Here is a 288,358-nt window from a genome sequence, read left to right on the forward strand (position 1 = left end):
CTGAGGCAATGCCAAATGGTAACCTTAGGAATCTGTATCTGCCAAATCGAGTGTTGAACGTGCACAGTCTTGAACTTGCTTCATCCAGCTTCATCTGCCAAAATCCTGAGGATGCATCTAACTTGCTGAAATATTTTGCATTTGCAAACTGTGCCATGATTTCCTCACGTGTAGGAAGCTTGAAGTGCTCTCTCTTTATTGCTCTGTTTAGATCTCTTGGATCCAGGCAAATTCTGAGCTTTCCATTCTTTTTGTCCACTACGACGAGGGAACTCACCCACTCAGTTGGCTCATCTATCTTCTGAATCACGTTCAGGCTTTCCATCCTGTCCAACTCTGCCTTCAGTTGCTTTTGAAGAGCAAACGGAACTTTTCTGCATGGATGTATGACCGGTGTCATACTTTTATCTACTCTGATCGTGTGTTCTCCTGGAATGCAGCCTAGACCCTTAAATAGGTCTTTGTACTCTTTCATGAGTTCATCATAGACTGTCTCTCCTTCGCTTTCCACAATGAGGACTCTCTTTACCAGGTTCAGTCTCTCACAGGCTTTTAAACCTAGTATGGCTTGCACATCCTTTGGCACCACGATTAATGCTAGCGTGTGCTCTCTGTCCTTGTGTGTTACTTTGACAATGCATTTTCCTTTCACTGGTATATCAGTACCTGAGTATCCGGTCACTTTCACTTGTATTCCATGTAACTTTGGTCTGGGTCTAATTCTCTTAAAATCGGTCTCTGATATCACATTAACTTGTGCTCCAGTATCCAATTTAAATGGAATGTGTATGTCATTCACTTTTAGTGTCAACATCCAGTCTCTTTCTTCTTTTTTGTTTTCAGACACAACATCTACATTGAATTCCTCTATCTCACTTTCATCTACTGTATGGACCTTGCTTTGCTGCGCTTGGTTCTTACAGCAACGGGCATAATGGTTGTTTTTGTTGCAGCTATTGCATGTTTTACCATATGCTGGACACTTTCTTGGTGGATGCTGTGTACCGCATCGACTACATGACTTCCGATTGTCCCTTTCATTTTTGTTTCCTGGCCACGTCTCTTTTCCCATTGGCGCTCTCTTTGTTAAACGGTTTGTATCCGTTCTTTCTCACTGCATCCACATTGCAGCTACTGTCACTGAACAGCTCCTTTGCCTGCAACTTCACAGTCTCTGTAGCCCTACACAGTGCTATGGCTTTTCCCAGGTCTAGATCTTGCTCTCTTAGCAGTCTTTCCCTTAGACCATTATCTGGAATACCACACACCAGTCTGTCTTTTATCAGCGAGTCTGTCAGTCCCCCAAATTCACACGATTTGCTTCGGTTTCTCAGTTCAGTCACATACTGATCAATAGTCTCGCCCGTTTTCTGTACACATGTGAAAAATTTGTGCCTCTCAAAGGTCACGTTGCGTTTAGGTATGCAGTAGGCCTCAAACTGTTCCATTATTTTATCTAGCTTCATTTTGTCTCCATCAACAGCAAATATGAAATTATTATATACCTCCAGCGCTGCATCACCCACTACATGTAAGAACACGGACGATTTCTGTTTATCACTTTTCTCGTCAGCTCCGGTTGCCGCTAAATACAACTCTAAACGTTGTTTGAACCTTCTCCAATTTTCAGCCACATTACCTGACAACTGAAGCATCGCCGGTGGGAGTAAACCTTCCATTTTTCCTTTCGTTAGCTATTCTCTAATGGTAAGCAACGATGTTCTCTTCTGGCTTGCTAATATGTGGAGAGCTGATTTCGCTTACTTGCCACAACTCCTTTCACTGTCCCATCGAGTTGCTAACTTCCGATTTTTTCTCTTCATCTCTTTCAATCGAGCCACTTCTGACACCATGTATTGATTTCCTTGTGGGCTCAATGATGAGACATTTATAAAAGAGAATAACTTTTAATCTAAGGTTTGTTCAAGAATTCATACAGCTTTTCAGGAGACCATGCTTCCAGCTCCAGCTAAGAATGAAACTGAAACTTCAGCCTGCTTGTCTGTGTCACATGACCTCTGCTGCTCAGGCACAAGCAATCAAACACAGACAAATATGCTGTAAGGCATAAGTAATCAAAAACAGACAAATATCATCACTATTTGCTGATATCATTACACTTTACACTGTCACATCAAACACCCCCAGGGCAGGTACAGCATGGGTTAGATACAGAGTAAAGCTCCCTCTACACTGTCCCATCAAACACTCCCAGGGCAGGTACAGCACGGGTTAGATGCAGAGTAAAGCTCCCTCTACACTGTCTCGTCAAACACTCCCAGGGCAGGTACAGCACGGGTTAGATACAGAGTAAAGCTCCCTCTACACTGTCCCATCAAACACTCCCAGGGCAGGTACAGCACGGGTTAGATAGAGAGTAAAGCTCCCTCTACACTGTCCCGTCAAACACTCCCAGGGCAGGTACAGCATGGGTTAGATACAGAGTAAAGCTCACTCTGCACTGTCCCATCAAACACTCCCAGGGCAGGTGCAAGCACGGGTTAGATACAGAGTAAAGCTCCCTCTACACTGTCCCATCAAACACTCCCAGGGCAGGTATAGCACGGGTTAGATACAGAGTAAAGCTCCCTCTACACTGTCCCATCAAACACTCCCAGGGCAGGTACAGCACGGGTTAGATACAGAGTAAAGCTCCCTCTACACTGTCCCATCAAACACCCCCAGGGCAGGTACAGCACGGGTTAGATAGAGAGTAAAGCTCCCTCTACACTGTCCCATCAAACACTCCCAGGGCAGGTACAGCACGGGTTAGATACAGAGTAAAGCATCCTCTACACTGTCCCATCAAACACTCCCAGGGCAGGTACAGCATGAGTTAGATACAGAGTAAAGCTACCTCTACACTGTCCCATCAAACACTCCCAGGGCAGGTACAGCACGGGTTAGATACAGAGTAAAGCATCCTCTACACTGTCCCATCAAACACTCCCAGGGCAGGTACAGCATAAGTTAGATACAGAGTAAAGCTCCCTCTACACTGTCCCATCAAACACTCCCAGGGCAGGTACAGCATGGGTTAGATACAGAGTATAGCTCCCTCTGCACTGTCCCATCAAACACTCCCAGGGCAGGTACAAGCACGGGTGAGATACAGGGTAAAGCGCCCTCTACACTGTCCCATCAAACACACCCAGGGCAGGTACAGCACGGGTTAGATACAGAGTGTCAGCCGTGGCTCAGGCGGCAGCACTCTCTCCTCTGAGTCAGAAGGTTGTGGGTTGAAGTCCCACTCCAGAGACTCGAGTCTAAAACTCTGTGCTGCCCCTCCAGTGCAGTGCTGAGTGAGTAAAGCCCAGTGCAGAGTAAAGTTCTCTCTGCACAGCTCCACTAACAGGCCTGAGCCCCAAACTCAGAAGAGCGCCCTCTGCTGCATTCCACTTGTCTCAGCAGCGGGAGAAGCAGGCGGCGGAAGTCCCGCCCCTTGGACACCCTGATTGGTTGGAGGACCCGCCGCCACCTCAGTCCTCCGAGCTCCGCCCGCTCTCTCCCTATTGGTCCGAGCTCCCGTCAGTCACCGCCGTGGAGTTGATGACGTGTCCCAGTCCCGCTCCCTGCAGAAGACAAGGCGCTGCGGCCGCTGAATCTGCTTCGCTCGGTGCCGGGAGGGTGCTGGGACGGTCTGGTTTGTATTTTCTTTTTATTTATCTCCCCGCCCGCGCTTCTCTCCGCTATATAAAAAAAACCCTGATAAAACTCACTTTCCGCCGGTGATCCGGACTCTCGCGGTTGCCCGGGCCGACCCAGAATGCGAGGCCCTGCGCAGGCGCGGTAGCGGCTCAACTTCGGGAGCGGGGCCCGGCGGCGCATGCGGAGTAGGTGGAGGGGGCGGGGCCTGTTCAGTGGGGAAGGATGATTGACAGGGGCCCAGGGGGTGTGCTGAGCATGCGCAGTGCGGGCCGGGCGCCTGTGGAGCAGGAGAGGGCGGGGCCATGGGGCGCATGCGCGGGGTCAGCTGCAACTTTGGAGTCACAAAGGGACCGAGTGTCTTCAAATCTCTCCCCGCCTCTTCTAATTTCCTGTAAAACCGGTTTATAAAAGTCATCACTGAAAGTACATAGAAACATAGAAGACAGGCTGATCATAATAAAAGCAGTTTTTAAATTGATGGAACAGAAACAAGAAATCCTGTGGAGCAAATGTGAGTAAAAATATTTTTTCTCCCTCAATTAATTTTTATTAATATTAATTTTCTGCGTTTTTAATTATTAATTTCAAGCACTTTAAGAGAAATATGGGAGTGGTGGGGGTTCTCTTAAAGGGACAGGCGCTCTCTTTCTATGAGATTTTCATTAAAGGGACCGTGTCCCATGGATTACCGATTTTAAAGGGACAGCGTCTCCCTTTTTATAATGTATATGTAAGAGACTGACATTTAAAGTAGGGCAAATCCCCTGAGTGCTTGGTGAGAAATCAGGTGCTGTTTGCACTCGCCCCCTCCCAATTTTCTGCCAAGGGACAGAAAGCAGAGAGTAGTGGTGAACGGTTTCTTTTCAGACTGGAGGGAGGTAAACAGTGATGTTCCCCAGAGGTCGATATTAGGATCAATGTTCCCTCTTTTTTATTGAGGAGCGTGGCCCGTTTAACGGGCTGCACGACCCATTCAAATTTCCGCGCATGCGCGATTTTCCATTTACAGGGCGGTGAGCCGGCTGCGTGGGACCTCCAGACCGCTGCGTGGCCGCGCAACTTAACGTGAACATTGATTCGGACCACTGATTCTTTTTTCAGGCAGCGCATTCCAGATCACAACAACTCGCTGCGTAAATAAAATTCTCCTCACCTCGCCTCTGGTTCTTTTGTCAATGACCTTATATCTGTGTCCTCTGGTTACCGACCCTCCTGCCACTGGAAACAGTTTCTCCTTATAAGCTACAGCTAAAGAAAGCCCTGGTTAGACCCCAGTCACAGAGTCATAACGGCACAGAAGGAGGCCATTCAGCCCATCGAGTCCCTGCCGGCTCTCTGTATACAATCCAATCAGTCCCATTCCCCCGCTCTATCCCCGTAGCCCTGCAAGTTTATTTCCCTCAAGTGCCTATCCAGTCTCCCCTTGAAAACATTGAGTGTCTCCGCTTCCACCATTTCCGTCGGCAGCGAGTTCCAGGTCCTCACCACTCGCTGCATAAAAAAGTTTTTCCTCACATCCAACCTGTATCTCTTGCCCAAAACATTAAATCTGTGTCCCCTAGTCCTTGTACCATCAACTAGTGGGAACAGCCTTTCCCCGTCTAGCCTATCCACACCCGTCATAATCTTGTACACCTCTGTCAAATCACCCCTCAACCTCCTTTGCTCTAATGAAAACAAATCCAGCTTCTCCAACCTCTCCTTGTAGCTAAGATCCCCCATCCCCAGAACCATTCTGGTAAATCTCCTCTGCACCCTCTCAAGGGCCTTCACATCCTTCCTAAACTGTGGTGACCAGAACTGGACGCAATACTCCAGTTGTGGCCTAACCAGCGCTTTATAAAGGTTCAGCATAACTTCTCTACTTTTGTACTCAATACCTCTATTTATGAAGCCCAAGATCCCATATGCTTTGTTAACCACTCTCTCAATATGTCCCTCCACCTTCAGGGACCTGCGCACATTAACTCCCAGGAACTCCCTGGAGCACTGTGTACAGTTCTGGGCACCGCACCTCAGAAAGGATATACTGACCTTGGAAGGAGTGCAGCACAGATTCACCAGAATGTTACCTGGGCTCCAAGGGTTAGATTATGAGGAGAGATTACATAAACTAGGCTTGTGTTCCCTGGAATCTAGAAGGTTAAGGAGTGATTGAGGATTTTAGGATTTTGAAAGGAATTGGTAGAGTAGACAGAGAGAAACTTTTTCCGCCAGTGGGGGAGTCGAGGACAAGGGGACATCACCTTAAAATCAGAGCCAGGCCATTCAGGAGAGAAGTTGGGAAACACTTCTTCACACAAAGGGTGGTAGAAGTGTGGAACCCTCTCCCACAGGAAGCAGTCGATGCCAGCTCAATTAATCATTTTAAATCCCAGAGTGATAGATTTTTGCTAGACAAGGGAGCAAAGGGATATGGAGCCAAGGCAGGTGGGTGGAGTTAAGACACAGATCGGCCATGATCTCATTGAATGGTGGAACAGGCTGGAGGGGCTGAATGGCCTCCTCCTGTTCCCATGCTCCTATTTACTCTATCAAAACCCTTCCTGTTCTGAACACCTCCATTAAATCTCCGCTGCACCTTCTCTGCTCCAAGGAGAACAATCCCAGCTTCTCCAGTCTCTCCACGTAACTGAAATCCTCTGTGTATTTGTCATGGCGCAGCAGGCTATAGCAAACAGCTTTCTTAAGAACATAAGAAATAGGAGCAGGAGCAGGCCATTCGGCCCTTCGAGCCTGCTCCGCCATTCAATAAGGTCATGGCTGATCTTCTACCTCATCCCCACCTTCCCGCCCGATCCCCATATCCCTTGATTCCCCATGAGTCCAAAAATCTATCGATCTCAGCCTTGATTATACTCAATGTCTGAGCCTCCACAGCCCTCTGGGGCAGAGAATTCCAAAGATTCACCACCCTCTGAGTGAAGAAATTTCTCCTCATCTCAGTCCTAAATGGCCGACCCCTTATTCTGAGACTGTGACCCCTGGTTCTAGACTCCCCAGCCAGGGGAAACAGTCTCCCAGCATCTACCCTGTCAAGCCCTGTAAGAATTGTAGATGTTTCAATGACATCACCTCTCATTCTTCAAAATTCATGGGAATATAGGCCCAGTCTCCTCAATCTCTCCTCATAGGTCAATCCCCCCATCCCAGGAATCAGTCTGGTGAACCTTTGTTGCACTCCCTCTAAGGCAAGTATATCCTTCCTTAGGTAAGGAGACCAAAACTGTACACAATACTCCAGGTGTGGTCTCACCAAGGCCCTATATAATTGCGGTAAGACTTTACTCTTATACTCCAATCCTTTTGTAATAAAGACTAACATACCATTTGCTTTCCTAATTGCTTGCTGCACCAACGTGTTAAGATGAGAAATGATAAAGGCAAGAAGTCACTTGTGGGAGTGGTGTACAGGCCCCCTGACAGTAACCACACGGTAGGATGGAGTATAAAGGAAGAAATAATGGGAGCTTGTCAGAAAGGTATGGCTATAATCATGGGGGATTTTAATCTACATATAGACTGGAAAAATCAGATGGGCAAAGGGAGCCTAGATGAGGAGTTCATAGAATGTTTTTGGGATAGTTTCTTATAACAGCACGTTCTGGAGCCAACCAGAGAGCAGGCTATACTAGACCTGGTATTGTGCAACGAGATAGGATTAATTAATGACTTCATAGTGAAGGCGCCCCTAGGTAGCAGCGATCAGAATATGATTGAATTTTACATTCAGTTTGAGGGAGAGACGAGTGGGTCCAAGACTAGTATTTTAAACTTAAATAAGGGCAATTACGAGGGCATGAAAGCAGAGCGAGCTAAAGTGAACAGGCAAATTAGGTTAAGGGAGAGGTCAATAGAGTTGCAGTGGCAGACATTTAAGGGGATATTTCAGAATACACAGAATAGATACATTCCAACGAGAAAGAAAAATTCCAAGGGGAGGACCCACCATCCGTGGTTAACTAAAAAAGTTAAAGATAGTATCAGACTTAAAGAAAAAGCATATAATTGTGCAAAGATGGCTGGCAGGTCAGAAGATTGGACAGAATATAAAAAACAGCAAAGAATGACTAAAAGATTAATAAGGAGAGAAAAATGAGAGTACCAGAGAAAGCTAGCTAGAAATATAAACACAGATAGTAAGAGTTTCTATAGATATTTAAAAAAAAGAGTTAACAAAGTGAGCGTTGGTCCTATAGAAAGTGAGTCTGGGGAATTAATAATGGAAAATAAGGAGATGGCAGTTGAATTGAACAGGTATTTTGCATCGGTCTTCACTATAGAGGATTCAAGTAACATCCCAGAAATAGCTGTAAATCAGGAAATGGAAGGGAGGGAGGAACTCAAGAAAATTACAATCACCAGGGAAGTGGTACTGAGCAAATTGTTGGAGCTGTGGGCTGACAAGTCCCCGGGGCCTGATGGACTTCATCCTAGGGTCTTAAAAGAAGTGGCTAGTGAGATAGTTGATGCGTTGGTTTTAATTTTCCAAAATTCCCGAGATTCGGGGAAGGTTCCATTAGATTGGAAAATAGCGAATGTAACTCCTTTATTCAAAAAGGGAGGGAGACAGAAAGCAGGAAACTACAGGCCAGTTAGCTTAACATCTGTCATCGGGAAGATGTTAGAAGCTATTATTGAAGACGTTATAGCAGGGCACTTGGAAAAGTTCACGGTAATCAGGCAGAGTCAACATGGTTTTGTGAAAGGGAAATCATGTTTAACCAATTTATTGGAGTTCTTTGAGGAAGTAACATGTGCTGTGGATAAAGGGGAACCGGTGGATGTACTGTACTTAGATTTCCAGAAGGCATTTGATAAGGTGCCACATCAAAGGTTATTGCAGAAAATAAAAGCTCATGGTGTAGGGAGTAACATGTTGGCATGGCTAGAAGATTGGCTAGCTAATAGGAAACAGAGAGTAGGCATAAATGGGTCATTTTCTGGTTGGCAAGATGTAACGAGTGGTGTGCCACAGGGATCAGTGCTGGGACCTCAACTTTTTACAATTTATATAAATGACTTGGATGAAGGGACCGAAGGCATGGTTGCTAAATTAGCTGATGACACAAAGATAGGTCGGAAAGTAAATTGTGAAGAGGACATGAGGCTACAAAGGGATACAGATCAGTTAAGTGAGTGGGCAAAGATCTGGCAAATGGAGTATAATGTGGGGAAAATGTGAAGTGTTCCATTTTGGCAGGAAGAATAAAAAAGAAGCATATTATCTAAATGGTGAGAGATTGCAGAGCTTTGAGATGCAGAGGGATCTGGGTGTCCTAATGCATGAATCGCAAAAGGTTAGTATTCAGGTACAACAAGTAATCAGGAAAGCTAATAGAATGTTATTGTTTATTGCGAGGGAAACTGAATACAAAAGTAGGGAGGTTATGCTTCAGTTATACAGGGCATTGGCGAGACCACATCTGGAGCACTGTGTACAGTATTGGTCTCCTTATTTAAGGAAGGATGTAAATGCGTTGGAAGCAGTTCAGAGAAGGTTTACTAGACTAATACCTGGAATGGGTGGGTTGTCTTATGAGGAAAGGTTGGACAGGCTAGGCTTGTATCTGCTGGAGTTTAGAAGAGTAAGAGGTGACTTGATTGAAACATATAAGATCCTGAGGGGTCTGGACAGGGTGGATGTGGAGAGGATGTTTCCTCTTGTGGGAGAATCTAGAACTAGGGGTCACTGTTTGAAAATAAGGGGTCGCCCATTTAAGACAGAGATGAGGAGAAATTTTTTCTTACAGACGGTCGTGAGTCTTTGAAACTCTCTTCCTCAGAGGGCGGTGGAAGCAGAGTCTTTGAATATTTTTAAGGCAGAGGTAGATAGATTCTTGATAAGGAAGGGGGTGAAACGTTATCGGGGGTAGGTGGGAATGTGGAGTAATCAGATCAGCCATGATCTTATTGAATGGTGGAGCAGGCTCGAGGGGCCGAGTGGCCGACTCCTGCTCCTAATTCGTATGTTCGTATGTAACCTGTGCAGCAGCTGGGGCCTGAAAATCAGCTTCACTGCCCCTGGGCTCGGAAAGGGGGACATGAAGCAACATTCTCCCTCTTACCCTTTTCTACACTTCTTTTACAGGGTTTTAGAAGTGGAGCATTTACAGACAGGAAGCTCAGACCGAACATCACGTCAAGAACAGACAGAGTCGCTCGATTCATCAGGACCTGATTCAGTTGGTCTTCCAATCTGCTGGCACACCAGCGAGTTCACACTAATGAGAGACCTTTTAAATGTTCTGAGTGTGGGAAGAGCTTCAAAATCTACAAGTACCTGAAGCAACACCAGTGGCTACACACTGGGGAGAGCCCGTTCACCGGCCCCGTGTTCCAGAAGGGATTCACTCAGTCATCCGCTCCGATGATACACCAGCAAGATCACACTAGGGAGAGACCTTTAACCTGCTCCGTGTGTGGGAAGTGATTAATTGCACCCTCCGTGCTGCTGAGACACCAGCTTGTCCACACCAATGAGAGACCGTTGACCTGCTCTGTGTTTTTGAAGCGATTCTCTCATTCTGCCACCCTCCTGAGACACCAGCTTGTTCACATTAAATGTTCTGACTGTGGGAAGAGCTTTAAAACCTCTGGGGATCTGAAGAAACACCAGTTGGTTCACGCTGATGAGAGACCATTTAAATGCACTGACTGTGGGATGAGCTTTAAAAGGTCCACGCATCTGAATGGACACCAGCGTGTTCACACCGGGGAGAGGCGATTCACCTGCTCCGTGTGTGGGAAGGGATTCACTCAGTCATCCCACCTGCTGGCACACCAGCGAGTTCACACCGATGAGAGACCATTTAAATGTTCTGACTGTGGGAAGTGGTTTAAAAGCTCCAGCAATTTGACTACACACCAGCGAGTTCACACTGATGAGAGACCATTTAAATGCTCTGACTGTGGTAAGAGCTTTAAAAGCACCGGGGAGCTGAAGATACACCAGCGAGTTCACACTGGGGAGAGACCATTCACCTGCTCCGTGTGTGGGAAGGGATTCACTCGGTCATCCCACCTGCTGGAACACCAGCGAGTTCACACTGGGGAGAGACCATTTAAATGTCCTGACTGTTGTAAGAGCTTTAAAAGCACTGGGGAGCTGAAGATACACCAGCGAGTTCACACTGATGAGAGACCATTTAAATGCTCTGACTGTGGTAAGAGCTTTAAAAGCGGGCATCTGAGTGGACACCAGCGTGTTCACACTGGGGAGAGACCATTCACCTGCTCCGTGTGTGGGAAGGGATTCACTCGGTCATCCCACCTGCTGGAACACCAGCGAGTTCACACTGATGAGAAACCATTTAAATGCTCTGACTGTGGTAAGAGCTTTAAAAGCACCGGGGAGCTGAAGATACACCAGCGTACTCACACTGGGGAGAAGCTGTTCACTTGCCCCGTGTGCAGGAAGGGATTCACTCAGTCATCCAACATGCTGACACACCAGCGAGTTCACACTGATGAGAGACCGTTTAAATGTTCTGACTGTGGGAAAAGGTTTAAAAGGTCCGGAGATCTGAAGGAACACCAGCGTACTCACACTGGGGAGAGGCCATTCACCTGCTCCGTGTGCGGGAAGGGATTCACTCAGTCATCCAACATGCTGACACACCAGCGAGTTCACACTGATGAGAGACCATTTAAATGCTCTGACTGTGCGAAGAGCTTTAACAGCTCCGGGGAGCTGAAGAGACACCAGCGAGGTCACACTGGTCTGTAGCACAGGGCCCTGCTGACAGCTGGGGTGACATGAACATGGAATGGATGAATGTTTTATAAATTCTTGGACTGCTGTTTAATCTTTCAATCTGTTGTGCTGATGATTCCCTTCGATTGACTGTTGATGGTGTTACATAGAATGTACAGCACAGAAACAGGCCATTCGGCCCAACTGGTCCATACCGGTGTTTATGCCCCACACCCACTCTACTTCAATTAACCCGATCAACATCTCCTCCCATTCCTTTCTCCCTTGTGTGGCTTCCCCATAAATCCATCTGTGCTGTTCACCTCAACTACTCCCTGTGGTAGCAAGTTCCCCATTCTCACCATTTTCTGGGTAAAGACATTTCTCCTGAATTCATTACTGGATTTATTAGTGACTATTTTAAGTTTGTGGCCTCATAAATATGATGAGACTCTGTTAAGCTGACCAGTATGTTGTTGTACTTTGTCTTTTTCTGATGAATTAAACATTACTGAGCCCTTGTGTGCGTGTTATGGGATGAAGTTTTTTTTAAATTCGTTCATGGGATGTGGGCGTCGCTGGCAAGGCCAGCATTTATTGCCCATGCCTAATTGCCCTTGAGAAGGTGGTGGTGAGCCGCCTTCTTGAACCGCTGCAGTCCGTGTGGTGAAGGTACTCTTACAGTGCTGTCAGGGAGTGAGTTCCAGGACTTTGACCCAGTGACGATGAAGGAATGGCAATATACTTCCAAGTTAGAATGGTGTTTGACTTGGAGTTGGTGGTCATAGAGTCATAGAGTTATACAGCACAGAGAGAGGCCCTTCGGCCCATCGTATCTGCACCGGCCATCAAGCCCTGTCTATTCTAATCCCATTTTCCAGCACTTGGTCCGTAGCCTTGTATGCTATGGCGGTTCAAGTGCTCATGTAAATGCTTCTTGAATTTTGTGAGGGCTCCTGCTCTACCACCCTTTCAGGCAGTGAGTTCCAGATTCCAACCACCCTCTGGGGGGAAAAAAGTTTTTCCTCAAATCCCCTCTAAACCTCCTGCCCCTTACCTTGAAACTAATGGTTATTGACCCCTCTACTAAGGGGAAAGTTCCTTTCTATCTACCCTATCTATGCCCCTCAAAATTTTGTACACCTCAATCAGGTCCCCCCTCAGCATTCTCTGCTCTAAGGAAAACAACCCCAGCCTGTCCAGTCTCTCTTCATAGCTGAAGCGCTCCAGCCCAGGTAACATCCTGGTGAATCTCCTCTGCACCCTCTCCAATGCAATCACATACTTCCTATAGTGTGGCTAGCAGAACTGCACGGTATTCCAGCTGTGGCCTAACTAGCGTTTTGTACAGCTCCATCATAACCTCTCTGCTCTTGCCTTCATTAGCCGAGGCATAGAATATAAGTATCCCACAAGCCTTTTTAACCACCTTTTCTGCCTGTCCTGCTGCCTTCAAGGATCTATGTATTCTATCAGGTGTTCCCATGCGCCTGCTGTCCTTGTCCTTCCAGGTAGAAGAGGTTGTCGGTTTGGGAGGTGCTGCCGAAGAAGCCTTGGCGAGTTGCTGCAGTGCATCTTGTAGATGGTACACACTGCAGCCACGGTGCGCCGGTGGTGGAGGGAGTGAATGTTTAAGGTGGTGGATGGGGTGCCAATCAAGCGGGCTGCTTTGTCTTGGGTGGTGTCGAGCTTCTTGAGTGTTGTTGGAGCTGCACTCATCCAGACAAGTGGAGAGTATTCCATCACACTCCTGACTTGTGCCTTGTAGATGGTGGAAAGGCTTTGGGGAGTCAGGAGGTGAGACACTCGCCACAGAATACCTAGCCTGTGACCTGCTCTTGTAACCACAGTATTTATGTGGCTGGTCCAGTTAAGTTTCTGGTCAATGGTGACCCCCAGGATGTTGATGGTGGGGGATTCGGTGATGGGAATGCCGTTGAATGTCAAGGGGCGGTGATTAGACGCTCGCTTGTCGGAGATAGTCATTGCCTGGCACTTGTGTAGTGCAAATGTTACCTGCCACTTATCAGCCCAAGCCTGAATGTCGTCCAGGTCTTCTTACATGCGGGCATGGACGGTTTCATTATCTGAGGAGTTGCAAATGGAACTGAATACTGTGCAGTCATCAGCGAACATTCCTACTTCTGACCTTATGATGGAGGGAAGGTCATTGATGAAGCAGTTGAAGAGGGTTGGGCCGAGGACACTGCCCGGAGGAACTCCTGCAGCGATGTCCTGGGGCTGTGATGATTGACCTCCAACCACCACAACCATCTTCCTTTGTGCTCGGTCTGACTCCAGCCAGTGGAGAGTTTCCCCCCGATTCATTAGCATTGAGGTAATAGTGAGAGTAATAGAAATATAGAAACATAGAAGATAGGAGCAGGAGTAGGTCATTCGACCCCTCGAGCCTGCTCCGCCATTTAATGAGATCATGGCTGATCATTCAAATTCAGTACCCCGTCCCTGCCTCCTCCCCATATCTCTTGATCACTTTAGCCTTAAGAAATATATCTAACTCCTTCTTGAATATATTTAATGAATTGGCCTCCACTGCCTTCTGTAGTTGAGAATTCCACAGGTTCACCACTCTCTGGGTGAAGAAATTCCTCCTCATCTCCGTCCTAAATGGCTTACCCCTAATCCGTAGACTGTGACCCCTGGTTCTGGACTCGCCGGCCATCGGGAACATCCTTCCTGCATCTAGTCTGTCTAGTCCTGTCAGAATTTTATAAGTTTCAATGAGATCCCCTCTCATTCTTCTAAACTCCAGCGAGTACAAGTCCAATCGACCCAATCTCTCCCCATACGTCATTCCTGCCATCCCAGGTATCAGTCTGGTGAATCTTCGCTGCACTCCCTCCATGGCAAGAACATCCTTCCTCAGATAAGGTGATCAAAACTGCACACAATACTCAAGGTGTGGCCTCACCAAGGCCCTGTACAACTGCAGCAAGACATTCTTGTTCCTGTACTCGAACCCTCTTGCTACGAAGGCCAACATACCATTTGCCTTCTTAAAATTGCCTGCTGCACCTGCATGCTTACTTTCAGCGACTGGTGCACATGGATGCCCAGGTCTCGTTGCACTTCCCCTTCTCCCAATCTATTGCCATTCAGATAATAATCTGCCTTCCTGTTTTTGCCACCAAAGTGGATAACCTTGCATTTATCCACATTATACTGCATCTGCCATGCATCTGCCCAATCACCCAACCTGTCCAAATCATGCTGGAGTTTCTCAGCATCCTCCTCACAGCACACACGCCCACCCAGCTTTGTGTCGTCTGCAAACTTGGAGATATTACATCTAGTTCCCTCGTCTAGATCATTAATATATATTGTGAATAGCTGGTGTCCAAGGACCGATCCCTGCGGTACCCCACTAGTCACTGCCTGCCACTCAGAAAAAGACCCATTTATTCCAACTCTCCCCATATCCCTTGATCCCTTCAATCCCATGGTAGTTTTCTAAGGGCCAATGAATTTTGTCCCGGATTAATGTCTCTAAAAGTTTCCCCACCACCGACGTTAGGCTGACTGGCCTGTAGTTGCCGGGTTTATCCCTCTCCCCTATTTTAAACAGGGCTGTAACATTTGCAATCCTCCTGTCCTCTGGCACCACCCCCATGTCCAAGGAGGATTGGAAGATTGTGGCCGGAGCCTCCGCAATTTTCACCCCTACTTCCCTCAGTAACCGAGGACAAATCCCATCCGGACCGGTGACTTTTCTACTTTGAGGACTGCCAACCTTTGAAGTCCCTCCTCTTTATCTATTTGTATCCTGTCCAGTATCGCTCCGGCCTCCTCCTTTACTGCTACATTGGCAGCATCCTCTTCTCCAGTGAAGACAGATGCAAAGTTCTCATTTAGTCCCTCAGCCCAGCCCTCTGCCTCCACAAGACAATCTCCCTTTAGGTCCCCAATCAGCCCCTCCCTTCCTTTGACTGCCCTTTTACTAGTTAAGTGTTTATAAAAGACTTTTGGGTTCCCTTTTATGTTAGCTGCTAATCTGCTCTCATACTCTCTCTTTGCCCCTCTTATTCCATTGTTTAGATCTCCTCTGTACTTTCTATATTCAGCATGATTCCCCACTGTATTATCAACCTTACATTTGTCATAAACCTCCTTTTTCTCTCTCACTTTAACCTCTATCTTTAGTCATCCAGGGAGCTCTAGCTTTGGATGCCCTTCCTTTCCCGCTCATAGGAATGTGTCTGCTCTGTACCCGAACCAGCTCCTCTTTGAAGGCCTCCCATTGGTCATTTTCTGTTTTGCCTCCCAGTTTTTGACTCCAATCACCTGGGCCAGATCCCTTTTCCTCTCACTGCAGTTATTTTTTACGCTTGATTGTTCTTTGTCCTTTTCTATAACTATTCTAAACCTGATGATATTATGATCACTGATCCCCTAAATACACCCCACTGAAACACGCTCCACGCGCCCCACTTCATTCCCCAGAACTAGATCCAGCTCTGCTTCCTTCCTCATTGGGCTGGAAACACACTGATCCAGAAAGTTCTCTTGTACAAATTTCAGGGATTCCTCCCCAATTTGCCCTTTACACTGTTATTATCCCAGTCTATATTCAGATAATTGAAGTCCCCCATTATCACTACTCTGTAGTTCTTGCATCTTTCTGTAATTTGCCTGCAAATCTGTTCCTCTATCTCCTCCCCACTATTTGGTGGCCTGTAGTAAACACCCAGCAGTGTAATCGCTCCTCTATCTCCTCCCCACTATTTGGTGGCCTGTAGTAAACACCCAGCAGTGTAATCGCTCCTCTATCTCCTCCCCACTAATTGGTGGCCTGTAGTAAACACCCAGCAGTGTAATCGCTCCTCTATCTCCTCCCCACTAATTGGTGGCCTGTAGTAAACACCCAGCAGCGTAATAGCTCCTCTATCTCCTCCCCACTATTTGGTGGCCTGTAGTAAACACCCAGCAGCGTAATAGCTCCTCTATCTCCGCCCCACTATTTGGTGGCCTGTAGTAAACACCCAGCAGTGTAATCGCTCCTCTGTCTCCTCCCCACTATTTGGTGGCCTGTAGTAAACACCCAGCAGTGTAATCGCTCCTCTATCTCCTCCCCACTATTTGGTGGCCTGTAGTAAACACCCAGCAGTGTAATCGCTCCTCTGTCTCCTCCCCACTATTTGGTGGCCTGTAGTAAACACCCAGCAGTGTAATCGCTCCTCTATCTCCTCCCCACTATTTGGTGGCCTGTAGTAAACACCCAGCGGTGTAATCGCTCCTCTATCTCCTCCCCACTATTTGGTGGCCTGTAGTAAACACCCAGCAGTGTAATCGCTCCTCGATTGTTCCTGAATTCAAACCTGCCTTTGCTCCCTCGACTACATCACCCTCTCCAGCGCTGTAATAGTTTAGTTGATCAATACGGCCACCCCTTCTCTTTTTTGTTCTCTATCTTTCCCGAATACCTTGTTTTGACCACACCTGGAGCACTGTGAGCAGTTCTGGGCATCACAGCTTAGGAAGGATATATTGGCCTTGGAGGGAGTGCAGCGTAGGTTTACCAGAATGATACCTGGACTCCAAGGGTTAAGTTACGAGGAGAAATTATACAAATTAGGGTTGTAGTCCCTAGAATTTAGAAGGTTAAGTTGTGATCTGATCGAAGTTTTCAGGATATTAAGGGGAACAGATAGGGTAGATAGAGAGAAACTATTTCCGCTGGTTGGGGATTCTAGGACTAGGGGGCAGAGTCTAAAAATAGAGCCAGACCTTTCAGGAGTGAAATTAGGAAACACTTCTACACACAAAGGATGGTAGAAGTTTGGAACTCCCTTCCACAAATGGCAATTGATGTTAGATCAATTGTTAATTTTAAATCTGAGATTGATAGGTTTTTGTTACCCAAAGGTATTAAGGGATATGGGCCAAAGGCGGGTCTATGGGGTTAAGTCACAGATCAGCCATGATCTCATTGAATGGCAGAACAGGCTCGAGGGGCTGAATGGCCTCCTCCTGTCCTATGTTCCTCACTAGTGATTTGTAAAGGTTTAGTGTAACTTCCTTGTTTTTGTATTCAATGGCCCTATTTACAAAGCCAAGTATCCCACACACTTTCTGAACCACCTCACCAACTTGCCGCGGCACTTTCAAAGATTTGTGAATATGGACCCCCAGGTCCCTCTGCTCTTGCACCCCCTCAAAATAGTCCCATTTAGATTATACGGCCTCTCCCTGTTGTTTCTCCCAAAGTGCATCACTTCACACTTATCCTCATTTAATTCCATCTGCCTTGTGTCTGCTCATTTCACAGTCTGTCTCTGTCCTTCTGAAGTCTGCTACTACTATGCTCACTATTTACTACGTTGCCAAGTTTTGTATCATCTGTAAACTTCAAACTTGTACACCTATACCCAAGTCCAGGTCAGTTATATATAACAAGAAAAGCAATGGTCCTAATCCCGACCCCTGGGGGAACCCACTGCATACTTCCCTCCAGTCAGAAAAACATCCCTCAGCACCGCTGACTGTCTCCTATCCCTCAGCCAATTATATACCCAAATTACCATCAGCCCTTTAATACCATGTGCTTCTCTTTTCCGAGTAAGTCTTTTATGTGGTACTTTATCAAATGTCTTTTAAAAGTCCATATATATAACATCTACCGCAATACCTTCATCAACCCTCTGTTACTTCATCAAAGAACTCAATCAGGTTAGTCAGACATGATTTACCTTTAACAAATCCATACTGGCTGCCCCTTATTAACCCATGCTTCTCCAAGTGAGAAATAATTTTGTCCTTGACAATGGTCTCTAATCGTTCACCCACCACTGACATTAGACTGATCGGCCTGTAGTTACCAGGTTTATCCCTCTCCCCTTTTTTAAACAGGGGTGCAACATTTGCAATCCTCCAGTCTTCTGGCACCACTCCCATATATCTGAGGGAGATTGAAAGATTGTGGTCGGAGCTTCTGCTATTTCCACCCTAGCTTCCCTCAGCAACCTAGGATGCATTACATCTGGACCGGGTGACTCGTTAACCTTGAGTGATGCCAACCTATTTAGCACCTCCTTTCTATCCATTTTTATCCAATTTCTCTACTCCCCCCCTCCTCTACTGCGACATTAACTTCATCCTCTTCTTTTGTGGAGACAGATGCAAAGTACTCATTCAGTACCTCAGCCACACCCTCTGCCTCCGTATGATCATAATACAGTCAAGCAGAGTCAGCATGGTTTTATGAAAGGGAAATCTTGTTGACAAATTTGCTGGAGTTCTTTGAGGATGTAACGAGCAGGGTGGATAAAGGAGAAACAACGGATGTGCATTTGGATTTCCAGAGGGCATTTGATAAGGTGCCACATAAAGGGTTACTGCACACGATAAGAGCTCACGGGGTTGAGGGTAATATATTGCATGGATAGAGGATTGGCTAACTAACAGAAAACAGAGAGTTGGGATAAATGGGTCAAATGCAGGAAGGATGTTCCCGATGGTCGGGGAGTCCAGAACCAGGGGTCACAGTCTAAGGATAAGGGGTAAGCCATTTAGGACAGAGATGAGGAGGAATTTCTTCACCCAGAGAGTGGTGAACCTGTGGAATTCTCTACCACAGAAGGCGGTGGAGGCCAATTCACTAAATATATTCAAGAAGGAGTTGGATATATTTCTTGAGGCTAAAGGGATCAAGGGATATGGGGAGAAGGCAGGGACAGGGTACTGAATTTGGATGATCAGCCATGATCTCATTGAATGGTGGAGCAGGCTCGAGGGGCCGAATGGCCGACTCCTGCTCCTATCTTCTATGTTTCTATGTATTTTCAGGTTGGCAAACTGTAACAAAAGTAAAAAAGCAAATTATTATTTAAATGGAGAGAGATTACAAAATGCTGCAGTACAGAGTGACCTGGGGGTCCTTGTTCATGAAACACAAGTTAACATGCAGGTACAGCAAGTAATCAGGAAGGCAAATGAAATGTTGGCATTTATTGCAAGGGGGCTGGAGTATAAAAGCAGGGAAATCCTGCTACATCTGTACAGGGTATTGGTGAGACCACACCTGGAGTACTGCGTACAGTTTTGGTCTCCTTATTTAAGGAGGGATATACTTGCATTGGAGACAGTTCAGAGAAGGTTCACTCGGTTAATTCCAGAGATGAAGGGGTTGACTTATGAAGAAAGGTTGAGCAGGTTGGGCCTGTACTCACTGGAATTTAGAAGACTGAGAGGGGATGTTATTGAAACATATAAGATACTGAGGGGGCTCGACAAGGTAGATGCAGAGAGGATGTTTCCCCTCGTGGGGGAATCTAGAACGCGGGGGCAGAGTTTCAGAATAAAGGGTCGCCCTTTTAGAACTGAGATGAGGAGGAATTTCTTCTCTCCGAGGGTCGTAAATCTGTGGGATTCTCTGCCCCAGAGAGCTGTGGAGGCTGGGTCATTAAATACATTTAAGGTGGAGATAGACAGATTTTTGAACGATAAGGGAGTGATGGGTTATGGGGAGCGGGCAGGGAAATGGAGCTGAACCCAAGATCAGATCAGCCATGATCTCATTGAATGGCGGAGCAGGCTCGAGGGGCCAAATGGCCGACTCCTGCTCCTATTTCTTATGTTCTTATGATGAGATCCTATTTGGTCGCTAATTGGTCCCACCATTCCTTTAACTATCCTTTTACTTTTCATATGTTTATAGAAGATTTTTTCCCTTTTATGTTACCCCCTAATCTTTTCTCATATTCTCTCTTTGCCCTTCTTATATCCTGTTTCAATTTCCCCCGCACTCTCTGTATTCTGCCTGGTTTTTGACTGTATTCTGTACCTGACATTTGTCGTAAACCTTTTTCTGTTTTATTCTAACCTCGATGTCCTTTGTCATCGGGAGCTCTAGCTTTGGATGGCCCATCTTTCCTCCTTATGGGAATATGCTTGGTTTGTACCCGAACTATCTCAGCCTTGAAGGCCTGCCATTGGTCATTCACTGTTTTCCTGGACAATCTTTGTTTCCAGTCCACCTGTGCTCGATCCCTTCTCAAATCACTGAAACTGGCTCTCTTCCAGCTGGGTATTTTCACCGTTGATTTTATTTTGTCCCTTTCCATAACTACTTTAAACCTAATGATATTGTGATCACTGTTAACCAGATCCCTCCTGCCCCAGAACCGATGAGAGACCCTTTAAATGATCTGACTGTGCAAAGAGGTTTCAGAGTTCATCCCACCTGCTGAGTCACCAGCCTGTTCACACAGATCCTCAAAAAAGGAAGATGTTTTAGAAAGGCTGGCGACACTAAAAGTTCGCAGCCATCTCAAAGTAGTGTCCCTTTAATTACAATCTCGCAAAACAAGGAGAATTACTGTCCCTTTAACTACCACAAATCCCTGTGTGGAGGAGAGGGGAGATACAGTCTGTCCCAGTAACTGTCGCACAACAGAATTAGCGACCCTGTCCCATAAGGGCTTGACCCTCCCCCACTCCCTGCTTTTCCTCAAGTGTCTCATCCTTAAAATTCTCATCCTTGTTTTCAAATCCCTCCGTGGCCCCGCCCCTCCCTATCTCTGGAATCTCCTCCAGCCCCACAACTTTCCGAGATATTTGCGCTCCTCTAATTCCGGCCTCTTGAGCCTCCCCGATTTTAATCGCTCCACCATTGGTGGCCGTGCCTTCAGCTGCCTGGGCCCTAAGCTCTGGAATTCCTTCCCTAAACCTCTCCATCTCTCTACCTGTCTCTCTCCTTCTTTAAGATGCTCCTTAAAACCTACTTCTTTGACCAAGCTTTTGGTCATCTGCCCGAATATCGCTTTATGTGGCTCGGTGTCAAATTTTGTTTTCTAACGCTCCTGTGAAGAGCCTTGGGATGTTTTACTACATTAAAGGCGCTTTATAAATACAAGTGGTTGTTGTTTCCTGAAACTAATAACAAATTCCCCAGAGGGACAAAAACTTGTACTTTTACTCCCAAATATTAGAAAGTTTGTGCCACAGAAGCACGAGGTTTATCTGCTTTTATTGATGAATTTAAAAAGTCTGTATTGCAATCTGAGCCCGTGTGTTGTGAGCCAAAGAGCCTTGTGTCCAATGAGGGGAATAAAGGCCCACAGCCTCCCCTGGCCCCGGGCCCTGAACAAGGGACTGGAGAAACTCGCTGCCCTGTGGATCAGACAATCAGCCGGCGCAAGTCCCGCCCCTCAGGCTCCCCGATTGGTTGGAGGACCCGCTGCCGGCTTGCTCCTCCAGCACCACCCCGCTCGCTCCCTATTGGTCAGAAGCTCCTGTCAATCAGGCCCTGGGCCTGGGTCACGTGTCTCACCGACTTTACAAAGAAAGCCCCGCGCGGTCGCCGGGCGGAGCTGCTGGTCGGCGGGAGCGGGGTCGGGAGGTTAATAAACTGCAGGTAGGCCCCGAGCCCCATTATTAAAACACTCAACATTATCCGCTTTACAAACACCCAGGGTGGGCCTCAGGCCCCGAACAAGAGCCTCCATGTTGCTCCAGTGGCTGAAGGGTCTGTAACCCTGTCAGGGACGCCCCTGCCACAGGACTCAATATCCACCACTGGTGCGCTGTGTCTGCAGTATGTACGGTCCACAAGATGAACACGGTCAGGCCATGTGGAGTCAAGGGCCAGGCAGCAGAATGGATGGAAAGATCGCAACAAACTTCCCTTAACTCCAACCCTCTGATTTCTGTTTTGTAGCCAGCTTTCCATCCATTCTGCTGCCGGGCCCTTCACTCCACACGGCCTGACCTTGGTCATCTTGTCAGTCTTACATACTGTTTATTGATATAGCAAGCTGGTCACAAAACAGAAAACAGAGAGATGGGGTTGGGAGCAGCTACTCAGACTGGCAAAAGGTGGGAAGTGGAGTTCCACAGGGATCGGTGCTGGGATCACTGTTGTTCATAAACGATTTGGACTCGGGAATCAGAAGAACAATTTCAAAGTTTGTCGATGACACCAAATTGGGAGGTAGAGTTAATACTGAGGAAGACAAAATGCAAGAAGACATTAATAAATTTCAGAATGAGCATGTAATTGGCAAATGAATTTCACTGTAGATCAGTGTGAGGTGGTGTGTTTTGGTGGGAAGAATAAGGAGGCCACTCACTACTTGGACAAGGGGGTGAAATTGGGTTGCTTTGTGCCTCCTGTGATATTCAGTGGGAGGTTAGCGGTGGCGGTAGCCGGTAACGCCCCATGGCACTGCACCGCCGGCAATGACGTCATCACCATGTGCAGCACCCCGGCTGCAACCTAGGGTTGCGACCTCTGACCTATCGCTGGACGATATGTCTGACAGGGTCAGGGGTCGTTCCTGCAACCATGGCGACGCCACTTAAAGGGCAGGTGTTGGGCGGCAACTTTTTATTTTGTACGAGGCCCCTTGGGTCTGAGCGATCATAATATGATTGAATTCTTCATTAAGATAGAGAATGAAGTAGTTGACTCAGAGACTAGGGTCCTCAATTTAAATAAAGGAAACTACGATGGTCTGAGGAGCGAGTTGGGTAGGATTGATTGGGGAATGGCACTCAAAGGGTTGACGGTGGATAGGCAATGGCAAACATTCAAAGACCAAATGGATGAGCTACAGAATTTGTTCATCCCAGTTTGGCATAAAAATAAAACAAAAAAGGTGACTCAACCGTGGCTAACAAGGGAAATTAGGGATAGCATAAGATCCAAGGAGACGACATATAAATTGGCCAGAAAAAGCAATAATCCTGAGGATTGGGAGCAATTTAGGATTCAACAAAGGAGGACAAAGGGATTAATTAAGAAAGGGAAAATAGAATATGAGAGTAAGCTATCAGGGAACATAAAAACTGACTGTAAAAGCTTTAATAGACATGTGAAGAGAAAAAGATTGGTGAAGTCAAGCGTAGGTCCCTTGCAGTCAGAATCAGGGGAATTTATAATGGGAAACAAAGAAATGGCAGACCAACTAAATTCATACTTTGGTTCTGTCTTCACAAAGGAGGACACAAATAACCTCCCAGAGATGCCGGGGGACATAGGGCCTGATGAAAGGGTGGAACTGAAAGAAATCAGTATTTGTAGGGAAATGGAGTTAGGAAAATTGATGGGACTGAAAGCAGATAAATCCCCAGGGCCTGATAATCTACATCCCAGGGTACTTAAGGAAGTGGACCTAGAAATAGTAGATGCATTGCTGGTCATCTTCCAGAACTCGATAGACTCTGGAACAGTACCCATGGGTTGGAGGGTAGCTAATGTTACCCCACTATTCAAAAAAGGTGGTAGAGAAAAAGCGGGGAATTATAGACCGGTAAGCCTGACATCGGTAGTGGGGAAAATGCTAGAATCTATTATTATAAAAGATGTAATAGCAGAGCACTTGGAAAGCAGTGACAGGATCGGACAAAGTCAACATGGATTTACAAAAGGTAAATCGTGCTTGACTAATCTACTGGAATTTTTTGAGGATGTAACTGGTAAAATAGATAAGGGAGAACCAGTGGATGTGGTGTATTTGGACTTTCAGAAGGCTTTCGATAAGGTCCCACATAAGAGATTAGCGTACAAATTTGAGGCACATGGGATTGGGGGCAAGGTATTGACCTGGATAGAGAACTGGTTGGCGGACAGAAAGCAAAGAGTTGGAATAAACGGGTCATTTTCCGAGTGGCAGGCAGTGACTAGTGGGGTGCCGCAAGGATCGGTCCTAGGACCCCAGCTATTCACAATATGTATTAATGATCTGGATGGGGGAATTGGATGTAATATCTCCAAATTTGCAGATGACACAAAGCTGAGTGGGAGGGTAAGCTGTGAGGAGGATGTCGTGAAACTCCAGTACGATTTGGACAGATTGCGTGATTGGGCAGAAACATGGCAAATGCACTATAATGTGGATAAATGTGAGGTTATCCACTTTGGTGGCAAAAACAGGAAGGCAGATTATTATTTGAATGGCAATAGATTGGGAGAAGGGGAAGTGCAAAGAGACCTGGGTGTTCTTGTGCACCAGTCGCTGAAGGTAAGCATGCAGGTGCAGCAGGCAGTTAAGAAGGCAAATGGTATGTTGGTCTTCGTAGCAAGAGGGTTCGAGTACAGGAATAAAGATGTCTTGCTACAGTTGTACAGGGCCTTGGTGAGACCGCACCTTCAGTATTGTGTGCAGTTTTGGTCGCCTTACCTGAGGAAGGACGTTCTTGCCATGGAAGGAGTGCAGCGAAGATTCACCAGGCTGATACCTGGGATGGCAGGAATGACGTATGAGGAGAGATTGTGTCGATTGGGATTATACTCACTGGAGTTTAGAAGAATGAGAGGGGATCTCATCGAAACCTATAAAATTCTGTCAGGTCTGGACAGAGTAGATGCAGGAAGGATTTTTATGATTGCCGGGGAGTCCAGAACCAGGGGTCATAGTCTAAGGATAAGGGGTAGGACATTTAGGACTGAAATCAGGAGGAATTTCTTCACCCAGAGAGTGGTGAACCTGTGGAATTCTCTGCCACAGAGGGCGGTGGAGGCCAGTTCATTAAATATATTCAAAAAGAGTTGGATATATTTCTTAAGGCTAAAGGGATCAAGGGATATGGGGAGAAGGCAGGGACAGGGTACTGAATTTGGATGATCAGCCATGATCTCATTGAATGGCGGAGCAGGCTCAAAGGGCCGAATGGCCTACTCCTGCTCCTATCTTCTATGTTTCCCCTTTATTCTTCGGGGTGCCGGCCACGATCTCTCAGCCCCGCGCTCCTCTTGATCCAACACCCCGTTCCCCAGTGGCCCAGCAGGGCCCCGGTGTGCGCAGTGCCATGCCCCTCCCCTTTAATCAGGGAGGGAGGTCTGCTATGACATGGTGCTATGTGCCGACGGGTATGGCGACGTTACACAAAGCACCGTGAAATTCACTGGTAGCACCTCAAGAGGGAAGGGCGCGCTTCCATTACCACCCTGCCTCCTGCCTGGGGCGCTACCACTGAATTTAATGCGCAGGGGCGCTAACTTTTTCAGGGCGCTAAAATTAGCCCCGGTGACGTTAGCGACCCAAAGGGGGCGCCACTGAATTTCCCCCTAATAGTCTAAATGGGCTGGAGGAGCAGAGGGATCCAGGGATACAGATACACAAATCACTAAAAGTAGCAACACAGGTTAATAAGGCCATTAAATAAAAAGCACTGGGCTACATTCGTAAAGGAGCCTCCAGTTCCGTGTCTAGGAGCTCTAAACCATGGCAGAGAGCAGCTGGGACACATTTCTCACACGCCTCGAGATTAACCCGCACGGCAACTTTGCTGTCAGTGAAGAGAGACGAGAAAGACCAAAGTGCCGTTTGCCCCTCTCAGTGTGGCCCTGAAGGACTGTGTCCAGGCTGGAGTTCTGTTCCCACTGTATGATCCTCCCCCAGATTGTCCTTTCTGAGCTCCAGCCAGGTGATGCTAAACACTCAGGTGGGAAAGAAGAAAATCTGCTACAATGTGTTTAACACAAAGCTGATTTATTTGACATCTATCCAGAATATTAAACTCCAGCCCAGTTCCCGGACTTATTAACATCAGCAGAAACAATCCCCACCTGTCAGAATGAACATGGTTCAGTCCTGGATGTGATTAACAGCAGCAACAACAGAATCCAATCCCTGCAGTCACTTGTGAACTCGCTGGTGTGTCAGTAGGTTGGATGACTGAGTGAATCCCTTCCCACACTCAGGGCAGGTGAACGGCCTCTCCCCAGTGTGAACTCGCTGGTGTCTCAGCAGGTGGGATGACTGAGTGAATCCCTTCCCACACTCAGGGCAGGTGAACGGCCTCTCCCCAGTGTGAACTCGCTGGTGTGTCAGCAGGTGGGATGACTCAGTGAATCCCTTCCCACACTCAGAGCAGGTGAACGGCCTCTCCACAGTGTGAGTGCGCTGGTGTGTCAGCAGGTGGGATGAGCGAGTGAATCCCTTCCCACACACGGAGCAGGTGAACGGCCGCTCCCCAGTGTGAGTGCGCTGGTGTATAGTGAGCTCAGATGACTGCCTAAACCCAGTCCCGCAGTGAGAGCAGGTGAACGGCCTCTCCCCAGTGTGAGTGCACAGGTGTACAGTGAGGTCAGATGATCGCCTGAACCCAGTCCCGCAGTGAGAGCACCTGAACGGTCTCTCATCAGTGTGAACACGTTGATGGCGTATCAGTTCCCCGGACACTTTATAGCACTTCCCACAGTCCGAGCATTTAAAAGGTCTCTCATCAGTGTGAACTCGCTGGTGTATCAGCAGGGTGGATGAACGAGCGAATCCCTTCCCACACACGGAGCAGGTGAATGGCCTCTCCCCAGTGTGAACTCGCTGGTGTGTCAGCAGGTGGGATGAGCGAGTGAATCCCTTCCCACACACGGAGCAGGTGAACGGCCTCTCCCCAGTGTGAACTCGCTGGTGTACAGTGAGGTCAGATGACTGCCCAAACCCAGTCCCGCAGTGCGAGCACCTGAACGGTCTCTCCCCAGTGTGAACACGTTGATGGTGTATCAGTGCCCCGGAACTTTTAAAGCACTTCTCACAGTCCGAGCAGTTAAAAGGTCTCTCATCAGTGTGAACTCGCTGGTGTCTCAGCAGGCGGGATGAATTAGTGAATCCCTTCCCACACTCGGAGCAGGTGAACGGCCTCTCCCCGATGTGAACGGTGCTTTTTGCTTCCATATTCAAAGGCCGATGATATTCAGTTCCTGATGAATCGAGTGACTGTCAGATCTTGACGTGATGTTTGGTTTGAGTTTCCTGTCTGCAAATCCTCCCCTTCTAATACCCTGTAAAATGAATTTAAAATGGAGCGTGAGAGAGAACCCACTAAAGAGGCAGGTTGTGAAATTGAGCTCAATGAATCTGGTTGTTTGTGGGGCCGGCACTAGAAAAAAAGTGACCATGAAAGCTGCCGGATTGTCATAAAATCCCACTGGTTCACTAATGTCCTTCAGTGAAGGGAATCTGCCACCTGGTCTGGGCCTCTGGTCTCTATGGGAGGAGAGAGAGAGAGAGAGAGAGAGGTGGGAGTGGGAGGGGGCGAAGGAGATGGACTTTATACATCTGCAACTCGACCAGAACTTTGACAAAACCTCCAAAACCCGCAACCTCCAGCACCTAGGAGGAGAAATGCAGAAGGTGCATGGGAGCACCATCACCTCCAAGTTCTCCCAGTCACACACCATCCTGACTTGGACATATATCGCTGTTGCTGCATCATCACTGGGTGAAAATCCTGGAACTCCTTACACAACAGCATTGTGGGAGTACCTTCACCACACGGACTGCAGCGGTTCAAGAAGGCGGCCCACAATCACCTTCTCAATGGGAAGATGGGGATTGGCAACATATTCTGGTCTTGCGAGCGACGCCCACATCCCAAGAATGAATTAAAACAAATCTGTATATGTAAAATGGATTAAAAGCCTCTACAGAAATACTTATTCCTAAAACAATATTCTTTTACATTGTAGGGACAGTGTCTGTGTAACAACCTAATCTCCCCCAGAATCCACCTCCCTTGACTGTCACACATTGGAAACTGTTGGGTCCCCCTGGGCTCAGAAGTACTGGGGGTTAAACCCAGCAGCTTCTCCTCCATCTCCACTCCAGCTCAAACTGAAGCAACAAAAAGACCTACACAGGCGGCCAGGGACCTACCTTCCATCACCTGCAATAAAACTCTTCCCCACAGCTGTTGACTAATGGCGGCCGCAGCACCCACAATTCACCGCGCCCCAGAAACCGCTCTATCCAACGCGCTGATTTCCCCGCTGAGAGTGCATATGCTCTCCGGGGCCACGGGCCATTCTGGGAGCCTGGCTCCTGTCCTTTGTCCCGAGTCGGACTTGGTGGAACCGGCTGCAGAAACCGGGAAGCGGCAGCTCGGATGGGGGAGGCGCTGCACCCTGGGTTTCCTGGTGCTGGGGCCTGGCCGCTCTGATTCTGATTGAGTTTTTTGATGAGGTAACAGAGGGTTGATGAGGGCAATGCGGTTAACGTGGTGTACATGGATTTCCAAAAGGCGTTCGGCAAAGAGCCACATACTAGGCTTACCAGCAAAGTTGAAGCCCATGGAATAATTGGGACAGTGGCAGCATGGATACGAAATTGGCAAAGTGACAGGAAACAGTGAGTAGTGGTGAACGGTTGTTTTTCAGACTGCAGGAAGGTACACAGTGGTGTTCCCCAGGGGTCGGTACTAGGATCACTGCTTTTCTTGATATATATTAATGACTTTGACTTGGGTGTACAGGGCACAGTTTCAAAATATGCAGATGACACAAAACTTGGAAGTAAAGTGAACAGTGAGGAGGATAGTGATAGACTTCAAGAGGACATAGACATGCTGGTGGAATGGGCGGAAAAGTGCGAACTGATATATTTTGGTAGGAAGAATGAGGAGAGGCAATATAAACTAAAGGGTACAATCCTAAAGTGGGTGCATGAACAGAGAGACCTGGGGGCATGTGTGCACAAATCATTGAAGGTGGCAGGGCAGGTTGAGGAAGCAGTTAAAAAAGCATACGGGAACCTGGGCTTTATAAATAGAGGTATAGAGTGCAAAAGCAAGGAGGTTATGATGAACCTTTATAAAACAGTGGTTCGGCCTCAACTGGAGTATTGTGTCCAATTCTGGGCACCGCACTTTAGGAAGGATGTGAAGGCTTTAGAGAGGGTGCAGAAAAGATTTACAAGAATGGTTCCAGGGATGAGGGACTTCAGTTACGTGGATAGACTGGAGAAGCTGGGGTGGTTCTCCTTAGAGTAGAGAAGGTTGAGAGGAGATTTGATAGAGGTGTTCAAAATGATGAGGGTTCTGGACAGAGTAGATAGAGAGAAACTGTTCCCATTGGTGGAAGGGTCGCGAACCAGAGGACACAGATTTAAGGTGATTGGCAGAAGAACCAAAGGCGACATGAGGAAAAACTTTTTTACGCAGCGAGTGGTTAGGATCTGGAATGCACTGCCTGAAAGGGTGGTGGAGGCAGATTCAATCACGGCTTTCAAAAGGGAATTGGATAAGTGCCTGAATGAAAAAGAATTGCAGGGTTACGGGGAAAGGGCGGGGAGTGGGACTCGCTGAAGTGGTCTTGCAGAGAGCCGGCACGGGCTCGACGGGCCGAATGGCCTCCTTCTGTGCTGTAACCATTCTATGATTCTATAAAATATTAGAAAGTTTGTTCCACAGAAGCACGGGGTTTATCTGCTTTTATTGATGAATTTAAAAAGTCTCTATTAAAACCTGAGCCAGTGTGTTGTGAGCCAAAGAGCCTTGTGTCCAATGAGGGGAATAAAGGCCCACAGCCTCCCCGGGCCCCGGGCCCTGAACAAGGGACTGGAGAAACTCGCTGCCCTGCGGATCAGACAATCAGCCGGCACTAGGCCCACCCCTCAGGCTCCCCGATTGGCTGGAGGACCCGCTGCCGGCTCGATCCTCCAGCCACGCCCCGCTCACTCCCTATTGGTCGGAAGCTCCCGTCAATCAGGCCCTGGGCTGGGTCACGTGTCCCCGAGGAGATCACGTGCTCCGTCCAACTGACGCCGCTCGGTCCGGGGCCTCGCCGACTCTCAGGTTTTTCTATTTCTCTTTATTCTCTCCCGATCCACCCCTCCCCCTCCACCCCGCGCGATTCTCCACCCAATCGGAGCGGAGAAAACTCACTTTGCGTCACCGATCGCGACTCTGGACCCGACACCAAGGCCTTTCCCCGGAATGCCCCGCACCGACTCCGTCCGGCAGGATCCGAGTGCGCAGGCGCAGCTCCGAGTGGGGGAGGGGGGTTGGTCTCCTCTGGGCATGCGCGGTTGTTGCCCTTGGTGACCAGGAGGGGTCGCTGTGCCGGACTCGGTCCAAACCGCCGCTCCCTGTGCGCATGCGCGGACTATCGTCAGTCAATCAACCATCAGCCAGAAGAGGTCGCTGGTGAGACCAGTGAAGAAAGAAACACTTGCATTTCTATAGCGCCTTCACCACCACCGGATGACCCAAAGTGCTTTACAGCCAATGAAGTACTTTTGAAGTGTAGTCACTGTTGTAATGTAAGAAATGCGGCAGTCAAATAGCGCACAGCAAGCTCCCACAAACAGCAATGTGATAATGACCAGATAATCTATCTTTTTGTTAACTCTGTTTCTCTCTCTACGGATGTTGCCTGGCCTGCTGAGTGTTTCCAGCATTTCCTGTTGTTAGTTCAGATTTCCAGCATCCGCAGTATTTTGCTATTATCCTTTTGTTACATTGATTGAGGGATAAACATTGGCTGGGACACCGGGGATATTTCCCCTGCTCTTTCCCACATTACAACAGTGACTACACCTCAAAAGTACTTCATTGGCTGTAAAGCACTTCATGACTTCTGCTGGTCATGAAAGCACTATATAAATGCAAGTCTTTCTTTCTCAAAATAGTGCCATGGAATCTTTTACATCCACCTGAGAGAGCAGACAGGGCCTCAGTTTAATGTCTCATCCGAAAGACGCCACCTCTGACAGTGCCTCAGTGCTGCACTGGAGTGTAAGCCTGGATTTTTGTGCTCAAGTCTCTGGAGTGGGACTTGAACCCACAACCTTATGCCTCAGAGGCAAGAGTGCTACCATAGAGTCATAGAGTTCTACAGCACAGAAAGGGGTCCTTCGGCCCATCGTGCCCGCGCCGGCCATCAAGCCCTGTCTATTCTAATCCCATTTTCCAGCATTTGGTCCGTAGCCTTGTATGCTATGGCGTTTCAAGTGCTCATCTAAATGCTTCTTGAATGTTGTGAGGGTTCCTGCCTCTACCACCCTTTCAGGCAGTGAGTTCCAGATTCCAACCACCCTCTGGGTGAAAAAGCTTTTCCTCAAATCCCCTCTAAACCTCCTGCCCCTTACCTTGAAACTATGCCCCTGGTTATTGACCCCTCTACTAAGGGGAAAAGTTCCTTACTATCTACCCTATCTATGCCCCTCATAATTTTGTACACCTCAATCAGGTCCCCCCTTAGCTTTCTCTGCTCTAAGGAAAACAACCCCAGCCTGTCCAGTCTCTCTTCATAGCTGAAGCGCTCCAGCCCAGGTAACATCCTGGTGAATCTTCTCTGCACCCTCTCCAATGCAATCACATCCTTCCTATAGTGTCGCAACCAGAACTGCACACAGTATTCCAGCTGTGGCCTAACTAGCGTTTTGTACAGCTCCATCATAACCTCCCTGCTCTTGCCTTCATTAGCCGAGGCATAGAATATAAGTATCCCATATGCCTTCTTAACCACCTTATCTAGCTGTCCTGCTGCCCTCAGGGATTTATGTACATGCACACCAAGGTCCCTCTGTCCTTCCTAGGGTTCTACCATTCATTGTGTATTCCCTTGTTAGTCCTCCCAAAATGCATCACCTCACACTTTTCAGGGTTAAATTCCATTTGCCACTGTTCTGCCCATCTAACCAACCCATCTATATTCTCCTGTAGCCTGAGGCTTCCCTCCTCGCTATTTACCACTCCACCAATTTTCGTGTCATCAGCGAACTTACTGATCATACCTCCTACATTCATATCTAAATCATTAATGTACACTACAAGCAGCAAAGGACCCAGCACCGATCCCTGCGTTACACCACTGGACACAGGCTTCCAGTCACAAAAACAACCTTCGACCATCACCCTCTACCTCCTGCCACTAAGCCAATTTTGGATCCAATGTGCCAAATTGCCCTGGATCCCATGGGCTCTTACCTTCTTGACCAGTCTCCCATGTGGGACTTTGTCAAAAGCCTTACTGAAGTCCATGCAGATCACATCAACTGCACTACCCTCATCCACACACCTAGTCACCCCCTCGAAAAATTCAATCAAATTGGTTAGACATGATCTCCCCCTGACAAAGCTATGCTGACTATCCTTGATTAATCCTTGCCTCTCCAAGTGGAGACTAATTCTGTCCCTCAGATTTTTTTTCAATAATTTCCCGACCACTGATGTTCGGCTCACTGGCCAGTAATTCCCTGGTTTATCCCTACTACGCTTGTTGAATAATGGTACTACGTTAGCTGTTCTCCAGTCCTCTGGCACCTTCCCTGTGGCCAGAGACGTTCTGAAAATTTGTGTCAGAGCCCCTGCAATCTCCTCCCTTGCCTCACCCAGCAGCCTGGGATACATCCCGTCAGGGCCTGGGGATTTATCCACTTTTAAGCGCGCTAAAACCGCTAGTACCTCCTCCCTCTCAATACAGGTAGACTACCCTTTATCCGAACTTCCGAAAACCGAAACCCTCTAAAAACCGAGGCCTAGAAATTCAGTCGCGCCACTTCTGGGGCGCTAAAGTCGGGCGGGCGCTAAAGTTAGCGCCCGCCGGAAAGTGTAGGCCACTTCGCCGAAATTCAGTAGATTTGGCCAAGGAGTTTGGGCGAGCGCTGAAACTGGCGTTGCACTCCTATCTTTAGGCGCTAAGCCGGCAGTGCGGACTGATAACGCCGAGGCCGAGCGCAGCGCAGGTGCGGTCATGTTTTGATTGACAGCAGACACCCTGATGCCGGCCAGCTCTTAAAGGGGGAAGGGTCGACTTTGTCTGCTGCCACGCCCTGGATAGTGGAGCCCTGCAGCTAGGCCTGAACACTGCTGGTGGACCCAAATAGCGCCTGAAGCCATGCAGAAGGCCTGTGAACGAGCGCAGCGCTTCTCAGAGCATGCTTTGAGGGTGCTGCTTAAGGCTTTTGAAAAGAGAAGAGAGATCTTGTGCCCGGACAGTGGCAAGAAGGCTCCCAGGCGGCAGTACAGGAGAGCCTGGAGGGAAATCGCCCACAGGGTGTCATCCACCAGCGATGTCCCCAGGAGTGCGGACCAATGCCGCAAGAAGTACAACGACCTCACTCGGATGGTCAGGGTGAGTAGCCTTTCCAGTGTCCTCCTCATCCTTGCATGTGCACCTCACATTATGGGCAAAAGGACCTCAAAGGCCTAATGGCCATCCCTCCTCCCGCAGCTATGGCACTGGCATGATCATCAATAGCACTTTCTGCACTTGACACACTGGCCAAGCTATTCGACCATGGGAGGCAGTGCACACAACAACAGGGCACCACACTGGCCATGCTATTCGACCATGGGAGGCAGTGCAGACAACAACAGGGCAACACACTGTACTTAGAGGCCGTCCTTTCTCTTGCAGGCCAAGCTGGCCAAGAATATGAAGAGCCGGAATGTCACCGGGGGAGGCCGTGGCCAGTTCCAGGAGCTCAGTGACCTGGAGGAGCGCGTGGCTCGACTCATGCGTGGCCGGGTGGTTGGCCCCGTTGCTATTGGAGATGCCGACCCTGTGCTGGGCCCCAATGGTAAGGACATGACCGTTTGGACCTCTCTCGTTCCCCTTGCGCTTCAGATCTACATCCTTTGCCACTGTCCGACCAATGCGCATAATGCCACCACTCATGCCTCCCTCGCTGACGCCCTGTCCTCACTCTAAAGCTACTCTTGTGCCTTCCTGCTTTCAGCTGGTGAGGAGGAGGTCCATGAAGCTGAGAGTGCCAGTCCCTCGGAAGAGGAGGACGACGAGGACCAAGAGGAAGGCGGCACATCGGGGGAACCCTCATCCGCGCCAGGGGATGGCAATGGAGGGGACACGTCTTGCCTGGAGGAGAGCCAGGGGGAAGTGTTGCAGGGGGGTGGAGCTCCTGGGCCCAGTGGCGTCCAGGCAGGCGGGAAGGGTCGGGCAGCATGGCTGCCTTCTCCCCAGAGGGGGGAAGTGTTGCAGGGAAGGGCAGTTGCTGGGCCCAGTGGCGTCCAGGCACGCGGGAAGGGTCGGGCAGCTCGGCGGCCTTCTCCCCAGATGGAGAGTCCGCCCTCCAGTCCGGAGACGGTCCTCGCCCAGGAGGTGCGCCTCCTTGATGAAATGTCCGCAGCCTCCGAGCGGCGCCACAACGAGTTCATGGGGGTTGTGGGACAGTTGCCTCAGGCCATTGACTCCCTGGCTCATAGTGTGGCCGCTTTCGGGGACTCACAGGCCAGGGGTGTCGAGCAACTCGCGGCAGCACAGGCCAGGGGTGTCGACCAACTCGCGGCAGCACAGGACGCGAGTCGCGAGTTCATGAGTGGTGCCGTGCAGACACTGGCTGATCTGATGCGGGCACAGAACAGGGCAGTTTGGGCACTCACTTCTGCCACACTCGCTGTGTCACGGAAGCATCGACAGGGCACCCGCCGCCCTGCTGCAGCACAGCGGTCTGGCCTCCACCAGATTGCTGCGCTTGCTGCAGTGCCAGCCCGGCCGAGTGCCAATGTCTCTGGCGACCAGCGAGCGCCTGGCATCAGCCAGCTTGCCCCCATTGCTGCAGCCGCCACTGCCACTCCCCCAGCCAAGGTGCGACGAGCTGCTGCAGAGACTGATGCTGCCCAGCCACAGCTGCAGCAGTCAGCAGCCGGACCCTCCAGGGCCGGACCTCGTCTAGGCCGACCCCCAAGGGCATCTGCCGTTACGCATTGCGGCCCTCAGGAGCCTTTCCCCAGCCTTCCAACACCCACAGGGCCCAGGTTGAGGCGGAGCAACAGGTCGGGCAGGGGCCGGAGAAGCCTGCACAAGGACTCGCCCTCTCGGCACACCAAGTAGAGGGTGTCGGCAACTGTTTTTTTTATATGGGGGTGTTTGTGTTCTGGAGGGGGGGGGCTTATTTTGGAAAGGCCGAAGATGAAGGCCAATTGGATTGACAAGTTTTGTTATTCCTCCCCAGGTTGTGGGAGTGAGATATGTTTTTCACTGTTTTTTGGGGGTCTTGTCTGTTTTTCTGTTTCATGTGGGAAGGGCCCTGAGTTTGTTAAATAAAGCTTTTTATTTATTCAGCTTGTCCAGGTGTCATGTTTCAAGTGGTTGTTGCGTTAACCGGCTGAGGGCTTGCGGAGCGGCTGCATTCATTGCCACAAGCCATTCCCTGACAGGGGGCCTAGAAGTGTCGTTCAATAAGCCGCCGGCGGACGGCCCTTGGACCTTGTGGCTCCCTTCTGGGCTGGTACTCCTCCTCCTCCTCCTCATGGTCCTCCTGCTCGTCCTCCTGAGGTGGTGGCCCAACGTGAGGTGGCAGTGCCTGAGTCCTGCGGATAGCCAGGTTGTGCAGCATGCAGCAAACGACGACGAACTGGGAGACTCTATCCGGCGAATACTGTAGAGATCCGCCGGATCGATCCAGGCAGCGGAACCGTTGCTTCAGGATGCCAATCGTTTGCTCTATGATGTTCCTTGTGGCTTGATGGCTTTCGTTGTATGCCTCCTCCGCAGGGGTCCTGGGCGCGCGGAGCGGGGTCATGAGCCATGTGCACAAAGGGTAGCCCTTGTCCCCGATAAGCCATCCCCTTGGTGGAGGCTGTGCCTCGAACATGTCAGCCACAGTAGTCTGGCGCAGGATAAATGCATCGTGGCTGCTTCCTGGAAAGCGGGCATTGACAGCTAGGATACATAGATACATAGATACATAGAAGATAGGAGCAGGAGTAGGCCATTCGGCCCTTCGTGCCTGCTCCGCCATTCGATGAGATCATGGCTGATCCTTTAATTCAGTATCCCGTCCCCGCCTTCTCTCCGTAACCCTTAACCCCTTTTGCCCGTAGAAATATATCTAATTCCCTCTTAAATATATTTAATGAGCTGGCGTACACTGCCCTCTGTGGCAATGAGTTCCACAGGTTCACCACTCTCTGAGTGAAGAAATTCCCCCTCATCTCTGTCCTAAATGGTTTAGCCCTTATCCTTAAATTATGTCCTCTAGTTCTGTTCTCACCCGCCAAGGGAAACATTCCTTCTGCATCCAGTCTGTCTAGACCTGTCAGAATTTTATACACTTCTATGAGGTCCCCTCTCAATCTTCTAAACTCCAGTGTGTACATCCCTAAACTACATAGTCTCTCCTCATAGGTCATTCCCGCCATTCCTGGTATCAGCCTGGTGAATCGCCGCTGCACCCCCTCCATGGCAAGAACATCCTTCCTCAGATGAGGCGACCAAAACTGTACACAGTACTCGAGGTGTGGTCTCACCAGTGCCCTGTACAGCTGCAGCAAGGTATCCCTGTTCCTGTATTCTAACCCTTTTGCTATGAAGGCCAGCATACCGTTTGCCTTCTTGACCGCCTGTTGCACCTGCATGCTCGCCTTCAGTGACTGGTGTACAAGAACACCCAGGTCTCTCTGTACTTCCCCCTCTCCCAATCTATTGCCATTTAAATAATAATTTGCCCTCCCGTTCCTGCACCCAAGGTGGATAACTTCGCACTTGTCCACATTATAGTGCATCTGCCATTTATCCGCCCAATCGCCCAGTCTGTCCAAATCGCTCTGGAGCTTCCTGGTCTCTTCCTCTGAGCCCACCCCCCCTCCTAGTTTAGTGTCGTCTGCAAATTTGGAAATGCTGCATCCGACTCCCTGATCCAGGTCATTAATGTAAATTGTGAACAGCTGGGGGCCCAGGACAGATCCCTGTGGTACCCCACTTGTTACTGCCTGCCATTCAGAAAATGAGCCGTTTATTCCAACTCTCTGTTTTCTATCTGACAGCCAGTTCCCTATCCACGCCAAAACTTTCCCCTTTATCCCATGAGCCTCAATTTTCCATGCTAATCTTTTATGTGGGACCTTATCGAAGGCCTTTTGGAAGTCCAGGTACACCACATCTACTGGCTCTCCCCCATCTATTCTACCAGTTACTCCCTCAAAAAATTCCAATAGATTAGTCAAGCACGATTTACCCTTTGTAAATCCATGTTGACTCTGTCCTATCCTGTCCCCATTTGCTAAGTGCTCCGCTATTTCATCCTTAATGATGGACTCCAGCATTTTGCCCACAACTGATGTAAGGCTTACAGGTCTGTAATTACCTGCTTTTTCCCTACCCCCCTTTTTGAATAGTGGGGTAACGTTAGCTACCCTCCAATCCATCGGCACTGTTCCCGAGTCTAATGAATTCTGAAAAATCATCCTTAGTGCATCCGCTATCTCTAGGGCCACCTCCTTCAGTACCCTAGGATGCATGTTATCAGGCCCTGGGGATTTGTCCACCTTCAATCCCTTTAGCTTCCTTAACACCATATCCTTAGAGATATTGATTTGCGTCAGTTCCTCCTTTGCCAATGTCCCTATTTTTCCCGATATCCCAGGGAGGTTTTTTGTGTCTTCCTTCGTAAAGACTGACCCAAAGTATGCATTTAGTTGATCTGCCATTTCCTTATTTCCCATTATATATTCCCCCGTATCTGACTGCAATGGACCAACTTTGGTTTTCACCAGTCTTTTCCTTTTGATATACTTATAAAAGCTTTTGGAGTTAGTTTTTATATTTTCCGCCAGCTTGTTTTCGTAAGCTATTTTGCCCCTCTTGATTATGCCCTTTGCCCTCCTTTGCTCTATCTTAAACTGTTCCCAATCTTCCGCTCTGGCGCTTTTTTTGGCTATTTTATACGCCCTATCTTTGGATTTTATGCTGTCTCTAATTTCCCCTGTTATCCACGGTTGAGTCACCTTTTTAGATTTCCTTTTATGCCAGATTGGTATAAACAATTTTTGCAATTTTGTCATTCTATCTTTAAATGTTTGCCATTGTTTATCTACCTCCAGTCCTCCCAGGAACGTTGTCCAATCAGACCTACTCAGTTCCCGTCTCATGGCATCATAATTCCCCTTGTTTAAATTCAGGACCTTAGTCTCTGAGTCAATTTCTTCGCTCTCCATTTCGAGTGAGAAATCGATCATGTTATGATCGCTCTGACCCAAGGGTCCCCGTACAACAAGATTACTGATTAGTCCCTTCTCATTGCACAGTACCCAGTCCAATATAGCCTGTTCCCGAGTTGGTTCCTCGACATATTGATCCAGATAACCATCCCTCAAACACTCAAGGAATTCCTCCTCCTCATTATTTTTACTGATTAGGCTAGTCCAATCTATATGTAAGTTAAAGTCACCTATGATGACAGCTGTGCTCTTATTGCACGCTTCTCTAATTTCCCTCGTGATGCCCTCCCTAACCTCTATTTTACTATTTGGAGGCCTATATACCACTCCTATTAATGTTTTTCGCCCCTCGCTATTTCTTAGCTCCACCCATATAGATTCTGTATTAACTGAGTTAATATCCTTCCTTTCAATTGCATTTATCCCCTCTTTTACTAGCAATGCTACCCCTCCTCCCTTTCTTTTTTGTCGATCCTTCCTAAATACTGAATACCCCTGTATGTTAAGCTCCCAGCCCTGCTCACCCTGCAACCATGTTTCCGTAATCCCAATTAGGTCATAATTATTAACCTCTATTTCCACAGCTAATTCATCTACCTTGTTCCTGATGCTTCTCGCATTAAGGTATAAAACCCTCAGGCTTTTTTTATGCTCACATTTTTTATGAATTAGTTTGGCCCTTTGTTTTTTGTTCCTCACCCTTTTATCATTTATTTCTGTCTGCCTTTCACTTTCCTCTATTTCACTACATAGGTTTCTAGCCCCCTGCCATACTAGTTTAAATGCTCCCGAACTGCTTTATCAAAAATTACCCCGAGAACATCAGTTCCATCTCTGCACAGGTGTAGACCGTCCCTTTTGTATAGGTCACACCTACCACAAAACTGGTTCCAATGCCTCAAAAATTTAAAACCCTCCCTCTTACACCACTGCTCAAGCCACGTATTTAGCCTAACTATCCTGTTCTCTGATAGGATGCGCTGCCTGTGGTCACACACCAGCTGTACATTGAGGGAATGGTAGCCCTTCCAGTTGCGGTAATCCTCGGCATTGTCGATAGGTGCCCGCATAGCCACATGTGTGCAGTCAATGGCGCCCTGCACCATGGGGAAGTCGGCGATCCTGGCAAATCCGACTGCACGCTGCTCCTGCCTCTCTAGGGTCATGGGGAAGGAGATGAATTGGTGTCTCCTTGCGAAAAGGGCATCGGTGACCTGCCGGATGCAGTGATGGACGGCGAACTGGGAGATGTTCGCTATGTCCCCAGCAGCGGCTTGGAAGGAGCCGCTTGCATAAAAGTTCAGAGCCACCGTGACCTTCACTTCCACCGACAGAGACGTCCTGCACATCAGCTGTGGACGCAGATCTCTGTGAAGCAGCTGGCAGATCTCTGCAACCACCTCCCTTCTGAAGCGCAGCCTCTTAACACAATGCGCGGCAGTCATGGTGAGATAGGACACCTGCTGCCGGTATTCCCTGAGTGGGTAAGGCCTACGTTGCCGACGCCTGATGGCCCCTCTGCGTCTAGGCATGGCTGCCCCTCTCACACAGCGTCTGCGAGCCCTTCGCACATAATGCTGGAACTGAGGGTTGGAACCCCATGCAGCCCCCATAATAAACTTGCAAACAGTGAAATCACAAAGAGTCAAATTTCCAAGCTCTGGCCAGAAGCCAAAAATACCTCTCCTTTGTTGTCCCAAATCAGTAAGGTCTGTTCCTTGGTCTCTGTCCAGAAATCCAAAGCACTAAAGTCATTGCAGCAAAATGGCTGGCCTTTATAGTTCAGTGTAAGTGCCCTTTAATTAGCGCTCCCCGAGGCCCGTAGGGCCTCTGCTGCGTTCCACTTCACAGTTCTTAACAGCGCCACGCCCACATTGGGCGGGCGCCACTGAATTTCCGGTTTGGGGCGCACAAACAGCGTTGCACGACGAAATGACGTCATAAGCTGCGCGCGCAGCTGAGCGGGCGCAAACACTTTGCGCCGGCGCTAAATGTCAACTGAAGTTGGGCGTTGGCGCAGACCGGCCTGCGCCCGGGCGCAAAGTGCCTAGCGCTGGAAATCTACCCCTCTTATGGCGTTAACGGCTGGCGAACGCAACTGAATTTCTAGGCCCGAAGGTTTTTTCGTTCAGCGTAAGTCGTGCGCACGACTTACGCTGAACGAAAAAACCTTCGGTTTTTAGAGGGTTCCGGTTTCGGAAGTTCGGATAAAGGGTAAGTCGTGCGCACGGCCCCCCGCGGACCCCCCCGCCGGCCCCGACCCCCGCCGACCCCCACCGTAAGTCGTGCGCACGACCCCCCGCGGACCCCCGCCGATCCCGACCCCCGCCGACCCCCCTGCGGACCCCGACCCCCCCGCGGACCCCCGCCGGCCCCGACCCCCCCGCCGGCCCCCCCGCCGACCCACCTTCCGAAATCGGAAATTCTCCAAAAACCGAAACACGGCTGGTCCCAAGGTTTTCGGATAAAGGATAGTCTACCTGTACTAATTTGTTCAAGTATATCACAATCCCCCTGCCTGATTTCTATGCCTGCATCGTCCTTCTCTATAGTGAACACAGATGCAAAATATTAATTTAAAACCTCACCTACATCTTCTGGCTCTACACACAAATTGCCACTTTGGTCCCTAATGGGCCCTATTCTTTCCCTGGTTTTCCTCTTGACCTTAATATACTAATAAAACACCTTGGGATTTTCCTTTATTTTGCCCACCAGTGTTATTTCATGCCCCCTCTTCGTTCTCCTAATTTCTTTTTTAAGTACCCCCCTGCACTTTCTATACTCCTCTAGGGCTTCCACTGTTTTTAGTCCTTTGTATCTGCCAAAAGCCTGCCTTTTTTCCTAAACCATTCTTGTATGTCCCTTGACATCCAGGGTTCCCTGGGCTTGTTGGTCCCACCCTTGACCTTTACGGGAACATGCTGGCGTTGTACTCTCTCTATTTCCTTTCTGAAAGACTCCCACTGCTCTGATGTGGATTTTCCTACAAGTAGCTGATCCCAGTCCACTTTGGCCAGATCCTGCCTTATCATATTAAAATCGGCCTTCCCCCAATTTAGAACCTTTATTTCTGGTCCATCTTTATCCTTTTCCATAACTACTTTAAATCTCACCGAATTATGGTCACTGTCACCAAAATGCTCTCCTACTAACCTTTCTACCACTTGCCCTGCTATATTCCCTCGAATTAGGTCCAGTACCGCCCCCTCTCTTGTAGGACTTTCTACATGTTGGCTGAAAAAGCTCTCCTGGATGCACTTTAAGAATTCCACACCCTCTAAACCTTTCACACTCTGACTATCCCAGTTAATATTGGGGAAGTTGAAATCCCCAACAATTATTACCCTATTATTTCTACACTTCTCTGGGATTAGCCTACATATCTGTTCCTCTATCTCCCCCTTACTGTTTGGGGGCCTATAGTACATTCCCAGCAAAGTGCTTGCCCCCTTTTTGTTTAAGTTCTACCCATATGGCCTCATTAGAGGAACCTGCTAAGGTATCATCCCTTCTTACAGCAGAAATTGACTCCTTGATTAATATTACTAACCTAATTTTTGGTCAACTCTTGGAGTATTCACGCTTAATAAATCTCCGGGAGAAGGAGTCGCTTCACTTGTACTGGTTACATAAGAACATAAGAAACAGGAGCAGGAGTAGGCCCATCGGCCCCTCGAGCCTGCTCCGCCATTCAATAAGATCATGGCTGATCTGATCCTAACCTCCAATCTACTTTCACTCTCCATCCCACCCGAACCCATGTGATCTCCCAGGAGAGGCGAAAAACCAGATAAAAAACCCAATGACAAATTTGGGAGAAAAAATCTGGGAAATTCCTCTCCAACCCCTCTAGGCGATCGAAACTCGTACAGGAGATCACTCTGCCCCTGTATTTCCTGCAGTACTTACCTTCTGCAAGAGGTGATCTCCACCCCAGCCAGGAACAGGCCCAATTTACTCTTGAAGGACTCCTAGCTGGCAGCCTGTTCCCGAGGTCTCCACTAATCCCTGTGAATAAAACCATCTCCTGAAATCTAACACAGAATTAGAACACAAGAAGTAGGAGCAGGACCAGGCTACACGGCCCCTGGGCCCGCTGCACCACCCACAGGGCCATGACCGATCCGAACCTAGCCTCATGTCTGATTTCCTGCCCGCTCCCCGTAACCCCTAATTCCCTTTACTTCTAGGAAACTGTCTATTTCTGTTTTAAATTTATTTAATGATGTAGCTTCCACAGCTCTCTGGGGCAGCAAATTCCACAGACCTACCACGCTCTGAGTGAAGAAGTTTCTCCTCATCTCAGAGTTCCTGGGGCCTGATCACCTTCCCCAGGAGCAGGGCCTTGATTCTGGGGATGTATTATTGCACTGCTTGGTTTACTTGAGAAGAGCCCCATCGGGGCGAGCGCGGGAGGGCCGGGGGGGGCGAGCGCGGGAGGGCCGGGGGGGGGGGCGAGCGCGGGAGGGCCGGGGGGGGGCGAGCGCGGGAGGGCCGGGGGGGGCGAGCGCGGGAGGGCCGGGGGGGGGCCAGCGCGGGAGGGCCGGGGGGGGGGCAAGCGCGGGAGGGGCGAGCGCAGGAGGGCCGGGGGGGGCGAGCGCGGGAGGGCCGGGGGGGACGAGCGCGGGAGGGCCGGGGGGGGGGGCGAGCGCGGGAGGGCCGGGGGGGGCGAGCGCGGGAGGGCCGGGGGGGTGCGAGCGCGGGAGGGCCAGGGGGGGCGAGCGCGGGAGGGCCGGGGGGGGGGCCAGCGCGGGAGGGCCGGGGGGGGGGCGAGCGCGGGAGGGGCGAGCGCAGGAGGGCCGGGGGGGGGGCGAGCGCGGGATGGCCGGGGGGGCGAGCGCGGGAGGGCCGGGGGGGCGAGCGCGGGAGGGCCGGGGGGGGGGCGAGGGCGGGAGGGCCGGGGGGGGGCGAGGGCGGGAGGGCCGGGGGGGGCGAGCGCGGGAGGGCCGGGGGGGCGCGCGCGGGAGGGCCGGGGGGGCGAGGGCGGGAGGGCCGGGGGGGGCGAGCGCGGGAGGGCCGGGGGGGGCGAGCGCGGGAGGGCCGGGGGGGGGCGAGGGCGGGAGGGCCGGGGGGGGGCGAGCGTGGGAGGGCCGGGGGGGGGGCGAGCGCGGGAGGGCCGGGGGGGGCGAGCGCGGGAGGGCCAGGGGGGGCGAGGGCGGGAGGGCCGGGGGGGGCGAGCGCGGGAGGGCCGGGGGGGGGGCGAGCGCGGGAGGGCCGGGGGGGGCGCGCGCGGGAGGGCCGAGCGCGGGAGGGCCGGGGGGGGCGAGGGCGGGAGGGCCGGGGGGGGCGAGCGCGGGAGGGCCGGGGGGGGCGAGGGCGGGAGGGCCGGGGGGGGCGAGGGCGGGAGGGCCGGGGGGGTGAGTGCGGGAGGGCGAGCGTGGGAGGGCCGGGGGGGTGAGTGCGGGAGGGCCGGGGGGGGGGGCGAGCGTGGGAGGGCCGGGGGGGGTGAGTGCGGGAGGGCCGGGGGGGGTGAGCGCGGGAGGGCCGGGGGGGGGGGCGAGCGCGGGAGGGCCGGGGGGGGGGCGAGCGCGGGAGGGCCGGGGGGGTGAGTGCGGGAGGGCCGGGGGGGGGCGAGCGCGGGAGGGCCGGGGGGGGTGAGCGCGGGAGGGCGAGCGTGGGAGGGCCGGGGGGGTGAGTGCGGGAGGGCCGAGGGGGGGCGAGCGCGGGAGGGCCGGGGGGGTGAGTGCGGGAGGGCCGGGGGGGGGGCGAGCGCGGGAGGGCCGGGGGGGTGAGCGCGGGAGGGCCGAGGGGGGCGAGCGCGGGAGGGCCGAGGGGGGCGAGCGCGGGAGGGCCGGGGGGGTGAGTGCGGGAGGGCCGGGGGGGGCGAGCGCGGGAGGGCCGGGGGGGTGAGTGCGGGAGGGCCGGGGGGGTGAGTGCGGGAGGGCCGGGGGGGTGAGCGCGGGAGGGCCGGGGGGGGGCGAGCGCGGGAGGGCCGGGGGGGGGCGCGCGCGGGAGGGCCGGGGGGGTGAGTGCGGGAGGGCCGGGGGGGTGAGTGCGGGAGGGCCGGGGGGGTGAGTGCGGGAGGGCCGGGGGGGTGAGTGCGGGAGGGTCAGGGGGTGAATGCGGGAGCATCCATCTCCAGGACCAGTGTGTATCTGAGTCAAACATAAGAACATAAGAAATAGGAGCAGGAGTCGGCCAATCGGCCCCTCGAGCCTGCTCCACCATTCAATAAGATCATGGCTGATCTGATCCTAACCTCAAATCTACTTTCACTCTCCATCCCACCCGAACCCATGTGATCTTCCGGGAGAGGTGAAAAACCAGATAAAAAACCCAATGGCCAATTTGGGAGAAAAAATCTGGGAAATTCCTCTCCGGCCCATCTAGGCGATCGAAACTCGTCCAGGAGATCACTCTGTCCCTGTATTTCCTGCAGTACTTACCTTCTGTAAAAGGTGATCTCCACCCCAGCCAGGAACAGGCCCAATTTACTCTTGAAGGACTCCTAGTTGGCAGCCTGTTCCCGAGGTCTCCACTAATCCCTGTGAATAGAACCATCTCCTGAAATCTAACACAGAATTAGAACACAAGAAGTAGGAGCAGGACCAGGCTACACGGCCCCTGGGCCCACTCCGCCACCCACAGGGCCATGACCGATCCGAACCTAGCCTCATGTCTGATATCCTGCCCGCTCCCCGTAACCCCTAATTCCCTTTACTTCTGGGAAACTGTCGATTTCTGTTTTAAATTTATTTAATGATGTAGCTTCCACAGCTTGAAAACTGCTAATGTAACACCCTTATTTAAAAAGGGTAGTAGGCAGAAGGCTGGAAACTAGAGACCTGTTAGCCTAACATCTGTGGTTGGTAAAATGTTAGAGTCCATTATTAAGGAGACAGTAACGGGACATTTGGATAAACATAATTTAATAGGACAAACTCAGCATGGTTTCATGAAATTTGCTTGAGTTCTTTGAGGAAGTAACATACAGGGTGGATAAAGGAGAACCAGTGGACATAGTGCATTTAGACTTCCAAAAGGCATTTGACAAGGTGCCACACAAAAGATTATTGCTTAAGATAAAAAATCACGGGATTGGGGGTAATATTCTGGCGTGGATAGAGGATTGGTTATCTAACAGAAAGCAGAGAGTTGGGATAAATGGTTCATTCTCAGACTGTCCATCAGTAACTAGTGGTGTTCCGCAGGGGTCAGTGCTGGGTCCCCAACTCTTTACAATCTATATTAACGATTTGGAGGAGGGGACCGAGTGTAGCATATCAAAGTTTGCAGATGATACAAAGATGGGAGGGAAAGTAGTGAGTGAGGAGGACATAAAAAACCTGCAAAGGGACATAGACAGGCTAAGTAAGTGGGCAGAGATTTGGCAGATGGAATACAATACTGGAATGTGTGAGGTTATGCACTTTGGCAGGAAAAATCATAGAGCAAGTTATTATCTTAATGGCAAGAAACTGGAAAGTACTGAAGTACAAAGGGATCTGGGGGTCCTGGTGCACGAAACTCAAAAAGCTAGTATGCAGGTGCAGCAAGTGATCAAGAAGGCCAATGGAATGTTGGCTTTTATTGCTAGGGGGATAGAATATAAAAACAGGGAGGTATTGCTGCAGTTATACAAGGTATTGGTGAGACCGCACCTGGAATACTGCATACAGTTTTGGTGTCCATACTTAAGAAAAGACATACTTGCTCTCGAGTCAGTACAAAGAAGGTTCACTTGGTTAATCCCGGGGATGAGGGGGTGGTCATATGAGGAGAGGTTGAGTCGATTGGGACTCTACTCATTGGAGTTCAGAAGAATGAGAGGCGATCTTATTGAAACATATAAGATTGTGAAGGGGCTTGATCGGGTGGATGCGGTGAGGATGTTCCCAATGATGGGTGAAACTAGAACTAGGAGGCATAATCTTAAAATAAGGGGCTGCTCTTTCAAAACTGAAATGAGGAGAAACTTCTTCACTCAGAGGGTGGGTAGGTTTGTGGAATTTGCTGCCCCAGAAAGCTGTGGAAGCTACATCATTAAATAAATTTAAAACAGAAATAGATGGTTTCCTAGAAGTAAAGGGAATTAAGGGTTATGGGGAGCGGGCAGGAAATTGGACATGAGTCTAGGTTCGGAATGGTCATGGCCCTGTGGGTAGTGGAGCGGGCCCAGGGGCCGTGTAGCCTGGTTCTGCTCCTACTTCTTGTGTTCTAATTCTGTGTTAGATTTCAGGAGATGGTTTTATTCCTGTTCCTGGCTGGGGTGGAGATCGCCTTTACAGAAGGTAAGTACTGTAGAAAATACAGGGACAGAGTGATCTCCTGGAAGAGTTTCGATCGCCTAGATGGGACGGAGAGGAATTTCCCAGATTTTTTCTCTCAAATTGGCCATTGGGTTTTTTATCTGGTTTCTCGCCTCTCCCGGGAGATCACATGGGTTCGGGTGGATGCAGAGTGATAGAAGATTTGAGTTTAGGATCAGATCAGCCATGATCTTATTGAATGGTGGAGCAGGCTCGAGGGGCCGATTGGCCTACTCCTGCTCCTATTTCTTATGTTCTTATGTCCCCTTGTCCTCGGCTGCCCCACCAGCGGAAAAAGTTTCTCTCTATCTACTCTGCCAATTCCTTTCAAAATCCTAAAATCCTCAATCACTCCTTGACCTTCTAGATTCCAGGGAACACAAGCCTAGTTTATGTAATCTCTCCCTCATAATCTAACCCTTGGAGCCCGGGTAACATTCTGGTGAATCTGTGCTGCACTCCTTCCAAGGCCAATATATTCTTTCTGAGGTGCGGTGCCCAGAACTGTACACAGTGCTCCAGGGAGTTCCTGGGAGTTAATGTGCGTAGGTCCCTGAAGGTTGCGGGACATATTGAGAGAGTGGTTAACAAAGCATATGGGATCTTGGGCTTCATAAATAGAGGTATTGAGTACAAAAGTAGAGAAGTTATGCTGAACCTTTATAAAGTGCTGGTTAGGCCACAACTGGAGTATTGTGTCCAGTTCTGGTCACCACACTTTAGGAAGGATGTGAAGGCCCTTGAGAGGGTGCAGAGGAGATTTACCAGAATGGTTCTGGGGATGGGGGATCTTAGCTACAAGGACAGGTTGGAGAAGCTGGATTTGTTTTCATTAGAGCAAAGGAGGTTGAGGGCTGATTTGATCGAGGTGTACAAGATTATGACAGGTTTGGATAGGCTAGACGGGGAAAGGCTGTTCCCACTAGTTGATGGTACAAGGACTAGGGGACACAGAATTAATGTTTTGGGCAAGAGATACAGGGGGGACGTGAGGAAAAACTTTTTTATGCAGCGAGTGGTGATGACCTGGAACTCACTGCCGACGGAAGTGGTGGAAGTGGAGACACTCAATGTTTTCAAGGGGAGACTGGATAGGCACTTGAGGGAAATAAATTAGCAGGGCTACGGGGATAGAGCGGGGGAGTGGGACTGACTGGATTGCCCTACAGAGAGCCGGCTCGGACTGGATGGGCCGAATGGCCTCCTTCTGTGCCGTTATGACTCTCTGGGGTCTAACCAGGGCTTTGTATAGCTGTAGCTTATAAGGAGAAACTGTTTCCAGTGGCAGGAGGGTCGGTAACCAGAGGACACAGATACAAGGTCATTGACAAAAGAACCAGAGGCGAGGTGAGGAGAATTTTATTGACGCAGCGAGTTGTTGTGATCTGGAATGCGCTGCCTGAAAGGGCGGTGGAAGCAGAGTCAATAATAACGTTCACTGGGGAATTGGATAAATACTTGAAGGGGAAACATTTTCAGGGCTATGGGGAAAGAGCAGGGGAGTGGGACTAAATGGAGAGCTCTTTCAAAGAGCCGGCACAGGCACGATGGGCTGAATGGCCTCCTTCTGTGCTGTATGATTCTAGGAGCCACTCCTAGAGTGGAGAGGTGCCCGCAGGGATCGCTTGGCAGGAAATTGGGAGGAGGTGGTGCACACGCAGACTGCACCTGATTTCGAGATGCTGTCCTTTTAAAATTGGTCCTCCACAGGCAAGGAGGGACTCGGTCCCTTTAATGAAAATCACATTGAAAAGGAGAGTCCCTGTCCCTTTAAGAGCCCTCCACCCACCATTCCCACCTTTTTCGTAAAGTCTTTGAAATTAATAATAAAAGTTCATGCAGAAAAAATGTGTGTGTGTGTCTGACTGTATTTTTGTGAGTATCTGTGTCTGTGTGTCTGTCTGACTGTATGTGTGTGTGTCTGTGTAGAATAGCATCATAGAATGATACAGCACAGAAGGAGGCCATTCGGCCCATCGTGCCTGTGCCGGCTCTTTGAAAGAGCGATCCAATTAATCCCACTCCCCCTGCTCTTTCCCCAAAGCCCTGTAAATGTTTTCCCTTCAAGTATTTACCTCAATCTCTTTTGAATTATAATATCGAATCTGCTTCCACCGCCCTTTCAGGCAGCGCATTCCAGATCACAACAACTTGGTGTAAAAATCTGTTTCCTCATGTCACCTCTGGTTCTTTTGCCAATCGCCTTAAATCTGGTTTCTGTCCCTTCAGCCATTGGAAACGGTTTCTCCTTATTTACTCTCTCAAAATCCATCCTGATTTTGAACAACTCTATCAAATCTCCTCTTAATCTTCTTTGCTCTAAGGAGAACAACCCCAGCTTCTCCCGTCTCTCCACGTAACTCAAGTCCCCGATCCCTGGTCCCATTCTCGTAAATTTCTTCTGCACCCTCTCCAAGGCCTTGACATCCTTCCTAAAGTGTGGTGCCCAGCGGAAGCCTAGCCAGTGTTTTATAAAGGCTTAGCATAACCTGCTTGCTTTTGTACTCTATTCCTCTATTAATAAAGTCAAGGATCCTGTATGCTTTTTTAACAGCCTTCTCAACTTGTCCTGCCACCTTCTAAGATTTGTGTACATACCCCCCGAGGCCTCTCTGTTCCTGCACCCTCTTTAAAACTGGACCATTTAGTTTATATTGCCTCTCCTCATTCTTCCTACCAAAATGAATCACTTCACACTTCTCTACATTAAATTTAATCTGCCACGTTTCTGCCCATTTCACCAGTCTGGCTACATCCTCCTGAAGTCTGTTACTATCCTCATTGTTTGCTACATTTCCGAGTTTCGTGTCATCTGTAAATTTTGAAATTTTGCCCTGGATCCCCAAGTCCAGGTCATTGATATATATCAAAAAAAGCAGTGGTCCGAATCAATGTTCACGTTAAGTTGCGTGGCCACGCAGCAGTCTGGAGGTCCCGCGCAGCCGACTCACCGTCCTATAAATGGAATAAACGCGCATGCGCGGAAATTTGAATGGGCCGTGCAGCCCGTTAAAGGGGTCACGCACCTCAAAAAAAAAGAGGGAACATTGGTCCTAATACCGACCCCTGGGGAACATCACTGTTTACCTCCCTCCAGTCTGAAAAGGAGCCGTTCACCACAACTCTCTGCTTTCTGTCCCTTGGCAGAAAATTGGGAGGGGGCGACAGCAAACAGCACCTGATTTCTCACCAAGCACTCACTGGAGCAGGGGATTAGCCCCACTTTAAATGTCAGTCTCTTACATATACATTAATAAAAAGGGAGACGCTGTCCCTTTAAAATCGGTAATCCACGGGGACGCGGTCCCTTTAATGAAAATCTCATAGAAAGAGCGCCTGTCCCTTTAAGAGAACCCCCACCACTCCCATATTTCTCTTTACGTGCTTGAAATTAATCATTAAAAACGCAGAAAATTAATATTTAAAAAATTAATTCAGGGAGAAAAAATATTTTTACTCACATTTGCTCCACGGGGTTTCTTGTTTCATCAATTTCAAAACAAACTGCTTTTTTTATGATCAGCCTGTCTTCTATGTTTCTATGTACTTTCAGTGATGACTTTTATAAACTGGTTTTGCAGGAAATTAGAAGAGGGGAGAGATTTGAAGACACTCGGTCCCTTTGTGACTCTAAAGCTGCAGCTGACCCCGCGCATGCGCCCCATGGCCCCGCCCTCTCCTGCTCCACAGGCGCCTGGCCCGCACCGCGCATGCTCAGCACACCCCCTGGGCCCCTGTCAATCATCCTCCCTCTCTGAACAGGCCCCGCCCCCTCCCCCTACTCCGCATGCGCCGCCGGGCCCCGCTCCCGAAGTTGAGCCGCTACCGCGCCTGCGCAGGGCCTCGCATTCTGGGGAAGGCCCGGGCAACCGCGAGAGTCCGGGTCACCGGCGGAAAGTGAGTTTTATCAGGGTTTTTTATATATAGCGGAGAGAAGCGCGGGCGGGGAGATAAATAAAAAGAAAATACAAACCGCACCGTCCCAGCGCCCTCCCGGCATGGAGCGGCCGCAGCACCTTGTCTTCTGCAGGGAGCCTGACTGGGTAACGTCATCAACTCCACGGCGGTGACTGACGGGAGCTCCGACCAATAGGGAGAGAGCGGGCGGAGCTCGGAGGACTGAGATGGCGGCGGGTCCTCCAACCAATCGGGGTGTCCGAGGGGCGGGACTTCCGCCGCCTGCTTCTCCCGCTGCTGAGACAAGCGGAATGCAGCAGAGGGCGCTCTTCTGAGTTTGGGGCTCAGGCCTGTTAGTGGAGCAGTGCAGAGGGAACTTTACTCTGCACTGGGCTTTACTCACTCAGCACTGCACTGGAGGGGCAGCACAGAGTTTTAGACTCGAGTCTCTGGAGTGGGACTTCAACCCACAACCTTCTGACTCAGAGGAGAGAGTGCTGCCACCTGAGCCACAGCTGACACCCCGTATCTAACCCGTGCTGTACCTGCCCTGGGAGTGTTTGATGGGATAGTGTAGAGGGAGCTTTACTCTGTATCTAACCCGTGCTGTACCTGCCCTGGGAGTGTTTGATGGGACAGTGTGGAGGGAGCTTTACTCTGTATCTAACCCGTGCTGTACCTGCTCTGGGAGTGTTTGATGGGATAGTGTAGAGGGAGCTTTACTGTGTATCTAACCCGTGCTGTACCTGCCCTGGCAGTGTTTGATGGGACAGTGTCGAGGGAGCTTTACTCTGTATCGAACCCGTGCTGTACCTGCCCTGGGAGTGTTTGATGGGACAGTGTAGAGGGAGCTTTACTCTGTATCTAACCCGTGCTGTACCTGCTCTGGGAGTGTTTGATGGGATAGTGTAGAGGGAGCTTTACTCTGTATCTAACCCATGCTGTACCTGCCCTAGGAGTGTTTGATGGGATAGTGTACAGGGAGCTTTACTCTGTATCTAACCCGTGCTGTACCTGCCCTGGGAGTGTTTGATGGGACAGTGTACAGGGAGCTTTACTCTGTATCTAACCCGTGCTGTACAGCCCTGGGAGTGTTTGATGGGACAGTGTACAGGGAGCTTTACTCTGTATCTAATCCATGCTGTACCTGCCCTGGGAATGTGTGACCTGCCCTGGGAGTGTTTGATGGGACAGTGTAGAGGGAGCTTTACTCTGTATCTAACCGGTGCTGTACCTGCCCTGGGAGTGTTTGATGGGACAGTGTAGAGGGAGCTTTACTCTGTATCTAACCCGTGCTGTGCCTGCCGTGGGAGTGTTTGATGGGACAGTGTAGAGGGAGCTTTACTCTGTATCTAACCCGTGCTGTACCTACCCTGGGAGTGTTTGATGGGACAGTGTAGAGGGAGCTTTACTCTGTATCTAACCCGTGCTGTACCTGCCGTGGGAGTGTTTGATGGGTCAGTGTAGAGGGAGCTTTACTCTGTATCTAACCCGTGCTGCACCTGCCGTGGGAGTGTTTGATGGGACAGTGTGGAGGGAGCTTTACTCTGTATCTAACCCGTGCTGTACCTGCCCTGGGAGTGTTTGATGGGACAGTGTAGAGGGAGCTTTGCTCTGTATCTAACCCGTGCTGTACCTGCCCTGGGAGTGTTTGATGGGACAGTGCAGAGGGAGCTTTACTGTGTATCTAACCCATGCTGTACCTGCCCTGGGAGTGTTTGATGGGACAGTGCACAGGGAGCTTTACTCTCTATCTAACCCGTGCTGTACCTGCCCTGGGAATGTGTGATGGGACAGTGTAGAGCGAGCTTTACTCTGTATCTAACCTGTGCTGTACCTGCCCTGCGAGTGTTTGATGGGACAGTGCAGAGGGAGCTTTACTCTGTATCTAACCCGTGCTGTACCTGCCCTGGGAGTGTTTGATGGGACAGTGTAGAGGGAGCTTTACTCTGTATCTAACCGGTGCTGTACCTGCCGTTGGAGTGTTTGATGTGTCAGTGTGGAGGGAGCTTTACTCTGTATCTAACCCATGCTGTTCCTGCCCTGGGAGTGTTTGATGGGACAGTGTGGAGGGAGCTTTACTCTGTATCTAACCCGTGCTGTACCTGCTCTGGGAGTGTTTGATGGGACAGTGTAGAGGGAGCTTTACTCTGTATCGAACCTGTGCTGTACCTACCCTGGGAGTGTTTGATGGGACAGTGTACAGGGAGCTTTACTCTGTATCTAACCCGTGCTGTACCTGCCCTGGGAGTGTTTGATGGGACAGTGTACAGGGAGCTTTACTCTGTATCTAACCCGTGCTGTACAGCCCTGGGAGTGTTTGATGGGACAGTGTACAGGGAGCTTTACTCTGTATCTAATCCATGCTGTACCTGCCCTGGGAATGTGTGACCTGCCCTGGGAGTGTTTGATGGGACAGTGTAGAGGGAGCTTTACTCTGTATCTAACCGGTGCTGTACCTGCCCTGGGAGTGTTTGATGGGACAGTGTAGAGGGAGCTTTACTCTGTATCTAACCCGTGCTGTGCCTGCCGTGGGAGTGTTTGATGGGACAGTGTAGAGGGAGCTTTACTCTGTATCTAACCCGTGCTGTACCTATCCTGGGAGTGTTTGATGGGACAGTGTAGAGGGAGCTTTACTCTGTATCTAACCCGTGCTGTACCTGCCGTGGGAGTGTTTGATGGGTCAGTGTAGAGGGAGCTTTACTCTGTATCTAACCCGTGCTGTACCTGCCATGGGAGTGTTTGATGGGACAGTGTGGAGGGAGCTTTACTCTGTATCTAACCCGTGCTGTACCTGCCCTGGGAGTGTTTGATGGGACAGTGTAGAGGGAGCTTTGCTCTGTATCTAACCCGTGCTGTACCTGCCCTGGGAGTGTTTGATGGGACAGTGCAGAGGGAGCTTTACTGTGTATCTAACCCATGCTGTACCTGCCCTGCGAGTGTTTGATGGGACAGTGTAGAGGGAGCTTTACTCTGTATCTAACCCGTGCTGTACCTGCCCTGGGAGTGTTTGATGGGACAGTGTAGAGGGAGCTTTACTCTCTATCTAACCCGTGCTGTACAGCCCTGGGAGTGTTTGATGGGACAGCGTACAGGGAGCCTTACTCTGTATCTAACCCGTGCTGTACCTGCCCTGGGAATGTGTGATGGGACAGTGTAGAGGGAGCTTTACTCTGTATCTAACCCGTGCTGTACAGCCCTGGGAGTGTTTGATGGGACAGTGTAGCGGGAGCTTTACTCAGTATCCAGCCCGTGCTGTACCTGCCCTGGGAATGTGTAATGGGACAGTGTAGAGGGAGCTTTACTCTGTATCTAACCCGTGCTGTTCCTGCCCTGGGAGTGTTTGATGGGACAGTGTGGAGGGAGCTTTACTCTGTATCTAACTCGTGCTGTACCTGCCCTGGGAGTGTTTGATGGGACAGTGTCGAGGGAGCTTTACTCTGTATCTAACCCGTGCTGTACCTGCCCTGGGAGTGTTTGATGGGACAGTGGAGGGAGCTTTACTCTGTATCTATCCCATGCTGTACCTGCCCTGGGAGTGTTTGATGGGACAGTGCAGAGGGAGCTTTGCTCTGTATCTAACCCGTGCTGTACCTGCCCTGGGAGTGTTTGATGGGACAGTGCAGAGGGAGCTTTACTGTGTATCTAACCCATGCTGTACCTGCCCTGGGAGTGTTTGATGGGACAGTGCACAGGGAGCTTTACTCTCTATCTAACCCGTGCTGTACCTGCCCTGGGAATGTGTGATGGGACAGTGTAGAGCGAGCTTTACTCTGTATCTAACCTGTGCTGTACCTGCCCTGCGAGTGTTTGATGGGACAGTGCAGAGGGAGCTTTACTCTGTATCTAACCCGTGCTGTACCTGCCGTTGGAGTGTTTGATGTGTCAGTGTGGAGGGAGCTTTACTCTGCATCTAACCCATGCTGTTCCTGCCCTGGGAGTGTTTGATGGGACAGTGTGGAGGGAGCTTTACTCTGTATCTAACCCGTGCTGTACCTGCTCTGGGAGTGTTTGATGGGACAGTGTAGAGGGAGCTTTACTCTGTATCGAACCTGTGCTGTACCGACCCTGGGAGTGTTTGATGGGACAGTGTAGAGGGAGCTTTACTCTGTATCTAACCCGTGCTGTACCTGCCCTGGGAGTGTTTGATGGGACAGTGTACAGGGAGCTTTACTCTGTATCTAACCCGTGCTGTACAGCCCTGGGAGTGTTTGATGGGACAGTGTACAGGGAGCTTTACTCTGTATCTAATCCATGCTGTACCTGCCCTGGGAATGTGTGACCTGCCCTGGGAGTGTTTGATGGGACAGTGTGGAGGGAGCTTTACTCTGTATCTCACCGGTGCTGTACCTGCCCTGGGAGTGTTTGATGGGACAGTGTAGAGGGAGCTTTACTCTGTATCTAACCCGTGCTGTGCCTGCCGTGGGAGTGTTTGATGGGACAGTGTAGAGGGAGCTTTACTCTGTATCTAACCCGTGCTGTACCTGCCCTGGGAGTGTTTGATGGGACAGTGTAGAGGGAGCTTTACTCTCTATCTAACCCGTGCTGTACAGCCCTGGGAGTGTTTGATGGGACAGCGTACAGGGAGCCTTACTCTGTATCTAACCCGTGCTGTACCTGCCCTGGGAATGTGTGATGGGACAGTGTAGAGGGAGCTTTACTCTGTATCTAACCCGTGCTGTACAGCCCTGGGAGTGTTTGATGGGACAGTGTAGCGGGAGCTTTACTCAGTATCCAGCCCGTGCTGTACCTGCCCTGGGAATGTGTAATGGGACAGTGTAGAGGGAGCTTTACTCTGTATCTAACCCGTGCTGTTCCTGCCCTGGGAGTGTTTGATGGGACAGTGTGGAGGGAGCTTTACTCTGTATCTAACCCGTGCTGTACCTGCCCTGGGAGTGTTTGATGGGACAGTGTCGAGGGAGCTTTACTCTGTATCTAACCCGTGCTGTACCTGCGCTGGGAGTGTTTGATGGGACAGTGGAGGGAGCTTTACTCTGTATCTATCCCGTGCTGTACCTGCCCTGGGAGTGTTTGATGGGACAGTGTAGAGGGAGCTTTACTCTGTGTCTAACGCGTGCTGTACCTGCCCTGGGAGTGTTTGATGGGACAGTGTAGAGGGAGCTTTACTCTGTATCTCACCCGTGCTGTACCTGCCCTGGGAGTGTTTGACGGGACAGTGTAGAGGGAGCTTTACTCTGTATCTAACCTGTGCTGTTCCTGCCGTGGGAGTGTTTGATGGGTCAGTGCAGAGCGAGCTTTACTCTGTATCTTACCTGTGCTGTACCTGCCCTGGGAGCGTTTGATGGGACAGTGTAGAGGGAGCTTTACTCTGTATCTAACCCGTGCTGTACCTGCCGTGGGAGTGTTTGATGGGACAGTGTGGAGGGAGCTTTACTCTGTATCTAACCCGTGCTGTACCTGCCCTGGGAGTGTTTGATGGGACAGTGTAGAGGGAGCTTTGCTCTGTATCTAACCCATGCTGCACCTGCCCTGGGAGTGTTTGATGGGACAGTGCACAGGGAGCTTTACTCTGTATCTAACCTGTGCTGTAACTGCCCTGGGAATGTGTGATGGGACAGTGTAGAGGGAGCTTTACTCTGTATCTAACCTGTGCTGTACCTGCCCTGTGAGTGTTTGATGGGACAGTGTAGAGGGAGCTTTACTCTGTATCTAACCCGTGCTGTACCTGCCGTGGGAGTGTTTGATGGGACTGTGTAGAGGGAGCTTTACTCTGTATCTAACCCATGCTGTACAGCCCTGGGAGTGTTTGATGGGACAGCGTACAGGGAGCCTTACTCTGTATCTAACCCGTGCTGTACCTGCCCTGGGAGTGTTTGATGGGACAGTGTGGAGGGAGCTTTACTCTGTATCTATCCCGTGCTGTACCTGCCCTGGGAGTGTTTGATGGGACAGTGTGGAGGGAGCTTTACTCTGTATCTATCCCGTGCTGTACCTGCCCTGGGAGTGTTTGATGGGACAGTGTAGAGGGAGCTTTACTCTGTATCTAACGCGTGCTGTACCTGGCCTGAGAGTGTTTGATGGAACAGTGTAGAGGGAGCTTTACTCTGTATCTAACCTGTGCTGAACCTGGCCTGAGAGTGTTTGATGGGACAGTGTAGAGGGAGCTTTACTCTGTATCTAACCCGTGCTGTACCTGCCCTGGGAGTGTTTGATGGGACAGTGTAGAGGGAGATTTACTTTGTGTCTAACCTGTGCTGTACCTGCCCTGGGAGGGTTTGACGGGACAGTGTCGAGGGAGCTTTACTCTGTATCTAACCTGTGCTGTACCTGGCCTGAGAGTGTTTGATGTTGACACCAGGTGCTGAGAATGTTAAAATGTTCCTTTTCCCCACAGTGACATCCAGCACCTTCTTGAGCACAAAAATTCACTTCAAGAAAGTAACACAAACCCAGCAGCTTCTCCCCTGGACACCCACATTGAGAGGACAGGGAATGTCTGTAACAAGTCATCAATTAGCTCTCGGCTTATCTTAGAAACAAGGCCTCAATAGACTGGGTGTTTCAAACAAAGCTGATTTATTGATACAGAATCTTAAAATCCAGTCCAGTTATTGGGGTTTTAATATCCACGAAATATAAGATGGCCACTAATAAATCCAGGAGGGAATTCAGGAGAAACTTCTTTACCCAGAGAGTGGTGAGAATGTGGAACTCTCCACCACAAAGAGTAGTTGAGGCTAAAAGTACAGATGCATTTAAGGGGAAGCCACATGAGTGTGTAAGGAATAGGAGGATATGTTGATCGGGTTAACTGAAGTAGGGTGGGTGTGGGGCATAAACACTGGCATGGACCAGTTGGGTTGAATGTCCTGATTCTGTGCTGTACATTCTATGTAACACCAAGAACAGTCAAAAGAAGGGAATCATAGAAACATAGAAGATAGGAGCAGGAGTAGGCCATTCGGCCCCTCGAGCCTGTTCCGCCATTCAATGCGATCATGGCTGATCATCCAAACTCAGTACCCTGTCCCTGCTTTCGCCACATATCCCTTGATCCCTTTAGGCTTAAGAAATATATCCAACTCCTTCTTGAATATATTTAATGAATTGGCCTCTACTGCCTTCTGTGGTAGAGAATTCCACAGGTTCACCACTCTCTGGGTGAAGAAATTCCTCCTCATCTCTGTCCGAAATGGCTTACCCCTTATCCTTAGACTGTGACCCCTGGTTCTGGACTCAGCCACCATCGGGAACATCCTTCCTGCATCTAGTCTGTCTAGTTCTGTTAGAATTTTATAAGTTTCAATGAGATCCCCTCTCATTCTTCTAAACTCCAGCGAGTATAATCCCAGTCGACCCAATCTCTCCTCATACGTCATTCCTGCCATCCCAGGTCTGGTGAATCTTAGCTGCACTCCCTCCATGGCAAGAACATCCTTCCTCAGATAAGGCGACCAAAACTGCACACAATACTCAAGATGTGGCCTCACCAAGGCCCTGTACAACTGCAGCAAGACATCCTTGTTCCTGTACTCAAACCCTCTCACTACGAAGGCCAACATACCATTTGCCTTCTTAACTGCCTGCTGCACCGGCATGCTTACCTTCAGCGACTGGTGCACAAGGACACCCAGGTCTCGTTGCACTTCCCCTTCTCCCAATCTATTGCTGTTCAGATAATTATCTGCCTCCCTGTTTTTGCCACCAAAGTGGATAACTTCGCATTTATCCACGTTATACTGCATCGGTCAGGCATCTGCCCAATCACCCAACCTGTCCAAATCATACTGGAGTTTCTCAACATCCTCCTCACAGCACACACGCCCACCCAGCTTTGTGTCGTCTGCAAACTTGGAGATATTACATCTAGTTCCCTCGTCTAGATCATTTATATTGTGAATAGCTGGGGTCCTAGGACCGATCCCTGCGGTACCCCACTAGTCACTGCCTGCCACTCGGAAAAAGACCCGTTTATTCCAACTCTTTGCTTTCTGTCTGCCAACCAGTTCTCTATCCAAGTCAGTACCTTGCCCCCAATCCCATGTGCCTTAACTTTACACGCTAATCTCTTATGCAGGACCTTACCGAAAGCCTTCTGAAAGTCCAAATACACCACATCCACTGGTTCTCCCTTATCTATTCTACCAGTTACATCCTCAAAACATTCCAGTAGATTAGTCACGCACGATTTACCTTTTGTAAATCCATGTTGACTTTGTCTGATCCTGTCACTGTTTTCCAAGTGCTCTGCTATTACATCTTTTATAATGGACTCTAGCATTTTCCCCACTACCGATGTCAGGCTTACCGGTCTATAATTCCCTGTTTTCTCTCTACCACCTTTTTTGAACAGTGGGGTAACATTAGCTACCCTCCAATCCATGGGAACTGTTCCACTGTCTATAGAATCATCAGCACAGCAGTTATATAATTTTTTTGATATATATAAATGACCTGGATATTGGAATTCAGTGTAGAATTTCTAAATTTGCCGATGACACCAAACTTGGGGGTGTGACAAACGGTGAGGATGACACCAATCAACTGCAACAGGACATAGAAAGGCTAGCAGAATGGGCAGACAAGTGGCAGATGGAATTTAATACAGAGAAGTGTGAGGTGATGCATTTTGGCAGAAGGAACAGGGAGAGGCAATATACACTTAATGGCACAGTTTTAAACAGTGTGCAGGGACAGAGGGACCTGGGAGTGAATGTGCGTAGGTCCCTGAAGGTGGCGGGACATATTGAGAGAGTGGTTAGCAAAGCATATGGGATCTTGGGCTTCATAAATAGAGGTATTGAGTACAAAAGTAGAGAAGTTATACTGAAATTTTATAAAGCGCTGGTTAGGCCACAACTGGAGTATTGCATCCAGTTCTTGTCACCAAACTTTAGGAAGGATGTGAAGGCCCTTGAGAGGGTGCAGAGGAGATTTACCAGAATGGTTCCGGGGATGGGGGATCTTAGCTACAAGGACAGGTTGGAGAAGCTGGATTTGTTTTCATTAAAGCAAAGGAGGTTGAGGGGTGATTTGATAGAGGTGTACAAGATTATGACGGGTTTGGATAGGCTAGACGGGGAAAGGCTGTTCCCACTGGTTGATGGTACAAGGACTAGGGGACACAGATTTAAGGTTATGGGCAAGTGATACAGGGGGGATGTGAGGAAAACTTTTTTACGCAGCGAGTGGTGAGGACCTGGAACTCGGTGCCGACGGAAGTGGTGGAAGCGGAGACACTCAGTGTTTTCAAGGGGAGACTGGATAGGCACTTGAGGGAAATAAACTTGCAGGGCTACGGGGATAGAGCGGGGGATTGGGAGTGACTGGATTGCTCTATAGAGAGCTGGCATGGACTTGATGGGCCGAATGGCCTCCTTCTGTGCCGTTATGACTCTATGACTGTGACTGGAACCGTGTGAACTCGCTGGTGTCTCAGTAGGCTGGAGTACTGAGCGAATCCCTTCCCACATACAGAGCAGGTGAATGGCCTCTCTCCAGTGTGGACTTGCTTGTGTGTCAGTAGGTGGGATGGCCGAGTGAATCTCTTCCCACACACAGAGCAGGTGAACGGCCTCTCCCCAGTGTGAACTCGCTGGTGTCCCATCAGATCCCCAGAGCTTTTAAAGCTCTTCCCACAGTCAGGACATTTAAACGGCCTCTCATCAGTGTGAACTCGCTGGTGTCTCAACAGGTGGGGTGATCGAGTGAATTCCTTCCCACACATGGAGCACGTGAATGGCCTCTCCCCAGTGTGAACTCGCTGGTGTCCATTCAAAATCCCAGCGCTTTTAAAGCTCATCCCACAGACAGAACATGTAAACGGTCTCTGATCGGAGTGAAGTTGCTGGTGTTCCTTCAGATCCCCAGAGGTTTTAAAGTTCATCCCACAGTCAGAACATTTAAATGGTCTCTCATCAGTGTGAACTCGCTGGTGTCCCAACAGGTGGGATGACTGAGTGAATCCCTTCCCACACACGGAGCAGGTGAATGGCCTCTCCCCGGTGTGAACTCGCTGGTGTCCGTTCAGATTGCTGGAGCTTTTAAAGCTCATCCCACAGACAGAACATATAAATGGTCTCTGATCAGAGTGAACTCGCTGGTGTTGCTTCAGATCCCAAGAGGTTTTAAAGCTCTTCCCACAGGCAGAACAGTTAAATGGTCTCTCATCAGTGTGAACTCGCTGGTGTGCCCGTAGGTGGGATGGCCGAATGAATCCCTTCCCACACACGGAGCAGGTGAATGGTCTCTTTCCTGCTCTCTCCAGCTGGTGTCCCTTCAGCTCCTGGGACATTTGAAAGCTTTTCCCACAGTCGGAATGTTTCACCGGCCTCTCCCCAGTGTGAACTCGCTGGTGTGCCAACAGATTCGAGGACTGAATGAATCTCTTCCCACACACGGAGCAGGTGAACAGAATCTCTCCTGCTCTCTCCAGCTGGTGTCTCTTCAGATCCTGGGACCTTTTAAATCTCTTCCCACAGTCAGAACATTTAATCGGTCTCTCATCACTGTGAACAAGCTGGTGTCTCAGGAGGGTGGCAGAATGAGAGAATCGCTTCAAAAACACGGAGCAGGTCAACGGTCTCTCATCGGTGTGGACAAGCTGGTGTCTCAGCAGCACGGATGGTGCAATTAATCCCTTCCACACACGGGGCCGGTGAACAGTTTCTACCCAGTGTGTAGCCACTGGTGTCGCTTCAAGCACTTGTAGATTTTGAAGCTCTTCCCACACTCAGAACATTTAAAAGGTCTCTCATCAGTGTGAACTCACGGCTGTGCCAGCAGATTGGATGAGCGACTGAATCAGGTCCTGAGGAAACGTGTAACTCTGTCAGATCTTGAGGTGCTGTTTGGTTTGAGCTTCCTGTCTGTAAATGTTCCACTTCTAAAACCCTGTAAAAGGAGTGTAGAAAGGGTAAGGGGGAAGCAGGAATTTTTTGGGGCTTATTTTGCCTCAAAGAACAAACAGGGCAGAGCCGGTCCCACTGGTGTCCTGCCGTGCCCACAATAACCAGCGGGCCAGAAACAGCCCAATCCACCTCACTGACTTGGCCCTAAAGTCAAATCAAGTCTCATCAAATGACATCCTTTGTGACTGTGACAAAGGTAAACTATCCCTCCTCGTCCTTCCTGACTTGTCTGCAGCCTTTGACACGGTTGACCACTCCATCCTTCTCCAACGCCTCGCCACCATCGTCCAGCTGGGTGAGACTGCACTCGCCTGGTTCCATTCTTATCTATCTAATCGTAGCCACAGAATCACCTGCAACGGCTTCTCTTCCCACTCCCGCATCTATCCTTGGGCCCCTCCTATTTCTCATCTAAATGCTGCCCCTTGGTGACATCATCTGAAAACACAGCGTCAGTTTCCACATGTACGCTGACGACACCCAGCTCTACCTCACCACCACTTCTCTTGACCCCTCCACAACCTCTAATCCGGTTCTGGGTGAGCAGAAATTTTCTCCAATTAAATATTGGGAAGACTAAAGCAATTGTTTTCGGTCCCTAGCCACTGACTCCATCCCTCTCCCTAACATCTCTCTGAGGCTGAACCACACTGTTCACAAACTCGGTGTCATATCTGACCCTGAAATGAGCTTCCGAACACATATCCGCAGCATAACAAAGACCGCCTACTTCCACCTCGGTAACATGGCCCGTCTCCGCCCTTGCCTCAGCTCATCCGCTGCTGAAACCCTCACCCGGGCCTTTGTTACCTCGAGACTCGACTATTCCAACACACTCCTGGCTGGCCTCCCACATTCTACCCTATGTAAACTTGAGGTGATCCAAAACTACCAGTGTCGTAACTCAACGCCAAGTCCCGTTCACCCATCACCCCTGTGCTCACTGACCTACATTGGCTCCCGGTTAAGCAATGCTTCGATTTCAAACTTCTCATCCTTGTTTTCAAATCCCTCCATGGCCTCGCCCCTCCCTATCTTAGTTATTCCCTTCAGCCTCACAACCACCCGCCGCCCGCGATAGAATCACAGAAAAATTACGGCACAGAAGGAGGCCATTCGGCCCATCTTGTCCGTGCCGGCCGATTAAGTGCTATCCACACTAATCCCACTTTCCAGCACTTGGTCCGTAGCCTTGTAGGTTACGGCACTTCAAGTGCATATCCAAGTACTTTTTAAAATGTGATGAGAGTTTCTGCCTCTACCACCCTGTCAGGCAGTGAGTTCCAGACCCCCACCACCCACTGGGTGAAAACATTTCTCCTCAAATCCCCTCTAAACCTCCGACCAATTACTTTAAATCTACGCCCCCTGGTTGTGGACCCCTCTGCCAAGGGAAATAGGTCCTTCCTATCTAGGCCCCTCAGAATTTTATACACCTCAATCAGGTCTCCCCTCAGCCTCCTCGGTTCCAAATAAAACAACCTCCTCCCCCCCGAGACACCTGCGTTCCTCCAATTCTGCCCTCTTGAATATCCCTGATTATAATCGCTGCACCATCAGTGGCCGTGTCTTCTGTTGCCTCGACCCTAAGCTCTGGAATTCCCTCTCTGAACCTCTCCGCCTCTCTTGCACAGAAAATAGGAGCAGGAGTCGGCCATTCGGCCCCTCGAGCCTGCTCCGCCATTCAATGAGATCATGGCTGTTCAAAACCCACCTCTGTGACCAAGCTTTTGACCATCTGCCCTAATTTCTCCTTATGTGGCTCGGGGTCACATTTTTCAATGTCTTACAATACTCCTGTGCAGCACCTTGGGACATTTTCCTACGTTAAGATAATAATCTGCCTTCCTGTTTGAGACCAAAGTGGATAACCTCGCATTTATCCATGTTATACTGCATCTGCCATGCTTCTGCCCAATCACCCAACCTGTCCAAATCATACTGGAGTTTCTCGGCATCCTCCTCACAGCACACACGCCCACCCAGCTTTGTGTCGTCTGCAAATTTGGAGATATTACATCTAGTTCCCTCGTCTAGATCATTAATATATATTGTGAATAGCTGGGGTCCAAGGACCGATCCCTGGGGTACTCCACTCGTCACTGCCTGCCACTCGGAAAAAGACCCGTTTATTCAAACTCTTTGCTTTCTGTCTGCCAACCAGTTCTCTATCCAAGTCAATACCTTGCCCCCAATCCCATGTGCCTTAACTTTACACGCTGTCGAACGCCTTTTGGAAATCCATGTACACCACGTTAACCGCATTGCCCTCATCAACCCTCTCTGTTACCTCATCAAAAACCTCAATCAGAATCAGAGCGGCCGGGCCCAGCGGACGTGTGGCCAGAGCCCCGGCACCAGGAAACCCAGCGTGCAGCGCCTCCCCCATCCGAGCCGCCGCTTCCCGGTTTCTTCAGCCGGTTCCACGAAGTCTGACTCGGGACAACGGACAGGAGCCAGGCTCCCAGAATGGCCCGCAGCCCCGGGAGCATGCGCACTTTCAGCGGGGAAATCAGCGCGTTGGATAGAGCTGTTTCTGGGGCGCGGGGAATTGTGGGTGCTGCGGCTACCATTAGTCAGCGGCTGTCGGGAAGAGTTTTATTGCAGGTGACGGAAGTCGGTCCCTGGCCGCCTCTGTAGGTCTTTTTGTTGCAGCAGTTTGAGCTGGAGGGGAGATGGAGGAGAAGCTGCTGGGTTTTCAATGGAATCTGGAACAATACCCATGCGGAAGGCCGGGCCCGGGGAAGAGGCGGAATCAGCGGCCGGGGTAAAGTCAAGTGTTGGGGAATCGATTTAAATCGAGGTGAGGGGGGAGCGGAGAGCGAGATTATAAAGTAAAATACGAGAAAAACCAAACCTGAGAGTCGGGCGGGCGGATTGAGCCACGCGGGGGGGGCGGAGTGAGGCGGAACAATGTGATTCTGACTGACGGGAGCGCTGACCAATAGGACGAGGGCTGAGGTGGGAGGACTGAACTGGGCGGCCTGGTCCTCCAACCAATGGCGGCGCGGCAAGGGGGCGGGGCCTCCTCTCCAGCTCAGGTGCGCTGGGGCCGATTGTGACGCGCTGTCCCCAGGTGAGAGCAGCTCAGTCAGCACAGAGCTGGGGCTGGAATCTGGGAGAGGGGCCGCAGGCAGCGGGCCTGGCAAAGGGGCACAAGCTTCACAATACAAGCTGCTTTCAAATGCACAATTGTTTCCTACACACAGCCCTGGTCACTCTGCAAACAAAACTCTTCAACAATTCATCATAACGCCCCTGCTTTAGGAGAGGCGTAGAGTGCAAAAGCAAGGAAGTTATGATGAAACTGTGTAAAAGACTGGAGTCAGCTGTGGCTCAGTGGATAGCAGAGTCAGAGGGTTGTGGGTTCAAATCCCGCTCCAGGGACTTGAGCATATAAAGCGAGGCTGACACTTCAGTGCAGTGCTCAGGGAGCGCCACACTGTCGGAGGGGCAGTACTGAGGGAGTGCCGCACTGTCGGAGGGTCAGTACTGAGGGAGCGCCGCACTGTCGGAGGGGCAGTGCTGAGGGAGCGCCGCACTGTCGGAGGGGCAGTACTGAGGGAGCGCCGCACTGTCGGAGGGGCAGTACTGAGGGTGCGCCGCAGTTTCGGAGGGGCAGTGCTGAGGGAGCGCTGCATTGTCGGAGGGGCAGTGCTCAGGGAGCGCTGTTCCATCGGAGGGACAGTGCTGCGGAAGAGACTCATTGTCGGAGGGGCAGTAATGAAGGAGCGCTGCAGTGTTGGAGGTGCCGTCCTACGGATGAGACGTTAAACCGAGGCCCCCGTCTGCCCCCTCAGGTGGATGTAAAAGATCCCGTGGTGCTATTTCAAAGAAGTTATCCCCGGTGTTTTGAGCCCAATATTTATCCCTCAATCAACATGACGAAAAAACATTATCTGGTCATTATCACATTGCTGTTTGTGGGAGCTTGCTCTGCGCAAATTGGCTGCCGCGTTTCCCACACTACAACAGTGAATACACTTCAAAAGTACTTAATTGGCTGTAAAGCGCTTTGGGACGTCCGGTGGTCGTGAATGGCAGTTAAGAAGGCAAATGGTATGCTGGCCTTCATTACAAGAGGATTTGCGTACAGGAGTAAAGAAATCTTACTCCAATTATATCTTCTTCTTAGGCAGTCCCTCGGAACCGAGGATGACTTGCTTCCACATTAAAAATGAGTTCTCAGGTGTAAGGGTAAACCGGGAGAGCTTCTTCTCCGTGAGACGGACCCTCTGATATAAAGGGTCATCTGGATCCATGTTTATCTGTAATTTAAACAGAGGTCTGGTTGTGTTCCGAGCTCTTTCCCCTAGAGGAGAGGGTAGAATGGGGGTCTTTAGTGTTAAATGGTTTCACCTGGGTCCATTGCTTCCATCGCATACCCATCGGTCCCTGTAGACAAACACACGTATCACTTGTCATTAATACAGTACATGGCCCCATCCAACGGGCCCCATTCCCTTTCTTCCGATAACTTGCGTCATTACTTGTTGACCTATTCTGGGCAACTCGTCTGGTTTAAGTCCAGCATTCTGCCTTTCTAGATCTTTAATATGTTGTTGGTTCCTCACTTCTTTATTTCGTGCTTGTACCTCCTGATTTAGTTGTACTAAGTATCGCCTTTATCTTGCACTGGTCCTGGTCTTAAACACATACTTTGGTTCTGTCTTCACAAAGGAGGACACAAATAACCTCCCAAAGATGTCGGGAACATAGGGTCTGATGAAAGGGTGGAACTGAAAGAAATCAACATTTGTAGGGAAATGGTGTTCGGGAAATTGATGGGATTGAAGGCCGATAAATCCCCAGGGCCTGACAATCTACATCCTAGGGTACTTAAGGAAGTGGCACTATAAATAGTAGATGCATTGCTGGTCATCTTCCAACATTCGATGGAATCTGGAACAGTACCCATGGATTGGCGGGTAGCTAATGTTACCCCACTATTCAAAAAAGGTGGTCGAGAGAAAATGGGGAATTACAGACCGGTAAGCCTGACATCGGTAGTGGGGAAAATGCTAGAGTCCATTATAAAGGATATAATAGCAGAGTAGTTGGAAAAAAGTGACCGGATCGGACAAAGTCAACATGGATTTACAAAAGGTAAATCATGCTTGACTAATCTACTGAAATTTTTTGAGGATGTAACTGGTAAAATAGATGAGGGAGAACCAGTGGATGTGGTGTATTTGGATTTTCAAAAGGCTACTGATAAGGTCCCGCATAAGAGATTAGCGTGTAAAGTTAAGGCACATGGGATTGGGGGCAAGATATTGACTTGGATAGAGAACTGGTTGGCAGACAGGAAGCAAAGAGTTGGAATAAACGGCTCCTTTTCCGAGTGGCAGGCAGTGACTAGTGGGGCACCGCAGGGATCGGTCCTTGGACCCCAGCTATTCACAATATATATTAATGATCTAGACGAGGGAATTGATGTAATATCTCCAAGTTTGCAGACGACACAAAGCTGGGTGGGCGTGTGTGCTGTGAGGAGGATGCCGAGAAAATGATTTGGACAGGTTGGGTGATTGGGCAGAAGTATGGCAGATGCAATATAACGTGGATAAATGCGAGGTTATCCACTTTGGTGTCAACACCAGGAAGGCAGATTATTATCTGAATGGCAATAGATTGGGAGAAGGGGAAGTGCAACGAGAACTGGGCGACCTTGTGCACCAGTCGCTGAAGGTAAGCATGCAGGTGCAGCAGGCGGTTAAGAAGGCAAATGGTATGTTGGCCTTCGTAGCGAGAGGGTTTGAGTACAAGAACAAGGATGTCTCGATGCAGTTGTACAGGGCCTTGGCGAGACCACACCTTGAGTATTGTGTGCAGTTTTGGTCGCCTTATCTGAGGAAGGAAGTTCTTGCCATGGAGTGAGTGCAGCGAAGATTCACCAGACTGATACCTGGGATGGCAGGAATGACGTATGAGGAGAGATTGGGTCGATTGGGCTTATACTCACTGGAGTTTAGAAGAATGAGAGGGGATCTCATTGAAACTTATAAAAATGCTAACAGGACTGGACAGACTGGATGCAGGAAGGATGTTCCCGATGGCCGGGGAGTCCAGAACCAGGGGTCACAATCTAAGGATAAGGGGTAAGCCATTTAGGACAGAGATGAGGAGGAATTTCTTCACCCAGAGAGTGGTGAACCTATGGAATTCTCTACCACAGAAGGCAGTTGAGGCCAATTCATTAAATATATTCAAGAAGGAGTTGGATATATTTCTTAAGGCTAAAGGGATCAAGGGATATGGGGAGAAGGCAGGGACAGGGTACTGAATTTGGATGATCAGCCGTGATCTCATTGAATGGCGGAGCAGGCTCGAGGGGCCGAATGGCCTACTCCTGCTCCTATCTTCTATGTTTTTATGCAGTGGAGGACCCACCATCCGTGGTTAACTAAAAAAGTTAAAGTTAGTATTAAACTTAAAGAAAAAGCATATAATTGCGCAAAGATGGCTGGCAAGTCAGAAGATTGGACAGAATATAAAAAACAGCAAAGAATGACTAAAAGATTAATAAGGAGAGAAAAATGAGAGTACCAGAGAAAGCTAGCTAGAAATATAAACACAGTTAATGAGAGTTTCTATAGATATTTAAAAAGAAAAGAGTTAACAAAGTGAGCGTTGGTCCTATAGAAAGTGAGTCTGGGGAATTAATAATGGAAAATAAGGAGATGGCAGTTGAATTGAACAGGTATTTTGCATCGGTCTTCACTATAGAGGATTCAAGTAACATCCCAGAAATAACTGTAAATCAGGAAATGGAAGGGAGGGAGGAACTCAAGAAAATTACAATCACCAGGGAAGTGGTACTGAGCAAATTGTTGGAGCTGTGGGCTGACAAGTCCCCGGGTCCTGATGGACTTCATCCTAGGGTCTTAAAAGAAGTGGCTAGTGAGATAGTTGTTGCATTGGTTTTAATTTTCCCAAATTCCCTAGATTCGGGGAAGGTTCCATTAGATTGGAAAATAGCAAATGTAACTCCTTTATTCAAAAAGGGAGGGAGACAGAAAGCAGGAAACTACAGGCCAGTTAGCTTAACATCTGTCATAGGGAAGATGTTAGAAGCTATTATTAAAGACGTTATAGCAGGGCACTTGGAAAAGTTCAAGGTAATCAGGCAGAGTCAACATGGTTTTGTGAAAGGGAAATCATGTTTAACCAATTTATTGGAGTTCTTTGAGGAAGTAACATGTGCTGTGGATAAAGGGGAACTGGTGGATGTACTGTACTTAGATTTCCAGAAGGCATTTAATAAGGTGCCACATCAAAGGTTATTGCAGAAAATAAAAGCTCATGGTGTAGGGAGTAACATGTTGGCATGGCTAGAAGATTGGCTAGCTAATAGGAAACCGAGAGTAGGCATAAATGGGTCATTTTCTGGTTGGCAAGATGTAACGAGTGGTGTGCCACAGGGATCAGTGCTGGGACCTCAACTTTTTACAATTTATATAAATGACTTGGATGAAGGGACCAAAGGTATGGTTGCTAAATTTGCTGATGACACAAAGATAGGTAGGAAAGTAAATTGTGAGGAGGACATAAGGAGGCTACAAAGGGATATAGATCAGTTAAGTGAGTGGGTAAAGATCTGGCAAATGGAGTATAATGTGGGGAAAATGTGAAGTTGTCCATTTTGGCAGGAAGAATAAAAAAGAAGCATATTATCTAAATGGTGAGAGATTGCAGAGCTCTGAGATGCAGAGGGATCTGGGTGTCCTAATGCATGAATCGCAAAAGGTTAGTATTCAGGTACAACAAGTAATCAGGAAAGCTAATAGAATGTTATTGTTTATTGCGAGGGAAACTGAATACAAAAGTAGGGAGGTTATGCTTCAGTTATACAGGGCATTGGTGAGACCACATCTGGAGCACTGTGTACAGTATTGGTCTCCTTATTTAAGGAAGGATGTAAATGCGTTGGAAGCAGTTCAGAGAAGGTTTACTAGACTAATACCTGGAATGGGCGGGTTGTCTTATGAGGAAAGGTTGGACAGGCTAGGCTTGTATCCACTGGAGTTTAGAAGAGTAAGAGGTGACTTGATTGAAACATATAAGATCCTGAGGGGTCTGGACAGGGTGGATGTGGAGAGGATGTTTCCTCTTGTGGGAGAATCTAGAACTAGGGGTCACTGTTTAAAAATAAGGGGTCACCCATTTAAGACGGAGATGAGGAGAAATCTTTTCTCACAGAGGGTCGTGAGTCTTTGGAACTCTCTTCCTCAGAGGGCGGTGGAAGCAGAGTCTTTGAATATTTTTAAGGCAGAGGTAGATAGATTCTTGATAAGCAAGGAGGTGAAAGGTTATCGGGGGTAGGTGGGAATGTGGAGTAATCAGATCAGCCATGATCTTATTGAATGGCGGAGCAGGCTCGAGGGGCCGAGTGGCCGACTCCTGCTCCTAATTCGTATGTTCGTATGTAACCTGTGCAGCAGCTGGGGCCTGAAAATCAGCTTCACTGCCCCTGGGCTGGGAAAGGGGGACATGAGGCAACATTCTCCCTCTTACCCCTTTCTACACTCCTTTTACAGGGTTTTAGAAGTGGAGCATTTACAGACAGGAAGTTCAGACCGAACATCACGTCAAGAACAGACAGAGTCGCTCGATTCATCAGGACCTGAATCAGTCGCTCCTCCAATCTGCTGGCACACCAGCGAGTTCACACTGATGAGAGACCTTTTAAATGTTCTGAGTGTGGGAAGAGCTTCAAAATCTACAAATACAGGTAGATTACCTTTTATCCGAACTTCCGAAAACCGAAACCCTCTAAAAACCGAAGGTTTTTTCGTTCAGCGTAAGTCGTGCGCACGACATGACCAGAGTGACGCATGACTTACGCTGAGCAGAGGGTCAGCGTAAGTCGTGCGCACGACCCCGACCCCCGCCGCCGACCCCCCGCCGATCCCGACTCCCGCCGATCCCGACTCCCACCGACCCCCCCCCGCCGACCCCGACCCCTGCCGACCCCCCCGCGCCGACCCCAACCCCCGCTGACCCACCCCCAACAAATTTACCAGTCTTATAAAATACCTTCCGAAATCCGAAATTTTCCGAAAACCGAAACACGGCTGGTCCCGAGGTTTTCGGATAAAGGATAGTCTACCTGTACCTGAAGCGACACCAGTGGCTACACACTGGGGAGAGCCCGTTCACCGGCCCCGTGTTCCAGAAGTGATTAACTCAGTTATCCACTCCAATGATACACCAGCAAGATCACACTAGGGAGAGACCTTTAACCCGCTCCGTGTGTGGGACGGGATTAATTGCACCATTCGTGCAGCTGAGACACCAGCTTGTCCACGCCGATGAGAGACCGTTGACCTGCTCCGTGTTTTTGAAGCGATTCTCTCATTCTGCCACCCTCCTGAGACACCAGCTTGTTCACATTAAATGTTCTGACTGTGGGAAGAGATTTAAAAGGTCCCAGGATCTGAAGAGACACCAGCTGGAGAGAGCAGGAGAGATTCTGTTCACCTGCTGTGTGTGTGGGAAGAGATTCACTCGGTCCTCGAATCTGCTGGCACACCAGCGAGTTCACACTGGGGAGAGGCTGGTGAAACATTCCGACTGTGGGTAAAGCTTTCAAATGTCCCAGGAGCTGAAGGGACACCAGCTGGAGACAGCAGGAAAGAGGCCATTCACCTGCTCCGTGTGTGGGAAGGGATTCACTCAGTCATCCCACCTACTGACACACCAATGAGTTCACACTGATGAGAGACCATTTACATGTCCTGTCTGTGGGAAGAGCTTTAAAACCGCTGGGAATCTGAAACAACACAAGCAAGTTCACTCCGATCAGAGACCATTTACATGTTCTGACTGTGGGATGAGCTTTAAAAGCTCCGAGAATCTGAAGGGACACCAGCGAGTTCACACTGGGGAGAGGCCATTCACCTGCTCTGTGTGTGGGAAGGGATTCACTCGGTCCTCAACTCTGCTGAAACACCAGCGAGTTCACACTGTTCTGTACTGCAGGGCCCTGAAGACAGCTGGGGTGACATGAACATGGAATGGATGAATGTTTTATAAATTCTTGTACTGCTGTTTAATCTTTAAGACTGTTGTGCTGATGATTCCCTTCTTTTGACTGTTCATGGTGTTACATAGAATGTACAGCACAGAAACAGGCCATTTGGCCCAACTGGTCCATGCCAGTGTTTATGCCCCACACCCACCTTACTTCAATTAACCCGATCAACATCTCCTCCCACTCCTTTCTCCCTCATGTGGCTTCCCCATAAATGCATCTGTGCTGTTCACCTCAACCACTCCTTGTGGTAACGAGTTCCGCATTCTACCACTCTCTGGGTAAAGATATTTCTCCTGAATTCACTACTGGATTTATTAGTGACTTTTATATTTATAGCCACATAAATATGATGAGATTTTGTTAAGCTGACCAGTATGTTGTTGTACTTTGTCTTTTTTTGATGAATGAAACATTACTGAGCCCCTGTACCCGTGTTATGGGATGAAGTGCCAGACAAGTGAATGCACAATGTCTGGGTGTGAATCTGATAATAACCTCACGGACCGTATAGGTGTGATAACCAGACGGGCTTGTGGTTATAGTCTGGTCACAGATGGACTAAATTCCCTGAATTAGCAGGAGTTCAGGAGGCGGTCAACAGACGGGTCCAAACAATCCCATTTCCTGAGCGGTAACCAAGCTTGTGTATAAGAACAGACCACTTAAGCCGTTGTCAGTTGGAACAGACTCGAGAAGATCGCACGTGAATCCACTGTACTTCTATTCTCCAGATTGAGGGAATTATCACCCGATCTGTGTTATGCAGCGCTCTTAATAAAGTCTGGAGAGACAATTTGTGTTCTTGTGAGCTTGATTATCTGGTATCCGATACCCTGGGACTCCCGATCATTAGAGTCAACCTCAGTGTGTGGAAAGGGATTCCCTGGTGTATCCCACCCGCTGACACACCAGAGTGTCCACAGTGTGACTGCGGTGGGTCGATTCCACTGTTTCCGATGCCTTTAATCACAGGCATGTGCGGCCCAGTTAAAGGGACATCGACCGTCACATCCTCTTCTCTCGGAGTATTGGTGTCAGTTAAAGAGTCTGTGACCTTTCTGTCTTCTCCTTTGTAACTAAAGGGACAATGTGTCTCCTTACCTCAGCGTAACACCTCGATATTTAAAGGGACATTGTCTCTCTGTATTCATAGAATCACAGAATAGCACAGGAGGAGGCCATTCGGCCCATCGAGTCTGTGCCGGCTCTTTCAAAGAGCAATCCAGTTAGTCCCACTCCTCCGCTCTTTCCCTATATCCCTGCAATTTATTTCAGTTCAAGTATTTACCCCGTCCCCTTTTGAAGGCTCCTGTTGAATCTGCTTCCACCGCCCTATCAGGCAGCGCGTTCCCCATCACAACAACTCGCTGTGGAAACATAAGTTTCCTCATGTCACCTCTGGTTCTTTTGCCAATCACCTTAAATCTGTGTCCTCTGGTTAACGACCCTTCCTCCGCTGGAAACAGTTTCTCCTTATTTACTCTATCCAAATTATTCATGATTTTTAACACCTCTATCAAATCTCCCCTTAACCTTCTCTGCTCCAAGGGGAACAACCCCAGCTTCTCCAGTCTCTCCACATAACTGAAGTCCCTCATCCCTGGTACCATTCTGGTCAATCTCCCCTTAACCTTCTCTGCTCCAAGGAGAACAATCCCAGCTTCTCCAGTCTCTCCACATAACTGAAGTCCCTCATCCCCTGGTACAATTCTAGTTAATCTCCCCTTAACCGAACATAAGAACATAAGAAATAGGAGCAGGAGTAGGCCAATCGGCCCCTCGAGCCTGCTCCGCCATTCAATAAGATCATGGCTGATCTGATCCTAACCGCCAATCCACTATCACAGAACCATCTCCTGAATCTAACAGAATTAGACACACGAAATAGGAGCAGGATCAGGCTACATGGCCCCTGGGCCCGCTCCGCTACCCACAGGGCCATGACCGATCCGAACCTAGACTCATGTCCAAATTCCTGCCCGCTCCCCGTAACCCTTAATTCCCTTTACTTCTAGGAAACTGTCTATTTCTGTTTTAAATTTATGTAATGATGTAGCTTCTACAGCTTTTTGGGGCAGCATATTCCATGGACCTACCACCCTCTGAGTGAAGTAGTTCCTCCTCATCTCAGTTTTGAAAGAGCAGCCCCTTATTCTAAGACTATGCCCCCTAGTTCTAGTTTCACCCATCATCGGGAACATCTTCCCCGCATCCACCCGATCCAACCCCTTCGCAATCTTATATGTTTCAATAAGATCGCCTCTCATTCTTCTGAACTCCAATGAGTAGAGTCCCAATCTACTCAACCTCTCCTCATATGTCCATCCCCTCATCCCCGGGATTAACCGAGTGAACCTTCTTTGTACTGACTCGAGAGCAAGTATGTCCTTTCTTAAGTATGGACACCAAAACTGTACGCAGTATTCCAGGTGCGGTCTCACCAAAACCTTGTACAACTGAAGCAATACCTCCCTATTTTAATATTCTATCCCCCTAGCAATGAAAGCCAACATTCCATTGGCCTTCTTAATCACTTGCTGCACCTGCATACTAACCTTTTGAGTTTCGTGCACCAGGACCCCCAGATCCCTTTGCACTTCAGTACTTTCCAGTTTCTTGCCATTAAGATAATAACTTGCTCTACGATTTTTCCTGCCAAAGTGCATAACCTCACACTTTCCAGTATTGTATTCCATCTGCCAAATCTCTGCCCACTTACTTAGCCTGTCTATGTCCCCTTGCAGGTTTTTTATGTCCTCCTCACTCACTACTTTCCCTCCCATTTTAGTATCATCTGCAAACTTTGATATGTTACACTCGGTCCCCTCCTCCAAATCGTTAATATAGATTGTAAAGAGTTGGGGACCCAGCACTGACCCCTGCGGAACACCACTAGTTACTGATTGCCAGTCTGAGAATGAACCATTTATCCCAACTCTCTACCTTCTGTTCGATAGCCAATCCTCTATCCATGCCAGAATATTACCCCCAATCCCGTGATTTTTTTATCTTAAGCAATAATCTTTTGTGTGGCACCTTGTCAAATGCCTTTTGGAAGTCTAAATACACTACGTCCACTGGTTCCCCTTTATCCACCCTATATGTTACTTCCTCAAAGAACTCCAGCAAATTTGTCAAACATGACTTCCCCTTCATAAAACCATGCTGACTTTGTCCTATTAAATTATGATTATCCAAATGTCCTGTTACTGTCTCCTTAATAATGGACTCCAAAATTTTACCTACCACAGATGTTAGGCTAACTGGTCTATAGTTTCCAGCCTTCTGTCTACTGCCCTTTTTAAATAAGGGTGTTACATTAGCAGTTTTCCAGTCTGCCAGGACCTTTGCCGAGTCCAGGGAGTTTTGGAAAATTATTACCAATGCATCCACAATCCCTACCGCCACTTTCCCCAAGACCCTAGGATGTAAGCCATCAGGTCCAGGTGATTTATCCACCTCGAGTCCCATTATTTTACCGAGTACCACTTCCTTAGTGATTTTGATCGTGTTTAGCTCCTCCCCCCCCCTATAGCCCCCTGTTTGTCCAGTGTTGGGATATTCTTAGTGTCCTCTACTGCAAAGACTGATCCAAAATATTCATTCAGTGTTTTTGCCATCTCCATATTTCCCACCATTAATTTCCCGGTCTCATCCTCTAAGGGACCAACATTTACTTTAGCCACCCTTTTTCTTTTTATATAACTATAAAAACTCTTACTATCTGTTTTTATATTTTTTGCTAATTTACTTTCATAATCTATCTTCCCTTTCTTAATCAATCTTTGTTATTTTTTGCTGTCTTTTAAAGTTTTCCCAATCCTCTATCCTCCCACTAGATTTGGCTACCTTATATGCCCTTGTTTTTAGTCGAATACTATCCTTAATTTCTTTACTTAGCCACGGATGGCTGTCTTTTCTTTTACACCCTTTTCTTCTCAGTGGAATATATATTTTTTGGAAGTTGTAAAATAACTCCTTAAATGTACACCACTGATCATGTATCGTCTTACCCTTTAATCTATTTTCCCAATCCACTCTAATCAATTCCGCTCTCATACCTTCATAGTCTCCTTTATTCAAGCTCAGCACGCTTGTTTGAGATCCAACCTTCTCACCCTCTAATTGAATATGGAATTCAACCATGTTATGGTCACTCATTCCAAGGGGATCCTTTACTAGGACATTTTTAATTAATCCTGTCTCGTTACACAGGACCAGATCTAAAGGTTGCTTGCCCCCTGGTCGGTTCAGTTACATACTGCTCTAGAAACCCATCCCTAATACACTCAATGAACTCATCCTCAAGGCAGCCCTGCCCAATTTGATTTGTCCAATTAATATGATAGTTAAAATCCCCCATAATTATAGATGTTCCCTTATTACAAGCCTCAACTATTTCCTGATTGATACTCCGTCCAACAGAGTTGCAACTGTTCGGATGCCTATAGACTACGCCCACTAATGTTTTTTTCCCTTATTATTCCTTCTTATCTCCACCCAAACTGTTTCATTATCCTGATCTTTTGACCCAATATCATTTCTCTGTATTACAGTGATTCCTTCCTTTATTAACATAGTCACCCCACCTCCCCTTCCTTCCTGCCTGTCCTTCCTGATCGTTAAATAACCTGGTATGTTTAATTCCCAGGCATTGTCACCCTGCAGCCATGTTTTTGTAATGGCCACAAGATCATACCCATATGTAGTTATTTGTGCCATTAACTCCAAAGATGTGCAGGTTAGGTTGATTGGCTATGATAAAATTGACCCTTAGTGTTAGGGGGATTAAATACGTGGGGTTACGGGGATAGGGTGGGATATGTGTTGGTGTAGGGGTTACGGGGATCGGGTGGGATATGTGTCGGTGCAGGCTCGATGGGCCGAAATGGCCTCTATCTGCAGTGAGGTTTGTGTGATTTCTGTGAACTCGTCTATTTTGTTACGAATGCTACGTGCATTCAGATAGAGAAGTATCAAATATGTTTTGAGAGACTTAGTTCCTGCTTTTGCCCTTTTTATTACTTGACCTTTTACTCCATACCTTCTGCCCCTTCCTGACACGCTCTGGTTTTTAATTTCCCCACTGCTACCTAAGTCTATGACCTTCTCTGTTGTCATTTTTATTATTTGCTCTCTAGGAACCTTCCCCCCCACTGGTTAGTTTAAAACCCTCTCTACAGCCCTAGTTATATGATCCGCCAGGACTCTAGTCCCAGCACTGGCCAAGTGAAGCCCGTCCCAACGGAACAGCTCCCTCCTGCCCCAGTACTGGTGCCAGTGTCCCAGGAAGCAAAACCCATTTCTCCCACACCAGTCTTTGAGCCACGCATTTAACTCTCTAATTTTATTTGTCCTAGCCAAATTCGCTCGTGGCTCAGGTAATAATAGAGATTATTACCCTTGAGGTTCTGTTTTTTAATTTGACCCCTAGCTGCTCATACTCCTTTAACAACCGGCTTCCTAGTCCTATCTACGTCGTTTGTACCAACATGGACCACGACAACTGGATCCACCCCCTCCCACTGCAAGTTTCTTTCCAGCCCAGAGGAGATGTCCTTAACCCTGGCACCGGGTAGGCAACACAGCCTTCGGGACTCTCGCTCTCGGCTGCAGAGAACTCTATCTATCCCCCTAATACTATCCCCTACCACTACAACATTTCTATTTACTCCCCCCTCTTGAATGGCCCCCCGTTCCACGGTGCTGTGGCCAGGTTGCTCATCCTCCCTGCAGTCCCTGCTCCTGTCCCCACAGGGAGTAAGAACCTCGAACCTGTTGGACAAGAGCAAGGACTGCGGCTCCTCCAACACTACCTCCTGGATCCCCATACCTGCCTCACTCGTAGTCACACCGTCCTGTCCCTGACCATGGGCTACATCTGAATTAATTAACTTCATAGGTGTGACCACCTCCTGATACACAGAGTCCAGGTACTTCTCCCCCTCCCTGATGTGTCGCAGTGTCTGAAGCTCAGACTCCAGCTCATCAACACGGAGCTGGAGTTCCTGTAGCAGCAGACACTTGTCACAGACGTAATCACCGTGAGTCTCAATGGGGTCCACCGGCTCCCACATCTCGCAACAGTAACACATCACCTGCTCCATTCTATGTAATTAATTACATTTTTTATTGTTAGTTATGGACACCCTCTGCCCGATTTTAGATGCTAGTATCCCCTTTAATTAATTGGATTTAAATTAAATCAATCCCTCTAATCACACCAGTTAAATGGTTTACCAACAGTCACTCTGCACCAGAAAGGCCTTATTAACTACAACCCACAGAGTTAAAGTTTGAAAAGAGCACCTAACACCCCACTTACCCAAACTCACAGCACTCTCTGCTGACTCGCACTCAGTGCTTGCTCGCACTAGCCTGGTCTTTTTGTACTGTTTGTTTGTTTACAGCCAAATGAGTCACCCCTGCTGATTGGTTAAAAAACTGGTTTCCACTGCCTGCTGTGCCAATTTACCCCTACTGCAGTGTAACCTTGTTTTACTCTTCTTAAACCAACAGAATCCCAAATATTTAACTTTTCCCCTTTACTTAAACTGCTTAAGTAATCTTATCAAGAATGATTTAAAGAGAAATAACAATTAAAGAACTCTCACTCTTACCCAAACTCACAGCACTCTCTGCTGACTCGCACTCAGTGTTAGTAGGTGAGCACTTTGGTGACAGTGACCATAATTCGGTGAGATTTAAGGTAGTCATGGAAAAGGACACAGATGGACCGGAAATAAAGGTTCTAAATTGGGGGACGGCCGATTTTAATATGATAAGGCAGGATCTGGCCAAAGTGGACTGGGATCAGCTACTTGTAGGAAAATCCACATCAGAGCAATGGGAGTCTTTCAGAAAGGAAATTGAGAGAGTACAATGGCAACATGTTCCCGTAAAGGTCAAGGATGGGACCAACAAGCCCAGGGAACCCTGGATGTCAAGGGATATACGATAATGGATTAGGGAAAAAAGGAGGGCTTTTGGCAGATACAAAGGAGTAAAGACAGAGGAAGCCCTAGAGGAGTATAAAAAGTGCAGGGGCATACTTAAAAAAAAAAAAAAAAAATTAGGAGAGCGAGGAGGGGCCATGAAATAACACTGGCGAGCAAAATAAAAGGAAAATCCTAAGGTGTTTTAAAAGTATATTAAGGGCAAGAGGATAACCAGGGAATGAGTAGGGCCCATTCGGGACCAAAGTGGCAATCTGTGTGTGAAGCCAGAAGATGTAGGTGGGGTTTTAAATGAATTTTTTGCATCTGTGTTCACTATGGAGAAGGACGATGTAGACATAGAAGTCGGGCAGGGGGACTGTGATATACTTGAACATATTAGCATCGAGAGGGAGGAGGTACTAGCGGTTTTAGCAGGCTTAAAAGTGGATAAATCCCCAGGCCCGGATGAGATGTATCCCAGACTGCTGTGTGAGGCAAAGGAGGAGATTACAGGGGCTCTGACACAAACTTTCAGAACCTCTCTGGCCACAGGGGATGTAAGAACATAAGAAATAGGAGCAGGAGTAGGCCAATCGGCCCCTCGAGCCTGCTCCACCATTCAATAAGATCATGGCTGATCTGATCCTAACCTCAAATCTACTTTCACTCTCCATCCCACCCGAACCCATGTGATCTCCCGGGAGAGGCGAAAAACCAGATAAAAAAAACCAATGGCCAATTTGGGAGGAAAAAATCTGGGAAATTCCTCTCCGACCCATCTAGGCGATCGAAACTTGTCCAGGAGATCACTCTGTCCCTATATTTTCTACAGTACTTGCCTTCTGTAAAAGGTGATCTCCACCCCAGCCAGGAACAGGAATAGAACCATCTCCTGAAATCTAACACAGAATTAGAACACAAGAAGTAGGAGCAGAACCAGCCTACATGGCCCCTGGGCCCGCTCCGCTACCCACAGGGCCATGACCATTCCAAACCTAGACTCATGTCAAATTTTCTGCCCGCTCCCCGTAACCCCTAATTCCCTTTACTTCTAAGAAACTGTCTATTTCTGTTTTAAATTTATTTAATGATGTAGCTTCCACAGCTTTCTGGGGCAGCAAATTCCACAGACCTACCACCCTCAGTGAAGAAGCTTCTCCTCATCTCAGTTTTGAAAGAGCAGCCCCTTATTCTAAGATTATGCCCCCTAGTTCTAGTTTCACCCATCATTGGGAACATCCTCACCACATCCACCCGATCAAGCCCCTTCACAATCTTACATGTTTCAATAAGATCGCCTCTCATTCTTCTGAACTCCAATGAGTAGAGTCGCAATCTACTCAACCTCTCCTCATATGTCCACCCCCTGAGCCCCGGGATTAACCGAGTGAACCTTCTTTGCACTGACTCGAGAGCAAGTATGTCTTTTCTTAAGTATGGACACCAAAACTGTGTGTAGTATTCCAGGTGCGGTCTCACCAATACCTTGTACAACTGCAGCAATACCTCCCTGTTTTTATATTCTATCCCCCTAGCAATGAAAGCCAACATTCCATTGGCCTTCTTGATCACTTGCTGCACCTGCATACTAACTTTTTGAGTTTCGTGCACCAGGACCCCCAGATCACTTTGTACTACAGTACTTTCCAGTTTCTTGCCATTAAGATAATAACTTGCTCTATGATTTTTCCTGCCAAAGTGCATAACCTCACACTTTCCAGTATTGTATTCCATCTGCCAACTCTCTGCCCACTTACTTAGCCTGTCTATGTCACTTTGCAGGTTTTTTATGTCCTCCTCACTCACTACTTTCCCTCCCATTTTAGTATCATCTGCAAACTTTGATATGTTACACTCAGTCCCCTCCTCCAAATCGTTAATATAGATTGTAAAGAGTTGGGGACCCAGCACTGACCCCTGCGGAACACCACTAGTTACTGATTGCCAGTCTGAGAACGAACCATTTATCCCAACTCTCTGCTTTCTGTTAGAGAGCCAATCCTCTATCCATGCCAGAATATTACCCCCAATCCCGTGATTTTTTATCTTGAGCAATAATCTTTCGTGTGGCACCTTGTCAAATGCCTTTTGGAAGTCTAAATACACTACGTCCACTGGTTCCCCTTTATCCACCCTGTATGTTACTTCCTCAAAGAACTCCAGCAAATTTGTCAAACATGACTTCCCCTTCATAAAACCATGCTGACTTTGTCCTGTTAAATTATGTTTATCAAATGTCCCATTACTGTCTCCTTAATAATGGACTCCAAAATTTTACCAACCACAGATGTTAGGCTAACCGGTCTATAGTTTCCAGCCTTCTGCCTACTACCCTTTTTAAATAAGGGTGTTACATTAGGAGTTTTCCAATCTGCCGGGACCTTTGCTGAGTCCAGGGAGTTTTGGAAAATTATTACCAATGCATCCACAATCCCTACCGCCACTTCCCTCAAGACTCTAGGATGTAAGCCATCAGGTCCAGGGGATTTATCCGCCTTGAGTCCCATTATTTTACCAAGTACCACTTCCTTAGTGATTTTAATTGTATTTAGCTCCTCCCCCCCCAGAGCCCCCTGTTTGTCCAGTGTTGGGATATTCTTAGTGCCCTCTACCGCAAAGACTGATACAAAATAATTGTTCAGCGTTTTTGCCATCTCCATGTTTCCCACCATTAATTTCCCGGTCTCATCCTCTAAGGGACCAACATTTACTTTAGCCACCCTTTTTCTTTTTATATAACTACAGAAACTTTTGCTATCTGTTTTTATATGTTTTGCTAATTTACTTTCATAATCTATCTTCCCTTTCTTAATCTTTTAGTTATTTTTTGCTGTCTTTTAAAGACTTCCCAGTATTTTATCCTCCCACTAGATTTGGCTACCTTATATGCCCTTGTTTTTAGTCGGATACTATCCTTAATTACTTTACTTAGCCACGGATGGCTATCTTTTCTTTTACACCCTTTTTTCCTCAGTGGAATATATATTTTTTGGAAGTTGTAAAATAACTCCTTAAATGTACACCACTGATCATGTACCATCTTACCCTTTAATCTATTTTCCCAGTCCACTCTAATCAATTCCGCTCTCATACCTTCATAGTCTCCTTTATTCAAGCTCAGCACGCTTGTTTGAGATCCAACCTTCTCACCCTCTAATTGAATATGGAATTCAACCATGTTATGGTCACTCATTCCAAGGGGATCCTTTACTAGGACATTTTTAATTAATCCTGTCTCATTACACAGGACCAAATCTAAGGTTGCTTGCCCCCTGGTCGGTTCAGTTACATACTGCTCAAGAAACCCATCCCTAATACACTCAATGGACTCATCCTCAAGGTTGCCCTGCCCAATTTGATTTGTCCAGTTATGATAGTTAAAATCCCCCATAATTATAGCTGTTCCCTTATTACAAGCCTCAACTATTTCCTGATTAATACACCGTCCAGCAGAGTTGCAACTGTTCAGAGGCCTATAGACTACGCCCACTAGTGTTTTTTCCCCCTTACTATTCCTTATCTCCACCCAAACTGTTTCACTATCCTGATGCTTTCACCCAATATCATTTCTCTGTATTACAGTGATTCCTTCCTTTATTAACATAGCCACCCCACCTCCCCTTCCTTCCTGCCTGCCCTTCCTGATTGTTAAATAACCTGGTATATTTAATTCCCAGTCATGGTCACCCTGCAGCCATGTTTCTGTAATAGCCACAAGATCATACCCATATGTAGTTATTTGTGCCGTTAACTCGTCCATTTCGTTACGAATGCTACGTGCATTCAGATAAAGAACTTTCAAATATGTTTTGTGACACTTGGTTCCTGCTTTTTCCCCTTTTACTACTGTGCCAGAAGACTGGAGAGCAGCTAACATAGTGCCATTATTCAAGGATAGGTATAAACCAGGGAATTACAGGCCAGTGAGCCTAACATCAGTGGTAGGGAAATTATTGGAAAAAATTCTGAGGGACTGAATTAGTCTCCACTTGGAGAGGCAAGGATTAATCAGGGATAGTCAGCATGGCTTTGTCAAGGGAAGATCATGTCTGACTAATTTGATTGAATTTTTTGAGGGGGTAACTAGGTGTGTGGATGAGGGTAGTGCAGTGGATGTGGTATACATGGACTTCAGTAAGGCTTTTGATAAAGTCCTGCATAGGAGACTAGTCAAGAAGGTAAGAGCCCATGGGATCCAGGGTGCCTTGGCACATTGGATCCAAAACTGGCTTCGTGGCAGAAGGCAGAGGGTGATGGTCGAAGGTTGTTTTTGTGACTAGAAGCCTGTGTCCAGTGGGGTACCGCAGGGATCGGTGTTGGATCCCTTGCTGTTTGTGGTCTACATTAATGATTTGGATGTGAATGTAAAAGGTATGATCAGTAAGTTCGTAGATGACACGAAAATTGGTGGGGTGGTAAATAGCGAGGAGGGTAGTCTCAGTCTGCAGGACGATATAGATGGGTTGGTCAGATGGGCGGAACAGTGGCAAATGGAAATTAACCCTGAAAAGTGTGAGGTGATGCATTTTGGAGGGACTAACAAGGCAAGGGAATACACAATGAATGGTAAGACCCTAGGAAAGACAGAGGATCAGAGGGACCTTGGTGTGCATGTACATAGATCCCTGAAGGCAGCAGAACAGGCGGATAAGGTGGTTAAAAAGGCATATGGGATACTTGCCTTCATTAGACGAGGCATAGAATATAAGAGCAGGGAGGTTATGATGGAGCTGTACAAAACGCTGGTTAGGCCACAGCTGGAATACACAGTTCTGGTCGCCACACTATAGGAAGGATGTGATTGCTTTGGAGAGGGTTCAGAGGAGATTCACCAGGATGTTACCTGGGCTGGAGCGCTTCAGCTATGAAGAGAGACTGGACAGGCTGGGGTTGTTTTCCTTAGAGCAGAGAAGGCTGAGGGGGGACCTGATTGAGGTGTACAAAATTATGAGGGGCATAGATAGGGTAGATAGAAAGGAACTTTTTCCCTCAGTAGAGGGGTCAATAACAAGGGGGCATAGATTCAAGGTAAGGGGCAGGAGGTTTAGAGGGGATTTGAGGAAGAACTTTTTCACCCAGAGGGTGGTTGGAATCTGGAACTCACTGCCTGAAAGGGTGGTAGAGGCAGGAACCCTCACAACATTCAAGAAGCATTTAGATGAGCACTTGAAACAGCATAGCATACAAGGCTACGGACCAAGTGCTGGAAAATGGGATTAGAATAGACAGGGCTTGATGGCCAGCACGGACACGATGGGCCAAACGGCCTCTTTCTGTGCTGTATGACTCTAAGTTATGCTGAACCTTCATAAAGCGCTGGTTAGGCCACAACTGGAGTCTTGCGTCCAGTTCTGGTCACCACACTTTAGGAAGGGTGTGATAGCCCTTGAGAGGGTGCAGAGGAGACTTACCAGAATGGTTCCGGGGATGGGGGATCTTAGCTACAAGGACAGGTTGGAGAAGCTGGATTTGTTTTCATTAGAGCAAATGAAGTTGAGGGGTGATTTGATCGAGGTGTACAAGATTATGACGGGTTTGGATAGGCTAGACGGGGAAAGGCTGTTCCCACCAGTTGATGGTACAAGGACTAGGGGACACAGATTTAAGGTTTTGGGCAAGAGATACAGGGGGGACGTGAGGAAAAACTTTTTTACGCAGCCACTGGTGAGGACCTGCAACTCACTGCCGACGGAAGTGGTGGAAGCGGAGACACTCAATGTTTTCAAGGGGAGGCTGGATAGGCACTTGAGGGAAATAAACTTGCAGGGCTACGGGGATAGAGCGGGGGAATGGGACTGACTGGATTGTATACAGAGAGCCGGCTCGGACTGGATGGGCCGAATGGCCTCCTGTTGTGCCGTTATGACTCTCTGGGGTCTAACCAGGGCTTTGTATAGCTGTAGCTTATAAGGAGAAACTGTTTCCAGTGGCAGGAGGGTCGGTAACCAGAGGACACAGATTTAAGGTCATTGACAAAAGAACCAGAGGCGAGGTGAGGAGAATTTTATTGACGCAGCGAGTTGTTGTGATCTGGAATGCGGTGGAAGCAGAGTCAATAATAACGTTCACTGGGGAATTGGATAAATACTTGAAGGGGAAACATTTTCAGGGCTATGGGGACAGAGCAGGGGAGTGGGACTAAATGGAGAGCTCTTTCAAAGAGCCGGCACAGGCACGATGGGCTGAATGGCCTCCTTCTGTGCTGTATGATTCTAGGAGCCACTCCTAGAGTGGAGTGGTGCCCGCAGGGATCGCTTGGCAGGAAATTGGGAGGAGCTGGTTCACACGCAGACAGCACCTGATTTCGAGACGCTGTCCTTTTAAAATTGGTCCTCCACAGGCAAGGAGGGACTCGGTCCCTTTAATGAAAATCACACTGGAAAGGAGAGTCCCTGTCCCTTTAAGAGCCCTCCGCCCACCACTCCCGCCTTTTTCGTAAAGTCTTTGAAATTAATAATAAAAGTTCATGCAGAAAAAATGTGAGTGTGTGTCTGACTGTATTTTAGTGAGTATCTGTGTCTGTGTGTCTGTCTGACTGTATGTGTGTCTGTCTGTGTAGAATAGCATCATAGAATGATACAGCACAGAAGGAGGCCATTCGGCCCATCGTGCCTGTGCCGGCTCTTTGAAAGAGCGATCCAATTAATCCCACTCCCCATGCTCTTTCCCCAAAGCCCTGTAAATGTTTGCCCTTCAAGTATTTACCTCAATCTCTTTTGAATTATAATATTGAATCTACTTCCACGCCCTTTCAGGCAGCGCATTCCAGATCACAACAACTTGGTGTAAAAATCTGTTTCCTCATGTCACCTCTGGTTCTTTTGCCAATCGCCTTAAATCTGGTTTCCGTCCCTTCAGCCATTGGAAACGGTTTCTCCTTATTTACTCTCTCAAAATCCATCCTGATTTTGAACAACTCTATCAAATCTCCTCTTAATCTTCTCTGCTTAAGGAGAACAACCCCAGCTTCTCCCGTCTCTCCACGTAACTCAAGTCCCTCATCCCTGGTCCCATTCTCGTAAATTTCTTCTGCACCCTCTCTTAGGCCTTGACATCCTTCCTAAAGTGTGGTGCCCAGCGGAAGCCTAGCCAGTGTTTTATAAAGGCTTAGCATAACCTGCTTGCTTTTGTACTCTATTCCTCTATTAATAAAGTCAAGGATCCTGTATGCTTTTTTAACAGCCTTCTCAACTTGTCCTGCCACCTTCTAAGATTTGTGTACATACACCCCGAGGCCTCTCTGTTCCTGCACCCTCTTTAAAACTGGGCCATTTAGTTTATATTGCCTCTCCTCATTCTTCCTACCAAAATGAATCACTTCACACTTCTCTACATTAAATTTAATCTGCCACGTTTCTGCCCATTTCACCAGTCTGGCTACATCCTCCTGAAGTCTGTTACTATCCTCATTGTTTGCTACATTTCCGAGTTTCGTGTCATCTGTAAATTTTGAAATTTTGCCCTGGATCCCCAAGTCCAGGTCATTGATATATATCAAAAAAAGCAGTGGTCTGAATCAATGTTCACGTTAAGTTGCGCGGCCACGCAGCCGGCTCACCGCCCTATAAATGGAATAAACGCGTATGCGTGGAAATTTGAATGGGCCGTGCAGCACGTTAAAGGGGCCACACACCTCAAAAAAAGAGGGAACATTGATCCTAATACCGACCTCTGGGGAACATCACTGTTTACCTCCCTCCAGTCTGAAAAGAAACCGTTCACCACTACTCTCTGCTTTCTGTCCCGTGGCAGAAAATTGGGAGGGGGCGAGAGCAAACAGCACCTGATTTCTCGCCAAGCACTCAGGGGAGCAGGGGATTAGCCCTACTTTAAATGTCAGTCTCTTACATATACATTATAAAAAGGGAGACGCTGTCCCTTTAAAAATCGGTCATCCACGGGGACGCGGTCCCTTTAATGAAAATCTCATGGAAAAAGAGAGCGCCTGTCCCTTTAAGAGAACCCCCACCACTCCCATATTTTTCTTAAAGTGCTTGAAATTAATAATTAAAAACGCAGAAAATTAGTATTAAAAAAGTTAATTCAGGGGGAAAAAATATTTTTACTCACATTTGCTCCCCAGGGTTGCTTGTTTCTATTTCATCAATTTAAAAACGAACTGCTTTTTTTTAATGATCAGCCATGATCGCATTGAATGGCGGAGCAGGCTCGAGGGGCCGAATGGCCTACTCCTGCTCCTATCTTCAATGTTTCTATGTTTAAAACAAGTATCTTCTGTAAAATAAAATTAGTTTGAGCTGTAAAATCGGAAAGGAACATTAAAAATAAACTTTCCCAGGATCACAGATTCTGACCAGGCCGCTTTACAAAATGGCGGCGGGCCGATCCCAGGTCCTGCCTCCTCCTTCGCCGCGATTGGTTGGAGGACCAAAGCCCCTCGGTCGGTCCTCCAGGCTCCGCCTCCCCTCGCTCATTGGTGGAGAGCTCAGTGTCAGTCAATGCACGCCGGAGACGTCGTGACGTTGCAGGGTGGGCGGTTGGAGCAGGCGGGAAATTAAATTCATTTAAATTAAATCTCCCGTCAGCCTCCTCGGTCCCACTCAGCCGGCGCAAGTCCCGCCCCTCGGGCTCCTCCATTGGTTGGAGGACCCGCCGCCGGCTCGCTTCTCCAGTCCCGCCCTGGGTCCTATCTTCTATGTACTTTCAGTAATGACTTTTACAAACTGGTTTTACGGGAAATTAGAAGAGGAGGGGAGAGATTTGAAGACACTCGGTCCCTTTGTGACGCTAAAGTTGCAGCTGACCCCGCGCATGCGCCCCATGGCCCCATGGCCCCGCCCCCTCCTGCTACACAGGCGCCCGGCCCGCACCGCGCATGCTCAGCACACACCCTGGGCCCCTGTCAATCATCCTCCCCCTCTGAACAGGCCCCTGCCCCTACTCCGCATGCGCCGCCGGGCCCCGCTCCCGAGGATGAGCCGCTACCGCGCCTGCGCAGGGCCTCGCATTCTGGGGAAGGCCCGGGCAACCACGAGGGTCCGGATCACCGGCGGAAAGTGAGTTTTATCAGGGTTTTTTTATATATAACGAAGAGAAGCGCGGGCGGGGAAATAAATAAAAAGAAAATACAAACCGGACCGTCCCAGCGCCCTCCCGGCAGCGAGCGGAGCGGATTGAGCGGTTGCAGCCCCTTGTCCGAATGGGCTCTTCCTGTGATGACGTCACAATTGTGCATTTGAAAGCAGCTTGTATTGTGAAGCTTGTGCCCCTTTGCCAGATTCCAGCCCCAGCTCTGTGCTGACTGAGCTGCTCTCACCTGGGGACAGCGCGTCACAATCGGCCCCAGCGCTCCTGAGCTGGAGAGGAGGCCCCGCCCCCTTGCCGCGCCGCCATTGGTTGAAGGACCAGGCCGCCCAGTTCAGTCCTCCCAGCTCAGCCCTCTTCCTATTGGTTAGCGCTCCCGTCAGTCAGAATCACATTGCTCCGGCTCACTCCGCCCCCCCGCGCACCTCAATCCGCTCCGTTCGGTGTCCGCGGAGGTCCCGCCCGCCCGACTCTCAGGTTTGGTTTTTCTCGTATTTTACTTTATAATCTCGCTCTCCGCTCCCCCCTCGATTTAAATCGATTCCCCAACTTTACCCCGGCCGCTGATTTCGCCTCTTCCCCGGGCCCGGCCTTCCGTCTGCTCTCCGGAGACCCCACACAGGCGCACTGGCAGCCTCGATTCGTGGTGGGGCCGAATAAGCATGCGCGGCCCCGCCTCTCCACATTTAAAGGGACACCCACCCCCTCCACATTTAAAGGGACACCCACCTCCTCCACATTTAAAGGGACTCCCTCCCCCCCCTCTCATGTCCGCTACTGTGGAGGAGGAATTCTTTGAGTGTTTACGGGATGGTTTCCTGGACCAATATGTCGAGGAACCAACCAGAGATCAGGCCATCTTAGACTGGGTATTATGTAACGAGAAAGGATTAATTAGCAATCTGGTTGTACGAGGCCCGTTGGGTCGCAGTGATCATAATATGATCGAAATCTTTATTAAGATGGAGAATCAAGTTGTTGACTCAGAGACTAGGGTCCTAAATTTAAATAAAGGAAACTACGATGGTCTGAGAAGCAAGTGAGTAGGATTGATTGGGGAATGTCACTCAAAGGGTTGACGGTGGATAGGCAATGGCAAACATTCAAAGACCGCATGGATGAACTACAGAATTTGTTCATCCCAGTTTGGCATAAAAATAAAACAAAAAAGGTGACTCAACCGTGGCGAACAAGGGAAATTAGGGATAGCATAAGATCCAAGGAGAGGACATATAAATTGGCCAGAAAAAACAGTAAACCTGAGGATTGGGAGCAGTTTAGGATTCAACAAAGGAGGACAAAGGGATTAATTAAGAAGGGGAAAATAGAATATGAGAGTAAGTTTTCAGGAAACATAACAACTGACTGTAAAAGCTTTTATAGATATGTGAAGAGAAAAAGAACATAAGAAGTAGGAGCAGAAGTAGGCCATACGGCCCCTCGGGCCTACTCCGATATTCAGTAGGATCATGGCTGATCTGAACCTAGACTCACATCCACTTCCCTGCCCGCTCCCTGTAACCCCTAATTCCCTTATCAGTTAAGAAACTGTCAATCTCTGTTTTAAATTTATTTAATGTTGCAGCTTCCACAGCTATCTGAGGTAGCAAATTCCATAGATTTACCACCCTCTGAGTGAAGAAGTTTCTCCTCATCTCAGTTTTGAAACGGCAGCCCCTTATTCTAAGATTATGCCCCCTAGTTCTAGTCTCACCCATCAGTGGAAACATTCTCTCTGCATCCACCCGATCGAGCCCCCTCACAATCTTATATGTTTCGATAAGATCGCCTCTCATTCTTCTGAATTCCAATGAGTAGAGGCCCAACCTACTCAACCTTTCCTCATAAGTCAACCCCCTCATCTCCAGAATCAACCGAGTGAACCTTCTCTGAACTGCCTCGAGAGCAAGTATATCTTTTCTTAAATATGAAAACCAAAACTGCACGCAATATTCCAGGCGTGGCCTCACCAGTCCCCTGTATAACTGAAGCAAGACTTCCCTGCTTTTATACTCCATCCCCCTTGCAATAAAAGCCAAGATTCCATTGGCCTTCCTGATCACCTGCTGTACCTGCATACTAACCTTCTGTGTTTCATGCACCAGGACCCCCAGATCCCTTTGTACTGTAGCACTTTGCAGTTTCTCTCCATTTAGATAATAACTTGCTCTTTGATTTTTTCTGCCAAGGTGCATAACCTCACACTTTCCAACATTATATTCCATCTGCCAAATCTCTGCCCACTCACTTAGCCTGTCTATGTCCTTTTGCAGGTTTTTTATGTCCTCCTCACTCACTGCTTTCCCTCCCATCTTTGTATCGTCGGCAAACTTGGATATGTTGCACTCGGTCCCCTCCTCCAAATCGTTAATATAGATTGTAAAGAGTTGGGGTCCCAGCACTGACCCCTGCGGAACACCACTAGTTACTGATTGCCAACCCGAGAATGAACCATTTATCCCAACTCTCTGTTTTCTGTTAGATAGCCAATCTTCCACCCATGCCAATATATTACCCCCAATCCCATGCTTTTTTATCTTGCGTAGTAATCTTTTGTGTGGCACCTTGTCAAATGCCTTTTCGAAGTCCAAATACACCACATCCACTGGTTCCCCTTTATCCACCCTGTTTGTTACATCCTCAAAGAATTCGAGCAAATTTGTCAAACATGACTTCCCCTTTATAAAACCATGCTGACTCTGTCCAATTAAATTATGCTTATCCAAATGTCCTGTTACTGCTTCCTTAATAATGGACTCCAACATTTTACCAACCACAGATGTTAGGCTAACTGGTCAATAGTTTCCAACCTTTTGTTTCCAACCTTTTGTCTCCCTCCCTTTTTAAATAAGGGCATTACATTAGCAGTTTTCCAATCTGCTGGGACCTTGCCTGAATCCAGGGAGTTTTGGAAAATTACCACCAATGCATCCACAATCCCCACTGCTACCTCTCTCAAGACCCTAGGATGTAAGCCATCAGGTCCAGGGGATTTATCCACCTTAAGTCATTCAATGGCATTACCATTGCTGAATCCCCCACTATCAACATCCTGGGGGTTACCATTGATCAGAAACTGAACTGGACCAGCCATATAAATACTGTGGCTACAAGAGCAGGCCAGAGGCTGGGAATTCTGCAGCGAGTGTCTCACCTCCTGACTCCCCAAAGCCTTTCCACCATCTACAAGGCACAAGTCAGGAGTGTGATGGAATACTCTCCACTTGCCTGGATGAGTGCAGCTCCAACAACACTCAAGAAGCTCGACACCATTCAGGATAAAGCAGCCCGCTTGATTGGCACTCCATCCACCACCTTCAACATTCACTCCCTCCACCACCGGCGCACTGTGGCTGCAGTGTGTACCATCTACAAGATGCACTGCAGCAACTCGCCAAAGCTCCTTCAACAGCACCTTCCAAACCCGCGACCTCTACCACTTAGAAGGACAAGGGCAGCAGACGCATGGGAACATCACCACCTACAAGTTCTCCTCCAAGCCACACACCATCCTGACTTGATCCTGTATCGCCGTTCCTTCACTGTCGCTGGGCCAAAATCCTGGAACTCCCTTCCTAACAGCATTGTGGGTGTACCTACACCATATGGACTGCAGCGGTTCAAGAAGGCGGCTCACCACCATCTTCTCAAGGGCAATTACGGATGGGCACTAAATGCAGGCCTAGCCAGCGACGCCCACATCCCATCAATGAATAATTTTTTTTTTTTTTAAATGTCCCTTTATCTTACCGAGTACCATCTCCTTAGTGATTTTAATCGTGTTTAGCTCCTCCCCCCATAGCCCCGTTTGTCCAGTGTTGGGATATTTTTAGTGTCCTCTACTGTAAAGACTGATACAAAATATTTGTTCAGCGTTTTTGCCATCTCCATGTTCCCCACTACTGACTTCCCAGTCTCGTCCTCTAAGGGACCAACATTCACTTTAGCCACCCTTTTTCTTTTTATATAACTGTAGAAACTCTTGCTATCTGTTTTTATATTTTTTGCTAGTTTACTTTCATAATCTATCTTCCCTTTCTTAATTAATCTTTTAGTTATTCTTTGCTGGCTTTTAAATACTTCCTAATCTTCTATCCTCCCACTAGATTTGGCTACTTTATAAGCCCTTGTTTTCAGTCGGATACTATCCCTTATTACTTTACTTAGCCACGGATGGCTGTCTTTTCTTTTACGCCCCTTTTTCCTCAGTGGAATATATTTTTCTTGAAAGTTGTGAAATATCTCCCTGAATGTACACCACTGCTCATTTACCGTCTTGCACCTTAATCTATTTTCCGAGTCCACTTTAGTCAACTCTGCTCTCATACCTTCATAGTCTCCTTTATTTAAGCTTAGTACGCTGGTTTGAGATCCAACTCTCTCACCCTCCAACTAGAATCCTGGCGAATCGAATAACCAGGGCTGTAGAGAGGGCTTTAAACTAATTAGTGGCGAGAAGGTTTCAAGAGAGCCTGGTTGGTTCAGTAACATACTGCTCAAGGAACCTGTCGCTAATGCACTCTATGAACTCTTCCTCAAGGCTGCCCTGCCCAATTTGATTAGTCCAGTCAATATGAAAGTTAAAATCTCCCATGATTATAGCTGTTCCCTTATTACAAGCCCCAACTATTTCCTGATTTATACTCCGACCAATAGAGTTGCAACTGTTAGGAGGCCTATAGACTACGCCCACTAGTGACTTTTTCCCCTTATTATTCCTTATTTCCACCCAAACCGTTTCACTATCCTGATCCTTTGACCCAATATCATTTCTCACTATTGCAGTGATTCCATCCTTTATTAACACAGCCACCCCACCACCTTTTCCTTCCTGGCTGTCCTTCCTAATAGTCAAATACCCCTGGATGTTTAGTTCCCAGTCATGGTCACCCTGCAGCCATGTCTCCGTAATGGCCACCAGATCATACCCATGTGTAGTTATTTGTACCGTCAACGCGTCTATTTTGTTACGAATGCTGCGTGCATTCAGATAAAGAACTTTTAAATATGTTTTGTGACAATTTATTCCTGCTTTTACCCCCTTTACGACTTTACCTTTATCTTTATATATTCTGTCCCTTCCTGACATGCTCTGGTTTTTAATTCCTCCACTGCTACCTTGCTCTATTGCCTTCTCCGCTGACATTTTTATTTTTCGCTCTCTTGAAACCTCCCCCCCACTAATTAGTTTAAAGCCCTCTCTACAGCCCTAGTTAGTCGATTCGCCAGGACTCTAGTCCCAGCACTGGCCAAGCGAAGTCCGTCCCAACGGAACAGCTCTCTCCTGTCCCAGTACTGGTGCCACTGTCCCAAGAAGCAAAACCCATTTCTCCCACACCAGTCTTTGAGCCACGCATTTAACTCTCTGATTTTATTTACCCGAGCCAAATTTGCTCGTGAGGGCAGGTACAGCACGGGTTAGATACAGAGTAAAGCTCCGTCTACACTGTGCTATGAAACACTCCCAGGGCAGGTACAGCATGGGTTAGATACAGAGTAAATCTCCCTCTACACTGTCCCATCAAACACCCCCAGGGCAGGTACAGCACAGGTTAGATACAGAGTAAAGCTCCCTCTACACTGTCCCATCAAACACTCCCATGGCAGGTACAGCATGGGTTAGATACAGAGTAAAGCTCCCTCTACACTGTCACATCAAACACTCCCAGGGCAGGTACAGCATGGGTTAGATACAGAGTAAAGCTTCCTGTACACTGTCCCATCAAACACTCCCGGGGCAGGTACAGCACGGGTTAGATACAGAGTAAAGCTCCCTCTACACTATCCCATCAAACACTTCCAGGGCAGGTACAGTACGGGTTAGATACAGAGTAAAGCTCCCTCCACACTGTCCCATCAAACACTCCCAGGGCAGGTACAGCACGGGTTAGATACAGAGTGAAGCTCCCTCTACACTGTCCCATTAAACACTCCCAGAGCAGGTACAGCACAGGTAAGATACAGAGTAAAGCTCCCTCTACACTGTCTCATCAAACACTCCCGGGGCAGGTACAGCACAGGTTAGATACAGAGTAAAGCTCCCTCTACACTGTCCCATCAAACACTCCCAGGGCAGGTACAGCACGGGTTAGATACAGAGTAAAGCTCCCTCTACACTGTCCCATCATAAGGACATAAGAAGAACATAAGAAGTAGGAGTAGGCCATAAGGCCCCTCGGGCCTGCTCCGCCATTCAATAGGATCATGGCTGATCTGAATCTAGACTCACGTCCACTTCCCTGCCCTCTCCCCGTAACCCCTAATTCCCTTATCTGCTAGGAAAATGTCTATCTCCATTTTAAATTTATTTAATGTTGCAGCTTCCACAGCTCTCTGGGGTAGCAAATTCCATAGATTTACTACCCTCCGAGTGAAGAAGTTTCTCCTCATCTCAGTTTTGAAAGGGCAGCCCCTTATTCTAAGATTATGCCCCCTAGTTCTAGTCTCACTCTTCAGTGGAAACACCCTCCCCGCATCCACCCGATCAAGCCCCCTCACAATCTTATATGTTTCGATAAGATCGCCTCTCATTCTTCTGAACTCCAATGAGTAGAGTCCCAACCTACTCAACCTTTCCTCATACGTCAACCCCCTCATCTCTGGAATCAACCGAGTGAACCTTCTCTGAACCGCCTCGAGAGCAAGTATATCTTTTCTTAAATATGGAAACCAAAACTGCACGCAGTATTCCAGGTGTGGCCTCACCAATACCCTGTATAACTGCAGCAAGACTTCCCTGTTTTTATAGTCCATCCCCCTTGCAATAAAAGCCAAGATTCCATTGGCCTTCCTGATCACCTGCTGCACCTGCATACTAACTTTTTGTGTTTAATGCACCAGGACCCCCAGATCCCTTTGTACTGTAGCACTTTGCAGTTTCTCTCCATTTAGATAATAACTTGCTCTTCGATTTTTTCTGCCAAAGTGCATAACCTCACACTTTCCAACATTATATTGCATCTGCCAAATCTCTGCCCACTCACTTAGCCTGTCTATGTCCTTTTGCAGGTTTTTTATGTCCTCCTCACTCACTGCTTTCCCTCCCATCTTTGTATCGTCGGCAAACTTGGATATGTTGCACTCGGTCCCTTCCTCCAAATCGTTAATATAGATTGTAAAGAGTTGGGGTCCCAGCACTGACCCCTGCGGAACACCACTAGTTACTGATTGCCAGCCCGAGAACGAACCATTTATCTCAACTCTTTGTTTTCTGTTAGATAGCCAGTCTTCCACCCATGCCAGTATATTACCCCCAATCCTGTGATTTTTTATCTTGATCAGTAATCTTTTGTGTGGAACCTTGTCAAATGCCTTTTGGAAGTCCAAATACACTACATCCACTGGTTCCCCTTGTTGTGTCTGTGTGTTGATAGAGACACTGAAGACAGGAGTTGGCTTGATAGGTGTTTACTAAACAAATTCTGGAGGGGAACTAACGGATACAACACAATACTCAGGCTTATATAGCCCGAGTGGCCATTACCGGCATTACAGTACACATGGGGCTCTTAAAGGCACATACACTACAATTCCTCTCCTTTTAGCTAACCAGTACATAATATTTTAAGTAATTATTAATTACATGTTACAAGAAAAATAATCTATACATTGCTGCAGTTAATTAATTATAAGTCAGTCTCTCTGGAGGCTTCCTGACTCGGTCCGGATAACGCCTCGGTGGTGTAGTAGTTTCTGGTCATGTAGTAGGTTCTTTTGGCAAGGCTGATTCGGCTTGAATGCCAGTGTCGGGTTCATCGGGTTCCAGTATCACCGGATCGGAGGTAGATATAGGTATCTCTACTTCATCGTTAAGCGTATAGAGTTGTGGTGTAGGTTGTCCCTTTTCGGATGACTCTGATTTGGTCAGCATGGCGCCTTATTATGCTTTCTCCGATGTCCACGGTATACATCAGCGGTCCTAGTCGTGTGCAGATAGTTCCAGGCTGCCATTTCTCGGTACGGTAGTCCCGGGCCAAAACTTGTTGACCTATCTGGAAGGTTCTAGTTGGCCTTTCATTCATGCCTTGAAATTGCCGGTTCTCCACGTCCCTTCTGATGTTGGGCTTGATCAAATCCAGCCGGCATCTTAGGCTTCTATTGAAGAACATCATGGCGGGAGTTTGGTTTGTAACCATATGTGTTGCATTCCTGTATGCGAACAAGAAGTTATCCACCTTGTGCTGAAGTTTTATGTCTTCATTACCCATGGCCTTTATGGCCTTCTTGAAGGTCTGGACAAACCTTTCAGCCAATCCATTGGTGGCGGGATGGCATGGGGCGGACGTGTAGTGCTTAACCCCATTGTTTTTTTAAGAACTTCCTGAATTCTTCGGACACAAATTGCGGTCCATTATCAGAACAGATCTGTTCCAGCGGCCCATTCCTGGCAAATATGGTCCTTAATACTGTGATGGTTTTTTCTGTGGTGGTGGAGGACATCTTGATTACCTCCGGCCACTTGGAGTGTGCATCAACTGCGATTAAGAACATTGAGTCCATAAATGGACCAGCAAAGTCGATGTGTACCCTTTGCCAGGGAGATGAGGGCCACTCCCATGGATGTAGAGGGGCTTGGGGTGGAGCGTTTTGGACCTTCTGGCATCCTAGGCAGCTCTTGGTCATTTCTTCGCTGTCTCCATCAATACCTGGCCACCGTACAAACGCTCTGGCTAGGTTCTTCATTTTCACTCCACCCAGATGCCCCTCGTGAAGCTCCTTTAGCACTTTATCCTGGAGTTTGGGTGGAATCACCACTCTGGATCCACACATCAAGGTTCCTCGGCACACTGACAGCTGTTCTCTTCTTTGCGAGAATGCTGGCAACAGTGGTTCGCCATGTGCTGGCCATCCCTTCACCGTTAAGTCGTAGACTCGTGAGAGAGTCGGGTCATTTCTCGTTTCCTTTTCAATGGCAGAATTTGTTACTGGTAGACATTCCACTATGGTTGAGTGGAACATCTCCACTGGGTCTACTGTTGGTGCCTCTTCTACCGTCAGCATTCCCATGCTGTTTTGATCCTTTGTATTCTATGTTGTATTGGTGTGCCCCTAGAAAAAGGGACCACCTCTGTAGCCTTTGCACTGTCATAATGGGAACACCCTTTTTAGGATTGAATATGGAGATGAGGGGTTGATGGTCAGTCAACAAGGTAAATTTTTGTCCGTGTAGGTAATGGTTGAATTTCTTCACTCCCCATACCAGGCTGAGTGCTTCCCTGTCGATTTGGGCATAGTTACGCTCCGCTGAGTTCAATGAGCGTGACGCAAAAGCTATCGGCCGTTCCGAGCCATCAGGTAATTTATGCGATAATACTGCTCCTATGCTGTAAGGGGATGCATCGCACGCCAGTCTGATTGGCAGTGATGGGTTGTAATGAGCCAAAACTTCTTTGGACGTGATTAAGTCTTTGCATTTATGGAAGACACGCTTACAGTCTTCGCTCCATTTCCAAATTACTCCAGTTTGTTGCAGTTTATTAAGAGGGTGTAGAAGAGTTGATAAGTTCAGTAAGAATTTATGCTAGTAATTTATTAATCCCAGGAACGACCTTAATTGTGAAACATTTTCAGGTGCTGGGGCTTTTATGACCGCTTCAATTTTTTCAGGTGACTTATGCAACCCTTCCTTATTAATTATGTGGCCACAATATGATATTTGATTTTGGAAAAATTCGCACTTGGGGCGATTTGCTCGTAGGCCCCGTTCTCTCAGCCTAGTGAGCACCTGCTCCAAATTGGCACGGTGCTCGTTGTCGTTTTCTCCTGTTACAAGGATGTCGTCTAGGTAGCATTGAGTCCCCGGAATCCCTTGGAGGACTTGCTCCATAGCTCTTTGCCAGATAGCTGGAGCGGATGCTACTCCGAAAACCAGTCGATTGTACTGGTACAGACCTTTGTGTGTATTTATCGTGAGATATTTTTTTTAGAGGCCTCTTCAACCTCCATCTGTAGATATGCCTGTGCCAAGTCAATTTTGGTGAAACGTTTCCCTCCGGATAGTGAGGCGAAAATATCTTCTATCCTCGGACGAGGATACTGTACCGTGTGAAGGACCGGGTTTACAGTCACCTTGAAGTCTCCACAGATGCGAATTTTTCTCTGTTCTTCAGATTTATCATTCTTCAATACTTTCTTCATGACTGGGACGATGGATGTTGCCCACTCGCTTCAATCTAGTTTAGATAATACGCCTGCCTTTTCCAAATTCTCCAGCTCTGCCTCGACTGCTGGACGAATTGCGTATGGCACCGGTCTTGCCTTAAAAAACTTGGGAATTGCTGCATCTTCCACTTTTATTGAGGCGGTGATGCCTTTCAAGGTTCCTAGTTTCTCTTGAAACACTTCCTTGGCGTTGGCCAAGATGCCTTTTAATCGTTCAGGTATGACGTCATCATCGTTTTTTTCCTTACTGGTCACCATCAGTGCCTGAATGGAGTGCCAGTCTAAATGTATTTTCCTGATCCATTCATTTCCCAACAGCGGTGGACCACCATCTTGTAGAACGTATAAATACAACTTCTGTATTTCCTTGCCGTTGTATACAACAGGCACCTTTATTTTTCCTTTGGGGTATACTTTCTGCCCCGTATATGTTTTCAAGATAATGGATGTGTCTTTTAAAGGTATATGTGGAAATAGCCGCTCGTAATCTCGTCGATTTATGACGGTCAGAGCTGATCCTGTATCTAGCTCCATTTTAACTGGGGACCCTGCTATTGTGAGGGTAACCCAAATGGTCTGGTAATCTTCTTTGGCAATTACATTATGTAATTTGAGAGAGCTTAGTCTCTTGTTCCCGGAGTCGCTATCGCTCTTCTGGTCTTCGGAGCTACTGTCCGTCATCATTTGTACGTTTCTGTGCTTTTGCTTATTGATTTTTTTCCTGTTAGTGGATTTTTTGTTTCCAGATCGGCATACACGTGTAATGTGTCCCATCTTTCCGCATTGCCTGCATGCTTTGTCCTTGAACCAGCAGTCCCTCTGGTCATGGGTGGATCTGCCGCAGCGATAACATCTCTCAACCCTGTGTCATTTCATGGGTGCCGAAGTCCTGTGGCTTTTGCTGTATCTCTGCAGCTCCTCTTGCACTGAAAGCCTTGTCCAGTGTTAAATCTTTTTCAGAAAATAGCCTTTTTTGTGTTCCTACACTTAGGAGACCGCAGACGAATTTGTCTCGTAGAGAATCTGCCAGTCCTGCCTTGAATTGGCAGTGTAGGGTATCAACAATCTCCTTAAAATTCTTGTCCATCGGTTCGGCTGGAGTGATTAAGTTTCGTAACAGCGCCCATTAGATCTAGAAGTACTGAAGCTTTTTTTTCATCTTCTATTCCATTTGCGGTGCAATATACCTCCACTCTTTCCACATATGTGGTCCAATCCTCTATCTTGTTATCAAAAGCATCAATATTGCCAGAATTAGGCATCTTAGAAAAGATATGGCGCTTCCCGCGCTTTTCTTTCTTTTCTGCAGAAAAGATATGGCGCTTTCCCGCCGCTGCTGCCGATGACAACGCTGTTTCCCGCGGTTTCCTTTTTTTTTTCTTTCTTTCTTTCTTTACAGTTGGAGACTCGTTCCCACCGGACTCTCTCTGTAGGTCTGAACGCCGACCTGCTTGCAGCCGCGGCCGTCTCCCGAGTGCTCCCTCCCCGTCTGTTACTGCTTGCCTCCGCTTTCGCTGCTTGGCCCAGCTGTAGAGCCAGCCGCTGGAGCCCCAGCCTGACGCCCAGGAAGGATTACCGCAGTACCTGCCACCAGCTTGGCCAGCTGGTGAAACAACAGCTTCTTTCACTTCTTGATTCTTCTGGACGCCAGAAGAATCGATGTCCTTGAGGTGCTGCCGAATTGTAGGTAAGTCCGTTTCCACTTCGTCGCCACTGTTGTGTCTGTGTGTTGATAGAGACACTGAAGACAGGAGTTGGTTTGATAGGTGTTTACTAAACAAAGTCTGGAGGGGTACTAACTGATACAACACAATACTCAGGCTTATATAGCCTGAGTGGCCATTACCGGCATTACAGTACACATGGGGCTCTTAAAGGCACATACACTACACCCCTTTATCCACCCTGTATGTTACATCCTCAAAGAATTCGAGCAAATTTGTCAAACATGACTTCCCCTTCGGAAAACCATGCTGACTCTGTCCTATTAAATTATGTTTATCCAAATGCTCTGTTACTGTTTCCTTAATCATTGACTCCAACATTTTGCCAACCACAGATGTAAGGCTAACTGGTCTATAGTTTCCAGCTTTTTGTCTACTTCCCTTCTTAAATAAGGGTGTTACATTAGCAGTTTTCCAATCTGCCGGGACCTTTCCTGAGTTCAGGGAGTTCTGGAAAATGATCACCAATGCATCCACAATCCCTACCGCCACTTCTCTCAAGACCTTAGGATGTAGGCCATCAGGTCAGGGGGATTTATCCGCCTTAAGTCCCATTATTTTACTGAGTACCATCTCCTTAGTGATTTTAATCGTGTTTAGCTCCTCCCCCCCCCCCCCCATTGCCCCCTGTTTGTCCAGTGTTGGGATATTTTTAGTGTCCTCTACTGTAAAGACTGATTCAAAATATTTGTTCAGCGTCTTTGCCATCTCCATGTTCCCCACCACGAGTTTCCCGGTCCCATCCTCTAAGGGACCAACATTCACTTTAGCCACCCTTTTTCTTTTTATATAGCTGTAGAAACTCTTGCTATCTGTTTTTATATATTTTGCTAGTTTACTTTCATAATCTATCTTCCCTTTCTTAATTAATCTTTTAGTTATTGTTTGCTGGCTTTTAAATGCTTCCCAATCTTCTATCCTCCCACTAGATTTGGCTACTTTATATGCCCTTGTTTTCAGTCGAATACTATCCTTTATTACTTTACTAAGCCACGGATGGCTGTCTTTTCTTTTACTCCCCTTTTTCCTCAGTGGAATATATTTATCTTGAAAGATGTGAAATATCTCCTTGAATGTAGACCACTGCTCTTGTACCGTCTTACACTTTAATCTGTTTTCCCAGTCCACTTCAGTCAATTCTACTCTCATACCTTCATAGTCTCCTTTATTTAAGCTCAGTACGCTGGTTTGAGATCCAACTCTCTCACCCTCAAACTGAGTTTGGAATTCAACCATATTATGGTCACTCATTCCAAGGGGATCCTTCACTAGGACATTTTTTATTAATCCTGTCTCATTACACAGGACCAGATCTAAGATTGCCTGCCCCCTGGTTGGTTCAGTTACATACTGCTCAAGGAACCCGTCCCTAATGCACTCTATGAACTCTTCCTCAATGCTGCCATGCCCAATTTGATTAGTCCAGTCAATATGAAAGTTAAAATCCCCCATGATTATAGCTGTTCCCTTATTACAAGCCCCAACTATTTCCTGATTTATACTCCGACCAACAGATTTGCAACTGTTAGGAGGCCTATAGACTACGCCCACTAGTGACTTATTCCCCTTATTATTCCTTATCTCCACCCAAACTGTTTCCCTATCCTGATCCTTTAACCCAATATCATTTCTGACTATTGCAGTAATTCCATCCTTGATTAACATAGCAACCCCACCTCCCTTTCCTTCCTGTCTGTCCTTCCTAATTGTCAAATACCCTTGTATGTTTAGTTCCCAGTCATGATTATCTTGCAGCCATGTTTCCGTAATGGCCACCAGATCATACCCATGTGTAGTTATTTGTACCGTCAACTCGTCAATTTTGTTACAAATGCTGCATGCATTCAGATAAAGAACTTTCAAATATGTTTTCTGACAATTTATTCCTGCTGTTACCCCTTTTACTACTTTACCTTTATCATTATACATTCTGTCCCTTCCTGACACGCTCTGGTTTTTAATTCCCCCACTGCTACCTTGCTCTATTGCCTTCTCCGCTGTCATTTTTATTTTTCGCTCTCTTAAAACCCCCCCCCCCCCCCACTAATTAGTTTAAAGCCCTCTCTACAGCCCTAGTTATTCGACTCACCAGGACTCTAGTCCCAGCACTGGCCAAGTGAAGTCCGTCCCAACAGAACAGCTCTCTCCTGTCTCAGTACTGAAGCCAGTGTCCCAGGAAGCAAAACCCATTTCTCCCACACCAGGCTTTGAGCCACGCATTTAACTCTCTAATTTTATTTACCCTAGCCAAATTTGCACGTGGCTCAGGTAATAATCCAGAGATTATTACCCTTGTGGTTCTGCTTTTTAATTTGGCCCCTAGCTGCTCAAACTCCCTCAGCAGAACCTCCTTCCTTGTCCTATCTATGTCGTTGGTACCAACATGGACCAAGACAACCGGATCCTCCCCCTCCCACTCCAAGTTTCTCTCCAGCCCAGAGGAGATGTCCTTAACCCTGGCACCGGGCAGGCAACACAGCCTTCGGGACTCTCGCTCTCGGCTGCAAAGAACTCTATCTATCCCCCTAACGATACTATCCCCTACCACTACAACATTTCTTTTAACTCCCCCCACTTGAATGGCCCCCCGCTCCATGGTGCGGTGGCCAGGTTGCTCATCCTCCCCGCAGTCCCCGTTCCCATCCTCACAGGGAGTAAGAGCCTCGAACCTGTTGGACAAGTGCAAGGGCTGCGGCTCCTCCGACACTACCTCCTGGATCCCCGTACCTGCCTCACTCATAGTCACACCATCCTGACCCTGGCCACGGACTACATCTGAATTAATTAATCTAATTGGTGTGACTACCTCCTGATACAGAGAGTCCAGGTAACTCTCCCCCTCCCTGATGTGTCTCAGTGTTTGAAGCTCGGACTCCAGCTCTTCAACACGGAGCCGGAGTTCCTCGAGCAGCCAACACTTACTGCAAATGTGATCACTGTGAGCATCAATGGTGTTCACCAGCTCCCACATATTGCAGCAGCAACACATCACCTGATCTCCCATTCTATGTAATTAATTAAATTTATTAATATTATTTTTAAATATCCTCTGCCCCGATTCTAGATGATGAATATCGCACCTTAGAAACTATAAACCACAGAGATTAAGCTTAAAAAAGAGAGAAATACTCACCAACCAATCACTTACCCGCTTTCTGGTGACGTCACACTTGGATTACTTTTTACCTCTCTCCTTCCCTCTGAGGTCCGAGACTGGAGATTGGTAAAACTTACCTGGGTCTCTGGGGCCTTTATACAGCCGCTCAGCCCGCGATCCCCGCCGATTCTCACACTGAGACCTTACCTGGGCCTCGGGAGCCTTTATACAGCCGCTCAGCCCGCGATCCCCGCTGATTCTCGCACTGAGGCCTTACCTGGGTCTCGGGAGCCTTTATACAGCCGCTCAGCCTGCGATTCCCGCTGATTCTCGCACTGAGACCTTACCTGGGTCTCTGGAGCCTTTATACAGCCGCTCAGCCCACGATTCCTGCCGATTCTCGCACTGAGGCCTTACCTGGGTCTCTGGAGCCTTTATACAGCCGCTCAGCCTGTGATTCCCACCGACTCTCGCACTGAGGCCTTACCTGGGTCTCGGGAGCCTTTATACAGCCGCTCAGCCTGCGATTCCCGCCGATTCTCGCACTGAGGCCTTACCTGGGTCTCTGGAGCCTTTATACAGCCGCTCAGCCTGCGATTCCCGCCGATTCTCGCACTGAGGCCTTACCTGGGTCTCGGGAGCCTTTATACAGCCGCTCAGCCTGCGATTCCCGCCGATTCTCGCACTGAGGCCTTACCTGGGTCTCGGGAGCCTTTATACAGCCGCTCAGCCCGCGATTCCTGTCGATTCTCGCACTGAGGCCTTACCTGGGTCTCGGGAGCCTTTATACAGCCGCTCAGCCCACGATTCCTGCCGATTCTCGCACTGAGGCCTTACCTGGGTCTCGGGAGCCTTTATACAGCCGCTCAGCCCGCGATTCTCGCATTGAGACCTTACCTGGTCTCTGGGGCCTTTATACAGCCGCTCAGTCCGCGATTCCCACTGATTCTCGCACTGAGGCCTTACCTGGTCTCTGGAGCCTTTATACAGCCGCTCAGCCCGCGATTCCCGCCGATTCTCGCACTGAGACCTTACCTGGGCCTCGGGAGCCTTTATACAGCCGCTCAGCCCACGATTCTCGCTGATTCTCACACTGAGGCCTTACCTGGGTCTCTGGAGCCTTTATACAGCCGCTCAGCCCACGATTCCCGCTGATTCTCACACTGAGGCCTTACCTGGGTCTCGGGAGCCTTTATACAGCCGCTCAGCCCGCGATTCCCACCGATTCTCGCACAAGCTTTACAATACAAGCTTCCTTCAAATGCAAAATTGATTCCGACAGACAGCCTTGGTCACTCTGCAAAAAGAACTGTTTAACAATTCATCATAACTCCCTTGCATTTGCAGAGGGGTAGAGTGCAAAAGCAAGGAAGTTATGATGAAACTGTGTAAAAGACTGGAGTCAGCTGTGGCTCAGTGGATAGCAGAGTCAGAAGGTTGTGGGTTCAAATCCCGCTCCGGGGACTTGAGCATATAAAGCGAGGCTGACACTCCAGTGCGGTGCTGAGGGAGCGCCGCACTGCCGGAGGGGCAGTATTGAGGGAGCGCCGCACTGTCGGAGGGGCAGCACTGAGGGAGCGCCGCACTGTCGGAGGGGCAGTGCTGAGGGAGCGCCGCACTGTCGGAGGGGGAATACTGAGGGAGCGCCGCACTGCCGGAGGGGCAGTACTGAGGGAGCGCCGCACTGTCGGGGGGGCAGTACTGAGGGAGCGCCGCACTGTCGGAGGGTTAGTACTGAGGGAGCGCCGCACTGTCGGAGGGGCAGTACTGAGGGAGCGCCGCACTGTCGGAGAGGGCAGTACTGAGGGAGCGCCGCACTGTCGGAGGGGCAGTACTGAGGGAGCGCCGCACTGTCGGAGGGGCAGTACTGAGGGAGCACCGCACTGTCGGAGGGGCAGTACTGAGGGAGCACCGCACTGTCGGAGGGGCAGTACTGAGGGAGCACCGCACTGTCGGAGGGGCAGTACTGAGGGAGCGCCGCACTGTCGGAGGGGCAGTACTGAGGGAGCACCGCACTGTCGGAGGGGCAGTACTGAGGGAGCTGCGCACTGTCGGAGGGGCAGTACTGAGGGAGTGCTGCACTGTCGGAGGGGCAGTACTGAGGGAGCGCCGCACTGTCGGAGGGGCAGTACTGAGGGAGTGCCGTACTGTCGCAGGGGCAGTACTGAGGGAGCGCCGCACTGTCAGAGGGGGCAGTACTGAGGGAGTGCCGCACTGTCGGAGGGGCAGTACTGAGGGAGCGCCGCACTGTCGGAGGGGCAGTACTGAGGGAGTGCCGCACTGTCGGAGGGGCAGTACTGAGGGAGCGCCGCACTGTCGGAGGGGCAGTACTGAGGGAGTGCCGTACTGTCGGAGGGGCAGTACTGAGGGAGCGCCGCACTGTCAGAGGGGGCAGTACTGAGGGAGTGCCGCACTGTCGGAGGGGCAGTACTGAGGGAGCGCCGCACTGTCGGAGGGGCAGTACTGAGGGAGCGCCGCACTGTCGGAGGGGCAGTACTGAGGGAGCACCGCACTGTCGGAGGGGCAGTACTGAGGGAGTGCCGCACTGCCGGAGGGGCAGTACTGAGGGAGCGCCGCACTGTCGGAGGGGCAGTACTGAGGGAGCACCGCACTGTCGGAGGGGCAGTACTGAGGGAGCGCTGCACTGTCAGAGGGGGCAGTACTGAGGGAGCGCCGCACTGTCGGAGGGGCAGTACTGAGGGAGCGCCGCACTGTCGGAGGGGCAGTACCAAGGGAGCGCCGCACTGTCGGAGGGGCAGTACCGAGGGAGTGCCGAACTGTCGGAGGGTTAGTACTGAGGGAGCGCCGCACTGTCGGAGGGGCAGTACTGAGGGAGTGCCGCACTGTCGGAGGAGCAGTACTGAGGGAGTGCCGCACTGTCGGAGGGGCAGTACCAAGGGAGCGCCGCACTGTCGGAGGGTTAGTACTGAGGGAGCGCCGCACTGTCGGAGGGGCAGTACCAAGGGAGCGCCGCACTGTCGGAGGGGCAGTACTGAGGGAGCGCCGCACTGTCGGAGGAGCAGTACTGAGGGAGCGCCGCACTGTCGGAGGAGCAGTACTGAGGGAGCGCCGCACTGTCGGAGGGGCAGTACCAAGGGAGCGCCGCACTGTCGGAGGGGCAGTACTGAGGGAGCGCTGCACTGTCGGAGGGGCAGTACCGAGGGAGTGCCGAACTGTCGGAGGGGCAGTACTGAGGGAGCGCCGCACTGTCGGAGGGGCAGTGCTGAGGGAGTGCCGCACTGTCGGAGGGGCAGTGCTGAGGGAGCGCCGCACTGTCGGTGGGGCAGTACTGAGGGAGCGCTGCACTGTCGGAGGGGCAGTGCTGAGGGAGTGCCGCACTGTCGGAGGGGCAGTGCTGAGGGAGCGCCGCACTGTCGGAGGGGCAGTACTGAGGGAGCGCCGTACTGTCGGAGGGGCAGTACTGAGGGAGGGGCAGTTCTGAGGGAGCGCCGCAGTGTCATAGGGTCAGTACTGAGGGAGCGCCGCACAGTTGGAGGGGCAGAACTGAGGGAGCGCCGCACTGTTGGAGGGGCAGAATTGAGGGAGCACCGCACTGTCGGAGGGGCAGAACTGAGGGAGCACCGCACTGTCGGAGGGGCAGAACTGAGGGAGCGCCGCACTGTCGGAGGGGGCAGAGCTGAGGGAGCGCCGCACTGTCGGAGGGGCAGTACTGAGGGAGCGCCGCACTGTCGGAGGGGCAGTACTGAGGGAGCGCCGCACTGTTGGAGGGGCAGAATTGAGGGAGCACCGCACTGTCGGAGGGGCAGTACTGAGGGAGCGCCGCACTGTCGGAGGGGCAGTACTGAGGGAGCGCCGCACTGTCGGAGGGGCAGTACTGAGGGAGCGCTGCACTGTCAGTGGGGCAGTGCTGAGGGAGCGCCGCACTGTCGGAGGAGCAGTGCTGAGGGAACGCTGCACAGTCGGGGGGCAGTACTGAGGGAGCGCCGCACTGTTACATAAGAACATAAGAAATAGGAGCAGGAGTAGGCCATTCAGCCCCTCGAGCCTGCTCCACCATTCAATAAGATCATGGCTGATCTGATCCTAACCTCAAATCTTCTATCCCTCTCCATCCACCCGAACCCATGTGATCTCCCGGGAGAGGCGAAAAACCAGATAAAAAACCCAATGGCCAATTTGGGAGGAAAAATCTGGGAAATTCCTCTCCGACCCATCTAGGCGATCGAAACTCGTCCAGGAGATCACTCTGTCCCTGTATTTTCTACAGTACTTACCTTCTGTAAAGGCGATCTCCACCCAGCCAGGAACAGGAATAAAATCATCTCCTGAAATCTAACACAGAATTAGAACACAAGAAGTAGGAGCAGAACCAGGCTACACGGCCCCTGGGCCCACTCCACTACCCACAGGGCCATGACCATTCCGAACCTAGACTCATGTCCAATTTCCTGCCCGCTCCCCGTAACCCTTAATTCCCTTTACTTCTAGGAAGCTATCTATTTCTGTTTAAAATGTATTTAATGATGTAGCTTCCACAACTTTCTGGGGCAGCAAATTCCACAAACCTACCACCCTCTGAGTGAAGAAGTTTCTCCTCATTTCAGTTTTGAAAGAGCAGCCCCTTATTCTAAGATTATGCCCCCTAGTTCTAGTTTCACCCATCATTGGGAACATCCTCACCGCATCCACCCGATCAAGCCCCTTCACAATCTTATATGTTTCAATAAGATCGCCTCTCATTCTTCTGAACTCCAATGAGTAGAGTCCCAATCTACTCAACCTCTGCTCATATGACCACCCCCTCATCCCCGGGATTAACCGAGTGAACCTTCTTTGTACTGACTCGAGAGCAAGTATGTCTTTTCTTAAGTATGGACACCAAAACTGTATGCAGTATTCCAGGGGCAGTGCTGAGGGAGCGCCACCCTGTCGGAGGGGCAGTACTGAGGGAGCGCTGCACTGTCGGAGGGCGAATACTGAGGGAGCGCCACTTTGTCGGAGGGGCAGTACTGAGGGAGCGCCGCACTGTCGGAGGGTCAGTACTGAGGGAGCGCCACACTGTCGGAGGGGCAGTACTGAGGGAGCGCCGCCCTGTCGGAGGGGCAGTACTGAGGGAGAGCTGCACTGTCGGAGGAGCAGTACTGAGGGAGCGCTGCACTGTCGGAGGAGCAGTACTGAGGGAACGCTGCACAGTCGGGGGGCAGTACTGAGGGAGCGCCGCACTGTTACATAAGAACATAAGAAATAGGAGCAGGAGTAGGCCATTCAGCCCCTCGAGCCTGCTCCACCATTCAATAAGATCATGGCTGATCTGATCCTAACCTCAAATCTTCTATCCCTCTCCATCCACCCGAACCCATGTGATCTCCCGGGAGAGGCGAAAAACCAGATAAAAAACCCAATGGCCAATTTGGGAGGAAAAATCTGGGAAATTCCTCTCCGACCCATCTAGGCGATCGAAACTCGTCCAGGAGATCACTCTGTCCCTGTATTTTCTACAGTACTTACCTTCTGTAAAGGCGATCTCCACCCAGCCAGGAACAGGAATAAAATCATCTCCTGAAATCTAACACAGAATTAGAACACAAGAAGTAGGAGCAGAACCAGGCTACACGGCCCCTGGGCCCACTCCACTACCCACAGGGCCATGACCATTCCGAACCTAGACTCATGTCCAATTTGCTGCCCGCTCCCCGTAACTCTTAATTCCCTTTACTTCTAGGAAGCTATCTATTTCTGTTTAAAATGTATTTAATGATGTAGCTTCCACAACTTTCTGGGGCAGCAAATTCCACAAACCTACCACCCTCTGAGTGAAGAAGTTTCTCCTCATTTCAGTTTTGAAAGAGCAGCCCCTTATTCTAAGATTATGCCCCCTAGTTCTAGTTTCACCCATCATTGGGAACATCCTCACCGCATCCACCCGATCAAGCCCCTTCACAATCTTATATGTTTCAATAAGATCGCCTCTCATTCTTCTGAACTCCAATGAGTAGAGTCCCAATCTACTCAACCTCTGCTCATATGACCACCCCCTCATCCCCGGGATTAACCGAGTGAACCTTCTTTGTACTGACTCGAGAGCAAGTATGTCTTTTCTTAAGTATGGACACCAAAACTGTATGCAGTATTCCAGGGGCAGTGCTGAGGGAGCGCCACCCTGTCGGAGGGGCAGTACTGAGGGAGCGCTGCACTGTCGGAGGGCGAATACTGAGGGAGCGCCACTTTGTCGGAGGGGCAGTACTGAGGGAGCGCCGCACTGTCGGAGGGTCAGTACTGAGGGAGCGCCACACTGTCGGAGGGGCAGTACTGAGGGAGCGCCGCCCTGTCGGAGGGGCAGTACTGAGGGAGAGCTGCACTGTCGGAGGAGCAGTACTGAGGGAGCGCTGCACTGTCGGAGGAGCAGTACTGAGGGAGCGCTGCACTGTCGGCGGGGCAGTACTGAGGGAGTGCCGCACTGTCGGAGGGGCAGTACTGAGGGAGCACTGAACTGTCAGAGGGGCAGTACTGAGGGAGCGCTGCACTGTCGGGGGGGCAATACTGAGGGAGTGCTGCACTGTAGGCGGGGCAGTACTGAGGGAGCGCCGCACTGTCGGGGGGGCAATACTGAGGGAGTGCTGCACTGTAGGCGGGGCAGTACTGAGGGAGCGCCGCACTGTCGGAGGGGCAGTACTGAGGGAGCGCCGCACTGTCGGAGGGTCAGTACTGAGGGAGTGCCACACTGTCGTAGGGGCAGTACTGAGGGAGCGCCACACTGTCGGAGAGGCAGTACTGAGGGAGCGCCGCCCTGTCGGAGGGGCAGTACTGAGGGAGAGCTCCACTGTCGGAGGAGCAGTACTGAGGGAGCACTGCACTGTCGGCAGGGGAGTACTGAGGGAGTGCCGCACTGTCGGAGGGGCAGTACTGAGGGAGCACTGAACTGTCAGAGGGGCAGTACTGAGGGAGCGCCGCACTGTCGGGGGGGCAGTACAGAGGGAGCGCTGCACTGTCGAAGGGGCAGTACTGAGGGAGCACTGCACTGTCAAAGGGGCAGTACTGAGGGAGCGCCGCACTGTCGAAGGGGCAGTACTGAGGGAGCGCCGCACTGTCGGAGGGGCAGTACAGAGGGAGCACCGCATTGTCGTAGGGGCAGTAATGAGAGAGCGCCGCACTGTCGGGGGGGCAGAGCTGAGTGAGCGCCGCACTGTCGGTAGGGCAGTGCTGAGGGAGCGCTGTACTGTCGGAGCAGTGCTGAGGGAGCGCTGCACAGCCGGGAGGCCGAATACTGAGGGAGCACCGCACTGTCGGAGGGTCAGTACTGAGGGAGCGCCGCCCTGTCAGAGGGTCAGTACTGAGGGAGCGCTGCACTGTCGGAGGGGCAGTACTGAGGGAGCTTCGCACTGTCGGAGGGGCAGTACTGAGGGAGTGCCACACTGTCGGAGGGGCAGTACTAAGGGAGCATCGCGGTGTCGGAGGGGCAGCACTGAGGGAGTGCCACCCTGTCGGAGGGGCAGTACTGATGGAGCGCCGCACTGTCGGGGGGGCAGCACTGAGGGAGCGCCGCACTGTCGGGGGGGCAGTACTGATGGAGCGCCGCACTGTCGGGGGGACAGCACTGAGGGAGCGCCGCACTGTCGGAGGGGCAGTACTGATGGAGCGCCGCACTGTCGGGGGGGCAGCACTGAGGGAGCGCCGCACTGTCGGGGCAGTACTGAGGGAGCGCCGCACTGAGGGAGTGCTGCACTGTCGGAGGGGCAGTACTGAGGGAGCGCCGCACTGTCGGAGGGGCAGTGCTGAGGGAGCGCCGAACTGTAAGAGGGTCAGTACTGAGGGAGTGCCGCACTGTCGGAGGGGCAGTGCTCAAGGAGCGCTGCTCCATCGGAGGGGCAGTACTGCGGGAGAGCTGCACTGTCGGAGGGGCAGTAATGAAGGAGTGCTGCAGTGTCGGAGGTGCCGTCCTACGGATGAGACGTTAAACCGAGGCCCCCCGTCTGCCCCCTCAGGTGGATGTAAAAGATCCCGTGGTGCTATTTTGAAGAAGTTATCCCCGGTGTTTTGAGCCCAATATTTATCCCTCAATCAACATGACGAAAAAAGATTATCTGGTCATTATCACATTGCTGTTTGTGGGAGCTTGCTGTGCGCAAATTGGCTGCCGCGTTTCCCACATTACAACAGTGACTACACTTCAAAAGTATTTCATTGGCTGTAAAGCGCTTTGGGACGTCCGGTGGTCATGAAAGGCAGTTAAGAAGGCAAATGTTATGCTGGCCTTCATTACAAGAGGATTTGAGTACAGGAGTAAAGAAGTCTTACTCCAATTATATCTTCTTCTTCTTAGGCAGTCCCTCGGAACCGAGGATGACTTGCTTCCACATTAAACATGAGTTCTCGGGTGTGAGGGTAAACCGGGAGAGCTTCTTCTCCCTGATGCGCCATCAATTACTCAAAAGACTGAGGTTAAGTGAGTAACAACCAGGCTTTTATTAACTAAAGAATGAAGGTCTAGTCTCGAGTGGTCGACCCGTCCAGAATACTAAGGGACTGGGAGGTAGCCACTTATATACCTGGAATAGTGGGAGGAGTCAGCCGAGGCATGTCCAGACCTGTACCTAGTGGAATACACATACAGACACAGACAGGTATAACAGTGGTTTACCACATTCACCCCTTGTTTAAAAATGAGTCCGGCAGGGTGAAGTGTATTTAAAAGTTCGTGTATTGGAGTCTCTCCGGAGGTCTTGTCTGCCGCTGTGATCGACGTGGCGACGGCAGGGGTGGTGTAGCTTCCGGCGTCGCGTCCCGTGTAGGCTGGGGCACTGGAGTGTAGTCCTCGTGGGTGACGGTCCAAGGCGAGCCGGCTGCTGGGGTTGGATATCGGGTCGTGGGGGGGGGGGGTGGTAATGGGTAGTGGGTTACAGCGGTCCCCGAGGGTGTCGTGGGGGGTGGGGTGGTAATGGGTAGTGGGTTACAGCGGTCCCCAAGGGTGCGAGGTCTCGTATGGAGACTGTGTCCTCCCGCCCGTCCGGGTACGCAATGTAAGCGTACTGGGGGTTGGCGTGGAGGAGGTCGACCCTCTCGTCCAGGGGGTCCATTTTATTGGTCCTCACGTGTCTTCTCAGTAGTACCGGCCCTGGGGACGTCAGCCATGGCGGTAACGCTGTCCCCGATGTGGACTTCCTTGGGAAGACAAACATTTTCTCGTGAGGGGTGGCATTGGTGGCAGTGCAGAGCAGTGACCGAATCGAGTGGAGCGCATCGGGGAGCACCTCCTGCCAGCGGGAGGTCGGAAGGCCCCTAGACTTTAAGGCTAGTAGGGCGGCCTTCCAAACTGTTGCATTCTCTCTTTCCACCTGTCCGTTCCCCCGGGGGTTGTAACTGGTGGTCCTGCTTGTGGCTATACCCCTAGCAAGCAGGTACTGGCGGAGTTCGTCGCTCATAAACGATGAGCCCCGGTCGCTATGGATATAGCTGGGGAAACCGAACATGGTGAAGAGGCTGTTCAGACATTTAATGACCGTGGCACTGGTCATGTCCAGGCAGGGGATAGCGAACGGGAAACGGGAGTACTCGTCAATGATGTTGAGGAAGTACACATTGCGGTCGGAGGAGGGGAGAGGCCCTTTAAAATCGACGCTCAGGCGTTCGAAAGGGCGAGTGGCTTTTATCAGGTGGGCTCTGTCTGGTCTATAAAAGTGCGGTTTGCACTCAGCGCAGACTTGGCAGTTCTTGGTCATGGTCCTGACCTCCTCAATGGAGTAAGGCAGGTTGCGGGCCTTGATGAAGTGGAAGAACCTGGTGACCCCCGGGTGGCAGAGGTCATTGTGGAGGGCCCTCAGCCTATCGATCTGCGCGCTGGCGCAGGTGCCACGCGATAGGGCATCTGGGGGTTCATTGAGCTTCCCAGGCCGGTACAAGATCTCGTAATTGTAGGTGGAAAATCCGATTCTCCACCTCAAGATCTTGTCATTTTTGATTTTGCCCCTCTGCTTGTTGTTGAACATAAAAGCAACTGAACGCTGGTCAGTGAGCAGGGTAAATCGTTTTCCGGCCAGGTAGTGCCTCCAATGACGCACAGCCTCCACAATAGCCTGGGCCTCCTTCTCGACCGCGGAGTGTCTGGTCTCCGGGCCCTGGAGGGTTCGTGAGAAGAATGCCGCAGGTCTCCCCGCCTGATTAAGGGTGGCGGCCAGAGCGAAGTCGGACGCATCGCTTTCCACCTGGAAGGGGATGGATTCGTCCACTGCGTGCATGGTGGCTTTGGCAATGTCCTCCTTGATACGGTGGAAGGCCGAGCGGGCCTCTGCCATCAGGGGAAAAGAGGTGGATTTGATCAGCAGACGGGCTTTGTCTGCATAGTAGGGGACCCACTGGGCGTAGTAGGAAAAAAACCCTAGGCACCTCTTCAGAGCTTTTAGGCAGTGGGGCAGTGGGAGTTCCATAAGGGGACGCATCCGGTCGGGGTCGGGACCGATGACTCCGTGTTCCACAACACAGCCAAGGATGGCGAGGCGGTCTGTGCGGAATATGCACTTCTCCTTGTTATAGGTCAGGTTCAGGAGTTGGGCAGTGCGGAGGAATTTCTCGAGGTTTGCGTCATGGTCCTGCAAGTCATGGCCGCAGATGGTCACATTGTAAGGGAAAGTGGCCTGCAGCGCATTTTGATCGACCATCTGGTCCATCTCCCTTTGGAAGATGGAGACCCCGTTGGTAACGCCGAAGGGAACCCTAAGGAAGTGATAGAGGCGGCCGTTTGCCTCAAAAGCAGTATACTGGCGGTCTTCGGGGCGGATGGGGAGCTGGTGGTACGCTGATTTCAGGTCAATGGTCGAAAAGACGCGGTACTGCGTGATCTGGTTGACCATGTCAGCTATACGGGGGAGTGGGTAGGCGTCCAGCAGGGTGTAGCGGTTTATTGTTTGGCTGTAGTCTATGACCAGGCGTTGTTTCTCGCCGGTCTTAATGACCACAACCTGGGCTCGCCAGGGGCTGGAGCTGCCCTCAATAATCCCCTCCTTCAGGAGCCGCTCCACTTCGGTTTTGATGAAAACCCTGTCCCCGGCACTGTATCGCCTGCTCTTTGTGGCGATGGGCTTACAGTCGGGGGTGAGGTTAGCAAACAGTGGGGGGGGGGGGGGCGGTGGGACTCTGAGTGTGGAGAGGTTGCATCTGGTGCGCGGCAGGCAATTTGGAGGCTGCTGGCTGCGGACTGTGAGTGGGGGGAGGGGGCCACCGTACGCCATCGTAACGCTTTTGAGGTGGCATTGGAAATCCAACCCCAGTAGAACGGCAGCGCAAAGTTGGGGCAGGACCAGGAGTTTAAAATTATTGAACACAGTCCCGTCTACTACTAGTGTCACCACGCAGTAGCCGCCAATGTCCGCTGACTGGGACTCGGCGGCCATAGAAATCCGCTGGTGCGCAGGCAGGACTGGGAGAGAGCAACGCCGCACCGTGTCGGGGTGGATGAAGCTCTCTGTGCTCCCGGAGTCAAAAAGGCAGTTTATTGCATGGCCGTTTACCTTAACGTCTATTTTGGACCGAGCTAGTTGGTGCGGTCTCGTTTGGTCCAGCGTAACAGAGGCCAGCGTAGGGGTCGGTGTGTCGCTGCGGGTATCAGATGGGGGGGGGGGTTGGCGGCCTGCTGCGTCCCGGCTGGTGTCCAAGATGGCGGCGTCCATGATTCCCATGTGGCTGGAGTCGTCCAAGATGGCTGCTGCTGCAGTGGTTCGCACATGGCTGGGGAGGCCCAAGATGGCGGCCCGCATGGCCCACACGCGGCGCTGTTGGGGGCCCAAGATGGCGGCTCGCACGGCCCACACGCGGCGCTGCTGGCGTTCGGGGTGGCTTTGGCCTTGCAGACGCTGGCGTAGTGTCCCTTTTTCCCGCAGCCCGAGCAGGTCGCATTCTTCGCCGGGCAGCGCGCTCTGGGGTGTTTGGCCTGGCCACAGAAGTAGCATTTCTGGCCTTGGGATACTGCTGTCTGGCTTTGGGACACTGCTGCGGTGGTTGGGCCGTTGTTGGGCTGTGGCTGGGGTGGCACGGTGCTATGGGGCTGTCCTACCGTGTCCCAGGTTGTCGTTCCCCGCGGCGTCCACGGTGCAGAGGAGTAGGCATCCATGCCCCGGTAGGCTGCGTCCAGCGTTAGTGCGATTTCGGAGGCTTTGTCGAGGGTGAGGTCACTCTGCTCCAGCAGTCGCTGTCGGGTGTAGTTGGACCTGTGGCCCGCTACGAAGGCATCCCGGATCAGTTCCTCCGTGTACTTAGTGGGCGTTACCGCCTTACACCCACAGGCCCGGCCAAGCACGGACAGTGCTTGGAGGTATTCCTCAGTCGATTCCCCAGGTTGTTGCTTGCGACTCCCCAGGAGGTGCCTGGCGTAAACTTCGTTCACAGGGCGCGTGTACTGGGTCTTGAGGAGCTGGAGGGCGGCTGTGTACGAGGTCGCGTCCCGGATGACTGAGTACACTCGGTGGTTCACCTTGGAGATCAGGACAGACAGTTTGTTCGCATCCGTTACGACCGCAGTGGAGGCAGTCAGGAATGTCTCGAAGCACGTGAGCCAGTGAGCAAACTTGGTGGAAGCGTCCGCTTCCCGACTGTCCAGGTCCAGGCATGCTGGTGTGAGGATCTTCTCCATTATAAAAAATTTAGTTAATAAAATTGATGCGCCATCAATTACTCAAAAGACTGAGGTTAAGCGAGTAACAACCAGGCTTTTATTAACTAAAGAATGAAGGTCTAGTCTCGAGTGGTCGACCCGTCCAGAATACTAAGGGACTGGGAGGTAGTCACTTATATACCTGGAATAGTGGGAGGAGTCAGCCGAGGCATGTCCAGACCTGTACCTAGTGGAATACACATACACATACAGACAGGTATAACAGTGGTTTACCACACTCCCCGAGACGGACCCTCTGATATAAAGGGTCGACTGGATCCATGTTTATCTGTAATTTAAACAGAGGTCTGGTCGTCTTCCGAGCTCTTTCCCCTAGAGGAGAGGGTAGAATGGGGGTCTTTAGTGTTAAATGGTTTCACCTGGGTCCATTGCTTCCATCGCATACCCATCGGTTCCTGTAGACAAACACACGTATCACTTGTCATTAATACAGTACATGGCCCCATCCAACGGGCCCCATTCCCTTTCTTCTGATAACTTGTGTCATTACTTGTTGACCTATTCTGGGCAACTCGTCTGGTTTAAGTCCAGCATTCTGCCTTTCTAGATCTTTAATCTGTTGTTGGTTCCTTACTTCTTTATTTAGTGCTTGTACCTCCTGATTTAGTTGTACTAAGTATCGCCTTAATCTATCTTGCACTGGTCCTGGTCATAAATACATACTTTAGTTCTGTCTTCACAAAGGAGGACACAAATAACATCCCAGAGATGTCGGGGAACATCGGGTCTAATGAAAGGGTGGAACTGAATGAAATCAGTATTTGTAGGGAAATGGTGTTAGGGAAATTGATGGGATTGAAGGCTGATAAATCCCCAGGGCCTGATAATCTACATCCTAGGGTACTTAAGGAAGTGGCCCTAGAAATAGTAGATGCATTGCTGGTCCTCTTCCAAAATTCGATAGACTCTGGAACAGTACCCATGGATTGGAGGGTAGCTAATGTTACCCCACTATTCAAAAAGGGTGGGAGAGAGAAAACGGGGAATTATAGACCGGTAAGCCTGACATCGGTAGTGGGGAAAATGCTAGAGTCCATTTTAAAGGATGTAATAGCAGAGCACTTGGAAAAAAGTGACAGGATCGGACAAAGTCAACATGGAGGGTCCCTAAACATACATAGAAACATTGAAGATAGGAGCAGGAGTAGGCCATTTGGCCCCTCGAGCCTGCTCCGCCATTCAATGTTCAAGTTTCTGGAGTGGGACTTGAACCCACAACTTTGTGCCTCAGAGGCGAGAGTGCTACCCACTGAGTCACTGGCTGACACTAAAGAACAAGCAGTTCTGACGAAAGGTCATTGACCTGAAACGTTAACTCTGTTTCTCTCTCCACAGATGCTGCCTGACCTGCTGAGTATTTCCAGCATTTTCTGTTTTTATTAAAGAAACGAGGGAGTGATTGCTGACAGGAGGAATGTTGGGTCGTCCTGCACATGCGCACCTCCTTGGCGGCTGAGGCGAAACACCGACTCGCCCCCACCTGAGCCGCTGACGCGTACCAGATGTTGTGGCTCCGCATGTGCGCCCGATGTTCCAACCGCGGGGTTTTGTGTGCTGAGCATGCGCGTTGTGGACCGATCGGGACGGGCGATTGTGGAGCAGGAGGGAGAGCGTGGGGGCCATGAGCACATGCGCGGGACTCGGAGTCAACAGAGTGTTTTCTGGAGCGTGGGGGCTTGTGGGTATTACAGCCACCATCACTGCTGATCCTTTCAACCAACCTGTGCAGCAGCTGGAGCCTGAAAATCAGCTTCACTGCCCCTAGGTTCGGAAAGGGGAAAATTAAACAACAGTTTGCCTCTGATCCTTTTCTGATCTCAATTTACAGGGTTATAGAAGTGGAGCAGTTACAGGCGGGAAGCTCAGACCAAACATTACGTCAACATCTGACAGAGTCGCTGGATTCATCAGGACCTGAATATCATCGGCCTTTGCACATGGAAGGAGAAAGCAGCGATCGCAGCGATGACAAACCGCACACGTGTTCGGTGTGTGGACGCGGATTCAGCCGATCGCCTGACCTGGCGAGACACATACACCGTCACACCGGGGAGAAACCGGGTAAAGGTGGGGACGGTGGGAAGGGATTCAGTTCCCCGTCTACGTTGGAAGTTCAACGGCGCAGTCACACCAGGGACAGTCCATTCACCTGCTCCGTGTGTGGAAAGGGATTTGTTTGTTCATCCCCCCTGCAAACACACCAGCGAGTTCACACTGGGGAGAGACCCTTTCAGTGTTCTGACTGTGGGAAGAGCTTTAAAAGCACTGGGGATCTGAAGCGACACCAGCTTGTTCACACTGATGAGAGACCATTTCAATGCTCTGACTGTGGGAAGAGCTTTAAAAGCGCCAGGGAACTGAAGGAACACCAGTTTGTTCACAAAGATGAGAGACCATTTCAGTGTCCTAACTGTGGGAAGAGCTTTAAAAGCCCCCAGCATCTGAAGCAACACCAGCGAGCTCACACTGATGAGAGGCCGTTTAAATGTTCTGACTGTGGGAAGAGCTTTAAAAGATCCAGGGATCTGAAGAAACACCAGCGAGTTCACACTGGTGAGAGGCCTTTCACCTGCTTCGTGTGTGAGAAGGGATTCATTGAGTCATCCCACCTGCTGGCACACCAGCTTGTTCACACTGGAGAGAGACCCTTTAAATGTTCTGACTGGGAAGATCTTTAAAAGCTCCAGGGAGCTGAAGAGACACTAACACCTACACACTGGAGAGAAACCACCTGCTCTGAATGTGGGAAGGGATTCACTCGGTCCTCCACCCTCTTAGCACACCAGCTTGTTCACACTGACGAGTGACCCTTTAAATGTTCTGACTGGGAAGAGCTTTAAAAGCTCTAAGAGCCTTAAGGGACACCAGCGTGTTCACACTGATCATCAAATCTAACAGCACAGAAGGAGGTGATTCGGCCCATCCTGTCTGTGCCGGCTCTTTGAAAGAGCTGTCCAATTTAGTCCCAAACCCCAGCTTTATCCCCAGAACTCTGCAAACTAGTCCTCTTCAAGGACATGTCCAATTACTGTTTGAAAGTTCCTGTGGAACCTGATTCCAGCATCCTTTCAGATGGTGCGTCCCAGATCTTAACAACCCTCTGTGTGAAAACAATTCTCCTCATTTCCCTCTAGTTCTTTTAGCAACTATTTTAAATCTGTGACCTTTGGTTACCGACCCACTTGCCAGACTGAACAGTTTCTCCCTACTTGCTCGATCAAAAGCCCCTCATTATTTTGAACACCTCTATTAGGTCTCCTCTTAACCTTCTCTGCTCTAAGGGGAACAATCCCAGCTTCTCCAATCTCTCCACATAACTGAACTCCCTCATCCCTGGTACCATCCTGGTCAACCTCCTCTGTACCCTCTCCAAGGACTTGACATCCCTCCTAAAGTGTGGTGCCCAGAACTGTACACAAGACTCCAGCTGAGGCCAAAACCCTGCAGCTGTACAAAACCCTGGTTAGACCACACCTGGAGCACTGTGAGCAGTTCTGGGCACCACACCTTAGGAAGGATATATTGGCCTTGGAGGGAGTGCAGCATCGGTTTACCAGAATGATACCCGGACTCCAAGGGTTAAGTTACGAAGAGAGATTACACAAACTAGGGTTGTATTCCCTAGAATTTAGAAGGTTAAGGGGTGATCTGATCGAAGTTTTCAGGATATTAAGGGGAACAGATAGGGTCGATAGAGAGAAACTGTTTCCGCTGGTTGGGCAGTCTAGGACTAGGAGGCATAGACTAAAATTAGAGCCAGACCTTTCAGGAGTGAAATTAGGAAACATTTCTACACACAAAGGGTGGTAGAAGTTTGGAACTCTCTTCCGCAAACGGCAATTGATGCGAGATCAATTGTTAATTTTAAATCTGAGATTGATAGGTTTTTGTTACCCAAAGGTATTAAGGGATATGGGCCAAAGGCGGGTGTATGGAGTTAGATCGCAGATCAGCCATGATCTCATTGAATGGCGGAACAGACTCGAGGGACTGAATGGCCTCCTCCTGTCCTATGTTCCTCACTAGTGATTTGTAAAGGTTTAGTGTAACTTCCTTGTTTTTGTATTCAATGGCACTATTTACAAAGCCAAGTATCCCACACACTTTCTGAACCGCCTCACCAACTTGCCGTGGCAATTTCTAAGATTTGTGAATATGGACCCCCAGGTCCCTCTGCTCTTGCACCCCCTCAAAATAGTCCCATTTAGATTATACGGCCTCTCCCTGTTGTTTCTCCCAAAGTGCATCACTTCACACTTATCCTCATTTTAATTTCATCTGCCTTGTGTCTGCTCATTTCACAGTCTGGCTCTGTCCTTCTGAAGTCTGCTACTACTATGCTCACTATTTACTACGTTGCCAAGTTTTGTATCATCTAACTTCAAACTTGTACACCTATACCCAAGTCCAGGTCAGTTATATATAACAAGAAAAGCAATGGTCCTAATCCCGACCCCTGGGGGAACCCACTGCATACTTCCCTCCAGTTAGAAAAACATCCCTCAGCGCTGCTCACTGTCTCCTATCCCTCGTCCAATTATATACCCAAATTACCATCAGCCCTTTAATACCACGTGCTTCTATTCTCCATATAAGTCTTTTATGTGGTACTTTATCAAATGTCTTTTGAAAGTCCATATGTATAACATCTACTGCACTACCTTCATCACTTGGTAAAATAATGGGACTCAAGGTGGATAAATCCCCTGGACCCGATGGCTTGCATCCTAGGGTCTTGAGGGAAGTGGCGGTAGGGATTGTGGATGCATTGGTAATAACTTTCCAAAACTCACTGGACTCAGCAAAGGTCCCGGCAGATTGGAAAACTGCTAATGTAACACCCTTATTTAAAAAGGGTAGTAGGCAGAAGGCTGGAAACTATAGACCTGTTAGCCTAACATCTGTGGTTGGTAAAATGTTAGAGTCCATTATTAAGGAGACAGTAATGGGACATTTGGATAAACATAATTTAATAGGACAAACTCAGCATAGTTTCATGAAGGGGAAGTCATGTTTGACAAATTTGCTGGAGTTTTTTGAGGAAGTAACATACAGGGTGGATAAAGGGGAACCAGTGGACGTAGTGTATTTAGACTTCCAAAAGGCATTTGACAAGGTGCCACACAAAAGATTATTGCTCAAGACAAAAAATCACGGGATTGGGGGTAATATTCTGGCGTGGGTGGAGGATTGGCTCTCTAACAGAAAGCAGAGAGTTGGGATAAATGGTTCATTCTCAGATTGGCAACCAGTAACTAGTGGTGTTCCGCAGGGGTCAGTGCTGGGTCCCCAACTCTTTACAATCTATATTAACGATTTGGAGGAGGGGACCGAGTGTAACATGTCAAAGTTTGCAGATGATACAAAGATGGGACGGAAAGTAGTGAGTGAGGAGGACATTAAAAACCTGCAAAGGGACATAGACAGACTAAGTAAGTGGGCAGAGATTTGGCAGATGGAATACAATACTGGAAAGTGTGAGGTTATGCACTTTGGCAGGAAAAATCATAGAGCAAGTTATTATCTTAATGGCAAGAAACTGGAAAGTACTGTAGTACAAAGGGATCTGGGGGTCCTGGTGCACGAAACTCAAAAAGTTAGTATGCAGGTGCAGCAAGTGATCAAGGCGGCCAATGGAATGTTGGCTTTTATTGCTAGGGGGATGGAATATAAAAACAAGCAGGTATTGCTGCAGTTGTACAAGGTATTGGTGAGACCGCACCTGGAATACTGCATACAGTTTTGGTGTCCATACTTAAGAAAAGACATACTTGCTCTCAAGTCAGTACAAAGAAGGTTCACTCGGTTAATCCCGGGGATGAGGGGATGGTCATATGAGGAGAGGTTGAGTAGATTGGGACTCATTGGAGTTCAGAAGAATGAGAGGCGATCTTATTGAAACATATAAGATTGTGAAGGGGCTTGATCGGGTGGTTGCGGTGAGGATGTTCCCAATGAAGGGTGAAACTAGAACTAGGGGGCATAATCTTAAAATAAGGGGCTGCTCTTTCAAAACTGAGATGAGGAGAAACTTCTTCACTCAGAGGGTGGTAGGTTTGTGGAATGTCCTGCCCCAGAAACCTGTGGAAGCTACATCATTAAATAAATTTAAAACAGAAATAGTTAGTTTCCTAGAAGTAAAGGGAATTAAGGGTTACGGGGAGCGGGCAGGAAATTGGACATGAGTCTAGGTTCGGAATGGTCATGGTCCTGTGGGTAGTGGAGTGGGCCCAGGGGCCGTGTAGCCTGGTTCTGCTCCTACTGTGTTCTAATTCTGTTAGATTTCAGGAGATGGTTTTATTCCTGTTCCTGGCTGGGGTGGAGATCGCCTTTACAGAAGGTAAGTACTGTAGAAAATATAGGGACAGAGTGATCTCCTGGAAGAATTTCGATCGCCTAGATGGGTTGGAGAGGAATTTCCCAGATTTTTTTCTCCCTAATTGGCCATTGGGTCTTTATCTGGTTTTTCGCCTCTCCCGGGAGATCACATGGGTTCGGGTGGATGCAGAGTGATAGAAGATTTGAGGTTAGGATCAGATCAGCCATGATCTTATTGAATGGTGGAGCAGGCTCGAGGGGCCGATTGGCCTACTCCTGCTCCTATTTCTTATGTTCTTATGTAACCCTCTGTTACTTCATCAAAGAACTCAAACAGTTTAGTCAGACATGATTTACCTTTAGCAAATCCACTGGCTGCCCCTTATTAACCCATGCTTCTCCAAGTGAGAATTAATTTTGTCCTTGACAATGGTCTCTAGTCGTTCACCCACCACTGACATTAGACTGATTGGCCTGTAGTTACCAGGTTTATCCCTCTCCCCTTTTTTAAACAGGGGTGTAACATTTGCAATCCTCCAGTCTTCTGGCACCACTCCCATATATCTGAGGGAGATTGAAAGATTGTGGTCGGAGCTTCTGCTATTTCCACCCTAGCTTCCCTCAGCAATCTAGGATGCATCGCATCTGGACCGGGTGACTTGTTAACTTTGAGCGATGACAACCTATTTAGCACCTCCTTTCTATCCATTTTTATCCAATTTCTCTACTCCCCCCTCCTCTACTGCGACATTAACTTCATCCTCTTCTTTTGTGGAGACAGATGCAAAGTACTCATTCAGTACCTGAGCCCCGCCCTCTGCCTCCGTATGATCATAATACAGTCAAGCAGAGTCAGCATGGTTTTATGAAAAGGAAATCATGTTGACAAATTTGCTGGAGTTCTTTGAGGATGTAACGAGCAGGGTGGATAAAGGGGAACCAGCGGATGTGGTGCATTTGGATTTCCAGAGGGCATTCGATAAGGTGCCACATAAAAGGTTACTGCACACGATAAGAGCTCATGGGGTTGAGGGTAATATATTAGCATGGATAGAGGATTGGCTAACTAACAGAAAACAGAGAGTCAGGATAAATGGGTCAAATGCAGGACGGATGTTCCCGATGGCCGGGGAGTCCAGAACCAGGGGTCATAGTCTAAGGATAGGGGGTAAGCCATTTAGGACAGAGATGAGGAGGAATTTCTTCACCCAGAGAGTGGTGAACCTGTGGAATTCTCTACTACAGAAGGCAGTGGAGGCCAATTCATTAAATATATTCAAGAAGGAGTTGGATATATTTCTTAAGGCTAAACTGGTCAAGGGATATGGGGAGAAGGCAGGGACCGGGTACTGAAATTGGATGATCAGCCATGATCTCATTGAATGGCAGAACAGGCTCGAGGGGCCGAATGGCCGACTCCTGCTCCTATCTTCTATGTTTCTATGTATTTTCAGGTTGGCAAACTGTAAGAAAAGTAAAAAAGCAAATTATTATTTAAATGGAGAGAGATTACAAAATGCTGCATTACAGAGTGACCTGGGGGTCCTTGTTCATGAAACACAAAAAGTTAGCATGCAGGTATAGCAAGTAATCAGGAAGGCAAATGAAATGTTGGCATTTATTGCAAGGGGCTGGAGTATAAAAGCAGGGAAGTCCTGCTACAACTGTACAGGGCGTTGGTGAGACCACACCTGGAGTACTGCGTACAGTTGTGGTCTCCTTATTTAAGGAGGGATATACTTGCATTGGAGGCAGTTCAGAGAAGGTTCACGAGGTTGATTCCTGGGGTGAAGGGGTTGTCTTATGAAGAAAGGTTGAGCAGGTTGGGCCTATACTCATTGGAGTTTAGAAGAATGAGAGGGGATCTTATTGAAACATATAAGATACTGAGGGGGCTCGACAGGGTAGATGCAGAGAGGATGTTTCCCCTCGTGGGGAAATCTAGAACTCGGGGGCACAGTTTCAGAATAAAGGGTCGCCCTTTTAGAACTGAGATGAGGAGGAATTTCTTCTCTCCGAGGGTCGTAAATCTGTGGGATTCTCTGCCCCAGAGAGCTGTGGGGGCTGGGTCATTAAATACATTTAAGGTGGAGATAGACAGATTTTGGCAAGATACGGGAGTGAAGGGTTATGGGGAGCGGGCAGGGAAATGGAGCTGAGCCCAAGATCAGATCAGCCATGATCTCATTAAATGGCGGAGCAGACTCGAGGGGCCAAATGGCCGACTCCTGCTCCTATTTCTTATGTTCTTATGATGAGATCCTATTTGGTCACTAATCGGCCCCACCATTCCTTTAACTTTCCTTTTACTTTTCATATGTTTATAGAAAATTTTTGGGTACCCTTTTATATTACCCCCTAATCTTTTCTCATATTCTCTCTTTGCCCTTCTTATATCCTGTTTCAATTTCCCCCGCACTCTCTGTATTCTGCCTGGTTTTTGACTGTATTCTGTACCTGACATTTGTCGTAAACCTCCTTTTTCTGTTTTATTCTAACCTCTATATCCTTTGTCATCGGGAGCTCTTGCTTTGGATGGCCCATCGTTCCTCCTTATGGGAATATGCTTGGTTTGTACCTGAACTATCTCAGCCTTGAAGGCCTGCCATTGGTCATTCACTGTTTTCCTGGACAATCTTTGTTTCCAGTCCACCTGTGCTCGATCCCTTCTCAAATCACTGAAACTGTCTCTCTTCCAGCTGGGTATTTTCACCGTTGGTTTTATTTTGTCCCTTTCCATAACTTTTTTTTTATTCATTGATGGGATGTGGGCGTCGCTGGCTGGCTAGGCCTGCATTTAGTGCCCATCCCTAATTGCCCTAGAGAAGGTGGTGGTGAGCCGCCTTCTTGAACCGCTGCAGTCCATATGGTGTAGGTACACACACAATGCTGTTAGGAAGGGAGTTCCAGGATTTTGGCCCAGCGACAGTGAAGGAACGGCGATACAGGTCCAAGTCAGGATGGTGTGTGGCTTGGAGGGGAACTTGTAGGTGGTGATGTTCCCATGTGTCTGCTGCCCTTGTCCTTCTAAGTGGTAGATGTTGCGAGTTTGGAAGGTGCTGTTGAAGGAGCTTTGGCGAGTTGCTGCAGTGCATCTTGTAGATGGTACACACTGCAGCCACAGTGTGCCGGTGATGGAGGGAGTAAATGTTGAAGGTGGATGGAGTGCCAATCAAGCGGGCTGCTTTATCCTGAATGGTGTCGAGCTTCTTGAGTGTTGTTGGAGCTGCACTCATCCAGGCAAGTGGAGAGTATTCCATCACACTCCTGACTTGTGCCTTGTAGATGGTGGAAAGGCTTTGGGGAGTCAGGAGGTGAGACACTCGCCGCAGAATTCCCAGCCTCTGGCCTGCTCTTGTAGCCACAGTATTTATATGGCTGGTCCAGTTCAGTTTCTGATCAATGGTAACCCCCAGGATGTTGATAGTGGGGGATTCAGCGATGGTAATGCCATTGAATGTCAAGGGGAGATGGTTAGAGTCTCGCTTGTTGGAGATGGTCATTGCCTGGCACTTGTGTGGTGCGAATGTTGCTTGCCACTTGTCAGCCCAAGTCTGAATGTTGTCCAGGTCTTGCTACATATGGACACGGACTGCGTCAGTATCTGACGAGTCTCGAATGGTGCTGAACAGTGTGCAATCATCAGTGAACATCCCCACTTCTGACCTTATGATGGAGGGAAGGTCATTGATGAAACAGCTGAAGATGGTTGGGCCTAGGACACTGCCCTGAGGAACTCCTGCAGTGATGTCATGTGATTGAGATGAATGACCTCCAACAACCACAGCCAACTTCCTTTGTGCTAGGTATGATTCCAACCAATGGAGAATTTTCCCCTGGATTCCCATTGACTTCAGTTTTGCTAGGGCTCCTTGATGCCACACTCGATCAAATGCTGCCTTGATGTCAAGGGCAGTCACTCTCACCTCATCTCTTGAGTTCAGCTCTTTTGTCCATGTTTGGACCAAGGCTGTAATGAGGTCAGGAGCTGAGTGGCCCTGGCGGAACCCAAACTGGGCGTCAGTTAGCAGGTTATTGCTGAGTAAGTGCCGCTTGATAGCACTGTCGACGACACCTTCCATCACTTTGCTGATGATTGAGAGTAGACTGATGGGACGGTAATTGGCCGGGTCGGATTTGTCCTGCTTTTTGTAGACAGGACATACTTGGGCAATTTTCCACATTGCCGGGTAGATGCCAGTGTTGTAGCTGTACTGGAACAGCTTGGCTAGGGGCGCAGCTAGTTCTGGAGCACAAGTCTTCAGTACTATTGCCGGAATGTTGTCAGGGCCCATAGCCTTTGCAGTATCCAGTGTCTTCAGCCGTTTCTTGACATTACGTGGAGTGAATTGAATGGGCTGAAGACTGGCATCTGTGATGCTGGGGACCTCAGGAGGAGGCCGAGATGGATCATCCACTCGGCACTTCTGGCTGAAGATAGTTGCAAATGCTTCAGCCTTGTCTTTTGCACTCACGTGCTGGGCTCCACCATCATTGAGGATGGGGATATTTTTGGAGCCTCCTCCTCCTGTTAACTGTTTAATTGTCCACCACCACTCACGACTGGATGTAGCAGGACTGCAAAGCTTTGATTTGATCCGATGGTTGTGAGATCGCTTAGCTCTGTCTATCGCATGTTGCTTCCGTTGTTTGGCATGCCAGTAGTCCTGTGTTGTAGCCTCACCAGGTTGACACCTCATTTTTCGGTATGCCTGGTGCTGTTCCCGGCATGCTCTCCTGCACTCTTCGTTAAACCAGGGTTGATCTCCCGGCTTGATGGTAATGGTAGAGTGAGGGATATGCCGGGCCATGAGGTTACAGATTGTGGTTGAATACAATTCTGCTGCTGCTGATGGCCCACAGCGCCTCATGGATGCCCAGTTTTGAGTTGCCAGATCTGTTCAAAATCTGTCCCATTTAGCACGGTGGTAGTGCCACACAACATGGTGGAGGGTATCCTCAACATGAAGACGGGACTTCGTCTCCACAAGGACTGTGCGGTGGTCACTTCCACCAATGCTGTCATGGACAGATGCATCTGCAACAGGTAGATTGGTGAGGACGAGATCAAGTAGGTTTTTCCCTTTTGTTGGTTCCCTCACCACCTGTCGCAGACCCAGTCTGGCAGCTATGTCCTTTAGGACTCGGCCAGCTCGGTCAGTTGTGGTGCTACCGAGCCACTCTTGGTGATGGACATTGAAGTCCCCCACCCAGAGGACATTTTGTGCCCTTGCTACTCTCAGTGCTTCTTCCAATTGGTGTTCAACATGAAGGAGTACTGATTCATCAGCTGAGGTAGGTGGTAATTAGTAGGAGGTTTCCTTGCCCATGTTTAATTTGATGCCATGAGACCTCATGGGGTCCTGAGTAAATGTTGAGGACTCCCAGGGCTACTCCCTCCTGACTGTATACCACGGTGCCACCACCTCTGGTGGGTCTGTCCTGCCGGTGGGACAGGACATACCCAGGGATGGTGATGGTGGTGTCTGGGACATTGGTTGTAAGGTATGATTCAGTAATTATGACTATGTCAGGCTGTTGCTTGACTAGTCTGTGGGACAGCTCTCCCAATTCTGGCACAAGCCCCCAGATGTTGGTAAGGAGGACTTTGCAGGTCGACAGGGCTGGGTTTGTCGTTGTCGTTTCCGGTTCCGAGGTCGATGCCGGTTGGTCCGTCCGGTTTTATTCTTATTGTTTTTCGTAGCGGTTGTTCACAACTGAGTGGCTTGCTGGGCCATTTCAGAGGGCGGGTTGTCTTATGAGGAAAGGTTGGACAGGCGAGGCTTGTATCCGCTGGAGTTTAGAAGAGTAAGAGGTGACTTGATTGAAACATATAAGATCCTGAGGGGTCTGGACAGGGTGGATGTGGAGAGGATGTTTCCTCTTGTGGGAGAATCTAGAACTAGGGGTCACTGTTTAAAAATAAGGGGTCGCCCATTTTAGACAGAGATGAGAATTTTTTTCTCAGAGGGTCGTGAGACTTTGGAACTCTCTTCCTCAGAGGGCGGTGGAAGCAGAGTCTTTGAATATTTTTAAGGCAGAGGTAGATAGATTCTTGATAAGCAAGGGGGTGAAAAGTTATTGGGGGTAGGTGGGAATGTGGAGTAATCAGATCAGCCATGATCTTATTGAATGGTGGAGCAGGCTCGAGGGGCCGAGTGGCCGACTCCTGCTCCTAATTCGTATGTGACCTATGCACATTAACTCCCAGATCCCTCTGTCCCTGCACACTGTTTAAAACTGTGCCATTAAGTGTATATTACCTCTCCCTGTTCCTTCTGCCAAAATGCATCACCACACACTTTGATTGGGTCGATTGGGCTTATACTCGCAGGAGTTTAGAAGAATGACACGGGATCTCATTGAAACTTATAAAATTCTAACAGGACTAGACGGACTAGATGCAGGAAGGATGTTCCCGATGGTCGGGGAGTCCAGAACCAGGGGTCACTGTCTAAGGATAAGGGGTAAGCCATTTAGGACAGAGATGAGGAGGAATTACTTCACCCAGAGAGTGGTGAACCTGTGGAATTCTCTACCACACTGGGCAGTTGAGGCCAATTCATTAAATATATTCAGGAAAGAGTTGGATATATTTCTTAAGGCTAAAGGGATCAAGGGATATGGGGAGAAGGCAGGGACAGGGTACTGAATTTGGATGATCAGCCATGATCTCATTGAATGGCGGAGCAGGCTCGAGGGGCCGAATGGCCTACTCCTGCTCCTATTTCTTATGTTCTTATAAGTGCAAGTCTATCTTGAACCCACAACCTTCTGACTCTGCTATCCACTGAGCCACAGCTGACTCCAGTCTTTTACACAGTTTCATCATAACTTTCTTGCTTTTGCACTCTACGCCTCTCCTAAAGCAGGGGAGTTATGATGAATTGTTAAACAGTTTTATTTTGCAGAGTGACCTAGGCTGTGTGTAAGAAACAATTGTGCATTTGAAAGCAGCTTGTATTGTGAAGCTTGTGCCCCTTTGCCAGGCCCGCTGCCTGCGGCCCCTCTCCCAGATTCCAGCCCCAGCTCTGTGCTGACTGAGCTGCTCTCACCTGGGGACAGCGCGTCACAATCGGCCCCAGCGCACCTGAGCTGGAGTGGAGGCCCCGCCCCCTTGCCGCGCCGCCATTGGTTGGAGGACCAGGCCGCCCAGTTCAGTCCTCCCACCTCAGCCCTCTTCCTATTGGTCAGAGCTCCTGTCAGTCAGAGGCCCGGGCCGGCCTACATCCACCTGAATTGGCCTTTTCCGTTGATGACGTCAGAATCGGGCCCCCACCCACCATCGCCGGGGAGGGAGGGAAGGTCCCGCCCCCTAGCCACGCCGCCATTGGTTGGAGGACCAGGCCGCCCAGTTCAGCTCTCTTCCTTTTGAAGAAGGGTCAAACCCGAAACGTCAACTCAAATTTCTCTCCACGGATGTTGCCTGACTTGCTGAGTTTTTCCAGCATTTTCTGTTGTTATTTCAGCTCTCTTCCTATTGGTCAGCGCTCCCGTCAGTCAAAATCACATTGCTGCGGCTCAATCCGCTCCGTTCGGCGTCCGCGGAGGTCCCGCCCGCCCGACTCTCAGGTTTGGTTTTTCTCGTATTTTACTTTATAATCTCGCGCTCCGCTCCCTCACCTCACCTCGATTTAAAGCGTCAACTCAAATTTCTCTCCACGGATGTTGCCTGACCTGCTGAGTTTTTCCAGCATTTTCTGTTGTTATTTCGGATTTCCAACATTTGCAGTATTTTGCTATCGTTTCTTGACTTTACCCCGGCCGCTGATTCCGCCTCTTCCCTGGGCCCGGCCTTCCGTCTGCTCCCCGGAGGCCCCGCGCAGGCGCACTGGCAGTCTGGTTTTGTGGTGGGCCCGAATGAGCATGCGCGGCCCCGCCTCTCCACATTTAAAGGGACACCCACCCCCTCAACATTTAAAGGGACACCCACCCTCTCCACATTTAAAGGGACACCTACCCCCTTCACATTTAAAGGGACACCCACCCCCTCCACATTTAAAGGGTCACCCACCCCCTCCACATTTACAGGGTCACCCACCCCCTCCATATTTAAAGGGACTCCCTCCCCCCTCTCGTGTGTTCTTCTGATTAAAGGGTCTGTGACAATTCCCCCCACCACCGCACTTTAGCAAGGATGTGAAAGACCTTGAGAGCCAGCTAGTGGCTCAGTTGAGAGCACCCTCATCTCTCAGTCAGAAAGTTGTGGGTTGAAGGTCCCCACTCCAGGGACTCGAGCACATAAACCTAGGCTGACGCTCCGGGGCAGTGCCGAAGGAGCGCCGGCTTGTCGGAGGGGCGGTGCCCTGTCGAAGGGCAGTACTGAGGGAGTGCCGCACTGTCAGAGGGGCAGTACTGAGGGAGCCCCGCACTGTCGGAGGGGCAGTACTGAGGGAGCGCCGCACTGTCGGAGGGCCATCTTTCGGAAGAGATGTTCAGGTGGACATAAAAGATCCCATTATTTCGAAGAAGGGCAGGAGAGTTATCCCCGGTGTCCTGGCCATTATTTATCATGCAAATTGGCTGCAGTGTTTCCCACATTACAACAGCGACTACTCTTCAAAAAGTAATTCATTGGCTGTAAAACCGTTGGTCGTGAAAGGCGCTGTATAAAGGCCAGTCTTTCATAAGAACATAAGAAATAGTAGCAGGAGTAGGCCATACGGCCCCTCGGGCCTGCTCCGCCATTCAATAGGATCATGGCTGATCTGAATCTGGACTCACGTCCACTTCCCTGCCCTCTCCCCGTAACCCCTAATTCCCTTATCTGCTAGGAAAATGTCTATCTCCATTTTAAATTTATTTAATGTTGCAGCTTCCACAGCTCTCTGGGGTAGCAAATTCCATAGATTTACTACCCTCTGAGTGAAGAAGTTTCTCCTCATCTCAGTTTTGAAAGGGCAGCCCCTTATTCTAAGATTATGCCCCCTAGTTCTAATCTCACCCATCAGTGGAAACATCCTCCCCGCATCCACCCGATCAAGGCCCCTCACAATCTTATATGTTTCGATAAGATCGCCTCTCATTCTTCTGAATTCCAATGAGTCGAGTCCCAACCTACTCAACCTTTCCTCATACGTCAACCCCCTCATCCCTGGAATCAACCGAGTGAACCTTCTCTGAACCGCCTCGAGAGCAAGTATATCTTTTCTTAAATATGGAAAGCAAAACTGCATGCAATATTCCAGGTGTGGCCTCACCAATACCCTGTATAACTGAAGCAAGACTTCCCTGCTTTTATACTCCATCCCCCTTGCAATAACAGCCAAGATTCCATTGGCCTTCCTAATCACCTGCTGTACCTGCATACTAACCTTCTGTGTTTCATGCACCAGGACCCCCAGATCCCTTTGTACTGTAGCACTTTGCAGTTTCTCGCCCTTTAGATAATAACTTGCTCTTTGATTTTTTCTGCCAAAGTACATAACCTCACACTTGCCAACATTATATTGCATCTGCCAAATCTCTGCCCACTCACTTAGCCTGTCTATGTCCTTTTGCAGGTTTTTTATGTCCTCCTCACTCACTGCTTTCCCTCCCATCTTTGTATCGTCGGCAAACTTGGATATGTTGCACTCGGTCCCCTCCTCCAAATCGTTAATATAGATTGTAAAGAGTTGGGGTCCCAGCACTGACCCCTGCCGAACACCACTAGTTACTGATTGCCAACCCGAGAATGAACCGTTTATCCCAACTCTCTGTTTTCTGTTAGATAGCCAATCTTCCACCCATGCCAGTATATTACCCCCAATCCCGTGGTTTTTTATCTTGTGCAGTAATCTTTTCTGTGGCACCTTGTCAAATGCCTTTTGGAAGTCTTTATTTTCTCTGCTGTATTTACATTAATTATTTATATAAACCTGTTTTACTGTCTCTTGCAAGGGGAGGAACTGCAGACGGGCAGCTTAACGCAAACTTCACACGACGATCTGACAGAGTCACTCGATTCATCAGGACCTGAATATCATCGCCATATGGAAGCGGAAAGCAGCAATCAGAGTGCGGGCAAACTGCACACGTGTCTTGTGTGTGGACGTGGATTCAACCAAAGGTGCAGCCTGGGGAGGCACAAGTGTAACCAAAGCGAGGAGAATCTGTGCAAATGTCGGGAATGCGGAAAGGGATTCAGTTGCCTCTCCAAGCTGGAGACTCCTAAACGCAGTCACTCTGTGAAATGGCCGTTCACCTGCTCCGTGTGTGGGAAAGGATTCACTCATCCCTCCACTCTGCGGGAACACCAGCTGGTTCACACTGATGAGAGGCCGTTTAAATGTTCCGAATGCGACAAGAGTTTCAAATGCTCCAAGATCCTGGAGAAGCATCGACGCATCCACACCGGGGAGAGGCCGTTCAGCTGCTTTCACTGCGGGAAGAGGTTTACGCACTCATCCAGTCTTCGGAAACACCAGTTCACGCACACCGGGAAGAGTCCGTTCCCCTGCTCAGTGTGTGAAAAGGGATTCACCAGTCCATCTCACCTGCTGACACACCAGCGCACTCACACTGGGGAGAGGCCATTCAGCTGCTCTCACTGCGGGAAGAGGTTTACGCACTCATCCAATCTTTGGAGACACCAGTTCACCCACACCGGGAAGAGGCCGTTCCCCTGCTCAGTGTGTGAAAAGGGATTCACCAGTCCATCTCACCTACTGATACACCAGCGCACTCACACTGGGGAGAGGCCGTTCAGCTGCTCTCACTGCGGGAAGAGGTTTAAGCACTCATCCAATCTTCGGATACACCAGCGCACTCACACTGGGGAGAGGCCGTTCAGCTGCTCTCACTGCGGGAAGAGGTTTACGCACTCATCCACTCTTCAGATACACCAGCGCACTCACACTGGGGAGAGGCCGTTCCCCTGCTCAGTGTGTGAAAAGGGATTCACCACTTCAACTCACCTGCTGAGACACCAGCGAGTTCACACCTGAGCGCACTGGTCCCATTCTGCTGTCAATCACATGAAGGACTGTTCTGTGTTAATAATGGCAATTACGGGGTTGTCGGGGGGGGGCAGTTTGAAAACGCTGATAATAACACCAGTAACTAGGCTGGAGTTTAAGAGGGGTCAGCCTTGGCTCAGTGAGCGACACTCCCACCTCTCGAGTCAGAAGGTCGTGGGTTTGAGTCCCACTCTGGAGACTTGAGCACGTAATCTAGGCTGACACTCCATGGCAGTACTGAGGGAGAGCTGCCCTGTCAGAGGTGCCATCTTTCAGATGTGACGTTAAACCGCTGCCCCGTCTGCCCTCTCAGGTGGGTGTAAAAGATCCTGTGGCTGCTATTTTGAAAAACGGAAGGGAGAAAGGATCTCGACTTGGAAGATGAGGAAGTAGATGTGAAACTGTAATGTCACTTGAAATGATTGTAAGACTGAATTTAACTGTGACTGTAATAATTGTGTTTTGTAGGTAACAGAGCGTGGGGAAAAACCAGTACGAATCCAGTATGAGGTGATTTTGGTGGTGCCTCCTGTGTCACTACCACCACAACTACCATGCTTTACGGGTCTAACAGGACCTGTCCCATCAACCAACACGTTTTTAAGTACGAGCTGCACAGTTATGTGGCACAATTCAGACCCGACATTCCCCTATTGTTTGAGGGTTTCAGTGAGCTCATGATACGACTGAACTCCTCCCTAAAGCATTTTTTATGTTTTGGAGCAAGACAACTGGAGAATAGATATTGAAATTGAAAGCAGAAGGGACAACACACACTGGTGGGATATTGAGCTTAATACATCAGCATGCCCTTAGGCTCGTATTATTTCACACGCTCTGGTTGTTCTCCAACTTGTAATGATTTTGTATTTGAGATATGTAACCCATGTAGTAAAACTTTGAACTATGTAAGATCAGACGTTTGTTTAAGATCTACCCAGTTAAACACAAATGTCACAAGGTAGGGAGTCAAAAATTGTTAGGACTAATAAGACAACATAGGGACAAACATGGAAATTCCTCATTGGATTAGGATAATTTCCCATGTACTGGTCATATCCCAACTTGTAGTAATGATGTGCTTACTATTCTACACCTGCTACCTGAAACACCGAAAGTCCAATGCCCAATCACATTTAAATATGATCACAGCCCAGAACATGTTAGAGTTACACAAACGGAAGAAAAATAATCCATATGTAAGATTTTAGTTTTGAGGGGTCGGCAAATGCCTCGCCCTCAAGGTAGGGATATGTCGGATAGGGTGTACCTGTAGGGTTTAGTAAACATTATTAAGATTCGATAACCATTCTAATATAACTATAATATGTGAAATTGTATGTTAAGATCCTAAAAGCCCGTATAAAATGGAGAATGGCTGAGAGCAAAGCAGGATGGGATTATGCCAACCTGACTAAAAACCTCTGTTTAAAATTACTGAAGTAATGGAATGTTGTGCTAAGTTTATGGAGACGAGGAATTCAGCAATATTCTGCTTAAAGAGATAAAAACTAGAGAGATAGATAAGAGTTGGAGACGTCCTTCATTGGTCCAGCTATCGGATGTCCGACTGTTTTGTCAACATTCTAGGAAGTGTTCTGTGAAAAGTGAAGATCTGAGATAAGGGTACTTTGTAATGTAGGGAGAAAAAGTCAGAAGGATCAAACAAGGTCATAAGATGGGTAACGAGGGAGCAAGACTTTTTACCAGGTGTTAGAGGGTTAATTACTGCCACGTAGGCAAAACGAGAGGGAAAAGGGTATAAAGATACAGGTTTTGAACATCGAAAGCAGCGCACCGTGTAACCAGAGATTGATAGGAGCTTCGGTCAACAGAACACAGCAAGATCCCAAGGAAGCGCGCGTGGGTCAACGGAACACAGCAACATACATCAGGAGACTTGCGCCGCGCTCACTCGGAAGGAACGCCGGGGTTTGAACGAACAGTCTGTGACTATCTTCTTGTTAAGTACTACTTCTTTGTACCGGATGTTTAATGTTTAATAAACCTGTTTTACTGATACACAATATACCTGGACCCAGAGTGGTTTGTGTAGTCACAGACTGTTTTACTGATACACAATATACCTGTACCCTGAGTGGTTTGTGTAGTCACGGACTGTTTTACTGATACACAATATACCTGTACCCAGAGTGGTTTGTGTAGTCACGGACTGTTTTACTGATACACAATATACCTGGACCCAGAGTGGTTTGTGTAGTCACAGACTGTTTTACTGATACACAATATACCTGTACCGAGTGGTTTGTGTAGTCACGGACTGTTTTACTGATACACAATATACCTGGACCCAGAGTGGTTTGTGTAGTCACGGACTGTTTTACTGATACACAATATACCTGGACCCAGAGTGGTTTGTGTAGTCACGGACTGTTTTACTGATACACAATATACCTGGACCCAGAGTGGTTTGTGTAGTCATGGACTGTTTTACTGATACACAATATACCTGGACCCAGAGTGGTTTGTGTAGTCACGGACTGTTCTACTGATACACAATATACCTGTACCCAGAGTGGTTTGTGTAGTCATGGACTGTTTTACTGATACACAATGTACCTGTACCCAGAGTGGTTTGTGTAGTCACGGACTGTTTTACTGATACACAATATACCTGTACCCAGAGTGGTTTGTGTAGTCACGGACACATTATTACAAGAGCTTTTGAAAGCTACATCAGTCATCGGGAAAACGCTGGAATCCATTGTTAAGGAAGTGGTATCAAATCACTTAGAAAATCATAACATGATTAGGCAAATTAAACATGGTTTTATGAAAAGGAAATCGTGTTTGACAAATTTATTAGAGTTTTCTGAGGATACTAGCAGGGTAGATAGAGGGGAACCAGTGGATGTAGTATATTTGGATTTCCAAAAGGCATTCGATAAGGTGCCACGTAAAAGGTTATTACACAAGATTAGGGCTCATGGGGTAGGGGGTAATATAGTAGCATAGATAGAGGATTGGTTAACGGACTGAAAAGAGAGTAGGGATAAACAGATCTTTTTCAGGTTGGCAGGCTGTATCTAGTGGGGTGCCGCGTGGATCAGTGTTGGGGCCTCAGCTGTTTACAATCTATATTAATGACCTAGATGAAGGGACCGAGCGTAATGTATCCAAGTTTGCTGATGATACAAAGCTAGGTGGGACAGTAAGCTGTGAGGAGCCTTTGGACCTTCTGACACTCACCTTAAATCTGTGTCCTCTGGTTCTCGAGCCTTCCGCCAATGGGAACAGTTTCCCTCTACTCTGTCCAGACCCCCCTCACGATTTTGAACACCTCCATCAAATCTCCTCTCAACCTTCTCTGCTCTAAGGAGAACAACCCCAGCTTCTCCAGTCTCTCCACATAACTGAAGTCCCTCATCCCTGGTACCACTCTGGTCAATCTCCCCTTAACCTTCTCTGCTCCACATAGAAGATAGGAGCAGGAGTAGGCCATTCGGCCCCTCGAGCCTGTTCCGCCATTCAATGAGATCATGGCTGATCATCCAAATTCAGTACCCTGTTCCTGCCTTCTCCTCATCCCTTGATCTCTTTAGCCTTAACAAATATATCCAACTCTTTCTTGAATATATTTAATGAACTGGCCTCTACCGCCCTCTAAGGAGAACAACCCCAGCTTCTCCAGTCTCTCCACGTAACTGAAGTCCCTCATCCCTGATACCATTCTGGTCAATCTCCACTTAACCTTCTCTGCTCTAAGGAGAACAATCTCAGCTTCTCCAGTCTCTCCGCATAACTGAAGTCCCTCATCCCTGGTACCATTCTGGTAATCTTTTCTGCAGCCTCTCTAAGGTCTTCACATTCTTCCTAAAGTGCGGTGGCCAGAATTGGACACAATAAGAAAGAAAGACTTGCATTTATAAGAACAGAAGAAATAGGAGCAGGAGTCGGCCATTCGGCCCTTCGAGCCTGCTCCGCCATTCAATGAGATCATGGCTGATCTTCTGCCTCAACTCCATTCACCGGCCCTATCGCCATATCCCTTGATGCCCTTACTAGTCAGAAATCTATCGATCACTGTTTTGAATATACCCAATGACTGAGCCTTCACAGCCCTCTGGGGTAGAGAATTCCAAAGATTCACCACCCTCTGTGTGAAGAAGTTTCTTCTCATCTCAGTCCTGAATGGCCTACCCTGTAAAAGAAAAGACAGCCATCCGTGGCTAAGTAAAGAAATTAAGGATAGTATTCGAATAAAAACAAGGGCATATAAGGTAGCCAAATCTAGTGGGAGAATAGAGGATTGGGAAAACTTTAAAAGACAGCAAAAAATAACAAAAAGATTGATTAAGAAAGGGAAGATAGTTAGATGGAAAAAACATTAATGAATATTTTATATCAGTCTTTACAGGAAAAGACACTACGAATATCCCAACACTGGACTAACAGGGGGGCTAAAGGGGGGGAGGAGCTAAACACGATCAAAATCACTAAGGAAGTGGTACTCGGTAAAATAATGGGACTCAAGGCGGATAAATCACCTGGACCTGATGGCTTACATCCTAGGGTCTTGAGGGAAGTGGCGGTAGGGATTGTGTATGCATTGGTAATAATTTTCCAAAACTCCCTGGACTCAGCAAAGGTCCCGGCAGACTGGAAAACTGCTAATGTAACACCCTTATTTAAAAAGGGCAGTAGACAGAAGGCTGGAAACTATAGACCGGTTAGCCTAACATCTGTGGTAGGTAAAATTTTGGAGTCCATTATTAAGGAGACAGTAACAGGACATTTGGATAATCATAATTTAATAGGACAAAGTCAGCATAGTTTTATGAAGGGGAAGTCATGTTTGACAAATTTGCTGGAGTTCTTTGAGGAAGTAACATGTAGGGTGGATAAAGGGGAACCAGTGGACGTAGTGTATTTAGACTTCCAAAAGGCATTTGACAAGGTGCCACACAAAAGATTATTGCTTAAGATAAAAAATCACGGGATTGGGGGTAATATTCTGGCATGGATAGAGGATTGGCTATCTAACAGAAGGCAGAGAGTTGGGATAAATGGTTCATTCTCAGACTGGCAATCAGTAACTAGTGGTGTTCCGCAGGGGTCAGTGCTGGGTCCCCAACTCTTTACAGTCTACATTAACGATTTGGAGGAGGGGACCGAGTGTAACATATCAAAGTTTGCAGATGATACTAAGATGGGAGGGAAAGTAGTGAGTGAGGAGGACATAAAAAACCTGCAAGGGGATATAGACAGGCTAAGTAAGTGGGCAGAGATTTGGCAGATGGAATACAATACTGGAAAGTGTGAGGTTATGCACTTTGGCAGGAAAAATCGTAGAGCAAGTTATTATCTTAATGGCAAGAAACTGGAAAGTACTGAAGTACAAAGGGATCTGGGGGTCCTGGTGCACGAAACTCAAAAGGTTAGTATGCAGGTGCAGCAAGTGATTAAGAAGGCCAATGGAATGTTGGCTTTCATTGCTAGGGGGATAGAATATAAAAATAGGGAGGTATTGTTTCAGTTGTACAAGGTATTGGTGAGACCGCACCTGGAATACTGCGTACAGTTTTGGTGTCCATACTTAAGAAAGGACATACTTGCTCTCGAGTCAGTACAAAGAAGGTTCACTCGGTTAATCCCGGGGATGAGGGGATGGACATATGAGGAGAGGTTGAGTAAATTGGGACTCTACTCATTGGAGTTCAGAAGAATGAGAGGCGATCTTATTGAAACATATAAGATTGTGAAGGGGTTGGATCGGGTGGATGCAGGGAGGATGTTCCCGATGATGGGTGAAACTAGAACTAGGGGGCATAGTCTTAGAATAAGGGGCTGCTCTTTCAAAACTGAGATGTGGAGGAACTACTTCACTGAGGGTGGTAGGTCCATGGAATATGCTGCCCCAAAAAGCTGTAGAAGATACATCATTACATAAATTTAAAACAGAAATAGACAGTTTCCTAGAAGTAAAGGGAATTAAGGGTTACGGGGAGCGAGCAGGAATTTGGACATGAGTCTAAGTTCAGATCGGTCATGGCCCTGTGGGTAGCGGAGCGGGCCCAGGGGCCGTGTAGCCTGATCCTGCTCCTATTTCGTGTGTCTAATTCTGTTAGATTCAGGAGAGGGTTGTTATCGTAGATTGGCGGTTAGGATCAGATCAGCCATGATCTTATTGAATGGCGGAGCAGGCTCGAGGGGCCGATTGGCCTACTCCTGCTCCTATTTCTTATGTTCTTATGTTACCCTTTATCCTGAGGCTGTGGCCCCTGGTACTAGACTCCCCAGCCAAGGGAAACATTCTCCCAGCATCCACCCTATCAAGCCCTGTAATAATTTTGTATGCTTCAATGAGATCCCCTCTCATTCTTCTGAATTCAAGAGAATACAGGTCTAGTTTACTCAATCTCTTCTCATACGACAGTCCTGCCATCCCAGGAATCAATCTCTTGAGCCTTCGTTGCACTCCCTCTATGGCAAGTATATCCTTCCTTAGGTAAGGAGACCAAAATTGTACACAGTACTCCAAGTGTGGTCTCACCAAGGCCCTATATAACTGGAGGCAGTGTTAGTGGTACCTCTCCAGTGATTTGAGGTGCACTGGAGAGGTACCACCAATGCTGCCTCCGCAAGATCCTGCACATTCATTGGCAGGATAGACGCACCGACGTCAGTGTTCTCGCTCAGGCCAACATCCCCAGCATCGAAGCTTTGACCACACTCAATCAGCTCCGATGGATGGGTCACATTGTCCGCATACCCGATACGAGACTCCCAAAACAAGCGCTCTACTCGGAGCTCCGGCACGGCAAGAGAGCCCCAGGTGGGCAGAGGAAACGCCTCAAGGACACCCTCAAAGCCTCCTTGAAAAGGTGTAACATCCCCACTGACACCTGGGAATCCCTGTCCCAAGACCGCACAAAGTGGAGAAGACGCATCCGGGAAGGCACCGAACACCTCGAGTCTCTTCGCCGGGAGCAAGGGGAAGCCAAGCGCAAGGAGTACGCGTCAACTCAAGCACCCCACCGACCCACCCCTTCAACCACCATCTGCCCCACCTGTGACAGAGACTCGGACCCGCATTGGACTCATCAGTCACCTGAGAACTCATTTATAATGTGGAAGCAAATCATCCTTGGTTCCAAAGGACTGCCTAAGAAGAAGATATAATTGGAGTAAGACTTCTTTACTCCTGTATTCAAATCCTCTTGTAATGAAGGCCAGCATACCATTTGCCTTCTTAACCGCCATTCATGACCACCGGACGTCCCAAAGCGCTTTACAGCCAATGAAGTACTTTTGAAGTGTATTCACTGTTGTAATGTGGGAAATGTGGCAGCCAATTTGCGCACAGCAAGCTCCCACAAAGAGCAATGTGAAAAGGGCCAGATAATCTGTTTTTTCGTCCTGTTGAGGGATAAATATTGGGCTCAAAACACCGGGGATAACTTCTTCGAAATAGTACCACCTGAGGGGGCAGACGGGGGCCTCGGTTTAACGTCTCATCCATAAGACCGCACCTCCGACACTGCAGCGCTCCTTCGTTACTGCCCCTCCGACAATGCGGCTCTCCCACAGCATTGCTTGCTCGGATAGTGCGGCGCTCCCGCAGTACTGCCACTCCGATGGAGCAGTGCTCCCTGAGCACTGCCCCTCCAACAGTGCGGTGCTTCCTGAGCACTGCCCTTCCGCCAGTGTGGCGGTCCCTCAGTACTGCCCCTCCGACAGTGCTGCGGTCCCTCAGTACGCCCCCTCCGACAGTGCGCTGCTCCCTCAGTACTGCCCCTCCGACAGTGCGCTGCTCCCTCAGTACTGCTCCACTGACAGTGCGGCGCTCCCTCAGTACTGCCCCTCCCACAGTGCGGTGCTCCCTCAGTACTGCCCCTCCCACAGTGCGGTGCTCCCTCAGTACTGCCCCTCCGACAGTGTAGCACTCCCTCAGTACTGCCCCTCCGACAGTGCGGTGCTCCCTCAGCACTGCCCCCCCGACAGTGTAGCACTCCCTCAGTACTGCCCCTCCGACAGTGCGGTGCTCCCTCAGTACTGCCCCTCCGACAGTGCGGTGCTCCCTCAGCACTGCCCCCCCGACAGTGTAGCACTCCCTCAGTACTGCCCCTCCGACAGTGCGGCGCTCCCTCAGTACTGCCCCTCCGACAGTGCGCCGCTCCCTCAGCACCGCACTGGAGTGTCAGCCTCGCTTTATGTGCTCAAGTCCCTGGAGCGGGATTTGAACCCACAACCTTCTGACTCTACTAGCCACTGAGCCACAGCTGACTCCAGTCTTTTACACAGTTTCATCATAACTTCCTTGCTTTTTGCACTCTACCCCTCTCCTAAAGCAGGGGCGTTATGATGAATTGTTAAACAGTTTTTTTTTGCAGAGTGACCCAGGCTGTGTGTAGGAAACAATTGTGCATTTGAAAGCAGCTTGTATTGTGAAGCTTGTGCCCCTTTGCCAGGCCCGCTGCCTGCGGCCCCTCTCCCAGATTCCAGCCCCAGCTCTGTGCTGACTGAGCTGCTCTCACCTGGGGACAGCGCGTCACAATCGGCCCCCGCGCACCTGAGCTGGAGAGGAGGCCCCGCCCCCTTGCCGCGCCGCCATTGGTTGGAGGACCAGGCCGCCCAGTTCAGACCTCCCAGCTCAGCCCTCGTCCTATTGGTCAGAGCTCCCGTCAGTCAGAATCACACTTCCGGCTCACTCCGCCCCCCCGCCCGACTCTCACGTTTGGTTCTTCTGGTATTTTACTTTATAATCTCGCTCTCCGCTCCCCGCTCACCTCGATTTAAATCGATTCCCCCCGGCCGTTGATTCTGCCTCTTACCCGGGCCCGGCCTTCCGTTTGCTCCCCGGAGGCCCCGCGCAGGCGCACTGGCAGCCTCGTGTTGCGCCTGCCCGCGCTGTGATTGGTGCAGGGGAAGGCCCCGGCCCCGGCCCACGTGGGGGAGTCAAAGGCTGGCTGGAGCGCATGCGCAGCCCGCCTCGCACCGTTGGGAAGCTTTTCAAATATTTTTTTTTGCGAAACAAATTGAAAACACTCATTAATTCCCCAACCTCCTCCCCTCTAAAGTGCGATTATTATTATTTTTGTTTTTCCTCATTTGTGTGGCGTGTCCTTTTTTTACCTTGCGGTTGCGTGCGCCGATCCAACCGACCCTTTGGCGTTGCGTGCTGGCGTCAGCGCGTAATCGGAGGGATTGATTGACGCGAGGCCCGCCCCAATCAGGAGCGCGGAAAACGCTGGGAGGACCGGGCGGGCTGACGGTCCGCCAACCAATGGCGGCGCGGGAGGGAGAGAGGGGGGCGGGACCTCGGTGGGCTGCAGGCCGCTTTCCTGCTTTCATTGTCTGCAGGAGCTGTTAAAGGGAAGGGGAGGAGGTGGTGGAAAAAAACCCAGCTTGTGAGTGTTTATTCCTTTGCATTACCTTTATTGCAAGGCTATTCATCAACTGCATTCATTTAAAAATAAGTGAACCTTTTCTCTTTTTGACTTTTATCCAGAACAAAGAGCCCTGGTGCTGTGAACATTTTGGTGGGCAGCCACTTTTAAAGGGACAAAGACCAGCATTCTTCCTCCTCTCTCTCTCTCTCTCTCTCGTGAGCATTTGTGGTGGGTGAGATGCGGGGGGGTGAGTCAAAGGGGACTGCGGCCCCTTTTCAACAAAAAAAATTGCTTGGCCATTTAAAGGGGAATGGGTGCCCCCAGGTATTTAAAGGGGCAGTGCCTCTTTCTTTCTGTATCATGTAAGAGCAGGGAGGTTCTGCTTGAACTTTACAAAAACACCAGTTAGGCCACCGGCTAGAGTGCTGCGTGCAGTTCTGCTCGCCCCATTGCAGGAAAGATGTGACTGTGCTCCAGACGGGAGATTTACGAGGATGTTGCCAGGACTAGAGAATTTCAGCTACAAGGAAAGATTGAATACATAGAAGATAGGAGCAGGAGTAGGCCATTCGGCCCCTCGAGCCTGCTCCGCCATTCAATGCGATCATGGCTGATCATCCAAATTCAGTACCCTCTCCCTGCTTTCTCCCCATATCCCTTGATCCCTTTAGCATTAAGAAATATATCTAACTCCTTCTTGAATATATTTAATGAATTGGCCTCTACTGCCTTCTGTCGTAGAGAATTCCACAGGTTCACCACTCTCTGGGGGAAGAAATTCCTCCTCATCTCTGTCCTAAATGGCCTACCCCTTATCCTTAGACTGTGACCCCTGCTTCTGGACTCCCCCGCCATCGGGAACATCCTTCCTGCATCTAGTCTGTCTAGTCCTGTTAGAATTTTATAAGTTTCAATGAGATCCCCTCTCATTCTTCTAAACTCCAGCGAGTACAAGCCCAATCGACCCAATCTCTCCTCATACGTCATTCCTACCAACCCAGGTATCATCCTGGTGAATCTTCGCTGAACTCCTTCCATGACAAGAATATCCTTCCTCAGATAAGGCAACCAAAACTGCACACAATACTCAAGATGTGGTCTCACCAAGGCCCTGTACAACTGCAGCAAGACATCCTTGTTCCCGTGCTCAAACCCTCTTGCTATGAAGGCCAACATACCATTTGCCTTCTTAACTGCCTGCTGCACCTGCATGTTTACCTTCAGCGACTGGTGCACAAGGACACCCAGGTCTCATTGCACTTCCCCTTCTCCTAATCTATTGCCATTCAGAGAATAATCTGCCTTCCTGTTTTTGACACCAAAGTGGATAACCTCACATTTATCCACGTTATACTGCTTCTGCCATGCTTCTGCCCAATCACCCAACTTGTCCAAATCATCCTGTAGTTTCTCGGCATCCTCCTCACAGCACACACGCCCACCCAGCTTTGTATCGTCTGCAAATTTGGAGATATTACATCTAGTTCCCTTGTCTAGATCATTAATATATATTGTGAATAGCTGGGGTCCAAGGACCGATCCCTGCGGTACCCCACAAGTCACTGCCTGCCACTCGGAAAAAGACCCGTTTATTCCAACTCTTTGCTTTCTATCTGCCAACCAGTTCTCTATCCAAGTCAATACCTTGCCCCCAATCCCATGTGCCTTAACTTTACACGCTAATCTCTTTTGTGGGACCTTCACGAAAGCCTTCTGAAAGTCCAAATACACCACATCCATTGGTTCTCTCTTATCTATTTTACTAGTTACATCCTCAGAAAATTCCTGCTATTACATCTTTTATAATGGACTCCAGCATTTCCCCCACTACCGATGTCAGGCTTACTGGTCTGTTATTCCCAGTTTTCTCTCTACCACCTTTTTTGAATAGTGGGGTAACATTAGCTACCCTCCGATCCATGGGTACTGTTCCAGTTTCCATCGAATGTTGGAAGATGACCAGCAATGCATCTACTATTTCTAGGGCCACTTCCTTAAGTACCCTAGGATGTAGATTATCAGGCCCTGGGGATTTATCGGCCTTCAATCCCATCAATTTCCCTAACACCATTTCCCTACAAATACTGATTTCTTTCAGTTCCACCCTTTCATCAGACCCTATGTTCCCTGACATTTCTGGGAGGTTATTTGTGTCCTCCTTTGTGAAGACAGAACCAAAATATGTATTTAATTGGTCTACCATTTTTGGTAGTTTGGTGCAGTTTGGTCGCCTTATCTGAGGAAGGATGTTCTTGCCATGGAGGGAGTGCAGTGAAGATTCACCAGACTGATACCTGGGATGGCAGGAATGACGTATGAGGAGAGATTGGATCGATTAGGCTTATACTCGCTGGAGTTTAGAAGAATGAGAGGGGATCTCATTGAAACTTATAAAATTCTAACAGGACTAGACAGACTAGATGCAGGAAGGATGTTCCCGATGGCGGGGGAGTCCAGAACCAGGGATCACAGTCTAAGGATAAGGGGTAAGCCATTTAGGACAGAGATGAGGAGGAATTTCTTCACCCAGAGAGTGGTGAACCTGTGGAGTTCTCTACCACAGAAGGCAGTGGAGGCCAATTCATTAAATATATTCAAGATGGAGTTGGATATATTTCTTAAGGCTAAAGGGACCAAGGGATATGGGGAGAAGGCAGGGACAGGGTACTGAATTTGGATGATCAGCAATGACCTCATTGAATGGCGGAGGAGGCTCGAGGGGCCGAATGGCCTACTCCAGGTCCTATCTTCTATGTTTCTATGTAAAACTACACACAATACTCCAGGTGTGGTCTCACCAGGGCCCTATATAATTGCAGTAAGATATCTTTACTCTTATACTCAAATCCCCTTGTAATAAAGGCCAACATACCATTTGCTTTCCGAATTGCTTGCTGTACCTGCATGTTAACTTTCAGTGATTTGTGTACAAGGACACCCAGGTCCCTCTGAACACCAACATTTCCCAATCTCTCACCATTTCAAAAATACTCTGCTTTTTTTAGTTTTTCCTACCAAAGTGGATAACTTCACACTTCTCCACATTATAGTCCATTTCAATTTCAATGAATGTATTAGCCGACATTCGTTTCGGTGTCTTTCTCCCACCCCCCCCGCCCCCAAACTTGTGAATATTTATTGCTTTAAAAAGTTTATTCTCCAATTCATGGAAAAATGGGCAGAAAAAACTCGTGAAATGCAGCAGTTCATTATAATCATCAATGCGCTATTGTCGAGTCACTACTCCAGGGACAGGAGCGCTGCACAGTCGCACAAAGAACAACTTGCATTTCTATAGCGCCTTTCACGACCACCAGACGTCCCAAAGCGCTTTACAGCCAATGCAGCACTTTTTGAAGTGTAGTCACTGTTGTAATGTAGGAAACGCGGCAGCCAATTTGCGCACAGCAAGCTCCCGTAAACAGCAATGTGATAATTACTGGATCATCTGGTTTTTTTTAAGCGATGTTGATTGAGGGATAAATATTGGCCCCAGGACACCAGGGAGAACTCCCCCCACCCGCCCACTCGCTCTATAAAAGCATATGGGATCCTTGGCTTTACAGATGGAGGAATAGAGGATAAAAGCAAGGACGTTATGTTAGGCCTTTATAAAACACTGGCTAGGCCTCGGCTGGAGTATTGTGTTCAATTTGGCACCAATGAATGGTAGGACCCTAGGAAGGACAAAGGATCAGAGGGATCTTGGTGTGCATGTACATAGATCCCTGAAGGCAGCAAGACAGATAGATAAGGTGGTTAAAAAGGCATATGGGATACTTGCTTTCATTAGCCGAGGCATAGAATATGTTGTGGCGAAATAAAATTAATTAAATCTGCACACTAGTCTGTAAATGGTAAAATAGCCAAGCAGTTTATTGAAAACACCGAAAACACAAAATTATTCAACAGTACAATAATCAGTCCGCGGAGGTACCTAAGGGCTGATCAGGGAGTACAGCTTAGAGTTCCTGCAACTCGTTTCTGGCTGACTCCCCGAACGCTTACAGCTTTCCGTATTTATGTCTTAAAACCACAATGATTCATACTTTCGCGTGACATCACATGTTTTCACGTCACTTGTTATTCAAGTTATTTCTTGCCACATTCTCCTAACAGTCTAGGTGGTGGTTGAACCATCAGTTGCCCACCTGGTGACGTCCCTAATCTCCCAACGGCTAGTTTCAGTCAAGCGAGTTGTCTCCGTACGTCTCCTTCTGCTTTTCCTATCTTTGTCCCATTTTGTGGTTACGTGCTGAGCTGTGTGCAAAGCTTATATGTATTTAGCCTGCTGTTGTCAGGCAAAAATACCTTGACTACTTATTCTTACCCATAATGCTATACTTCTACTAAGTATGATTTCTAAAAATCCACTTCAGAATATAAGAGCAGGGAGGTTATGATGCAGCTGTACAAATGCTAGTTAGGCCACAGCTGGAATACTGTGTGCAGTTCTGGTCGCCACACTATAGGAAGGATGTGATTGCATTGGAGAGGGTGCAGAGGAGATTCACCAGGATGTTACCTGGGCTGCAGCGCTTCAGCTATGAAGAGAGACCGGACAGGCTGGGGTTGTTTTCCTTAGAGCAGAGAAGGCTGAGGGGGGGGACCTGATCGAGGTGTACAAAATTATGAGGGGCATAGATAGGGTAGATAGAAAGGAACTTTTCCCCTTAGTAGAGGGGTCAATAACCAGGGGGCATAGTTTCAAGGTAAGGGGCAGGAGGTTTAGAGGGGATTTGAGGGAAAACTTTTTCACCCAGAGGGTGGTTGGAATCTGGAACTCACTGCCTGAAAGGGTGGTAGAGGCAGGAACCCTCACAACATTCAAGAAGCATTTAGATGAGCACTTGAAACGCCATAGCATACAAGGCTACGGACCAAGTGCTGGAAAATGGGATTAGATTAGACAGGGCTTGATGGCCGGCGTGGACACGATGGGCCGAAGAGCCTCTTTCTGTGCTGTATAACTCTATGACACCACACTTTAGGAAGGATGTCAAGGCCTTGGAGAGGGTGCAGGTACTGGCAGATGAGGGACTTCAATGGCGTGGATAGACTGCAGAACGTGAGGCTGTTCCCCTTAGAGCAGAGAAGGTTAAAGGGGGTTGTTGTGGCCTGGAATGCACTGCCTGAAAAGGCGGTGGAAGCAGATTCAATGGAAAGAATGAAAAACTTGCATTTCTATAGTGCCTTTCACGACCTCAGGACGTCCCAAAGCGCTTTACAGCCAATGTGTAGTCACTGCTGCAATGTAGGAAACGCGGCAGCCAATTTGCGCACAGCAAACTCCCACAGACAGCCATGTGACACTGACCAGATAATGTGATTTTCGTGATGTTGATCGACAGATAAATATTGGCACCCAGGACTTGAAAATATTGGAAGGGAGTACGGGGAGTGGGAGGAATTGGCTAGCTTTTTAGAAACATAGAAGACAGGAGCAGGAGTCGGCCATTCGGCCCCTCGAGCCTGCTCCGCCATTCAATGAGATCATGGCTGATCATCCAAATTCAGTACCCTGTCCCTGCCTTCTCCCCATATCCCTTGATCCCTTTAGCCTTAAGAAATATATCCAACTCCTTCTTGAATATATTTAATGAATTGGCCTCAACTGCCTTCTGTGGCAGAGAATTCCACAAGTTCACCACTCTCTGGGTCAAGAAATTCCTCCTCATCTCTGTCCTAAATGGCTTACCCCTTATCTTTCGACTGTGACCCCTGGTTCTGGACTCCCCCGGCATCGGGAACATCCTTCCTGCATCTAGTCTGTCTAGTCCTGTTAGAATTTTATAAGTTTCAATGAGATCCCCTCTCATCCTTCTAAACTCCAGTGAATATAATCCTAATTGACCCAATCTCTCCTCGTACGTCATTCCTGCCATCCCAGGTATCAGTCTAGGAATCTTCGCTGCACTCCCTCCATAGCAAGAACATCTTTCCTCAGATATGGAGACCAAAACTGCACACAATACTCGAGGTGTGGTCTCACCAAGGCCCTGTACAACTGCAGCAAGACATCCTTGTTCCTGTACTCGAATCCTCTCGCTATAAAGGCCAACATACCATTTGCCTTCTTAACCGCCTGCTGCACCTGCATGCTTACCTTCAGCGACTGGCGCACAAGGACACCCAGGTCTCGTTGCATTTCCCCTTCTCCCAATCTATTACCGTTCAGATAATAATCTGCCATCCTGTTTTTGCCACCAAAGTGGATAACCTTGCATTCGTTGGGGGGGGGGGGGGGGTGGGATGAGCATGCGCGGCCCCGCCTCTCCACATTTAAAGGGACACCCACCCCCTCCATATTTAAAGGGACTCCCTCCCCCCTCTCGTGTTTTCTTCTGATTAAAGGGACAGTGACAATTCCCCCGGCCACCGCACTTTAGCAAGAATGTGAAAGACCTTGAGAGACAGCCAGTGGCTCCATTGGGAGCACCCTCGTCTCTGAGTCAGAAAGTTGTGGGTTCAAAGTCCCCACTCCAGGGACTCGAGCACATACTAGGCTGACACTCCGGGACAGTGCCGAAGGAGCGCGGCCCTGTCGGAGGGACAGTACTGAGGGAGCACCGCACTGTCGTAGGGGCAGTACTGAGGGAGCGCCGCACTGTCGGAAGAGCAGTACTGAGGGAGCGCCGTACTGTCGGAGGGGCAGTACTGAGGGAGCGCCGCACTGTCGGAGAGGCAGTACTGAGGGAGCGCCTCACTGTCGGAGGGGCAGTACTGAGGGAGGGGCAGTACTGAGGGAGCGCCGCACTGTGGGAGGGGCAGTACTGAGGGAGCGCCGCACTGTCGGAGGGGCAGTACTGAGGGAGCGCCGCACTGTCGGAGGGGCAGTACTGAGGGAGCGCCGCACTGTCGGTGATCCGTCTTTCGGATGAGACATTCAGGTGGACATAAACGATCCCACTATTTTGAAGAAGGGCAGGAGAGTTATCCCTGGTGTCCTGGCCATTATTTATCATGCAAATTGGCTGCAGTGTTTCCCACATTACAACAGCGACTACACGTCAAAAAGTATTTCATTGGCTGTAAAACCGTTGATCGTGAAAGGCGCTGTATAAAGGCCAGTCTTTCTTTATTTTCTCTCCTGTATTTACATTAATTACTTATATAAACTTGTTTTACTGTCTCTTGCAAGGGGAGGAATTGCAGTCGGGCAGCTTAACGCAAACTTCGCACGAAGATCTGACAAAGTCACTCGATTCATCAGGACCTGAATATCATCGACATATGGAAGTGGAAAGCAGCAATCAGAATGCGGGCAAACTGCACACGTGTCTTGTGTGTGGACGTGGATTCACCCGAAAGTGCAGCCTGGGGAGGCACAAGTGTAAACAAAGCAAGGAGAATCCGTGCAAATGTCGGGAATGTGGGAAGGGATTCAGTTGCCTTTCCGAGCTGGAGACTCATCAACGCAGTCACTCTGTGAAATGGCCGTTCACTTGCTCCGTGTGCGGGAAGAGATTCACTCATTCAGGCTCCCTGCGGGCACACCAGCGAGTTCACACCGGGGAGAGACCGTTCACCTGCTCCGTGTGCGAGAAGCGATTCACTCAACAATCCGACCTGCTGACACACCAGCGAGTTCACACCGGGGAGAGGCCGTTCACCTGCTCCGAGTGCGGGAAGGGATTCACTCAGTCATCCAACATGCTGACACACCAGCGAGTTCACACTGGGGAGAGGTCGTTCACCTGCTCAGTGTGCGGGAAGGGATTCACTCAACAATCCGCCCTGCAGACACACCAGCGAGTTCACACCGGGGAGAGGCCGTTCACCTGCTCCGAGTGCGGGAAGGGATTCAGTCGTTCATTCTCCCTGCAGACACACCAGCGAGTTCACACCGGGGAGAGGCCATTCACCTGCTCCGTGTGTGGGAAGGGATTCACTCAACAATCCGCCCTGCTGAGACACCGGCAAGTTCACACCGGGGAGAAGCCATTCGCCTGCTCTCACTGTGAAAAGAGGTTTAACCAGTCTTGCCAACTGTTGATACACGAGCGTGTTCACACCGGGGAGAGGCCGTTCACCTGCTCTGTGTGTGGGAAGGGATTCACTCTCTCCTCCACCCTGCTGAGACACCAGCTGGTTCACACTGACGAGAGGCCGTTCTCCTGCTCAGAGTGCGGGAAAGGATTCACTCATCCCTCCTCTCTGCGGCTGCACCAGCGAGTTCACAATGACGAGCGGCCATTCACCTGCTCCGAGTGCGGGAAAGGATTCGCTCGTCCCTCCACCCTGCGGGAACACCAACGAGTTCACACTGACGAGAGGCCGTTCTCCTGCTCCGAGTGCGGGAAAGGATTCACTCGTCCCTCCACTCTGCGGGAACACCAGCTGGTTCACACTGACAAGAGGCCGTTTAAATGTTCCGACTGCGACAAGAGTTTCAAATGCTCAAAGGACCTGAAGATGCATCGACACATCCACAGCGGGGAGAGGCCGTTCAGCTGCTCTCGCTGCGGGAAGAGGTTTAGGCACTCATCCAATCTTCGGAAACACCAGTTCACCCACACCGGGAAGAGGCCGTTCCCCTGCTCAGTGTGTGAAAAGCGATTCACCAGGTCATCTCACCTGCTGAGACACCAGCGAGTTCACACCTGAGCGCACTGGTCCCATTCTGCTGTTAATCACATGAAGGACTGATCTGTGTTAATAATGGCAATTACGGGGTTGTCGGGGGGGGGGGGGGGGGCATTTGAAGATGCTGATAAAACCCCAGTAACTAGGCTGGAGTTTAAGAGGGGTCAGCCTCGGCTCAGTGGGTGACACTCTCACCTCTCGAGTCAGAAGGTCGTGGGTTTGAGTCCCACTCTGGAGACTTGAACACGTAATCTAGGCTGACACACTGGGACAGTACTGAGGGAGAGCTGCTCTGTCAGAGGTGCCATCTTTCGGATGCGACGTTAAACCACTGCCCCGTTTGCCCTCTCAGGTGGGTGTAAAAGATCCCGTGGCCGCTATTTTGAAAAACGGAAGGGAGAAAGGATCTCGACTTGGAAGATCAGGAAGTAGATGTGAAACTGTAATGTCGCTTGAAATGATTGTAAGACTGAATTTAACTGTGACTGTAATAATTGTGTTTTGTAGGTAACAGAGCGTGGGAAAAACCAGTACGAATCCAGTATGAGGTGATTTTGGTGGTGCCTCCTGTGTCACTACCACCACAACTACCATGCTTTACGGGTCTAACAGGACCTGTCCCATCAACCAACACGTTTTTAAGTACGAGCTGCACAGTTATGTGGCACAATTCAGACCCGACATTCCCCTATTGTTTGAGGGTTTCAGTGAGCTCATGATACGACTGAACTCCTCCCTAAAGCATTTTTTATGTTTTGGAGCAAGACAACTGGAGAATAGATATTGAAATTGAAAGCAGAAGGGACAACACACTGTGGTAAACCACTGTTTGTATTCCTGTTTGTCCTGTTTGTATTCCACTGTGTACATGCCTGGACATGCCTCGGCTGACTCCTCCCACAGGTCCTAGTATAAAGGTGACTGCTCCCCAGCCCTTTGTATCCTGGACCGGTCGACCACTCGAGGCAGACCTCCATTCTGTTGTTAATAAAAGCCTTTAGTTACTCTTCTAACTCTCAGTCTTTTATGAGTAATTGATAGCGCATCACACACACTGGTGGGATATTGGGCTTAATACATCAGCATGCCCTTAGGCTCGTATTATTTCACACGCTCTGGTTGTTCTCCAACTTGTAATGATTTTGTATTTGAGATATGTAACCCATGTAGTAAAACTTTGAACTATGTAAGATCAGAAGTTTGTTTAAGATCTACCCAGTTAAACACAAATGTCACAAGGTAGGGAGTCAAAAACTGTTAGGACTAATAAGACAACATAGGGACAAACATGGAAATTCCTCATTGGATTAGGATAATTTCCCATGTACTGGTCATATCCCAACTTGTAGTAATGATGTGCTTACTATTCTACACCTGCTACCTGAAACACCTAAAGTCCAATGCCCAATCACATTTAAATATGATCACAGCCCAGAACATGTTAGAGTTACATAAACGGAAGAAAAATAATCCATATGTAAGATTTTAGTTTTGAGGGGTCGGCAAATGCCTCGCCCTCAAGGTCGGGATATGTAGGATAGGGTGTACCTGTAGGGTTTAGTAAACATTATTAAGATTCGATAACCATTCTAATATAACTATAATATGTGAAATTGTATGTTAAGATCCTAAAAGCCTGTATAAAATGGAGAATGGCTGAGAGCAAAGCAGGATGGGATTATGCCAACCTGACTAAAAACCTCTTTAAAATTACTGAAGTAATGGAATGTTGTGCTAAGTTTATGGAGACGAGGAATTCAGCAATATTATGCTTAAAGAGATAAAAACTAGAGAGATAGATAAGAGTTGGAGACGTCCTTCATTGGTCCAGCTATCGGATGGACCGACTGTTTTGTCAACATCCTAGGAAGTGTTCTGTGAAAAGTGAAGATCTGAGATAAGGGTACTTTGTAATGTAGGGAGAAAAAGTCAGAAGGATCAAACAAGGTCATAAGATGGGTAACGAGGGAGCAAGACTTTTTACCAGGTGTTAGAGGGTTAATTACTGCCATGTCGGCAAAACGAGAGGGAAAAGGGTATAAAGATACAGGTTTTGAACATCGAAAGCAGCGCACCGTGTAACCAGAGATTGATAGGAGCTTCGGTCAACAGAACACAGCAAGATCCTAAGGAAGCGCGCATGGGTCAATGAAACACAGCAAGGTACATCAGGAGAGTTGCGCCGCGGACACTCGGAAGGAACACCAGGGTTTGAACGCACAGACTGTGACGATCTTCTTGTTAAGTACTACTTCTTTGTACCGGATGTTTAATGTTTAATAAACCTGTTTTACTGCTACACAATATACCTGTACCCTGAGTGGTTTGTGTAGTCATGGACTGTTTTACTGATACACAATATACCTGTACCCAGAGTGGTTTGTGTAGTCATGGACTGTTTTACTGATACACAATATACCTGTACCCAGAGTGGTTTGTGTAGTCACGGACTGTTTTACTGATACACAATATACCTGGACCCAGAGTGGTTTGTGTAGTCACAGACTGTTTTACTGATACACAATATACCTGGACCCAGAGTGGTTTGTGTAGTCACGGACTGTTTTACTGATACACAATATACCTGTACCCAGAGTGGTTTGTGTAGTCACAGACTGTTTTACTGATACACAATATACCTGTACCCAGAGTGGTTTGTGTAGTCACGGACTGTTTTACTGATACACAATATACCTGTACCCAGAGTGGTTTGTGTAGTCACGGACTGTTTTACTGATACACAATATACCTGTACCCAGAGTGGTTTGTGTAGTCACGGACTGTTTTACTGATACACAATATACCTGTACCCAGAGTGGTTTGTGTAGTCACGGACTGTTTTACTGATACACAATATACCTGTACCCAGAGTGGTTTGTGTAGTCACAGACACATTATTACAAGAGCTTTTGAAAGCTACATCAGTCATCGGGAAAATGCTGGAATCCATTGTTAAGGAAGTGGTATCAAGTCACTTAGAAAATCATAACATGATTAGGCAGAGTCAACATGGTTTTATGAAAAGGAAATCGTGTTTGACAAATTTATTAGAGTTTTTTGAGGATGTAACTAGCAGGGTAGATAGAAGGGAACCAGTGGATGTAGTATATTTGGATTTCCAAAAGGCATTCGATAAGGTGCCACATAAAAGGTTATTACACTAGATTAGGACTCATGGGGTTGGAGGTAATAAAGTAGCATGGATAGAGGATTGGTTAACGGACTGAAAACAGAGAGCAGGGATAAACAGATCTTTTTCAGGTTGGCAGGCTGTATCTAGTGGGGAGCCGCATGGATCAGTGTTGGGGCCTCAGCTATTGACAATCTATACTAATGACCTAGATGAAGGGACCGAGTGTAATGTATCCAAGTTTGCTGATGATACAAAGCTAGGTGGGCAGTAAGCTGTGAGGAGCCTTTGGACCTTCTGCCAATCACCTTAAATCTGTGTCCTCTGGTTCTTGAGCCTTCCACCAATGGGAACAGTTTCCCTCATTCTACTCTGTCCAGACCCCCTCATGATTTTGAACACCTCCATCAAATCTCCTCTCAACCTTCTCTGCTCTAAGGAGAACAACCCCAGCTTCTCCAGACTCTCCATATAACTGAAGTCCCTCATCCCTGGAACCATTCTGGTCAATCTCCCCTTAACCTTCTCTGCTCTAAGGAGAACAATCCCAGCTTCTCCAGTCTCTCCACATAACTGAAGCCCCTCATCCCTGGTACTATTCTAGTAAATCTCCCCTTAACCTTCTCTGCTCTAGAAACATAGAAGATAGGAGCAGGAGTAGGCCATTCGGCCCTTCGAGCCTGATCCGCCATTCAATGAGATCATGGCTGATCATCCAAATTCAGTACCCTGTCCCTGCCTTCTCCCCATATCCCTTGATCCCTTTAGCCTTAAGAAATATATCTAACTCCTTCTTGAATATATTTAATGAATTGGCCTCCACTGCCCTCTGTGGCAGAGAATTCCACAGGTTCACCACTCTCTGGGTGAAGAAATTCCTCCTCATTTCAGTCCTAAATGGCTTACTCCTTATCCTTAGACTATGACCCCTGGTTCTGGACTCCCCGGCCATCGGAAACATCCTTCCTGCATCTAGTCTGTCCAGGCTTGACAGAATTTTATAGGTTTCGATGAGATCCCCTCTCAATCTTCTAAACTCCAGTGAGTATAAGCCCAATCAACACAATCTCTCCTCGTACATCATTCCTGCCATCCCAGTTATCAGCCTGGTGAATCTTCGCTGCACTCCTTCCATGGCAAGAACGTCCTTCCTCAGGTAAGGCGACCAAAACTGCACACAATACTCAAGGTGTGGTCTCACTAAGGCCTTGTACAACTGCAGCAAGACATCCTTGTTCTTGTACTCGAACCCTCTTGCTACGAAGGCAAACATACCATTTGCCTTCTTAACCACCTGCTGCACCTGCATGCTTACCTTCAGCGACTGGTGCACAATAACACCCAGGTCTCTTTGCACTTCCCCTTCTCCCAATCTATTGCCATTCAAATAATAATTTGCCTTCCTGTTTTTGCCACCAAAGTGGATAACCTCACATTTATCCATATTATAGTGCATTTGCCATGTTTCTGCACAATCACCTAACCTGTCCAAATTGTACTGGAGTTTCACGACATCCTCCTCACAGCACAGCCTCCCACCCAGCTTTGTGTCATCTGCAAATTTGGAGATATTACATCCAATTCCCTCATCCAGATCATTCATTGGAGAACAACCCCAGCTTCTCCAGTCTCTCCACATAACTGAAGCCCCTCATCCCTGGTACCATTCTGGTCAATCTCCCCTTAACCTTCGCTGCTCCAAGGAGAACCCCAGCTTCTCCAGTCTCTCCACGTATCTGAAGCCCCTCATCCCTGGTACCATTCTAGTAAATCTCCCCTTAACCTTCTCTGCTCTAGAAACATAGAAGATAGGAGCAGGAGTAGGCCATTCGACCCCTCGAGCCTGTTCCGCCATTTAATGAGATCATGGCTGATCATCCAAATTCAGTACCCTGTCCCTGCCTTCTCCCCATATCCCTTGATCCCTTTAGCCTTAAGAAATATATCCAACTCCTTCTTGAATATATTTAATGAATTGGCCTCTACTGCCTTCTGTGGTAGTGAATTCCATAGGTTCACCACTCACTGGGTGAAGAAATTCCTCCTCATCTCTGTCCTAAATGGCTTACCCCTTATCCTTAGACTGTGACCCCTGGTTCTGGACTCCCCGGCCATCGAGAACATCCTTCCTGCATCTAGTCTGTCTAGTCATGTTAGAATTTTATAAGTTTCAATGAGATCCCCTCTCATTCTTCTAAACTCTAGCGAGTATAAGCCTATTCGACTCAATCTCTATTCATATGTCATTCCTGCCATCCCAGGTATCAGTCTGGTGAATCTTCACTGCATTCCCTCCATGGCAAGAACATCCTTCCTCAGATAAGGCGACCAAAACTGCACACAATACTAAAGGTGTGGTCTCACCAAGGCCCTGTACAACTGCAGCAAGACATCCTTGCTCCTGTACTCGAATCCTCTCGCTACAAAGGCCAACATACCATTTGCCTTCTTAACCACCTGCTGCACCTGCATGCTTACCTTCAGCAACTGTTGCACAAGGACACCCAGGTCTCGTTGCACTTCCCCTTCTCCCAATCTATTGCCGTTCAGATAATAATCTGCCTGTTTCTGTGCTGTATATCCGATGTAATCCTATGTCAAGTATCCCAGCTGGCTTAGCTCCAGGCACTTTAGCTCAGTGGGCAGCACTCTCACCTCTGAGTCAGAAGGTCGTGGGTTCAAGTCCCAGTCCAGAGACTTGAGCATAAAAATCTAGGCTGACACTCCAGTACTGAGAGAGTGCTGCGCTGTCAGAGGTGCCGTCTTTCGGATGAGATGTTAACCCGAGGCCCCCGTCTGCTCTCTCAGGTGGATGTTAAAGATCCAATGGCACTACATTGAAGAAGAGCAGGGGAGTTCTCTCCGGTGTCCTGGGGCCAATATTTATCCCTCAATCAACATCACTGAAATAGATTATCTGGTCATTGTCACATTGCTGTTTGTGGGAGCTTGCTGTGCACCAATTGGCTGCCGCATTTCCTACATTACAACAGTGACTACACTTCAGAAGTTCTTCATTGGCTGTAAAGCGCTCTGTGACATCCTGAGGTTGTGAAAGGCGCTATATAAATGCAAGTCTTTCTTCCTCAGCAAGAGGGCGAGTGTCACTGGTTGGAGGGAGGAGCTCAGTGTTGTCACTGGGTGGACACAGATAGATTGAAGCTAAAAGACAGAGAATGCTGAAGTTTGGAATGATAACACCCAAAGTCAGGAGATGAGCCCTTTGCCTAGAGAAGGGAGGTGGTTGCTAAGAGACCCACAGACATAATAACACTGCAAACTGCTCAGGCAGCAGACTTGTTGCAACATGTGAGGTCACGAGTGAGTTGGTGCACAGAAAACAGAGTCTTGGGCATTCCTGAGAGAGACAAACTGGTTCTGTAACCGGGAGAACAAGTGGAAGCTTGTCTGAGGTGTTAACACAGAGTCAGCCTGGGGACGGGATGATCAATGACTAGTGGATAAGAACAGAGAGGCCTACGTGCAGCCCCAGGCAGTCGAATAGTATCAAGATAGAAATACCAACAGAAAATGCTGGAAACACTCAGCAGGTCCGGCAGCATCGAGGAGAGAGAAACCGAGTCAACGTTTCGGGTCGAGGACCCTTCGTCAGAACTGGAAAAGGTTAGAGAAGAGAGATTTTTAAGCAGGGGCAGGGAGGAGCGAACAAAGGGAAGGTCTGTGATAGGATGGAAGAACAAAGGGAAGGTCTGTGATAGGATGGAAGAACAAAGGGAAGGTCTGTGATAGGATGGAAGAACAAAGGGAAGGTCTGTGATAGGACGGAAGAACAAAGGGAAGGTCTGTGATAGGATGGAAGGCAGGAGAGATTGACTGACAAAAGGGATGATGGTGCAAGGCAAAAGGAGAGGTAATGGGACAAGTTAAGAAACAAAAGATGACTCTAGATGAGGTGTGAATGATGATGGCAGCAACATTAACAGCTGCCATGTGAGACAACAAGAGAAAAATATTAAAATATATAAAGAAATACAAGTTATAGTCTGAAATTGTTGAACTCTATGTTGAGTCCAGTGCCTAATCGAAAGATGAGGTGCTGTTCCTCGAGCTTACATTGAGCTTCGTTGGAACAGTGTAAGAGGCCGAGGACAGAGAGGTCAGAGTGGGAGTGGAGCGGAGAATTAAAGTGACAGGCGTCCGGAAGCTCGGGGTCGCCCTTACGGACTGAACGGAGGTGTTCCTCAAGGCAGTCACCCAATCTGTGTTTGTCTCGCCAGTGTAGAGGAGACTGCATCGTGAGCAACGAATACAGTGGACTAGATTGTAAGAAGTACAAGTAAATCACTGTTTCACCTGGAAGGGGTGTTTGGGGCCCTGGACAGTGGGAAGGGAGGAGGTAAAAGGGCAGGTGTTGCATCTCCTGCGCTTGCACGGGAAGGTGCCGGGCAAAGGGGAAGGGCTGTTGGGGTGATAGAGGAGTGGACTAGGGTGTCTCGGAGGGAGCGGTCCCTTCGGAATGCTGAAAGGGGGGGGAAGATGCGTTTGGTGGTGGGATCACGCTGGAGGTGGTGGAAATGGCGGAGGATGATCCGTTGAATGTGGAGGCTGGTGGGGTGAAAGTTGAGGTCAAGGGGAACCCTATCGTGGTTCTGGGAGGGAAGGGAAGGGGTGAGAGCAGAAATACGGGAAATGGAACGGACATGGTCAAGGGCCATGTCAACCACAGTATAGGGGAATCCTCGGCTGAGGAAAAAGGAAGACATACCGGGAGCACTAGTATGGAAGGTGGAATCGTCAGAACAGATGCGGCGGAGATGGAGAAACTGGGAGAATGGAATAGAGTCCTTACAGGAAGCGGGGTGGGAGGAAGTGTAGTCCAGGTAGCTGTGGGAGGCAGTGGGCTTATAGTAGATGTTGGTCGATAGCCTATCTCCAGAAATGGAGACAGAGAAGTCGAGGAAGGGAAGGGAAGAGTCAGAGATGGACCATGTGAAGGTGAGGGAAGGGTGGAAATTGGAAGCAAAGTGAATGAAATGTTCTAGTTCAGGGCGAGAGCAGGAAACGGTACCAATACAGTCATCAATGTACAGGAAAAAGAGGTGAGGGAGGGGACCTGAGTAGGACTGGAACAAAGCTAGCATGCAGGTACAGCAAGCAATAAGGAAGGCAAATGGCATGTTGGCCTTTATTGCAAAGGGGTTGGACTATAAGAGTAAGGAAGTCTTGCTACAATTGTACAGGGCCTTGGTGAGACCACACCTGGAGTACTGTGCACAGTTTGGGTCTCCTTATCTAAGGAAGGATATACTTGCCTTGGAGGCAGTGCAACGAAGGTTCACTAGATTGATTCCTGGGATGAGAGTGTTGTCCTATGAGGAGAGATTGTGTAGAATGGGCCGATACTCTCTGGAGTTTAGAAGAATGAGAGGTGACCTCATTGAAACATACAAGATTCTGAAGGGGATTGACAGGGTAGATGCTGAGAGGTTGTTTCCCCTGGCTGGAGTGTCTAGAACTAGGGGGCATAGTCTCAGGATAAGGGGTCGGCCATTTAAGACTGAGATGAGGAGGAATTTCTTCACTCAGAGGGTTGTGAATCTTTGGAATTCTCTGCCCCAGAGGGCTGTGAATGCTGAGTCTTTGAGTATATTCAAGGCTGAGATCGATAGATTGTTGGACTCTAGGGGAATCGAGGGACATGGAGATCGGGCGGGAAAGTGGAGTTGAGGTCGATGATCAGCCATGATCTCATTGAATGGTGGGGCCATATGGCCTTCTCCTCTTATTTCTTAAAGAATGATCCACATATCCCACGAAAAGGCAGGCACAGCTAGGGCTCATGCGGTTCCCATAGCAACACCTTTAATTTGGAGGAAGTGAGTGGAGTCAAAGGAGAAGTTGTTCAATGTGAGAACAGGTTCAGCCAGGCGGAGGAGGGTGGTGGTGGACGGGGACTGGTTGGGCCTCTGTTCAAGGAAGAAGCGGAGCGCCCTCGGGCCGTCCTGGTGGGGGATGGAGGTGTAGAGGGATTGGACGTCCATGGTGAAAAGGAGACGGTTGGGGCCAGGAAACTGGAAACTGTTAAAGTGACGAAGGGCGTCGGAAGAGTCGTGAATGTAGGTGGGAAGAGACTGGACAAGGGGAGAAAAAATAGAGTCGAGATAGGAAGAAATCAGTTCCGTGGGACAAGAACAGGTTGAAACGATGGGTCTACCAGGGCAGCCCTGTTTGTGGATCTTGGGAAGGAGGTAGAAGCGGGCTGTGTGGGGTTGGGGGTCTATGAGGTTGACAGTCATGGAGGGAAGATCTCCAGAGGAGACGAGGTCAGTGACAGTTCTGGAAACAATGGCTTGATGTGGTAGTGGGGTCATGGTCCAGGGGGAGGTAGGAGGAGGTGTCAGAGAGTTGGTGTTCAGCCTCCGCACAGTAGAGATTGGTTCACCAAACAACAACAGCACCATCCTTGTCAGCAGGTTTAATGACAATGTTAGGGTTGGATCGGAGAGAACGGGATACTGCAAGCTCAGAGGAAGGTAGGTTGGAGTGAGTGAGGGGAGCAGAGAAATTGAGACACAATGTGGACACTCTGGTGTGTCAGCGGGTGGGATACACCAGGGAATCCCTTTCCACACACTGAGGTTGACTCTAATGATCGGCAGTCCCAGGGTTTCGGATACCAGATAATCAAGCTCACAAGAACACAAATTGTCTCTCCAGGCTTTATTAAGAGCGCTGCATAACACAGATCGGGTGATAATTCCCACAATCTGGAGAATAGAAGTACAGTGGATTCACGCGCGATCTTCTCGAGTCTGTTCCAACTGACAACGGCTTAAGTGGCCTGTTCTTATACACAAGCTTGGTTACCGCTCAGGAAATGGGATTGTTTGGACCCGTCTGTTGACCGCCTCCTGAACTCCTGCTAATTCAGGGAATTTAGTCCATCTGTGACCAGACTATAACCACAAGCCCGTCTGGTTATCACACCTATACGGTCCATGAGGTTATCAGATTCACACCCAGACGTTGTGTCTTTACTTGTCCAGCTCTTCATCCCATAACACGGGTACAGGGGCTCAGTAATGTTTCATTCATCAGAAAAAGACAAAGTACAACAACATACTGGTCAGCTTAACAGAATCTCATCATATTTATGTGGCTATAAATATAAAAGTCACTAATAAATCCAGGAGGGAATTCAGGAGAAACTTCTTTACCCAGAGTTGTGAGAATGTGGAACTCGCTCCCACAGGGAGTGGTTGAGGCTAAAAGCACAGATGCAATTAAGGGGAAGCAAGATAAACACATGAGGGAGAAAGGAATAGGAGAATATGTTGGAGGAGGCTCGTGTGGAGCACAAACCCCGGCATAGACCAGTTGGGCTGAATGGCCTGTTTCTGTGCTGTACATTCTATGTAACACCATGAACAGTCAAATCAAGGGAATCATCAGCACAACAGTCTTAAAGATTAAACAGCAGTACAAGAATTTATAAAACATTCATCCGTTCCATGTTCATGTTGCCCTCGCTGTCTGCAGGGCCCTGCGCTACAGAACAGCGTGAACCCGCTGGTGTCTCAGCAGATTATTTGAGTTTTTAAAGCTCTTCCCACAGTCAGAACATTTAAAGGGCCTCTCTCCAGTGTGAACTCGCTGGTGTGTCAGCAGGGTGGAGGACTGAGCGAAACCCTTCCCACACACGGAGCAGGTGAACGGTCTCTCCCCAGTGTGAACTCGCTGGTGTGTCAGCAGATCTGAAGACCGAGTGAATCCCTTCCCACACACTGAGCAGGTGAAAGGCCTCTCTCCAGTGTGATCTCGCTGGTGTGCGAGCAGGTTGGAGGACCGAGTGAATCGCTTCCCACACACGGAGCAGGTGAATGGCCTCTCCCCAGTGTGAACTTGCTGGTGTCTCAGCAGATGGTTGGACTGAGTGAATCCCTTACCACACACGGAGCAGGGAAACAGCCTCTCCCCAGTGTGAGCACGCTGGTGATTCGTCAGATTCCCGGAGCTTTTAAAGCTCTTCCCACAATCAGAACACGTAAAGGGTCTCTCCCCAGTGTGAACTTGCTGGTGTGTCAGCAAGTGAGATGTCTGAGTGAATCTCTTCCCACACACAGAGCAGGTGATCAGACTGTCCCGGGTGTGACTGCGCCGGTGAACTTTCAATGCAGACGGGGAACAGAATCCCTTCCTGCCGTCCCCACCTTTACCCATTTGTTTCCCGGTGTGACAGTTCACGTGTCTCGCCAGGTCAGGCGATCGGCTGAATCCCTTTCCACACACGGAACACGTGTGCGGTTTCTCTGCGCTGCGATTGCTGCTCTCTCCTTCCATGTGCAAAGGCCGATGATATTCAGGTCCTGATGAATGGAGCGACTATGTCAGATCTTGACGTGATGTTTGGTCTGAGCTTCCTGTCTGTAAATGCTCCACTTCTAAAACCCTATAAAAGGAGTTTAGAAAGAGGTAAGAGGGAGAATGTTGTCTCATGTCCCCCTTTCCCAACCCAGGGGCAGTGAAGCTGATTTTCAGGCCCCAGCTGCTGCACAGGTTGGTTGAAAGGATCAGCAGTAATGGCGGCTGCAATCCCCACCAGCCCCCGCGCTCCAGAAAGTGCTCCGGCCGCCGTGCTGAGTTGTGGCTGACACCACGCAGCGCCCCATGGCCCCGCCCTCTCCTGCTCCACAGGCGCCCGGCCCGCACCGCGCATGCTCAGCACCCTGGGCCCCTGTCAATCATCCTCACCCGCGCCTGCGCGCTGGGCCCCTGAGCTCAAGGCTGCCGCACGGGGCTTTCTTTGTAAAGTCGGTGTTGGTGAAGAGCCGCAGTGAGGGAAAGTGAGTTTTGTGAGGGGCGGAGTGAACCGGAGCACATGATCGCGGGGCCTGTGACTGACGGGAGCTCTGACCAATAGGAAGAGCGTGGGTGGAGCCGATTGGCGGCGGGTCCTCCAACCAATGGTGGCGCGGCAAGGGGGCGGGGCCTCCTCTCCAGCTCAGGTGCGCTGGGGCCGATTGTGACGCGCTGTCCCCAGGTGAGAGCAGCTCAGTCAGCACAGAGCTGGGGCTGGAATCTGGGAGAGGGGCCGCAGGCAGCGGGCCTGGCAAAGGGGCAATCACTGATTGAATAATAAACAGGGGTAAGGGCACACGAACCTCACATGATATATATCTATAGCTTAAGTAGACAGATTTTAAGCCAAACAATGGGACCGATGGCTGCAATTCCTGTGCCATGCGGGAACTCCGGGACGCTTCACGTGTCCTGGTGAACCGCGTGTGCAGGAAGCGCCTCCAGTGGCTGGAACTCGAGCTCAGGGTCTCTGAGCTTGGGGAGCGGCTGGAGTCACTGCCGGGCAGACGGGAGGCTGAGAGTTTCCTGGAGCGCACGTTCCAGGAGGTGGTCACCCCGCAGCCACAGAGAGTTTGTGGGAATTGTAACTGGGTGGCCGCCCAGCAAGGTTTGAGGAGGCAAGGCAGTGCAGGAATCCCCCGGGAGTGCGGCGCTCTCAAACCGGTTTTCAGTGCTGAATCCCGGTGAGGGTGACGACACCTCGGGTGGAGAGTGCAGTCTAGAGCGCATCCACTGCACTGTGGGGCAAGGCCAATTTCAGTGGGATGAGAATGGATCTGGCCCGGGTAAATTGGAATCAAAGATTGGCAGGAAAAACTGTAGAGGAACAATGGGCTGCCTTTAAAGAGGAAATAATTCAGGTACAGTCGAGGTACATTCCCACTAAGGGGAAATGTAGGGCAACTAAAGTCAGAGCTCCCTGGATGACGAAAGAGATAGAGAGTAAGATGAAGCAGAAAAAGAGCGTGTATGACAGATGTCAGGTCGAGAATACATCTGAGAATCAGGCTAAATATAGAAAGTTCAGAGGAGAAGTGAAAAAGAAAATACGAGGGGCAAAGAGAGGGTATGAGAATAGAATGGCAGCTAACATAAAAGGTAATCCAAAAGTCTTCTATAGGCATATAAATAGTAAACGGGTAGTTAGAGGAGGGGTGGGGCCGATTAGGGACCAAAAAGGAGACCTACGCACGGAGGCAGAGGGTAAGGCTGAGGTACTAAATCAGTACTTTGCATCTGTCTTCACCAAGGAAGAAGATGCTGCCATAGACATAGTGAAGGAGGAGGTAGAGGAGATACTGGATGGGATAAAATTGATAAAGACAAGGTACTAGAAAGGCTGGCTGTACTTAAAGTAAATAAGTCACCAGGACCGGATGGGAAGCATCCTAGTACGCTGAGGGAAGTGAAGGAAGAAATTGTGGAGGTACTGGCCATAACCTTCCAAATCCTCATTAGAAACTGGGGTGGTTCCAGAGGACTGGAGAATTGCAAATGTCACACCCTTGTTCAAAAAAGGGTGCAAGGACAAACCCAGCAACCACGGGCCAGTCAGTTTGACCTCGGTAGTGGGGAAGGTTTTAGAAACAAAAATCAGGGACAAAATTAACAGTGTGGATTAATTAAGGAAAGCCAGCACGGATTTGTTAAAGGCAAATCGTGTTTAACCAACTTGATGGAGTTTTTTGATGAGGTAACAGAGAGGGTTGATGAGGGCAATGCGGTTGACGTGGTGTGCATGGATTTCCAAGGCGTTCGACAAAGTGCCACATAATAGGCTTACCAGCAAAGTTGAAGCCCATGGAGTAAAAGGGACAGTGGCTGCATGGATAGGGAATTGGCTAAGTGACAGGAAACAGTGAGTAGTGGTGAACGGTTGTTTTTCAGACTGGAGGAAGGTACACAGTGGTGTTCCCCAGGGGTCGGTTCTAGGGCCACTGCTTTTCTTGATCTATATTAAAGACTTGGATGTGGGTGTACGAGGCACAATTTCAAAATTTGCAGATGACACAGAACTTGGAAGTATAGTGAACAGTGAGGAAGATAGTGATAGACTTCAAGTGGACATAGACAGGCTGGTGGAATGGGCGGACACGTGGCAGATTAAATTTAATGCAGAAAAATGTGAAGTGATACATTTTGGTAGAAAGAATGAGGAGAGGAAATATAAACTAAAGGGTACAATCCTAAAGTGGGTGCATGAACAGAGAGACCTGGGGGTATATGTGCACAAATCATTGAAGGTGGCAGGGCAGGTTGAGAAAGCAGTTAAAAAAGCTTACGGGAACCTGGGCTTCATGAATAGAGGTATAGAGTACAAAAGTGTGAAATTATGATGAAACTGTATAAAACACTGGTTTGGCCTCAACTGGAGTATTGTGTCCAATTCTGGGCACCGCACTTTAGGAAGGATGTGAAGGCCTTAGAGAGGGTGCAGAAAAGATTCACGAGAATGATTCCAGGGATGAGGGACTTCAGTTACATTGATAGACTGGAGAAGCTGGGGTTGTTCTCCTTGGAGCAGAGAAGATTGAGAGGAGATTTGATAGAGGTGTTCAAAATCAAGAGGGGTCTGGACAGAGTAGATAGAGAGAAACTCTTCCAATTGGCAGAGGGGTCGAGAACCAGAGGACACAGATTTAAGGTGATTGACAGAAGAACCAAAGGCGACATGAGGAAAAACTTTTTTACACAGCGAGTGGTTAGGATCTGGAATGCACTGCCTGAAAGGGTGGTGGGGGCAGATTCAATCACCGCTTTCAAAAGGGAATTGGAGAAGTACCTGAAAGAGAAATATTGCAAGACTTCAGATTCCTGGGGCAGGAGGGACCAGTTCTGGGGCAGGAGGGACCTGTCCAAGGTGGACAGGTTGCACCTCAACAGAGCTGGGACCAATGTCCTCATGGGACGGTTAACTAGTGCTGTGGGGGAGGGTTTAAATTAATTTGACAGGGGGATGGGCACCAGGATGAAACATTAGAGAGGAGAAACAAGGTGAAGAGAGGACTGGGAGAGACAAGTAGCACTAGAGGGACAGAATTGCTGGTCAACTTCCAAAATTCGATAGACTCTGGAACAGTTCCCATGGATTGGAGGGTAGCTAATGTTACCCCACTATTCAAAAAAGGTGGTAGAGAGAAAACGGGAAATTATAGACCGGTAAGCCTGACATCGGTAGTGGGGAAAATGCTAGAGTCCATTATAAAAGATGTAATAGCAGAGCACTTGGAAAACAGTGACAGGATCGGACAAAGTCAACATGGATTTGCAAAAGGTAAATCGTGCTTGACTAATCTACTGGAATTTTGTGAGGATGTAACTGGTAGAATAGATAAGGGAGAACCAGTGGATGTGGTGTATTTGGACTTTCAGAAGGCTTCTGATAAGGTCCCGCATAAGAGATTAGCGTGTAAAGTTAAGGCACATGGGATTGGGGGCAAGGCATTGACTTGGATAGAGAACTGGTTGGCAGACAGGAAGCAAAGAGTTGGAATAAACGGCTCTTTTTCCGAGTGGCAGGCAGTGACTAGTGGGGTACCGCAGGGATCGGTAAAGAGATCGGTAGATGGTAAAGAGACCTACATCAGAATGCTGTTCATAGACTACAGCTCAGCATTCAACACTATCGTCCCCAACAAGCTGGCCACCAAACTCCACACTCTTGGCCTGAACACTTCCCTCTGCAACTGGACCCTGGACTTCCTAACAAACAGACCCCAGTCTGTCAAATTAGGTAACCACACCTCCACCCCCCTGACCCTGAACACGGGGGCCCCACAAGGATGTGTGCTGAGCCCCCTCCTCTACTCCCTCTTCACCCACGACTGTGTGGCTGTTCATGGTCATAGAGTCATAGAGTTATACAGCACGGATAGAGGCCCTTCAGCCCATCGTGTCCGCGCCGGCCATCAAGCCCTGTCTAATCTAATCCCATATTCCAGCATTTGGTCCGTAGCCTTGTATACTATGGCATTTCAAGTGCTCATCCAAATGCTTCTTAAATGTTGTGAGGGTTCCAGCCTCCACAACCCTTTCAGGCAGTGAGTTCCAGACTCCAACCACCCTCTGGGTGAAAAAGTTCTCTCAAATCCCCTCTAAACCTCCCGCCCTTTACCTTGAATCTATGCCCCCTAGTTATTGACCCCTCTACTAAGGGAAAAAGCTCCTCAGCATCCATCCTATCTATGCCCCTCATAATTTTGTACACCTCAATCATGTCCCCCCTCAGCCTCCTCTGCTCCAGGGAAAACAAACCCAATCTGCCCAGTCTCTCTTCATAGCTGAAGCGCTCCAGCCCTGGTAACATCCTGGTGAATCTCCTCTGCACTCTCTCCAAAGCGATCACATCCTTCCTGTAGTGTGGCGACCAGAACTGCACACAGTATTCCAGCTGTGGCCTAACCAGTGTTTTATACAGCTCCATCATAACCTCCTTGCTCTTATATTCTATGCCTCGGCTAATGAAGGCAAGTATCCCATATGCCTTTTTTACCACCTTATCCACCTGTTCCGCCGCCTTCAGGGATCTGTGTACTTGCACACCCAGATCCCTCTGACCCTCCGTCTTGCCTAGAGTCTTACCATTCATTGTGTATTCCCTTGCCTTGTTAGTCCCCCCAAAGTGCATCACCTCGCACTTTTCCGAGTTAAATTCCATTTGCCACTGTTCCGCCCATCTGACCAACCCATCTATATCATCCTGCAGGCTGAGGCTACCCTCCTCGCTATTTACCACCCTACCAATTTTTGTATCATCCGCGAACTTACTGATCATACTGTTAAATCTGTGAGTTGTTCAAGTAATTAATACTCAGACTTAATCAGTAACAATAAAACAGGTCTTTACTGGTTGGAGGTAGGGACTATACGTAGGTCTTTACTTCATGCCCACAGGCGGGAACTGAGGGGAGATCAGTACCCACAGTACTATTTATACCCCTATGGCCAGGAGTGGTACTGCGTATCACTACGCCCAACAAGTAGTGCAGTCCTGTCCATAGGTTCAAAGTAGCACACATATTACATACACAACATTCCTCCCTTCCTAGCTTTACAGTCATCTCCCCATTTAACATAACGTAATAACATATATACATATATAACTTCAGGTTTACATAACAGAATAACATAGATACATAGATAACTTCATGTCAAAACAGATCACAGATTCAGTCTGCGGAAAACAGTTCACAGATTCAATCTCTGTGGTGGAGTCGGTTCACGTTGCTGGAGTGACTCATTCAATAGTCCTTCCATGGATTTAACAGTTTGAACTTCCGAACTGAATTGGCTCCGTTCGGAGGGACCACGTGTGTGATCTGGTAGAGGTAATAATGGTTCAGATGGGTCATCTTCTGTTTCGACTTTTCCTTTTCTGCTTCTTGGAGACTCTCTGGGCTCCACTGTCAGCTGCCAGCTGCATGCGCAGTTCCTCCTTCTCTCCCTCCTTTTTCCGTAGTAGAGCCACCTTCTCCCGATGTTCCGTAGACTTTCGGTGCTCCTCCATGATTTCTGTATGGTGGGAGTCGAAGTTACAAGTTGGGCAGGACAGGACATAGTAATATTCGGTGCCGTCCTGATCTAGGCCAGCGAGAGGGTCTTCTATTTCCTCCATACCCAGCTGGGCGTTAGCCAGCTTTTGTTCCAAGTCCAGACATCTTTCCTGAAGAGACTTCTTCATGCGTACCTCTTCATCCAGCTTTTTCTGGGCTTTCAGCAAGTCGTTTACTAATGACCTCATTTGAGATTTTACTACTTCAACTTCTTTTGGAGATTGATTGATCGGACTATTCAATCCCTCTACCGGAGCAGCTGTTTCAGCGGTCTGTTGTTCTACGTTGACGTGAGTCAGCGTACTTTTGGCATCCAAGGGCTGCTCTGTTGCAGTCATCTCAGTCTGTGTTGCCACCTCAGCTCTTCCAATAACCTTTGAGAGCTCCGAACCCCTTTCGTTTGAATATTGAAGTTCGTGTTCAAGTTTTTCCCATTTCAGAGTCCTGTCCTTCAGCATATGTAGGAGTTGGCTGACCGTTAACTCCTCTGACATCAGACGTTTTGTGTGCTCCTGCTCCATTTTCTCCATCAGCTGCTTCTGTTGTCTTTCCAGATTCTCCAACTCTATATCAAAGAACTCTTTCGTTGCATTCAACTCTTGCTCACAACGGCGAAGCATTTGTTCTAATTGCTGTTGTAGTTTGAAATGGAGTTGAGTTCGAGCCCGGTGTCCCTCAGAAATGGGCACATCAGTAGACTTGCCAGACTCAGAATCCACAGTTAAACTATGTTGTTGTTGCTCAGTGGAATTCTGTGCTGAAACTTTGTCTTTTGCACCTGAGTTGGGCTTACCATCATCCGTTCCAGAGTCTGGGCCGACTATCTTCATCGAGTTCTCACTCGTTATTGTTTGTAGGAAATGCCAGTCCATATTCATTTTCCTAATCCACTCCCGTCCTAGTAGTGGAGAACCTCCTTCAGATATCACATATAAGTCCATTATTTGACTGTCTTCGCCCTTGTGGACCACTGCAACCTCTATTTTCCCGATGGGGTACACTCTTTGCCCCGTGTATGTTTTCAATATAATCCCCGTATCCTGTAGGGGAATATGTTGGAATAACTTTCCGTAATCTTTCTTATTTATGACCGTCAATGCCGATCCAGTGTCCAATTCCAGTTTTACTTGGACTCCTTCTATCTGAAGAGTGACCCAAATTGTCTGGAGGTCTGCACCCTTACCAGCGTTGAGTACTCTTAAGCTAGCCAGTTCATTACTGCTAGCGTCTGAATCGGACTCCTGTTCGGTCACCTTGTGTACCTTTGCGTATTTTCCTTGCGGTGACTTCTTGTTGCTGGTCTTCTTCCCTGACCTGCATACTCTAGCTATATGTCCAAGCCTACCACAAGTTCTACATTCTTGGTTTTTAAACCAACACTGGTTCTGATCATGCGTTGTCTTTCCACAACGATAACATTTGCCAGAACTCACACCCAATTTGTGTGCACTGAGCTCCGGTGACCGTAGCTGCATTACTGCCGTGCCTCTCGCTGCGGCTTCGTATGCTGCTGCCATAGTGACCGCCTTCTCAAGCGTCAGCTCATTCTCCTCGAGCAGTCGCTTTTGTGTATCCTGTTTAAATAAACCACACACAAATTTGTCTCGAAGTGCCTCTGTCAGTCCCGTTCCAAACTGGCAATATTTCGCTAATTTACGCAATTCCAGCAAATAATCAGCATTGCTTTCATGCTGTAGCTGCCTTCTGTCGTAAAATTTAAATCGTTCCGCTAGCATCAGCGGCGTGGGGTTTAGATGATCTTTCAGAACAGTAACAATCTCATCGAACGTCTTATCCGCCGGTTCATCTGGTGATAACAGGTGTTTCAATTGCCCGTATGTCTTCGCACCCATTAAATTTAATAATGTTAGAGCTTTATCTTGGTCATGAATTTTATTGGCCTTACAATAATTTTTTACTCTTTCAACATATATGGCCCAATCTTCGAGGTCACTATCAAAGGTGCTAATATTCCCGTGTTTAGGCATTGTAGATTTGCAATTTCTCAGATTTTATTTTGTTTACTTGTTATCAAAGATGGCGGCTTCCCGCTCTTGCCGTCGTCCTCCGCCCACAAAATGGTGGTTTTCCCGCGCTTGGCGGTCTTCACCCGTCCCCCGATGCCGTCTCCCTTCAGCCCCCGAGTGCGGCCCTTATCTTCGCCGCGATCGCCCGAGTGCGGCCCTTATCAGCGGATGCGATCGCTGGATCGCGAAGCGGCTCTCGGCTCTTATCAGGAGATGCGATCGCTCTGTTGAAACGCCTCCCGCTCGAAGCGGCTCTCGCGCCCTATTCCTCCAGCTCCCCCAGCCCCGTTCGTGCGGCCAACGCGGTCGACTGCCTGTCGCGTCGCTGCCCGGCTCAGACAACGGCTTACCCACCACCAAGCTGGAGAAGCTGCTGACGGTCGCCGATTGAGGCTCCGAGGTCAGGATGTCTTCCAGTGGGGTGGAGAGGGTGGAAACCTCTCTGCAACGTCCTGGCTGTGGACGAAGCTGCCGTGGAGTGACTGCCGCAGGGTCCGAATCAGACTCGTCGCCAGTGTTAAATCTGTGAGTTGTTCAAGTAATTAAGACTCAGACTTAATCAGTAACAATAAAACAGGTCTTTACTGGTTGGAGGTAGGGACTATACGTAGGTCTTTACTTCATGCCCACAGGCGGGAACTGAGGGGAGATCAGTACCCACAGTACTATTTATACCCCTATGGCCAGGAGTGGTACTGCGTATCACTACGCCCAACAAGTAGTGCAGTCCTGTCCATAGGTTCAAAGTAGCACACATATTACATACACAACACATACCTTTTACATTCATATCCAAGTCATTAATGTAGACCACAAACAGCAAGGGACCCAGCACCGATCCCTGTGGCACCCCACTGGCCACAGGCTTCCAGTCACAAAAACAACCTTCGACCATCACCCTCTGCCTTCTGCCACTAAGCCAGTTTTGTATCCAATGTGCCAAGGCACCCTGGATTCCATGGGCTCTTACCTTCTTGACCAGTCTCCTGTGCGGGACTTTATTGAAGGCCTTACTGAAATCCATGTATACCACATCCACTGCGTTACCCTCATCCACACACCTAGTCACCCCCTCAAAAAATTCAATCAAATTAGTCAGACATGATCTTGCCTTGACAAAGCCATGTTGACTATCCCTGATTAATCCTTGCCTCTCCAAGTGGAGACAAATTTTGTCCCTCAGAATTTTTTCCAATAATTTTCCTACCACTGATGTTAGGCTCACTGGCCTGTAGTTCCCCGGTTTTTCCCTACTACCCTTCTTGAATAATGGTACTACATTAGCGGTTCTCCAGTCCTCTGGCACATCCCCTGTGGCCAGAGAGGTCCTGAATATATGTGTTAGAGCCCCCGCAATCTCTTCCTTTGCCTCACATAGCAGCCTGGGATACATTTCATCCGGGCCTGGGGATTTATCCATTTTTAGGCCAGCTAAAACCGCCAATACCTCCTCCCTCTCGATGTTAATATGTTCGAGCATATCACAGTCCCCCCGCCCTATTTCTATGTCTACATCGTCCTTCTCCATAGTGAAAACAGATGCAAAAAATTCATTTAGAACCCCTCCTACATCTTCCGGCTCCACACACAGATTGCCACTTTTGTCCCTAATGGGCCCTATTTTTTCCCTAGTTATCCTCTTACCCTTAATATACTTATAAAACATCTTAGGATTTTCCTTTATTTTGCTCGCCAGTGTTATTTCATGGCCCCTCCTTGATCTCCTAATTTCTTTTTTAAGTATCCCCCTGCACTTCTTGTACTCCTCTAGGGCTTCCTCCGTCTTTAGCCTTTTGTATCTGCCAAAAGCCCTCCTTTTTTTCCTAATCCATTCTCGTATATCCCCTGACATCCAAGGTTCCCTGTGGTTTTTGGAACCACCCTTGACCTTTACGGGAACATGTTGCCATTGTATGATCTCAATCTCCCTTCTGAAAGCCTCCCATTGCTCCGATGCGGAATTTCCTACAAGTAGCTGATCCCAGTCCATTTTGGCCAGATCCTGCCTTATCCTATTAAAATCGGCCTTCCCCCAATTTAGAACCTTTATTTCCGGCCCATCCCTGTCCTTTTCCATGACCACCTTAAATCTTACCATATTATGGTCACTTACACCAAAGTGCTCACCTACTAGCACTTTTTCCACTTGGCCGGCCACATTCCCTAGAATTAGGTCCAGTACCACCCCCTCTCTTGTAGGACTTTCTACATGCTACATCTCTGTCCTAAATGGCCTACCCCTTATCCTTAGACTGTGACCCCTGGTTCTGGACTCCCCCGCCATCAGGAACATCCTTCCTGCATCTAGTCTGTCTAGTCCTGTTAGAATTTTATAAGTTTCAATGAGATCCCCTCTCATTCTTCTAAACTCCAGCGAGTATAAGCGCAATCGACCCAATCTCTCCTCATACATCATTCCTGCCATCCCAGGTATCAGCCTGGTGAATCTTCACTGCACTCCTTCCATGGCAAGAACATCCTTCCTCAGATAAGGCGACCAAAACTGCACACAATACTCAAGGTGTGGCCACCCCAAGGCCCTGCACAACTGCAGCAAGACATCCTTGTTCCTGTACTCAAACCCTCTCGCTACGAAGGCCAACATACTACTTGACTTCTGAACCGCCTGCTGCACCTGCATGCTTACCTTCAGCGACTGGTGCACAAGGACACCCAGGTCTCGTTGCACTTCCCCTTCTCCCAATCTATTGCCATTCAGAAAATAATCTGCCTTCCTGTTTTTGACACCAAAGTGGATAACCTCGCATTTATCCACGTTATATTGCATCTGCCATGCTTCTGCCCAATCACCCAACCTGTCCAAATCATCCTGGAGTTTCTCGGCATCCTCCTCACAGCACACACGCCCACCCAGCTTTGTGTCATCTGCAAGCTTGGAGATATTACATCTAGTTTCCTAGTCCAGATCATTAATATATATTGTGAATAGCTGGGTTCCAAGGACCGATCCCTGCGGTACGCCACTAGTCACTGCCTGCCACTCAGAAAAAGACCCGTTTCCTCCAACTCTTTGCTTTCTGACTGCCAACCAGTTCTCTATCCAAGTCAATACCTTCCCCCCAATCCCATGTGCCTTAACTTTACACGCTGTCGAATGCCTTTTGGAAATCCATGTACACCACGTTAACCGCATTGCCCTCATCAACCCTCTGTGTTACCTCATCAAAAACCTCAATCAGAATCAGAGCGGCCGGGCCCAGTGGACGTGCGGCCAGGGCCCCGACACCAGGAAATCCAGGGTGCAGTGCCTACCCCATCCGAGCCGCCGCTTCCCGGTTTCTTCAGCCCGTTCCACCGAGTCCGACTCGGCACAAAGGACAGGAGCCAGGCTCCCAGAATGGCCTGCGGCCCCGGGGAGCATGCGCACTCTCAGCTGGGAAATCAGCGCGTTGGATAGAGTGGTTTCTGGGGCGCGGGGAATTGTGGGTGCTGCGGCCACCATTAGTCAGCGGCTGTCGGGAAGAGTTTTATTGCAGGTGACGGAAGTCGGTCCCTGGCCACCTGTGTAGGTCTTTTAGTTGCAGCAGTTTGAACTGGAGTGGAGATGGAGGAGAAGCTGCTGGGTTTTCGATGGAATCTGGAACAGTACCCATGGATTGGAGGGTAGCTAATGTAACCCCATTATTCAAAAAAGGTGGTAGAGAGAAAACGGGGAATTACAGACCGGTAAGCCTGACATCGGTAGTGGGGAAAATGCTAGAGTCCATTATAAAAGATGTAATAGCAGAGCACTTGGAAAACAGTGACAGGATCAGACAAAGTCAACATGGATTTACAAAAGGTAAATCGTGCTTGACTAATCTACTGGAATTTTTTGAGGATGTAACTGGTAAAATAGATAAGGACGAACCAGTGGATGTGGTGTATTTGGACTTTCAGAAGGCTTTCGATAAGGTCCCACATAAGAGATTAGCATGTAAAGTTAAGGCACATGGGATTGGGGGGCAAGGTATTGAATTGGATAGAGAACTGGTTGGCAGACAGGAAGCAAAGAGTTGGAATAAACGGGTCTTTTTCCGAGTGGCAGGCAGTGACTAGTGGGGTACCGCAGGGATCGGTCCTTGGGCCCCAGCTATTCACAATATATATTAATGATCTAGACAAAGGGAACTAGATGTAATATCTCCAAATGTGCAGACGACACAAAGCTGGGTGGGCGTGTGTGCTGTGAGGAGGATGCCGAGAAACTCCAGTATGATTTGGACAGGTTGGGTGATTGGACAGATGAGTGGCAGATGCAGTATATTGTGGATAAATGCGAAATTATCCACTTTGGTGGCAAAAACAGAAAGGCAGATTATTATCTGAACGGCAATAGATTGGGAGAAGGGGAAGTGCAACGAGACCTGGGTGTCCTTGTGCACCAGTCGCTGAAGGTAAGCATGCAGGTGCAGCAGGCGGTTAAGAAGGCAAATGGTATGTTGGCCTTCATAGCGAGGGGGTTTGAGTACAGGAGCAAGGATGTCTTGCTGCAGTTGTGCAGGGCCTTGGTGAGACCACATCTTAAGTATTGTGTGCAGTTTTAGTCACCATATCTGAGGAAGGATATTCTTGCCATGGAAGGAGTCCAGCCAAGATTCACCAGGCTGATACCTGGGATTGCAGGAATGATGTGTGAGGACATATTGGGTCGATTGGGCTTGTACTCGCTGGAGTTTAGAAGAATGAGAGGGGATCTCATTGAAACTTATAAAATTCTGGCAGGACTAGACAGACTAGATGCAGGAAGGATGTTCCCGATGGTCGGTGAGTCCAGAACCAAGGGTCACAGTCTAAGGATAAGGGGTAGGCCTTTTAGGACAGAAATGAGGAGGAATTTCTTCACCCAGAGAGTGGTGAACCTGTGGAATTCTGTACCACAGAAGGCAGTAGAGGCCAATTCATTAAATATATTCAAGAAGGAGTTGGATATATTTCTTAAGGCTAAAGAGATCAAGGGGTATGGGGAGAAAGCAGGGACCGGGTACTGAACTTGGATGATCAGCCATGATTGCACTGAATGGCAGAGCAGTCTCGAGGGGCCAAATGGCCTACTCCTATCTTCTATGTTTCTATGTTTCTATCTCTTATGCAGGACCTTATCGAAAGCCTTTTGAAAGTCCAAATACACCACACCCACTGGTTCTCCCTTATCTATTTTACCAGTTACATCCTCAAAAAATTCCAGTAATTAGTCAAGCACGATTTACCTTTTGTAAATCCATGTTGGCTTTGTCCGATCCTGTCGCTGTTTTCCAAGTGCTCTGCTATTACATCTTTTATAATGGACTCTAGCATTTTCCCCACTACCGATGTCAGGCTTACCAGTCTGTAATCCCCCGTTTTCTCTCTACCACCTTTTTTGAACAGTGGGGTAACATTAGCTACCCGCCAATCCATGGGTACTGTTCCAGAGTCTATCGAATTTTGGAAGATGATCAGCAATGCATCTACTATTTCTAGGGCCACTTCCTTAAGTACCCTAGGATGTAGATTATCTTCTATGTTTCTATGTATTCAATCTTTCCTTGTTGCTGAAATTCTCTAGTCCTGGCAACATCCTCGTAAATCTCCCGTCTCGAGCAGTCACATCTTTCCTGCAATGGGGCGAGCAGAACTGCATGCAGCACTCTAGCCGGTGGCCTAACTGGTGTTTTGTACAGTTCAAGCAGAACCTCCCTGCTCTTACATGATACAGAGAGAGGCACTGCCCCTTTAAATACCTGGGGGGCACAAATTGTTTTTGTTGAAAAGGGGCCGCAGTCCCCTTTGACTCACCCCCCCCACCCTCTCACCCACCACAAATACTCACAAGAGAGAGAGAGAGGAGGAAGAATGCTGGTCTTTGTCCCTTTAAAAGTGGCTGCCCACCAAAATGTTCACAGCACCAGGGCTCTTTGTTCTGGATAAAAGTCGAAAAGAGAAAAGGTTCACTTATTTTTAAATGAATGCAATTGATGTACAGCCTTGCAATAAAGGTAATGCAAAGGAATAAACACTCACAAGCTGGGGTTTTTCCACCCCCTCCTCCCCTTCCCTTGAACAGCTCCTGCAGACAATGAAAGCAGGAAAGCGGCCTGCAGCCCACCGAGGTCCCGCCCCCCTCCCTCCCGCGCCGCCATTGGTTGGAGGACCGTCAGCCCGCCCGGTCCTCCCAGCGTTTTCCCCGCTCCTGATTGGCGGGCGCCTCGCGTCAATCACCCCCCCTCCGATTACGCGCTGACGTCAGCACTCAACGCCAAGCGGTCGGTTGGATCGGCGCACGCCACCGCAAGGTAAAAAAAGACACCCCACACAAATGAGGAAAAACAAGAATAATAATAATCGCACTTTAGAGGGGAGGAGGTTGGGGGAATTAATGAGTGTTTTCAATTTGTTTCGCAAAAAAAATATTTGAAAAGCTTCCCAACGGTGCGAGGCGGGCTGCGCATGCGCTCCAGCCAACCTTTGACTCCCCCACGTGGGCCCGGGGGCCGGACACGCCCACTTGCCTTCCCCTGCACCAATCACAGCGCGGGCAGGCGCAACACCAGGCTGCCAGTGCGCCTGCGCGGGGCCTCCGGGGTATAGACGGAAGGCCGGGCCCGGGAAAGAGGCGGAATCAGCGGCCGGGGTAAAGTCAAGTGTTGGGGAATCGATTTAAATCGAGGTGAGGGGCGAGCGGAGAGCGAGATTATAAAGTAAAATACGAGAAAAACCAAACCTGAGAGTCGGGCGGGCCCTCCGCGGACACCGAACGGAGTGGATTGAACCGCGCGGGGTGGCGGAGTGAGCCGGAGCAATGTGATTCTGACTGACGGGAGCTCTGACCAATAGAAAGAGGGCTGAGGTGGGAGGACTGAACTGGGCGGCCTGGTCCTCCAACCAATGGCGGCGCGGCAAGGGGGCGGGGCCTCCTCTCCAGCTCAGGTGCGCTGGGGCCGATTGTGACGCGCTGTCCCCAGGTGAGAGCAGCTCAGTCAGCACAGAGCTGGGGCTGGAATCTGGGAGAGGGGCACAAGCTTCACAATACAAGCTGCTTTCAAATGCACAATTGTTTCCTGCAGACAGCCTTGGTCACTCTGCAAAAAAACTGTTTAACAATTCATCATAACTCCCCTGCTTTAGGAGAGGCGTAGAGTGCAAAAGCAAGGAAGTTATGATGAAACTGTGTAAAAGACTGGAGTCAGCTGTGGCTCAGTGGATAGCAGAGTCAGAAGGTTGTGGGTTCAAATCCCGCTCCAGGGACTTGAGCACATAAAGCGAGGCTGACACTCCAGTGCGGTGCTGAGGGAGCGCTGCACTGTCGGAGGGGGCAGCACTGAGGGAGCGCTGCACTGTCGGAGGGGGCAGCACTGAGGGAGCGCTGCACTGTCGGAGGGACAGTACTGAGGGAGCGCCGCACTGTCGGAGGGGCAGTACTGAGGGAGCACTGCACTGCAGGCGGGGCAGTACTGAGGGAGCGCCGCACTGTCGGAGGGGCAGTACTGAGGGAGCACTGCACTGCAGGCGGGGCAGTACTGAGGGAGCGCCGCACTGTCGGAGAGTCAGTACTGAGGGAGTGCCACACTGTCGGAGGGGCAGTACTGAGGGAGCGCTGCACAGTCGGAGGGGCAGTACTGAGGGAGCGCTGCACTGTCGGATAGTCAGTACTACATAGAAACATAGAAGATAGGAGCAGGATTAGGCCATTCGGCCCTTCGAGCCTACTCTGCCATTCAATGAGATCATGGCTGATCATCCAAATTCAGTACCCTGTCCCTGCCTTCTCCCCATATCCCTTGATCCCTTTAGCCTTAAGAAATATATCCAATTCTTCCTTGAATATATTTAATGAACTGGCCTCCACCGCCCTCTGTGGCAGAGAATTCCACAGGTTCACCACTCTCTAGGTGAAGAAATTCCTCCTCATTTCAGTCCTAAATGGCTTACCCCTTATCCTTAGACTGTGACCCCTGGTTCTGGACTCCCCGGCCATCATAAACATCCTTCCTGCATCTAGTCTGTCCAGGCCTGACAGAATTTTATTGACAAGGTATTGACTTGGATAGAGAACTGGTTGGCAGACAGAATGCAAAGAGTTGGAATAAATGGGTTGTTTTCCGAGTGGCAGGCAGTGACTAGTGGGGTACCGCAAAGATCGGTCCTAGGACCCCAGCTGATCACAATATATATTAATGATCTGGACGAGGAAATTGGATGTAGTATCTCCAAATTTGCAGACGACACAAAGCTGGGTGGGAGGGTATGCTGTGAGGAGGATGTCGTGAAACCCCAGTACGATTTGGACAGGTTGGGTGATTGGCCAGAAACATGGCAAATGCTCTGTAATGTGGATAAATGTGAGGTTATCGACTTTGGTGGCAAAAACAGGAAGACAGATTATTATTTGAATGGCAATAGATTGGGAGAAGGGCAGGTGCAAAGAGACCTGGGTGTTCTTGTACACCAGTTGCTGAAGGTAAGCATGCAGGTGCAGCAGGCGGTTAAGGCGGCAAATGGTATGTTGGCCTTCGTAGCAAGAGGGTTCGAGTACAGGAACAAGGATGTCTTGCTGCAGTTGTACAGGGCCTTGGTGAGACCGCACCTTGAGTATTCTGTGCAGTTTTGTTCGCCTTATCTGAGGAAGGATGTTCTTGCCATGGAGGGAGTGCAGCGAAGATTCACCAGGCTGATACCTGGGATGGCAGGAATGACGTACGAGGAGAGATTGGGTCGATTGGGCTTGTACTCACTGGAGTTGAGAGGGGATCTCATCAAAACCTATAAAATTCTGTCAGGCCTGGACAGACTAGATGCAGGAAGGATGTTCCCGATGGCCGGGGAGTCCAGAACTAGGGGTCATAATCTAAGGATAAAGGGTAAGCCATTTAGGACTGAGATGAGGAGGAATTTCTTCACCCAGAGAGTGGTGAACCTGTGGAATTCTCTACCACACAGGGCGGTGGAGGCCAGTTCATTAAATATATTCAAGAAGGAGTTGGATATATTTCTTAAGGCTAAAGGATCAAGGGATATAGGGAGAAGGCAGGGACTGAGTACTGAATTTGGATGATCAGCCATGATCTCATTGAATTGCGGAGCAGGCTCGAAGGGCCGAATGGCCTACTCCTCCTATCTTCTATGTTTCTATGTTTGCTCCTCCAACGTGAGCGCTCCACCAATGAGCGAGGGGAGGCGGAGCCTGAAGGACCGACCGAGGGGCTTTGGCCCTCCAACCAATCGCGGCGAAGGAGGAGGCGGGACCTGGAACCGGCTCATTGGACGGATCGGCCCGCCGCCTTTTTGTAAATGGGCCTGCTCAGGATCTGTGAGCCTGGGAAAGTTTATTTTTAATGTTCCTTTTGTGGCGGTACCACTGGTTGTCCCTTACATTGAGACACATAATTCCCTTTAACTTACCTTTTGGGGCCGTTGCCCTTTTAACTTACCTGTTGGGGCCATTTCCCCTTTAAGGCGCGCCCTAGCGCGCTGACGTCACGTCACGTCACGTACGACGTGATGTGCGTGCGCTGGCACAGCCCGGCCTAGCATCTTCGGCCTCAACGGCCAGCCGACAGGAGCGACGCAATCTTCTGCTCCTGCGGCAAGCACCGGCACAGCCCGGCCTCCCGACTTCGGCCTCAACGGCCAGCGACGCAACAACGCGCATCACGTGACGCCCAAAGCGTGGGAACACACAGCAGAGCGTGATGACATCATCACGCTCCCCACAGGACTGCGAACTGAGTCCTCGTGGAGTCCCCGCTGGGACAAGACCTACACCACGGTGCTCCTACAGTCAGCCAACTTACCTGCCATCTTACCTGCTGTAATTAGCCTGTTCCTGTAAATAAACAACTTGTTTATAGTTCGTCGAAGTCAAACTCTCTTATTTAGTGGCGATCTACACAATAGTGGGGAGGAGATAGAGGAGCGATTACACTGCTGGGTGTTTACTACAGGCCACCAAATAGTGGGGAGGAGATAGAGGAGCAGATTTACAGGCAAATTACAGAAAGATGCAAGAATTAGAGAGTAGTGATAATGGGGGACTTCAATTATGCGAATATAGATAGTAACAGTGTAAAGGGCAAATTGGGGAGGAGTCCCTGAAATGTGTACAAGAGAACTTTCTGGATCAGTGTGTTTCCAGCCCAAGGAGGAAGGAAGCAGAGCCGGATCTAGTTCTGGGGAATGAAGTGGGGCGAGTGGAGCGTGTTTCAGTGGAGCGTATTTGGGGGAACAGTGATCATAATATCATCAGGTTTAGAATAGTTATAGAAAAGGACAAAGAACAATCAAGCGTAAAAAATAACTGCAGTGAGAGGAAAAGGGATCTGGCCCAGGTGGATTGGAGTCAAAAATTGGGAGGCAAAACTGAAAATGACCAATGGGAGGCCTTCAAAGAGGAGCTGGTTCGGGTACAGAGCAGACACATTCCTATGGGGGGAAAGGAAGGGCATCCAAAGCTAGAGCTGCCTGGATGACTAAAGATAGAGGTTAAAGTGAGAGAGAAAAAGGAGGTTTATGACAAATGTAAGGTTGATAATACAGTGGGGAATCATGCTGAATATAGAAAGTACAGAGGAGATCTAAACAATGGAATAAGAGGGACAAAGAGCGAGTATGAGAACAGATTAGCAGCGAACATAAAAGGGAACCCAAAAGTCTTTTATAAACACTTAACGAGTAAAAGGGCAGTCAAAGGAAGGGCGGGGCTGATTGGGGACCTAAAGGGAGATTGTCTTGTGGAGGCAGAGGGCTGGGCTGAGGGACTAAATGAGAACTTTGCATCTGTCTTCACTGGAGAAGAGGATGCTGCCAATGTAGCAGTAAAGGAGGCGGCCGGAGCGATACTGGATAGGATACAAATAGATAAAAAGAGGAGGGACTTCAAAGGTTGGCAGTCCTCAAAGTAGAAAAGTCGCCCGGTCCGGATGGGATTTGTCCTCGGTTACTGGGGGAAGTAGGGGTGAAAATTGCGGAGGCTCCGGCCACAATCTTCCAATCCTCCTTGGACATGGGGGTGGTGCCAGAGGACAGGAGGATTGCAAATGTTACAGCCCTGTTTAAAATAGGGGAGAGGGATAAACCCGGCAACTACAGGCCAGTCAGCCCAACGTCGGTGGTGGGGAAACTGTGAGAGGCAATAATGCGGGACAAAATTCATTGGCCCTTAGAAAACTACCATGGGATTAAAGGGATCAAGGGATATGGGGAGAGTTGGAATAAACGGATCTTTTTCCGAGTGGCAGGCAGTGACTAGTGGGGTACTGCAGGGATCGGTCCTTGGACCCCAGCTATTCACAATATATATTAATGATCTAGACGAGGGAACTAGATGTAATATCTCCAAGTTTGCAACACAAAGCTGGGTGGCCGTGTGTGCTGTGAGGAGGATGCCGAGAAACTCCAGTATGATTTGGACAGGTTGGGTGATTGGGCAGATGCATGGCAGATGCAGTATAATGTGGATAATGCGAGGTTATCCACTTTGGTGGCAAAAACAGGAAGGCAGATTATTATCTGAATGGCAATAGATTGGGAGAAGGGGAAGTGCAACGAGACCTGGGCGTCCATGTGCACCAGTCGCTGAAAGTAAGCATGCAGGTGCAGCAGGTGATTTTAAGAAGGCAAATGGTATGTTGGCCTTCGTCGTGAGAGGGTTCGAGTACAGGAACAAGGATGTCTTGCTGCAGTTGAACAGGGCCTTGGTGAGACCACACCTTGAGTATTGTGTGCAGTTTTGATCACCTTATCTGAGGAAGGATGTTCTTGCCATGGAGGGAGTGCAGCGAAGATTCACCAGACTGATACCTGGGATGGCAGGAATGACGTATGGGGAGAGATTGGACTTGTACTCGCTGGAGTTTAGAAGAATGAGAGGGGATCTCATTGAAACTTATAAAATTCTAACAGGACTAGACAGACTCGATGTAGGAAGGATGTTCCCGATGGCCGGCGAGTCCAGAACCAGGGGTCACAGTCTAAGGATAAGGGGTAAGCCATTTAGGACAGAGATGAGGAGGAATTTCTTCACCCAGAGAGGGGTAAACCTGTGGAATTCTCTACTACAGAAGGCAGTGGAGGCCAATTCATTAAATATATTCAAGAAGGAGTTAGATATATTTCTTAAGGCTAAAGTGATCAAGGGGTATGGGGAGAAGGCAGGGACAGGGTACTGAATTTGGATGATCAGCCATGATCTCATTGAATGGCGGAGCAGGCTCGAGGGGCCGAATGGCCTACTCCTGCTCCTATCTTCTATATTTCTATTACCTCAATGCTAATGAATCGGGGGGAAACTCTCCACTGGCTGGAGTCAGACCGAGCACAAAGGAAGATGGTTGTGGTGGTTGGAGGTCAATCATCACAGCCCCAGGATATCGCTGCAGGAGTTCCTCAGGGCAGTGTCCTCGGCCCAACCATCTTCAACTGCTTCATCAATGACCTTCCCTCCAACATAAGGTCAGAAGTAGGAATGTTCGCTGGTGACTGCACAGTATTCAGTTCCATTTGCAACTCCTCAGATAATGAAACCGTCCATGCCCGCATGTAACAAGACCTGGACAACATTCAGGCTTGGGCTGATAAGTGGCAGGTAACATTTGCACTACACAAGTGCCAGGCAATGACTATCTCTGACAAGCGAGCATCTAATCACCACCCCTTGACATTCAACAGCATTCCCATCACCGAATCCCCCATCAACATCCTGGGGGTCACCATTGACCAGAAACTTAACTGGACCAGCCACATAAATACTGTGGTTACAAGAGCAGGTCACAGGCTAGGTATTCTGTGGCGAGTGTCTCACCTCTTGACTCCCCAAAGCCTTTCCACCATCTACAAGGCACAAGTCAGGAGTGTGATGGAATACTCTCCACTTGTCTGGATGAGTGCAGCTCCAACAACACTCAAGAAGCTCGACACCACCCAAGACAAAGCAGCCCGCTTAATTGGCACCCCATCCACCACCTTAAACATTCACTCCCTCCACCACCAGCGCACCATGGCTGCAGTGTGTACCATCTACAAGATGTACAGCAGCAACTCGCCAAGGCTTCTTCGGCAGCACCTCCCAAACCGACAACCTCTTCTACCTGGAAGGACAAGGACAGCAGGCGCATGGGAACACCTGATAGAATACATAGATCCTTGAAGGCAGCAGGACAGGCAGAAAAGGTGGTTAAAAAGGCTTATGGGATACTTATATTCTATGCCTCGGCTAATGAAGGCAAGAGCAGGGAGGTTATGATGGAGCTGTACAAAACGCTAGTTAGGCCACAGCTGGAATACCGTGCAGTTCTGCTAGCCACACTATAGGAAGTATGTGATTGCATTGGAGAGGGTGCAGAGGAGATTCACCAGGATGTTACCTGGGCTGGAGCGCTTCAGCTATGAAGAGAGACTGGACAGGCTGGGGTTGTTTTCCTTAGAGCAGAGAATGCTGAGGGGGGACCTGATTGAGGTGTACAAAATTTTGAGGGGCATAGATAGGGTAGATAGAAAGGAACTTTCCCCTTAGTAGAGGGGTCAATAACCATTAGTTTCAAGGTAAGAGGCAGGAGGTTTAGAGGGGATTTGAGGAAAAACTTTTTTCCCCAGAGGGTGGTTGGAATCTGGAACTCACTGCCTGAAAGGGTGGTAGAGGCAGGAACTCTCACAAAATTCAAGAAGCATTTACATGAGCACTTGAACCGCCATAGCATACAAGGCTACGGACCAAGTGCTGGAAAATGGGATTAGAATAGACAGGGCTTGATGGCCGGTGCAGATACGATGGGCCGAAGGGCCTCTCTCTGTGCTGTATAACTCTATGACTCTATGACCACCAACTCCAAGTCAAACACCATTCTAACTTGGAAGTATATTGCCATTCCTTCATCGTCACTGGGTCAAAGTCCTGGAACTCACTCCCTGACAGCACTGTAAGAGTACCTTCACCACACGGACTGCAGCGGTTCAAGAAGGCGGCTCACCACCACCTTCTCAAGGGCAATTAGGCATGGGCAATAAATGCTGGCCTTGCCAGCGACGCCCACATCCCATGAACGAATTTAAAAAAAACTTCATCCCATAACACGCACACAAGGGCTCAGTAATGTTTAATTCATCAGAAAAAGACAAAGTACAACAACATACTGGTCAGCTTAACAGAGTCTCATCATATTTATGAGGCCACAAACTTAAAATAGTCACTAATAAATCCAGTAATGAATTCAGGAGAAATGTCTTTACCCAGAGAATGGTGAGAATGGGGAACTTGCTACCACAGGGAGTAGTTGAGGTGAACAGCACAGATGGATTTATGGGGAAGCCACACAAGGGAGAAAGGAATGGGAGGAGATGTTGATCGGGTTAATTGAAGTAGAGTGGGTGTGGGGCATAAACACCGGTATGGACCAGTTGGGCCGAATGGCCTGTTTCTGTGCTGTACATTCTATGTAACACCATCAACAGTCAATCGAAGGGAATCATCAGCACAACAGATTGAAAGATTAAACAGCAGTCCAAGAATTTATAAAACATTCATCCATTCCATGTTCATGTCACCCCAGCTGTCAGCAGGGCCCTGTGCTACAGACCAGTGTGACCTCGCTGGTGTCTCTTCAGCTCCCCGGAGCTGTTAAAGCTCTTCGCACAGTCAGAGCATTTAAATGGTCTCTCATCAGTGTGAACTCGCTGGTGTGTCAGCATGTTGGATGACTGAGTGAATCCCTTCCCGCACACGGAGCAGGTGAATGGCCTCTCCCCAGTGTGAGTACGCTGGTGTTCCTTCAGATCTCCGGACCTTTTAAACCTTTTCCCACAGTCAGAACATTTAAACGGTCTCTCATCAGTGTGAACTCGCTGGTGTGTCAGCATGTTGGATGACTGAGTGAATCCCTTCCTGCACACGGGGCAAGTGAACAGCTTCTCCCCAGTGTGAGTACGCTGGTGTATCTTCAGCTCCCCGGTGCTTTTAAAGCTCTTACCACAGTCAGAGCATTTAAATGGTTTCTCATCAGTGTGAACTCGCTGGTGTTCCAGCAGGTGGGATGACCGAGTGAATCCCTTCCCACACACGGAGCAGGTGAATGGTCTCTCCCCAGTGTGAACACGCTGGTGTCCACTCAGATGCCCGCTTTTAAAGCTCTTACCACAGTCAGAGCATTTAAATGGTCTCTCATCAGTGTGAACTCGCTGGTGTATCTTCAGCTCCCCAGTGCTTTTAAAGCTCTTACAACAGTCAGGACATTTAAATGGTCTCTCCCCAGTGTGAACTCGCTGGTGTTCCAGCAGGTGGGATGACCGAGTGAATCCCTTCCCACACACGGAGCAGGTGAATGGTCTCTCCCCAGTGTGAACTCGCTGGTGTATCTTCAGCTCCCCGGTGCTTTTAAAGCTCTTACCACAGTCAGAGCATTTAAATGGTCTCTCATCAGTGTGAACTCGCTGGTGTGTAGTCAAATTGCTGGAGCTTTTAAACCACTTCCCACAGTCAGAACATTTAAATGGTCTCTCATCGGTGTGAACTCGCTGGTGTGCCAGCAGGTGGGATGACTGAGTGAATCCCTTCCCACACACGGAGCAGGTGAATCGCCTCTCCCCGGTGTGAACACGCTGGTGTCCATTCAGATGCGTGGACCTTTTAAAGCTCATCCCACAGTCAGTGCATTTAAATGGTCTCTCATCAGCGTGAACCAACTGGTGTTTCTTCAGATCCCCAGAGGTTTTAAAGCTCTTCCCACAGTCAGAACATTTAATGTGAACAAGCTGGTGTCTCAGGAGGGTGGCAGAATGAGAGAATCGCTTCAAAAACACAGAGCAGGTCAACGGTCTCTCATTGGTGTGGACAAGCTGGTGTCTCAGCAGCACGGAGGGTGCAATTAATCACTTCCCACACACGGAGCAGGTTAAAGGTCTCTCCCTAGTGTGATCTTGCTGGTGTATCATCGGAGCGGATGACTGAGTGAATCCCTTCTGGAACACGGGGCCGGTGAACGGGCTCTCCCCAGTGTGTAGCCACTGGTGTTGCTTCAGGTACTTGTAGATTTTGAAGCTCTTCCCACACTCAGAACATTTAAAAGGTCTCTCATTAGTGTGAACTCGCTGGTGTGCCAGCAGATTGGAAGACCAACTGAATCAGGTCCTGATGAATCGAGCGACTCTGTCTGTTCTTGACGTGATGTTCGGTCTGAGCTTCCTGTCTGTAAATGCTCCACTTCTAAAACCCTGTAAAAGGAGTGTAGAAAGGGGTAAGAGGGAGAATGTTGCTTCATGTCCCCCTTTCCGAGCCCAGGGGCAGTGAAGCTGATTTTCAGGCCCCAGCTGCTGCACAGGTTACATACGAACATACGAATTAGGAGCAGGAGTCGGCCACTCGGCCCCTCGAGCCTGCTCCACCATTCAATAAGATCATGGCTGATCTGATTACTCCACATTCCCACCTACCCCCGATAACGTTTCACCCCCTTCCTTATCAAGAATCTATCTACCTCTGCCTTAAAAATATTCAAAGACTCTGCTTCCACCGCCCTCTGAGGAAGAGAGTTTCAAAGACTCACGACCGTCTGTAAGAAAAAATTTCTCCTCATCTCTGTCTTAAATGGGCGACCCCTTATTTTCAAACAGTGACCCCTAGTTCTAGATTCTCCCACAAGAGGAAACATCCTCTCCACATCCACCCTGTCCAGACCCCTCAGGATCTTATATGTTTCAATCAAGTCACCTCTTACTCTTCTAAACTCCAGCAGATACAAGCCTAGCCTGTCCAACCTTTCCTCATAAGACAACCCGCCCATTCCAGGTATTAGTCTAGTAAACCTTCTCTGAACTGCTTCCAACGCATTTACATCCTTCCTTAAATAAGGAGACCAATACTGTACACAGTGCTCCAGATGTGGTCTCGCCAATGCACTGTATAACTGAAGCATAACCTCCCTACTTTTGTATTCAGTTTCCCTCGCAATAAACAATAACATTCTATTAGCTTTCCTGATTACTTGTTGTACCTGAATACTAACCTTTTGCGATTCATGCATTAGGACACCCAGATCCCTCTGCATCTCAAAGCTCTGCAATCTCTCACCATTTAGATAATATGCTTCTTTTTTATTCTTCCTGCCAAAATGGACAACTTCACATTTTCCCCACATTATACTCCATTTGCCAGATCTTTGCCCACTCACTTAACTGATCTGTATCCCTTTGTAGCCTCCTTATGTCCTCTTCACAATTTACTTTCCGACCTATCTTTGTGTCATCAGCTAATTTAGCAACCATGCCTTTGGTCCCTTCATCCAAGTCATTTATATAAATTGTAAAAAGTTGAGGTCCCAGCACTGATCCCTGTGGCACACCACTCGTTACATCTTGCCAACCAGAAAATGACCCATTTATGCCTACTCTCTGTTTCCTATTAGCTAGCCAATCTTCTAGCCATGCCAACATGTTACTCCCTACACCATGAGCTTTTATTTTCTGCAATAACCTTTGATGTGGCACCTTATCAAATGCCTTCTGGAAATCTAAGTACAGTACATCCACCGGTTCCCCTTTATCCACAGCACATGTTACTTCCTCAAAGAACTCCAATAAATTGGTTAAACATGATTTCCCTTTCACAAAACCATGTTGACTCTGCCTGATTACCTTGAACTTTTCCAAGTGCCCTGCTATAACGTCTTTAATAATAGCTTCTAACATCTTCCCAATGACAGATGTTAAGCTAACTGGCCTGTAATTTCCTGCTTTCTGTCTCCCTCCCTTTTTGAATAAAGGAGTTACATTCGCTATTTTCCAATCTAATGGAACCTTCCCCGAATCTCGGGAATTTTGGAAAATTAAAACCAACGCATCAACTATCTCACTAGCCACTTCTTTTAAGACCCTAGGATGAAGTCCATCAGGCCCCGGGGACTTGTCAGCCCACAGCTCCAACAATTTGCTCAGTACCACTTCCCTGGTGATTGTAATTTTCTCGAGTTCCTCCCTCCCTTCCATTTCCTGATTTACAGCTATTTCTGGGATGTTACTTGAATCCTCTATAGTGAAGACCGATGCAAAATACCTGTTCAATTCAACTGCCATCTCCTTATTTTCCATTATTAATTCCCCAGACTCACTTTCTATAGGACCAACGCTCACTTTGTTAACTCTTTTTTTTAAATATCTATAGAAACTCTTACTATCTGTGTTTATATTTCTAGCTAGCTTTCTCTGGTACTCTCATTTTTCTCTCCTTATTAATCTTTTAGTCATTCTTTGCTGTTTTTTATATTCTGTCCAATCTTCTGACCTGCCAGCCATCTTTGCACAATTATATGCTTTTTCTTTAAGTCTGATACTATCTTTAACTTTTTTAGTTAACCACGGATGGTGGGTCCTCCCCTTGGAATTTTTCTTTCTCGTTGGAATGTATCTATTCTGTGTATTCTGAAATATCCCCTTAAATGTCTGCCACTGCAACTCTATTGACCTCTCCCTTAACCTAATTTGCCTATTCACTTTAGCTCGCTCTGCTTTCATGCCCTCGTAATTGCCCTTATTTAAGTTTAAAATACTAGTCTTGGACCCACTCGTCTCTCCCTCAAACTGAATGTAAAATTCAATCATATTCTGATCGCTGCTACCTAGGGGCGCCTTCACTATGAAGTCATTAATTAATCCTATCTCGTTGCACAATACCAGGTCTAGTATAGCCTGCTCTCTGGTTGGCTCCAGAACGTGCTGTTATAAGAAACTATCCCAAAAACATTCTATGAACTCCTCATCTCGGCTCCCTTTGCCCATCTGATTTTTCCAGTCTATATGTAGATTAAAATCCCCCATGATTATAGCCATACCTTTCTGACAAGCTGCCATTATTTCTTCCTTTATACTCCATCCTACCGTGTGGTTACTGTCAGGGGGCCTGTACACCACTCCCACAAGTGACTTCTTGCCTTTATCATTTCTCATCTTAACACGTTGGTGCAGCAAGCAATTAGGAAAGCAAATGGTATGTTAGTCTTTATTACAAAAGGATTGGAGTATAAGAGTAAAGTCTTACCGCAATTATATAGGGCCTTGGTGAGACCACACCTGGAGTATTGTGTACAGTTTTGGTCTCCTTACCTAAGGAAGGATATACTTGCCTTAGAGGGAGTGCAACAAAGGTTCACCAGACTGATTCCTGGGATGGGGGGATTGACCTATGAGGAGAGATTGAGGAGACTGGGCCTATATTCCCATGAATTTTGAAGAATGAGAGGTGATGTCATTGAAACATCTACAATTCTTACAGGGCTTGACAGGGTAGATGCTGGGAGACTGTTTCCCCTGGCTGGGGAGTCTAGAACCAGGGGTCACAGTCTCAGAATAAGGGGTCGGCCATTTAGGACTGAGATGAGGAGAAATTTCTTCACTCAGAGGGTGGTGAATCTTTGGAATTCTCTGCCCCAGAGGGCTGTGGAGGCTCAGTCATTGAGTATAATCAAGGCTGAGATCGATAGATTTTTGGACTCATGGGGAATCAAGGGATATGGGGATCGGGCGGGAAGGTGGAGATGAGGTAGAAGATCAGCCATGATCTTATTGAATGGCGGAGCAGGCTCGAAGGGCCGAATGGCCTGCTCCTGCTCCTATTTCTTATGTTCTTAAGAAAGCTGTTTGCTATAGCCTGCTGCACCATGACAAATACACAGAGGATTTCAGTCACATGGAGAGACTGGAGAAGCTGGGATTGTTCTCCTTGGAGCAGAGAAGGTGCAGCGGAGATTTAATAGAGGTGTTCAAAACATGAAGGGTTTTGATAGAGTAAATAGGAGCATGGGAACAGGAGGAGGCCATTCAGCCCCTCCAGCCTGTTCCACCATTCAATGAGATCATGGCCGATCTGTGTCTTAACTCCACCCACCTGCCTTGGCTCCATATCCCTTTGCTCCCTTGTCTAGCAAAAATCTATCGCTCTGGGATTTAAAATGATTAATTGAGCTGGCATCGACTGCTTCCTGTGGGAGAGGGTTCCACACTTCTACCACCCTTTGTGTGAAGAAGTGTTTCCCAACTTCTCTCCTGAATGGCCTGGCTCTGATTTTAAGGTGATGTCCCCTTGTCCTCGACTGCCCCACCGGCGGAAAAAGTTTCTCTCTATCTACTCTACCAATTCCTTTCAAAATCCGAAAATCCTCAATCACTCCTTAACCTTCTAGATTCCAGGGAACACAAGCCTAGTTTATGTAATCTCTCCTCATAATCTAACCCTTGGAGCCCGGGTAACATTCTGGTGAATCTGCACTGCACTCCTTCCAAGGTCAGTATATCCTTTCTGAGGTGCGGTGCCCAGAACTGTAGACAGTGCTCCAGGGAGTTCCTGGGAGTTAATGTGCGTAGGTCCCTGAAGGTGGCTGGACATATTGAGAGAGTGGTTAACAAAGCATATGGGATCTTGGGCTTCATAAATAGAGGTATTGAGTACAAAAGTAGAGAAGTTATGCTGAACCTTTATAAAGCGCTGGTTAGGCCACAACTGGAGTATTGCGTCCAGTTCTGGTCACCACACTTTAGGAAGGATGTGAAGGCCCTTGAGAGGGTGCAGAGGAGATTTACCAGAATGGTTCCGGGGATGGGGGATCTTAGCTACAAGGACAGGTTGGAGAAGCTGGATTTGTTTTCATTAGAGCAAAGGAGGTTGCGGGGTGATTTGATAAGAGGTGTACAAGATTATGTCGGGTTTGGATAGGCTAGACGGGGAAAGGCTGTTCCCACTAGTTGACGGTACAAGGACTAGGGGACACAGATTTAAGGTTTTGGGCAAGAGATACAGGGGGGATGTGAGGAAGAACTACTTTACGCAGCGAGTGGTGATGACCTGGAACTCGCTGCCGATGGAAGTGGTGGAAGCGGAGACACTCAATGTTTTCAAGGGGAGACTGGATAGGCAGCTGAGGGAAATAAACTTGCAGGGCTACGGGGACAGAGCAGGGGGAGTGGGACTGACTGGATTGCTCTACAGAGAGCTGGCACAGGCACGATGGGCTGAATGGCCTCCTTCTGTGCTGTATGATTCTAGGAGCCACTCCTAGAGTGGAGTGGTGCCCGCAGGGATCGCTTGGCAGGAAATTGGGAGGAGGTGGTTCACACGCAGACAGCACCTGATTTCGAGACGCTGTCCTTTTAAAATTGGTCCTCCACAGGCAAGGAGGGACTCGGTCCCTTTAATTAAAATCACATTGAAAAGGAGAGTCCCTGTCCCTTTAAGAGCCCTCCGCCCACCACTCCCACCTTTTTCGTAAAGTCTTTGAAATTAATAATAAAAGTTCATGCAGAAAAAATGTGTGTGTGTGTGTCTGACTGTATTTTAGTGAGTATCTGTGTCTGTGTGTCTGTCTGACTGTATGTGTGTGTATCTGTGTAGAATAGCATCATAGAATGATACAGCACAGAAGGAGGCCATTCGGCCCATCGTGCCTGTGCCGGCTCTTTGAAAGAGCGATCCAATTAATCCCACTCCCCCTGCTCTTTCCCCAAAGCCCTGTAAATGTTTTCCCTTCAAGTATTTATCTCAATCTCTTTTGAATTATAATATCGAATCTGCTTCCACCGCCCTTTCAGGCAGCGCATTCCAGATCACAACAACTTGGTGTAAAAATCTGTTTCCTCATGTCACCTCTGGTTCTTTTGCCAATCGCCTTAAATCTGGTTTCTGTCCCTTCAGCCATTGGAAACGGTTTCTCCTTATTTACTCTCTCAAAATCCATCCTGATTTTGAACAACTCTATCAAATCTCCTCTTAATCTTCTTTGCTTAAGGAGAACAACCCCAGCTTCTCCCATCTCTCCACGTAACTCAAGTCCCTCATCCCTGGTCCCATTCTCGTAAATTTCTTCTGCACCCTCTCTAAGGCCTTGACATCCTTCCTAAAGTGTGGTGCCCAGCGGAAGCCTAGCCAGTGTTTTATAAAGGCTTAGCATAACCTGCTTGCTTTTGTACTCTATTCCTCTATTATTAAAGTCAAGGATCCTGCATGCTTTTTTAATAGCCTTCTCAACTTGTCCTGCCACCTTCTAAGATTTGTGTACATACACCCCGAGGCCTCTCTGTTCCTGCACCCTCTTTAAAACTGGACCATTTAGTTTATATTGCCTCTCCTCATTCTTCCTACCAAAATGAATCACATCACACTTCTCTACATTAAATTTAATCTGCCACGTTTCTGCCCATTTCACCAGTCTGGCTACATCCTCCTGAAGTCTGTTACTATCCTCATTGTTTGCTACATTTCTGAGTTTCGTGTCGTCTGTAAATTTTGAAATTTTGCCCTGGATCCCCAAGTCCAGGTCATTGATATATATCAAAAAAAGCAGTGGTCCGAATCAATGTTCACGTTAAGTTGCGTGGCCACGCAGCGGTCTGGAGGTCCCGCGCAGCTGGCTCACCGCCCTATAAATGGAATAAACGCGCATGCGTGGAAATTTGAATGGGCCGTGCAGCCCGTTAAAGGGGCCACGCATCTAAAAAAAAAAGAGGGAACATTGATCCTAATACCGACCCCTGGGGAACATCACTGTTTACCTCCCTCCAGTCTGAAAAGCAACCGTTCACCACTACTCCCTGCTTTCTGTCAATTCAATTCAATTCAAATCGCTTTATTGGCATGTGGCATGACAAGGTACATCTTATGTTGCCAAAGCATCGAAAAACATTCATGGTTGTCCACAAAAATACAGATCTATCCATACAGTGTATAAACAGATATATCCCTGAGTGTATAAATATACATTCATATAATTTGTATATACTCTTTTCTTATATTTAGTGGTTGTCCCTCTGTTTATGGCAAGCTGTAACATAGTGTGCCGCTAAGATTACACAATTTCTCTCTTCCCCTAGTAGGTATGGGAGTTTTTGGTCTTCATTCAAATTTCTGAATTCTGGGCATATTTTTGTGAATTTTGGGTAGAAATTCTCCCTTATGCCCTGATATTTTCTACAAGCTGTGAGGAAGTGCATCTTTGTCTCCACCACTCCCTGACTGCAGTGAGAGCATATCCTGTCCTCTCTTGGTAGCCGGGTCTGCCTGTGTCTACCTTTTTCGATCGCCAGGCTATGTTCACTAAGTCTGTACATTGTCAAGGTTTTTCTCAATTTGCTATCCTTTACCATGGTCAGGTAATCAGCCATGTTGTATTGTCTGTTTAGGGCCAAGTAGCAATTGAGTTTGCTTTGGGTTTTTGTTGTTTCTGCCCAATATGACAGATATTTTTCCTTTTGCTTAGCGACGATTCCCTTGGCAGAGAATTGGGAGGGGGTGAGTGCAAACAGCACCTGATTTCTCGCCAAGCACTCACGGGAGCAGGGGATTTGCTCTCATTTAAATGTCAGTCTCTTAAATATACATTATTATAAAAAGGGAGATGCTGTCCCTTTAAAATCGGTCATCCACGGGGACGCGGTCCCTTTAATGAAAATCTCATAGAAAAAGAGAGCGCCTGTCCCTTTAAGAGAACCCCCACCACTCCCATATTTCTCTTAATAAAGTGCTTGAAATTAATAATTAAAAACGCAGAAAATTAATATTAAAAAAATTAATTCAGGGAGAAAAAATATTTTTACTCACATTTGCTCCACAGCGTTTCTTGTTTCTGTTTCATCAATTTAAAAACAAACTGCTTTTTTTACGATCAGCCATGATCGCATTGAATGGCGGAGCAGGCTCGAAGGGCCGAATGGCCTACTGCTGCTCCTATCTTCTATGTTTAAAACAAGTATCTTCTGTAAAATAAAATTAGTTTGAGCTGTAAAAGGAACATAAAAAATAAACTTTCCCAGGATCACAGAATCTAACCAGGCCAAAATAACAACAGAGAATGCTGGAAAAACTCAGCAGGTCAGGCAACATCCGTGGAGAGAAATTTACAAAATGGCGGCGGGCCGATCCCAGGTCCCGCCTCCTCCTTCGCCACGATTGGTTGGAGGACCAAAGACACTCGGTCGGTCCTCCAGGCTCCGCCTCCCCTCGCACATTGGTGGAGAGGTCAGTGTCAGTCACTGCACGCCGACGACGTCGTGACGTTCCAGGGTGGGCGGTTGGAGCAGGTGGGAAATTAAATTCATTTAAATTAAATCTCCCGTCAGCCTCCTCTGTCCCAATCAGCCCGCACAAGTCCCGCCCCTCGGGCTCCCCGATTGCTTGGAGGACCCGCCGCCGGCTCGCTCCTCCAGCCCCGCCCCGCCAGCCCCGCCCCGCTCGCTCCCTATTGGTCGGAAGCTCCCGTCAATCAGGCCCTGGGCCCGATCTTCTATGTACTTTCAGTGATGACTTTTATAAATTGGTTTTGCAGGAAATTAGAAGAGGAGGGGAGAGATTTGAAGACACTCGGTCCCTTTGTGACTCTAAAGTTGCAGCTGACCCCGCGCATGCGCTCCATGGCCCCGCCCTCTCCTGCTCCACAGGCGCCCGGCCCGCACCGCGCATGCTCAGCACACACCCTGGGCCCCTGTCAATCATCCTCCCCCTCTGAACAGGTCCCGCCCCCTCCGCCTACTCCGCATGCGCCGCCGGTCCCAGCTCCCGATGTTAAGCCGCTACCGCGCCTGCGCAGGGCCTCGCATTCTAGGGACGGCCCGGGCAACCGCGAGAGTCCGGGTCACCGGCGGAAAGTGAGTTTTATCAGGGTTTTTTTTATATAGCGGAGAGAAGCGCGGGCGGGGAGATAAATAAAAAGAAAATACAAACTGCACCGTCCCAGCGCCCTCCCGGCACCGAACGGAGTGGATTGAGCGGGCCGCAGCCCCGTGTCTTCTGCAGGGAGCCGGACTGGGACACGTCATCAACTCCACGGCGGTGACTGATGGGAGCTCCGACCAATAGGGAGAGAGCGGGCGGAGCTCGGAGGACTGAGGTGGCGGCGGGTCCTCCAACCAATCGGGGTGCCCGAGGGGCGGGACTTCCGCCGCCTGCTTCTCCCGCTGCTGAGACACGTGGAATGCAGCAGAGGGCGCTCTTCTGAGTTTGGGGCTCAGGCCTGTTAGTACTCTGCACTGGGCTTTACTCCCTCAGCACTGCACTGGAGGGGCAGCACAGAGTTTTAGACTCGAGTCTCTGGAGTGGGACTTCAACCCACAACCTTCTGACTCAGAGTAGAGAGTGCTGCCGCCTGAGCCATGGCTGACACTCTGTATCTAACCCGTGCTGTACCTGCCCTGGGAGTGTTTGATGGGACAGTGTAGAAGGAGCTTCACTCTGTACCTAACCCACACGGTACCTGCCCTGGGAGTGTTTGATGGGACAGTGTACAGAGAGCTTTACTCTGTATCTAACCCGTGCTGTACCTGCCCTGGGAATGTTTGATGGAACAGTGTAGAGGGAGCTTTACTCTGTATCTAACCCGTGCTGTACCTGCCCTGGGAGTGTTTGATGGGACAGTGTAGAGGGAGCTTCACTCTGTATCTAACCCGTGCTGTGCCTGCCCTGGGATTGTTTGATGGGACAGTGTAGAGGGAGATTTACTCTGTATCTAACCCGTGCCGTACCTGCCCTGGGAGTGTTTGATGGCACAGTGTAGAGGGAGCTTTACTCTGTACCTAACCCGTGCTGTACCTGACCTCATGAGCAAATTTGGCTAGGGTAAACAAAATCAGAGAGTTAAATGCGTGGCTCAAAGACTGGTGTGGGAGAAATGGGTTTTGCTTCTTGGGACACTGGCACCAGTACTGGGACAGGAGAGAGCTGTCCGTTGGGACGGACTTCACTTGGCCAGTGCTGGGACTAGAATCCTGGCGAATGGAATAACTAGGGCTGTAGAGAGGGCTTTAAACTAATTAGTGGGGGTGAGGTTTCAAGAGAGCGAAAAATAAAAATGTCAGCGGAGAAGGCAATAGAGCAAGGTAGCAGTGGGGGAATTAAAAACCAGAGCGTGTCAGAAAGGGACAGAATATATAAAGTTAAAGTAGTAAAGGGTGTAAAAGCAGGAATAAATTGTCACAAAACATATTTAAAAGTTCTTTATCTGAATGCACGCAGCATTCGTAACAAAATAAACGAGTTGACGGTACAAATAACTACACATGGGTATGATCTGGTGGCCATCACGGAGACATGGCTGCAGGGTGACCATGACTGGGAACTAAACATCCAGGGGTATTTGACTTGTAGGAAGGACAGACAGGAAGGAAAAGGAGGTGGGGTGGCTGTGTTAATAAAGGATGGAATCACTGCAAAAGTGAGAAATGATATTGGGTCACAGGATCAGGATAGTGAAACGGTTTGGGTGGAAATAAGGAATAATATGGGAAAAAGTCACAGTTGCAACTCTATTGGTCAGAGTATAAATCAGGAAATAGTTGGGGCTTGTAATAAGGGAACAGCTATAATCATGGGAGATTTTAACTTTCATATTGACTGGACAAATCAAATTGGGCAGGGCAGCCTTGAGGAAGAGTTCATAGAGTGCATTAGGGACGGGTTCCTTGAGCAGTATGTTACTGAACCAACCAGGGGGCAGGCAATCTTAGATCTGGTCCTGTGTAATGAGACAGGATTAATAAAAAATGTCCTACTAAAGGATCCCCTTGGAATCAGTGACCATAACATGGTTGAATTCCAAATTCAGTTGGAGGGTGAGAGAGTTGGATCTCAAACCAGCGTACTAAGCTTAAATAAAGGAGACTGTGAAGGTATGAGAGCAGAGTTGACTAAAGTGGACTGTGAAAATAGATTGTGTAAGATGGTACATGAACAGTGGTGTACATTCAAGGAGATATTTCACAATGTTCAAGAAAAATATATTCCACTGAGGAAAAAGGGGCGTAAAAGAAAAGACAGCCATCCGTGGCTAAGTAAAGTAATAAAGGATAGTATCCGACTGAAAACAAGGGCACATAAAGTCGCCAAATCTAGTGGGAGGATAGAAGATTGGGAAGCATTTAAAAGCCAGCAAAGAATAACTAAAAGATTAATTAAGAAGGGGAAGATAGATTATGAAAGTAAACTAGCAAAAAATATAAAAACAGATAGCAAGAGTTTCTACAGTTATATAAAGAGAAAAAGGGTGGCTAAAGTGAATGTTGGTCCCTTAGAGGATGAGACCGGGAAATTAGTAGTGAGGAACATGGAGATGGCAAAAACGCTGAACAAATATTTTGTATCAGTCTTTACAGCAGAGGACACTAAAAATATCCCAACACTGGACAAACAGGGGGCTATAGTGGGGGAGGAGCTAAACACGATTAAAATCACTAAGGAGATGGTACTCGGTAAGATAATGGGACTTAAGGCTGATAAATCCCCTGGACCTGATGGCTTACATCCTAGGGTCTTGAGAGAGGTAGCGGTGGGGATTGCGGATGCATTGGTGGTAATTTTCCAAAACTGCCTGGATTCAGGCAAGGTCCCAGCAGATTGGAAAACTGCTAATGTAACGCCCTTATTTAAAAAGGGAGGTAGACAAAAGGCTGGAAACTATTGACCAGTTAGCCTAACATCTGTGGTTGGTAAAATGTTGGAGTCCATTATTAAGGAAGCAGTAACAGGACATTTGGATAAGCATAATTTAATTGGACAGAGTCAGCATGGTTTTATAAAGGGGAAGTCATGTTTGACAAATTTGCTCGAATTCTTTGAGGATGTAACAAACAGGGTGGATAAAGGGGAACCAGTGGATGTGGTGTATTTGGACTTCCAAAAGGCATTTGACAAGGTGCCACACAAAAGATTACTGCACAAGATAAAAAATCACAGGATGGGGGTAATATACTGGCATGGGTGGAAGATTGGCTATCTAACAGAAAACAGAGAGTTGGGATAAATGGTTCATTCTCGGGTTGGCAATCAGTAACTAGTGGTGTTCTGCAGGGGTCAGTGCTGGGACCCCAACTCTTTACAATCTATATTAACGATTTGGAGGAGGGGACCGAGTGCAACATATCCAAGTTTGCCGATGATACAAAGATGGGAGGGAAAGCAGTGAGTGAGGAGGACATAAAAAACCTGCAAAAGGACATAGACAGCCTAAGTGAGTGGGCAGAAATTTGGCAGATGGAATATAATGTTGGAAAGTGTGAGGTTATGCACTTTGGCAGAAAAAATCAAAGAGCAAGTTGTTATCTAAATGGAGAGAAACTGCAAAGTGCTACAGTACAAAGGGATCTAGGGGTCCTGGTGCATGAAACACAGAAGGTTAGTATGCAGGTACAGCAGGTGATCAGGAAGGCCAATGGAATCTTGGCTTTTATTGCAAGGGGGATGGAGTATAAAAGCAGGGAACTCTTGCTTCAGTTATACAGGGTATTGGTGAGGCCACACCTGGAATATTGCGTACAGTTTTGGTTTCTATGTTTAAGAAAAGATATACTTGCTCTCGAGGCAGTTCAGAGAAGGTTCACTCGGTTGATTCCGGAGATGAGGGGGTTGACGTATGAGGAAAGGTTGAGTAGGTTGGGCCTCTACTCATTGGAATTCAGGAGAATGAGAGGCGATCTTATCGAAACATATAAGGGGGCTTGATCGGGTGGATGCGGGGAGGATGTTTCCACTGATGGGTGAGACTAGAACTAGGGGGCATAATCTTAGAATAAGGGGCTGCCCTTTCAAAACTGAGATGAGGAGAAACTTCTTCACTCAGAGGGTGGTAAATCTATGGAATTTGCTACCTCAGAGAGCGGTGGAAGCTGCAACATTAAATAAATTTAAAATGGAGATAGACAATTTCCTAACTGATAAAGGAATTAGGAGTTACGGGGAGAGGACAGGGAAGTGGACGTGAGTCTAGGTTCGGATCAGCCATGATCCTATTGAATGGCGGAGCAGGCCCGAGGGGCCGTATGGCCTACTCCTGCTGCTACTTCTTATGTTCTTCTATTCTTTTTCGAGCGACTGGGGGGAAGGGAGAGAGCGACTGGGGGGAAGCGAGAGAGCGACTGGGGGGGAAGAGAGAGAGCGACTGGGGGGAAGAGAGAGAGCGACTGGGGGGAAGAGAGAGAGCGACTGGGGGGAAGAGAGAGAGCGACTGGGGGGAAGAGAGAGAGAGACTGGGAGGGAAGAGAGAGAGCGACTGGGGGGGAAGAGAGAGAGCGACTGGGGGGGAAGAGAGAGAGCGACTGGGGGGGAAGAGAGAGAGCGACTGGGGGGGAAGAGAGAGAGCGACTGGGGGGAAGAGAGAGAGCGACTGGGGGGAAGGGGGAGGAGGGGGGAAGGGGAGGAGGGGGGAAGGGGGGGAGGGGAGCAGGAGAAGGGGGGGAAGGGGGTTGGGGGGAGGGGGAGGGGGGAAGGGTGGGGGAGAAAGGGAGGGGGGGAGCCAGCAGACCCTCTCCCCTCTGCCGGCGATGGCTCCGCGGAGCTCCGTGCCGCCCCATGCACTGACATGGCCCAGCCGAGCGCAGCGCCCCGGTCAGCCCAAGACCCGCCTCCTGAGCCCCGCCCCATGCCCTCCCGAGCCTCGTTGCCGGGGTTACCCTTCCCCCCCTTCCCGCTCTCGCGAGCACCGGCCTCCTGAGCCCCGCCCCACCCCACGCCCTCCCGAGCTTCGTTGCCGGGGTTACCATTCCCGCTCTCCCGAGCACCGGCCTCTCGAGCCCCGCCCTCCCGAGCACCGGCCCCCACCCGAGCCGCGGGGGGGAAGGAGAGAGAGAGCCGCCGCTCCTCCGGTCGATGTGTTGCGGGCCGACCCCTGATGAGCGCCCGATCAGCTGAGCCAGAACCCCGCGGTGACCGCAACTCACCTCCCGCTAGGCTCCCTCCCGCCAGCCTTTACCAAAATGGCGACGATGGCTACGCTTGGCCCAGTCCTGCGCCGCCAGCCTTTACCAAGATGGCGGCGATTGCGGGGCGGGCCCAGCGGGAGGGGCGGTGCCTAGCTCGGGCATGGCTGGGCAACAGAGGCCCAGGCTTCCAGGCCTGCAAAAACGGTGAAAGGTAGGAAAATTATAAAGGTTAGAGAAAAGATTGACAAATTAATTAACTTTTTTTTAAAAACAATTTGTGTTTTAAAAGCAACTTTTTTTTGCTGGAAATCTAGATTTGAAAAGAAACACGCAGAAAGTGGGGGAAAAAAATAAACTTACGAATCAAGATGGCTGACACTCACCTCAGTTCAGAATGATAAGGCCCGCCCACACACGCACCGATTGGTCAACCGTCAGGTCACTGAACTGTAGGATTGGTCAATCATCACATCACTCAACTCTAGGATGGCCCGCCCGCACACACAATGAACCCGCCCCCACTCGATGCTAATGAGCGGATAATGAGTGGAATTTTGAACGTTTTTTGGATACCGTCGGCACAATTTTTGTCCGACCAAAAAGTAAATACGCCTACAAGAGTCCCCTAATGATGAGCTTTCTTTTGATATAACATATGTGTAGGTAAGCTCTATAACTTTTGATTGTATTGCCGGAAAGACAGAGAGACAGACTGTTTTTTCTATATATAGATTTAAACCCTTCATGATTTTTAACGCCTATCAAATCTCATCTTGGCCTTCTCTGCTCTCAGGAGAACAACCCCAGCTTCTCCAGTCTATCCACGGAACTGTCATCCCTCATCCCTGGAACCATTCTAGTAAATATCTCTGCACCCTCTCCAAAGCCTTCACATCCTTCCTAAAGTGTGCTGCCCAGAATTGGACACAATATTGCCCTGGGGCTGAACTCGTGTTTTATAAAGGTTTAGCATAACTTCCTGGCTTTTGCACTCTCTGCCTCTATTTATAAAGCCCAGGACCCCATGAGCTTTATTAACTGCTTTGTTAACCTGTCCTGCCACCTTTAAAGAATTGAGCACAAGCTCCCTTGTAGCACCCCCTTTAAAATTGTACCATTTAGCAGGTATTTTCTCTCCTCATCCGAGCAAAATGTATCAGCTCACACTTTTCTGTGTTGAATTTTATCTACACTCCTTTTACAGGGTTTTAGAAGTGGAGCATTTACAGACAGGAAGCTCAGACCAAACATCACGTCAAGAACAGACAGAGTCGCTCAATTCATCAGGACCTGATTCAATCGCTCCTCCAATCTGCTGGCACCCCAGAGAGTTCACACTGATGAGAGACCTTTTAAATGTTCTGAGTGTGGTAAGAGCTTCAAAATCTACAAGTACCCAAAGAGACACCAGTGGCTACACACTGGGGAGAGCCCGTTCACCGGCCCCGTGTGTGGAAGGGATTCACTCAGTCATCCGCTCCGATGATACACCAGCAAATTCACACTAGGGAGAGACCTTTAACCCACTCCGTGTGTGGGATGGGATTAATTGCACCATCCGTGCTGCTGAGACACCAGCTTTTCTACACCAATGTGAGACCGTTGACCTGCTCCGTGTTTTTGAAGTGATTCTCTCATTCTGCCACCCTCCTGAGACACCAGTTTGTTCACAGTGATGAGAGACCGATTAGATGTTCTGACTGTGGAAAGAGATTTAAAAGGTCCCAGGATCTGAAGAGACACCAGCTGGAGAGAGCAGGAGAGATTCTGTTGACCTGCTCAGTGTGTGGGAAGAGATTCACTCAGTCCTCGAATCTGCTGGCACACCAGCGAGTTCACACTGGGGAGAGGCCGGTGAAACATTCCGACTGTGGGAAAAGCTTTCAAATGTCCCAGGAGCTGAAGGAACACCAGCTGGAGAGAGCAGGGAAGAGGCCATTCACCTGCTCCGTGTGTGGGAAGAGATTCACTCGGTCATCCCACCTACTGACACACCAGCAATATCACACTGATGAGAGACCATTTAAATGTTCTGTCTGTGGGATGAGCTTTAAAACCTCTGAAGATCTTAAGCAACACCAGCGAGTTCACTCCGATCAGAGACCATTTAAATGTTCTGTCTGTGGGATGAGCTTTAAAAGCCCCAGGAATCTGAACGGACACCAGCGAGTTCACACTGGGGAGAGACCGTTCACCTGCTCTGTGTGTGGGAAGAGATTCACTTGGTCCTCGAAACTGCTGAAACACCAGCGAGTTCACACTGGGGAGAGACCGTTCACCTGCTCTGTCTGTGGGAAGAGATTCACTCGGTCCTCGAATCTGCTGGCACACCAGCGAGTTCACACTGGGGAGAGGCCGGTGAAACATTCTGACTGTGGGAAAAGCTTTCAAATGTCCCAGGAGCTGAAGGGACACCAGCTGGAGAGAGCAGGAAAGAGGCCGTTCACCTGCTCCGTGTGGGGGAAGGGATTCACTTGTTCACCCCACCTACTGACACACCAGCGAGTTCACACTGATGAGAGACCATTTAACTGTTCTGCCTGTGGGAAGAGCTTTAAAAGCTCCTGGGATCTGAGTGGACACCAGCGAGTTCACTCCGATCAGAGACCATTTACATGTTCTGTCTGTGGGATGAGCTTTAAAAGCTCCAGGAATCTGAGCGGACACCAGCGAGTTCACACTGGGGAGAGGCCGTTCACCTGCTCCGTGTGTGGGAAGAGATTCACTCGGTCATCCAACCTGGTGAGACACGAGCGAGTTCACACAGGGGAGAGGCCAGTGAAATATTTCGACTGTGGGAAAAGCTTTCAAATGTCCCAGGAGCTGAAGGGACACCAGCTGGAGAGAGCAGGAAAGAGGCCATTCACCTGCTCCGTGTGTGGGAAGGGATTCACTCGGTCATCCCACCTAATGAGACACCAGCAAGTTCACACTGAGGAGAGGCCATTCACCTGCTCCGTGTGTGGGAAGGGATTCACTCGGTCATCCCACCTACTGACACACCAGCGATATCACACTGATGAGAGACTATTTAAATGTTCTGTCTGTGGGATGAGCTTTAAAACCTCTGAAGATCTGAAGCAACACCAGCGCGTTCATTCCGATCAGAGACCATTTACATGTTCTGTCTGTGGGATGAGCTTTAAAAGCTCCAGGAATCTGAATGGCCACCAGCGAGTTCACACTGGGGAGAGACCGTTCACCTGCTCTGTGTGTGGGAAGGGATTCACTCGGTCCTCGAATCTGCTGAAACACCAGCGAGTTCACACTGTTCTGTAGTGCAGGGCTCTAGAGACAGCTGGGGTGACATGAACATGGAATGGATGAATGTTTTATACATTCTTGTACTGCTGTTTAATGTTTAAGACTGTTGTGCTGATGATTCCCTTTGTTTCACTGTTCATAGAAACATAGAAGATAGGAGCAGGAGTAGGCCATTCGGCCCCTCGAGACTGCGCCGCCATTCAATGAGATCATGGCTGATCATCCAAATTCAGTACCCGGTCCCTGCTTTCTCCCCATACCCCTAGATCCCTTTAGCCTTAAAAAATATATCCAACTGCTTCTTGAATATATTTAATGAATTGACCTCTACTGCCTTCTGTGGTAGAGAATTCCACAGGTTCACCACTCTCTGGGTGAAGAAATTCCTCCTCATCTCTGTCCTAAATGACTTACCCCTTATCCTTAGATGGTGTTCCATAGAATGTACAGCACAGAAACAGGCCATTCGGCCCAACTGGTCCATGCCGGTGTTTATGCCCCACACCCACCCTACTTCAATTAACCCGATCAACACACCCTTCCATTCCTTTCTCCCTCATGTGGCTTCCTCATAAATCCATCTGTGCTGTTCACCTCAACTACTCCCTGTGGTAGCGAGTTCCCCATTCTCTGGGTAAAAAATTTTCTTCTGAATTCCCTCCTGGATTTATTAGTGACTTTTATATTTATAGCCACATTAATATGATGAGATTCTGTTAAGCTGACCAGTATGTTGTTGTACTTTGTCTTTTTCTGATGAATGAAACATTACTGAGCCCCTGTACCCGTGTTATGGGATGAAGTGCCAGACAAGTGAAGGCACAACGTCTGGGTGTGAATCTGATAATAACCTCACGGACCGTATAGGTGTGATAACCAGACGGGCTTGTGGTTATAGTCTGGTCACAGATGGACTAAATTCCCTGAATTAGCAGGAGTTCAGGAGGCGGTCAACAGACGGGTCCAAACAATCCCATTTCCTGAGCGGTAACCAAGCTTGTGTATAAGAACAGGCCACTTAAGCCGTTGTCAGTTGGAACAGACTCGAGAAGATCGCGCGTGAATCCACTGTACTTCTATTCTCCAGATTGAGGGAATTATCACCCGATCTGTGTTATGCAGCGCTCTTAATAAAGCCTGGAGAGACAATCTGTGTTCTTGTGAGCTTGATTATCTGGTATCCGAAACCCTGGGACTCCCGATCATTGGAGTCAACCTCAGTGTGTGGAAAGGGATTCCCTGGTGTATCCCACCCGCTGACACACCAGAGTGTCCACAGTGTGACTGCGGTGTGTCGATTCCACTGTTTCCGATGCCTTTAATCACATCCAGGACTGAACCATGTTAATTCAGGCAACTGGGGCTTGTTAATGTTAAGAGCCCCCAATAACTGGGCTGGATTTAAAGATTATTCCCTGTTCTCTCAGTACTAGTGAGCAGAGAGAAGCTGATGTTATAGAATCATAGAGCACAGTAGGATGCCTTTAGGCCCATCGTGCTGGTGCCGGCTCTCTGAAAGAGCGATGCAATTAGTCCCACTGCCCTGCTCTTTCCCCACAGCCCTGCAAATTTCTGCCTTTATAATATATCCAATTCCCTTTTGAAAGTTACTATTGAATCTGCTTCCACCTCCCATTCAGGCAGTGCATTCCAGATCATCACAATTCACTGTGTAAAAAAAGTCTCCTCATTTCCTTTCTCGATTCTTTTGCCAATGATCTGAAATCTGTGTCCTCTCGTTACCGACCCTCCTGCCAGTGACAACAGCTTCTCCTTGTTTGCTCGATCAAATCCCCTCATAATTTTGAGCACCTCGATCACAGCTCCACTTAACCGTCTCTGCTCCAAGTTATACTGCCAGTGTTTTGTGAATTGTTGCTGTGATCGAGGTGCTGGATGTCCGTGCCTGGGGAATGGGACATTCTATCCTCGTGAGCACCGAGTGTCAGCATCCAGCAATCTCTGGTCAGGGACTGTCTTTTTAAACTGCCTCACCTGAGCTTTTTGACTCCCTGATTTCATTATTAAACATTTCAGAGTTTTTGCAGAGTGACCAAGGCTGAACAGATAAATGTGAGGTATTACATTTTGGTAGGAAGAATGGGGAGGTCACTTATCACTTGGAGGGTGCGAGTCTAGGTGGGGTAGAGGAACAAAGGGATCTCGGAGTACAAATACACAAATCACTAAAAGTTGCGACACAGGTTAGCAAGGCCATAAAAAAAGCAAACCAAGCACTAGGGTTTATTTCTAGAGGGATAGAATTGAAAAGTAGTGAAGTTATGCTAAACCTGTATCGAACCTTGGTTAGACCACACTTAGAGTACTGCGCACAGTTCTGGTCGCCATATTATAAAAAGGATATAGAGGCACTGGAGAGGGTGCAGAGAAGATTTACAAGGACGATACCAGAAATGCGAGGGTATACATATCACAAAGGATGAACAGGCTGGGTCTCTTTTCGCTTGAAAAAAGGTTGAGGGGTGACCTAATAGAGGTCTTTAAAATTATGAAAAATGTTGATAGAGTGGATACAGAGAGAATGTTTCCACTTGTGGGGAAGAGCATAACTAGAGGCCTCAATATGAGATAGTCACCGAGAAATCCAATAGGGAATTCAGAAGAAACTTCTTTACCCGGAGAGTGGTGAGAATGTGGAACTCGCTGCCACAGGGAGTGGTTGAAGCGAATAGTATCGATGCATTTAAGGGGAGGCTAGACAAGCATATGGGGGAGAAGGGAATCGAGGGTTATGCTGATAGATTTAGATGAGGAAAGACGGGAGGAGGCTCGAGTGGAGCATAAACACCGGCATGGACTGGTTGGGCCGAATGGCCTGTTTCTGTGCCGTATATCCGATGTAATCCTGTGTCAAGTATCCCAGCTGGCTTAGCTCCAGGCACTTTAGCTCAGTGGGCAGCACTCTCACCTCTGAGTCAGAAGGTCGTGGGTTCAAGTCCCAGTCCAGAGACTTGAGCATAAAAATCTAGGCTGACACTCCAGTACTGAGAGAGTGCTGCGCTGTCAGAGGTGCCGTCTTTCGGATGAGATGTTAAACCGAGGCCCCCGTCTGCTCTTTCAGGTGGATGTAAAAGATCCCATGGCACTACATTGAAGAAGAGCAGGGGCACCTGACCGCAGGCAGCAGGCGGGATTGACGTGTCCACTGACCAATAGGGAGAGAGATCGCGGGAGCTGTGGGTGGGTGACGTGCGTGGGGACATCGTGATGTCATGACATCAACACCACTTGGTATTATTTACCTTTTGTAAATCCATGTTGACTTTGTCCGATCCGGTCACTGTTTTCCAAGTGCTCTGCTATTACATCTTTTATAATGGACTCTAGCATTTTCCCCACTACCGACGTCAGGCTTACCGGTCTATAATTCCCTGTTTTCTCTCTACCACCTTTTTTGAATAGTGGGGTAACATTAGCTATCCTCCAATCCATGGGTACTGTTCCAGAGTCTATCGAATGTTGGAAGATGACCAACAATGCATCTACTATTTCTAGGGCCACTTCCTTAAGTACCCTAGGATGTAGATTATCAGGCCCTGGGGATTTATCAGCCTTCAATCCCGTCAATTTCCCTAACACCATTTTTCTACAAATACTGACTTCATTCAATTCCTCCCTCTCATTAGACCCTATGTACACCGACATCTCTGGGAGGTTATTTGTGTCCTCCTTTGTGAAGACAGAACAAAAGTATGTATTTAATTAGTCTGCCTTTTCTTTGTTTCCCATTATAAATTCCCCTGATTCTGACTGCAAGGGACCTACGCTTGACTTCACCAATCTTTCTCTTCACATATCTATAGAAGCTTTTACAGTCAGTTTTTATGTTCCTTGCAAGCTTACTCTCATGATCTATTTTCCCCCTCTTAATTAATCCCTTTGTCCTTCGCTAAATCCTAAACTGCTCGCAATCCTCAGGTTTGCTGCTTTTTCTGGCCAAATTAAATGTCCTCTCCTTGGATCTTATGCTATCACTAATTTCCCTTGTTAGCCACGGTTGAGTCACCTTTTTTGTTTTATTTTTATGCCAAACAGGGATGAACAAATTCTGTAGTTCATCCATGCGATCTTTAAATGTTTGCCATTGCCTATCCACCACCAACCCTTTAAGTAACGTTCCCCAATCCATCCTAGCCAACTCGCGCCTCAGACCATCATAGTTTCCTTTATTTAAATTCAGGACCCTAGTCTCTGAGTCAACTACTTCACTCTCCATTTTAATGAAGAATTCTATCATATTATACTCGCTCTTCCCCAAGGGGCCTCGCACAACAAGATTGCTAATTAATCCTTTCTCATTACATAAGACCCTAGGCAAGACGGAGGGTCAGAGGGATCTGGGTGTGCAAGTACACAGATCCCTGAAGGCGGCAGAACAGGTGGATAAGGTGGTAAAAAAGGCATATGGGATACTTGCCTTCATTAGCCGAGGCATTGAATATAAGAGCAAGGAGGTTATGATGGAACTGTATAAAACACTGGTTAGGCCACAGCTGGAATACTGTGTGCAGTTCTGGTCGCCACACCACAGGAAGGATGTGATCGCGTTGGAGAGGGTGCAGAGGAGGTTCACCAGGATGTTACCGGGGCTGGAGCACTTCAGCTATGAAGAGAGACTGGGCAGATTGGGTTTGTTTTCCTTGGAGCAGAGGAGGCTGAGGGGGGACATGATTGAGGTGTACAAAATTATGAGGGGCATAGATAGGATGGATGCTGAGGAGCTTTTTCCCTTAGTAGAGGGGTCAATAACTAGGGGGCATAGATTCAAGGTAAAGGGCGGGAGGTTTAGAGGGGATTTGAGAAAGAACTTTTTCACCCAGAGGGTGGTTGGAGTCTGGAACTCACTGCCTGAAAGGGTTGTGGAGGCAGGAACCCTCAGAACATTTAAGAAGCATTTGGATGAGCACTTGAAATGCCATAGCATACAAGGCTACGGACCAAATGCTGGAATATGGGATTAGATCAGACAGGGCTTGATGGCCGGCGCGGACACGATGGGCCGAAGGGCCTCTATCCGTGCTGTATAACTCTATGACTCTATAATACCCAGTCTAAGATGGCCTGATCTCTAGTTGGTTCCTCGACATATTGGTCCAGGAAACCATCCCGTATACACTCTAGGAATTCCTCCTCCACAGTATTGTTACTAATTTGGTTAGCCCAATCTATATGTAGATTAAAGTCACCCATGATAACTGCTGTGCCCTTATTACACGCATCTCTAATTTCCTGTTTATTGCCATCTCCAACCTCAGCTTTACTGTTACAACTCCCACTAATGTTTTCTGCCCCTTGGTATTTCTCAGCTCTGCCCATACAGATTCCACATCATCAGAGCTAATATCCTTCCTTATTATTGTGTTAATCTCCTCTTTAACCAGCAATGCTACCCCACCTCCTGCAATACCCACAAGCCCCCGCACTCCAGAAAGCTCCAGATTGAATTTTTCGATGGGGGTGTCTAGGTGTGTGGATGAGGGTAGTGCAGTTGATGTAGTCTACATGGACTTCTGTAAGGCTTTTGACAAAGTCCCATATGGGAGACTGGTCAAGAAGGTAAGAACCCACGGGACCCAGGGCAACTTGGCACATTGGATCCAAAATTGGCTTAGAGGCAGGAGGCAGAGGGTGATGGTCGAAGGTTGTTTTTGTGACTGGAAGCCTGTGTCCAGTGGTGTACCGCAGGGATCAGTGCTGGGTCCTTTGCTGTTTGTAGTGTACATTCATGATTTAGATATAAATGTAGGAGGTATGATCAGTAAGTTCAGAGATGACACAAAAATTGGTGGAGTGGTAAATAGCGAGGAGGGAAGCCTCAGGCTACAGGACGATATAGACGGGTTGGTCAGATGGGCAGAACAGTGGCAAATGGAATTTAACCCTGAAAAGTGTGAGGTGATGCACTTTCGGAGGACTAACAAGGCAAGGGAATACACAATGAATGGTAGGACCATAGGAAGGACAGAGGATTAGAGGGACCTTGGTGTGCATGTACATAGATCCCTGAAGGCAGCAGGACAGGTAGATAAGGTGGTTAAAAAGGCATATGGGATACTTGGTTTCAATAGCCGAGACATAGAATAATAAGAGCAGGGAGGTTATGATGGAGCTGTACAAAATGCTAGTTAGGCCACAGCTGGAATACTGTGTGCAGTTCTGGTAGCCACACTATAGGAAGGATGTGATTGCTTGGGAGAGGGTGCAGAGGAGATGCACCAGGAAGGTTGTTTTTAGTTCCATTGTGTATGCGTGTGTGCGTGCGTATTATTTGTGTCCGCATGTGTGTGTTCACTTGAGCGTTCGATCGTTCGTACATTAAGGAAGGCTTTAACACTAAATAACACCACAATATACAAAGTCCCATAACCATATCAGAAATCAATTAAAACTTCAAGTAAACTATTTTTAACCAGAAACCCGAAACTTCTTCAACAAAACAAGTAAATACCAGTTCTATGCCAGTCCTATTGGCACTCTAATAACTCCTCGTTTTCACTTGATGTTATCTAACCATATAATGTCATGATCCCAGGAAGTTACCTGGACTGGAGCGCTTCAGCTATGAAGAGAGACTGGACAGGCTGGGGTTGTTTTCCTTAGAGCAGAGAAGGCTGAGGGGGGACCTGATTGAGGTGTACAAAATTATGAGGGGCATAGATAGGGTAGATAGAAAGGAACTTTTCCCCTTAGTAGAGGGGTCAATAACCAGGGGGCATAGTTTCAAGGTAAGGGGCAGGAGGTTTAGAGGGGATTTGAGGAAAAACTTTTTCACCCAGAGGGTGGTTGGAATCTGGAACTCACTGCCTGAAAGGGTGGTAGAGGCAGGAACCCTCACAACATTCAAGAAGCATTTAGATGAGCACTTGAAACGCCATAGCATACAAGGCTACGGACAAAGTGCTGGAAAATGGGATTAGAATACTCAGGGCTTGATGGCCGGCGCGGACATGATGGGCCGAAGGGCCTCTTTCTGTGCTGTATAAATATATGCTCAGCACACACCCCGCCTGAGAGTCCGGATCACCGGCGGAAAGTGAGTTTTATTTGTTTTTTTTATATATAGCGGAGAGAAGCACGGGCGGGGAGATAAATAAAAAGAAAATACAAACCGCACCATCCCAGCACCCTCCCGGCACCGAGCGGAGTGGATTGAGCCCAATCCACCTCACTGACTTGGCCCTGAAGTCAAATCAAGTCTCATCAAAGTCTCATCAAATGACATCCTTTGTGACTGTGACAAAGGTAAACTATCTCTCCTCAACCAATCAGGGTGCCCGAGGGGCGGGACTTCCGCCGCCTGCTTCTCCCGCTGCTGAGACAAGTGGAATGCAGCAGAGGGCGCTCTTCTGAGTTTGGGGCTCAGGCCTGTTAGTGGAGCAGTGCAGAGGGAACTTTACTCTGCACTGGGCTTCACTCCCTCAGCACTGCACTGGAGGGGCAGCACAGAGTTTTAGACTCGAGTCTCTGGAGTGGGACTTCAACCCACAACCTTCTGACTCAGAGGAGAGAGTGCTGTCGCCTGAGCCACGGCTGACACTCTGTATCTAACCTATGCTGTACCTGCCCTGGGAGTGTTTGATGGGACAGTGTAGAGGGAGCTTTACTCTGTATCTAACCCCGTGTTGTACCTGCCCTGGGAGTGTTTGATGGGACACTGTAGAGGGAGCTTTACTCTGTATCTAACCCCTGCTGTCCCTGCCCTGGGAGTGTTTGATGGGACAGTGTAGAGGGAGCTTTACTCTGTATCTAACCCATGCTGTACCTGCCCTGGGAGTGTTTAATGGGACAGTGTAGAGTCAGTTTTACTCTGTATCTAATCCCTGCTGTACCTGTCCTGGGAGTGTTTGATGGGACAGTACAGAGGGAGCTTTACTCTGTATCTAACCCCTGCTGTACCTGCCCTGGAAGTGTTTGATGGGGCCAGTGTAGAGGGAGCTTTACTCTGTATCTAACCTGTGCTGTACCTGCCCTGGGAGTGTTTGATGGGACAGTACAGAGGGAGCTTTACTCTGTATCTAACCCCTGCTGTACCTGCCCTGGAAGTGTTTGATGGGGACTGTGTAGAGGGAGCTTTACTCTGTATCTAATCCCTGCTTGTACCTGCCCCAGGAGTGTTTGATGGGACAGTACAGAGGGAGCTTTACTCTGTATCTAACCCCTGCTGTACCTGCCCTGGAAGTGTTTGATGGGGACTGTGTAGAGGGAGCTTTACTCTGTATCTAATCCCTGCTTGTACCTGCCATGGAAGAATCACGCGAGACTCTAGAACTGTTATAAATGATCTTTATTGACATTCAGACATGATTATTTCACCCAATAACAAAGTCATACAACCTTATTCTGGGAAGCAGCACTCAGAACCGAGAGTGATCAGGACCATGTTCTGGGAGAGTCTAACCACCTCCCCTCGACATTCAACAGCATTAACATCACCGAATCCCCCACCATCCTGGGGGTCACCATTGACCAGAAAATTAACTGGACCACCCACATATATACTGTGGCAACAAGAGCGCATCAGAGGCTGGGTAATCTGCGGTGAGTGTCTCGCCTCCTGACTCCCCAAAGCCTTTCCACCATCTACAAGACACAAGTCAGGAGTGTGATGGAATTCTCTCCGCTTGCCTGGATGAGTGCAGCTCCAACAACACTCCAGAAGCTCAACACCATTGTGGCAATAACGGAAACGAGCTTAAAAACGGTGAGGACTGGGCACTTAATATTCAAGGGTACAAAGTGTTCAGAAAAGATAGGGATGGAAAAAAGGGAGGTGGGGTGGCAGTGCTGATTAAGGATGACATTGTCGTGTTGGAAAGGGAGCATGTTCTTGAGGGGACAAGGGCAGAATCCATTTGGTCAGAGTTGAGAAGCAAAAAGGGTATGATCACGCTATTGGGGGTATTCTACAGGCCTCCATATAGTGAGAGGGAGGTAGAGGAGCAAATCTGCAGGAAAATCGCAGAGACATGCAAGAGCTATAGAGTGGTGATATTGGTGGACTTTAATTACCCAAATATCGATTGGGATAATGCTAGGGTAAAGGGAAAGGAGGAGGAGGAATTTCTGAAATGTGTTCAGGAGAATTTCCTTGACCAGTATGTTCTTGGCCCAACGAGGAAGGAGGCATTGCTGGATCTGGTGCTGGGGAATGAGGTGGGCCAGGTCGACCAAGTGTCTGTGGGAGAACACTTGGGTACGAGTGATCATCGTATCATAAGATTTAGATTAGCAATGGAGAGGAGCAAGGACCAATCTAGAGTGGAACTTCTAAACTGGAATAGGGCTAACTTCAGTGGGATGCGAAAGGATCTAGCCAGGGTAAAATGGAACCAAAGACTGACAGGAAAGTCTCTAACGGAACAATGGGTGATCTTTAAGGAGGGGATGTTCCAAGTACAGGCCAGGTACATTCCAACAAGAGGGAAGGGTAAGGGAACCAAAGCAAGGGCTCCTTGGATGATGAGGATGATTGAGAAGATGAAACAAAAAATGATGAATGTCAGGTGAATTCTTCAAGGGAGAACCAGACCAAATACAATAAGTTGAGAGAGGAAGTGAAGATGGAAATAAGATTGGCAAAGAGCGAATGAGAGTAGAATGGCGGTTAACATAAAAGGGAACCCAAAAATCTTCTACCGGCATGTCAACAGTAAGTGTGTAGTAATAGGTGGGGTGGGGCCTATTAGGGACAAAGAAGGTGATATATGCTTAGAGGCGCAAGGCAAGGCTAGAATACTCAATGAGTACTTTGTATCGGTGTTTACTAAGGAGGTGGATGCTGACAAAATATCGGTAGAAGTGGAAAAGGTAGAAGCAATGGAAGGGTGAACATTGATAGACGATGTACTAGAAAGACTGGGTCTGCTCAGAGTGGGTAAGTCACCTGGTCCAGATGGCTTGCATCCCAGGTTGCTAAGGGAATTGGGGGAGGAGATAGTAGAAGGGCTTACCATAATTTTTCAATCTTCCCTAGATGCGGGGGAGGTGCCTGTGGATTGGAAAGTGGCAAATGTGACACCATTGTACAAGAAAGGGTGTAAGGACAATCCTAGGAACTACAGGCCGGACAGTTTAACATCAGTGGTGGGTAAACTTTTAGAAACAATAATCAAGCAAAAAATTAACAGGCACTTGGAGAGGTTTAAGCTAATTAAGGAGAGCCAACACGGATTTGTAAAAGGCAGATCGTGTTTGACTAATTTAATTGAATTTTTTGATGAAGTAACAGAGAGGATTGATGAAGGGATGTTGTCTACATGGATTTTAGGAAGGTGTTTGACAAAGTACCACATAGAAGGCTGGTTAACAAAATTGAGGCTCATGGAATAGGTGGGTCAGTGGCAGCTTGGATAAGATATTGGTTTAAGGGCAGAAAACAGCGAGTTGTGGTAAATGGCTGTTTTTCAGACTGGAGGATGGTAGACAGTGGTGTTCCCCAAGGGTCAGTGCTGGGGCCACTGCTTTTTTTGATATATATAAATGACCTGGATATTGGAATACAGAGTAGAATTTCTAAATTTGCCGATGACACCAAACTTGGGGGTGTGGCAAACAGTGAGGATGATACCAATCGGCTGCATCAGGACACAGAAAGGCTAGCAGAATGGGCAGACAAGTGGCAGATGGAATTTAATACAGAGAAGTGTGAGGTGATGCATTTTGGAGAAGGGACAGCGAGAGGCAATATACACTTAATGGCACAGTTTTAAAGAGTGTGCAGGGACAGAGGGACCTGGGAGTTAAGATCCCTGAAGGTGGAGGGACACATTGAGAGAGTGGTTAGCAAAGCATATGGGATCTTGGGCTTCATAAATAAAGGTATTGAGTACAAAAGTAGAGAAGTTATGCTGAACCTTTATAAAGCGCTGGTTAGGCCGCAACTGGAGTATTGCGTCCAGTTCTGGTCACCACACTTTAGGAAGGATGTGAAGGCCCTTGAGAGGGTGCAGAGGAGATTTACCAGAATGGTTCCGGGGATGGGGGATCTTAGCTACAAGGAGAGGTTGGAGAAGCTGGATTTGTTTTCATTAGAGCAAAGGAGGTTGCGGGGTGATTTGATAAGAGGTGTACAAGATTATGACGGGTTTGGAAAGGCTAGACGGGGAAAGGCTGTTCCCACTAGTTGATGGTACAAGGACTAGGGGACACAGATTTAAGGTTTTGGGCAACAGATACAAGGGGGATGTGAAGAAAAACTTTTTTACGCAGCGAGTGATGAGGACCTGGAACTCGCTGCCGACGGAAGTGGTGGAAGCGGAGACACTGAGGCCTAGAAATTGGGTATAGCCCCGCATGAGGCGTTAGAACTGGCAATGCGCAAAGTTTATAGCCAGACGAAACTTATCGCCGCCTGGCGCGATATTGGGTTGCATCGCCCCCAAAGGGGATTGAGGCACAAAATCAGCCGTTGCACGGTGCTCTTAAGGTGCAAAAGGTCAGGCGCTATTCAATATCGACGCAGACGGGTGCAGGTGAACTCAATTACGGGAAAGCACGAGACCTGCAGGTGCCGGCCGGCTCTTAAAGGGGTGGGTCAGTCAGCCTGAGCTTCAACACCCAACGCCCTGTAGGCCTCAGATTTGGTGCTCGCCCTTGTCTGGCGGTACAAACTTGTTCAGCATGGAGAAGGTTAGGCAGAGAGCAGAGCGCTTCAGCACTGAGGCTCTGGACCACTTGGTGGCTGCAGTTGAACACCGTCGAGAGGTCCTGTATCCGGATAATGGTAAGAGGCCGAATCAGAAGGCTTATCGACGATCTTGGAGGGAGGTTGCTGTGAGGGTCAACTCCAGCAGCATGGTGACCAGGACCCCTGTTCAGCGCAGGAAGAAATTCAACGACCTCACACGGATCGTTAGGGTGAGTGATGGTTTACCAAACTTGTGCTTCCCTCCATCTGCAGCTGACTTCGGGCACCCTGCTGCAATGATGCACCAATGGCCATCTGTCAGTATGCACCCATGGCCCTTTCTGGGCACACACATGGACAGATGTCTCAAGGCCTCATGTAAGGGCTCTTGCACCATGGGGGGCATGCGATGAGGTCTCAAGGCCTCATGTAAGGGCTCTTGCACCATGGGGGGCATGCGATGAAGTCTCAAGGCCTCATGTAAGGGCTCTTGCACCATGGGGGGCATGCGATGAGGTCTCAAGGCATCGTGTAACAGAACCTTCCCTTCTTTCCCCTGCAGTCCAAGCTGGCGATGATTCGAAAGGAGCAGCGTTGAACCGGTGGCGGACCTGCACAAGTGGCTCTCACGGATCTGGAGGAGAGAGTGCACCAGATACTTGGAGGGCGTCTGTCTGGTCCTGTGACCATTGCATCTGCCGACCCCATTACCGACAGCGAGGGTAAGACTCTCACCTTTTTCACCTGTTGCCTTCCACTTGGTCCCCCCGCCAGCATGCATCCTCAGTGTGCAGCCATGTCAGAGCCTTGCCGCAATCTGGCATGCCTTTCAGCAAAGCTGTCCTTTTGCTAAAGCCACTCTTCCACCCCCCACTTTCAGATGAAGGAACTCGGGCTCAACGCGCTGAAGCTGCCAGTGCCAGTGCCACCGGAGGCGAGGACCAGGAGGAATCCGGACCAGCCGTTGCAGAATCCGGGGAGCTGAGACATCTGCAGACTGGGGATAGTAGTCCCCTGGAGGGGAGGGGGGGTGGCTCTGAGGATGAACCAGTTGCCGGACCAAGCGGCATGCAGCAACGCACGGGGGTAGGCAAGTTCGGCCACCGTCTCCCCGCAGGGCAAGGCAGGTCGTCATGACTGCTGCACAGAGTGCAGATGAGGTCCGTCGCCTGGCTGAGATGAGCAAACAGGCCCGGGTCAGACACACGGAGCTGATGGCTGCAGTGGAGAAGATGCCTGAGTCAATAGATTCATTGGCTAGGAGTATGTTGGGCTTCGGGGCAACAATGGAGAGGACTCTGCAGGGCTTTGGGGCAACAATGGAGAGGACTCTCCAGGTGTTCGGGGAAACAATGGACAGGTCTATCCAGGGCTTCGGGGCCACAATGGACAGGACTATCCAGGGCTTCGGCCCAACAATGGAGAGGACTGTCCACGGCTTTGAGTCAGCAATGGAAAGGACTGTTCAGGGCTTCGGACAATCCCTGGAAAGGTCTGTGCAGGGCTTGTCTGAGGCAGTGGAGCGGTCGGCACCTGCCTTGTCCGAAGCCATGGGAAGAACTGTCCAGGCCTTCTCCGAAGCACTGGCACCTGGCACACAGGTCCTCACTGTTGCCACGCAGTCACTTGCTGGGCTCCTCCACAGCCAGATTGATGCAACGCGATCTCTCACTGCAGCCACCCTCTCTGCATCAGATAGGATCACCCCGGGCCCTTCCACTCCCGTACAAGGCCAGGAATCAGTGGAGCATGCGATTGTGGTGGATGAGCCGAGCCACTCCCCTCAGATAGCCAGTGTGTCGTCCGACTGTGGTGCAGGTGTCCTCTCTCGGCAGGAGACCACTGCACATGCCAGCGCTGGGACGCCTGCATTGCAGCTGCCACCACCTGCAGGCCACACTGCTTCCAGCCATGGTCACAGTAAGCATCCTGCGTCCGCACCCTCCAAGCCCAGAGGTCGGCCAGGCCGTCCCTCAGGGGCTTCTGCGCTTCCAGACAGTCAGCAAGCATCCCCCAGCCTTGAGCCCGCCACTGGGGTCCAATTACGTTGGAGCAGCGGGGAGGGAAGGGGCCGGGCGTGAAAGAGAAGTCGTTCTCCCTCAAGGGGCCAGTTGTAGAGGGAGGTGCTGAGACGTTTGTTTGTCCAAATTCAAGGACACCCTCACCTGCTGTTATATTTGCAGAAGGTTTGTTGAGTTTTGCGGCTTTGCCGAACAGTTCACAGTTATTTTGAAAGTTATGGTTTCTGCTCACATTACGTTGTTTAGCTGTAATGAAAGACTTTTGTGTCAATAAACAGAAGTTTCAATGTTGCATGGTGCATGTGACTACTTTCAGTGATGCTGGCATTCAGAGGCCCTCAAACATCCAAAGTGCGCATGAGTTAAGACTCTCATCATTCCGCCACAGGGGTGTCGACACGAGTCCAGAGGAGCCTCTGACGTATGGACCTTCCACTTTCAGCAGCCCTTCCATCTTCCTCCTCCTCCGCCTGCTCTTCCTCCTCCTCCTCCTCCGCCTGCTTGTGCAGGGTCTGAGGGAAGGTAATGAATGGACGCGTTCGCCTATAAAGGGCATCTGTCACTTGTCGGATGCAACAGCGGACTGCAGCCTGAGCGAAGTAGCATTGTCCCCAATGGCTGACTGAAAGGATCCGTTGGCATAAAAATGGAGGCCATCAGTCAGTGTAACCACCACGGACAGAGAGGTTCTGCAGCGTTCACGCGGCTGCAGATCCTGACCAAGCAGGTGGCACCGATCAGTAACAATGTCCCTCCAGATTCGGAGCCTTCGCAAACACTGCTCCTCCGACATGTCAAGGCTCGTCACCTGCTGCCTAAAGACCCTCACAGCATCCTGTCGGATTGGCCGACCTCCATTGCCCCTCCTCATTCTGGCCAATCCCGGCCTTCTCTCCCGCCGTCTCTCTGCCCCTTCACAGTGTTGGGTGATGAGGCCGTCGCCCTCCAAACAAGCTCCCATTCTGATGCCAGCTGGTCAAAAGGCTTTTAGGTGTAGTGCTGCAAGTGCTTCGGACAGGGTTGAAGGTCCCAAGTACTGTAAAGCTAAATTCCCAGAACTCCGCTCCACATTAGCTCGCCAACTCTCTCTAGCAGCGATCGCAATGAGCAGGCCAAGTGGCAGAAGATTCTGCACTAGAGCTGTCCCCTTTAAATAGCGCCCCCCTACTCCGAGAAGGGCCTGTTAGCCCTCCCTCGAACTGTCACTAATAGCGCTGGGCGCTAAGGCTCCGGGCGCCACCCAATATGCGCTCAGGCGCTCCCAAAAGGTGTTGCACACTGAAATGACATCTAGAGCTGCTTGCGCTCGCGGGCGCGCGCAAACACTTAGCGCAGGTGCTAAATGTATAGTCAATATCTGAGTTGGCGCTATCCTCATAGCGTTCGCCCCAACATAGGGATTCGTCTCAATTCTAGGTCTCTTTAGGCGCTCAGCGCCGGCGTTACCAACCCAATTTCTAGGCCTCAATGTTTTCAAGGGGAGACTGGATAGGCACTTGAGGGAAATAAATTTGCAGGGCTACGGGGATAGAGCGGGGGAGTGGGACTGACTGGATTGTTCTACAGAGAGCCGGCACGGACTCGATGGGCCGAATGGCCTCCTTCTGTGCCATTATGACTCTATGAGTATGACTAGAACAGTGCAAACTCGCTGGTGTCTCAGCAGGTTGGAGAACTGAGTGAATCCCTTCCCACACACGGAGCAGGTGAACTGCCTCTCCCCAGTGTGAACTCGCTGGTGTATCAGCAGATTCCCAGAGCTTTTAAAGCTCTTCCCAGTCAGAACATTTAAATAGTCTCTCATCAATGTGAACTCGCTGGTGTTCGAGCAGAGTCGAGGACTGTGTGAATCCCTTCCCACACACGGAACAGGTGAAACGTCTCTCCCCAGTGTGAACTCGCTGGTGTATCTTCAGCACCCCGGACCTTTTAAAGCTCTTCCCACAGACAGAACATGTAAATGGTCTCTCATCAGTATGAACTCGCTGGTGTACCTTCAGATCCCCAGAGGTTTTAAAGCTCTTCCCACAGTCAGAACATTTAAATGGTCTCTCATCAGTGTGAACTCGCTGGTGTCTCAGTAGGCGGGATAACTGAGTAAATCCCTTCCCACACACGGAGCAGGTGAATGGCCTCTTTCCTGCTCTCTCCAGCTGGTGTCCCTTCAGCTCCTGGGACCTTTTAAAGCTTTTCCCCCAGAGTCGGAATGTTTCACCGGCCTCTCCACAGTGTGAACTCGCTGGTGTCTCAGCAGGTTGGAGAACTGAGTGAATCTCTTCCCACACACGGAGCAGGTGAACAGCCTCTCCCCAGTGTGAACTCGCTGGTGTATCAGCAGATTTGCAGAGCTTTTAAAGCTCTTCCCACAGTCAGAACATTTAAATAGTCTCTCATGAATGTGAACTCGCTGGTGTTCGAGCAGAGTCGAGGACTGTGTGAATCCCTTCCCACACACGGAACAGGTGAATGGCCTCTCCCCAGTGTGAACTCGCTGGTGTATCTTCAGCACCCCGGACCTTTTAAAGCTCTTCCCACAGACAGAACACTTGGAAAGCAGTGACAGGATCAGACAAAGTCAACATGGATTTACAAAAGGTAAATCATGCTTGACTAATCTACTGGAATTTTTTGAGGATGTAACTGGTAAAATAGATAAGGGAGAACCAGTGGATGTGGTGTATTTGGACTTTCAGAAGGCTTTCGATAAGGTCCCACACAAGAGATTAGCGTGCAAAATTAAGGCACATGGGATTGGGGGCAAGGTATTGACTTGGATAGAGAACTGGTTGGTGGACAGAAAGCAAAGAGTTGGAATAAATGGGTCATTTTCCGAGTGGCAGGCAGTGACTAGTGGGGTACCGCAAGGATCGGTCCTAGGACCCCAGCTGTTCACAATATATATTAATGATCTGGATGAGGGAATTGGATGTAATATCTCCAAATTTGCAGACGACACAAAGCTGGGCGGGAGGGTAAACTGCGAGGAGGATGTCGGGAAACTCCAGTACGATTTGGACAGGTTGGGTGATTGGGCAGAAACATGGCAAATGCACTATAATGTGGATAAATGTGAGGTTATCCACTTTGGTGGCAAAAACAGGAAGGCAGATTATTATTTGAATGGCAGTAGATTGGGAGAAGGGGAAGTGCAAAGAGACCTGGGTGTCCTTGTGCACCAGTCGCTGAAGGTAAGCATGCAGGTGGTTAAGAAGGCAAATGGTATGTTGGCCTTCGTAGCAAGAGGGTTCGAGTACAGGAACAAGGATGTCTTGCTACAGTTGTACAGGGCCTTGGTGAGACCGCACCTTGAGTATTGTGTGCAGTTTTGGTCACCTTACCTGAGGAAGGACGTTCTTGCCATGGAGGGAGTGCAGCGAAGATTCACCAGGCTGATACCTGGGATGGCAGGAATGACGTATGAGGAGAGATTGTGTCGATTGGGCTTATACTCACTGGAGTTTAGAAGATTGAGAGGGGATCTCATCGAAACCTATAAAATTCTGTCAGGTCTGGACAGACTAGATGCAGGAAGGATGTTTCTGATGGCCGGGGAGTCCAGAACCAGGGGTCATAGTCTAAGGATAAGGGGTAAGCCATTTGGGACTGAAATGAGGAGGAATTTCTTCACCCAGAGAGTGGTGAACCTGTGGAATTCTCTGCCACAGCGGGCGGTGGAGGCCAGTTCATTAAATATATTCAAGAAAGAGTTGGATATATTTCTTGAGGCTAAAGGGATCAAGGGATATGGGGAAAAGGCAGGGACAGGGTACTGAATTTGGATGATCAGCCATGATCACATTGAATGGCGGAGCAGGCTCAAAGGGCCGAATGGCCTACTCCTGCTCCTATCTTCTATGTTTCTATGTGAGCGGTCTCTCCCCAGTGAGAACTCGCTGGTGTTCAAGCAGATTTGAGGACTGAGTGAATCCCTTCCCACACACGGAGCAGGTGAATGGCCTCTCCCCAGTGTGAACTCGTCGGTGTATCTTCAGCACCCCAGACCTTTTAAAGCTCTTCCCACAGACAGAACATGTAAATGGTCTCTCATCAGTGTGAACTCGCTGGTGTACCTTCAGTTCCGTGGAGCTTTTAAAGCTCTTCCCACAAACAAAACATGTAAATGGTCTCTCATCAGTATGAACTCGCTGGTGTACCTTCAGATCCCCAGAGGTTTTAAAGCTCTTCCCACAGTCAGAACATTTAAATAGTCTCTCATCAATGTGAACTCGCTGGTGTTCGAGCAGAGTCGAGGACTGTGTGAATCCCTTCCCACACACGGAACAGGTGAACGGTCTCTCCCCAGTGTGAACTCGCTGGTGTTCGAGCAGATTCGAGGACTGAGTGAATCCCTTCCCACACACGGAGCAGGTGAATGGCCTCTCCCCAGTGTGAACTCGCTGGTGTATCTTCAGCACCCCGGACCTTTTAAAGCTCTTCCCACAGACAGAACATGTAAATGGCCTCTCATCAGTGTGAACTCGCTGATGTACCTTCAGATCCTCAGAGCTTTTAAAGCTCTTCCCACAGTCAGAACATTTAAATGGTCTCGCATCAGTGTGAACTCGCTGGTGTCTCAGTAGGTGGGATAACTGAGTGAATCCCTTCCCACACACGGAGCAGGTGAATGGCCTCTTTCCTGCTCTCTCCAGCTGGTGTCCCTTCAGCTCCTGGGACCTTTTAAAGCTTTTCCCACAGTCGGAATGTTTCACCGGCCTCTCCCCAGTGTGAACTCGCTGGTGTGCCAGCAGATTAGACGACCGAGTGAATCTCTTCCCACACACGAAGCAGGTGAACAGAATCTCTCCTGCTCTCTCCAGGTGGTGTCTCTTCAGATCCTGGGACCTTTTAAATCTCTTCCCACAGTCAGAACATTTAATGTGAACAAACTGGTGTCTCAGGAGGGTGGCAGAATGAGAGAACCGCTTCAAAAACACGGAGCAGGTCAACGGTCTCTCATCGGTGTGGACAAGCTGGTGTCTCAGCAGCACGGAGGGTGCAATTAATCCCTGCCCCCACACGGAGTGGGTTAAAGGTCTCTCCCTAGTGTGAACTTGCTGGTGTATCATTGGAGCGGATGGCTGGCTGAATCCCTTCCTAGACACGGGGCCCGGGTTTCTCCCCGCTTCAGGTATTTGTAGATTTTGAAGCTCTTTCAGAACATTTAAAAGGTCTCTCATCAGTGTGAACTCACGGGTGTGCCAGCAGATTGGAGGAGCGACTGAATCAGGTCCTGATGAATCGAGCGACTCTGTCAGATCTTGACGTGATGTTTGGTTTGAGCTTCCTGTCTGTAAAAGCTCCACTTCTAAAACCCTGTAAAAGGAGTGTAGAAAGTGTAAGGGGGGAAGCATGATTTTTTTTTGGCTTATTTTGCCTCAAAGAACAAACAGGGTAGAGCCGGTCCCACTGGTGTCTAGCCGTGTCCACAACAACCAGTGGGCCAGAAGCAGCCCAATCCACCTCACTGACTTGGCCCTGAAGTCAAATCAAGTCTCATCAAATGACATCCTTTGTGACTGTGACAAAGGTAAACTATCCCTCCTCATCCTTCCTGACTTGTCTGCAGCCTTTGACATGGTTGACCACTCCATCCTTCTCCCAACGCCTCTCCACCATTGTCCAGCTGGGTGGGACTGCACTCGCCTGGTTCCATTCTTATCTATCTAATCGTAGCCACAGAATCACCTGCAATGGCTTCTCTTCCCAATCCCGCATCGTTACCTCTGGTGTCCCCCAAGGATCTATCCTTGGGCCCCTCCTATTTCTCATCTAAATGCTGCCCCTTGGTGACATCATCTGAAAACACAGCGTCAGTTTCCACATGTACGCTGATGACACCCAGCTCGACCTCACCACCACTTCTCTCGACCCTCCCACGATCTCTAATCCAGTTCTGGGTGAGCAGAAATTTTCTCCAATTAAATATTGGGAAGACTAAAGCAATTGTTTTCAGTCCCTGCCACAAACTCTGTTCCCTAGCCACTGACTCCATCCCTCTCCCTAACATCTGTCTGAGGCTGAACCACACTGTTCACAACCTCGGTGTCATATCTGACCCTGAAATGAGCTTCCGAACACATATCCGCAGCATAACTAAGAGCGCCTACTTCCACCTCGGAAACATGGCCCATCTCCGCCCTTACCTCAGCTCATCCGCTGCTGAAACCCTCACCCGGGCCTTGGTTACCTCGAGACTCGACTATTCCAACACACTCCTGGCTGGCCTCCCACATTCTACCCCACGTAAACTGGAGGTGATCCAAAACTACGCGTGTCATAACTCAACGCCAAGTCCCATTCACCCATCACCCCTGTGCTCGCTGACCTACATTGGCTCCCGGTTAAGCAATGCTTCGATTTCAAAATTCACATCCTTGTTTTCAAATCCCTCCATGGCCTCGCCCCGCCCTATCTTAGTTATTCCCTTCAGACTCCCAACCACCCGCGACAGAATCATAGAAATAATGACATGGAAGGAGGCCATTCAGCCCATCTTGTCCGTGCCTGCCGATTAAGTGCTAGCCACACAAATCCCACTTTCCAGCACTTGGTCCGTGGCCTTGCAGGTTACGGCACTTCAAGTGCACATCCAAGTACTTTTTAAATGTGATGAGAGTTTCTGCCTCTACCACCCTGTCAGGCAGTGAGTTCCAGACCCCCACCACCCACTGGGTGAAAACATTTCTCCTCAAATCCCCTCTAAACTTCCGACCAATTTCTTTAAATCTATTCCCCCTGGTTGTGGACCCCTCTGCCAAGGGAAATAGGTCCTTCCTATCTTGGCCCCTCAGAATTTTATACACCTCAATCAGGTCTCCCCTCAGCCTCCTCAGTTCCAAAGAAAACAACCTCCTCCCCCCTGAGACATCTGCATTCCTCCAATTCTGCCCTCTTGAGCATCCCTGATTATAATCGCTGCACCATCAGTGGCCGTGTCTTCTGTTGCCTCGACCCTAAGCTCTGGAATTCCCTCCCTGAACCTCTCCGCCTCTCTTTCATAGAAAATAGGAGCAGGAGTCGGCCATTCGGCCCCTCGAGCCTGCTCCGCCATTCAATGAGATCATGGCTGATCAAAACCCACCTCTCTGACCAAGCTTTTGGCCATCTGCCCTAATTTCTCCTTTTGTGGCTCGGGGTCACATTTTTCAATGTCTTACAATACTCCTGTGCAGCGCCTTGGGACGATTTCCTACGTTAAAGGCGCTATTGAAATACAAGTTGTTGCTGTTCTCATTGTTGGAGGTGAGCTCTGAACAGGCCCCGCCCCCTCCCCCTACTCCGCATGCGCCGCTCCAAGGTGAGCACGGGCTCTGAACAGGCCCCGCCCCTTCCCCCTACTCCACATGCGCCGCTCCAAGGTGAGCGCGGGCTCTGAACAGGCCCCGACCCCTCCCCCTACTCCGCATGCACCGCTCCAGGTGAGTGCGGGCTCTGAACAGGCCACGCCCCCTCCCCCTACTCGGCATGCACCGCACCAAGGTGAACGTGGGCTCTGAACGGGCCCCGCCACCTCCCCTACTCCGCATGCGCCGCTCCAAGGTGAGCGCGGGCTCTGAACAGGCCCCGTCCCCGCCCCCTACTCGGCATGCGCCGCACCAAGGTGAGCGTGGGCTCTGAACGGGCCCCGCCACCTCCCCCTACTCCACATGCGCCGCTCCAAGGTGAGCGCGGGCTCTGAACAGGCCCGGACCCCTCCCCCTACTCCGCATGCATCGCTCCAGGTGAGTGCGGACTCTGATCAGGCCCCGCCCCCTCCCCTACTCTGCATGTGCCGCTCCAAGGTGAGCGCGGGCTCTGAACAGGACCCGCCCCCTCCCCCTACTCCGCTTGTGCCGCTCCAAAGGTGACCGCGGGCTCTGAACAGGCCCCGCCCCCTCCCCCTACTCCGCATGTGCCACCGGGGCCCGCTCCCGAGGATGAGCCGCTACCGCGCCTGCGCAGGGCCTCGCATTCTGGGTCGGCCCAGAAACTGCAAGAGTCCGGATCACCGGCGGAAAGTGAGTTTTATGAGGGTTTTTTATATATAGCGGAGTGAAGCACGGGCGGACAGATAAATAAAAAGAAAATACAAACCGCACCATACCAGCGCCCTCCTGGCGCGGATTGAGCGGCCACAGCCCATGTCTTCTGCAGGGAGCCGGACTGGGGCACGTCATCAACTCCACGGCGGTGACTGATGCGAGCTCTGACCAATAGGGAGAGAGCGGGCGGAGCTTGGAGGACTGAGGTGGCGGTGGGTCCTCCAACCAATCAGGGTGTCCGAGGGGCGGGACTTCCGCCGCCTGCTTCTCCCGCTGCTGAGACAAGTGGAATACAGCAGAGGGCGCTTTTCTGAGTTTGGGGCTTAGACCTGTTAGTGGAGAAGTGCAGAGGGAACTTTACTCCGCACTTGCCTTTACTCCCTCAGCACTGCACTGGAGGGGCAGCACAGAGTTTTAGACTCGAGTCTCTGGAGTGGGACTTCAACCCACAACCTTCTGACTCAGAGGGGAGAGTGCTGCCGCCTGAGGCACAGCTGACACTCTGTATCTCACCCGTGCTGGACCTGCCCCGGGAGTGTTTGATGGGACAGTGTAGAGGGATCTTTACTCTGTATCTAACCCGTGCTGTACCTGCCCTGGGAGTGTTTGATGGGACAGTGTAGAGGGAGCTTTACTCTGTATCTAACCCGTGCTGTACCTGCCCTGGGAGTATTTGATGGGACAGTGTAGAGGGAGCTTTACTCTGTATCTAACCCGTGTTGTACCTGCCCTGGGAGTGTTTGATGGGACAGTGTAGAGGGAGCTTTACTCTGTATCTAACCCGTGCTGTACCTGCCCTGGGAGTGTTTGATGGGACAGTGTAGAGGGAGCTTTACTCTGTATCTAACCCGTGTTGTACCTGCCCTGGGAGTGTTTGATGGGACAGTGTAGAGGGAGCTTTACTCTGTATCTAACCTGTGCTGTACCTTCCCTGGGAGTGTTTAATGGGACAGTGTAGAGGGAGCTTTACTCTGTATCTAACCCGTGCTGTACCTGCCCTAGGAGTGTTTGATGGGACAGTGTAGAGGGAGCTTTACTCTGTATCTAACCCGTGCTGTACCTGCCCTGGGAGTGTTTGATGGGACAGTGTAGAGTGAGCTTTACTCTGTATCTAACCCATGCTGTACCTGCCCTGGGAGTGTTTGATGGGACAGTGTAGAGGGAGCTTTACTCTGTATCTAACCCCGTGCTGTACCTGCCCTGGGAGTGTTTGATGGGACAGTGTAGAGGGAGCTTTACTCTGTATCTATCCCCGTGCTGTACCTGACCTGGGAGTGTTTGATGGGACAGTGTAGAGGGAGCTTTACTCTGTATCTTACCTGTGCTGTACCTGCCCTGGGAGTGTTTGATGGGACAGTGTAGAGGGACCTTTACTCTGTATCTAACCCTTCCTGTACCTGCCCTGGGAGTGTTTGATGGGACAGTGTAGTGGGAGCTTTACTCTGTATCTAACCCGTGCTGTACCTGCCCTCATGAGCAAATTTGGCTAGGGTAAATAAAATCAGAGAGTTAAATGCGTGGCTCAAAGACTGGCGTGGGAGAAATGGGTTTTGCTTCTTGGGACACTGGCACCAGTACTGGGACAGGAGAGAGCTGTCCGTTGGGACGGACTTCACTTGGCCAGTGCTGGGACTAGAATCCTGGCGAATCGAATAACTAGGGCTGTAGAGAGGGCTTTAAACTAATTAGTGGGGGGGAGGTTTCAAGAGAGCGAAAAATAAAAATGTCAGCGGAGAAGGCAATAGAGCAAGTTAGCAGTGGGGGAATTAAAAACCAGAGCGTGTCAGGAAGGGACACAATATATAAAGTTAAAGTTGTAAAGGGTGTAAAAGCAGGAATAAATTGTCACAAAACATATTTAAAAGTTCTTTATCTGAATGCACGCAGCATTCGTAACAAAATAAATGAGTTGACGGTACAAATAACTACACATGGGTATGATCTGGTGGATCAGGATAGTGAAACGGTTTGGGTGGAAATAAGGAATAATAAGGGGAAAAAGTCACTAGTGGGCCTAGTCTATAGGCCTCATAACAGTTGCAACTCTATTGGTCGGAGTATAAATCAGGAAATAGTTGGGGCTTGTAATAAGGGAACAGCTATAATCATGGGAGATTTTAACTTTCATATTGACTGGACAAATCAAATTGGGCAGGGCAGCCTTGAGGAAGAGTTCATAGAGTGCATTAGGGACGGGTTCCTTGAGCAGTATGTTACTGAACCAACCAGGGGGCAGGCAATCTTAGATCTGGTCCTGTGTAATGAGACAGGATTAATAAAAAATGTCCCAGTAAAGGACCCCCTTGGAATCAGTGACCATGGTTGAATTCCAAATTCAGTTGGAGGGTGAGAGAGTTGGATCTCAAACCAGCGGACTAAACTTAAATAAAGGAGACTATGAAGGTATGAGAGCAGAGTTGACTAAAGTGGACTGGGAAAATAGATTAAGGTGTAAGATGGCACATGAGCAGTGGTGTACATTCAAGGAGATATTTCACAACTTTCAAGAAAAATATATTCCACTGAGGAAAAAGGGGCGTAAAAGAAAAGACAGCCATCCGTGGCTAAGTAAAGTAATAAAAGATAGTATCCGACTGAAAACAAGGGCATATAAAGTAGCCAAATCTAGTGGGAGGATAGAAGATTGGGAAGCATTTAAAAGCCAGCAAAGAATAACTAAAAGATTAATTAAGAAAGGGAAGATAGATTATGAAAGTAAACGAGCAAAAAATATAAAAACAGATAGCAAGAGTTTCTACAGTTATATAAAAAGAAAAAGGGTGGCTAAAGTGAATGTTGGTCCCTTAGAGGACGAGACCGGGAAATTAGTAATGGGGAACGTGGAGATGGCAAAAAAGCTGAACAAATATTTTGTATCAGTCTTTACAGTAGAGGACACTAAAAATATCCCAACACTGGACAAACAGGGGGCTATAGGGGGGGAGGAGCTAAACACGATTAAAATCACTAAGGAGATGGTACTCGGTAAGATAATGGGACTTAAGGTGGATAAATCCCCTGGACCTGATGGCTTACATCCTAGGGTCTTGAGAAAGGTAGCGGTGGGGATTGCGGATGCATTGGTGGTAATTTTCCAAAACTGCCTGGATTCAGGCAAGGTCCCAGCAGATTGGAAAACTGCTAATGTAACGCCCTTATTTAAAAAGGGAGGTAGACAAAAGGCTGGAAACTATAGAAGAGTTAGCCTAACATCTGTGGTTGGTAAAATGAGAGTCCATTGGATAAGCATAATTTAATCGGACAGAGTCAGCATGGTTTTATAAAGGGGAAGTCATGTTTGACAAATTTGCTCGAATTCTTTGAGGATGTAACAAACAGGGTGGATAAAGGGGAACCAGTGGATGTGGTGTATTTGGACTTCCATAAGGCATTTGACAAGGTGCCACACAAAAGATTACTGCAAAAGATAAAAAAATCACGGGATGGGTGGAAGATTGGCTATCTAACAGGAAACAGAGAGTTGGGATAAATGGTTCATTCTCGGGTTGGCAATCAGTAACTAGTGGTGTTCCGCAGGGGTCAGTGCTGGGACCCCAACTCTTTACAATCTATATTAACGATTTGGAGGAGGGGACCAAGTGCAACATATCCAAGTTTGCTGATGATACAAAGATGGGAGGGAAAGCAGTGAGTGAGGAGGACATAAAAAACCTGCAAAAGGACATAGACAGCCTAAGTGAGTGGGCAGAAATTTGGCAGATGGAATATAATGTTGGAAAGTGTGAGGTTATGCACTTTGGCTGAAAAAATCAAAGAGCAAGTTATTATCTAAATGGAGAGAAACTGCCAAGTGCTGCAGTACAAAGGGATCTGGGGGTCCTGTTGCATGAAACACAGAAGGTTAGTATGCAGGTGCAGCAGGTGATCAGGAAGGCCAATGGAATCTTGGCTTTTATTGCAAGGGGGATGGAGTATAAAAGCAGGGAAGTCTTGCTGCAGTTATACAGGGTACTGGTGAGGCCACACCTGGAATATTGCGTACAGTTTTGGTTTCTATGTTTAAGAAAAGATATACTTGCTCTCGAGGCAGTTCAGTGAAGGTTCACTCGGTTGATTCCGGAGATGAGGGGGTTGACTTATGAGGAAAGGTTGAGTAGGTTGGGCCTCTACTCATTGGAATTCAGAAGAATGAGAGGCGATCTTATCGAAACATATAAGATTGTGAGGGGGCTTGATCGGGTGGATGCAGGGAGGATGTTTCCACTGATGGGTGAGACTAGAACTAGGGGGCATAATCTTAGAATAAGGGGCTGCCCTTTCAAAACTGAGATGAGGAGAAACTTCTTCACTCAAAGGGTGGTAAATCTATGGAATTTGCTACCTCAGATAGCTGTGGAAGCTGCAGCATTAAATAAATTTAAAATGGAGATAGACAATTTCCGAACTGATAAAGGAATTAGGGGTTACGGGGAGCGGGCAGGGAAGTGGACGTGAGTCTAGGTTCGGATCAGCCATGATCCTATGGAATGGCGGAACAGGCTCGAGGGGCCGTATGGCCTACTCCTGCTTCTACTTCTTATGTTCTTTTTCGAGCGACTGGGGGGAAGAGAGAGCGCGACTTGGGGGAAGAGAGAGAGCAACTGGGGGGAAGAGAGAGAGCGACGGGGGGGAAGAGAGAGAGCGACTGGGGGGGAAGAGAGAGAGCGACTGGGGGGAAGAGAGAGAGCGATTGGCAGCACGGTGGCATAGTGGTTAGCACTGTTGCCTCACAGCGCCAGGGACCCGGGTTCGAATCCGGCCTCGGGTGACTGTCTGTGTGGAGTTTGCACATTCTCCCCGTGTTTGCGTGGGTTTCCTCCGGGTGCTCCGGTTTCCTCCCACAGTCCAAAGATGTGCGGGTTAGGTTGATTGGCTATGATAAATTGACCCTTAGTGTTAGTGGGATTAAATACATGGGGTTACGGGGATAGGGTGGGATATGTGTTGGTGTAGGGGGGAAGGGAGGGGGGAAGGAGGGGAGGGGGGGAGGGAAGGGGGGGAAGGAAGGGGGAAGGGAGGAGGGGGGAAGGGAGGAGGGAGGGGGGGAGAAGGGAGGGGGGAGGGGAGGGGGGAAGGGGGGGGGGAGGGAAGGGGGGGAAGGGAGGAGGGGGGGAAGGGCGGAGGGAGGGAGGGGGGGAGAAGGGAGGGGGGAAGGGAGGAGGGAGGGGGGAAGGGAGGAGGGGGGGAAGGGAGGAGGGAGGGAGGGGGGGGAAGGGAGGAGGGAGGGAGGGGGGGGAGGGGGGAGGGAGGGGGGTAGGGGAAGAGGGGGGAAGGAGGGGGGTAGGGGGAGGGGGGTAGGGGAAGGGGGGAGGAAGTGGGGGGAGGGGGAAGGAGGGGAGGGAGAAAGGGGTGGGGTAGAAAGGGAGGGGGGAGCCAGCAGACCCTCTCCCCTCTGCCGGCGATGGCTCCGCGGAGCTCCGTGCCGCCCCATGCACTGACATGGCCCAGCCGAGCGCAGCGCCCTGGTCAGCCCGAGACCCGCCTCCTGAGCCTCGTTGCCGGGGTTACTCTTCCCGCTCTCGCGAGCACCGGCCTCCCGAGCCCCGCCCTCCCAAGCACCGGCCCCCCGCCCGAGCCGCGGGGGGGGGGGAGGAGAGAGAGAGCTGCCGCTCCTCCGGTCGATGTGTTGCGGGCCGACCCCTGATGAGCGCCCGATCAGCTGAGCCCGAGCCCCGTGGTGACCGCAACTCACCTCCCGCCAGGCTCCCTCCCGCCCCGCCAGCCTTTACCAAAATGGCGGCGATGGCTACACTCGGCCCAGTCCCCCGCCGCCAGCCTTTACCAAGATGGTGGCGATCGCGGGGCGGTGCCTAGCTCAGCCTTGGCTGGGCAACAGAGGCACAGGCTTCCAGGCCTGCAAAAATGGCGAAAGGTAGGAAAATTATAGAGGTTAGAGAAAAGATTGACAAATTAATTAACTTTTTTTAAAAAACAATTTGTGTATTAAAAGCAACTTTTTTTTGCTGGAAATCTAGATTTGAAAAGAAACACGCAGAAAGTGGGAAAAAAAATAAACTTACGAATCAAGATGGCTGACACTCGCCTCAGTTCAGAATGATAAGGCCCGCCCACACACGAACCGATTGGTCAACCATCAGGTCACTGAACTGTAGGATTGGTCAATCATCACATCACTCAACTCTAGGATGGCCTGCCCGCACACACAATGAACACGCCCCCACTCGATGCTAATGAGCGCATAATGAGCGGAAGTTTGAACGTTTTTTGGATACCGTCGGCACAATTTTTGTCCGACCAAAAAGTAAATATGCCTACAAGAGTCCCCTAATGATGAGCGTTCTTTTGATATAACATATGTGTAGGTAAGCTCTATAACTTTTGATTGTATAGCCGGACAGACAGAGAGACATACTGTTTTATCTATATATACTAGCTGAAGTGCCCGGCGGTGCCGAGGCTTTTTCGAGGGAATGTTGTTGTTGGAAGAGAGAGAGAGAGAGCGACTGGGGGGAAGAGAGAGCGCGACTGGGGGGAAGAGAGAGAGCGACTGGGGGGAAGAGAGAGAGGGGAGGGGGGAGGGGAGGAGGGGGAGGGGGGGAGGGGAGGGGGAGGGGGGGGAGGGTGGGGGGGAAGGGAGGGAAGGGAGAAAGGGAGGGCGGGGCGGAGGGAGGGAGGGAGGGGCGGGGGACCCCCCCGAGGGTCGCGGCCCCCCCGAGGGTCGCGCCCCCCCCGAGGGTCGCGCCCCCCCCGAGGGTCGCGGCCCCCCCTCCCGAGGTGAAGACCGCCGATTGCGCGCGCAGCAGGAGCTGAGACGTGGCGTCTCTCTCTGGCTCGGCCGGCGGGCCCGGTTGCCAGGGTAACCGTGACGCTGACCAAGCCCCGCCCCCCGGCCGAGCCAGAGAGAGAGACGCCGCGTCTCAGCTGCTCCTGCTGCGCGCGCCCCCCCCCGCCCCCCCCCGGAGGGTCGCGGCCCCCCCCCCGCCCCCCCCCCGAGGTGAAGACCACCGATTGCGGCTGTGCGAGACAGCCGGGGGGCCGGTTGCCAGGGTGACGCTTGACGCTGAGCAAGCCCCGCCCCCCGGCTGAGCCAGAGAGAGACGCCGCGTCTCAGCTCCTGCTGCGCGCGCACCCTAGCGGCGCTGGGCTGAGGCTCGGCCCTCCAGCCTTCGAGTGGGGCCGGGAGGTGCCTAGCTCGGGCGTGGGTGCGGAGGAGACGCCGAGGCTTCTAGGCCTACCTGGAAAAACGGGGAAAGGTAGGAAAATTAATGAGATTAGATAAGTTAATTACTTTCTAAACCATTTTTTTAAAAACAATATGTGTTTTAAAAGCAACGTTTTTTTTTTAAGACGCAGAAAGCGGGAAAAAGAAAGGAAAAGTTTGGAATCAAGATGGCGGCGACTCACCTCGGTTCAGAACGATAAGGCCCGGCCACACACGCACCGATTGGCCCGGCGGCACACGCCAGCAACTCGGCGTACGATTGGTCGAGCTCGAGGTCACTCTGTCGGTAATGAGCGGATAATGAGATGCTAATGAGCGGAACGTTGAAGGTTTTTGCGATACCGCGGACGGGATTTTAGCCCGGCCGAAACGTAAATACGCTTAAAACCGTCTCGGAAGCGTAAGCTTTCTTTGGAGTTCTCAATCTGCTGCCGGGCAACATTTCTACCTTTTAATACCTTGCAAGATGAAAGTGAAAGGACTTATAAAACGTTTTTGGTAAATATGTTATTTTTAAGAGATACTAATTTTTTCGAAGCTGCATGAGCAGATTTTGAGCTGGAAGGAGCTGAAGCAATGGCTGCCCGATGCTTGAGTTCAAAAGCATTAGTCCCGCCCACACACACACCACCGATTGGTCAACCATCAGGGGACTGAACTGTAGGATTGGTCAATCCTGACGGCACAGGATTGGTCGAACCTTGACGTCAGTCAATCAATGCTAATTAGCAGATAATGAGCATAATTTTGAAGGTTTTTTGCATAACGCGCGAACAATTTTCGTCCGACCGAAAAGTAAATACGCTTACAACCGTCCCGGAAGCGTAAGCTTTCTTGGGACGTAATGCGCGGGCAGGTACGCCCTATAACTTTCGAACGTATAGCCGGACAGACGAAACGTAAGGAACCGCTTTAGATCGATAGATAGATTGATTTAAACCCTTCATGATTTTTACCGCCTATCAAATCTCATCTTGGCCTTCTCTGCTCTCAGGAGAACAACCCAGCTTCTCCAGTCTATCCACGGAACTGTCATCCCTCATCCCTGGAACCATTCTAGTAAATATCTCTGCACCCTCTCCAAAGCCTTCACATCCTTCCTAAAGTGTGCTGCCCAGAATTGGACACAATATTGCCCTGGGGCTGAACTCGTGTTTTATAAAGGTTTAGCATAACTTCCTGGCTTTTGTACTCTCTGCCTCTATTTATAAAGCCCAGGACCCCATGAGCTTTATTAACTGCTTTGTTAACCTGTCCTGCCACCTTTAAAGAATTGAGCACAAGCTCCCTTGTAGCACCCACTTTAAAATTACACCATTTAGCAGGTATTTTCTCTCCTCATCCAAGCAAAATGTATCAGCTCACACTTTTCTGCATTGAATTTTATCTACACTCCTTTTACAGGGTTTTAGAAGTGGAACATTTACAGACAGGAAGCTCAGACCAAACATCACGTCAAGAACAGACAGAGTCGCTCGATTCACCAGGACCTGATTCAATCGCTCCTCCAATCTGCTGGCACCCCAGAGAGTTCACACTGATGAGAGACCTTTTAAATGTTCTGAGTGTGGGAAGAGCTTCAAAATCTACAAGTACCCAAAGAGACACCAGTGGCTACACACTGGGGAGAGCCCGTTCACCGGCCCCGTGTGTGGAAGGGATTCACTCAGTCATCCGCTCCGATGATACACCAGAAAATTCACACTAGGGAGAGACCTTTAACCCACTCCGTGTGTGGGCAGGGATTAATTGCACCCTCCGTGCTGCTGAGACACCAGCGTGTCCACACCGATGTGAGACCGTTGACCTGCTCCGTGTTTTTGAAGCGATTCTCTCATTCTGCCACCCTCCTGAGACACCAGTTTGTTCACAGTGATGAGAGACCGATTAAATGTTCTGACTGGAAAGAGATTTAAAAGGTCCCAGGATCTGAAGAGACACCAGCTGGAGAGAGCAGGAGAGATTCTGTTCTCCTGCTCTGTGTGTGGGAAGGGATTCACTCGGTCCTCGAATCTGCTGGCACACCAACGAGTTCACACTGGGGAGAGGCTGGTGAAACAGTCCGACTGTGGGAAAAGCTTTCAAATGTCCCAGGAGCTGAAGGGACACCAGCTGGAGAGAGCAGGAAAGAGGCCTTTCACCTGCTGCGTGTGTGGGAAGGGATTCGCTCAGTCATCCGACCTACTGAGACACCAGCAACTTCACACTGATGAGAGACCGTTTACATGTTCTGTCTGTGGGATGAGCTTTAAAAGCTCCAGGAATCTGAGCGGACACCAGCGAGTTCACACTGATGAGAGACCGTTCACCTGCTCCGTGTGTGGGAAGGGATTCACTCAGCCATCCCAACTACTGAAACACCAGCGATATCACACTGATGAGAGACCGTTTAACTGTTCTGCCTGTGGGAAGAGCTTTAAAACCTCTGAGGATCTGAAGCAACACCAGCGAGTTCACTCCGATCAGAGGCCATTTACATGTTCTGTCTGTGGGATGAGCTTTAAAAGCTCCAGGAATCTGAGCGGACACCAGCAAGTTCACTCCAATCAGAGGCCATTTACATGTTCTGTCTGTGGGATGAGCTTTAAAAGCTCCAGGAATCTGAGCGGACACCAGCAAGTTCACACTGGGGAGAGGCCATTCACCTGCTCTGTGTGTGGGAAGAGATTCACTCAGTCATCAAGCCTGGTGAGACACCAGGGAGCTCACACTGGGGAGAGGCCATTCACCTGCTCTGTGTGTGGGAAGGGATTCACTCAGTCATCCCACCTACTGAAACACCAGCAATATCACACTGATGAGAGACTATTTAAATGTTCTGTCTGTGGGATGAGCTTTAAAACCTCTGAAGATCTGAAGCAACACCAGCGAGTTCACTCCGCTCAGAGACCATTTACATGTTCTGTCTGTGGGATGAGCTTCAAAAGCTCCAGTAATCTGAATGGACACCAGCGAGTTCACACTGGGGAGAGACCGTTCACCTGCTCTGTGTGTGGGAAGGGATTCACTCGGTCCTTGAATCTGCGGAAACACCAGCGAGTTCACAATGTTCTGTAGCGCAGGGCCCTGGAGACAGCTGGGGTGACATGAACATGGAATGGATGAATGTTTTATAAATTCTTGTACTGCTGTTTAATCTTTAAGATTGTTGTGCTGATGATTCCCTTTGTTTCACTGTTCATAGAAACATAGAAGATAGGAGCAGGAGTAGGCCATTCGGCCCCTCGAGACTGCTCCGCCATTCAATGAGATCATGGGTGATCATCCAAATTCAGTACCCTGTCCCTGCTTTCTCCCCATATCCCTTGATCCCTTTAGCCTTAAGAAATATATCTAACTCCTTCTTGAATATATTTAATGAATTGACCTCTACTGCCTTCTGTGGTAGAGAATTCCACAGGTTCACCACTCTCTGGGTGAAAAAATTCCTCCTCATTTCAGTCCTAAATGGCTTACCCCTTATCCTTAGATGGTGTTACATAGAATGTACAGCACAGAAACAGGCCACTCGGCCCAACTGGTCCATGCCAGTGTTTATGCCCCACACCCACCCTATTTCAATTAACCCGATCAACATCTCCTCCCATTCCTTTCTCCCTTGTGTGGCTTCCCCATAAATCCATCTGTGCTGTTCACCTCAACTACTCCCTGTGGTAGCGAGCTCCCCATTCTCACCATTCTCTGGGTAAAACATTTTCTTCTGAATTCCCTCCTGGATTTATTAGTGACTTTTATATTTATGGCCCCATAAATATGATGAGATTCTGTTAAGCTGACCAGTATGTTGTTGTACTTTGTCTTTTTCTGATGAATCAAACATTACTGAGCCCCTGTACCCGTGTTATGGGATGAAGTGCCAGACAAGTGAAGGCACAACGTCTGGGTGTGAATCTGATAATAACCTCACGGACCGTATAGGTGTGATAACCAGACGGACTTGTGGTTATAGTCTGGTCACAGATGGACTAAATTCCCTGAGTTAGCAGGAGTTCAGGAGGCGGTCAACAGACGGGTCCAAACAATCCCATTTCCTGAGCGGTAACCAAGCTTGTGTATAAGAACAGGCCACTTAAGCCGTTGTCAGTTGGAACAGACTCGAGAAGATCGCGCGTGAATCCACTGTACTTCTATTCTCCAGATTGAGGGAATTATCACCCGATCTGTGTTATGCAGCGCTCTTAATAAAGCCTGGAGAGACAATTTGTGTTCTTGTGAGCTTGATTATCTGGTATCCGAAACCCTGGGACTCCCAATCATTAGAGTCAACCTCAGTGTGTGGAAAGGGATTCCCTGGTGTATCCCACCCGCTGACACACCAGAGTGTCCACAGTGTGACTGCGGTGGGTCGATTCCACTGTTTCCGATGCCTTTAATCACATCCAGGACTGAACCATGTTAATTCAGGCAACTGAGGCTTGTTAATGTTAAAAGCCCCCAATAACTGTAGCTGGATTTAAAGATTATTCCCTGTTCTCTCAGTACTCGTGAGCAGAGAGAAGCTGATGTTAGAGAATCATAGAGCACAGTAGGATGCCTTTTGGCCCATCATGCTGCTGCTGGCTCTCTGAAAGAGCGATGCAATTAGTCCCACTGCCCTGCTCTTTCCCCACAGCCCTGCAAATTTCTGCCTTTAGTATATGTCCAATTCCCTTTTGAAAGTTACTATTGAATCTGCTTCCACCTCCCATTCAGACAGTGCATTCCAGATCATCACAATTCGCTGTGTAAAAAATGTCTCCTCATTTCCTCTCCCGATTCTTTTGCCAATGATCTGAAATTTGTGTCTTCTCATTACCGACCCTCCTGCCAGTGACAACAGCTTCTCTTTGTTTGCGCGATCAAAACCCCTCATAATTTTGAGCACCTCGATCACAGCTCCACTTAACCGTCTCTGCTCCGTTGAGACGGGCTTCACTTGGCCAGTGCTGGGACTAGAGTCCTGGCGGATCATATAACTCGGACTGTAGAGAGGGCTTTAAACTAACTAGTGGGGGGGAGGTTCCTAGAGAGCAAATAATAAAAATGACAACAGAGAAGGTCATAGACTTAGGTAGCAGTGGGGAAATTAAAAACCAGAGCGTGTCAGGAAGGGGCAGAAGGTATCGAGTAAAAGGTAAAGTAATAAAAAGGGCAAAAGCAGGAACTAAGTGTCACAAAACATATTTGAAAGTTCTCTATCTGAATGCACGTAGCATTCGTAACAAAATAGACGACTTAATGGCACAAATAACTACATATGGGTATGATCTTGTGGCCATTACAGAAACATGGCTGCAGGGTGACAATGCCTGGGAATTAAACATACCAGGTTATTTAACGATCAGGAAGGACAGGCAGGAAGGAAGGGGAGGTGGGGTGGCTGTTACGTCCGTGAATAATTGAGACACGGACAGCAGGAGTGAACAAAATAAGTCTTTACTGGTGGAAGTCAATAGTGAAACTAAAAACACAGAGGCTCACTAGCGCCTTTTATACAGGGGCGGTCACTGCCGGTACTGCAGTCTGAGACCAGTTATTCTCTTAAAGGTACATACACAGCAATTCCTCCCCTTTTAGATAAACAGTACATAACATTCATTTAACAACTAAATGATAGCTAATTACAATCACAATTACTGTTGCAAGATACATTGGTTAAGTTTAAGCAATTATAAGTTCAGTCTTTGAGGAGGCTTCCTGATTCTGTCTGGATAACGCCTCTTTGGGGTATCAGGTTCTTCTGGCAATGTTGAGTCGGGATCAATGTCGTTGTTTGGTTCATCTGCTTCCAATATCACCGGTTCTGCGGTAGCTGCAATTGGAACGTCGATTTCATTACCAGCTGTATCAGATCGTGGTGTGGCGTTGACGTTTTCCAGTGACTCTAGAATCTGGTCAGCATGGTGTCTTACAATGCTCTCCCCAACGTCCACGGTATACATGAGAGGTCCTTGCCGTGTACAAATCGTTCCTGGCTGCCATTTCTCAGTGCGGTAGTCCCGGGCCAAAACTGGTTGACCTATCTTAAAACTCCTGGTCGGCCTTCCATTCATATTCTGAAACTGCCTGTTCTCCACATCTCTTCGGATGTTTGGCTTAACCAAATCCAAGCGGCATCGTAGTCTTCGATTGAAGAACATCATGGCTGGAGTTTGGTTGGTAACCGCATGTGTCGCATTCCGGTAGGCAAACAAGAAGTTGTCCACCTTGTGTTGTAGGAGTATATCTTCATTACACATTGCCTTGATAGCCTTCTTGAATGTTTGGACAAACCTCTTGGCCAATCCATTAGTGGCTGGATGATATGGGGCAGATGTGTAATGCTTAACACCATTGTTCTTTAAGAACCTCCGGAACTCTTCAGACACAAACTGTGGTCCATTGTCAGAGCAAATCTGTTCAGGCAGCCCATTCCTGGCGAATATTGTTCGTAAAACTGTGATAGTTTTTTCCGTGGTGGTTGAGAACATTTTTATTACCTCTGGCCACTTTGAATGTGCATCCACCGCAATTAAAAACATCGAGTCCATGAAGGGACCAGCAAAATCAATGTGCACCCTTTGCCATGGAGATGAGGGCCACTCCCATGGATGCAGAGGAGCTTGTGGTGGGGCGTTTTGGACCTTCTGGCATCCTGCACAGCTCTTGGTCATCTCTTCGATTTCTCTATTGATTCCCGGCCACCACACAAACGCTCTGGCTAAGCTCTTCATTTTTACCCCACCCAGATGACCCTCATGAAGCTCATTGAGCACTCTATCCGTCAACTTAGGTGGAATTACTACTCTGGATCCACACATCAAGGTTCCTCTGCACACTGACAGCTGTTCTCTTCTCGGCGAGAATGCTGGCAGCAGTGGTTCGCCATGTGCTGGCCATCCCTTCACCGTTAAATCATAGACCTGTGATAGTGTCGGGTCATTCCATGTTTCCTTTCCTATGTTTGCATTCATCACAGGGAGACATTCGACTATGGTCGAGTGGAATAACTCCATTGGATCCACTGCAAGGGCTTCTTCTTCCACCGTCGGCAACGGTAGACGTGACAATCCATCAGCATTTCCATGCTGTTTAGTTCCTTTGTACTCAATGTCATATTGGTGTGCCCCTAGGAAAAGGGACCATCTCTGCAGCCATTGTGCTGTCATTATCGGTACGCCCTTCTGAGGGTTGAAAATGGAGACGAAGTTGATGATCGGTTAGTAGAGTAAATTTTTGACCGCGCAGATAGTGATTGAACTTCTTCACCCCCCACACTAGGCTGAGGGCCTCTCTGTCAATCTGGGCATAGTTACGCTCGGCAGAAGTTAACAAGCGTGACGCAAAAGCTATCGCCCTCTCCAAACCATCAAGGAATTTATGTGATAGTACCGCCCCAATGCCGTAGGGAGATGCATCACATGCCAGCCTGATTGGCAGTGCTGGGTTGTAGTGAGCCAATACTTCCTTCGAAGTGATTAAGTCCTTACTCTTCTGAAAAGCACGTTTACAATCATCGCTCCATTTCCATGCTACCCCCATTCGTAGCAGAGCATTCAGTGGGTGCAGAATTGTCGACAAATTCGGCAAAAACTTATGATAGTAATTCACCAACCCGAGGAATGACCTCAGTTGCGACACATTTTCAGGCGCTGGGGCCTTGACAACCGCTTCAATTTTGTCAGGGGACTTATGTAACCCCTTTTCATCAATCACGTGGCCACAATACGATATCTGTTTCTTAAAAAATTTGCACTTGGGGCGGTTGGCTCGCAACCCATGTTCCCGTAGTCTAGTGAGCACCTGTTCTAGGTTGTTAAGGTGTTCACTGTCATCTTCACCTGTTACAAGGATGTCGTCCAAGTAACACTGAGTCCCCGGAATCCCTTGCAGGACTTGTTCCATCGCTCTTTGCCATATCGCCGGAGCCGATGCTACTCCGAATACCAATCGATGATACTGGTAAAGACCTTTGTGAGTGTTTATCGTGAGATACTTCCTAAAGGACTCTTCAACCTCCATCTGCAAATATGCTTGTGCTAGGTCAATTTTTGTAAAACGCTTCCCTCCAGACAGTGAGGCGAAGATGTCTTCTATCCTTGGAAGAGGATATTGTACTGTGTGAAGGACAGGGTTCACCGTCACCTTGAAATCCCCACAGATGCAAATCTTCCTTGGCTCTCCGGACTTATTGCTTAACGTTTTCTTCATGACAGGAACGATGGGTGTCGCCCACTCGCTCCAGTGGACCTTAGACAACACACCCGCCTTCTCCAGATTCTCCAGCTCTACCTCGACGGCTGGGCGAATTGCATATGGTACCGGTCTTGCTTTGAAAAACTTGGGAACTGCATTCTCTTCTATTTTTAACGAGGCGGTTACGCCTTTAAGCGTGCCCAGTTCTTGTTGAAATACCTCTTTGGCGTTAGCTAAGATTGTTGACAAATCGTCCAGGAGTGACGTCGTCATCTTTTTTACCGTCCACCGTCATTGCATCAATGGAATGCCAATCCAAGTTTATCTTCCTGATCCATTCCCGCCCCAATAACGGCAGTATGTAGAGATACAATTTCCGTATTTTCTTGCCATTGTATTCGACAGGCACCCTTATTTGTCCCCTGGGGTATACTTTTTGCCCCGTATACGTCATCAAGATGATGGATGTCTCTCTCAAGGGTATGTGTGAAAATAGCCGCTCGTAGTCTCGTCGATTCATTACGGTTAGCGCTGATCCTGTATCCAATTCCATTTTAACTTGGGACCCTGCTATCGTGAGAGTGACCCAAATGGTTCGGTGATCCTCTTTTGCGATTACATTGTGAAGTTTGAGACAGCTTAGTCTCCTGTTTCCGGATTCACTATCGCTCATCTGGTCTTTGGAACTACTGTCTGTCATCTTTTGTACTTTCTTGTACGGTTCCTTAGTAACCTTTTTGTTGTCGCTGGTCTTCTTCCCAGACCTACAAACTCGTGCAATGTGTCCAATCTTCCCGCATTGTCTGCATATTTTGTCTTTGGACCAGCAGTCCTTCTGGTCATGGTTAGTTCTGCCACAGCGATAACATTTTGCAAATCCCCGTGTCATTTCGTGGGTGCCGTATTCCTGTGGTTTTTGTTGAATTTCTGCAGCTTCCCTGGCTGCTGCTTCATACGATACTGCCACGCTGAAAGCCTGATCTAGCGTCAGCTCTTTTTCTGCGAGTAACGTCTTCTGTGTTCCTTCACTCAGGAGTCCACAGACAAATTTGTCCCGTAGGGTATCTGCCAGTCCTGCTCTGAACTGGCAGTGCTTTGATAGCTTGCGCAGTTCCGTAAGATACTCAGCATTGCTCTCATCTTTGTGCTGAGTTCTCCTGTGGAATTTAAATCTTTCTGCTATCAACAGCGGTGCAGGGTTTAAGTGCTCCTGTAGAACAGCAACAATTTCGTTAAAACTCTTCGCCTTCAGTTTGGTTGGAGTAATCAGATCCCGCAATAGGCCGTACGTTCTAGCGCCCATTAAGTTTAACAGTATCGATGCCTTTTTCCCCTCCGCTATATCGTTTGCCTCGAAATATACCTCTACTCTTTCCACATACGTGGTCCAGTCCTCTAATGTATTATCAAAAGCAGTGATACAGCCAGTCTTCAGCATCTTGCAAATCTAAAATGGCACCTCCCGCGCTTTGCCTTCTTCTCTGATTTAACAAAATAGCGCCTCCCGCGCTTTGTCTTCTTCCCCGCTGTTGTTAGCGCTGCTTTCCACGGTTTCCTGCGCGTTAAATATTAATTCGTTTTCTTTTATTTTCTTCCCGACGTGGAGCAGACCCTCTGGGACACTTCCCTCCCTCTTCTGAGGTCCGAACGCTGCCCGGCTTTGAAACACCGGCCGCGCCCTGTGTGCTCCACCCTCTCTCTCTCTCCTTGCTTCCCGACTCGCTGCCCGGCCCCGTTGAAAGGCCACCCGATCGAGCCTCAGCCTGCCGCAGCCCAGGAAGGATCAGAGCACTACCTGCCACCAGCCTGATTAGCTGGGAAACCACGGACCGAGGAACCCAGCCTGGCTCTGGAAAGTCGCTCCTGCAAAGCCTTGAACCCGATGATTGACGGTCGACGCCCGTTTTTCGAGTTTCAATGGCCTCTATTTTTTTTCTTTCTTCTGGCTCCGACCTTCAACAACGTCGTCGGAGCTGCTGCTGAGTTGCAGGTAAGTTTGTTTCTTTGCTCGTCGCCAGTGTTAAGTCCGTGAATGATTTAGACACGGACTAGCAGGAGAGAAAACAAACAGATGTTTACTGGTGGAAGTCCATAACGAATCTAAACAACAGAGGCTCTCTAGCGCCTTTTATACAGGGGTGGTCACTGCCGGTACTGCAGTCTGAGACCAGTTATTCTCTTAAAGGTACATACACAACAGTTAGAGTCTCGCTTGTTGGAGATGGTCATTGCCTGGCACTTGTGTGGTGCGAATGTTACTTGCCACTTGTCAGCCCAAGTCTGAATGTTGTCCAGGTCTTGCTGCATATGGACACGGACTGCGTCAGTATCTGATGAGCCTCGAATGGTGCTGAACAGTGTGCAATCATCAGCGAACATCCCCACTTCTGACCTTATGATGGAGGGAAGGTCATTGATGAAACAGCTGAAGATGGTTGGGCCCAGGACACTGCCCTGAGGAACTCCTGCAGTGATGTCATGTGATTGAGATGAATGACCTCCAACAACCACAGCCAACTTCCTTTGTGCTAGGTATGATTCCAACCAATGGAGAGTTTTCCCCCTTGATTCCCATTGACTTCAGTTTTGCTAGGGCTCCTTGATGCCACACTCGATCAAATGCTGCCTTGATGTCAAGGGCAGTCACTCTCACCTCACCTCTTGAGTTCAGCTCTTTTGTCCATGTTTGGACCAAGGCTGTAATGAGGTCAGGAGCTGAGTGGCCCTGGCGGAACCCAAACTGGGCGTCAGTTAGCAGGTTATTGCTGAGTAAGTGCCGCTTGATAGCACTGTCGACGACACATTCCATCACATGGCTGATCATCGAAATTCAGTACCCTGTCCCTGCCTTCTCCCCATATCCCTTGATCCCTTTAGCCTTAAGAAATATATCCAACTCCTTCTTGAATATATTTAATGAATTGGCCTCCACTGCCTTCTGTGGTAGAGAATTCCACAGGTTCACCACTCTCTGGGTGAAGAAATTCCTCCTCATCTCTGTCCTAAAAGGCTTACTCCTTTTCCTTAGAATGTGACCCCTGGTTCTGGACTCGCCAGCCATCGGGAACATCCTTCCTGCATCCAGTCTGTCTAGTCCTGTTAGAATTTTATAAGTTTCAATGAGATCCCCTCATTCTTCTAAACTCCAGTGAGCATAAGCCCAATCGACCCAATCTCTCCTCATACGTCATTCCTGCCATCCCAGGTATCAGTCTGGTGAATATTCGCTGCACTCCCTCCATGGCAAGAACATCCTTCCTCGGATAAGACGACCAAAACTGCACACAATACTCAAGGTGTGGTCTTGCCAAGGCCCTGTACAACTGCAGCAAGACATCCTTGTTCTTGTACATGAACCCTCTCGCTACAAAGGCCAACATACCATTTGCCTTCTTAATCTGCATGCTTACCTTCAGCGACTGGTGCACAAGGACACCCAGGTCTCATTGCACTTCCCCTTCTCCCAATCTATTGCCGTTTAGATAATAATCTTCCTTCCTGTTTTTGCCACCAAAGTGGATAACCTCACATTTATCCACATTATACTGCATCTGCCATGCTTCTGCCCAATCACCCAACCTGTCCAAATCATACTGGAGTTTCTTGGCATCCTCCTCACAGCACACACACCCACCCAGCTTTGTGTCATCTGCAAACTTGGAGATATTACATCTAGTTCCCTCGTCTAGATCATTTATATATATTGTGAATAGCTGGGGTCCTAGGACCGATCCCTGCAGTACCCCACTAGTCACTGCCTGCCACTCGGAAAAAGAGCCGTTTATTCCAACTCTTTGCTTCCTGTCTGCCAACTAGTTCTTTATCCAAGTCAGTACCTTGCCCCCAATCCCATGTGCCTTAACTTTACACGCTAATCTCTTATGCGGGACCTTATAGAAAGCCTTCTGAAAGTCCAAATACACCACATCCACTGGTTCTCCCTTATCTATTGTACCAGTTACATCCTCAAAAAATTCCAGTAGATTAGTCAAGCACGATTTACCTTTTGTAAATCGATGTTGACTTTGTCCGATCCTGTCACTGTTTTCCAAGTGCTCTGCTATTACATCTTTTATAATGGACTCTAGCACTTTCCCCACTACCGATGTCAGGCTTACCAGTCTATAATTTCCCGTTTTCTCTCTACCACATTTTTTGAATAGTGGGGTAACATTAGCTACCCTCCAATCCATGGGAACTGTTCCAGAGTCTATCAAATTTTGGAAGATGACCAGTAATTCTGTCCCTCTAGTGCTACTTGTCTCTCCCAGTCCTCTCTGCACCTTGTTTCTCCTCTCTAATGTTTCATCCTGGTGCCCATCCCCCTGTCAAATTAATTTAAACCCTCCCCCACAGCACTAGTTAACCGTCCCATGAGGACATTGGTCCCAGCTCTGTTGAGGTGCAACCCGTCCACCTTGGACAGGTCCCTCCTGCCCCAGAACTGGTCCCTCCTGCCCCAGGAATCTGAAGCCCTGCAATATTTCTCTTTCAGGTACTTCTCCAATTCCCTTTTGAAAGCGGTGATTGAATCTGCCTCCACCACCCTTTCAGGCAGTGCATTCCAGATCCTAACCACTCGCTGCATCAAAAAGTTTTTCCTCATGTCGCCTTTGGTTCTTTTGTCAATCAGCTTAAATCTGTGTCCTCTGGTTCTCGACCCCTCTGCCAATTGGAAGAGTTTCTCTCTATCTACTCTGTCCAGACCCCTCTTGATTTTGAACACCTCTATCAAATCTCCTCTCAATCTTCTCTGCTCCAAGGAGAACAACCCCAGCTTCTCCAGTCTATCAATGTAACTGAAGTCTCTCATCCCTGGAATCATTCTCGTAAATCTTTTCTGCACCCTCTCTAAGGCCTTCACATCCTTCCTAAAGTGCGGTGCCCAGGATTGGACACAATACTCCAGTTGAGGCTGAACTAGTGTTTTATACAGGTTCATCATAATTTCACGCTTTTGTACTTTATACCTCTATTCATGAAGCCCAGGTTCCCATAGGCTTTTTTAACTGCTTTCTCAACCTGCCCTGCCACCTTCAACGATTTGTGCATATATACCCCCAGCTCTCTCTGTTCATGCACCCACTTTAGGATTGTACCCTTTAGTTTAGATTTCCTCTCCTCATTCTTTCTACCAAAATGTATCACTTCACATATTTCTGCATTAAATTTAATCTGCCACGTGTCCGCCCATTCCACCAGCCTGTCTATGTCCACTTGAAGTCTATCACTATCTTCCTCACTGTTCACTATACTTCCAAGTTCTGTGTCATCTGCAAATTTTGAAATTGTGCCTTGTACACCCACATCCAAGTCATTAATATATATCAAGAAAAGCAGTGGCCCTAGAACCGACCCCTGGGGAACACCACTGTGTACCTTCCTCCAGTCTGAAAAACAACCGTTCACCACTACTCACTGTTTCCTGTCACTTAGCCAATTCCCTATCCATTCAGCCACTGTCCCTTTTACTCCATGGGCTTCAACTTTGCTGGTAAACCTATTATGTGGCACTTTGTCGAACGCCTTTTGGAAATCCATGCACACCACGTCAACCGCATTGCCCTCATCAACCCTCTCTGTTACCTCATCAAAAAACTCGATCAAGTTGGTTAAACACTATTTACCTTTAATTAATCCACACTTGTCCAAGTGATTGTTAATTTTGTCCCTGATTAATGTTTCTAAAAGTTTCCCCACTACCGAGGTTAAACTGACTGGCCTGTAGTTGCTGGTTTTTTTTATCTGTCTTCACAGTAGAAGACACACAAAGCATACCACAAATGGTGGGGATCCAAGGGCCTAATCAGGGTGAGGAACATAAGAACATAAGTAGGAGCAGGAGTAGGCCATACGGTCCCTCGAGCCTGCTCTGCCATTCAATAGGATCATGGCTGATCCGAACCTAGACTCACGTCCACTTCCCTGCCCGCTCCCCGTAACCCCTAATTCCCTTATCAGCTAGGAAACTGTCTATCTCCATTTTAAATTTATTTAATGTCGCAGCTTCCACAGCTATCTGAGGTAGCAAATTCCATAGATTTACTACCCTCTCAGTGAAGAAGTTTCTCCTCATCTCAGTTTTGAAACGGCAGCCCCTTATTCTAAGATTATGCCCCTTAGTTCTAGTCTCACCCATCAGTGGAAACATCCTCCCCGCATCCACCCGATCGAGCCCCCTCACAATCTTATATGTTTCGATAAGATCGCCTCTCATTCTTCTGAACTCCAATGAGTAGAGTCCCAACCTACTCAACCTTTCCTCATAAGTCCACCCCCTCATCTCCGGAATCAACCGAGTCAACCTTCTCTGAACTGCCTCGAGAGCAAGTATATCTTTTCTTAAATATGGAAACCAAAACTGCATGCAATATTCCAGGCGTGGCCTCACCAGTCCCCTGTATAACTGAAGCAAGACTTCCCTGCTTTTATACTCCATCCCCCTTGCAATAAAAGCCAAGATTCCATTGGCCTTCCTGATCACCTGCTGTACCTGCATACTAACCTTCTGTGTTTCATGCACCAGGACCCCTAGATCCCTTTGTACTGTAGCACTTTGCAGTATCTCTCCATTTAGATAATAACTTGCTCTTTGATTTTTTTCTGCCAAGGTGCATAACCTCACACTTTCCAACATTATGTTCCATCTGCCAAATCTCTGCCCACTCACTTAGCCTGTCTATGTCCTTTTGCAGGTTTTTTATGTCCTCCTCACTCACTGCTTTCCCTCCCATCTTTGTATCGTCGGAAAACTTGGATATGTTGCACTCGGTCCCCTCCTCCAAATCGTTAATATAGATTGTAAAGAGTTGGGGTCCCAGCACTGACCCCTGCGGAACACCACTAGTTACTGATTGCCAACCCGAGAATGAACCATTTATCCCAACTCTCTGTTTTCTGTTAGATAGCCAATCTTCCACCCATGCCAGTATATTACCCCCAATCCCATGCTTTTTATCTTGCGTAGTAATCTTTTGTGTGGCACCTTGTCAAATGCCTTTTGGAAGTCCAAATACACCACATCCACTGGTTCCCCTTTATCCACCCTGTTTGTTACATCCTCAAAGAATTCGAGCAAATTTGTCAAACATGACTTCCCCTTTATAAAACCATGCTGACTCTGTCCGATTAAATTATGCTTATCCAAATGTCCTGTTACTGCTTCCTTAATAATGGACTCCAACATTTTACCAACCACAGATGTTAGGCTAACTGGTCAATAGTTTCCAACCTTTCGTCTCCCTCCCTTTTTAAATAAGGGCATTACATTAGCAGTTTTCCAATCTGCTGGGACCTTGCCTGAATCCAGGGAGTTTTGGAAAATTACCACCAATGCATCCACAATCCCCACTGCTACCTCTCTCAAGACCCTAGGATGTAAGCCATCAGGTCCAGGGGATTTATCCACCTTAAGTCATTCAATGGCATTACCATCGCTGAATCCCCCACTATCAACATCCTGGGGGTTACCATTGATCAGAAACTGAACTGGACCAGCTATATAAATACTGTGGCTACAAGAGCAGGCCAGAGGCTGGGAATTCTGTGGCGAGTGTCTCGCCTCCTGACTCCCCAAAGCCTTTCCACCATCTACAAGGCACAAGTCAGGAGTGTGATGGAATACTCTCCACTTGCCTGGATGAGTGCAGCTCCAACAACACTCAAGAAGCTCGACACCATTCAGGATAAAGCAGCCCGCTTGATTGGCACTCCATCCACCACCTTCAACATTCACTCCCTCCACCACCGGCGCACTGTGGCTGCAGTGTGTACCATCTACAAGATGCACTGCAGCAACTCGCCAAAGCTCCTTTAACAGCACCTTCCAAATCCGCGACCTCTACCACTTAGAAGGACAAGGGCAGCAGACGCATGGGAACATCACCACCTACAAGTTCCCCTCCAAGCCACACACCATCCTGACTTGGACCTGTATCGTCGTTCCTTCACTGTCGCTGGGCCAAAATCCTGGAACTCCCTTCCTAACAGCATTGTGGGTGTACCTACACCATATGGACTGCAGCGGTTCAAGAAGGCAGCTCACCACCATCTTCTCAAGGGCAATTCGGGATGGGCACTAAATGCAGGCCTAGCCAGCCAGCGACGCCCACAGCCCATCAATGAATACATTTTTTTTTTAAATGTCCCATTATCTTACTGAGTACCATCTCCTTAGTGATTTTAATCGTGTTTAGCTCCTCCCCCCATAGCCCCCTGTTTGTCCAGTGTTGGGATATTTTTAGTGTCCTCTACTGTAAAGACTGATACAAAATATTTGTTAAGCGTTTTTGCCACCTCCATGTTCCCCACTACTGACTTCCCAGTCTCGTCCTCTAAGGGACCAACATTCACTTTAGCCACCCTTTTTCTTTTTATATAACTGTAGAAACTCTTGCTATCTGTTTTTATATTTTTTGCTAGTTTACTTTCATAATCTATCGTCCCTTTCTTAATTAATCTTTTAGTTATTCTTTGCTGGCTTTTAAATACTTCCTAATCTTCTATCCTCCCACTAGATTTGGCTACTTTATAAGTCCTTGTTTTCAGTCGGATACTATCCTTTATTACTTTACTTAGCCACGGATGGCTGTCTTTTCTTTTACGCCCCTTTTTCCTCAGTGGAATATATTTTTCTTGAAAGTTGTGAAATATCTCCTTGAATGTACACCACTGCTCATTTACCGTCTTGCACCTTAATCTATTTTCCGAGTCCACTTTAGTCAACTCTGCTCTCATACCTTCATAGTCTCCTTTATTTAAGCTTAGTACGCTGGTTTGACATCCAACTCTCTCACCCTCCAACTAGAATCCTGGCGAATTGAATAACTAGGGCTGTAGAGAGGGCTTTAAACTAATTAGTGGCGAGGAGGGTTCAAGAGAGCCTGGTTGGTTCAGTAACATACTGCTCAAGGAACCCGTCCCTAATGCACTCTATGAACTCTTCCTCAAGGCTGCCCTGCCCAATTTGATTTGTCCAGTCAATATGAAAGTTAAAATCTCCCATGATTATAGCTGTTCCCTTTGATACGCTTATCAATTACTTCATAAAAGGTGATGAGTCGAAGAAGAGATGACGAGTCGAAAGAAGAGATGAATAAGGCTTTTATTAGCTAAGAAGAGACCATGCTTCTTCGTGAGTGACTGAACAAGTCTGAACGAAACCCACACAGTGGTGGGTGGAGTCAGCTGAGGCATGCCTCCATACACAGCGCCACCCAGAGGTGGCAATATACAATACAGTGGTTTACCACATTCACCCCTTGTTTAATGTGAAGTCCGGCGGGGTGAAGGGTACTACAAGTTAAGTCTATCAGGAGGCCTTGTCTGACGTCCTGATCGTCGTGGTGGCGGCGGTGGTGTTGCAGCATCCGACGTCGGGTCTGGTGTCTGGGTGGTTGGCGAAGATTCCTGGGGCTTTGCCATGCCGTCTGCAGGGGTTGGGTTGGGAGGGGTGGTGGGGGATAACAGTGGTAAGGGGGATAACGGTGGTAAGGGGGATAACGGTGGTAATTCAGGGGTACCCGAGGGTGCGAGATCTCGTATGGAGACCGTGTCCTCCCGCCCGTCTGGGTATGTCACCCAGGCATACTGGGGGTTGGCGTGTAGGAGGTGCACCCGCTCGACCAGGGGGTCCGTTTTATGCGTCCTCACGTGCCTCCGCAGTAGGACGGGCCCAGGAGAAGTCAACCATGCCAGTAGCGAGGTTCCCGATGTAGACTTCCGGGGGAAAACGAACATTTTCTCATGAGGGGTCGCATTAGTGGCAGTACAAAGCAGTGACCGAATGGAGTGGAGCGCTGCAGGGAGGACCTCCTGCCAGCGGGAGGTCGGAAGGCCCTTAGATTTTAGTGCTAAGAGGACTGCCTTCCAAACCGTCGCGTTCTCCCTTTCCACCTGGCCGTTCCCCCGGGGGTTGTAACTGGTGGTCCTGCTCGTGGCGATACCTCTTGTTAGCAGGTACTGCCGAAGTTCGTCGCTCATGAACGATGAGCCCCTGTCGCTATGTATATAGCTGGGGAACCCGAACAGAGCGAAGATGTCATTCAGACACTTGATGACCGTGGTACTGGTCATGTCTGGGCAAGGGATGGCAAAGGGGAAACGGGAGTACTCATCAACTATGTTGAGGAAGTACACATTGCGGTCAGCGGAGGGGAGGGGCCCTTTAAAATCGACGCTCAGGCGTTCGAAGGGGCGGGTGGCCTTGATCAGGCTTGCTCTGTCCGGCCTATAGAAGTGCGGTTTGCACTCGGCGCAGATTTGGCAGCTCTTGGTCATGGTCCTGACCTCCTCGACGGAGTAGGGCAGGTTACGGGATTTGATAAAATGGAAAAACCTGGTGACCCCCGGGTGGCAGAGGTCATTGTGGAGGGACTGCAGCCTATCACTCTGCGCGTTGGCGCATGTACCACGTGATAGGGCATCTGGGGGCTCATTGAGTTTCCCTGGCCGATACAAGATATCATAATTGTAGGTGGAGAGTTCGATTCTCCACCTCAAGATCTTGTCGTTCTTGATTTTACCCCTCTGCTTATTATTAAACATAAAAGCTACTGAACGCTGGTCAGTGAGCAGGGTAAATCGTTTCCCGGCCAGGTAATGCCTCCAGTGACGCACCGCTTCTACAATAGCCTGGGCCTCCTTTTCGACGGAGGAGTGTCTCGTCTCGGGGCCCTGGAGGGTCCTTGAGAAAAAGGCCACGGGTCTGCCCGCCTGGTTAAGGGTCGCGGCTAGGGCGAAGTCGGAGGCATCGCTCTCCACTTGGAAGGGGATGGACTCATCCACCGCGTGCATTGCGGCCTTCGCGATATCGTTCTTGATAAGAGTGAAGGCTGCACACGCCTCTGGTGTCAGGGGGAAGGAGGTGGCTTTGATGAGGGGCCTGGCTTTGTCTGCATAGAGGGGCACCCACTGGGCGTAGTAGGAGAAAAACCCCAGGCATCTCTTCAGTGCTTTTTGGCAGTGGGGAAGGGGTAGCTCCATTAGGGGGTGCATTCTGTCGGGGTCGGGCCCGATGACTCCGTTCTCCACCACGCAGCCGAGGATGGCCAGGCGCTTGGTGTGAAACATACATTTTTCCTTATTGTACGTTAGGTTCAGCCGTTGGGCCGTACGGAGGAAATTTGCTAGATTAACGTCGTGGTCCTGCTGGTCGTGGCCGCAGATGGTGACGTTATCCAAATAGGGGAAGGTTGCCCGCAGCGCGTTCTGGTCAACCATTCGGTCCATCTCCCTTTGGAAGACCGAAACCCCGTTGGTGACGCCGAAGGGGACCCTAAGGAAGTGGTAGAGGCGGCCGTTTGCCTCGAAGGCAGTATACTGGCGGTCCTCATGGCGGATGGGCAGCTGGTGGTATGCTGACTTAAGGTCGATGGTGGAGAATACTTTGTATTGCGCAATCTGATTGACCATATCAGATATGCGAGGGAGGGGGTACGCGTCCAGCTGGGTGTACCGGTTTATGGTTTGGCTGTAGTCGATTACCATGCGGCGTTTTGCAGTGGTTTTAACGACTACAACCTGGGCTCGCCAGGGGCTAGTGCTACCTTCGATAATGCCCTCCTTCAATAGCCGCTCCACCTCAGAGCTGATAAAAGCTCTGTCCCCGGCACTGTACCGCCTGCTTTTGGTAGCGATGGGTTTACAGTCGCGGGTGAGGTTAGCGAACAGGGGAGGGGGGGGGACTTTTAATGTGGAAAGGCTGCAGGTGGTTTGCAGCGGGCGATTTAAAAGTTGTTGGTTGCAGACTGTGAGTGGGGGGAGGGGTCCACCGTATGCTAGTGTGACACTCTTAAGGTGGCACTGAAAATCCAACCCTAGCAGGACGGCAGCGCAAAGACGGGGCAGGACTAGCAGTTTAAATTTTTGATATTCAGTGCCCCCTACTGACAGGGTCACCACACAGTAGCCGCTGATGTCCATTGACTGGGACTTGGACGCCATAGAAATGCGATGGTGCATTGGCAGAATCGTGAGGGAGTGGCTACGTACCGTGTCGGGGTGGACGAAACTCTCTGTGCTCCCGCTGTCGATCAGGCAACTGGTGGCGCGGCCGTTTACCGCGATATCCATCATGGAGCTGGATAGATGGTGAGGGAGGGCTTGATCCAGCGTCACGGAGGCCAGTATGTGGCTTAGTGAGTCACTATAGTCATCCGCCGAGACGGTGGTCGGTTCCGGTGACGAAATGGCGGTTGAGTGCGTTGGATACGATGGCGGCGGATGCCATGCGGCCGGGGGTACACAAAATGGCGGATAAGATGGCTGCTCCCACGGCCCGCACGCTGCGCTGCTGGCTGGCTTCCCCTTGCAGGCGTTAGCGTAATGGCCTTTCTTCCCGCAGCCCGAGCAGGTAGCTGTCTTAGCTGGGCAGTGCGCTCTGGGATGTTTTAACTGGCCACAGAAATAGCATTTTTGGGCCTGGTTACTGGGCATCGAAGCAGTTCTTACCGGAGGCTGCTGTCTCGGTTGGGTCGCTGCAGCGGTTGGTGCCGGGGGCGGCGGTCCCGTGTCCCACGGTTTCGATTGCCATGTCTCGGCGCCGTTACGGGGGTATGCCTCGAGGTTTCGGTGGGCCTCCTCTAACGAGAGCGCAAGGGCAATGGCCGTCTTCAGGTCGGGTTCCTTGCTTTCTAGCAGTCTCTGCCGGGTGTGGTCTGACTGGAGGCCCCTGACGAAGGCATCACAGGCGAGTCCCTGCGCGTGCTCCACAGCCGTTACCGCTTTACAATCGCAGTCTCTGCAGAGTGCCAGTAGCGCCCGTGCAAATGCCCCTACCGATTCTCCCGGTTGCTGCCTGCGGGATCCCAAGAGGTGTCGGGCGTAAATTGTGTTCACTGGGCGCGTATATTGCCCTTTTAGTAGCTCGAGGGCCGCCACGTACGTATTAGAGTCCCGGATTAGCATATATACTTGATGGCTCACCTGGGCGGTCAAAATTTTCAGTTTGTGATCCTCCTCTGTAACCTGTGAGATTGCGAGGAAGGATTCAAAGCAGCTCAGCCAGTGTTCAAACTTGGCTGATGCACCCACCTCTTGAGGGTCGAGGTCCAGGCGTGGTGGTCTGAGGGCTCTCAGCAATGTCTGCTGTATCCGTTGCTGTTGTTGCTCCTCAGGTGTCGCCATTTAACTTTTAGCTAATAAAATTGATACGCTTATCAATTACTTCATAAAAGGTGATGAGTCGAAGAAGAGATGACGAGTCGAAAGAAGAGATGAATAAGGCTTTTATTAGCTAAGAAGAGACCATGCTTCTTCGTGAGTGACTGAACAAGTCTGAACGAAACCCACACAGTGGTGGGTGGAGTCAGCTGAGGCATGCCTCCATACACAGCGCCACCCAGAGGTGGCAATATACAATACAGTGGTTTACCACACCCTTATTACAAGCCCCAACTATTTCCTGATTTATACTCCGACCAATAGAGTTGCAACTGTTAGGAGGCCTATAGACTACGCCCACTAGTGACTTTTTCCCCTTATTATTCCTTATTTCCACCCAAACCGTTTCACTATCCTGATCCTTTGACCCAATATCATTTCTCACTATTGCAGTGATTCCATCCTTTATTAACACAGCCACCCCACCTCCTTTTCCTTCCTGGCTGTCCTTCCTAATAGTCAAATACCCCTGGATGTTTAGTTCCCAGTCATGGTCACCCTGCAGCCATGTCTCCGTAATGGCCACCAGATCATACCCATGTGTAGTTATTTGTACCGTCAACGCGTCTATTTTGTTACGAATGCTGCGTGCATTCAGATAAAGAACTTTTAAATATGTTTTGTGACAATTTATTCCTGCTTTTACCCCCTTTACTACTTTACCTTTATCTTTATATATTTTGTCCCTTCCTGACACATTCTGGTTTTTAATTCCCCCACTGCTACCTTGCTCTATTGCCTTCTCCGCTGACATTTTTATTTTTCGCTCTCTTGAAACCTCCCCCCAATTAATTAGTTTAAAGCCCTCTCTACACCACTAGTTATTAGATTCACCAGGATTCTGGTCCCAGCACTGGCCAAGTGAAGTCCGTCCCAACGGAACAGCTCTCTCCTGTCCCAGTACTGGTGCCAGTGTCCCAAGAAGCAAAACCCATTTCTCCCACACCAGTCTTTGAGCCACGCATTTAACTCTCTGATTTTATTTACCCTAGCCAAATTTGCTCATGAGGGCAGGTACAGCACGGGTTAGCTACAGAGTAAAGCTCCGTCTACACTGTGCTATGAAACACTCCCAGGGCAGGTACAGCATGGGTTAGATACTGAGTAAATCTCCCTCTACACTGTCCCATCAAACACCCCCACGGCAGGTACAGCACGGGTTAGATACAGAGTAAAGCTCCCTCTACACTGTCCCATCAAACACTCCCATGGCAGGTACAGTACGCGTTAGATACAGAGTAAAGCTCCCTCTACACTGTCCCATCAAACACTCCCAGGGCAGGCACAGCATGGGTTAGATACATAGTAAAGCTCCCTGTACACTGTCCCATCAAACACTCCCAGGGCAGGTACAGCACGGGTTAGATTCAGAGTAATTCTCCCTCTACACTGTCCCATCCAACACTCCCGGGGCAGGTACAGCACGGGTTAGATACAGAGTAAAGCTCCCTCTACACTGTCCCATCAAACACTCCCAGGGCAGGTACAGCACGCGTTAGATACAGAGTAAAGCTCCCTCTACACTGTCCCATCAAACACTCCCAGGGCAGGTACAGCACGGGTTAGATACAGAGTAAAGCTCCCTCTACACTGTCCCATCAAACACTCCCAGGGCAGGTACAGCACGGGTTAGATACAGAGTAAAGCTCACTCTACACTATCCCATCAAACACTCCCAGGGCAGGGACAGCACGGGTTAGATACAGAGTAAAGCTCCCTCTACACTGTCCCATCAAACACTCCCAGGGCAGGTACAGCACGGGTTAGATACAGAGTAAAGCTCCCTCTACACTGTCCCATCAAACACTCCCAGGGCAGGTACAGCACGGGTTAGATAGAGAGTAAAGTTCCCTCTACACTGTGACATCAAACACTCCCAGGGCAGGTACAGCACGGGTTAGATACAGAGTAAAGCTCCCTCTACACTGTCCCATCAAACACTCCCAGGGCAGGTACAGCACGGGGTTAGATACAGAGTAAAGCTCCCTCTACACTGTCCCATCAAACACTCCCAGGGCAGGTACAGCACGGGTTAGATACAGAGTAAACCTCCCTCTACACTGTCCCATCAAACACTCCCAGGGCAGGTACAACATGCCTTAGATACAGAGTAAAGCTCCCTCTACACTGTCCCATCAAACACTCCCAGGGCAGGTACAGCACGGGTTAGATACAGAGTAAAGCTCCCTCTACACTGTCCCATCAAACACTCCCAGGGCAGGTACAGCACGGGTTAGATACAGAGTAACGCTCCCTCCACACTGTCCCATTAAACACTCCCAGGGCAGGTACAGCACGGGTTAGATACAGAGTAAAGCTCCCTCTACACTGTCCCATCAAACACTCCCAGGGCAGGTACAGCACGGGTTAGATACAGAGTAAAGCTCCCTCTACACTGTCCCATCAACACTCCCAGGGCAGGTACAGCACAGGGTTAGATACAGAGTAAAGCTCCCACTACACTGTCCCATCAAACACTCCCAGGGCAGGTACAGCACGGGTTATATACAGAGTAAAGCTCCCTCTACACTGTCCCATCAAACACTCCCAGGGCAGGTACAGCACAGGGTTAGATACAGAGTAAAGCTCCCACTACACTGTCCCATCAAACACTCCCAGGGCAGGTACAGCACGGGTTAGACACAGAGTAAAGCTCCCTCCACACTGTCCCATCATAAGAACATAAGAAGTAGGAGCAGGAGTAGGCCATACGGCCCCTCGGGCCTGCTCCGCCATTCAATAGGATCATGGCTGATCCAAATCTAGACTCACGTCCACTTCCCTGCCCTCTCCCCGTAACCCCTAATTCCCTTATCTGCTAGGAAAATGTCTCTCTCCATTTTAAATTTATTTAATGTTGCAGCTTCCACAGCTCTCTGGGGTAGCAAATTCCATAGATTTACTACCCTCTGAGTGAAGAAGTTTCTCCTCATCTCAGTTTTGAAAGGGCAGCCCCTTATTCTAAGATTATGCCCCCTAGTTCTAGTCTCACCCATCAGTGGAAACATCCTCACCGCATCCACCCGATCAAGCCCCCTCAAAATCTTATATGTTTCGATAAGATCGCCTCTCATTCTTCTGAACTCCAATGAGTAGAGTCCCAACCTACTCAACCTTTCCTCATACGTCAACCCCCTCATCTCTGGAATCAACCGAGTGAACCTTCTCTGAACCGCCTCGACAGCATGTATATCTTTTCTTAAATATGGAAACCGAAACTGCACGCAGTATTCCAAGTGTGGCCTCACCAATACCCTCTATAACTGCAGCAACACCTCCCTGTTATTATACTCCATCCCCCTTGCAATAAAAGCCAAGATTCCATTGGCCTTTCTGATCACCTGCTGTACCTGCATACTAACTTTTTGTGTTTCATGCACCAGGACCCCCAGATCCCTTTGTACTGTAGCACTTTGCAGTTTCTCTCCATTTAGATAATAAGTTGCTCTTTGATTTTTTCTGCCAAGGTGCATAACCTCACACTTTCCAACATTATATTGCATCGGCCAAATCTCTGCCCAGTCACTTAGCCTGTCTGTCCTTTTGCAGGTTTTTTATGTCCTCCTCACTCACTGCTTTCCCTCCCATCTTTGTATCGTCGGCAAACTTGGGTTTGTTGCACTCGGTCCGCTCCTCCAAATCGTTAATATAGATTGTAAAGAGTTGGGGTCCCAGCACTGACCCCTGCGGAACACCACAAGTTACTGATTGCCAGCCCGAGAACGAACCATTTATCCCAACTCTTTGTTTTCTGTTAGATAGCCAATCTTCCACCCATGCCAGTATATTACCCCCAATCCCGTGATTTTTTATCTTGATCAGTAATCTTTTGTGTGGAACCTTGTCAAATGCCTTTTGGAAGTCCAAATACACTACATCCACTAGTTCCCCTTTATCCACCCTGTATGTTACATCCTCAAAGAATTCGAGCAAATTTGTCAAACATGACTTCCCCTTCGGAAAACCATGCTGACTCTGTCCTATTAAATTATGTTTATCCAAATGCTCTGTTACTGTTTCCTTAATAATTGACTCCAACATTTTGCCAACCACAGATGGTAGCTAACTGGTCTATTGTGTCCAGCTTTTTGTCTACTTCCCTTCTTAAATAAGAGTGTTACATTAGCAGTTTTCCAATCTGCTGGGACCATACCTGAGTCCAGGGAGTTCTGGAAAATGATCACCAATGCATCCACAATCCCTCCCGCCACTTCTCTCAAGACCTTAGGATGTAGGCCATCAGGTCCGGGGGATTTATTCGCCTTAAGTCCCATTATTTTACTGAGTACCATCTCCTTAGTGATTTTAATTGTGCTTATCTCCTCCCCCCCCCCCACCATTGCCCCCTGTTTGTCCACTGTTGGGATATTTTTAGTGTCCTCTACTGTAAAGACTGATACAAAATATTTGTTCAGCGTCTTTGCCATCTCCATGTTCCCCACCATTAGTTTCCCGGTCCCATCCTCTAAGGGACCAACGTTCACTTTAGCCACCCTCTTTCTTTTTATGTAGCTGTAGAAACTCTTGCTATCTGTTTTTATATATTTTGCTAGTTTACTTTCATAATCTATCTTCCCTTTCTTAATTAATCTTTTAGTTATTGTTTGCTGGCTTTTAAATGCTTCCCAATCTTCTATCCTCCCACTAGATTTGGCTACTTTATATGCCCTTGTTTTCAGTCGAATACTATCCTTTATTACTTTACTAAGCCACGGATGGCTGTCTTTTCTTTTACTCCCCTTTTTTACTCAGTGGAATATATTTATCTTGAAAGATGTGAAATATCTCCTTGAATGTAGACCACTGCTCTTGTACCGTCTTACACTTTAATCTGTTTTCCCAGTCCACTTTAGTCAATTCTACTCTCATACCTTCATAGTTTCCTTTATTTAAGCTTAGTACGCTGGTTTGAGATCCAATTCTCTCACCCTCAAACTTAATTTGGAATTCAACCATATTATGGTCACTCATTCCAAGGGGATCCTTTACTAGGACATTTTTTATTAATCCTGTCTCATTACACAGGACCAGATCTAAGATTGCCTGCCCCCTGGTTGGTTCAGTTACATACTGCTCAAGGAACCCATCTCTAATACACTCTATGAACTCTTCCTCAATGCTGCCATGCCCAATTTGATTAGTCCAGTCAATATGAAAGTTAAAATCCCCCATGATTATAGCTGTTCCCTTATTACAAGCCCCAACTAGTTCCTGATTTATACTCCGAGCAACAGATTTGCAACTGTTAGGAGGCCTATAGACTACGCCCACTAGTGACTTTTTCCCCTTATTATCCCTTATCTCCACCCAAACTGTTTCACTATCCTGATCCTTTGACCCAATATCATTTCTGACTATTGCAGCGATTCCATCCTTGATTAACATAGCAACCCCACCCCCCTTTCCTTCCTGTCTGTCCTTCCGAATTGCCAAATACCCTTGTATGTTTAGTTCCCAGTCATGATTATCTTGCAGCCATGTTTCCGTAATGGCCACCAGATCATACCCATGTGTAGTTATTTGCACCGTCAACTCATCAATTTTGTTACGAATGCTGCGTGCATTCAGATAAAGAACTTTCAAATACGATTTCGGACAATTTATTCCTGTAGATGCATTGCTGGTCATCTTCCAACACTCGATAGACTCTGGAACTGTACTCATGGATTGGAGGGTAGCTAATGTTACCCCATTATTCAAAAAAGATGGTAGAGAGAAAACGGGGAATTATAGACCGGTAAGCCTGACATCGGTAGTGGGGAAAATGCTAGAGTCCATTATAAAAGATGTAATAGCAGAGCACTTGGAAAACAGTGACAGGATCGGACAAAGTCAACATGGATTTACAAAAGGTAAATCTGTTGTATCCGTGTGTTAATGGAGACACGGAAATTCAGGAGTTGGTTTAACAGGTGTTTACTGCACAAAGTGTGGAGGTGAACTAAAGGATACAAGACACTATACAGGCTTATATACCCGAGTGGTCACTACCGGTATTACAGTACACAGGGGCTCTTAAAGGTACATACACTACAATTCCTCCCCTTTTAGATAATTGGTACATAACATTTTAAGTAATCATTAATTAACATGTTTACAAGAACAATAATCTACACATTTGCTGCAGTTAATCAATTATAAGTCAGTCTCTCTGGAGGCTTCCTGACTTGGTCCGGATAACGCCTCGGTGGTGTAGTAGTTTTCGGTGGTGTAGTAGGTTCTTTTGCCAAGGTCGCTTCGGCTTGAATGCCAGTGTTGGGTTCATCTGGTTCCAGTATCACCGGATTGGAGGTAGATACTATGGGTATCTCTGCTTCATCATTAGGCATATAGAGTTGTGGTGTAGGTTGTCCCTTTTCGGATGACTCTATGATCTGGTCAGCAAGGCACCTTATTATACTTTCTCCAATGTCCACGGTATACATCAGCGGTCCTACTCATGTGCAAATAGTTCCAGGCTGCCATTTCTCGGTACGGCAGTCCCGGGCCAAAACTTGTTGACCTATCTGGAAGGTTCTAGTTGGCCTTTCATTCACGCCTTGAAATTGCCAGTTCTCTACGTCCCTTCTGATGTTTGGCTTGATCAAATCCAGCCGGCATCTTAGTCTTCTATTGAAAAACATCATGGCGGGAGTTTGGTTTGTAACCACATGTGTTACATTCCTGTACGCAAACAAGAAGTTATCTACCTTATGTTGTTGATTTACGTCTTCATTACCCATGGCCTTTATGGCCTTCTTGAAGGTCTGGACAAACCTTTCAGCTAATCCATTGGTGGCGGGATGGTATGGGGCGGACGTGTAGTGCTTAACCCCATTGTTTTTTTAAGAACTTCCTGAATTCTTCGGACACAAATTGCGGTCCATTATCAGAACAGATCTGTTCAGGCAGCCCATTCCTGGCAAATATGGTCCTTAATACTGTGATGGTTTTTTTCGTGGTGGTGGAGGACATCTTTATTACTTCCGGCCACTTGGAGTGTGCATCAACCGCGATTAAGAACATTGAGTCCATAAATGGACCAGCAAAGTCGATGTGTACCCTTTGCCATGGAGATGAGGGCCACTCCCATGGATGTAGAGGGGCTTGTGGTGGGGCATTTTGGACCTTCTGGCATCCTAGACAGCTCTTGGTTATTTCTTCGATGTCTCCATCGATACCTGGCCACCACACAAGCGCTCTGGCTAGGTTCTTCATTTTCACTCCACCCAGATGCCCCTCGTGAAGCTCTTTTAGCACTTTATCCTGGAGTTTGGGTGGAATCACCACTCTGGATCCACACATCAAGGTTCCTCGGCACACTGACAGCTGTTCTCTTCTTTGCGAGAATGCTGGCAACAGTGGTTCGCCATGTGCTGGCCATCCCTTCACCATTAAATCGTAGACTCATGAGAGAGTTGGGTCATTTCTCGTTTCCTTTTCAATGGTAGAATTTGTTACTGGTAGACATTCCACTATGGTTGAGTGGAACCTCTCCACTGGGTCCACTGTAGGTGCCTCTTCTACCGTTGGCAATGGTAGGCGCGATAAACCGTCAGCATTCCCATGCTGTTTTGATCCTTTGTATTCTATGGCATATTGGTGTGCCCCTAGGAAAAGGGACCACCTCTGTAGCCTTTGCGCTGTCATAATGGGAACGCCCTTTTTAGGGTTGAATATGGAGACGAGGGGTTGATGGTCAGTCAACAAGGTAAATTTTTGTCCGTGTAGGTAATGGTTGAATTTCTTCACTCCCCACACCAGGCTGAGTGCTTCCCTGTCGATCTGGGCATAGTTATGCTCAGCTGAGTTCAATGAGCGTGACGCAAAAGCTATCAGCCACTCCGAGCCATCAGGGAATCTATGCGATAATACCGCTCCTATGCCATAAGGGGATGCATCGCAAGCCAGTCTGATTGGCAGTGATGGGTTGTAATGAGCCAACACTTCCTTGGACGTGATCAAGCCTTTGCATTTATGGAAGGCACGTTTACAGTCTTCGCTCCATTTCCAAATTACTCCTGTTTGTAGCAGTGCGTTAAGAGGGTGCAGAACAGTTGACAAGTTCGGTAAAAATTTATGATAGTAATTTATCAATCCCAGGAACGACCTTAATTGTGAGACATTTTCAGGCGCTGGGGCCATTACGACCGCTTCAATTTTTTCAGGTGACTTATGCAACCCTTCTTCGTTAATGACATGGCCACAATATGATATTTGTTTCTGGAAAAATTCGCACTTGGGGCGATTTACTCATAGGCCCCGTTCTCTCAGCCGAGTGAGCACCTGCTCCAAATTGGCACGGTGCTCGTTGTCATTTTCTCCTGTTACAAGGATGTCGTCTAGGTAGCATTGAGTCCCCGGAATCCCTTGGAGGACTTGCTCCATAGCTTTTTGCCAGATAGCTGGAGCTGATGCTACTCCGAAAACCAGTCGATTGTACTGGTACAGGCCTTTGTGTGTATTTATCGTGAGATACTTTTTAGAGGCCTCTTCAACCTCCATCTGTAGATATGCCTGTGCCAAGTCAATTTTGGTGAAACGTTTCCCTCCAGATAGTGAGGCGAAAATATCTTCTATCCTCGGAAGAGGATACTGTACCGTGTGAAGGACCGGGTTTACAGTCACCTTGAAGTCCCCACAGATGCGAATTTTTCTCTGTTCTTCAGATTTATCATTATTCAATGTTTTCTTCATGACCGGGACGATGGGTGTTGCCCACTCGCTCCAATCTATCTTGGATAATACGCCTGCCTTTTCCAAATTCTCCAGCTCTGCCTCGACTGCTGGACGAATTGCGTATGGCACCGGCCTTGCCTTAAAAAACTTGGGAATTGCCGCATCTTCCACTTTTATTGAGGCGGTGACGCCTTTCAAGGTTCCTAGTTCCTGTTGAAACACTTCCTTGGCGTTGGCCAAGATGTCTTTTAATCGTTCAGGTATGACGTCATCATTTTTTTTCTTACTGGTCACCATCAGTGCCTGAATGGAGTGCCAGTCTAAACGTAGTTTCCTGATCCATTCACGTCCCAACAGCGGTGGACCACCATCTTGCAGAACGTATAAATACAACTCCTGTATTTCCTTGCCGTTATATACAACAGGCACCCTTATTTTCCCTTTGGGGTATACTTTCTGCCCCGTATATGTTTTCAAGATAATGGATGTGTCTTTCAAAGGTATTTGCGGAAATAGCCGCTCGTAATCCCGTCGACTTATGACGGTCAGAGCTGATCCTGTATCTAGCTCCATTTTAACTGGGGACCCCGCTATCATAAGGGTAACCCAAATGGTCTGGTAATCTTCTTTGGCAATTACATTATGTAATTTGAGACAGCTTAGTCTCTTGTTTCCGGAGTCGCTATCGCTCTTCTGGTCTTCGGAGCTACTGTCCGTCATCATTTGTACCTTTCTGTACTTTTCCTTATTGATTTCTGTCCTGTCCGTGGATTTTTTGTTTCCAGATCGGCATACACGTGCAATGTGTCCAATCTTTCCGCATTGCCTGCATGCTTTGTCCTTGAACCAGCAGTCCCTCTGGTCATGGGTGGATCTGTCGCAGCGATAACGTCTCTCAAAACCCTGTGTCATTTCATGGGTGCCGAAGTCCTGTGGCTTTTGCTGTATCTCTGCAGCTCCTCTTGCAGCTGCTTCGTATGATACAGCCACACTGAAAGCCTTGTCCAGTGTCAAATCTTTCTCAGAAAGTAGCCTTTTCTGTGTTCCTTCACTTAGGAGACCGCAGACGAATTTGTCTCGAAGAGAATCTGCCAGTCCTGCCCCGAATTGGCAGTGCTTTGACAGCTTCCTTAATTTGGTGAGGTAATCAGCGTTACTTTCATTCTTGCGCTGATTCCTCCTGAAGAATTTGAATCATTCCGCTATCAGCAGCGGTGTTGGGTTTAAGTGCTCCTGTAGGGTATCAACAATTTCCTTAAAATTCTTGTCCTTCGGTTTGGCTGGAGTGATTAAGTTTCGTAACAGCCCGTACGTCCTTGCGCCCATTAGATTTAGAAGTACTGATGCCTTTTTATCATCCTCTATTTCATTTGCTGTGCAATATACCTCCACTCTTTCCACATATGTGGTCCAATCCTCTATATCGCTATCGAAAGCAGTAATATTGCCAGTCTTAGGCATCCTGGAAAAAAAATGGCGCCTCCCGCGCTTTCCTTTCTTCCCCGCAGAAAAAAATGGCGCCTCCCGCGCTTTCCCGCTGCTGCCGCTGCTGACAACGCTGTTCTCTGCTGTTTTTATTTACATAGGTATTTCTAATAGGTGGAGACTCGTTCCCGCCGGACTCTCTGGGACTTTTCCCTCCCTCTGCTTGGTCCGAACACCGACCTGCTTTGCAGCGCCAGCCGTCTCCCGAGTGCTCCACCCTCTGTCTTTGTTTGCCTCCGCCTTCGCTGCTCGGCCCCGCTGCAGAGCCAGCTGATGGAGCCCCAGCCCGCCGCTCAGGAAGGATTATTGCAGTACCTGCCACCAGCTCGGCTAGCTGGTGAAACCACAGTTTTTTTTTTTTTCTTTCTTGTTTTTCTTCGACTTTCGTCTGAGGAATCGATCTCCTTGAGGTGCTGCCGAATTGCAGGTAAGTCCGTTTCCAATTCGTCGCCACTGTTGTATCCGTGTGTTAATGGAGACACGGAATGCAGGAGTTGGTTTCACAGGTGTTTACTGAACAAAGTCTGGAGGTGAACTAACAGATACAAGACACTATACAGGCTTATATAGCCTGAGTGGCCATTACCGGCATTACAGTACACAGGGGGCTCTTAAAGGCACATACACCACAGACCCAATTTCTCCTCATACGACAGTCCTGCCATCCCAGGAATCAGTCTGGTGAACCTTCGCTGCACTCCCTCTATGGCAAGTATATCCTTTCTTAGGTAAGGAGACCAAAACTGCACACAGTACTCCAGGTGTGGTCTCACCAAGGTCCTGTATAACTGTAGTAAGACATCCTTGCTCCTGTATTCAAATCCTCTTGCAATGAAGGCCAACATACCATTTGCCATCCTAACTGCTTGCTGCACCTGCATATTTGCTTTCAGTGACTGGTGTACAAGGACACCCAGGTCCCTTTGTACATCAATATTTCCCAATCTATCACCATTTAAATAATACACTGCCTTTCGGTTTTCCTACTGAAGTGGATAACTTCACATTTATCCACTTTATACTGTATCTGCCATGTATTTGCCCACTCACTCAACTTGTCTAAATCGCCTTGAAGCCTCTTTGCATCCTCCTCACAACTCACAAACCCACCTAGTTTCTTGTCATCAGCAAACTTGGAAATATTACATTTGATTCCCTCATTCAAATCATTGCTATATATTGTGAATAGCTGGGGCCCAAGCACTGATCCCTGCGGTGCCCCACTAGTCACCGCCTGCCACCCTGAAAAAGACCCATTTATTCCCACTCTCTGTTTCTGTCTGTCAACCAATTTTCAATCCATGCCATATATTACACCCAATCCCATTGCCTTAATTTTGCACACTAACCTCTTATGTGGGACTTTATCAAAGGCCTTTCTGAAAATCCAAATACACCACATCCACTGGTTCTCCCTTATCTATTCTGCCAGTTACATCCTCAAAAAACTCCAGTAGGTTTGTCAAACACGATTTCCCTTTCATAAATCCGTGTTGACTTTGTCTAATCCCGTTGATATTTTTCAAGTGTCCTGTTATCACATCCTTTATAATAGACTCTAGCATTTTCCCTACTACCGATGGTAGGCTAACCAACTTGTGCAGCAGCTGGGGCCTGAAAATCAGCTTCACTGCCCCTGGGCTGGGAAAGGGGGACATGAGGCAACATTCTCCCTCTTACCCCTTTCTACACTCCTTTTACAGGGTTTTAGAAGTGGAGCATTTAAAGACAGGAAGCTGAAACCAAACATCACGTCACGAACAGACAGAGTCGCTCGATTCATCAGGACCTGATTCAATCGCTCCTCCAATCTGCTGGCACACCAGAGAGTTCACACTGATGAGAGACATTTTAAATGTTCTGAGTGTGGGAAGAGCTTCAAGATCTACAAGTAAATAAAGAGATACCAGTGCCTACACACTGAGGAGAGACCCCGGCCCTGTGTGTGGGAAGGGATTCACTCAGTCATCTGCTCCGATGGCACACCAGCGAGTTCACACTAGGGAGAGACCTTTAACCCGCTCCGTGTGTGGGCAGGGATTAATTGCACCCTCCCTGCTGCTGAGACACCAGCTTGTCCACACCGATGAGAGACCATTGACCTGCTCCGTGTTTTTGAAGCGATTCGCTCATTCTGCCACCCTCCTGAGACACCAGCTTGTTCACATTAAATGTTCTGACTGTGGGAAGAGATTTAAAAGATCCCAGGATCTGAAGAGACACCAGCTGGAGAGAGCAGGAGAGATTCTGTTCACCTGCTCCGTGTGTGGGAAGGGATTCACTCGGTCCTCGAATCTGCTGGCACACCAACGAGTTCACACTGGGGAGAGGCCGGTGAAACATTCCGACTGTGGGAAAAGCTTTAGAAGGTCCCAGGAGCTGAAGGGTCACCAGCTGGAGACAGCAGGAAAGAGACCGTTCACCTGTTCTGTGTTTGGAAAGGGATTCACTCAGCCATCAAGCCTGGTGAGACACCAGCGATATCACACTGGGGAGAGACCATTTAAGTGTTCTGACTGTGGGAAGAGCTTTAAAAGGTTCAAGGATCTGAAGGAACACCAGCGAGTTCACACCGGCGAGAGACCATTCAACTGCTCTGTGTGTGGGAAGGGATTCACTCAGCTATCAAGCCTGGTGAGACACCAGCGATATCACACTGATGAGAGACCATTTAAATGTTCTGACTGTGGGAAGAGCTTTAAAACCTCTGGGGATCTGAAGGAACATCAGTTGGTTCACACCGATGAGAGACCATTTAAATGCTCTGACTGTGGGAAGAGCTTTAAAAGCTCTGGGCATCTGAATGGACACCAGCGAGTTCACACCGGGGAGAGACCGTTCACCTGCTCCGTGTGTGGGAAGGGATTCACTCAGTCATCCCACCTGCTGGCACACCAGCGAGTTCACACTGATGAGAGACCATTTAAATGCTCTGACTGTGGTAAGAGCTTTAAAAGCTCCGGGGAGCTGATGAGACACCAGCGAGTTCACATTGTTCTGTAGCACAGGGCCCTGAAGACAGCTGGGGTGACGTGAACGTGGAATGGTTGAATGTTTTATAAATTCTTGTACTGCTGTTTAATCTTTCAAACTGTTGTGCTGATGATTCCCTTTGATTGACTGTTGATGGTGTTACATAGAATGTACAGCACAGAAACAGGCCATTCGGCCCAACTGGTCCATGCCAGTGTTTATGACCCACACCCACCCTACTTTAATTAACCCGATCAACACATCCTCCCATTCTTTTCTCCCTCATGTGGTTTCCCCATAAATGCATCTGTGCTGTTCACCGCAACTACTCCCTGTGGTAGCGAGTTCCCCTTTCTACCACTCTCTGGGTAAAGACATTTCTCCTGAATTCCCTCCTGGATTTATTAGTGACTATTTTAAGTTTGTGGCCTCATAAATATGATGAGCTTCTGTTAAGCTGACCAGTATGTTGTTGTACTTTGTCTTTTTCTGATGAATTAAACATTACTGAGCCCTTGTACGTGTGTTATGGGATGATGTTTTGATGTGGACGTCGCTGGCAAGGCCAGCATTTATTGCCCATCCCTAATTGCCCTTGAGAAGGTGGTGGTGAGCCGCCTTCTTGAACCGCTGCAGTCCATGTGGTGAAGGTACTCCCAATGCTGTTAGGGAGGGAGTTCCATGATTTTGACCCAGTGACGATGAAGGAATGGCGATATACTTCCAAGTCAGAATGGTGTTTGACTTGGAGGTGGTGGTGTTCTCATGCGCCTGCTGTCCTTGTCCTTCTAGGTGGAAGAGGTCGCGGGTTTGGGAAGTGCTGCTGAAGAAGCCTTGGCAAGTTGCTGCAGTGCATCTTGTTAATGGTACACACTGCAGCCACGGTACGCCGGTGGTGGAGGGAGTGAATGTTTAAGATGGTGGATAGGATGCCAATCAAGCGGGCTGCTTTGTCTTGGGTGGTGTCGAGCTACTTGAGTGTTGTTGAAGCTGCACTCATCCAGGCAAGTGGAGAGTCTTCCATCTGACTTGTGCCTTATAGATGGTGGAAAGGGTTTGGGGAGTGAAATAAAGAGTAGATTGCCTTTCAAAAGCTAGGCTTTATTAACCTTAAAAAAACCAGCAAGTACATGTTGAGCACCCAGTCTCAACCACTGTAGAAAACTGAATTTAAGATGGCCACCACAGGTCACATGGAATCAACTAACCAATAAGTTTACAGCATATATCTCAAGGCAGGAAAACAGGCAACCAATTACAATGCTTCTTATAAAACAAGAATAATCACCACATTCACCCCTCCTTTTAAAATATACTTCAACCTAGGTAGCCTTTACAGTTTACAATTAGTTATTTATGACTAGAGCAATACATGTATAATGCCTTCAACAATTTTAAAATTTTACTATTAATTTATTAATTATTTTAAAAGTCCATTTTTAATCAGTCGACCGGATATCTTGTTCGTGTCGACCTTCTTAGCCTTGATGGAGTTCCTTGCCCTCCCACACCAGGAGACACAGAAATATCTTCTGCAGGGAGGCTATCAATATCCCGATTATCAACGGTTTCCGGATTGGAAGTCCCATTAGAAGGTAGACTGGGAGGGTCATGAACATCCATCGGGGGCAGACTAAGAGAATTGTAAGTGTCTGCAATAGGATTGGAAATGTTCGTAGTATCTGTAACGACATCAACATTATCTGAATTATGGCTATTGTTAATGTCCTCAGGAGACGGCTGGCCACCACAAGGAGCTAAGTCTTTAACTGAAACCGTACTTTCTTTCCCATCTTGGAATCGAATGTGAGCATATTGGGAATTTGCCTCCAATAGCTCCACCTCCTCCACTAAAGGATCATACTTTGACAGTCTAACATGGCGTCGGAGCAGCACAGGTCCTTGCATAGTAAGCCATGAAGGTACCGAATATCCCGTAGTGGATCTCCGCGGATAGTTGAAGAGCCTTTCATGGGGGGTCACATTAGTAGCCGTTGAAAGCAATGATCTAATGGAATGCAGGGCATCAGGCAGTACCATTTCCCACTGTGTATTCTTAAGGTTCCGGGATGTCAAAGCCAACATAACTGCCTTCCAGATCACCCCATTGTATCGTTCGCACTGTCCATTACCCTGGGGATTATACGGGGTAGTTCTGCTAGTAGAAATTCCCTGACTCTGGAGGTATTCCTTCAACTGGGAAGACATAAAAGAACTTCCCTGATCCGAATGGATATACGCAGGCATCCCAAAGATGACAAAAAGTTGAGTCAGACATTTAATAACTGTAGCAGCTGATACATCTGCACAAGGAAAAGCAAAAGGGAACCTTGAAAACTCATCCACAACAGTAAATATATATCGATTCTGAGTCGTTGAAGGAAGAGGCCCCTTAAAATCAATGCTCAGGTGTTCAAAGGGAGAAGTAGCCTTTAAAAGATGAGCTCGTTGAGGCTTAAAGAAATTCGGTTTACACCGGGCACAGACAGAGCATGACGAAGTCATCCGCTTGACGTCTTCAACTGAAAAGGGCAAATTCTTACTGCGTACGAAGTGTATCATCCTCGTAACACCAGGATGGCACAAAGCATTATGAAGATTAATAAGCGTATCTCCGTGAAGCACAGAACAATAAGCCCTCGACAGCGCATCAGCAGCAACATTATCCTTCCCCGGACGACAGACTATATCGAAATGATAGCATGCCAACTCAATCCTCCACCTCATTATTTTATCATTCTTAATCTTTCCGAAATGTTTGACATCAAACATGAAGGACACAGATTTTTGGTCAGTTACTAACGTAAAATGTCGCCCAGATAAATAATGTCTCCATTTATGCAGTGTTTCTACTATTGCGTATGCCTCTTTCTCTATTGATGAATGTCTCTGCTCACTATTGCTCAGAGTATGTGAGAAAAAGGCCACAGGTCTTCCATTTTGGTTCAGGGTAGCCCTAATTGCAAAATCGGAAGCGTCCGTCTCAATCACAAAGGGAACCTGCTCATCAATAGAATGCACAACTGCTCCAAGGATATCCTTTTTAAGATTATCAAAACACATCCTGGCCTCCCATGATAGAGGATATGTCGTAACCCGAATAAGGGGCCGAATCTTCTGCGAGAAGTTTGCAATCCAATTAGAATAACAAGAAAACAGTCCAACAACTCGTTGCAAGGCCTTAGAATTAGTAGGGCAAGGTAACTCAATCAGTGGTCGCAGCCGTTCTGGATCTGGTTTAATCTTGTTTCCCGAGATAATATACCCCAGTAAACGTACCTCGGTGGTCGAAAAGATACACTTCTCTTTATTGAAAGTTAAGCCAACTTTTTCCGCAACTTGAAGGAATCTTTCTAGATTAAAATCGTGCTCCACCCTTGATTTGCCACACACCGTGATGTCATCTAAATATGAGAAGGTGTCAGAGAGAGAGTTATCACTTATAAAAGCATCCATTGCCCGTTGAAAACAGGCGACACCGTTAGTAACACCGAATGGTACTCGGCAAAACTGGTACAGCTTTCCGCCAGCTTCAAAGGCCGTATATGGCTTGTCCCTCTTAGCGATAGGAATCTGATGATAAGCACTCTTTAGGTCAATAGTGCTAAAAACCTTATATTGAGATACTTTATTGATAAGCTCATCAATCTTAGGCAGGGGGTACGCATCTAATTGAGTATACCTGTTAATAGTTTGAGAGTAGTCTATCACCATTCGCTTCTTATGTCTCTCATTAGTGGTGACAACTACCTGTGCCCGCCAGGGCGAAAAACTAGGTTCAATGATTCCTTCCGATAAAAGACGTTGAACTTCAGAATTAATAAATTCTTTATCCTGACTGCTATACCTTCTTGACTTGGTAGCAATTGGCTTACAGTCTGGCATCAAATTGGAAAAAAGTGATAATGGAGAAATGAATAAAGAAGTTAATCCACAAATAGACAAAGGTGGCTTGGTTCCTCCGAAAGAAAGACTGAGGGACTCATGTAATTGAAGCACATCATGACCAATCAAAATGTCCGCACAGAGATTAGGCAGAATGGATAGGCGTATATCAGTATACGTATTACCTAGGAGAATTAATTTCACAAGGCAACAACCAGCTACTTGTGAGGTGAGAGTCGTCTGAGCCATACACACCTGATAGGAAACAGGCGAAATTTTCAAACGCTTCTCCCTCACAAACTGAAGACTTATAAAGCTCTCAGTACTGCCCGTATCTATAAGGGCCTTCACTTCTAACCCATTAACTTGGGCCATAACTATAGCTTTGTTTAGGCCATGGGAAAAGGCGGCAGAAACTGATGCAATAAACGCCCTATCTAAAGGCTGAATGGCCGCAGAGGAGGCAACCGATTTGCAAACACGTGCATAATGACCTCCCTTGCCGCATTTACTACACACAGCCTCCCGGGCAGGGCACTTCAGACGGGGGTGCCGGGCGTTCCCGCAAAAATAACACTTCTGAATCCTAGAGGCAACAGCTGCCGAAGTAGAAACTGTTTTGGAATCTGGTAAACCACTCCTATTAAATCCACATAACTCCCTTTCATCCGGAACTGCCGAAACCACGGTCGCAGGCCGATCAAAAAGAGCATAAGAATCCGAACTTCTCTGAGCCAAATCCAATGTAGAGGCTTGCTCAAAAGCACTCTTAAGATCCAAAGTCTTATTTTCTAATAACCGCTGACGAATTGATCTCGACAGTAATCCATTAATAAATGCATCCCGTACCGACTCTTCCTTATGTTCTTCTGCAGACACGGCCTTATAATTACAGTTAGCACCTTGTAAATAAGCATCCAAGGATTCTCCCGCCTGCTGCCTACGGGCAGATAAAAGGTGACGTGCAAATACCTCATTTTTGGGTTTAACAAAAAAAATTTCCAACGTAGCAATAGCCAATTCATAAGTTTCACAGTCCAAAATATACTTATACACATCCGGAGCAATGTAGTTGATTAGTATATCCAACTTATTCAGAGATTGCTGATCCAACACACCCAAAAGGTTTTTAAATGTACGATACCAATGTTTCCATTGATCATCCACTCCTGCAGAATTAGGGTCAGCATTAAATCGTTCCGGTCGAAGATATCGTTCCATTATAGCAAAAGGTTAATAAATTGAAATAAAGAGTAGATTGCCTTTCAAAAGCTAGGCTTTATTAACCTTAAAAAACCAGCAAGTACATGTTGAGCACCCAGTCTCAACCACTGTAGAAAACTGAATTTAAGATGGCCACCACAGGTCACATGGAATCAACTAACCAATAAGTTTACAGCATATATCTCAAGGCAGGAAAACAGGCAACCAATTACAATGCTTCTTATAAAACAAGAATAATCACCACAGGGAGTCAGGAGGTGAGACACTTGCCACAGAATTCCCAGCCTCTGACCTGCTCTTGTTGCCACAGTATTTATGTGTCTGGTGCAGTTAAGTTTCTGGTCAATGGTGACCCCCAGGATGTTGATGGTGGGGGATTCGGTAATGGTAATGCCATTGAATGTCAAGGGACGGTGGTTAGACGCTCGCTTGTTGGAGATAGTCATTGCCTGGCACTTGTGTGGTGCGAATGTTACCTGCCACTTATCAGCCCAAGCCTGAATGTCGTCCAGGTCTTGTTGCATGCGGGCATGGACGGCTTCATTATCTGAGGAGTTGCAAATGGAACTGAATACTGTGCAGTCATCAGCGAACATTCCTACTTCTGACCTTATGATGGAGGGAAGGTCACTGATGAAGCAGTTGAAGATGGTTGGGCCGAGGACACTGCCCTGAGGAACTCCTGCAGCGATGTCCTGGGGCTGTGATGATTGACCTCCAACCACCACAACCATCTTCCTTTGTGCTCGGTCTGACTCCAGCCAGTGGAGAGTTTCCCCCCGATTCATTAGCATTGAAGTAATAGTGAGAGTAATAAGGGAAGTAAAACAGGACATGAGAAATAAATGAGACACAAGCAAAGACAAACTAAATATCAAAGTAAGAAAGAGACAAAGGCGATGAGAAGAAAAGAATTTGAGGAGAAAGTGAGTGATGATAAGAAACATTGAAATTTCAAAAATGAGACAGGAGAGGAGAAGATAAGTAAGAAGAAAGAAAGATCTTGACTATGTATAGCACCTTTCACAATTTCAGGACATCTCCAAGCGCTGTGCAGCAATTGCAGGACTTCTGACGTGTGGTCATGTAGGAATGTAATGTAGCAGCCAATTAGAGAGAGATGTGGAGAGGAAAGGCAAGTAGAGAAAGAGCAGGAAAGGAAAATATACGGACAAAATGAGGGAGGTAGCTTTTTTTTATTCGTTCATGGGATCTGGGTGTCGCTGGTAATGCCAGCATTTATTGCCCATCCCTAATTGCCCTGGAGAAAGTGGTGGGGAGCCGCCTTCTTGAACCGCTGCAGTCCATGTGGTGAAGGTACTCCCACAGTGCTGTTCGGCAGGGAATTCCAGGATTTTGACCCAGCGACGATGAAGGATCGGCCGATATACTTCCAAGTCAGGACGGTGTGTCACATGGAGGGGAACTTGGAGGTGGTGGTGTTCCCATGCACCTGCTGCCCTTGTCCTTCCTTCTAGGTTGGTAGAGAGTCATAGAGTCATAATGGCACAAAAAGGAGGCCATTCGGCCCATCGAGTCCGTGCCAGCTCTCTGTAGAGCAATCTGTGCTGTATGTGCCTTTAAGAGCAATTATGGTGTATGTGCCTTTAAGAGCCCCAGGTGTGCAAGCCCAAGTGGCAATTACCGGCATTACGCACACCTGGGGCTCTTAAAGGCACATACACCATAATTGCTCTAAAAGGCACATACACCACACAATCCAGTCAGTCCCAGTCGCCCGCTCTATCCCCGTAGCCCTGCAAATTTATTTCCCTCAAGTGCCAATCTAGTCTCCCCTTGAAAATATTGAGTGTCTCCGCTTCCACCACTTCCGTCGGCAGTGAGTTCCAGGTCCTCACCACTCGCTGCGTAAAAAAGTTTTTCCTCACATCCCTCCTGTATCTCTTGCCCAAAACCTTAAATCTGTGTCCCCTAGTCCTTGTACCATCAACTAGTGGGAATAGCCTTTCCCCGCCTAGCCTATCCAAACCCGTCATAATCTTGTACACCTCTATCAAATCACCCCTCAACCTCCTTTGCTTTAATGAAAACAAATCCAGCTTCTCCAACCTGTCCTTGTAGCTAAGATCCCCCATCCCCGGAACCATTCTGGTAAATCTACTCTGCACCCACTCAAGGGCCTTCACATCCTTCCTAAAGTGTGGTGACCAGAACTGGACGCAATACTCCAGTTGTGGCCTAACCAGCGCTTTATAAAGGTTCAGCATAACTTCTCTACTTTTGTACTCAATAACTCTATTTATGAAGCCCAAGATACCATATGCTTTGCTAACCACTCTCAATGTGTCCCGCCACCTTCAGGGACCTACGCACAGTAACTCCCAGGTCCCTCTGTCCCTGCACACTCTTTAAAACTGTGCCATTAAGTGTATATAGCCTCTCCCTGTTCCTTCTGCCAAAATGCATCACCTCACACTTCTCTGTATTAAATTCCATCTGCCACTTGTCTGCCCAGTCTGCTAGCCTTTCTATGTCCTGTTGCAGCCGCTTGGTATCATCCTCAGTTTGCCGCACCCCCATGTTTGGTGTCATCGGCAAATTTGGAAATTCTACTCTGTATTCCAATATCCAGGTCATTTATATATATCAAAAAAAGCAGTGGCCCCAGCACTGTCCCTTGGGGAACACCACTGTCTACAATCCTCCAGTTTGAAAAACAGTCATTTACCACAACTCGCTGTTTTCTGTCCTTAAGCCAATTCCTTATCCAAGCTGCCGCTGACCCACCTATTCCATGAGCCTCAATTTTGATATCCAGCCTTCTATGTGGTACCATAGGGACTTTCAAAGTCAATTGGACATGTACTTGAAGAGGACTAGTTTGGAGGTTATGGGGATAAAGCCGGGGAGTGGGAGTAAATTCAACAGCTCTTTCAAAGAGCCAGCACATCACAATGGGCCCAAGAACCTTCTGTGCTGTAAGATTCTAGGAACAGTGTGAACTCGCTGGTGTCTCTTCAGGCTCTTCGAGCTTTCAAAGCTCTTCCCACAGTCAGAACATTTAAAGGGTTTCTCTCCAGTGTGAACTCGCTGGTGTCCCTTCATCTCGCCAGTGCTTTCAAAGCTCTTCCCACAGTCAGAACATTTAAAGGGTTTCTCTCCAGTGTGAACTTGCTGGTGGCTCTTCATCTCCCCGGTGCTTTCAAAGCTCTTCCCACAGTCAGAACATTTAAACGGTCTCTCATCAGAGTGAGCACGCTGGTGTGTCAGCAGGTGGGATGGATAAACAAATCCCTTCCCACACACGGAGCAGGTGAACGGACTGTCCACGGTGTGACTATGCCGATGAACTTCTAATGGACGGGGAACTGAATCCCTTCCCACAAACCCCGCCTTTACCCGGTTTCTCCCCGGTGTGACGGTGCACGTGTCTCACCAGGTCAGGCGATCGGCTGAAACCGAGTCCACACACGGAACACATGTGCGGTTTGTCCGCGCTGTGATCGCTGCTCTCTCCTTCCATGTGGAAAGGCCGATGATATTCAGGTCCCGATGAATCGAGCGATCTGTCAGATCTTAACGTCAATTCTGCACCTGCCCTGGGAGTGTTTGATGGGACAGGGTAGAGGGAGCTTTACTCTGTATCTAACCCATGCTGTACCTGCCCTGGGAGTGTTTGATGGGACAGTGTAGAAGGAGCTTTATTCTGTATCTAACCCGTGCTGTACCTGCCCTGGGAATGTTTGATGGGACAGTGTAGAGGGAGCTTTACTCTGTATCTAACCCGTGCTGTACCTGCCCTGGGAGTGTTTAATGGGACAGTGTAGAGGGAGCTTTACTCTGTATCTAACCCGTGCTGTACCTGCCCTGGGAGTGTTTAATGGGACAGTGTAGAGGGAGATTTACACTGTATCTAACCCGTGCTGTACCTGCCCTGGGAGTGTTTAATGGGACTGTGTAGAGGGAGCTTTACTCTGTATCTAACCCGTGCAGTACCTGCCCTGGGAGTGTTTGATGGGACAGTGCAGACAGAGCTTTACTCTGTATCTAACCCGTGCTGTACCTGCCCTGGGAGTGTTTGATGGGACAGTGTAGAGGGAGCTTAATTCTGTATATAACCCATGCTGTACCTGCCCTGGGAGTGTTTGATGGGACAGTGTAGAGGGAGCTTTACTCTGTATCTAACCCGTGCTGTACCTGCCCTCGGAGTGTTTAATGGGACAGTGTAGAGGGAGCTTTACTCTGTATCTAACCTGTGCAGTACCTGCCCTGGGAGTGTTTGATGGGACAATGTAGACAGAACTTTACTCTGTATCTAACCCGTGCTGTACCTGCCCTGGGAGTGTTTGATGGGACAGTGTAGAGGGAGCTTTACTCTGCATCTAACCCGTGCTGTACCTGCCCTGGGAGCGTTTGATGGGACAGTGTAGAGGGAGCTTTACTCTGTATCTAACCCGTGCTGTACCTGCCCTGGGAGCGTTTGATGGGACAGTTTAGAGGGGGCTTTACTCTGTATCTAACCCGTGCTGTACCTGCCCTGGGAGTGTTTGATGGGACAGTGTAGAGGGAGCTTTACTCTGTATCTAACCCGTGCTGTACCTGCCCTGGGAGTGTTTGATGGGACAGTGTAGAGGGAGCTTTACTCTGTATCTAACCCGTGCTGTACCTGCCCTGGGAGTGTTTGATGGGACAGTGTAGAGGGAGCTTTACTCTGTATCTAACCCGTGCTGTACCTGCCCTGGGAGTGTTTGATGGGACAGTGTAGAGGGAGCTTTACTCTGTATCTAACCCGTGCTGTACCTGCCCTGGGAGTGTTTGATGGGGCAGTGTAGAGGGAGCTTTACTCTGTATCTAACCTGTGCAGTATCTGCCCTGGGGGTGTTTGATGGGACAGTACAGAGGGAGCTTTACTCTGCATCTAACCCGTGCTGTACCTGCCCTGGGAGTGTTTAATGGGACAATGTAGAGGGAGCTTTACTCTGTATCTAACCCGTGCTGTACCTGCCCTGGGAGTGTTTAATGAGACAGTGTAGAGGGAGCTTTACTCTGTATCTAACCCGTGCTGTACCTACCCTGGGAGTGTTTAATGGGACAATGTAGAGGGAGCTTTACTCTGTATCTAACCCGTGCTGTACCTGCCCTGGGAGTGTTTAATGGGACAATGTAGAGGGAGCTTTAGTCTGTATCTAACCCGTGCTGTACCTGCCCTGGGAGTGTTTAATGGGACAATGTAGAGGGAGCTTTACTCTGTATCTAACCCGCGCTGTACCTGCCCTGGGAGTGTTTGATGGGACAGTGTAGAGGGAGCTTTACTCTGTATCTAACCCGCGTTGTACCTGCCCTGGGAGTGTTTGATGGGACAGTGTAGAGGGTGATTTACTCTGTATCTAACCCGTGTTGTACCTGCCCTGGGAGTGTTTGATGGGACAGTGTAGAGGGAGCTTTACTCTGTATCTAACCCGTGTTGTACCTGCCCTGGGAGTGTTTGATGAGACAGTGTAGAGGGAGCTTTACTCTGTATCTAACCCGTGCTGTACCTGCTCTGGGAGTGTTTGATGGGACAGTGTAGAGGGAGCTTTACTCTGTATCTAACCCGTGCTGTACCTGCCCTGGGAGTGTTTGATGGGACAGTGTAGAGGGAGCTTTACTCTGTATCTAACCCGTGCTGTACCTGCCCTGGGAGTGTTTGATGAGACAGTGTAGAGGGAGATTTACTCTGTATCTAACCCGTGCTGTACCTGCCCTGGGAGTGTTTGATGGGACAGTGTAGAGGGTGATTTACTCTGTATCTAACCCGTGCTGTACCTGCCCTGGGAGTGTTTGATGGGACAGTGTAGAGGGAGCTTTACTCTGTATCTAACCCGTGCTGTACCTGCCCTGGGAGTGTTTGATGGTACAGTGTCGACGGAGCTTTACTCTGTATCTAACCCGTGCTGTACCTGCCCTGGGAGTGTTTGATGGGGACAGTGTAGAGGGAGCTTTACTCTGTATCTAACCCGTGCTGTACCTGCCCTGGGAGTGTTTGATGGGACAGTGTAGAGGGAGCTTTACTCTGTATCTAACCCGTGCTGTACCTGCCCTGGGAGTGTTTGATGGGACAGTGTAGAGGGAGCTTTACTCTGCATCTAACCCGTGCTGTACCTGCCCTCGCAGTGTTTGATGTTGACACCAGGTGCTGAGAATGTTAAAATGTTCCTTTCCCTATAACGACATCCAGAATCTCGATGAGCACAAAAATTCACTCCACGAAAGTAACAGAAGCCCCTCAGCTTCTCTCCGGGACACAGTTATTGAGGACAGGGAATGTCTGTAACAAGTCATCAATTGGCTCTCGACTTATCTTACAAACAAGGACTCAATCGACTGTGTTTCTAATGAAACTGATTTATTGATACAGAATATAAAAATCCAGTCCAGTTATTGGGGTTTTTACATTAACAAGTCCCAGTTGCCTGAATTAACATGGTTCAGTCCTGGATGTGATTAAAGGCATCGGAAACAGTGGAATCGACCCACCGCAGTCACACTGTGGACACTCTGGTGTGTCAGCGGGTGGGATACACCAGGGAATCCCTTTCCACACACTGAGGTTGACTCTAATGATCGGGAGTCCCAGGGTTTCGGATACCAGATAATCAAGCTCACAAGAACACAGATTGTCTCTCCAGACTTTATTAAGATCGCTGCATAACACAGATCGGGTGATAATTCCCTCAATCTGGAGAATAGAAGTACAGTGGATTCACGCGCGATCTTCTCGAGTCTGTTCCAACTGACAACGGCTTAAGTGGCCTGTTCTTATACACAAGCTTGGTTACCACTCAGGAAATGGGATTGTTTGGACCCGTCTGTTGACCGCCTCCTGAACTCCTGCTAATTCAGGGAATTTAGTCCATCTGTGACCAGACTATAACCACAAGCCCGTCTGGTTATCACACCTATACGGTCCGTGAGGTTATTATTCGATTCACACCCAGACGTTGTGCCTTTACTTGTCTGGCACTTCATCCCATAACATGGGTACAGGGGCTCAGTAATGTTTCATTCATCAGAAAAAGACAAAGTACAACAACATACTGGTCAGCTTAACAGAATCTCATCATATTTATGGGGCCATCAATATAAAAGGCACTAATAAATCCAGGAGGGAATTCAGGAGAAACTTCTTTACCCAGAGAGTGATGAGAATGTGGAACTCACTCCCACAAGGAGTAGTTGAGGCCAATGGTATAGATGTATTTAAGGAGAAGCCAGATAAACATAGGAGGATATGTCAGAGGAGGCTCGTGTGGAGCATAAACCCCGACATGGACCAATTGGGCCGAATGGCCTGTTTCTGTGCTGTACATTCGAAGTAATAACATGAACAGTCCACCGGCGCACTCGAGGCCTTCCGTGACCGGTGGGTACCGGAGGGATTGGCGTGCATCATCACCACCGAAAATAGAATTTTAATTTAATTTAAGTTTCCTTTAAACTTTTTTTTGTTATGTTACAGGTTTTATTGGTAGTGATGGTTGACTTTTAATAGGCAATTGCCTGTGATAAGGAGAAAAACAAAAATAACCAACAGTCAAATCAAGGGAATCATCAGCACAACAGATTGAGAGTTTAAACAGCAGTACAAGAATTTATAAAACATTCATCCATTCCACGTTCATGTCACCCCAGCTGTCTACAGGGCCCTGCGCTACAGAACAGTGTGAACTCGCTGGTGTCTCAGCAGGTGATTGGAGCTTTTAAAGCTCTTCCCACAGTCAGAACATGTAAACGCTCTCATCAGTGTGAACTCGCTGGTGTGCCAGCAGGTTGGTGGACTGCAAGAATCCCTTCCCACACACAGAGCAGGGAAATGGCCTCTCCCCAGTGTGAACTTGCTGGTGTCTGGTCAGAGCCCCGGAGCTTTTAAAACTCTTACCAGTCAGAACATGTAAACGGTCTCTGATCTGTGTGAACAAGCTGGTGTTGCTTCATGTCCCGGGAGTATTTAAAGCTCTTCCCATAGTCAGAACATGTAAATGGCCTCTCATCAGTGTGAACAAGCTGGTGTGTAGTCAGAGCCCCGGATCTTTTAAAGCTCTTCCCACAGTCAGAACATTTAAAGGGTCTCTCATCAGTGTGAACAAGCTGGTGTGTCAGCAAGTTAGATGAATCAGTGAATCCCTTCCCACACACAGAGCAGGGAAATGGCCTCTCCCCAGTGTGAACTCGCTGGTGTTTGGTCAGAGCCCCGGAGCTTTTAAAACTCTTCCCACAGTCAGAACATGTAAACGGTTTCTCATCAGTGTGAACAAGCTGGTGTGTCAGCAGGGTAGATGAATCAGCGAATCCCTTCCCACACACAGAGCAGGGAAATGGCCTCTCCCCAGTGTGAACTCGCTGGTGTTTGGTCAGAGCCCCGGATCTTTTAAAGCTCTTCCCACAGTCAGAACATTTAAATGGTTTCTCATCAGTGTGAACAAGCTGGTGTGTCAGCAGGGTAGATGAATTAGCGAATCCCTTCCCACACACAGAGCAGTGAAATGGCCTCTCCCCGGTGTGAACTCGCTGGTGACTGGTCAGAACCCTGGAGCTTTTAAAACTCTTCCCACAGTTGGAACATGTAAACGGTCTTTCATCAGTGTGGACAAGCTGGTGTTCCTGCAGATCCCTGGAGAATTTGAAGCTCTTCCCACACTCGGAACATTGAAACGGTCTCTCATCAGTGTGAACTCTCTGGTGTCTCAGCAGGTGGGATGTGCAAGTGAATCCCTTCCCACACACGGAGCAGGTGAACGGACTGTCCCCAGGGTGACTGTGCGGATGAACTTCTGATGTAGACGGGGAACTGAATCCCTTCCCGCTGTCCCCACCTTTACCCGGTTTCTCCCCGGTGTGACGGTGCACGTGTCTCGCCAGGTCAGGTGATCGGCTGAATCCGAGTCCACACATGGAACACGTGTGCGGTTTGTCTGCGCTGCGATCGCTGCTCTCTCCTTCCATGTGCAAAGGCCGATGATATTCAGGTCCTGATGAATCGAGCGACTCTGTCAGATCCTGACGTGATGTTTGGTCTGAGCTTCCTGTCTGTAAATGCTCCATTTCTAAAACCCTGTAAAAGGAGTGTAGAAAGGGGTAAGAGGGAGAATGTTGTCTCATGTCCCCCTTTCCCAGCCCAGGGGCAGTGAAGCTGATTTTCAGGCCCCAGCTGCTGCACAGGTTGGTTGAAAGTATCAACAGTAATGGCGGCTGCAATTCCCACAAGCCCCCGCGCTCCAGAAAGCGCTCCAGCCGCCGCGCTGAGTTGTGGCTGACACCACGCAGCGCCCCATGGCCCCGCCCTCTCCTGCTCCACAGGCGCCCGGCCCGCTCTGCGCATGCTCAGCACACCCCCTGGGCCCCTGTCAATCATCCTCCCCCGTGCCTGCGCGCTGGGCCCGAGCTCCAGGCTGCCGCGCGGGACTTTCTTTGTAAAGTCGGTGTTGGTGAAGAGCCGCAATCAGTGAGGGAAACATAGAAACATAGAAGATAGGAGCAGGAGTAGGCCATTCGGCCCCTCGAGCCTGCTCCGCCATTCAATGCGATCATGGCTGATCATCCAAATTCAGTAACCTGTCCCTGCTTTCTCCCCATATCCCTTTAGCCTTAAGAAATATATCCAACTCCTTCTTGAATATATTTAATGAATTGGCCTCTACTGCCTTCTGTGGTAGAGAATTCCACAGGTTCACCACTCTCTGGGTGAAGAAATTCCTCCTCATCTCTGTCCTAAATGGCTTACCCCTTATCCTTAGACTGTGACCCCTGGTTCTGGACTCCCCGGCCATCGGGAACATCCTTCCTGCATCTAGTCTGTCTAGTCCTGTTAGAATTTTATAAGTTTCAATGAGATCCCCTCTCATTCTTCTAAACTCCAGCGAGTATAAGCCCAATCGACCCAATCTCTCCTCATATGTCAGTGCCTCTCTATTTCTGTATCGTGTAAGAGCAGGGAGGTTCTGCTTGAACTGTACAAAACACCAGTTAGGCCACCGCTAGAGTGCTGCGTGCAGTTCTGGTCGCCCCATTGCAGGAAAGATGTGACTGCTCGAGACGGGAGATTTATGAGGATGTTGCCAGGACTAGAGAATTTCAGCTATGAGGAAAGATTGGAGAGGCTGGGGTTGTTTTCTTTGGAACAGAGGAGGCTGAGGGGAGACCTGATTGAGGTGTATAACATTGAGGGGCTTAGATAGAGTGGATAGGGAGGACCTATTTCCCTTAGCAGAGAGGTCAATAACCAGGGGGCACAGATTTAAAGTAATTGGTTGGAGGTTTAGAGGAGATTTGAGGAGAAATGTTTTCACCCAGAGGGTGGTGGGGGTCTGGAACTCACTGCCTGAAAGGCTGGTGGAGGCAGAGACCCTCATCACATTTAAAAAGTACTTGGATATGCACTTGAAGTGCCGTAACCTACAAGGCTACGGACCAAGTGCTGGAAAGTGGGATTAGGGTGGAGAGCTCTTGGTCAGCCGCCACGGACAAGATGGGCCGAATGGCCTCCTTCTGTGCTGTAGATTTCTATAATTCTATGAATTGTAGTTAAAGGGACAGACACCCCACAAACTCTGTTCCCTAGCCACTGACTCCATCCCTCTCCCTAACATTTGTCTGAGTCTGAACATCGAAACATAGAAGATAGGAGCATTCGGCCCCTCGAGCCTACTCCGCCATTCAATGCGATCATGGCTGATCATCCAAATTCAGTACCTTGTCCCTGCTTTCTCCCCATATCCCTTGATCCCTTTAGCCTTAAGAAATATATCTAACTCCTTCTTGAATATATTTAATGAATTGGCCTCTACTGCCTTCTGTGGTAGAGAATTCCACAGGTTCACCACTCTCTGGGTGAAGAAATTCCTCCTCATCTCTGTCCTAAATGGTTTACCCCTTATCCTAAGACTGTGACCCCTGGTTCTGGACTCCCCGACCATTGGGAACATCCTTCCAGCATCTAGTCTGTCCAGTCCTGTTCGAATTTTATAAGTTTCGATGAGATCCCCTCTCATTCTTCTAAACTCCAGCGAGTACAAGCCAAATCGACCCAATCTCTCCTCATACATCATTCCTGCCATCCCAGGTATCAGCCTGGTGAATCTTCGCTGCACTCCTTTCATGGCAAGAACATCCTTCCTCAGATAAGGCGACCAAAACTGCACACAATACTCAAGATGTGCTCTCACCAAGGCCCTGTACAGCTGCAGCAAGACATCCTTGTTCCTGTACTCAAACCCTCTCGCTACGAAGGCCAACATACCATTTGCCTTCTGAACCGCCTGCTGCACCTGCATGCTTACCTTCAGCGACTGGTGCACAAGGACACCCAGGTTTCGTTGCACTTCCCCTTCTCCCAATCTATTGCCATTCAGATAATAATCTGCCTTCCTGTTTTTGACACCAAAGTGGATAACCTCGCATTTATCCACGTTATATTGCATCTGCCATGCTTCTGCCCAATCACCCAACCTGTCCAAATCATACTGGAGTTTCTCGGCATCCTCCTCGCAGCACACACGCCCACCCAGCTTTGTGTCGTCTGCAAACTTGGAGATATTACATCTAGTTCTCTCGTCTAGATCATTAATATATATTGTGAATAGCTGGGGTCCTAGGACCAATCCCTGCGGTACCCCACTAGTCACTGCCTGCCACTCGGAAAAAGACCCGTTTATTCCAACTCTTGGCTTTCTGTCTGCCAACCAGTTCTCTATCCAAGTCAATACCTTGCCCCCAATCCCATGTGCCTTAACTTTACACGCTGTCGAACGCCTTTTGGAAATCCATGTACACCACGTTAACCTCATTGCCCTCATCAACCCTCTCTGTTACCTCATCAAAAACCTCAATCAGAATCAGAGCGGCCGGGCCCGGTGGACGTGCGGCCAGAGCCCCGGTACCAGGAAACCCAGGGTGCAGTGCCTCCCCCATCCGAGCCGCCGCTTCCCGGTTTCTTCAGCCTGTTCCACCAAGTTCGACTCGGGACAAAGGACAGGAGCCAGGCTCCCAGAATGGCCCGCGGCCCCGGGGAGCATGCGCACTCTCAGTGGGGAAATCAGCCCGTTGGATAGAGCGGTTTCTGGGGCGCGGGGAATTGTGGGTGCTGCGGCTGCCATTAGTCAGCGGCTGTCGGGAAGAGTTTTATTGCAGGTGACGGAAGTCGGTCCCTGGCCGCCTGTGCAGGTCTTTTTGTTGCAGCAGTTTGAGCTGGAGTGGAGATGGAGGAGAAGCTGCTGGGTTTTCGATGGAATCTGGAGCAGTTCCCATGGATTGGAGGGTAGCAAATGTTACCCCACTCTTCAATAAAGGTGGGAGAGAGAAAACGGGGAATTACAGACCGGTAAGCCTGACATCGGTAGTGGGGAAAATGCTAGAGTCCATTATAAAAGACGTAATAGCAGAGCACTTGGAAAACAGTGACAGGATCGGACAAAGTCAACATGGATTTACAAAAGGTAAATCGTGCTTGACTAATCTACTGGAATTTTTTGAGGATGTAACTAATAAAATAGATAAGGGCGAACCAGTGGATGTGGTGTATTTGGACTTTCAGAAGGCTTTCGATAAGGTCCAACGTAAGAGATTAGCGTGTAAAGTTAAGGCACATGGGATTGGGGGGCAAGGTATTGACTTGGATAGAGAACTGGTTGGCAGATAGAAAGCAAAGAGTTGGAATAAACGGGTCTTTTTCCGAGTGGCAGGCAGTAACTAGTGGGGTACTGGAGGGATCGGTCCTTGGGCCCCAGCTATTCACAATATATGTTAATGATCTAGACAAGGGAACTAGATGTAATATCTCCAAATTTGCAGACGACACAAAGCTGGGTGGGCGTGTGTGCTGTGAGGAGGATGCCGAGAAACTACAGGATGATTTGGACAGGCTGGGTGATTGGGCAGAAGCATGGCAAATGCAATATAATGTGGATAAATGTGAGGTTATCCACTTTGGTGTCCAAAACAGGGAGGCAGATTATCATCTGAACGGCAATAGATTGGGAGAAGGGGAAGTGCAACAAGACCTGGGTGTCCTTGTGCACCAGTCGCTGAAGGTAAACATGCAGGTGCAGCAGGTGGTTAAGAAGGCAAATGGTATGTTGGCCTTCATAGCGAGAGGGTTCGAGTACAAGAACAAGGATGTCTTGCTGCAGTTGTACACGGCCTTGGTGAGACCACACCTTGAGTATTGTGTGCAGTTTTGGTCGCCTTATGAGGAAGGATGTTCTTGCCATGGAGGGAGTGCAGCGAATATTCACCAGACTGATACCTGGGATGGCAGGAATGACGTATGAGGAGAGATTGGGTCGATTGGGCTTATACTTGCTGGGGTTTAGAAGAATGAGAGGGGATCTCATTGAAACTTATAAAATTCTAACAGGACTAGAGGGTTTGAGTACAGGAACAAGGATGTCTTGTTGCAGTTGTGCAGGGCCTTGGTGAGACCACATCCTGAATATTGTGTGCAGTTTTGGTCGCCTTATCTGAGGAAGGATATTCTTGCCATGGAAGGAGTCCAGCCAAGATTCACCAGGCTGATACCTGGGATGGCAGGAATGATGTATGAGGAGAGATTGGGTCGATTGGGCTTGTACTCACTGCAGTTTAGAAGAATGAGAGGGGATCTCATTGAAATTTATAAAATTCTGGCAGGACTGGACAGACTGGATGCAGGGAGGATGTTCCCGATGGTCGGGGAATCCAGAACCAGGGGTCACAGTCTAAGGATCAGGGGTAGGCCTTTTAGGACAGAAATGAGGAGGAATTTCTTCACCAAGAGAGTGGTGAACCTGTGGAATTCTGTACCACAGAAGGCAGTAGAGGCCAATTCATTAAATATATTCAAGAAGGAGTTGGATATATTTCTTTGGGCTAAAGGGATCAAGGGGTATGGGGAGAAAGCAGGGACCGGGTACTGCACTTAGATGATCAGCCATGATCGCATTGAATGGCGGAGCAGGCTCGAGGGGCCGAATGGCCTACTCCTGCTCCTATCTTCTATGTTTCTATCTCTTATGCGGGACCTTATCGAAAGCCTTCTGAAAGTCCAAATGCACCACATCCACTAGTTCTCCCTTATCTATTTTACCAGTTACATCCTCAAAAAATTCCAGTAGATTAGTCAAGCACGATTTACCTTTTGTAAATCCATGTTGACTTTGTCCGATCCGGTCACTGTTTTCCAAGTGCTCTGCTATTACGTCTTTTATAATGGACTCTAGCATTTTCCCCACTACCGATGTCAGGCTTACCGGTCTGTAATTCCCCGTTTTCTCTCTACCACCTTTTTTGAACAGTGGGGTAACATTAGCTACCCGCCAATCCATGAGAACTGTTCCAGAGTCTATCGAATTTTGGAAGATGACCAGCAATGCATCTACTATTTCTAGGGCCACTTCCTTAAGTACCCCAGGATGTAGATTATCTTCTATGTTTCTATGTATTCAATCTTTCCTTGTAGCTGAAATTCTCTAGTCCTGGCAACATCTTTGTAAATCTCCCGTCTCGAGCAGTCACATCTTTCCTGCAATGGGGCGAGCAGAACTGCACGCAGCACTCTCGCCGGTGGCCTAACTGGTGTTTTGTACAGTTCAAGCAGAACCTCCCTGCTCTTACATGATACAGAGAGAGACACTGCCCCTTTAAATACCTGGGGGGCACCCATTCCCCTTTAAATGGCCAAGCAATTGTTTTTATTGAAAAGGGGCCACAGTCCCCTTTGACTCACCCCCCACCCTCTCACCCACCACAAATACTCACAAGAGAGAGAGAGAGAGGAGGAAGAATGCTGGTCTTTGTCCCTTTAAAAGTGGCTGCCCACCAAAATGTTCACAGCACCACGACTCTTTGTTCTGGATAAAAGTCGAAAAGAGAAAAGGTTCACTTGTTTTTAAATGAATGCAGTTGATGAATAGCCTTGCAATAAAGGTAATGCAAAGGAATAAACACTCACAAACTGGGTTTTTTTCCCACCCCCTCCTCCCCTTCCCTTTAACAGCTCCTGCAGACAATGAAAGCAGGAAAGCGGCCTGCAGCCCACCGAGGTCCCGCCCCCCACCCTCCCGCGCCGCCATTGGTTGGAGGACCGTCAGCCCGCCCGGTCCTCCCAGCGTTTTCCGCGCTCCTGATTGGCGGACGCCTCGCGTCAATCACCCCCCTCCGATTACGCGATGACGCCAGCACGCAACGCCCAAGGGTCGGTTGGATCGGCGCACGCCACCGCAGGGCCTCCGAGAAGCAGACGGAAGGCCGGGCCTGGGGAAGAGGCGGAATCAGCGGCCGGGGTAAAGTCAAGTGTTCGGGAATCGATTTAAATCGAGGTGAGGGGGGGAGCGGAGAGCGAGATTATAAAGTAAAATACGAGAAAAACCAAACCTGAGAATCGGGCGGGCGGGACCTCCGCGGAATCCAAACTGAGCTGCGCGGGGTGGCGGAGTGAGCCGGAGCAATGTGATTCTCACTGACGGGAGCGCTGACCACTTGGAAGAGGGCTGAGGTGGGAGGACTGACCTGGGCGGCCTGGTCCTCCAAGCAATGGCGGCGCGGCTAGGGGGCGGGACCTTCCTCCCCGGCGCTGAGGCTGGGGCTTGATTGTGATGTCATCAGAGGAAGAGGCCCAATCAGGTGGCTGGAGGCCGGCCCGGGCCTGTGACTGACGGGAGCGCTGACCAATAGGAAGAGGGCTGAGCTGGGCCGACTGAACTGGGCGGCCTAGTCCTCCAGCCAATGGCGGCGCGGCAAGGGGGCGGGGCGGGGCCCTGGGTCTCCAGCTCAGGTGCGCTGGGGCCGATTGTGACGCGCTGTCCCCAGGTGAGAGCAGCTCAGTCAGCACAGAGCTGGGGCTGGAATCTGGGAGAGGGGCCGCAGGCAGCGGGCCTGGCAAAGGGGCACAAGCTTCACAATACAAGCTGCTTTCAAATGCACAATTGTTTCCAACAGACAGCCTGGGTCACTCTGCAAAAAAAACTGTTTAACAATTCACCATAACTCCCCTGCATTTGCAGAGGCGTAGAGTGCAAAAGCAAGGAAGTTATGAGGAAACTGTGCAAAAGACTGGAGTCAGCTGTGGCTCAGTGGATAGCAGAGTCAGAAGTAACAACAGAAAATGCTGGAAAAACTCAGCAAGTCAGGCAACATCCGTGGAGAGAAATTTGAGTTGACGTTTCGGGTTTGACCCTTCTTCAAAACTGGAGAGAAAAGGAACTAGATCGAAGGCAGGGCTGCGATCGGACAAAAGAATAAAAGAACCAAAAGAAGTAAAAGAGATTAGAAGCTAGACGAGATGGTAATAGGCTGTGATTAGGTGTAAAGTGTACTGGCAGGGCAAAAGATAGCTGCCAGGTGTGAGAGAGAAACAAAAGGAAAGGGGGGGGGGAAAGGAAAGGAGTGGAAAAATATAAGTGAAAATGAAATAGGGGCCGAGGTTATGATCTGAAATTGTTGAACTCAATATTGAGACCGGAAGGCTGCAGACTGCCTAATCGGAAGATGAGGTGCTGTTCCTCGAGTTTACGTTGAGCTTCCGTGGAACAGTACAAGAGGCCAAGGACGGTGAGGTCCGAGTGGGAATGGAGCGGTGAATTGAAATGACAGGCGACCGGAAGCTCGGGGTCACCCTTACGGACTGAACGGAGGTGTTCCGCAAAGCGGTCACCCAATCTGCGTTTGGTCTCCCCAATGTAGAGGAGACCGCATCGTGAGCAGCGAATACAGTATACTAGATTGCGAGAAGTACAAGTAAATCGCTGTTTCACCTGGAAGGGGTGTTTGGGGCCCTGGACAGTGGGGAGGGGGGAGGTATAGGGGCAGGTGTTACATCTCCTCCGCTTGCACGGGAAGGTGCCAGGCGAAGGGGAAGGGCTGTTTGGGGTGATAGAGGAGTGGACTAGGGTGTCTCGGAGAGAGCGGTCCCTGCGGAATGCTGAAAGGGGATTCCGCAGGGACCGCTCTCTCCGAGACACCCTAGTCCACTCCTCTATCACCCCAAACAGCCCTTCCCCTTCGCCTGGCACCTTCCCGTGCAAGCGGAGGAGATGTAACACCTGCCCCTATACCTCCCCCCTCCCCACTGTCCAGGGCCCCAAACACCCCTTCCAGGTGAAACAGCGATTTACTTGTACTTCTCGCAATCTAGTATACTGTATTCGCTGCTCACGATGCGGTCTCCTCTACATTGGGGAGACCAAACGCAGATTGGGTGACCGCTTTGCGGAACACCTCCGTTCAGTCCGTAAGGGTGACCCTGAGCTTCCGGTCGCCTGTCATTTCAATTCACCGCTCCATTCCCACTCGGACCTCACCGTCCTTGGCCTCTTGTACTGTTCCACGGAAGCTCAACGTAAACTCGAGGAACAGCACCTCATCTTCCGATTAGGCAGTCTGCAGCCTTCCGGTCTCAATATCGAGTTCAACAATTTCAGATCATAACCTCGGCCCCTATTTCATTTTCACTTATATTTTTCTACTCCTTTCCTTTCCCCCCCCCCCTTTCCTTTTGTTTCTCTCTCACACCTGGCAGCTATCTTTTGCCCTGCCAGTACACTTTACACCTAATCACAGCCTATTACCATCTCGTCTAGCTTCTAATCTCTTTTACTTCTTTTGGTTCTTTTATTCTTTTGTCCGATCGCAGCCCTGCCTTCGATCTAGTTCCTTTTCTCTCCAGTTTTGAAGAAGGGTCAAACCCGAAACGTCAACTCAAATTTCTCTCCACGGATGTTGCCTGACT

At 48.9% G+C, this 288,358-nt stretch overlaps 2 protein-coding genes, 1 long non-coding RNA gene and 1 pseudogene across 4 annotated transcripts; 1 reads left to right on the plus strand and 3 right to left on the minus strand.

Moving 5' to 3' along the window:
- Nucleotides 1-10,081: 10,081 nt before the first annotated feature.
- LOC147082049 (uncharacterized) lies at nucleotides 10,082-11,704 on the plus strand (the record flags this gene model as incomplete). The annotated part of the gene is made up of 1 exon (XM_085980500.1): nucleotides 10,082-11,704. A coding segment is annotated over one exon (1,296 nt), but the record flags the coding sequence as incomplete, so codon positions are not given.
- Nucleotides 11,705-25,777: 14,073 nt separating this feature from the next.
- Nucleotides 25,778-193,445, minus strand: LOC147082050 (uncharacterized). Its single transcript, XM_085980504.1, has 2 exons — nucleotides 192,902-193,445; nucleotides 25,778-27,086 (listed from the first exon to the last, which is right to left on the minus strand). The coding sequence occupies exon 2, from the start codon at nucleotides 26,977-26,979 to the stop codon at nucleotides 25,942-25,944; it is 1,038 nt and encodes a 345-aa protein (XP_085836630.1). The 5' UTR covers nucleotides 26,980-27,086; nucleotides 192,902-193,445; the 3' UTR covers nucleotides 25,778-25,941.
- On the minus strand, nucleotides 86,052-87,672 carry LOC147082051 (uncharacterized). 2 transcript variants are annotated; one of them, XR_015076330.1, is made up of 2 exons: nucleotides 87,582-87,672; nucleotides 86,052-86,216 (listed from the first exon to the last, which is right to left on the minus strand). It is a non-coding gene; the product is annotated as an uncharacterized LOC147082051 (long non-coding RNA). The 2 variants fall into 2 exon arrangements; XR_015076329.1 differs by lacking the exon at nucleotides 87,582-87,672 and adding an exon at nucleotides 87,076-87,211.
- Nucleotides 160,375-205,526, minus strand: LOC147082052 (uncharacterized; annotated as a pseudogene).
- Between the last annotated feature and the right edge of the window lie 82,832 nt (nucleotides 205,527-288,358).

The sequence above is a fragment of the Somniosus microcephalus genome, unplaced genomic scaffold (genome assembly GCF_052327205.1).
Source record: "Somniosus microcephalus isolate GS21.2 unplaced genomic scaffold, FLI_Smic_1.0 scaffold217, whole genome shotgun sequence".
In the NCBI taxonomy this organism is placed as follows: Eukaryota; Metazoa; Chordata; class Chondrichthyes; order Squaliformes; family Somniosidae; genus Somniosus; species Somniosus microcephalus.

Bases quoted from the DNA above. Each gene is read 5' to 3' on its own strand.
- LOC147082050 (XM_085980504.1), bottom strand. From the start codon at position 26,979: ATGGAAGCAAAAAGCACCGTTCACATCGGGGAGAGGCCGTTCACCTGC.